Genomic DNA, 288,358 nt, shown 5'->3' with positions numbered 1-288,358 from the left:
GACTTCTTGCCACGTGTTAGTCTCTCCAAGATTTCCTCTATCAGCATGTGTTGGAACTCTAAACTTTTCATTACCGCATCATGGGGCAGGAGAGAAATAAACATCTTCAGTCAGAATAACAATCTTACTGCCAGATGACTAATTCATGATGCAATGTTGCACTTCTTTCGCTTTGGAAAATGCACAACACTACTACTCCCGTGGATAACTTATATGTAATTACTGTATGAAGAGGAGTTTATCAGTATATAATGGAGCAGTGTGTGCTCCTGGTGTCTGATTTTCTTTGAACGGATCCGTTTTTTGTGTATATGGAGCAGCTAGAGAATGGGACACCAGTTGCCCAGACGTTAGAGAACTTCCACCATAGTTTTATTTGTCTGGTACATTTAACAATAAGCCACAGTGGTTTCAATCACTTTACAGGTTTGCCAAAGTCTCCCCATACAGGTCATCTAGTCCAACTCCCTGCTCAAAGCAGGACCAGTTCCCAACTAAATCATCCCAGCCCAGGCTTTGTCAAACCTGACCTTAAAAACCTCTAAAGAAGGAGATTCCACCACCTCCCTAGGTAACCCATTCTAGTGCTTCACCACCCTCCTAGTGAAAAAGTTTTTCCTAATATCCAACCTAAACCTCCCCCAGTGCAACCTGAGACCATTACTCCTTGTTCTGTCATCTGGTACCAGTGAGAATAATCTAGATCCATCCTCTTTGGAACCCCCTTTTAGGTAGTTGAAAGCAGCTATCAAATCCCCCCTCATTCTTCTCTTCTGCAGACTAAACAATTCCAGTGCCATCAGCCTCTCCTCATAAGTCATGTGCTCCAGCCCCCTAATCATTTTTTGTTGCCCTTCACCGGACTCTTTCCAATTTTTCCACATCCTCCTTGTAGTGTGGGGCCCAAAACTGGACACAGTACTCCAGATGAGGCCTCACCAATGCCGAATAGAGGGGAATGATCATGTCCCTTGATCTCCTACTTATACAGCCCAAAATGCTGTTAGCCTTCTTGGCAACAAGGGCACACTGTTGACTCATATCCAGCTTCTCATCCACTATAACCCCTAGGTCCTTTTCCGCAGAACTTCTGCCTAGCTGCTCAGTCCCTTGTCTGTAGCAGTGCATGGGATTCTTCCACTCTAAGTGCAAGACTCAGCACTTATCCTTGTTGAACCTCATCAGATTTCTTTTGGCCCAAACTTCTAATTTGTCTAGGTCCCTCTTTTAGCCTGAAATGGTTTTGACAGACATCAAGTGTGAGGGAACCAGTCTTAGACCGTCACAACATAATGGATACGGAAGTGAAATCTGACTTTCAGAATAAAGCTGATACAACTTCATTTTGCATTGCACCTTTCTTCAAATCTGTGTTCTGAATCTGCATCACTCACTCATTGTGACAGCCTTTCTGTGCTGCAGTTTCCCTATCTGTAAAATGGGGATGATAATGCAAACCCACCTTAGCCTGCAGCTCTGAGATGTATCGATGAAAAGTGCTATACAAATGCAAAGTATTATTTACTAAATATGTCATGTAAGTAGGATCAATACTATGGTTTTTGCATATAAAAGGAGTTGCCTGTGCGAAAGTGCTTGGATCAAGAGTTGTAAGGGCGGTTGAAGGGGCAGATGAGAGTCTATTATCACATGAGTAGAGGGACTGGAGAGTAAAGACATCACTCAGGTATATTGAGTAAGTACTTTACCTACATACATAGAGGAAGTCAGGTAGTAACTTGCAGGAAGACTCTGGCGGAGGATGGGGGGTGGGTTGAAAGCAAGGAGTGCAATTTTGAACCGGATCCTAAAATGAAAGGAGAGCTGGTAGACCATAGATGAGGATGGAGTGATGTGGTTGCGCTCTTCTGTATCTAAACAAAAATTCCATTGTGATTCCTGGTGGCAACTGTAATCTACTATTGACTCCACTATTTCAATTTTCAGACACTACTAATCTGTACGTGAGTGGCATGGCATCAAATCATAGCACTTCACCCCAAGATGACCATCTTCCTCATTACCTCCAGGATGAAGACCCCTTTGCATCAAAACTTTCTAGGGAAGCTGACTTAGTAGCTGGATTTTATTTAACAGTTATTGGTAAGCCTGTTTTAATTATTTTGTTCATGGTGTTGTAAGTTACTACATGGTCTATCAGGCACCCGCAAAGAAAGCTGCAGCCAGTCATATTTGTGGTGCACCAGATAGTAAAAAGAAAGATGTGGTGGGATGGTGGGTGGGGAACTTAAGTAATAGGAACATGGGTATTGCCAGATAGGATCAAAACCATGATCCATCTGGTCCAATATCCTATCTGTGACAGTGACCAGTACTAGATGTGTCAGAGGAAAATGCAAGAAACCCTTCAAGGACAATTATTTGGTAAGCTGCTCATAGAAGTTGTTTTCTAGCCTGGGACAATTAGTGGCTGGCTTCTGCCCTTATAGCATAGGGGTTTATACCCATTTCATTTTTAAAAAAAGATCTATCTAATATAACTATACGGATAATGAGAATATCCACAGACACCCAATCATATTTGAGTCTTGCTAAACTCTTGGTCTCAGTGATACTGCATGGCAGTGAGTTCCATGTGTTGAAGAAATACATTTCTACATGTATGAGTTTTATATTTATTGTCTTTCATTGCATTTACCTTTGTTCTATTTAATATTGCACATAACTCCAGGGGCTTCCAATTTATCTTCTTTATAAACATTATTTCATATACCTCTATCGGACCTTCTTTTATTTGTCTCCTCCCAAAACAAGCTTGATATTTCAATCTCTTCTGCTACGAAAGTCTCTTCAAAGTTTGAGTAATTGTTGTTGCCTTTCTTGGCATCTCTTCTACATGTTGTTATTCAGTAGTATAATGTCACCCTATAAATCAGAGGAGTATGCTCACATGGAGTGCTGTGTTCAGAATGGGTCTCCTGGTTTCAGTAACGGAATCCAGTATTCCATGTGAAAGGTACACCATTGATTTACACAGTGCTGTTACACTACTCTCACTATTCTTTTCCTGCTCTCTATGTATCCTAGCATTTTGTTTGCTACTCCCCACTTCTTTCTTTCCTGCTGCTGTGGAAACAGATTTTTCAGCGAGTTGTCCAAAACAAACCAACCCTCAGGTCTTTTTCCTGAGTAAGTTATGTTTATTGAGATCCCAGGAACTATGTAGGACTCAGAGTGGTTGAAAGCAGTCCTTCCAAAATACATTGTCTTGCCTTTTAAAAATTATTGTATTTAATGTACATTTCAATATATAAACTTTAAAAGAAAGATCTCTCGCGGGCTCTAAGCAGCTTTGAGAAATAATAAAAAATACAATCAGAGGAAGACAAAGAAAAGCAGTAGCAAACTTTCCCCGCATAAAAGAAACCAGGCCACACAACCAGAATTTCCTCACCTCAGGTCCCACAAACTCTAATCCTCTACAAATAAAACTTAAGTGGAACCTCCGAAAGTGTGTGCCCACAAAGATGGCCTTTGCATGTCATACATGAAGGGATGCGCTCTTGCCAAAGCGTAGAGGCCCAGAGATGTGTGGGGTTGTCATGGTATTCTACCCCCAATCTGAACCTTAGAGACCAAAAATGGGGTACCAGCATGAATTCCTCTAAGCTTAACAGCTTAGATCTGATAAGCTGCCACCACCCAAAAAATTTTAGTGTTTTGGGGCACTCTGGTCCCCCCAAAAACCTTCCCTGGGGACTCCAAGACCCAAATTCCTTGAGTCTTACAACAAAGGGGAATAAACCATTTCCCCACCTTCTCCTTTCTTCCTCCCAGATCTTTCCCGCCCTGAGTACACTAGGAGATCACCGTGATTCAACTCCTTGAATCGCAACACAGAGAAATCAGGTTTGTTCCCCCCTTCTCTCTCCTTCTCAGGCTTTCCCTCCCTGGGCTATTCTGGAGAGAGAGACAGATTCAAGCTCCGTGAATCTAAAACAAAGAGATTCCACCCTTCCCCCCTCCCTTCTCTCTCCCTGTCCCTCACCAATTCCCTGGTAAATACAGACTCAATTCCCTTGAGCCTTAACAAGGGGAAACAATCAAACAGGTCTTAAAAAGCAAAACTTTTAATAAAAAGAAAGAAAAAAAGTAAAAGCTGTCTCTGTAATTTAGATGGTAAAAGTTACAGGGTCTTTCAGAGAGAGAAGCCTCCCCCGCAGCAAAATACATATTTGCAAATACAGAAAACAATCAAAAGGCTATAACCGCCTTTCTACTTAATACTCACTATTCTGAATATATAAGATACTGTAGCAGGGAGATTGGCAAGAAACCTGGTTGCACGTCTAGTCCCTTTCAGGGCCCAGAGAGAACAAAGCAAAACCCAAAAAACACAAACAAAGGCTTCCCTCCACCGAGATTTGAAAGTATCTTGTCTCCTGATTGGTCCTCTGTTTGTTAACCCTCTACAGGTAAAAGAGACATTAACCCTTAACTATCTGTTTATGACAGGGGTCCCTTAAAAGTGGCCTCTATGAAGAAGCAAAGCATTGTGTCTTTAGCATCAGTAGGGAATTACTGATACTAAAGTAGAGAGATCATCTAGTCATTAGGATATTAAGCAAGAAACACTTCAAAAAATTACTGTTAATGCCCACGCTAACTCTGAACCAAAGGTACAAAAGACATGGTAATCTTGAGTTAGTGAAAATGCTGCCAACACACTCTCTACTAGGCCTCTGAGGTTCTGATTATGTTTCATGACAACAAACAGAGAAGTTAGGTTAGAAGCATAAAATCCTCTTGCTGGATGGTTGCAATGTAACACTTTATTTCTAAGAATTCAGAATAACACAGAAGAACCCCAAACAGAGAAAGACAAAGCTGACTACTCCCTAAAATAGAGAGGCACAACTCACCCCCCTCCCTTACTCTAGGCTCTGTCTACTGACTGTGATCCCAGCCAGCTTCCCTGCAGCCCCTCTGGCTGCAAGAAGGACCAGGAAAACCACTGTGAATTTAAAGTGATAGATCACAGTTTTAATAGTTTTCAATACACCACACTTCTGAATTCAGATTCCTTCTGCTCTGATGCTATAGATCCCAGTGTTCATTAACTTGATTCCAAGCATGTGAGCTTTCAATTATGTGCCTGCGCGGGACTGAAAAATGTTGGGCTCTACAAACTTGTCCAAAAAGAGTAGGTCTGTGCAGGGTATTACAGAGAGATTGTGGGGCTCACAGAGATCATGAAAGGAGCCATGCTAGGTGATCCGTATCTCCTTTTGTCTGGAGACAATGGGAAGGGTTTCTTAACAGACTTTTTGTACAATATAAAAATGGTTTTGATTTGATTCAAGGTTTGATTGAACCTGGTTTTGTTGTAGCTGATTTGGTTAGCTTGTCATCATAGGAGACTGCAGTAGACTTTTGCTTGTATTAAAGTACACAGCTTCCCATCCGTCCATGTTTATGTGGAAGATAATCATTTACTGATGTTCCACCAAATTCACTCTAATAAATCATTCTCAGCAAGTCTTTGTTTCTCATGCCAGCCATTTCCCTGTGCACCGCTTTGTGGTGTCTTTTCCCATGGTATATTAGTACTTTCAAAACAAAAATGAGGACTATAGAGACATAAGCCTCCCTCCTCCCATAATTTGCCCTCTAACTTAAATAGTGAGTGCTTATCCTCAGCACATTGCAGAGTACAGCTTTGCAGATGTAGAAGAGGGGAAGCTATCATTGGTTCAATTGAGAGGGATCTGTGAGTAAGTACATCTTCTGGCTGAAATCTCAGTCCCTCAGAAGGGTTGCTGGTGCCAGAGGAGGATTGCTTGGACTATGATAGTGTCTGAAGGCCCTGATCTTGTTCTAAAAACCTTCAAAGGGGATTTTTTTTTAAATTTGCCCATCGAACCTACAGCTGGCCAGAACATTTCTGACATAAGTCTTCCCTTGAAAAATGCTGTTTTGTTGTAATTGAAATATTTCATGGGAACGTGTGGATTTCTACAAAACTTTGCTTAGAAAAAAATGGAAATGAAGCACTTTGATGTTGAAACATTCCATTTCAACATTACCAGAGTGGAACATTGTAATTTTTCATCTAAAAAAAAACCCCCTTCATTTCAGAATTTATTTTCTTATTTTCTTTTTTTAATAAAAAGTCAAAATCAAAACAAAGCATTTTGACTTTTGAGGGGAAAAAATTTCAACTGAAACTATTTACCAAATTTGACATGAATTTGTGAATAGTTTTCATCAGCCCAAGATGGCATTTTCTGGCAAATATACTATTTGTCTGAAAAAAATTGCCCAAGTGTAGAAAGAATAGCTCTGAGGTTTAAATTATAGTATCTTAATGGCAGTGTGTACTAACTCAGATAACATAATGATTATTTAAATGTCAACAATTGGGTAAAGCATATTAAATAGTGATTGGTAAACAGCAAGGCAAACCTGTTATCTTCTCCATTGGTTTACAGTACAAATGGTTTCTGAAGCATTAAAGTAAATCCTCTGAAACATCTGGTACTGACCATTATCAGAGACAGTATATTACATCAGATGGATCAGTGTTCTGAGCTAGTATGCCAATCCCTGTGTTTCTGTTAATAGCAATGTTGATATATGGGGTCATGTGTACGCATAAATAAAAACCATATTGCCCGCCTCACTATATTTGATATTAAATCTGTCAAATTATAATGATTTTGCTTGTAGATGAGTGTGTTTTCTGGTTACATGGTCTTTGCCCAGTTATAAAAGTGTTAAATCAGGAGTTTCACTTGTTCATAGTATAGACCACATCTTGATAGGCATATTCTAGAGGACTGACCTCCCTTCTCGTTCACCATTCGACTGCTGCTTTTCTCCTTCACATTCACACAGTGTCCTTGCAGCAATTGCAACAGTTGCTTACATATAAAAGAAATATTAAAACAGCTAAAATCTGTTTAAAACAATGTAGTGATTTTAATACAATTTACCAGTGGAGAAGAAAAAGAATCTGTACCATTCAACCAACTAGCGCTCACAGAGGTAGAGAGCCACTGCCTTATATAATTGCATTATAACTTATACAGTACTTCATAGTGGTTTTTAAGATTCTATTTTTCTTGAAAAATGTTTAGTAAACACATAAAAATTGTTCATTGTGAAAAAAGGCATCTGCTGAATTTAGCTCTTTCCCTGTTTGAGAATTGTCATGGTTTGAAGTAAATAAAGCTATTTGACATACAAACGCATTTTGGCCTCTGGGTTGTTTGTGTACTACTAATAATGAGAAGTTACCTGAGTTTTGTTGTTTGGAATTCTCTATTCGAGAACTGTGATTGGTCACCCGAGTCCCATAGTATTTTGAAATTAAGTACCTACATGTAGGCACCTAAAACCATAGCTAGGCATCTAGTAAGTAGCCTGGCTTTCTGAGGTGCTGAGCACCCACAGTTGTCATTGACTTCAGCTAGAATTGCAGATGTTCAGCACCTCTGAATACTAGTTCACATAGTCAGGTACCTAAATACTCTAAATTCCATCTTTGGGCTATGTCTGCTTTGCAATCAGGGGATGTGATTGTAGCTTATGTAGATAAGCTACCTAGCTCAGGTACTGGAGCAGTAGCTGTGAGAGTAATTACCCAGGGTTCAGGGTGGACTTGTACAGTTCACGCTGAAGTGAATGCCGTTATAGGATCAGTATCATTGCTGCAATACCCAAGCTCGCTAGATTAAAGCTAATTTTGGTATTGTCTACATGAGCTACAATCACACTCCAAGATTGTAGTGTAAATACATCTTTTGAGGGCTCCAACACCCTGACAATGTGGGGCAGGACAGCCCGGGGGGGGGGGGCATGTGGGGCAATTTGCCCCAGGCCCCAGGCCCAGCAGGGGCCCCCACAAGAGTTTTTCTGGGACCTTGGAGCGGGGTCCTTCACTCGCTTCGGGGGCCCCAGAAAACTCTCACGGGGCCCAGACCTCGGAGCTTCTTCGCTCCTGGTCTTCGCCAGCAGGAGGTCCTTCCGCTCCGGGGTGGAAGGACCCCCCAACGCCGAATTACTGCTGAAGTTGGACCCGCCGCTGAAGTGCAGCTGGGTCTTCCACGATAATTCGGCGGTGGGGGATCCTTCCGCTCCGGACCTGCTGACGAAGAGCCCTGAAGACCCGCGGCGGGGACCCCCCGCTGCCAAATTACTGCCAAAGTGGGACCCGCTGCACACTTTGGCAACGAGTCCTGCTTCAGCGGTAATTCGGAGGCGGGAAGCCCCCACCACGGGTCTTCAGGGCACTTCGGTGGCAGGTCCTGGAGCGGAAGGACCTCCCACTGCCGAATTACCGCCGAGGCAGGGGCCCCAGGCCCCCAGAATCCTCTGGGCGGTCCTGATGTGGGGCAACAGCCTGGAAAGGGTTATGGGATCCGTCACTACCTGGGTAGAATGACAGGTTTCAGAGTAGCAGCCGTGTTAGTCTGTATCCACAAAAAGAACAGGAGTACTTGTGGCACCTTAGAGACTAACAAATTTATTTCAGCATAAGCTTTCGTGGGCTACAGCTCACTTCTTATCCGAAGAAGTGAGCTGTAGCCCACGGAAGCTTATGCTGAAATAAATTTGTTAGTCTCTAAGGTGCCACAAGTACTCCTGTTCTTTTTGCCTGGGTAGAATGTACAATAACTTCTCACTTAAAGTCATCCTGGGTAACGTTTCATTGTTACGTTGCTGATCAACTAGGGAACATGCTCATTTGAAGTTGTGCAATGCTCCTTTCCAGGGGCGGCTCCAGGCACCAGCATGCCAAGCGCGTGCCTGGGGCGGCAAGCCACGGGGCATGCTCTGCTGGTCGCCGAGAGGGAGGCAGGCAGGCTGCCTTCGGTGGCATGTCTGCGGAGGGTCCACTGGTCCTGTGGCTTTGGCAGACCTCCCGCAGGTGTGCTGCTGAATCTACGGAACCAAAGACTTCTCACAGGCATGCCGCCAAATCCACAAGACCGAGGACCTCTCGCAGGCAAGCCACTGAAGGCTGCCTGCCTGCCGTGCTTGGGGCGGCAAAATACCTAAAGCCGCCCCTACTCCCTTCTAACGTCGTTTGGCCACCACCTACTTTGTTCACTGCTTGCAGGAAGAGCAGCCCAGATACTATACCTAATGTCACTAGAGATACAGTGTAAAAATTGGCATAGAAAGAAGAAAGATTACATGTAAGCAAAACTGAAGTAAAATCATTCACAAAACTGCAAGGAACATGTTAGTGGGAAAACAGGATTTTTGTATCTTCCTATAATTAAGAATAAATTACTAGTAGGAAATTATGGCACCATAACATTTGAAAAAGCAACAAAGAGTGCTGTGGCACCTTATAGACTAACAGATGTATTGGACCATGAGCTTTCATGGGTGAATACCATGAAAGCTTATGCTCCAATACATCTGTTAGTCTATAAGGTGCCAAAGAACTCTGTTGCTTTTTACAGATCCAGACTAACATGGCTACCCTGCTGATACATAACATTTTAAGATAATCAGATTTCTTGTTAAAAAGAAACAGCACAGCAGTCCAGGAAGCAGGTCAGTGCTGGGAGCAGAGTCACGAAAGCAGCCCACAGAGCAGACTTGCCCTGGGGGGAGAGCTGCAGCCAAAGAATCAGAGACACAGCCCACGGAGAGCAGATCCTGTGCTGGGAGCAGGGCTGCAGCCACAGAGCCAGAGAGACAGCCCAAGGAGAGCAGATCCTGTGCTGGGAGCAGGGCTGCAGTCACAGAGCTAGAGGGGCCAGAGAAGCAGCCCAGGGGGCTGGAGGCAGAGCAGCAGCAGCAGCAGCCATGCTGAGGCAGAGTGGAACTGGAGCTGAGACAGAGTTGTGGAACTGGTGCTGAGGCTGAGTGGAGCTGGAGCTAGAACAGTGGAGCTGGGGCTGGAGCTGGAGCTGAAGCCTGGTGTGGTGAGCAACAGGAGCCAGCCAAGGGGAGACCCTGGACAAAGGGCCCAGCACAGAAAGACACCTCCAGCCACGAGTCGTTGCAGGCCAGGCTGAGAGGGGGATCTTAACCCGAAGGGAGGCTGATGCTGGAAGAAGGGTCCCACTACCCAAAGCCTAGAGGTGTGTGGCCACCACCATTGCAAGTGTCCAACCCACGGCATCCCTGCACCACAGCCAGAGCCTGAGAAGGAGGCCTGGGACCTACAAGAAACAGACTGTGAACTGCCCTGACGTTCCAGAGACACTGTTTGTAATGTTCCCTGCCACAGAGCGGGGTGATGTGTTTTCCTTTAACCTTTCCCATTTTTCTTTATTCCTTTTAAAACTAATTGTTGATTAAATAACTTGTATTTGCTTTAAATTGTATGAATGATCAGTGGGTCAGGAAAGTGCCCAGTGCAGAGAGTGTACCCTGGAGTGGGGACATCCTAGCCCCTGTCCTAGGTGACCACAGCAAGGTTGGGGGTTGAGCCCCCCAGGAATCCTGGGCCCAGCAGTGTTGGGGTTACGAGGCCTCTTCCAGACAGGAGAGTGGAAGGGGAGTCCTCAAGGGCAGGGAGGCCTCTGGGTAAAGGAAGTGAGAGCAAGGACTCAGATCCTTACGCTAGCCCATTTCACCGGGGTTGTGCAGAAGCCAGGAAAGTTCCCCACCATTCCCCCACTTATATATATATAATTATAAAATTATTATTGTTACAGAACTACAGGACAATAATGACAGCTGGATGTCATGACTGGGAAAAAGGAAATGAAAGAAATTAGATTTGCCTTCAATTCAGAAATTGCTTAATTTCATGATCATTCAGATCTATTATGATCTTGAGTTCCATAGTCTAGGGTCCAACTCCTGTCAGAGTTCTGTCGCATTCATTCGCTAACCTCCCCAGATTTGGTGCTGGAACTAGGGGTGCTGGGTTTTCCCGCTTCCCTGGCTTGCAGGGGTTTCCATCATGTGCAGGGTTCACAGTTTGATTCAATGGCTTTCAGCACCCCCACTATAAAAATTGTTCCAGCACCCCTGTTCCCTGGTTGGATGATGATTTCTTTGTTCTTGTTGAACATAGCTATCATGGGAGGTCATGGGTTCTCTGAGAGGAAACGGGCAGTTCACAGGTGGCATTGGAGACTGCTTGCATTTTGCTAGCTTTTCAATCAGATTACTTAGAAAATGGGGGCTAGATACAGGATAATATTTTGCAAGGTCTCTAACATCAGTCAATGGTCTCTTTAGTTTTGGTGGGACTATTGTGTGTTTAAGGAGTGTGTCAGATTCCTCTCCATAAAGGAGATGTTGATAGTCTCTGTTATTAGGATTTCTGTTATTTTCTACTCTTCTACCATGCAGAAGTGGCAGGAATCAGAATCAGGATGGTGATCCTGATTCTGATTCCTGTTAGTGTGTCCATGGCATCTGTTTGTTTGAATGGGCTAAAATCTTGGCAGAAGGGCAATGTGATTCTGGTTCTGTGACTGGCTTGTTATCTGCAGCAGTCCATGAAGCCATCCCAGATGTGAGTGATCCTGTCAGTGAAACAGGATAATAATTTCTCACAGCAGGAGGTGCTGTATTCTGGGATTGAATGGAGGCACTTTGGGTATGCAAAGCTGATTTATGGTCTGGTAGACTTTGCTATTTCTATGGTGGAGGACTGCTAAATTCTTTGTGCCTCTTGCCTAAAAATGGCACAAGTTTGTAGAATTTGTTTGTGGTTTTTTGACACTGATACTCCAGGTTTCTTCTTTCATGATCTTCTTTTACAGGATGTCCAGTTAGGGCAATCTAGACCAGCTCTCTGAAAGACCAGATGATGAGGAGAGGCTTCCCCTTTAAGGGATCACTTACCCCACAGCGTCAATATCAGTGGAGTTAGGGTAATGGTAGAGTGGCAGCTCCAAGCCAAGGCTCTGGGAGTCCCCAGCTGGTGAGCAGAGAGAGACAATGATAGCCATTATGAATAGTACAAGTTCTCCCTCACTGAGGAAATCCCAGATACTGTCTTATGCTGGTTGTACACAACAAAGTAGGTGTGACGTTCACAAGAAAATGCTGAGTGAAATGCCATTGAAAGAGGAGCCACCCTGTCATAGGTCTCACCCCCACTCTCAACTTTAGGGTACAGATGTGGGGATCTGCACGGACACTTCTAAGCTTAATTATCAGCTTAGATCTGGTCTCGCTGCCGCCATTCAGAATTTCTGAGTACCTGGATCACTCCCTTTCCCCCCAAAACTTTCCCCTCCCTGGGTAGCCTTGAAAGACTCCTCCACCAATTCTCTGGTGAGTCCAGATCCAATTCCCTTGGATCTAAAAAACAGGGAAAAATCAATCAGGTTCTTAAAAATAAGGCTTTTAATTAAAGAAAAGAAAGGTAAAAGAAAGAAAAAAATAAACCTTCTGGGAGACAGCATGCCAGCGTATCTCACAGACAATAGATTGAAAACACAGGATGTTCCCCTGGGCAGAAATCTTAATACACACAAGAATACCCAATTTGATAATTTTCCCCCTAATTGCACCAAGACAAGTTACAAAGAAAATAAACATAAACCTATTTATCCCTTTCTAAAACTTACGACTCTGATAAGAGGCTGATCTTTTTTACTCGGGCTGAAACTGAAACTGACTAAACAAAGGAAACTTCCCTCCTTCCTTTCGAAACATCTCGTTCCCCCATTGGTTCCTCTGGTCAGGTGTCAGCTAGGCTAGGTGAACTTCTTAACCCTTTACAGGTAAAAGAGGCATTAACCCTTAACTATCTGTTTATGACACACCCTCTAGAAACTTCTCAGCGTGAAGGATGTCCTCTTATCTGATATTAAGTACCTGATGTTATTTCAGAGATATAGGTCTTTCTGACTGAGCCAGAACAATGAATTTCATCATTATAATGCATACACAGCCACGTGAGAAATGGGGCTAGCAAAGATTAAAGGATAAAGAGAATGGGAAGATTTATTGTCTGCATTAGATTAACAATTTAACTATTTACAGTAAGGCTCAAATGGTGTAGATAGTAGGCATCTGCACAAGTATGTTTAATGAACTGTGAGGAAGGGGATGCCTTCTGTCTCACAAAGACCTATATCACTGAAATAACATCAGGTACTTAACTGGGGGATTGTATGGAACAGAGCTGTGCAAATAACTGCTTTTTCAGTTCCCTGGCAGTTCTGAAGAATTAAAAAAAATATTTTGGTTTGGATCAAACCAAATCCAAAAAACTATGAAAAATTTCAGCGAATCAAAAAACACCCACCCCATTTTGGTTCCAATGAAACCTATTTCATTTAACCCAACATTGATTTTTTTAAGGCACTGATGGAGGAAGAAGCTGAGGTGGCCTTTTTTATAACCCTTAGCCTAGCGGTTAGGATAGTCACCTGGGATGTTTGGACAGAAGGGGTCAATTCTCCCCTCTGCCTGATGGGGAGATGGGAGGTGAAGTGAGGTCTACCACATTGCAGGACAGTGCCCTAGTTTTTAGATTATGTGATACTCTTGGGCAGAGTCCTTGCAATTTTTTTCCTGTTTGAAGCTGTTCTACTTTATATAAATAATGAAATAGCCAATGGAGCAAGGACTTGAGCTTGCGTCCCTCACTTAGTAATTGCCCTGTTCTGTCCATGCCCTCTGAAACATCTGGCTGTAGCCACTGTCAGAAGAGAGGATAGTAGGTTAGTTGGGCCATTGGTCTGAACCAGTATGGCCATTCTTACGTTTTTAGACTAGGTGAGTGCTGTAGCCATCAGGCTACAGTCTCTCTCTCTCACTCACTCACTCTTCATTGTCATTATGAGGGATTAAATTACATGCCTGGGACTTCGCTAACCTGAAAACTTCTTTTTAGTCTAAATTATTCCGTGAATTTGTGTCCATTTCATGAACTGGATTGACTGAAACTGCATTTTTTTTGGTGACTAAACCATTTGTCTGAAAAATGTCCAAGCTCTAATCTGGAAGGTACGTTTACTAATAAAATGTAAAACACACAGCGAAGATAAGAACTGATGTGTTTTAAGTTGTTTGTTGGTGTTTTAACCCTAGAGTTAACCACAATGAGCTAAAACAAATTTCAATGCTTCAGTCATTGTATACACTAAATGTTCTAATTCTGTGTCATTTCCCGTTGTGAACAACTCCTCTGAGAGCAGTGCTGGAATCAATAAGAAATGAGTATTTTTTGTACTGTCTGACATATCTGTTAAGGTTACAGCTGGGTGAAAATTTTCCGCTGAAACTATTTTCAGTGGAAAATACAAATTCAGGGCAGCTGAAACATTTCGCAAATCCGTGTCTGTCGCAGGGCAGGGTTTCTCCTGGGCTTCCAAACGCTAGCTGCCTTGCCCAGTTTCCTTTTAAGAAGGTTTATTCTCTTAAAACAGGCAAGTAAACCAATAGAAAAATTTGAATTCACCTCTTTTCTTTCAGGCTTCAGATAGGGTTGCCAACTTTCTAATCATGGAAATCTGAAGACCCTTGCCCCATCCCTTCACCAAGGCCATGCCCCACCCTACCTTTTCTCTAAGGCCCCGCCCCCACTCACTCCGTCCCCCCTCTGTCCATCGCTTGCTCTCTCACACCCTCACTTGCTCATTTTCACTGGGCTGGAGCAGGGGGTTGAATGAGGGCTCCATCTGGGGGTGTGGGCTCTGGGATGGGGCCAAGGATGAGAGATTTGGAGTGCAGGAAGGGGCTCTGGATTGGGGTTGAGGGGTTTGGAGTGCATGGGGAGGGTGATGGCTCTGGATGGTGGGGTGGGCTCTGGGGTGGGGCTGGGGATGAGGGATTTGAGTTGCAGGAGGGGGCTCAGCGCTGGGGCAATGGGTTTGGGTGTGGGAGGGGGTGATGGGTGAAGACTCTTGGCAACACTTACCTCAGGTGACTCCCAGCAATCATGTCCCTCCGGCTCCTAGGTGGAGAGGTGGCCAGGGTGCATTGCCCCTGCCTGCAGGTGATGCCCCCGCAGCTCCCATTGGACAATGGGAGCTGGGAGCCAGTGCTCAGGGTGGAGGCAATGTGTGGAGCACCGAGGTCACTCCTCCACCTAGGAGACAGAGGGACATGCCAGCCACTTCCTGGGAGCTGCACAGAGCCAGGTAGGGAGCCTGCCAGTCACACACCAATCGGACTTTTAAAGGCCTGGGCAGCCGTTCTGATCAGAGCTGCTAGGGTTCTTTTTCAGCTGGGTGTTCTTGTTAAAAAACAGACTCCTGGCAACCCTAGCTTCAGTGCCACTCCTCCCTGGATTTTCTGGGGCTTCTGCTCCTGGCAGCTTCCCAGACCTAGTCAGTTATGCTTCCTTCCTGGAGCAGTCGACCCAGAGCTGCTTCCCTGAGCATCTGTCCCCTTGCTCCAGGGAACCACCACAGGTGTTAGCTCCACTCTGGTGTGGCGTCCTTTCCTGTCCCCATCACTCCCTTCCACCTGTCACTTCGTGGCCTCTGACGGCCCATTATAGTCCCAAATGTATCCCAGACCCATCGTCTGAATAGGGCTCACCAGTTACCTTGTGACAGAGTCAAATTGGGTGAATTTTGTGTGAAAAACAAACCAACCAAGTTTTCAAAATAAAAGGTGAAATATTTAATTGAAGATTTTGAAACTGAAACATTTTGACTTTTCATTTTGAAATTTACTTCAATTTTATTTTTAACAAAAGTAAGTGTGTGTGTGTGTGTGTGTGTGTGTGTGTGTGTGTGTGTGTGTGTGTGTGTGTGTGAGAGAGAGAGAGAGAGAGAGAGAGAGAATGTTGGGGGTTCACCAAAAATTTTGTTTATGGTCAGCCCAAAATGAATTTTTTTTTCTGTATGGCCAGAAAACATCCCCCGCCCCCCAAAATCAGTTATTCACACAGATCTAGCTAGGGTCTTTTCCATTCCTCTCTGTCTTTTCTAGGTGATTGTGACGGATTTGGAGCTGCACTGTGATAATTTATGAGTAATATATGTTGGCCTGTATGAGGGACCAGGGCTTAGGCAGTCTGGCTTAGTGATCGCAGCTGGACTGGAGTCCACACATCAGGGCAGTAGTCGATGAGCAGGGTTCAGAGGAATCACTAGAAAAGTCAGGGTCATAGTCAGGCTGGGGTCAGAGACAGTACCAGGCTGGAATCAGATTTCAGGCCAGAATTGGAGATCGGAGATCACAGGTAGATCTGGGGTCCTAACAAGCCTGAAAACCATATGGTTGCCCAGACAACTTCTTGGGCCACCCTCCATGGTGAAATAGGGTACTTAGCCAATCAGCATGCTGCAGGGTATTGTCACTCTGGGTCCCTTGGGTGGTATTTCCTGTGGCGCTTACTCTCCACAGTGCTCCCCGGCGACAGCACTGCATTACTTCCTGGCTGCATTGTGGGACCATCAGCTAGTCGATGCTCTGCAAACCTAGGATCTAGTCCACAGATCCTTACAGCCTGGTTATTGGGATTTTGTTATTTAGTGTATGACAGTATTGGTTAAAGTTAATAGGGTTTTTTTCTGCATGGAGGCAGGAAGGAGAAGAACGGTTTAAGATAGCCTCCTATCAGCAAACACTTAAGAGTTGTTAAGGGATGATGGCAGAACTATTAGCTTTGATGACTTTCTCTGTCTCTGACCAGCCTTCAACTGGTTTAATGAGGAATGACCAAGGCCTGCCAAACACAGGGGAGCAAAGAACTTGAGCAGAGGGGGGTTAAAGCAGGGCAGTCGATCAGGGACAAAGGGGGTGAGAGGGTATGGAGGTGGGACCAGACTCAGACACAGGTACAGGAGCCTGCAGGTGATGTATGAAGAAGTTAGGTGAGGGACTTGTCTACATGGCAGGATAATGAGCTGTATGGGGGGGTGGTCTGGTTTCTAAAGTGTACTAATGTGTTGTGCATTAATTGGTCCATGCAGACTCTGCTGTTGTGCACTAAAATTTCCCTAGTGTGCTTTAACATAGGAAAACAGCATGATGTTAAAGAATACCTACAGGGTCTGCTTGGACCAGTTAGTGCACTTTAGAAGTCACACCCTCGTAGTGTGCATTACCTCACTGTATAGACAAGCTCTAGATCTTCATTATAGGATGGGATGGCTTTAGGTAAGAGAGACATGCATGTAGACTGTTGTTTTAAAACCCTTTTCCTCTTACGCTTTGATCTACTGCTAAATAAACAATACTTTTGTTTTAAAAAGGCTGATTGGTCACCATATACCACCGGTCACTGGCTCCTGAAGGTAAGAATCGCAGGTGCCAGAATTCAGTCAGACCTGCAGGATAAGAACAGTTAATACACATCGTACTGTAGCCCGGCTCCTAGTCTGAGAGTGGAGGAATCATGTGATTCTACCCTGGGGCAGGTAAGAGCACCAGACTCAACCATGAGGACATGTACATGGAGAAACCAGAAAGGGGACAGAGCTGCAGCTAGTCCTATAACTGGAACAACTGTATTCTAATTTGCAACATTTATTTATGCTTTAACGTTCACTACATTCTTTCAATAATTTTAAGCATTTGATTGTGGTCACTTTAATTTTGACCGCAATCTTTACGTTTTACCTCCCTTGAGCTGCTCAACTCAATATAAAAATGAATTTAATGCTCCTGGACTTACTAGTGTTGGCTTCAAGTACTATAGTTGAGTTCACAGCTCAGATCTTATTGATTTAAATAGGATCACGATCAAGATCCTTTTTTTTGGAATGTCAGAAATGCATCTTTATGTTCAAATAAACATGGAAAAAGAAACCCCAAAGCTGAAGCAGTGCGCACATGTTTTGGAACTAAATCCTCTGTGGAAATAGAAAATGAGGTGTAAAAGTGGAGCAGGAATGTCTACTGCTATGGATGATTGTGTGAGGGGGGAAAATGTGTTTTCATTTAAACTGCCTGTTAAGTCAATGTGGATTTATCCCTGGGGCTGGAGGGATGGGGTTAAACTGTGTATAGCAATGCACTCTCACAGTACACCACTGAAGTCGTTTCAAATTATATAACTGAGATGCCTTGTTACATCCTCTTATTAGTTGCTACCATGGTCCATGACATTGCTTTTCGGTGGGAGGTACACTGGTTTTACTCTGGTGGGAACTGTAGAGGGTATGGGCAACCAGGGAAAGGAAGTCATTAGAGGGATGGGAGGAGGACAGATGCTATGATTCAGAAAAGGGGTGGGGTGTGGTGAGTTGCAGAGGGACAAGATTAAAAATAAATAAATAAAGCCAGTTACATCATTTTTGCACTCTCACTCATTTCTAACAAGTTTCTATGGGACATATACTGTGTTGTGGAAAATTGACCACACGGTTGATTTTAGATCAGACAGCCTGAAGCTCCTTTATTTTATACAAGCATATATGCAGGGAGAGACAGCATGACCCCATGCAAAAGGCAAGCTACTCTGCTTACTACAAATTTTACCATGCTTATAAAGGTTAAAACCGCAAAACGTAGCATGCTGGTTACACATGTTATTTGCCTTATTTGGAATATAATGTTGATAACAAGCAAGCTGACCAATTAATTTTCCATCTATGGCAGAGCCCCGATTTTCCAGCTATGGCTTTTTTCTGTTATTGTCTTTGCCAGTCAAGTGTGCGGTTTGACTGTTCTAACAACTTTTCTGTAGTCCCAACAGCAAGCTCAGCTGTTGTAACTTAACAGATTTCCTGGTTCCCCTTTATCCAATTCCAGTTCCTCTTTTTGGGGCCCTGACCACCTTTCTGTCCCTGCATGCCCTTTATACAGACAAACAAACTAAGCAGAAGTTCTAAATTTTGCTTTTAGCTAAAGGCTTAAGGCCTACAGGGAAAAGGCTTCAGGCCTACAACAAGGGGAGGGCTGACTTTTCCCTATCAACTGTACACCACTGTTTGGCATATTTCATGCTGAATTTGTCCTTGTTGGGAATTTAAAACATGACTAGAGTGGCATCCGCTTATGTCTAGCCTCTGTTTGGCTGCCTGAATGGGATTGGTGGCAGTGATATAGTGGTCCGCAGCCTCTGGTTTGATCACTTTTTGTCTTTTATAACTTTCTTATAGTGCCCTGGCCATAAACTAAAGCTGTCTTTTCCCTTAGATCACCCACAGTGAAGACAAGCAATTCAAATATCGCCTGCCCTCCCCTAGAGGATGATTTTTCCTTCCACCACAGCAGTTTCCAGAATGGGACTGGACTGAGTGCACTATAATCTCCAGGATTTTGTTCTGTCAAGATTTAAATGATGTGACGCCTCACTATTCCATAGCCTATTATCTCACAGTTAGAACACTTTTTGTGGATGTTGCATCTAAATTCTCCCTTACCTAATTCCAACCTGTCACTCTTAATGCATTGTCACACATACTTCTTCAGTTTCCTTGATTTACAGCCTTCCATGTGATTGTTCCCTAATCCCACCCACCTGAACCGTACTCCTTTTTGTTACTCTTCTCTGAATTCCTTCTAGTTTGTTGACCTCTTTCTCTGGAACTGTGAAGCTCCGAATGAAAATAAAGACACTGCTGTGCCAAAGAATTGTGGGGAAGCATTTCTCAGCAATTTTGTTTAAGTGCAGTTTGTTTTGATATTTTTATTACAGGAGTTCTTTCCACTTTTGGGAATGGCTATGTTCTTTTTATGTCCTTGAAACGGAAAAAGAAGCTCAGACCCGCTGAGATAATGACTGTCAATTTAGCTGTGTGTGACTTGGGGATTTCAGGTAATTCAGTGTTTGAGTTCTTCTTTTACTTTCCTTACCTTTTTATTTTTATTTCTTTTTGGCCATGATATGTGTGGACAAATTCTACCCTGTGTTATGCAGATGGGACCCCCCCATATGACAATAGGAGCCCAGAGTGTGCATGTGATGGTGGAACTCAGCCCATACTGTTTCTATTCCATTGTTTCCACGTTTAAAAAAAAATTGGAAAGAGTATAAGAGCAATTTTAGGGAGATGCAGATCCCCTGGAAAGAGAATGAATATGAAGAGAAATATGACCCATTCCAGCGATCTTGAATCAGGCAAAGGGCCCATGCAGGTTCAAATCTCAGAAGTTCGGGTTGTATAATTTGGTATGATCAATACAAAACAGCCTTCATAACAGCTGAAAAGCACTATATTTCAGTTCTACCAAATGTTATATATACCAGGGATATAAACACACACTGAACAAACCCCATAGAACGAGGGGTGAGGAATATCGAGGGCTTTGAGATCTTCAAATCTAATAATTTTCTACCTAGTTCCCCTTTTAAGAATAGGACACTGCCTCTTTTTCTTCCTGTAAAAAGCCATGCTTTACTGTCTGTGTCAATCTGTAAAGAAGAAGCAACCCAGGAAAAGACCCGTACGCCCAACTCTCAATCTGAATATGTTCAGGGGTGAGAATAGACACCCTTTAGAAGACTGTGGAGGTGCCTAGCTCTTGGTGATACTTTATATTTTAATCTAATGCTTGTAGGGTGACCAGACAGCATGTGTGAAAAATCAGGACAGGGGGTGGGGGGCAATAGGAGCCTATATAAGAAAAAGCCCCCAAAATCGGGACTGTCCCTATAAAATCGGGACATCTGGTCACCCTAGATGCTTCTGCAATTCTCATCACACTCATGAGAGTTATGCAGAACTGGGCAGAAGAAGTGTACATCCCTTTTGAAAAAAATGGCTTGGACTGCAGGAGTCTGAGGAAATCCACCCGAAATCTACACCTGATATTCACCCAACTGACCATAGGGTGTCATCAGTGTGGTACAAATGATAGCTTAAAGGAACAGGCGGCTCCAAACTTCGTTAGATCCCAGTACTGTTATATCTCATTTGTTAGAGAAAAGTCATTGTCATTACGCTTTCCAGGAAATGGCATGACTGGGTCTGAGGATCTATGAAAGCTGATGTTTTTCTGGCTGAGTGATCAGCCTGTGGATATACAAATAAGTCTCTGCTGTGGGATTTGCTTGTTTCTAAGAGTGTTATCATAAAAATGTCAGCTCTAGTGTCAAGATAAACCCCTTAGAATGATTCATTAGCTGTTTTCCATCTGTAGCACTTAGAAATGCAGCAAATAAATTCCAGATAGGCAAGAAACAACTCCAGTCTCATACATCAATTATGCCCTGTGAATCCAACTCATTTAATAGTGAAATATCAGCTTGCTGGTGACATTTGCAAACATGCATTCATTTCTGATGCCATCTACTGGATAATGCATGCTTGTAGTGTGCATCTCAAAGTGTGTTTAGACTTGTGATTAGAGCAAGCTTTTTACAATCAGGACATCTGGGTTCTATTCCTCCCTGTTCCAAGACTTAGAGTATGATCCTTGACCAAATCAATCTCTCTATGCCTTTGTGTAAAAGGCCTATAATTAACATGGAGTGAATACTTTGCAACAAATAATTAATTTGATTAGTTCAGCCTTTTTCTGCTTATGTAATGCTGTGACTAGCACAGGGCAGAATTGTTCAGATGAATAGTTTATTTACTGAAAAATACAATTTTAATCAACCAGAAAATATTTCCAAATTTGACAAGTTTGATCTTCCTCCTGGGCAAAAGGCAATTACCTCGCTCTACCCTATGTTTGAAGATGCCTGCATTATCATTGATCTCCCCTCTGTGTCCTGTATTTTGAGTAAAGTTAGGGTTTTTTTGTTTTTTGTTTTTTTTTAAAGATTATTTTGAAAGCACCAACTTTTCCAATGACTCATTGTTTCCCCTCTTTGTAGTTGTCGGAAAACCATTTAGTATAATTTCCTTCTTCTCTCACCGATGGGTGTTTGGCTGGCTGGGCTGCCGTTGGTATGGATGGGCCGGCTTCTTCTTTGGCTGTGGGAGCCTTATCACCATGACAGCTGTCAGCCTGGATAGATACCTGAAAATTTGTCATTTAACTTATGGTAAGAAGGAAAATTGGCATTGAGTGACACTATATAGCGATTTTCTCTCCCCAACCTCACTGGAGACTTGTTTAGCAGCATTAAGCAGAAATGTATAAGAATCATGTTCCCTAGTCCTTTTTCCAAAAAGAAAGCGGGACATTGTGCGGGACTGGCCCAAGCTGTCCCCGCTCTTCCCGTGGGGCTGGCTTGAGCCCTGCCTGCCTGCCCCCTGCCTGAGCCCTGCCCCCCACTTCATGGCTGGCATCACTGCTCCCCCTACACATTCCTGTGCATCACACCCCACTTTTTTGACAAAAGTGGGCATTTGTCCTGTTTACTCTTGCTAGCTGATCAAGCCAGTAAGAGCAAAGAGGACAAATGCCCACTTTTGCCAACAAAGTCAGGATGGCCAGGACATGGCTTAAAAAAGGGACAGTCCTGGCTTAAAAAGAGTATATGGTCACCCTACCTATCCCTCAGAACAGTGGGAAAGTCCCTAGAAGTCAAGTTAGGCCTAAACAGTCATTTAGTTTACAAAATCTAGCTTCAGTGGAAATGCTTTCGTGCGCTTTTAAAAATGTCATTGATGAAACAATTTTTTGCAGTGTTTGCAACCCAAACCCTGTAGCACTGAAGGCATTCACCCAGAAGGTGAACAGGATTAGGAACAAAACTGACTACTTTGATTAATCTGCTTTCATAGCCCAAGTAAATATTATAATAAGAGAAATAAAGAAATAATATGAACAGTGGTGAGTAAATTAGTAAATTTAGATTTTTATAATTATTTCATTTGTAATAATCCATGGTACTGAGAGTAGTAACTGAGAAACATAGATTTTTAAGGTCAAAAAGCATCATTATAATCATCTGCTTTGACTCCTGTATATCATAGGCCATAGAATTTCATGAAGTAGTTTCTCCATCAAGCCTATAACTTCTGGTTGAGCCTGGACATATCTTTTAGGAATGCAGCCAGTCTTGATTTAAAGACTTCAGGGGTATGTCTTCACTGCATCTGGAAGTGTGCCTTCTCAGCCCTGGCAGACAGATTTGCACTAGCTCTGCTTGAGCTAGCATGTTAAAAATAGCAGCATGGATGTTGCTACACGTGGTGGCTTGGGCTAGCTGCCTATATCCAATCCTGCCCAACCCCCAGGGTCTGAGCCCAGGTGGCTAGCCCAAGCCCCTGTTGTCATGCTGCAACATCCACGCTCTGCATAAGCTAGCATGAGTCTGGGAGGCATGCTCCCAGGTGCAGTGTAGACATACCCCAAGCATTGTAGAATCCATTACATCCCTAAGAACATTGTTCCAATGGTTAGCTAAACTCTCTGTAAAAAAAAAAAATCGCACATCTTATTTCCAGTCTGAATTTGTCTAGTTTCAACTTCCAGCCATTGCATGTTTCTATACCTTTCTCTGCTAAAACAAGAGAGGTTCAAAACAATAATAGAGTGACAAATGCAACAATGAAACGGTTTGCAGTAAATGGTCTGACCAGCTCTTAATTGCAGGTGTAGAATTTCAAGTTGTCTTTAGCCAAATATATATAATCTGCCATTATAATTGTTGAATTATCTTCCAGGTACCTGGCTTAAGAGACATCATGCCTTTATCTGCCTGGCAATCATCTGGGCCTACGCTATGTTCTGGGCTACTGTGCCATTTGCTGGTTTGGGGAACTATGCTCCAGAGCCATTTGGAACCTCCTGTACTCTGGATTGGTGGCTGGCTCAGGCGTCAGTGGCTGGACAGGCATTTATTCTGAATATTCTCTTCTTCTGCCTCTTGCTCCCAACTGCAGTGATTGTGTTTTCCTATGTTAAAATCATTGCAAAAGTCAAGTCATCTGCCAAAGAAGTTGCTCATTATGACACCAGGATTCAAAACAATCATGTACTGGAAATTAAATTGACCAAGGTAGGTAGGAGAAAACTGTCAGACCATAAAACCAGGCGGGAAGAACCATATATCCTATAATTGGTACTGATTATTTGTGAAGCTCTAATATGTCACAAGCACAAGATAGTGGTGGCCTGTGATGTTAGTTGCAGCCCTTACTCTCCTGTATCTGCAAGGCACAGCTGAAGGAAGGGGAGGATGGAGTTGTGATTAAGGTACTTAAAATGAGACCATGTAGATGGGTCCAGCCTGAAGCTGTGTAACCTTGGACCAATCATTTGATTGTTCTGTGCCTCAGTTTCCCCATCAGTAAAATGGGGATAATAATACTTCCCTACCTCATAGGTGTGGTCATGAAGATAAATTTAAAAATGTTTGTGAGGCACTCAGGTATCACTGTGAAATAAAATAGATAGATGAAAAGTGGGATTTTATTACTGGTGAAATAAAACTGTGGACAATTTGTATTCTTCTATCAAAGAAGATACACGTACAAGAAAATGTGATCATGTGAATTTCTTTATGATTAAAGATTCACAATGAATTTTTTATAAAAATTAAGGTTCAGACGAAATGCCAACATGGCCTCTGTTGTCACAATTTTTGGTTACCCCGGCCTTATTTTTGCAGCTCTTTTTTAAAGAAACCCTACCACAAGCTTGGGAATATAGCAGCGTGTTCCCCATCCAACTGTACTCTTTTTCTGTTTGGCAAACATGTCAGCCATGAGTTTGGCTGACACTGGAGTATTGAACTGAGAACCTCCAGCGCTAAAACCATCAGTTTCTAGAGCCAGAGACAAAGAGTCAAAGTTTCCAGAAACAGAATCACATCTTCTGTGGCTCGGATATTGGGTGAGGGAGGGGACTTGTAACACATTGACTAGTAGTTACATGTTTGTTTTCTTTCCATGTTTGGAAATGAACTGAAATTAACAAGTGGTTGCAATACATATAATATATTTATAGATTCACAGAGTCTAAGGCAAGAAGGGGACATTATAATCACCTAATCTGACCTTCTGTATAACACAGGCCAAAGAACTTCCCTAAAATAATTCCTAGAGCAGCTCTTTTAGAAAAACATCCAATCTTGATTTCAAAATGGTCAGCAATGGAGAATCCACCGTGACCCTTGGGAAATTGTTCCAGGGATTAATTACCTTCACCGTTAAAAACACCTGCCTTATTTCCAGCTGAATTTATCTAGCTTCAACTTTCAGACGTTGGATTGTGTTACATCTTTCTCTGCTAGGCTGAAGAGTTCATTATTAAATATTTGTTCCCCATGTAGATACTTATAGACTGTAATCAAGTCATCCATTAATCTTTTTGTTAAGCTAAATGGTTTGAGCTCCTTGAATCTATCACTATAAGGTTTGTTTTCCAATCCCTTAATCATTCATGCAGCTCTTCTCTGAATCCTCTCCAGTTTATTAACATCCTTCTTGAATTGTAGACACCAGAAATGGACACAGTATTCCACTCACAATTGCACCAGTGCCAAATATAGAGGTAAAATAACATATCTATTCATACTCAAGATTCCCCTGTTTATGCACTACAGACTTGCATTAGCACTTTTGGCCACAATGACATATCTGGAGCTCATGTTTAGAGCCCAGCAAATCCACGGATATCTGCTTTATATCCACAGATATCCACATCCTTGGATGCAGATGTGAATATCCGCGGACCATTTTTGTGGATCGTGGATGGATGCAGATCCAAATTTTAATAGAAAGCCCTGCAAATCTGCGGCTATCCGCTTTATATCTGCCAATACCCGTGGATCATTTTTGCGGATCATGGATTCGATGTGGATACAAATTTTGTATCTGCTCAGGGTTCTACTCATGTTCAGCTGATTACCCACCACGATCCTCACATCTTTTTCAGAGTCACTGTTTCCCAGGATAGAGTCCCATATTCTACACGGATATGTGTGGCCTACATCTTCATTCCTACATGTATACATTTACATTTAGCTGTATTAAAACACATATTGTTTGCTTATGTCCAGTTTACCAAGAGATCCAGATTGCTCTCAATCAGTGAACTGTCCTCTTCCTTTTTTACCACTGCATCAATTTTTGTTTCGTCTGAAACTTTATCAATGATGATTTTATATTTTCTTCTAGGTTGTTGATTAAAATGTTAAATAGCATAGGGTCAAAACCTAATCCCGCAGACCCCACTAGAAACACATTCACTTGATGATCATTCCCCATTTACACAATTACATTTTCAGATCTATGTTAATTTTATAACATTTTAGTTTTCCAATTAAAATGTGTCCCAAGTCAAATGCCATACAGAAGTCTAAGTATGTTATTTCAACATTACTTTTATCAACCAAACTTTTAATCTCATCAAAAAAAGATATAAAGTCAGTTTGACAGGATCTGTTATTCACAAACCCATTCTGATTTACATTAATTACATTGCCCTCCTTTAATTCCTTGTTAATTGAGTCCCATATCAGTCACTCCATTATCTTGTCCTGGACTGATGTCAGGCTGACAAGCCTATAATTTCCTGAGTCATCTCATTGACATTAGCATTCTTCTAGAATTCTGGAACTTCCCTAATGCTCCAAGACTTATCGTAAATCAACATTAACAGTACAGCAAACTCCTCAGGCAGCTATTTTAAAACTATTGGTTATGGTTATCTGGACCTGCTGATTTAAAAATGTCTAACTTTCGTAGCTTCTGTTTAACATCCTCCACAGATACTAGTGGAATGGAACGAGTGTTATCATCACCATATGATGAGACTATATCATCTGTTTTCCCCCAAATACAAAATAGAAATATTTATTGAACACTTCCGCCTTTTTTGCGTTACTATTGATAATTCTACCATTTCCATCTAGTCACGGGCCAATACTATTGTCAAGATTCTTTTTGTTCCTAACATATTTTAAAAATTCCATCTGATAAACATGTATCTACATAGTATACAAAGCCAAAACATTGTTGGGAATTCAGACCACCTGCAGCATAATCAGTCAAGCTAATACAGCTGTAGAAATAGTTTTGGTTAGTTAGCTGCTGCTGCCTTGACAGTAGAAAGAACCCCAAATTCTGGTAGCTTTATTTACAGAGATACAGCATACCTGCAGTGCTGCTTTTACAATCATATTTTGCACTTCTATAGAACCTTCTGTGCAAAGATCTTGATTCTAAATCTGGAAGATTTTGATCCAGCATTACAGAAATATGAAATCAGTTGTTGTTATGAGATCTCTGTCATCTGGAAGGGCAGACGTTCATGTGAAATTTCTGTCAGATCTGAATCAGTATGTCCCATCCACTTCCAGATCCTAACTGGAACCCAAAATGTTGGGGCAGGTTTGAGTCTGGGAAGTGGAATCCCATCATCCACCTTCAAAATTTCAAAGGGGGGTTGAATTTGAGTTTCCCTTTTTGGCTCATAAATGTTAGATGGCAAAAAAAAAAGGGGGGGGGAGGAAGGTTTAAAATCTTTATGTAATTTACTTCTTCAAGAATATTGAAATCACATCCACTAAGAATATCAACACATGGAACAGAGCTTGAGAATAAGACAATATCTGAAAGGCTTCAGCTGGCTTCAGAACAGAGCATTCACTGAAGATTTGTATTGTAATCCTTCTAATTACTTCTCCCAAATGACTATTCATGTACTATTATCTGTTAGGATGCTGTGCAATACCCTATGAATTATGGTAGCGCTGTCAAACATGAACTTCAGTACACAATATCAGGTGATGCAATATGGAACCTGTATCATATTACATATAGGTATGGGCACACTTGTTCAGGTAAAATAAATGACTCAAAACTTTAGCTCAGTTAGAATACTTTTTGACTTTTGAACAACCTGCGTGTAGATCTTCTTTTCCTGACCTCCTATGAAAACCTTTTATGATTTAATAGGGATGTAGCCAATGAGATTCTGCATAAATTAAATAGGATTCCATAGAAATTATTCACAAAATATCAGAATTTAACAGAGAATGAGATTCCTGCTATAAGTTGGTTAAAAAAAAACTCTATAGAAGTCTTAAATTCTCAGCAGTGTCATTTTGCAATGGACCAGTGAAATACAACAGTTATGGCTATCCCTATAGGTCCGTCAATGCATGTGTTTTGCAAGTGACAAATGCACATTCAGTTTCTGACCTGTTCACCCTTCACGTTGTCTGCATTTTCTCAGTGGAAGATGGGAAGGATTCTTATTACCTGCCTTAGAAACCTCTTGTTCTCTGGATGCCATCCTGGGCACAGGGAGGAAATGAGGCTGACTTAGGACTTTAACCCTCCTATTACAACCAACCCTCCACCATGACCTACTGCCAGCTGCTCCCAGGGTGCTGGTGATGCCATCACACAACATCAGCACTGCCTGCAAGGGAGGAAGAATCCTTGTGTTGACACCAGCTGCTGCAGTCTGTTTTCCTCTCCCTAGTCCTTTGTCCTCACTGCACTGACTGGCAATGAGGGACAGAGAGAGGAGAGAGCTACAGCTCCTTCCGTACACACAACACTTGGATAGCAACCTAGTTTTCTTTCTGAGACATGAACAGGAAATATTTCAGCCCAATCCTGGAAATCTCTCTAGAGACCTTGGTCTTTCAAGGTTTGTAGTGTGATTGCAAAGGGGTTCAAATGAGTGGTAGGAAGAACGGCCTTGAGCTTTCACCGTAAGGCTGGGCTCTAGGAGACCAGGATTCGGTTCCTGTCTTCACCACTTCTTTTGCTCATTTGGCTCCTTTGCTGACTTGGCAAGTCACTTAGGCAAAAATTTTCAGACTTGGGTGTATAGAGTTGGGCACCTAAATCCCTCTTTAGGCCTTTCAATAAGTAGCTTGATATTGACAGGTGCTGAGCACTAGCCAGCTCCCATTGACTTCAAGCCTTAGACACCCCAATTTGAAATTTTGGGGCTCAGTCTCACTAGCCCTCAGTTTCCCATTTATGAAATAGAGACAAAATAATACTTCCTACTTCTCAGGGGTGTTCTGAGGCTCAGTGAATGTGTATTTAGAATCAGTTGGGGGAAAGAGGTTGTAGAAGTAAAAAGTATTTCAGATAAGCACCGAACCTGTGGCTTAAGCAGCACAAATTTTTAAATGATTGCAGATCACTTTAACGTTATCCAGGACTTTGGCATTTCAAATAATTTCTCTTAGTGTTAAATTCCCAAGAGCAAGGTGACTTTTGTTTATAAAGGATATATACAAATATCCTTTTCTAAATGTCACCACCTCTTTGTTTTCTCTTTGTTTATATATGTGTAGTAAATACTCATTTAATTTAACTTCAAAGAATCATAATTCGCTGACTTTTTGTTCAGTTTCTTCACTTTTAGTCTGGCCTAATGAGCTCAAGGAAAGATTTGGGTCAACAGAATCCCTATTTGTTCTATATATGTCAAGCAAAAGTACAGCTGGAGGTAGATAAGGAAAAGTGAAATAAATTACAGCATTGGTTCATACTGCAGACCTTATCTGAGGCAGGAGGTCATTTTTCCATTCTGTTGCACGCACTCTCACATTGTCTGCAACTCTGGGAAATATGAGGACTGTGCAGTGCGATGCATCAGTAAAGACCACTCTCTTAGGTAACTATTTTTTCTCCTTTCTTTTTATTCTCACAAGGTGGCAATGTTGATCTGTGCAGGATTTCTGATTGCCTGGATCCCATATGCCGTGGTATCAGTGTGGTCAGCTTTTGGACAGCCAAACTCAGTACCCATTCAAGTTTCAGTCGTCCCAACCTTGCTTGCAAAATCGGCAGCTATGTACAACCCAATTATTTACCAAGTCATTGATTGTAAATTTTCCTGTTGCCGTTCATTGCAGAAGAAGAGCTCCTTGAAGAAATCCAGGTAAATTTTGGAAAAAAGTGGGCAGCCTGAAAACATTTTGATTTCTGGATACTCATTTCGTTACTCTAAAATTTTTACAGGGCATAAGCACTGCAATCCTGGAATACAGGAATAGTCCATCTGGCCTAGTTTCTTATTTTTTTACCTAGTGGCCAATGCTGGATACTGCATAGGAAGGTTTCAACCCTCCCCTGCTAATACACTTAGCTGTACCCACATCTGTAGTATAAAAATGAGGGACAATTTCTTCTTGACTGTAACTGGTGATTAGCTTGTCATCTGAAACACAGAAATAGTTTGTCTAGGTCCTGAGTCAAAAAACAGAAATGAATGGAAAGATTCCCTTTCACTTCAGTGGGCTTTGAATCAGTCACACTCTTACCATCCTACCTAATATAAGCACTCAAACCTGAAAGGTACTGAAAGCCCGCAATTCCCAGTGGTCAGTGGGAGCTGCATATGCTCAGCACTTTCCAGGGTTTATCTCTAAATAGTGGGCAGATGGGATAACTCAGTGGTTTAAGCATTGGCCTGCTAAACCCAGGGTTATGAGTTCTAATCCTTGAGGGGTCCATTTAGGGAACTGGGGTAAAAATCTGTCTGGGGATTGCTCCTGCTTTGAGTAGCAGGTTGAATTAAATGACCTCCTGAGGTCCCTTCCAACCTCAATATTCTGTGAGGCATTTTTCTTATTCACAGAAGTGCCTAATTAAAAAAAGAATCTTTCCAAGCTATTTGCTTTAGTGATATAAATGAGGCTAAACCAGCCCTTAAAAGCCTGCAGTGTCCCTGAGGATGCATAGAGTGTATCCTAGGCAGAATTTGGCCTCTTATCTGTATGGGATGCTAAAGTGTTAGCACCATCTATGTATTTTATTTTCCTTATTGACAAAAAATGTCAGTTTCTTGTTCACCACCAAACCTGTGGACAATGGTGTTGAGGGCCCAGCAATGCTGGAAGATTTAAGCATCAGCATTTCAGATTCCAACAGCATCCTCTGGTGCAGAAGTACAGAATGGAATTTTCACAGAATTAGAGAAATTACAGACCAGATCCTTTTCATCATCCATTCCCTTACCAATTACAGAACTGCACTCTATAGTGCATTTTCCTGTGTGTTGTCCAGCCTAGGTTTAAATATCCCAAGCTGCAGGCTGGCCCTCACTAGCACCAGCCTGGAGCAAAGGCACCAGAGCCCTGACAAAAGTGGGAGGTGGGGTGGGGCCCCTGCCTGAGGTGGCAGCAAAAACAGCCCCTTGCCCGTGTCCCAGGTCCCTGCCCAGGGTAGGTGGAGGGACCCAGGCTCAGGTGGATGAGCCTTGGAGCCACAGTCCAGCCATGTTTAGAGCTGGATGGGCAGCTGTGGGGAGCTGTGGTGGTAGACCCTCTATCTGCCCATGGTGCGGGGATCCTGAGCAGTCCCTGGTCCGTGTCCCCACTCCCTGCCCACCCTGCTCTCAGCCCCCATCCCCCTGTACCCCAAGTGGGTGGAGGGTCTGCCGTGGCTCCCCACAGCTGCCCGGGCTCCATGCTGGTGTGGCTGGGGGTTGGGGCCTCGGAGAGGAGAGAAAGAGGGCCCCCTGGCCCCACTCAGTTCTGGTGGTGGGAAGCAGGAGAGAGTCTGGGGGTGGAGTGTGAGTGGGGCCATGCAGACAGTTTGGGTAGGCTGAACCTTCCCCTGCCTTTGATACTTACCGCCCATGAGGCAGGGGTGTGGTTTTTACATCTCTCACCTACACAGCTATCCTGATATAACTGTTCCATGTAGCCCAAGCCTTAGAATGCACCCCTAGTCTACAACTCTCTTTTACGTGGAAACAAGAACTACCTTATCTACTGACTTTAATAGAAGTTGTCTCCCTCTGCCACAATACCACTCTGCTAGTCCATATATGGTTTTGGCCCTTATATTTCATGTGGAAGGTCTTGGGGAGTGTAAGGACTGAGTAAAAGCAGCAAAGAATCCTGTGGCACCTTATAGACTAACAGACGTTTTGGAGCATGAGCTTTCATAGGTGAATACCCACTTCCTCAGATAAGGTGCCACAGGATTCTTTGCTGCTTTTACAGATCCAGACTAACACGGCTACCCCTCTGATAAGGACTGAGTGTGTGTCTAGCCTCTGTGCTGGGGTTCCACGTGGGAGGGAGGTTTTTTACAACCTCGCCCAGCTTTATACCTGCAGAAGGGCTAGTGTAGCCTTAGGTGAGGACTTGAGGATTTCCGTATGTCTGGTGATGAATAAAATGATCTGCAGGAATGGAACCCTAATCATTTATAAATCCAGGTAATTTCAGGCAATTTGACCATATTTTTCCTTCCTGTAGGCTGTATACGATATCTGGAAATAGAGAGCCAACAGCAATGAACGAAACCCACCTGGAGGTGTGACGGCATATGGACACGTGTATGGAAACATGCTGACAATCATTTTCTTCTCAGTTTCTTCCTTTGCAAATTAGTTAAAATACATGGGCAGATTTATTTGAGTATTTATTTTCCCCACTAACCTAGATACCATGTGATTTTTCACCCTTCCTGGAGTATCAACATTAGAGCTGGGCAAATAAAAGAAGAAAATATAGAGAATATTCATTTGAATTAAAACTGTGAATTCACTTTGACTGGATTCTAAACCTTTTTTATTTATTTTATTTTATTTACGTTCATATGAGTGACTCTTTTCTTCATGGAAAGTGAAAGTCTCGTGAGAACTCATGCTATGCATTTATAAGGCTATCTTAAAATCGCTTGATTTCCCTCTTCCTGTTTATCAACATTATCTAATCCAAAGAGCAGAAATTAATCATGCACCACAAAAAGCCAAAATTGAAGCAAGGCGTTTGTCAATAGCTATTCTGGCTGAAATGTATTTGCAAATGAAATCTTGAATCATGAACAAATTTGTAAAGAGAAGCAGAGTCTATTCCTGGAGAATCCACAAATAAAAAAGGGTTAAATTGGTCCAGTAATTTATTGGTACAATAGTTTGCCCATCTCTAAGCACTAGGAATGCCGGGTGAAAATGCTGTGCGATGTGATGGAAATGCTGATAACCAGCAAAAGATCAAATGTATAAAACAGATATTCCACATCCCCTCCCCCCAACACGCACACAATCACTGCTCTGATACCCATCCCTTATGATGCTGGTTTTATATATCCCCTGACTTTAACTATAAAGCCACACACACAGCTTCCATAATAATTATGTACAGTTTGGTTCAGACACCACCTTCCGCTTCTTTTCTGGATTGACCATTGAAATGTAGGCACCATTACACAGACAGACACTAAAGGTAAATATCTGATATTTATATATTATTTCATCAAGAAAACCTTATTAAAATACAAAATAAATTAATTTCAAATGAAAGCAGCTTTCATATTTAATATAAAATCTAAAAAATGTGGTTAGTCTTGATTATTCCTAAAATAATTCTATGAGTCAAAAATTGCCCCTAAACCAAGCCTTGAAGGAAAGGCAACATTTAAGAGAGAAGTTCAACTAATAGCCTGTTTGAGATGAGTCATTACACCTAGAAGACTTGTGGTGCTTTTATCATATTGTCATTCCACAGCAGCACTATAAACAGTTCTCAGTGTATCGATTGATTTTCAGACAAGGGACTGAAAAGTGTATGTTGTAGATCCTGGGCTTGGAATGAGGGAGAATACAGTTTCCCCTTTCAAAATAGTTAAGTAAGGAAATGACTTGAGTAACTCCTGGAAGAGCCTTGTGGAAGGATCTTCTAGGGAAGCTGGGATTTTTCCTCCCCATAGAATAATTTCAGTATGACCAACACTGCAATTTGCACAGTGCAACCTACTAAGGGCCAAATCCGGCTTCCATTGCAAGGTGCAGGTATTTGGTGATGAAACAATTCTGCAGCTCCTAATCAGTCCTTAGTCAGGCTGAATTTCCACTCATGTCCATGGATGACTAAGGATTGACAGAGACCTGCAGATCGTGGCCCTACAAATGGAAATTTGTTATATCAGAGTTCATGACAGTGGTCAGAGTTACCAGGATTCTGACCAATTCCTGCCTAAATTTCTCCTTCAATTTCAAACTTTTCTTCTTCACCTCTTGCCCTGAACAATTAGCTGTGTTACTATACATTGTTAAACAGCCATTTGTCACTCCACAGAGGTGGCTGCATTTCCGTAGAAGGTGAAGCATGTTCTAGATAGGGATGTTTTCCTGAATCAGAGCCTGAAGCATTAAGTGTATAATACTCTAATTTAAATACAGATAATTCATGTAAACCCCAATAAGGCCTTGTAGATCTCATTCAATTAATAGATTTTAAGGCAACATGGAACTATTAGATCATCTAGTCTATTACAGGCCATGGTATTTCACTTATTTACCCCTGCTCTGAGCACAACAATTTGTGTTGGGCTAAAGCACATCTTCCAGAAAGGCATCTGGTCTTGATCTGAAGATGACAAGAGATGGGGAATCCACCACTTCCCTTGCTTGCTTGTTCCAATGGTTGATCATGCTCACCATTAAAAATAAAATTCATATTTCACAAGGACAGTGTATGAAAATCTTATAAAACTTCCTCATAAGATCCATAAACTGGGCTGGGGCTTGAGTCAAATTACTGAAAAAATAAAAGCAAGTCAGCATGAATGAGTGTGAAATATGACTCTCAAAGATCTTTTTATGGTATTTTCAGTAATTCAGCGTCTTAGCTATGTTAAGGAACTTCTTGGTTTTATGCATAAACATTAACACAAATGCTGAATAAATATTATAAATAATATTATTTATTCACATATCTCATTATATACCTTATAGGCACACTTAGACTGAACTGTCCTGATTCAAAGTGATGTCAGGTAAAGTCATGGAAACTTAAACTTATTTCCAATGCCTCCTGGATAAAGAAAATTATTGAATTCCAGTCCTAAACAGGACAGCATTATCCTTTAATATTTACCTATCTTGGGCACCTTAGTTGACTCAGTGAGATCTAACTCTGCTGTCTATTTCAAGGTTACAGGTTAGCTCGCAGATGGCAAAGTCACACAGGCTATATGGATGTGAAGACTTTTTGATTAGCTTGTCATGTAGATATAGACAATGGAGAAAATGGAACCCAGACATAAAGCTGTAAGTGCCTCCTGTACAGATTTCAAAGGCTACTGAAAGGTTAGAAGAGGGGACAAGCTCATTCTGATAGATAGGCTTGAAAGGATTAGCTTTTTATCCATAAACGTTGATTTCATCGTACATTTCATAAACCGACAAAAAAAAATGTTTCCATAGGTGACATTTACAGATAGGCAAAGTAAGAAAAATGCTGCTTGAGAAATTATCAGTGTTTGATTTAAGGATATTGACTTTGTCCATTTGACATGTGATGCTGACAATTTGTGTTTTATCAGTTATAGCTCTTTAACTTCTTGAATCTCAATATGTATTGTCATTAAACAATTCCTCTCTGAACCCTGTACTTCCTGGTCCTGCCCCTAATTTCCCACAACTGTGAACATTTAAATTGATAAAAAATAGAAAAAAAATGCTTAAAACCCATAATTTTGTACAACGGTGAAAATGTAAAATGATAAAAAGGCTTAACACCAATATTAGCTGTCAAAATTATAAAAAAATAAAAATTGAATTCTGCTAAGGTTTCTGATATAGCAAGAGATACCCAGGCTGGCAGAAGATTAAACAGAAACTTTTTTGTTATCCAAAAAATTGAAGAAAGTGATGCACTGAAATGTAACAGTATCCCCAGCCTTTGAAGAGTTCGAAAAGTGTCTGCTCATGCAATGTAAGCAGAATTGAAGCAAAGGTTCCAGTCCAGGGTGGAAGGAGCATGTGGACCCTTTTTGCTTTGTTGGTTTAGTTAGCACAGGTGCTTGATGCCTTTGATTCTGTTTCTAATTTTTGACACTCCCCCCTCTCACCCTCCACCTTCAAACTTGCAAGTGTAGTCAGAATTGACCCAACCATTTTGATCTGGTTTGGTTTTACACTTAAGAGTCAAATTTGTACCAGCTGAGAATCTTGTCCAACACAATGGAAAATCAGGCTTCCTGAATTCAGTGGAGTTACTTTTGATTTACAGTGGTGTGATTAGAGGCTGACCCATTGCATGTAGTTCTGGTCCCCATGGTTTAGTAAAGTTATTGGGAGAGAAAGATGGAAAAATGCTACAGTAGAAGCAATGGAGGCTCTGAGGAGAAGCTGATATGATTAAGTTGAAGTAGTCTAGAATAGAGATGGCTTGAAGTGAATTTTGTCAGTCTATAAATAGTTTTAAGGTGATAATGTAAATGAAGGCAGGGAATTATTCACAGTTTCAGAAGATGGTAGAATGAAAAACAAACAAATCCTGAAGCTAAAGAAGGAATGATTAGGGTTAGGGCAAGGGAACAGGCTCCCAAGTGAAGTCGTTGGGGGACCATTTCTGTGGATATTCAAGAACAGATTAGATAACCTACCATTGGTATCTTTATTATAAGGAGTGTCAGTAATGACCCCTGTGTATAGGTGGCTATATTGCATGCAGTGAAGTCATCTTCTTGTGAACTCGCATGCAGTGAAACTCCATTTGGAGTGAAGTAGAGTGAAGGTTAGAGATTGCTGCAATGCACTGAGGTGTGCCAATTCAGTTAGGGTTCACTCTGTTTGGAGTTACTTTTCTGTGAAAGAAATGGCTTTGCTAAATAAAGTTCCACAGCCTGCATACAGGGTATTTATTGGTAGTGCCAAATATGCAATGCATGTAGTTCAGGCTGAGATGAAATATTGCAATTTATGATTTATGCAGTTTTCTTTGAAATGTGACAAAAATATGTTTTCTGCCTGACACTTATCTTTACATATTGTGAAGTTATTATTAATATTACTTATTATTTGTGTTACCATCTAGGAGCCCTAGACCTGGAGCAGGACCCCACTGTGACAGGCAATGTACAAACAGAACAAAAAAACAGTCGTGGCCCCAAACAGCTTACAATCTGCAAGACTAGAGACAACAAATGAATACAGACAGGCGGAGGGTACAAACAAATAATGAGACAATACTTTGTTATTTCACAGCTCTGGATACACTTAAATATTTTGGGGGAGGTGGTGACAAAATAGGTAGACAAAGGGTTTTTGATGACAGCCCTATTTCTCCCTTTCCCCCCCCTCAATATGTGCCTGAATGAGAGGGGGCAAAGCTCCCCAACATCAGTGAAAAATAGCCTGGTCTCACATTGATCTCTAAACTCAACATGTTTAAACCAGGGCATTTTCAACAATACCAGTGAACTGTTGAGAGTATAGTTGTATATGTACAACAGATTATGTTTAGAAACCACTAGACTCATGTATATTGTAATTGAAGGGGAAAATAAATGGTAGAAAATGACATGCATATTTATAAAACAACTACTAGGGGCTTGTGGTTATACATTTTGATATTTTAGCTATAGAATATATATTTTAGAGATATATTTCTAAGAAAGCAGAATTTAGTAATATAGGAAATGCACCCTGACTTTAGGTAATAATAAGTGAAATCCAAATCTCATTACAAAACTTAACTATATATGCTGTATATAGAATCATTCCTAGTGCTAGAGGCTCCAGTGTAAGCTATTCAGAAAGTAATTTAAATATAGTTTTACATTGATAATGTTTTCATATTTATTTACTAATTGATTTAGTTTGGCAGACAGGTTTGTAGTTACAGAATGAAGTAGGTAGTGGCACACTTGTCAGTGTGGAGTTTAGTGTCATGATATTATCCTACTTTCAGTGCATCAGAGCCAAAATTCACAGAGATGAAGGAGTTAACTTCCCTCTTTGCTCAATTTACGGGATCAGGTTCTTTGCTGGTGTATATGGACACAGCTCCATTGAAGTCTGGTGCTTCACCCATTTATGCCAACAGAAAATTCAGCTGGCCCTGTGTTTCCACATTAAGGGTGAAATCCTGATCTCACTGAAATCAGTGGGAGTTTTGTCATTGATATCAGGATTTCACCCTGAAAACCTGAAACAAAGGAGCATGTTTTTTGTGATGGTTCCTTGCCATTGTGTGGTTTGTGTTCCTCTTGTTTTGCTTTAACAGTGAAATCCACCCAAGTCCACAGAGTCAGTGCGAGGCCCTTTCTGCCACTTACACCCCACACTAGTCTTTACTGCAAAGCTAAAGATGGGTTTAAGCACTGTGACTTGATGCTACAAATGTATTCACATATCAGAACTTGCTTACACCACAATTGTTGCCTAACCTAGCTCTAAACGTGGGGCTGGGACCTGCCAACATTAAGTGTGGGCTCATGAAGTGGTTCCTACTGTGAGGGGGTTCCATTGACATTGTGGGAAATGCTAAATCTAGTCATAAGGGCGGTCTGCAGGCAAGAGTGCGTCCTAAATTTAATTTTTTTAATTTTCCTTGGACCTTGGCCAGATGAAGGACATGATTTGGATCTCACTTATGGGGGTTTATTCTGGTGTAACTCTGTAATTTCAACAATTTGCAAAAAATAAGTGGGAATAGAATCACAGTCTGACCAACATCCAATCTTTATACAAGTTGAAACAACTAGCCCAATTTTTATAAATTTATTCTGCTTTGATTAAGTTGACCAGTTCAAAACCACCTTAAACTAGCCTGCTGGATTCCTACTCAGCATGAGGGAATTCTTCAATAACATAAGGCTTCCAAAGCATCTCCTGTGCTACAACCCACCTCGCCTAAGGGCATGGCCAGGGAAAAGGTGACAAGATATCCAAGTACTGGAGAAGCATAAACTAGTTTGAAGCTGCCTGTGTCCACCACCTGCATCTGGTGCAAAGTGCAGCTTGGCCACACCCGAGAATCTGAACCAGCTATAAATTGAGTTACAACCAGGTTCCCACACATGGCTTTATTAACGTAACAAGGGTTGTACATGTTTGCTTCTTGTCACAAGGAGACCCCATAGGCTGGAAGGCATGCGATGCATTATCCTAGGAATGGAGGTTCCACAACCACCACTCCCAAGAGGAGGAGTTGGGTAGTGGTGGTTGGGGACTCCCTCCTAAGGTGGACAGAGTCATCCATCTGCCATCCAGACTGGGAAACTCAAGAAGTGTGCTGCTTGCCTGGAGCTAGAATTCAGGATATGAAGGAGTGTCTGCAGAGGCAGATCAAGCTCTGACTGCTACCCCTTCCTATTTCTCCACGCGGGCACCAATGATACTGCCAAGAATAACCTTGAGCGGGTCACTGCAGACTACGTGGCTCTGGGAAGAAGGATAAAGGAGCCTGAGGTGCAAGTTGTGTTCTCGTCCATCCTCCCTGTTGAAGGAAAAGGCCCAGGTAGGGACCATCAAATTGTGGAGGTAAATGCGTGGTTGTTCAGGTGATGTCAGAGGGAGGGCTTTGGATTCTTCAACCATGGGATGTTGTTCCAGGAAGAAGGATTGCTAGGAAGAGATAGTATCAGAGGGGTAGCCGTGTTAGTCTGGATCTGTAAAAGCAGCAAAGAGTCCTGTGGCACCTTATAGACTAACAGACGTTTTGGAGCATGAGCTTTCGTGGGTGAATACCCACTTCCTCAGATGCAATGATGCATCTGACAAAGTGGGTATTCACCCACGAAAGCTCATGCTCCAAAACGTCTGTTAGTCTATAAGGTGCCACAGGACTCTTTGCTGCTTTTAGGAAGAGATAGGATCCATCTAATGAAGAGAGGGCAGAGCATCTTCGTAGACAGGCTGGCTAACCTAGTGAGGAGGGCTTTAAACTAGGTTGGCCAGGTGATGGAGACCTAAGACCTGAGTTAGATGGGGAAGTGAGATACCAGGAGGAAACACAATAAGAGTGCAATAGGGAGGTCTCCTGATTCATACTGAGAAAGTAGTGCAATTGGCTACGTATCTTAGGTTCCTGTACATGAACACAAGAAGCCTGGGAAACAAGCAGAAAGAATGGGAAGGCCTGGCTCAGTCAAAGAACTATGATGTGATTGGAATAACAAAGACTTGGTGGAGTAACTCACATGACTGAAGCACAGTCATGGATGGGTATAAACTGTTCAGGAAGGACAGGCAGGGAGAAAAGGTGGAGGAGTTGCACTGTATATAAGAGAGCAGTATGATTGCTCAGGGCTCCAGTATGAAACTGGAGAAAAGCTTGTTTAGTGTCTTTGGGTTAAGTCTAGAGGCAAGAGCAACAAGGCTGATGTCATGGTGGGTATCTGCTATAGACCACCAGCCCAGGAGTACGAAGTAGACAAGGCTTTCTTTGGACAAGTAACAGAAGTTTCAAGATCACAGGCCCTGGTTCTCATGGGGGACTTCAAACTCCCTGGCATCTGCTGGGAGAGCAATACAGCAGTGCACAGACAATCAAGGAAGTTTTTGGAGAGGGTTGGGGACAACGTCCTGGTGCAAGTGCTGGAGGAACCAACTAGGGGCCGGGCTCCTCTTGACCTGCTGCTTACAAACAGGGAAGAATTGGTAAGAGAAGTAGAAGGGGTTGGCAACCTGGGCAGCAGTGACCATGAGATGGTTGAGTTCAGGATCCTGACAAAAGGAAGAAAGGAGAGCAGCAGTATATGGACCCTGGACTTCAGAAAAGTAGACTGACTCCCTCCAGGAACTGATGGGCAGGATCCCCTGGGAGGCTAATATGAAGGTGAAAGGAGTCCAGGAGAGCTGGCTGTATTTGAAAGAAGCCTTACTGAGGGAGCAGGAAGAAACCTGGAATTGCAAGGGATGTCAAGGGTAACAAGAAGGGTTTCTATAGGTATGTTAGCAACAAGAAGAAGGTCAGGGGAAAATGTGGGAGCCTTTCTGAATGGGGGAGGCAACCTGGTGACAGATGATGTGGAAAAAGCTGAAGTACTCAATGTTTTGGGTTTTTTTGCCTCGATCTTCACAGACAAGGTCAGCTCTGAAACTGCTGCACTGAACAGCACAGCATGGGGAGGAGGTAACCAGCCCTTGGTGGTGAAAGAAGGTTTCTATATTTAGAAAATCTGGACATTCACAAGCACATGGGACCAGATGCAATGCATCCAAGGGTGCTGAGGGAGTTGGCAGATGTGGTTGCAGAGCCTTTGGCCATTCTCTTTGAAAACTCATGGTGACTGGGGGAGGTCCCAGACAACTGCAAAAAGGCAAATATAGTGCCCATCTTTAAAAAAAGGAAGAAGGAGAATCCAGGAAACTACAGACAGGTCAGTCTCACCTCAGTCCCTGGAAAAAATCATGGATCAGGTCCTCAAGGAATCCATTTTGAAGTACTTGGAGGAGAGGAAGGTGATCAGGAACAGTCAACATTGATTCACCAAGGGCAAGTCATGCCTGACAAGCCTGATTGCCTTCTATGATGAGATAACTGGCTGTGTGGATATGAGGAAAGCGGTGGATGTGTTAAAGTTTGACTTTAGCAAAGCTTTTGATACGGTCTCCCAAAGTATTCTTGCCAGCAAGTTAAAAAAGTATGGATTGGATGAATGGACTACATGGTGGATAGAAAGCTGGCTAGATCATCGGGTAGTAATCAATGGCTCGATGTCTAGTTGGCAGCCAGTATAAAGTGGAGTGCTTCAGTGGTCGGTCCTGGGGCCAGTTTTGTTCAACATCTTCATTAATGATCTAGATGATGGGATGGATTGCACCTCAGCAAGTTCGCGGATGACACTAAGCTGTGGGAAGAGGTAGATATGCTGGAGGGTAGGAATAGGGTCCAGAGTGACCTAGACAAATTGGAGGATTGAGCCAAAAGAAATCTGAGGAGGTTCAGCAAGGAAAAGTGCAGAGTATTGCACTAAAGATGGAAGAATCCCATCTACTGCTACAGGCTGAGGACTGACTAGCTAAGCAGCAGTTCTGAAGAAAAGGACCTGGGGATTACAGTGAATGAGAAGCTGGATATGAGTCAGTAGTGTGCCCTTGTTGCCAAAAGGCTAATGGTATATTGGGCTGCATTAGTAGAAGCACTGCCAGCAGATTGTGGGAAGTGAATATTCCCCTCTATTTGGCACTGGTGAAGCCACATCTGGAGTATTGCGTCCAATTTTGGGTCCCCCACTATAGAAGGGATGTGGACAAATTGAGAGAGTTCAGTGGAGAGCAATGAAAATGATGAGGGGGCTGGAGCACATGACATATGAGGAGACACTGAGGGAAACTGGTTTATTTAATCTGCAGCAGAGAAGAGTGAGGGGGGATTTGATAGCAGCCTTCAACTACCTGAAGGGGGGTTCCAAAGAGGATGGAGTTAGGCTGTTCTCACTGGTGGCAGATGACAGAAGAAGAAGCAATGGTCTTAAATTGCAGTGGGGGATGTCTAGGTTGGATATTAGAAAAGACTATTTCACTAGGCTGGTGGTGAAGTACTGGAACGGATTACCTGGGGGGTGGGGGTGGAATCTCCTTCCTTAGAGGTTTTTAAGGTCAGGCTTGACAAAGCCCTGGCTGGGATGATTTAGTTGGGGATTGGTCCTGCTTTGAGCAGGGGTTTGGACTAGATGACCTCCTGAGGTATCTTCCAGCCCTAATATTCTATGATTCTATGGTTCTAAATAAGTTTTCCACCACAGCAGCTCCATCAGCTTATGTGGAGTTGCATCTAAATATACCAATTCAAGTTGGAATAGAATCAGGCTCTGCTTTCAGTTTGCTGACCTAACAGTATAATGAAAGAAGACTGTGGTCCTGGTTCTTTACTCACCTACATGTCATAAATCAGGAGTAACTTCACCAATGTCAATGGAACTACCTTGTAAAATTGTGGTGGAAGTAAGAAGAGACTCAAGTCCTATTAATCCAGCCTCCATAAATGTGCCATCAGTGTACATAATACAAGAGATGGCTGATGTATTGTCACATTTTGAAGGGGTAGTTTTCATGGTCTTACTGTTTTTGGTAATAATTAAATGGCACACAAACATTTAGAAGTAAGAAGTGATCGTATAATAACAAGCTGAGATCTGATGTTGAGTGGAATGCATTCAACAGTCTACCCAGTCATTGGCAGACAGCTGACAAATGATGAAGGGCTTCTTACTATTGTTATGCAGTGATTTATACTTTTCTTCATGTTTTGCTTCATTATAATTTTTTGGGGCATTTAACCTTTTCAAGTTGGCCACTCTTTGCTGAAATGTCAGTGTTAAAGTGCCAGTGTCAGCAAGTAACATTTAATGTTGCCTACAGCTGTAAGGAGTTAAATCATATAAAATATTTACCAAATATTTATTACTATGCTTTGTAATATAATGTCAGATCAAAATAATGGGGGAAATATGAACAAGACTATCAGTGCTCCTGAGGCTTCATAAACTGCTACAACTTTGTAATTAATAGTAACCCATCAATTATCATCTACCGTAAATATTTAAAATGCTATATATGCCAGTGAAGCTTCTTGGAATTATAATCAACAGAATAAAATAGAATTTATGGGATGCACTTGTAAATACCATCCACATAATTTCTCAAGCGATGTTGCAGATTGGCTCTGTTAGCAATATATAGCAATATGTTGTGTAGCAATATGAAACCCTGTGCATTGCCTGCCATTATAACTGTGTTTTTTTGTCATTGCATTGGAACAACAGGTCATTTATTTTCACCTGCTTTCTCTCTAAACACATACAATCTAGACCAACAGACTCACTGGTAGACTTGGTTTTTCATTCCACAGTTATGTTAGTGGAGTGTGGTTTTAAATTAAAAAAAAATGGCACCACATTGTTGCAAGTTGTTTCATTTCTGCGTTAGGCTTGCACGCTTCAGACTAAAAGAAGCAGCGATATGAGGTTTTATCTCAAGCATAAATAGGAATATAGAGCCTGATCTGTATCCCAGTGACATCAATCAGAGTTTTGCCATTAATCTCAGTGGGAGCAGGAATAGGGTCAGGCCTACTGTGGCATAATGGAAAGAACATAGGACCTGAAAGTGAAAATAAATAATTTTTGTACAAGATGAAAAGGAATCTCCCAATGAAGAGTTAAAAACACCAAAGCAAAATCCCCAAGAAAGGTAAAATGGCTCAGTTAGAGTGTAAAATTAAAGGGAGACCATCCAATGAAAAATCAGACTTCTGTCTGAAACTATTTTTACCTTCTTTTGTTCTGAGTGTGAGGAGTCGTACAGACCTTTTGAGCTCTGAAGGGTTCCCTTGTGGACATGGTGTCAAGTATCAGAAGGGTAGCTGTGAGTCTGGATCTGTAAAAAAGCGACAAAGAGTCCTGTGGCACCTTATAGACTAACAGATGTATTGGAGCATGAGCTTTTGTGGGTGACGTCTGACGAAGTGGGTATTCACCCATGAAAGCTCATGCTCCAATACGTCTGTTAGTCTATAAGGTGCCACAGGACTCTTTGTCACTTGTGGACATGGTACCTCCATCTCCTAGTTTACAGAACAGGGGAAAGGAGGGGCAGTTTTTATTATTTCTATCATAGTAGCACTTAGAAGCCACAAGTGATGGGCTTGGACCCCAGTGTGCTAGGTGCTGTACAAACAGAGAACAAAAAGACTATCCCTATCCTGAAAGAGCTTAGGGTCCAAATAAGTAAAAAGAGTGTGGTTGTTTCCTTGCTTGGGCTGATGAGGAGGCAGGAGGGTGTCTGATTGAACTGGATGGATGGGTAGGGTGGATTGCTTGCCTTAAAGAAGGTGTCCATCCACTGTGATCTGTGTTTGTAATATAACATCCTGGCCTGTGGTACAACCACTCTGTCCCTTCCTTACAGGTCCGGGGAGAAGTAGAGAGACTCTCAAACTGATATTGCAAGGTCAGCATTTTGCAGCATGCTGGGCCAATGCAATGCTGTGATGTTGACTCGGCCGTTGGTTGTGTTGCACAAACTCAAAGCAGCAGCTCTTCCTCTGACTAATGTCTAGAAGAGGATCCCCCCAGCACACACGTTCTCCTAAAGAAGGCTCTGGCCCTTCAAAGACTCATGCACATAGTTCACCGTAAGCACATGGGTAGGGCCATTCAAGTCAACGGGACTCCTTGAGTGCAAAGAGTAAAGCGTATGGGTAAGTCTTCATAGGATCTGGAACTTAGTGGTCTCATAAGCACCTACAGCTCCCATGAATATCTACAGGAAGTGCAATGGTGTGAGGGTGCTGGTGGTACAAGCTTAATGCCAATGACAGCTGTGGGCTGACAACACCTCTGACAATCAAGCTACTCATTTGGGTGCCTAAATTTATAAATTTTGTCCCAACTGCCTTCTTCTCCCTCCCTTTTCCCTCACAGGGTGTGTGACACCCAGGAATCTCTTGGTGCCAACTGTCAGAAGGCAGAAAGGGTGTATAGAGTTATATGTACCTACACACACACACACATATACAGTAATAATTCACTAAAGGCTGGTATGTGAGGTCTCTACCAAGAGATAGTTGCTCAGTGGTCATCATAATTATTGTGAAATGTATGTGCAGATAGTATTTAAGAAGTTATCTATCTATATAAAATTATGTTCTTAGTGACTTGGGATTAGTGTAGGTCACCAGGAGGTGACTTACCTCAGGAATGTTCCTTTCAAGCAGGAGGTAACAGATCCTTACCGCTCTGCCTCGTCATGTATATTGGGCATTGTATGTCTCTCAGAGGATGCCTGTTTTCATGCTGAGCCAAATGCTAATAAAGAGATTGCAAAATCTTCAAGAGGAAATTTACAAGAAGAAATAAGGAGCAGGACAAGCTCCTGTTTACAAATACAGACAATGGTTTGTTGGGATATATCTGGGGGTGAATCAGACAACTGGAATCTTTCATCTAGGAGGCAATTGAGCTTGTGAATTGTCTCATGCATGGAAGATCACAGCCTAGCCTGGCTGTACAATGCTGGAAGGACTTTAGGTCACCATTGCACTCTAAGACATAAAAGTGTCCAGTTAAATAAGTCTAGTTTCTAGAATGTGTGTTATGATTGTATTTGATATGTAAACATTGCTTCCAATACTTCTCCCTGCTATCACTTGCATCTTAGTGCTTTGTTAAATAACGTATACTAGTTCACACTGTAAAACATAGCTATGTGCTATGAGTTGAGTGGAGTAGTATAACTGGTAAGCTGGGATTTACTGCTGCTTTGGGAGCTGCGAATCAGTGAATACCGAGAGCGTTCAGTGGGTCAGGAGCTGGACACTCCAGGGAGATGCTTGATGGGCTCAGAGGTTGCTGCATGTCTATCGCTAAGCAGCAGAGAGAGAGTGAGGCCTCTGTAGGCCCAGAGGGGAATGCTTGTGTTGCCCATGGCCAGTGGAATTGGGAAGTTGACCCTTGGCAGGCACAAACAAGGCTTCCTCATACTAAGGACCAGCAGTGGTGACATGCCTCACAACCCTGGGAACCCCCAAGAAGTGTCACAGAGGGGCGTGGCTTTTGCCGCCAATATACTGCCAGTATACCAATAAAGGACACTGACAAAAATCTCCCCCTGAGTATGGGCCCAAATCCATGTAGTATGGTAGGGGATGGGTGTTGGAGGTGTGCACCTGAAGAGAGCTGGAACAAAGGACTGTGGAATCCATGCACTGCTTTTTTTCCCCTGAGCAAAATGCCCAAAATTGGGGGACAGGATAATATCATCTTTCAAACCAACGCGTGTTCATTTGCACTTGGCGGGGAATATTTGGCCCTGGGCTTCTCCAGGCTTTCACTGTTGGAAACACCCCATGGGCCCTCAGTGAGGAAAGTCTCCCAGGAACATGGTTGCAGTTGTCCAAGCTGCCCTTTCCAACTCTTCCAATCAGGCCAAGAGCTGTCCAAGAGACCTCACAAAATGCATATAGCTGGCTTAGGCAGAGATGGGGCAAAAGTCCCAGTGGATGTAATAATTTGGGCAGCCTCAGCTGGTGAGGTTTGGCCTGGCTGGATTTTTAAGTTGGCCAACCCTGACTGGATATCTCCCCCACCCCCAAGAGAGGAGATGCGGTAGCTTCTTCCCCCACAAAGTGAATTTCCCCCTTTTTTCTGTATGAGACCCAAGTGGATTAAATGTCAGGGGGTGGAATGGCTTAATGTGCCATTAGCTGCAGCTCCACTGCTAGTGCATAATAGTCATGGGCAGCAGTGTTACTTACCAGCTTTATGCCGAAGAGCTAATCATGGCCACTGTCTAGTTGGATTCATTATATGACTTGGGAGCAGCACAGGAAAAAGCACTATTTAGTATTTAGATACAAGGAGGACCAGGTGGTCGAGTCAGACAGCAGGTGAAGAGCAGTGTCTCTAGCCCAAGAGTAGTGAGCAGCCGCCGGCAGGCAACTCAACTCTGCACTAAGCTGACTGCAGCGTAGCACAGGTTTAGACACAGCCAATGCTGTTGCTGCTGCTGACACCCACCTGGACTTGCCATTTCCCATCCTTCCTCTCTTTGGCTGCAACGCTTTACAGCAAGCAAAGCAGCTGCAAATGGGAAGGGTGGGGAAGACAGAGTGGAAAAGCTCATAAATCACCACTGGGGTAAATTCCTCCCTGCCTCTGTGTCCTCTGCACTTGTGGTTGGGCTAGCATGACTCTTGTGCAGAGGCTCAGCACCCTAGTGCACTGTGGAATCCAGCTTTATGGGGACCACTGTATCCCAGTGCCCAGAGAAGTTGGCAGAGCTCATGCCAAATGATCCAGGCCCGAGCTGGCAGAGGCCCAGTTGCTGGTACACGCACTACTCCAGCCCTGAGCCTGCAATGGCAGCCATGGCACTACTTTGTTGGCTGGTGGAGGATATTTCTTACCTCTATCAGACCCACCTTGCCTGAGCCTGGCTATTTGGGCTTGGTAGCAGAACAGGCACTGCCCTGCTGTACATGCAGGTGGCTCAACCGTATGAGGGCAAAGGGCAGGCTGAAAGAGCCTGTTCTAGGGAGGATTCACCTTGGCGTTGCTACCACCGCCATTCTCGCAGTAGGACTCTGTGGATAGGGCAAAAGATTCTAAGATGAGAAGAGCTTTCTCACCACACTGGAACTGCAGTAGGTGCAGCTCCGCAGACAGCCAGTGGCTGTCCTACACCCTCACTGGGTTTTTCTCTCAGGTTCACTCTCTGTCTCACCTAAATTCTGCCCTTATTCTTTCCCCTTATTGTCTTGCACCTTGTGTAGATGTTTACATGGGTGTCAAATGGGGGGGGGGGGGGTTGTAATGTTTTAACACCCACAGTGTGTAGGGCAAGGGAGAAATGGGTCCATAGACTCCTAGTTGAAACCAGGGCAGCAGCTGAAGGCAAATCTAGGACCATCCCTAGTCTCCACAGGTGTCATTAGTCAGGATTTCTTGATAACAGAAAGGACAGAACTTGGAACCTCCTGCTTCAAAAGCCACAGCCCCGGGTGCTGTTGCAAAGCTTCATCCTGAAATGGCAGAACTTGCTTATGTTCGATAAATGCTAGGACGATTGTTCTCAGGAGATTTCAGCCACAGCGGGAAGACAGGCCCTTTCTAATGTGAGATCTGACCCAGGACCTTAAAGGATCGGTTCTTATCCAGGTCTATTAATCCACTTCCATGCCCAGATTTGAAAGAGGTAAGATTTCAGGGCCAAGGCTGGCTCATCTCTGACCATGTCATCATGACACACACATCACCAGTTATGTTGGAGCACTATGGGCACTCATCCCAGGACTGAATTGGCCCATTGTGATAACTGCCTGATAGCTCATACAAAGAGTAAATACGAGTGATAGGAGTGCACCATTAAGTCATACTTAAAGGTTGCCTGGTAGATTTTCACGCACTGATCTGAATTTAAAGCTTTTGCAGGAAAGCTAGTCGAAAAAGAATTCAAACCTTCTTGGATCTGAGAGTTACAACAATGGACTGGTTAGAGTTCCTCCTTACTTGGTCTGGAGCAAAGGAAATATTTGTAGGAGAGAGATCACTTGATCATTGCCTGTTAGGTTCACTCCTTATGGAGCACCTGGCATTGGCCACTGTCGGTAGGCAGATACTGGGCTAGATGGACCTTTGGTCTGACCCGGTAAGGCCGTTCTTATGCTCTTATGTTCTTGCATTTTGATTTCTTTGATGCTAGACTTCTTTGATGGGATCCAATGACAATTTTAAAGCAATAAAGAACTCAGCAAGTTTATTTTTTCTTTAAAGGTCACCCTTGTAAATAGAATAAAAGGAATTTTCTGGAGATGATTTTTCTGTTAGATGGTTCAAAAGCTCGTAATAAAGCTCTTTGTAAAAGAAGGGAAATTTATTCTTTATTCCGTATCTGTTACTCTGATATGCTGAAATAGAAACAAAGATGTTAGCAACAGAAGTTAAATTAGATTATGAAAAAAAAATCAAAATAAGTAACTTTAAAATCAATAGGAAATCTCTGAGTTCAAAACAGAACACCCGAGCAGAGCGTTACGCCATGGAGATTTGGAGATTAGTAATTTCCTCCCCTTTTCTTTAGCAGAAGCTAAAAATGGGAAAAGAATTGATGTAGGATTTAAAAGAAATAAGGCCCCAAGTAATGCAAAATTGACAAGTGAAGATGGTAAAACAACCAGTGTTTGCAACCCGTGTTTGGTCATTTAGTCCAACCCCCTGCTCAAAGCAGGACCAACACCAACTAAATCATCTCAGCCAAGGCTTTGTCAAGCCGGGGTTTAAAAACCTCTATGGATGGAGATTCCACGCCCCCAACCCCCAGGTAACCCATTCCAGTGCTTCACCACCCTCCTAGTGAAATAGTATTTCCTAATATCCAACCTAGACGTCCCCCACTGCAACTGGAGGCCATTGCTCCTTGTTCTGTCATCTGCCACCGCTAAGAAGAGCTTAGCTCTATCCTCTTTGCAACCCCCCTTCAGGTACTCGAAGGCTCCTATCAAATACCCCCTCACTCTCCTCCTCTGCAGACTAAATGAGCCCAGTTCCCTCAGCCTCTCCTTGTAAGTCATGTGCCTCAGTCCCCTGATAATTTTCGTTGCCCTCTGCTGGACTCTCTCCAATTTGTCCACTTCCTTTCTGTAGTGGGGGGCCCGAAACTGGACACAATACTCCAGATGTGGCCTCACCAGTGCCTAATAGAGGGAAATAATCACTTCCCTCGATCTGCTGGCAATGCTCCTACTAATGCAGCCCAATATACCGTTAGCCTTCTTGGCAACAAGGGCACACTGCTGATTCATATCCAGCTTCTCATTCACTGTAATCCCCAGGTCCTTTTCTGCAGAACTACTGCTTAGCCAGTCAGTCCCCAGCCTGTAGCAGTAGATGGGATTCTTCCATCCTAAGTGCAGGACTCTGCACTTGTCCTTGTTGAACCTCCTCAGATTTCTTTTGGCCCAATCCTCCAACTTGTCTAGGTCACTATGGACCCTATCCCTACCCTCCAGCGTATTTACCTCTCCCTCCAGTTTAGTGTCATCTGCGAACTTGCTGAGGTGCAATCCATCCCTTCATAATGTTGGGAGCTTGCATTTTGGCTCTGCTAAATACCCCCAGAGTTCAAAAACTTTATCCAGATGAATTGGGCCTCGTGATAGACAATTGGGACAAAAATCTTCATGGAAACAATCTTTTTGAGAGATTGGTGCAGATTTTTTTAGGCTATAATCCTCCTCAAAACACCCTTTCTTATGATATTTTGTCATATGTGATTCTAGCAAGAAAAAGATTCAGTGACTATAAATATTGTTACATGACTTCTTGTTGTCATTGCTGGGTTAGCACTGCCATTCAATGTCTTTGGAATAACAACAATGGCAGAAGGTCAGTTTCATAACAGAACATATTTTTATTATTGTAGTAGGGTACAGAGGCATCTCCTATCCTCCTGCTGGTACAATCAGCTTCCTTCTATCCTAGAGGCAGAAAATATTCTCTCTTCAACTTCCTCTCAGGTGCTTCCTGAAACAAGGAACCTTCCCCTCTAAAAGGAGCCACGCCTGTTTGATACACACAGATCCAGACAGTACAGTAGTTCTCTTTCAATACCATAGGGAGATAGGGAAATCAGACCCCAATTCACTTAAGCAGAAGAGTAGCCCACTGACATCTGGCCGAGTTTTCAGAAATTAGCTAGTGATTTTGGGTGAACAATTTGAGACACTTTCAATGGATTTGATTGTCAGAAAGTGCTGAGCTCTCACTCTCTGGAAATCAGGCCTCTTAAAGTGTCTCAAGTTGTACTGAAAATCCCTGCTTATTTTTGAAAATAGTGGCCTTTTTCTTTTCCTATTTCTTTTCTTCTTTTTGTTTTGTTTCTGCAGTTTAAGTGGAACAGTTCTGGGATATTCAAATAAAAAATCTGGAAGAGAGAGGATTCAATGGAGCTTATTCTCTGTAGAAGGATTCCAGAAACATTTAACCCATTAAAATGATTTTAATGCTTTTCAGAGGAAGGAATTCATGATTTTTCAGAGGAAGGAGTTCATAATTTTCAGAGGAAGGCTGCTCCAGTGGTTTTGGTGTTAGTTTTGGCTGTAGGGCACCTGGGTTCAAGTCCCTGCTCTGACACAAACTCTCTGCGTGATTCTAGCCTAATCACTTAGGTTCAGAACCTCAAAGATACCTAACTCCCATTGATGTCCCTTAGCATGCTTTAGCCTGTCATAGCTCCCAGTGCTGATCGGATACACAAGAGCCATCACCACAGGGCGACTGAGCATGCTTCAGCCCAGGGCTCCAGTGTTAAAGCTTGACTTTCTGTGTAATGGCTGCTCTGAGATGGTGGGACCAGACACTAGGACTAAACAGGAAGCCGGAGCCGTCCCTTGAGTAGGCTGAATCGGGGTGACTGCTCCAGGCCCTGCACTCTGGGGGGCCCCAAGCATCACTAAAATCATGACTTTCCCGATATTTAGCCCTTTGTCCCTCTTCCAAACCGATGTACGATCGGGACGCCATTTGTCCCTATATTCAGGTGAGGAGGTGAGGTGGGTAGGTGAGTGGGATGAGGAGGCAAACAGGGAGGTGAGCGGCAGGCGGGATAGGGGTGAGGAGGCAGGCGGGCGGGTGGACACCATGGAAGAAAGTGGTGCACGGGGTGTGTGTGTGAGGAGGTGAGTGGCACCTGGACAGGTAGGTGCACTGGGCGGACAGCAAGAAGACTAGTGGGGAGGTTGATTTGTCTTGGGCCTCGCACCGCCCCCAGGGATGGCCCAGGAAGCCTATATCTCCTGTTCACTCAGTGTCCTGCCGCTGGCACCCAAGACAAGGACACTATCTGATTCTAATGCAGAGGGGACAAAAGCCATTCTGAGGAGAGTGGGGAGGAAGGAAAGAAGTCGATTGGGACAAGGAGTCTAATGGAAAACTGGGCAAGGAGACTGGGATTAGGAACCAGCAGGAGTGACATGGGGGAGACGGATCTAACAGGGAGGTGAAGCAGGGGGGAAGAAGTGGGCTTGTCTTGGCAAAGAGGCTGGGACAAGGAACCAGAGAAGCAGGAAACTAGAGCACAAAGACAGGGTGGGGGTGGGGGAAAGCCTGAGACTGGATGAGGAGCCCAGGGAGGGAGATTAGGACCGGCAGTCAGTGAGGGGGAGAAGAGAGAGAGAAACCAGATGAAGAGCCACAAGAGTAACGAAATTGGGCCTGGCTGGACATGGACACTGAAACGTGTGTGTGTGTGTGTGTGTGTGAGAGAGAGAGAGAGTGAGAGATTGGAAGTTGATGGATGGGGGGAAACACTGGGATTTGGACAGACATTTCAGAGGGGGAAATGAGGGTTAGTCGGACAAAGAGCCTGGGACGAGAGTGAGAAGCCTGAGGAGTGGAGACTAGGGCAGTCCGGGGGGGGGGGCAAGTGGGGCAATTTGCTCCAGGCCCTGGGCCCCACAGGGGCCCCCATGAGAGTTTTTTGGGCTTCCTGGAGTGGGGTCCTTCACTTGCTCTGGGGGCCTTGGAAAACTATCGTGGGGCCTGGGTCCCCAGAGCTTCTTCTGCTCTGGGTGTTCGGCAGCAGGGGGTCCTTCCACCCCAGGGCGGAAGGACCCCCTGCAGCCGAAGTGCTGGGTCCCACTTCAGTGATAATTTGGCGGCGGGGAGCCCCCACCGCGCGTCTTCGGGATACTTTGGCGGTGGGTCCCAGAGTGAAAGGACCCCCGCCACCAAATTACCACTGAAGGGGGGCCCCCTGCTACCGAAGACCCCAGGCCCCCTGAATCCTCTGGGAGTCCCTGGTGGAGACAGTGACTGGGTAAGACAGGAAAATAGTACTGGGGTGGGGAAGGGACCATTTGGAGGGGCAGAATAGGTAAACCTTGTAGAGAATGGGCTGAAGAGTCCGTGCCCACTACAGCACACTCCCTCCACAGCCTGGACTGGAACCCAAGATTAAAGCATCTCACCATTCCTCCACTGTCAGCAAGTATTTGTGAAACCCTCTGGCAAAGTGTGTATCCAATGCTGGTCCACTCATAGTTCAAGTGGCAGAGCCCGGTCATTGGTGGGCGGGATCGACTCTAGCACCCCTGGAGCTTAGTGCATGAGCCTCTACCCCATGAGCTAAAAGCCAACAAGCTGTTAGCTAAGGCTGTAGAGCAGACGTAATATCTCTCTCTATCTAAGTGGTCTCGGTGCCACTAGATGGGACAGAACACCACACCCAGGCGGTGTGTGGATTACATATGCACTGGATCTAAGGGTTCTAAGCCTGCTGATTGCTCAAGTAGGTATCGTTATGATGCCTGATGGTGAAATTTCTGGGTTTTTTTTCCGTTTGCTTTATTAAAAACCTAGGAAAGCACACACACACAAACACTATGCCAAAAGAACATTATTAAGGTTGCAAAATCAAGCACTCAGAAGTTAGGAAATGCCAGAATTAAGGTTGCCTGTGTATGGTTAATCCATTACCCCCTCTCCCCCCGCCTTTCGTGTGCTTGCAGTATGATACAGTCTTTAATTCCATGATCCCATACTATTATTTTCATAGAATCTCTACCTCATTCAGTGCATAGGACAGACGTGCTCTAAGGATGATCAGTGTTGTGCAGGAAATGAGGCTGTGTGTAAAGATAAAACCCACTTCTTATATAGCACATTTTATCAGGATCCCTGCTTCATTTATTGCAGAAGTTGGCAGGTTCATGGTGAATGAGGCAGGACACTGCAGGAAGAGAAAGGATGGTCTCATGGTTAAGCAGTTGAACACTGCCCTGGAGAATTGAATCTATTTATGCCCCTGCCACCGAGGTCCTGTGTGATGCTGGGCAAGTCACTTAAACCAAATTTTTCAGAGGTGATCACTAATTGTGCATTCCTCATTGTCTGGGTGCCCCACTTGTAGAAGTGCTGAGCAACGTAAGTCAGTGGGTGCTGTGCTCTGAACATATAAAGTGATATGTTAGTTTAAATTCTCTGAGATATCAGAGGTGTCTCAAATTGGGCACCCATAATTGGTGGAAACGTTTGATCTTAATCTTTCTGTACCTCAATTACCTAGCTGTAAAATGGGGATAATGCCACCCCCTCATCTCACAGTGATTTTGTGAAAATATTTTTTTTAATGTTCTGAAGCACTCAGACACAATAGCATATAGCAATGAGTGGTATAAGCAAGCCTATGAGGAAATTAATAATTCTGTCTGCAGAGCTGGGGTTGAATGATATGCAGTAAGGAAGGCATGATGCCACAAATTGATAAATGGAGAGTAAACAATATATTGAATAGCTGCGCATTAATCTTCTACACTGCAATATATTGAACAGCTGCGCATTAATCTTCTACACTGAATGGGGTGGGGGGGCCTTATGGGATCATGCAATCAGACTGTTGTGTCATGAATAAACGCAAGGGTGACAAGTCAAGACTGCACAGGCAATCTGAACTCTGGCCTTTCTCAACTTTTGAGTGTTTACTTTGCAACCTTACTAATGTTCTTTTAACAGTCGCCTGTCACATAACACCACTTCTACGTGACAGGATTAGTGGCAGGCAGAGTGGCCTGAGCACGGAACTGGCTTTTCTATTCTGGCTGAACTGTGCTTGGCATAGGAATAGTGGTGAGGAAGAGGGTGTGCAAAGATGGTTTCAAGCCGCCTCTGGGCTTCCCTTATTCTTGGCTCCACTGAAGACCTGCCCAACTTCAGGGCTTCCCCAACTTACTCTTGGTAACAATGGCCCCCCAAGGACTATTCTTGCAAACAAAGGTGAAACACGGTAGCGTTCTGGTCCCACCTTTAACATATCACTTTTGGGCTGCAGGTGGGGCCATTTCACCATCTCATAGCACTGGGGGAACCCCCTTACTCCTGGTGTATTTCTCAGTTACACCTTCATTTTGATCCCCTTACTCCACTGGCATGGAATAAAGGGACTGCAACAAAAGAGAGACTCAGGTCAAATACCATGCACATAATTGATATGCATTGAATTAGGGTGACCAGGTGTCCTGATTTTATAGGGACAATCCCAATTTTTGGGTCCTTTTCTTATAAAGATTCTTATTACCCCCACCCCCTGTCTCGATTTTTCACACTTGCTGTCTGGTCACCCTAATTGCAGCCCTGGGTAATTCAGGTAGCGTCTTGTGTCTTAGTTTCTTCATCTGTTGAATGGGACTGGATTATTCAAAAATTGCTTTGCAGGGGTGTCACAGTATGTTGAATGACTGTACAGGTGTTTGGAGATACAGAGCACTATATTGGTGCAGAGTGGTGTTAGCTTGTGCTAGTCATAGATGACACTTCAGGAAGTGACGAAACAGAGCCAGTAAATCAGTTTTCCCAGCACTGCAGCATTGTTCACAAAAATATTATACCTCATCCATTTCTGACAACAAGAAAAGCAGTGTTGTCTGTGCAGATGAATAGAGAGGCATGGCCAAGTGCCAGATGTGCTCCCAAGCAGTTGTGTGGAGTAACCCATGTTCAGTAATGCTTGTAACTTTGCAGGGAAGGTATGTTCTCCATATGTCATATGTATCACTGACGATTTCAGTAGAGTGACATTGGGGATGTATTAGGCCCAGTAGCTGTTCTACTTTAATCAGAGATAGCTGTGTTCTTTGCAGGGCTGCACAGTTTAACAGAGATATCACATGAAGCAAAACATGGAAATTGGGCCATCATCTTCGTAGAAGGGAAGATTGTGCATTGACTTAATGGAGTGTAATAAATGGTTCAAGTGTGGAGCAGTGAGTGCTCTTACATAAGCCACACAAATGTATCAATGAAAGTCCATGAGCTTACACTCTTCACAGTTAAACCTTTCTTTTCATGTAGGCGGGTTGGCTGCCTCTTCCTTGAGCTACATCTGAGAACTTCACTATGGAGTTTTCCTGTGTGGCAGAATTCTCCCTTTCCTATTTTGTAGAGATGCTTCATTAGCTGGCTTAGGGTACAGCTACACTTATAGCTGTACAGCGCTGGGAGTTACAGCTTTCTTCGTATAACTGTGTAGGGAAAGCTCTGCAGTGTGGCCACCATGACAGCTACCAGCACTGCAGCGTGGCTACATTTGCAGCATTTGCAGCGCTGTTGGGAGTGGTGCATTATGGGCAGCTATCTCACAGAGCACCTTGTCCCATTTTGGCACCGTGGGTTGTGGGAAGGGGTCGGAAGGGTGCGGGTCATTCTGCTTCCTGTCCCAACGCCCCGTGATGCATCGCTTCGCATCCCAGCAGTCACTGTTTTTCCATCCACGTTTGGAGCCATTGTGAGTCTCCCAACAGTTTCTGTGCAGCACGATTTCTGTGGGAAATGGAGCCCGAGCTGCTGAGGACTTTGCTGATGAGTGTCGCCAGCACATCACGTTTGGCAGTTGAGCTATTCCTTCAGCTCCAAAGTGACAGTGAGGAGACCAACGATGATATCGAGTTGCCTGGTGCGTATGACACTAAATTGCTTGTGGCATTCACGGAAATGCTCAGCACCTTGGGCTCGGGAAACAAGCACTGAGTGGTGGGATCACATCGTCATGGAAGTCTGGGATGACAATCAGTGGCTGCAGAACTTTCGAATGAGAAAAGCCACTTTCATGGGACTGTGTGCTGAGCTCGCCCCTACCCTGCGAGGCAAGGACACAAGATTGAGAGCTGTCCTGCCAGTGGAGAAGCGGGTGGCTATTGCAATCTGGAAGCTGGCAACTCCAGACAGCTACCGATCGGTCACAAACCAGATTGGAGTGGGAAAGTCGACCTTTGGAATCGTGTTGATGCAAGTTTGCAGGGCCATTAATCATATCCTGCTAAGAAGAACCGTGACTCTGGGGAACGTGCAGGACATTCTGGATGGCTTTGCACAAATGGGTTTCCCTAACTGTGGAGGGGCGATAGATGGGACGCATATTCCTATTCTGGTACCACCCCACCTAGCGTCCGAGTACATTAATAGAAAGGGCTATTTCTCTAAGGTTCTCCAGGCGCTTGTGGATCACCGTGGGCGTTTCATTGACATTAAAACAGGCTGGCCTGGAAAGGTGCATGAGGCACGCATCTTTCGGAACAGTGGCCTGTTCAGGAAGCTGCAGGCCGGGACTTTTTTCCCAGACCGTAAGATCACAGTAGGGGACGTTGAAATGCCCATTGTGATCCTTGGAGACCCCGCTTACCCGTTAATGCCTTGGCTCATGAAACCGTATACAGGGAAGCTTGACAGGAGCAAGGACCGGTTCCACTACATGCTGAGCCGGTGCAGAATGACTGTGGAGTGTGCTTTTGGCCGTTTAAAAGGGCGCTGGCGATCTCTGTATGGGAAGCTAGACTTGGGGGAAAGGAGCATCCCTGTGGTTATATCCGTGTGCTGTACCCTCCATAATATTTGTGAAGGGAAGGGTGAAACATTCAGTCAGGAATGGACTTCTGAGGTTCAACGCCTGGAGGCTGAATTTGCACAGCCAGAGAGCAGGGCTACTAGAGAAACCCAGCACAGGGCTACAAGGATTAGGGATGCCTTGAGGGAGGAATTTGAGGCTGAAAACCAACAGTAATGTTTGGTGCTTGCACAGGAGTGAAGTGCAGCAGTTACAATGTTAGTAGGAATCTGTTTTTCCTGAAATGATTTGCAGTGCTTGTTTCTTTCCTGGGCTATGGTATCTTTCACTTTCTGCAACAATAAAGACTGTTTTCAAAGCCAAGAATTCATTTATTGAAAAGAAAATAACTTTCTTGACAGACACACAACATTTTGGGAACCTAAAAGGGCAGGGGGCTGGGGTGGTGAACTGTACAGTCACAGTGTCAGGGACTCTAACCTAGACGGCAAAGTTTGTTGTCTGACCGCAAGAGAGACAGGCAACACCAGCAAGGTTCAATCAAAAGCTTTTTATTGACAAGTGCACGCATTAATAGAGAGCAGCTCGTCTTCAGAGAGAACCAGCCTGCTCTTTACATCTTAGTATAAGCCTATATAGACAGTTCCGTCGCGTTATAAATTATTTACTGGAGCAACCCACCCCCTTTTTTTAACAACTAGAAACTAGACACCTTTAGTATACATGCATGCCTAAAGTTAGAAATGTAGGGGAGTTAAAAACAAACAAAGAACAAAACCAGGGAGCGAAAACAAGGAGGCTGGGAAACTAGGACTCTTATCAGTTCTTCGAAGGAGCTGCCCGAACACAGCACATCTGGTACTATGCCAGGAATGCAGCTTCTCTCTTATCTCACTTTTTCCCAGCGCTTGTGAGACATGCTGCTGCTTCTCAGTGTTTTCCACTCAGGAATTACCGACAAACCTCTGTTAGCCTGACTTTGGTCAGGTTGTTATACCTGGTTTTGTTTGCTATATCTTTATTCAGGCCTAACAACAGGTTTGAATATGTCCTGTCTGGAGTGCTGTGCAATGACTGCTGCACTTCAGGACGAAAATACTGCATGGTGATGGGGGTTGAGTGCAGAGGGTAAGGGTCGTAGTTCTCAGGGCTGGTTGGTGAACGTACAGGTGTTGGGGGCAGCTGGTGATGGTAAGAACCTGGATGCTGGGTAAGGGGGTTTGGAGCTGACATTGGGGCACAAGGGAAAGAGCTTTGGGAAGGAGGGGGAGTCAGCATGGTAGTGCTCTGCCTGCATGGCTACGAGTGACTGGATTAAATCCGCTTGGCGCGCCAGGATGCTTATCAGCTCTTCTGTGCTTTTCTTCTTAGCCGCTGCGTTTCTCTGGCGGAGCCTGCTTTCCCTTTCCCTCTAGTCCTGCAGTTTTTTACTCTCTCTGGCAGAGTGATCCATAACTGCTTTCAGCATGTCTTCTTTGCTTTTTCACGGCTTCTTCCTAAGGTTTTGTAGCCTCTGAGCAGTGGATGATAAGGGCAGTTGAGTAGGCAAGGACACTTTTTGAAAGGCAAAAATGGCAACAGTTAACAGAGGCTGCATTGTTTATAATCTCATCCAGACAGTTATTCCCACACAGTGAAGGAGTTTGCAGCCTTCACTTAGCATACTTTTCCCATACCAAACAGAGCGCACATAACCCACAGGAGCCACGAAATGGTGACTAAGGGGGACTGATTGCTTCAGGGATGTGCAGGGGTTTCTGTGCATTGGGGAAAGCAAACTGCTTTAGGGGGCAGCTACACTGAACATTCTCCCAACATTTTCCACAGGAGTTAATCCTGGAAGCTATCTCGCTGCTGCGGGTCACCTGGGAGGGGGGAATGATTGCTTCAGGGATATGCAGGGCTTTCTGTGTGTTGGGGAAAGCAAACTGCTGCAGGGGGCATCTACACTGAACAGTATCCTAACATTTTCCACAGGAGTTAATCCTGGAAGATATCTTGCTGCTGCAGGTCACCTGGGAAGAGCAGGAGGGTCTTCTACAGCAATGCGGATTCCGCCCTGGCCCCTATGCAGCTTGCCTGTCTGCAGCAATGGTACCCCACCCCTCACAGCACAGTGGCACGGACGTGTTAGCTTGACTGGGACAAGGACCACAGTGGCTCTCCCTATAAACTTGCTCAAGCGCATTGCTCATGCTCTGGCTGACACTTTTGAAGAGATTACCGAGGCCGATTACCGCGACATGACAGACCACATCAATGGGCTATTCCACATCTAGGCATGCATGGAATAATCCTCCCTTCTCTCCCGAAACATCTCCATCCTGAAAATAAAAGCCACTTACCGGGACCCGCTCCTCTGCTTGTCCTTCACCAAGTACCGGCTGCTGCGACTGGCTACCTTCCTCCTGGCTTGAGAACAGCTCCTGGCTGCATGCCTCCTGGGACTCTGGGGTGTCTCTCTTCACTCCAGTACCCTCACTCTTGGTTTCCTCCCTCTCCTCTCCCTCCGCCTTCCCCTCCTCCTCCTCCTTCTATCCCCCTCCCCACTCTGAAGTGTCCATCGTGGTCGTAGGATTGGCAGTGGGGTCACCCCCAAGTATCGCGTCCAGCTCCTTGTAAAAACGGCAGGTCGTGGGGGCAGCACCAGAGAGGCGGTTTCCCTCGCGGGCTTTGCAATAGGTACTCCGCAGCTCCTTCACTTTAACCCTTCACTGCACCGCGTCCCGGTCATGGCCCCTTTCCAGCATGGCCCTTGATACCTGCCCATAGGTATCATAATTCCTACGGCTGGAGCGCAGCTGTGACTGCACAGCTTCCTCCCCCCAAACACTGATGAGGTCCAGCAACTCGCCATTGCTCCATGCTGGGGCTCGTTTGGCGAGTGGAGGCATGGTCACCTGGAAAATTCACTGATTGCACTCTACACCTGGCTGAGCAAACAGGAAGGAATTGTTTAAATTCCCGGGGCATTTAAAAGGCGAGTCACCTGAGGCCAGGGCAGTAGAGTGTGAACTAATGAGCAGAGTGGCTGAACAGGCATTCTGGGATACCTTTGAATACTCTGGAGGCCAATTACAGCACTTTTGGTGGCCACACTGGCGGAGCAGAGCTGCATCACCAGCGCTGCAATCTTTATACCCCAGGCAGAGCAGGAGTACAGCCAGCGCTGCAGCCAGGGAGATGCAGCGTTGTATGTGCCTTGCAAGTGTGGACAGTGAGTAAGTTGCAGCGCTGAAAACCCATCACCAGCGCTGCAACTCTACAGTGTAGCCATACCCTTAGTCTGTAAGCCCACTTAGCACTAAGATTTCTATTGTTCTCTATTTTTATTTTTAAAGTGCTGTTGTCACTCTGGGTTTTGCAGGTTGGATTGCATGTTTTGCTTAAATATGCAAGCCTGTCCACACCGGCAGCAGTCCCTCCTTTTCCTTAGCGACCCTCCAGAAAGATGCAGTAATGAAAAAATAATTTCACAGAACTACAAAAGGCTATCTTATGAAGGTCTGTTTGTTAGGATTTCTCTCTTCCAGGCTTTTAAAAAAAAAGAATGTCAGTGTAATTTATCTTCAATAGATCAGTTCATTATCTCTGTTTTTGTTGATGTAAAATTCCTCTGCTTGATTCAAGCTGACAATTGGATGAGAATGAAGCGGGGGATTCTTTTATTCCCCCTTCCCAAATGAGTTTAATGTTCTTCCAAGGTCAGGTTCAATTGAAAATAGGACAATGTTACATCTCCAATAGATTTGGCTAATAAAGGGGTGTACTTGTTGGCTGACTGTTGCTAGAAAAGAGAAATATAGAATTTTAAACCTATGAAAATGCTTAAGAAAGCAGAATTAGAGTCCAGGAAAGGATTCTAAGAATCTTGGTGCTTATCATGGATAGATTTTTCCCCCCTCTGCTGTTAATAGGGACAAGCCTTTTGCCAGAATCTAAGAAGAGCATCAATACATTTAAACACAAATAATATGGAGAGAGTAGTTTTTATTCAAGCAGACTGATGTTGGAGATGCTACTGCCTATACAGCATCAAAAGCTGGCTTGGAACTCATAACTTTGATGAGGAGAACGTTTGCGTTTATCCTATAGAAAGGATGTGGACAAACTGGAGAGAGTCCAGTGTAGGCAACGAAAATGATCAGGACACGGGGGCACATGACTTATGAGGAGAGGCGGAAGGAACTGGGCTTGTTTAGTCTGCAGAAGAGAAGAATGAGAGGGGATTTGATAGCAGCCTTCAACTACCTGAAGGGGGGTTCCAAAGAGGATGGATCTAGACTGTTCTCAGTGGTAGCAGATGGCAGAACAAGGAGTAGTGGTCTCCAGTTGCAGTGGGGGAGGTTTAGGCTGGATATTAGGAAATACTATTTCACTAGGAGGGTGGTGAAGCACTGGACTGGGTTACCTAGGGAGGTGGTGGTATCTCCATCCATTGAGGTTTTTAAAGCCCGGTTTGACAAAGCCCTGGCTGGGATGACTTAGTTGGTGTTGGTCGTGCTTTGACTCACAGACTTATAGACTCTAGGACTGGAAGGGACCTCGAGAGGTCATCGAGTCCAGTCCCCTGCCCTCATGGCAGGACCAAATACTGTCTAGACCATCCCTGATAGACATTTATCTAACCTAATCTTAAATATCTCCAGAGATGGAGATTCCACAACTTCCCTAGGCAATCTATTCCAGTGTTTAACTACCCTGACAGTTAGGAACTTTTTCCTAATGTCCAATCTAAATCTCCCTTGCTGCAGTTTAAGCCCATTGCTTCTTGTTCTATCATTGGAGGCTAAGGTGAACAAGTTTTCTCCCTCCTCCTGATGACACCCCTTTAGATACCTGAAAACTGCTATCATGTCCCCTCTCAGTCTTCTCTTTTCCAAACTAAACAAACCCAATTCCTTCAGCCTTCCTTCATAGGTCATGTTCTCAAGACCTTTAATCATTCTTGTTGCTCTTCTCTGGATCCTCTCCAATTTCTCCACATCTTTCTTGAAATGTGGTGCCCAGAACTGGACACAATACTCCAGTTGAGGCCTAACCAGCGCAGAGTAAAGCGGAAGAATGACTTCTCGTGTCTTGTTTACAACACACCTGTTAATGCATCCCAGAATCATGTTTGCTTTTTTTGCAACAGTATCACCCTGTTGACTCATATTAAGCTTATGGTCCACTATGACCCCTAGATCTCTTTCTGCCATACTCCTTCCTAGACAGTCTCTTCCCATTCTGTATGTGTGAAACTGATTGTTCCTTCCTAAGTGGAGCACTTTGCATTTATCTTTATTGAACTTCATCCTGTTTACCTCAGACCATTTCTCCAATTTGTCCAGATCATTTTGAATTTTGACCCTGTCCTCCAAAGCAGTTGCAATCCCTCCCAGTTTGGTATCGTCCGCAAACTTAATAAGCGTACTTTCTATGCCAACACCTAAATCGTTGATGAAGATATTGAACAGAACCGGTCCCAAAACAGACCCCTGCGGAACCCCACTTGTTATACCTTTCCAGCAGGATTGGGAGCCATTAACAACTACTCTCTGAGTACGGTAATCCAGCCAGTTATGCACCCACCTTATAGTAGCCCCATCTAAATTGTACTTTCCTAGCTTATCTATAAGAATATCATGCGAGACTGTATCAAATGCCTTACTGAAGTCTAGATATATCACATCCACCGCTTCTCCCTTATCCACAAGGCTCGTTATCCTATCAAAGAACGCTATCAGATTAGTTTGACACGATTTGTTCTTTACAAATCCATGCTGGCTATTCCCTATCACCTTACCACCTTCCAAGTGTTTGCAGATGATTTCTTTGATTACCTGCGCCATTATCTTCCCTGGCACAGAAGTTAAACTAACTGGTCTGTAGTTTCCTGGGTTGTTTTTATTTCCTTTTTTATAGATGGGCACTATATTCGCCCCCTTCCAGTCTTCTGGAATCTCCCCCGTCTCCCATGATTTCCCAAAGATAATAGCTAGAGGCTCAGATACCTTTTCTATTAACTCCTTGAGTATTCTAGGATGCATTTCATCAGGGCCTGGTGACTTGCAGGCATCTAACTTTTCTAAGTGATTTTTTACTTGCTCTTTCCTTATTTTCTCTTCTAAACCTACCCTCTTCCCGTAAGCATTCACTATACTAGACATTCCTTCAGACTTCTCAGTGAAGACCGAAACAAAGAAGTCATTAAGCATCTCTGCCATTTCCAAGTCTCCTGTTACTGTTTCCCCCTCCTCATTGAGCAGTGGGCCTATCCTGTCCATAGTCTTCCTCTTGCTTCTAATGTATTGATAAAAAGTCTTCTTGTTTCCCTTTATTCCCATAGCTAGTTTGAGTTCATTTTGTGCCTTTGCTTTTCTAATCTTGCCTCTGCATTCCTGTGTTATTTGCCTATATTCATCCTTCGTGATCTGACCTAGTTTCCTAGTTTGAGCAAGGGATTGGACTAGATGGCCTCCTGAAGTCCCTTCCAACCCTGATATTCTATGATTCTATGATTTACTTCCCTTTCACTTTAAAACCAGAGTTATCTAACCTTCACCTCCTGAGGCGTAGGTTCAAATCCAGCTATAGTGATATGAGGTTGGTTGTCTCAGCCTCGTTTCTGGTGGATGTTTGCCAAGCATACAAATTTGGCACAAAAGAGCAAACAGTGTCTGCTCTTGGGAACTTATCCAAAGTCCCTTGAACCCAGTGTCTTCTCAATGACTTCAATCACCTTTGAATCCATTGCTCAGAGAGGGGTATTACTCTGTTTCTGCAGAACTGTGCAGAGATTGGGAAGCTTCAAAGCACTTGGCCAGCATCTGGTGTCAAATAGCCAGATCTGCCTCCTTTGCTCACATTGGGTACTAGCTTACTCCTGAAATAGTCCCCTTCATTTACTTCCTAGATTGTGAGCTCTGTGCGACAGGGCCTGTCTTTCTTGTACTTGTTTGGACAGTAATTTATGTAATAGGGTCTCTAAGTGCTGTTGTAAAAAATAATTGATTTAAATTAGGCTGCTTGCAGAGTAAGGCCACATCATGAGCAGGAGTGGCGCCAGGGTTTTTGGCGCCCTAGGCTGGGGTACCTCCTCACTCCTGGTCGTTGGCGGCAATTCTGCGGCAGGTGGGTCCCTCCGCGCTCCTGGTCTTCAGGGCACTTCGGCAGCGGGTCCCGGAGCGAGTGAAGGACCCGCCGCAGAATTGCCGCCGACAACCCAGAGCGTGGAAGGACCCCTCACCACCGAATTGCTGCTGAGGGTGGCAAAATGCCACCCTCCCAAATCCTGGTGCCCTAGGCGACCGCCTAGGTCTCCTAAATGGAAGCACCGGCCCTGATCATGAGCCAGGGAGGAGGAATCTGGCCTTTCATTTGGTTGATGGTATTATCTTGTCTCAGGATCATGGAAATCCCATCAATTGCTTTAAATCACTTTGCGACTGTTCAGTTTTGCTTTGACAAATGAACCATGTCACAACGAAAAAGGGTCAGCTTTCTTTGGGTCAACAGATATGTTCTGTCTGGTATGTCATGCACACTATCAACATATCACCTGGGAGATCAAAGGCTTGTGAGTGTTACAGACTCTCTAGGTATCTGTTTGCGTGGATTTTTACAGGCAAGAGAAGCAGGTTAACATTGATTAGTTCCTGCCATATGGTGCTAAGAGAAAACATATTTCTTTTTATTAGGGCTCTCAAGCAATTAAAAAAATTAATCTCAATTAATCACACAATTGCACTGTTAAACAATAATAGAATACCATTTGTTTAAATATTTTTGGATGTTTTCTACATTTTCAAATATATTGGTTTCAATTATAACACAGAATACGAAGTGTACTATTTTTATTACAAGTATTTGCACTGTAAAAAACCAAAAGAAGTTGTATTTTTCAATTCACTAAATACAAGTACTGTAGTGTAATCTCTTTATCATGAAAGTTGAACTTACAAATGTAGAATTATGTACAAAAAAACCTGCCTTCAAAAATAAAACAATGTAAAATGTTAGAGCCTGCAAGTCCACTCAGTCCTACTTCTTGTTCAACCAATCACTTAAACAGACAAGTTTGTTTACATTTGCAGGAAATAATGCAGCCCACTTCTTGTTTACAACATCACCTGAAAGTGAGAACAGGAATTGTCATGGCACCATTGTAGCTGACATTGCAAAATATTTACCTGCCAGATGCACTAAAGATTCATATGTCACTTCATGCTTCAACCACCATTCCAGGGGACATGCATCCATGCTAATGACGGGTTCTGCTCAATAACAATCCAAAGCAGTGCAGACCGATGCCTGTTTATTTTCATTATCTGAATCTGATGCCACCAGCAGAAGGTTGAATTTCTTTTTTGATGGTTCAGGTTCTGTAGTTTCCACATTGGAGAGTTGCTCTTTTAAGCATGCTCCACACCTCATCCCTCTTGGATTTTGGAAGGCATCTCTGAGTCCTGGAAGGGACTAGACGGGCAACCAGTTTTCTTGCCAATCTCCCTGCTACAGTCTCTTATATATGCAGAATAGTGAGTATTTTAGTAAAAAAGGCGGTTATAGTCTTTTAATTGTTTCTGTATTTGCAAATGTATAGTTTGCTGGAAGTATTTTAAATTGTATTTTGCTGGGGGGAGGCTTCTTTCTAGCGCCTATAAGCTGACAGACCCTGTAACTTTTACCATCTAAAGTACAAAGACAACTTTTACTTTTTTTCTTTCTTTTTATTAAAAGTTTTGCTTTTTAAGACCTGTCTGATTTTTTCCCTTGTTAAGGCTCAAGGGAATTGAGTCTGTACTTAACAGGGAAGGAGAAGGGTGGAATCCCTTTGTTTTAGATTCACGGAGTTTGAATCTGTAGTGCCTCTGGGTGAGGGGAAAAGAGGAGGGGGAGGAAGGTAACATTTCTCTCTGTGTGGTGATTCAAGGAGTTTGAATCACTGTGATCTCCTAGTGTACCCAGGGCGGGAAAGAGCTGGGAGGAAGAAAGGAGGGGGAAGGGAAATGGTTTATTCCCCTTTGTTGTGAGACTCAAGGAATTTGGGTCTTGGGGACCCCAGGGAAGGTTTTTTGGGGGACCAGAGTGCCCCAAAACGCTATATATTTTTGGGTGGTGGCAGCTTAACAGATCTAAGCTGGTAAATAAGATTAGAGAAATTCATGCTGGTACCCCATATTTTTGGATTCTAAGGTTCAGATTTGGGAATTATACCATGACAACTTCAGATTCTTAAACCTTGGGTCAAGTGCTGTAGCCATTGTTTGAAATCTGACATTGGTACCTTCTTTCCATTTTGTCAAATCTGCAGTGAAAGTGTTCTTAACATGAACAATATGTGTTGGGTCATCATCCGAGACTGTTATCACGTGAAATATATGGCAGAATGCAGGTAAAACAGAGCAGAGGACATGCAATTCTCCCCCAAGGAATTCAGTTAGAAATTTAATTAACACACTATTTTTTAATGAGAGTTATCAGCATAGAAGCATGCTCTCTGGAATGGTGGCCAAAAAAAGAAGAGGTATACAAATGTTTAGCATATCTGGCACGTAAATACCTTGCAGTGCCAGGTACAAAAGTGCCATGCAAATACCTGTTCTCACTTTCTGGTGAAATTGTAAATAAGAAGAAAGCAGCATTATTTTCTGTAAATGTAAATAAACGTGTTTGTCTTAGCAATTGGCTGAACAAGAAGTAGGACTGAGTGGACTTGTAGGTGCTGAAGTTTTACATTGTTTTGTTTTTGAATGCAGTTATGTAATAAAAAAAATCTACATTTGTAAATTGTACTTTCAGGACAAAGACTGCACTCCAGTACTTGTATGAGGTGAGTTGAAAAATAGTATTTCTTTTGTTTATCATTTTAAAAATAATATACACTTCGATGTCGATCAATACAGAATACAATATATATGAAAATGTAGGAAAATATCCAAAATATTTAATAAATTTCCGTTGGTATTCTATTGTTTAACAGTGTAATAAAACTGTGATTAATCATGATTACTTTTTAAAATCGTGATTACTTTTTTTGAGTTAATCATGTGAGTTAATTGCGATTAATTGACAGCTCTACTTTTTATTTTTCCCAGGAGAGTAGTAGTAATGGCGAAAACACAGCCGTTTCAGAGATTTGGTTCTGCTCTGAGAAGCACTCAGAAGTTTGGATACCTTTCTTTTTAAGATCTGTATTTTAACAAGAAAAAACATAAATTAAAAAGTTGTCTGAAAAGGAGTAAAGCAGACAGAGTCTGTTTAAAAACATTGAAACTAATGATGCAAAAGAAGTAAAAGAATATTTGGAAAAGCTGACAGTATATAATCAGCTGGTCTCAACAGTATGAATCTAAGAGTTACAGGGGAATCAGCTAAAGAACTTCCTGGGGGTCACAGACATTATTCTGGAGAAACTGGAAAGCAGAAGATATACAAAGAGGCTATAGGAAAGACAATGTAATATTATTTTTCTTACAAGAGGAGTAGGCCTGGTAATTTTGATCATGAAACTGAACTTCTGTGCTAATGAAACTGATTGATTTACCTAACTTGGCGATTGAAAATAGACAATTGCTTACACCCTTTAGGATGGCAATGAGATTAGATGGTTAGCTATAGAAATTATTTTCACACACAGGATTTAACCTGATTGTCAAAATGGGAAGTTGGGAAGGCGTTTTACCATAGGCTCCATTCACTGGGATCTTCCTCTGGAGAGCTGAGTAGGTTCAAGGGGCCCCATCTCACCTATTACACTCCCTGTGGTTGGAGGGAGTAGGGATTGATCCAGCTCAGCCCTTCCTGTGTACCATACAGCCAGAGCTTCTATTGTCGGACCCTGCTGTGTTTAGCTCTCGGGTTGCCATGTTAGTGGAGCCCAGGAGAGCACAGAACACCTATGCATCCTCTGGGGGCTTTGAAGGCTCCAAAGTGTCTATGGTAATGGGACGCTACTGAGTATCATGAGACTTAAAAGACAGCCGCGGGGCTTGGCAGAGAAGTGGCTGGACCCCGTTACCAGGCCAGTTGCCCTCAATGGGATCATACCACTTGCACTGCTGCTATGGCTTGCTGGATCTCATGGCCAGCCTGGATGCCACCACCTGTTGCCAAAGATGACAAATCTCACTCCCAGCAGATTTTTAAACCAATATTCGACCTCGCTTTCTGACAAATGTTCAAACACACACACACAAAAAAGCCAATGGATAAAACTGTTAAGAGCACCTACGTGACTTAGGCCAGGTCTATCCTATGTCAATATAACTACATTGCTTAAGGGTATGAAAAATCAACACTGCTGGGCGACATAGTTATACCAACCTCCTCCCTAGTGTGGACAGGGCTTCTCCCATTGATATAGCTGCTGCCTCTCATGGAGGCGGGTTAACTAGACTGACAGGAGAAACTCTTCCATCAGTGTAGTAGCATCTTCAGCTGAAGTGCTGCTGCAGTATTTAAAGTGTACACCTGCCATTAGCAGCTTAAGTCCTATTCATTTCACTGGGACTCAGACTCTTAAGCTACATAAGTATCAGAGGGGTAGCCGTGTTAGTCTGGAGCTGTAAAAAGCAGCAAAGAATCCTGTGGCATCTTATAGACTAACAGACGTTTTGGAGCATGAGCTTTCTTGGGTGAATACCCACTTCGTCAGATGCATGTAGTGGAAATTTCCAGAGGCAGGTGTAAATAAGCAAGCAAGCTAGAGATAACGAGGTTAGTTCAATCAGGGAGGATGAGGCCCTGTTCTAGCAGTTGAGGTGTGAAAACCAAGGGAGGAGAAACTGCATTTGTATCTGGCAAGCCATTCACAGTCTTTGTTTAATCCTGAGCTGATGGTGTCAAATTTGCAGATGAACTGAAGCTCAGCAGCTTCTCTTTGGAGTCTGGTCCTGAAGTTTTTTTGCTGCAGGATGGCCACCTTAAGGTCTGCTATAGTGTGGCCAGGGAGGTTGAAGTGTTCTCCTACAGGTTTTTGTATATTGCCATTCCTAATATCTGACTTGTGTCCATTTATTCTTTTACGGAGGTATTGCCCAGTTTGGCTGATGTACATAGCAGAGGGGCATTGCTGGCATATATTACATTGGTGAACGTGCAAGTGAATGAACCAGTGATGATGTGGCTGATCTGATTAGGTTGTGTGATGGTGTCACTGGTGTAGATGTGTGGGCAGAGCTGGCATCGAGGTTTGTTGCATGGATTGGTTCCTGAGTTAGAGTTACTATGGTGCTGTGTGTGGTTGCTGGTGAGAATATGCTTAAGGTTGGCGGGTTGTCTGTGGGTGAGAACTGACCTGCCTCCCAAGGCCTGTGAAAGTGAGGGATCGTTCTCCAGGATGGGTTGTAGATCACTGATGATGCCTTAGGGAGGTTTTAGCTGAGGACTGTAGGTGATGGCCAGTGGAGTTCTGTTGGTTTCTTTCTTGGGCTTGTCTTGCAGCAGGAGGCTTCTGGGTACATGTCTGGCTCTGTTGATTTGTTTCCTTATTTCCTCGTGCGGGTATCCCAGTTTTGAGAATGCTTGGTGAAGATCTTGTAGGTGTTGGTCTCTGTCTGAGGGGTTGGAGCAAATGAGGCTATACCTCAGCACTTGGCTGCAGACAATGGATCATGTGGTGTGTCCGGGGTGGAAGCTGGAGGCATGAAGGTAGGCATAGTGATAGGTGGGTTTTAGGTATAGGGTGGTATTAACGTGAACTTCACTTATTTGACAGTGGACCTCCCGTGTAGATTGGTCCAGGCTGAGGTTGATGGTGGGGTGGAAGCTGTTGAAATCATGATGGAATTCTTCCAGTCTCCTTCCCATGGGTCCAGATGATGATGTCATCAATGTAGCATAGACAGAGAAGGGGTGTGAGTGGACGAGAGCTAAAATCCTACCTGCCACAAGGGGCCGCAACAGTGGTACCCCTAACTCACCCACCAAAGCTTATGCTCCAATATTTCTGTTAGTCTATAAGATGCCACGGGACTTTGTTGCTTTTTATAGATCCAGACTAACACAGCTACCCCTCTGATAATGAACTTTGGTATTTAGATACTTATGTGAAAAACAATAATGAAAACAAAAACTGCCCCAGCTTATCTTTATTGCAGCTCTGCTAACTTGTCCTGCAAGCAAAATTTTGTGCTAGTGAATAAAATCAATAGTATAGAAAGAAAAGTTAGATCCCAAGGAAAGTAAGACTGCGAAAACAAAAAGAAGCTAGAGAAAAAAACAAAACACTGGACACATAAATGAATAATGTCTAATTGGTAGAAGTTGCAAACTTAGGTTTCTTGTACTTCCCCTTGATGTAGAGCCACTTGCAGTGTGGAATTCTGGGTAAGCAAATCTCTAGGGGATAGCGGTGTTGTCAGTTTTTCATTCATTTTGTGAAAACCTAACAAGAGTTGTTGCCTGATTTGTCAGTCACCTCCATACATCAGTATGGTAAATGCGCTGTTTGTGCTTAACAAATGCAAAGAGCTTTCTGCAGTCTATTTTAAATGTAAATATGAAGACGTACTTTGCCTTTGTTTTCCACCATGCCTGATAGCTTCTGCAGCTAAGAGTAATCTAAATTGACACTAGGAGGGTTTCTTCCCTGCTGATATTTTTGCTAAAACTTTGGCTAACTGTGAAAACTGAAAAAAGAAAAAACAAATAGAGGAGCCCGCTGTATAAATTCCAACACTTAATAACCTCAATATTGGCCATGGATGTTCAAACAGGCTGACAGATTCTTGGATCATGGATTTAAAGACCTGTTGGAGCAGAATCAGATTTTTTTTTAAAGTAAGATTTTTCTTCCTAAAACAGGACTGTTCCAGCACTGTCCCAGAAAAAGGAGGACACTCCACCCCTGAGGTTAGAAATTAACACAGGAGCCACTTTTCCTTTGTGTTGGTGGTAGAGGGTGGATCTCAGCTGTAGCATCATTTGGAGATGGCAAGAAATTTACTTCGAGGTTGAAAAACTGCCTTGATTAAACCTCGCTGCAGCAATTTTTCATCTGCAGCCATTAATACTAAAGATGTGCAATTTGGTACATGGAAAAATAAATGATTTGCATCTATTCATCCCATCAGTTACTATTAGATGAGATAATAAGCAGAGAACACAGTGTGAATCTGAGGCTTACATTCTGTCTTTGGAGACCAGATCTATCACATGATTCCTCAGCTGGGAGGGCAACACGAGGGGTAATCAACTGCCCCACATGTCCACCCCATTGGAGACATACCAGGATTGTGACTATATTAAATTCCTGTCACATTTACACTCATGCAAACCCCATTGACTTCAATGGGAGCTGGCAAAAGTAGAATTTGGCCCCTTTAGTTCTGATTTTTTGTGGGGCCGATGGAGAGTTAAGTAAATACTAAGAGATAGAATCTGATCACAATTAGTCCAGATTCACCCCAGGGTAACTGAGCTCTCCAATGCATTCTGTCCTAGTGGCTTGAGCCAATGAAACCAGAACCACCCTGAGTTCTAAATCCTGCTCTCCCACTAACTCATTCTGGGACTTTAAGACATGCTCCTTGGCCTGAGTTTTTAGGACTGTCCATTAAATTTGGTTGCTGTGATTTTTCAGGTGTCCAACTTAACGTTTAGCTCTGTGATGGGACAGATGCTCCCTCCTGCCCCCCGTCAGCTAGAGGGTTAAAGAACTCCTGTGCTGACAGTCAGCCCCAACCTGTCACACCAGTGCAGCTTGTCAGGCCTGGAGGCAGGCCCTTAAAAGAGAAACCAAGCTCATTTGAGGAGCTCTCTGGAACAAGTAGAGCTAGAGTGTCCAGACCAGGGCAATCAGTTACTTACTGCTGAATGGCTTGAGGGTGCTGCCAGCCTGAGCCCTCTGAGAAAAGAACTGATTTGTTTCTTTTGTTGAAATACTCCTTGGACTTTAGCTAAGCAGGAGGGCGAGTGTCGAGATTGCCTGAGGAGCCTGAAAACTACTTTCCTACCTTGGCGTTAATCAGGGGGCCTGGGTCCTCCGACTGGGCTGTGGAACTATTTTCCTGTGTTTTGTTGGGCTGTTTTATGCCCCCGGGATATCTGAAGGGCTAAACCCCATGACTGGAGTACAGGGCTATACCTGGAGGCAAAGTATGAGGTAAGCATGGTGCCTGCCCAAGGGGGCAGCTGGAGTTGTAGGGGTTCAGTCCCTTTAAAAACCAAGCCCTACATGTCCCCCATTGGGCACCCCTAAATAAGTGAAAAATTAATATACTGAGATTTACTTATCTCGTAGAACTGAAAGGGACCCTCAGGGGTCACTGAGTCCAGCCCCCTGCCTTCACTAGCAGGACCAAGTATTGATTTTTCCCCAGATCCCTAGGTGGCCCCCTCAAGAATTGAACTCACAACTCTAAGTTTAGCAAGCCAATGCTCCCACTACTGAGCTATCCCTCCCCTGAGCTAAGTCCAGCATTCTGAGTTGCAGTCAGTAAAGACACTCTTGAATGACACCTTGGTTGCAGAACTTGGCCTGTAGTGTTTGTCCACTGTTCAGGAACTTCCGCTGCAGGATTGACACCCTGCAATGTCCAGGCATGATACGCCTGGTGCGCATTGCCTATGGTTTGTGGAGAAGCTGGCTGGTCAGATGGCACTGGCTCCCCTTGTTTCAAAGTTTAGACAAACTGCATAGATGGGACGGGGGAGGAAATGAAGAGCGAACGTAGACAATGTGATTAACCTTCTTCTAAAAGGACAAATGCATAGCGTGGTGAAGACAGCTAAAAATATACAAGTACTTTCTGAAAATTACTTCTCCGTGTCAGCAGTTGCTGTAGTTGTAGTATTTTATGATGATTCTGAATGGGAGATAAGGTGGGCTTACAAGACAGTTTCTAATAAGGTGGCCCAGACAACAAAAAGGTTTGGACGTCTGATATGAGTTATTAATGGTTGAGCACTAGGGCTAGATTAAGAGCCAACATGGTAATGAATAATTTAGAGAAGCCTGACTGGGAGCTTCTATTCTCCCTTCCTCCTGGCAGAAGAACCAGGGGCCAGTCAATGAAATCAAGAAGTGGAAAATTCAAAACGAAGATAAAGAAATACTTTTTCATACAGCGAACAATTAGAATGTGGAATTCATGGCTCCAGCAATCCCCTGTGGCAAAGAATTTGGCAAGATTCAAAGAGGGATTAGATATCTCTGTGGATAGCAATAATATCCATAGTTATAATAGTTAATGCTTAACAAGCAACACACTTTTGGAAGGGATAGTACACTTCATGCTTAAAGGCTTAAACCAATCTCTAAATATTAGGAATGAGGAGACTTCCACATGGGAGCAGATTATTGTCCGCCAAAGGTCCCCCCCATATCTTCCACTTGATGCATCTTTTGTTGGCTACAGGAGACATGATACTGGAATAGATGGATCAAAGGTCTGATCCTATATGTTAATTCCTAGGGTTTTTCTTGCTTGTGGAGTGATGAAAGCGCTATTTCACAAACTAAACGAAGATCAAATGCATTTGGGTTGGTTTTTTTTCCTAAACTGAGTGTGTATATAAAAATGGTAACACCTGACTTTCATAATATCACAGTAATAGCAATCTAGTGCTTATTAACACAATAAATTGCAATGGCTAATTCAAAATTTATTGTCTTTGTGCCAGATACATAATTAAGGAGGTTTAAATATTCATATTCAGTTAGGCTTTAAAACTTTAAATGGATATTATAGGCCTTGAATAAGCAAATTATTGATCTGAGCAAGTGTAAACAAAAGCCATTATGGTCAATAGTGAAACATCATTGTGGCCAGATACTGCCCCCAGTTACACTGACGTAAACAGAGATGCTGGATTTGCACTGATATACTTTAGAGCAGAATTTGGCCTTTTATTTCTTAATAGCGAATTCAGCTTATAGATGCATATATTCAATTCCTGTTTATTGGTTTTGATTTGTTGTTACTATTATTTATTTGTATCGCTGTACCTGCTATGAGCCCTAATCAAGGACCAGGATCCCATTGTGCTGGGTGCTGTACAAACACCCAGGTTGTCCTTGCCTAAAGAGTTGATAATCTAAATATAAGACAAGAGACAACAGTTGGATACAGATAGCCAGAGCGGAGGCACTAGCAGGGCTGGCTCCAGGCACTAGCTTAGCAAGCAGGTTCTTTGGGCGGCTACTCCAGAGAGGGGAGGCACATTCAGCTATTTGGCGGCAATTTGGCGGAGGGTCCCTGTCATAAACAGATAGCTAAGGGTTAATGTCTCTTTCACCTGGAAAGAAGTAACCTGAAACTTTTTCAAATCTGGGACTAGGTTATGACATGGTGGCAGCGTTTGTGGGAAAGATAGAATCCAGAAGCCAGTAGGAATATTATATTTTTCTTTTCTCTGATAGGGGCTTTTAAGCAGAGAGAAACAGTTTGGTTTTAAAGGGAACCAGAGAGAATTTTTTTTTATCTGCTCTCTCTTGCAGTTTCTGGCTTGCATATTAAGCAAGGAACCATTAAGCTGTGACAAAAGGGTGTTTTGTGACACAATAGCACTCCCATTAGGAGTCAAATACCAGCACTATACACATGCAAATAAAGTGGTTTTTCTGGTTTACTTTACATTGAAAAGATTAGCTAGAGGAAGAAAGGGAAAAAGGCACTGTTGCTAAGCAGACCCCAGGAGGCAACAGAGAACCTGCAGTTCAGAAGATAAACACCGGAGGGCACCCCAACACAAGAAAACAGGAACCATGCCTACCAAGACAAAAATGGAGGCCGAAGGACAAATCAAAGATGCCGAGCACAGGCGAGAGATGGAAAAAAAAACAGGAACTAGAAATAAAACAAAAAGAGATGGAGGTGAAAGAAAGAGAAGAACAGATCAAACGGGCAGCCCATAAAAGAGAACAAGAAGCCAAAAATGCAGCCCACCACAGAAAACTACAAGAAGAAGAGGTGGCCCACAAAATGAAACAAGCAGAAGAAGAGGTAGCCTACCGCCGAGAAATGGAAAAACAACAAAAAGAAAGTGAAGAGAGGGAAAAACAGAGAAAACATGAACTGGAATTAGAAAAGGCTAAGCAACAACACCCAGCCAATCCTAACAACCCTTCGCCAATTATGGTTCCACATCCCAGGAAATTTCCCACCTACAAGGCAGGTGATGACACCGAGGCCTTCTTGGAAAATTTTGAAAGAGCCTGTCTTGGGTACCGCATCTCTGAAGACCAGTACATGGTAGAATTGAGGCCACAGCTCAGTGGACCTTTAGCAGAGGTGGCAGCTGAAATGCCTAAGGAGAACATGAACGACTATAAAGTTTTTCAAACCAAGGCCAGATACAGAATGGAGATAACCCCGGATCATGCCCGTCGGCATTTCAGAACCCAAAAGTGGAAACCAGATGTGTCATTTCCCAAACACGCCTACTGGGAAAAATTATGAGGCCTGGATATCAGGACACAATGTTAAATCCTTGGAAGAACTGCACCTCCTCATACAAATGGAGCAGTTCTTGGATGGTGTTCCTGAGGACATAATACATACAAGATGGAAAACCCAAAAATCTCGCTGAGGCGGGGGAGATTGGAGCCAGTTGGATGGAAGTGGCAGAAAGCAAGAAAGCTACTGCCAAGGGGAACAACAAGAAACTTCTTTGTTGGAGTTTAGCTCTCCAAGATTTTGATTTTGAAATTCAGCACATCTCAGGAGCTTCTAACAAAGTAGCGAATGCACTCTCCCATGAGAGTTTCCCAGAATCCAGTAGTTAAAAAGTGTTCTTAAAATGTAGAAGTCTGTTAGTTATATACTTAGTGGTATATGTAAAGGTGCATGTGTTGTATTAATCTGTTTATTTTAAAGTTCTAGGAGGAAATCGCCACCAGTGAGCTTCCCCACTGTCTGCAATTTGGGGAGCGTGTCATAAACAGATAGCTAAGGGTTAATGTCTCTTTCACCTGGAAAGAAGTAACCTGAAACACCTGACCAGAGGACCAATCAGGAAACAAGACTTTTTCAAATCTGGGACTAGGTTATGACAGTCCCTCACTCCCGGTCAGAGCAAAGGACCTCCCGCTGAATTGCCGCAGATCGCAATTGCGGGTTGTTTTTTTTTTGGCTGCTTGGGGCAGCAAAACCCCTGGAGCTGGCCCCGGGCACAAGGAAACAATGAGCCAACATTAGTCTGCATAATAAGCAGTAATCTTGGCATACCAGCACCCTACCTGTTGTCAATTTTTTTGTAGACCTCATGACAAAGGAGAGTTTTGGATGGAGGGGTTTGAAGGAGGATAATATATTAGTTTTGTGCATGTTTATGTAGAACTTCACCCAAGCATGGGAGAAAGCACGGTTACAAGAAAACTGACATGGGTTGATTGGAGGAGGGAGTCAACATCTTCCTAGTGAGTGAGAGATGATAGGTAGGGTGGGGATAGGTCATGAAAGACCTTGAAAATGAAGCCATATAGCACATGTTTGATGCAATAGAAAGGAGCAATCTACTGGAGAGATTCAAAGAGGGGTGACATGGTCAAAGTGACAGGCTATGAAATTGATCTTTGCAGAAGCCTCTGAATAAATATCAGCAGGGTAAGATTGTGTTTGTCAAGGCAAGAAAGAAGGCTGTTGAAGTATTTGAGATGCAAGATGATGACCTGGACCAAAAGTCGGATCCTATATGTTAACTCCTATGGACCTTTGATCCAGGGCATCATCTTGTAGGGTGATTAAAGCACTAATTTAGAAACTGAATAATACTCAAATGCATTTTTTCATTGCTTTTTGACATTCCTAATACCACAGTAGCAGATTCTGCTATAGCAATCTGGAGATCGTTGACACAATAAATTGAATGGCTAATTCAAAATGAGAGTTTCAGCTATATAGATGGATAGGAAAGGCCATATCTCAGTGACGCTATCCAGAAAGAATCTGTAAGATATAGACATAGCCTGGGATTCAGGACCTCTTGAGAGAGATCTGAGTAGAAGATGATGATCACGGTATGAGCCTGAGTGACAGGCAGGATGGTGGTGTTGTCCAGAGTAACTGATAGAGAAGGTATGGAGAGGATTTAGGAGGGAAGACTTTGAGCCAGGCCAACTGCTTAGAGCCAGCAGCCTTATAAAACAGCAGCCAGATGTGAACCAAGTGAGCAGCGAACAGAGCAGAGGCAAACAGAGTTTTTTTGTCTTTCAGGCTTCTGTGAGCTCTAGAAGGAAGACAATATGGATAGCGAGCAATCAGCTGTTGTGACCTACACAAGATGTTCCATGTTTGTCTTTCTCCCAGAGGATAGAAGCGACTTCTCCTATACAAAGTACAAGCTGGTCTCCATATTGGAAGAGAAGGTTAAAGGACTAGAGACCCAAGTATCAACCCTGCATTGCGTCAGAGAAAATGAAGACTTTCTGGATAGAAGTCAGCATCTGGTACTGCAGGCACAGCACGCTGAAGAATCAGAGAGGGCAGTGCAGAACAGGTAAGAAAATTGGCAGCATGTGACCTCCGGAAGAAGAAAGAGGAGAACCCATGTATCCCCAATACAGACAGAGGTAAGAAATCATTTTCTGGCTCTCTGCACAGGTACTACAGCGGACAATGGTTTGGAAGAGTAATCTGAGGGAAGGGATCAGAAGGAGACCCCATTGACTGGAAGGCATGGGATGCATTGTCCTAGGGATGGGGGTTCAATGACTGCAGCTCCCAAGAGGAAGAGACGTTGTTTTTGTGGATGCAGATTAACATGGTTACCCCTCTGATACTTGTCAAAAGAATGAGGATGGAGAAGTAGTTCTGAGCATTAGCTAGGGAGAGGTGATTAACAACTTTGTGTTTAGTTGAAGTGGAAGCTAAGTTTTTGGTTGGGGGGATGTTTAAGAGGAGAGGAACTCCAAACTGTGATTGTAAACAATGCATTCAATGAGTTTAGAGCTGAAAGGGAAGTCGGGTGACAGTTGGAGAAGTAAGTGTGATCAAGGGTAGGAGTTTTTAAGATGTGAGACACTAAACCATGTTTGTATTGTGAGGGGAAAGAGCCAGAGGAGAGTGAGATGTTAAGGAGAGAAGGAAGGCAGGAGATGAGAATGGGCTCAGGGGAGATCAGGAAATGGGATGGGGTCACTAGTGCAAGTGGAGGAGGTAGAGGAAGAAAGAACATGAAAAATGTCTGCATCTGTGACATGGAGGAAGAAGGGTAGTCTGGTAGGAGAGGAAAGGAAGGAATTTCCCACTTACAGTGTGGTTGTGCTTAGAGGCCATTAGATCAGAGCCCTGTTGAGCTAGGTGCTGTACTTTATTGACTTCCATGGATGTTGTGTGTAACTGACAGTAGAATTTAACCCCTGATCTTGGGGATTGTTTTATACAGCTCGCAGTGAGAAGTCTGCCCCAGATAGCAGATAGACACAAAGAAGTGAAATGACCTACCCATGATTAGTCACTGGAAGAGTCAGGAACAGGACCCATGAGTCCAGACTCCTAGGCCCAGATCCTGAAAGAGATTTAGGCTCCTAACCTGCAGAAGTTAGAAGCCTAAATACCTTTGAGAATCTGGGCCCTGTCCCTTGCTCCAGCCACTGGAAAAACTGCCTTTTCAGGCGAATAAAGTTGTTAGTTTCCTGAAACATAACATCCATGGCAATGGAGTGGGGGAGGGGGTATTTTTGATCTCCTATTAGTTGTTTGTAATTAACTACAGACCTCCAGCAACAATTCATGGAGGATGGCTCCATCAACGGCATTAGCCAAGATGATCAAGGGCGCAACCCCATGCTCTGGATGTCCCTAAATGTCTGACTGCCAGAAGCTGGAACTGGATGACAAAGTATGAAGCATCTGGCCACTGTCAGAAGACAGGATACTGGGCTAGATGGACCGTTGGTCTGACCCATTGTGGCCGTTCTTACGGTCTTAATTCCAATTAGCGAAGTGAGGATAGAATGTTAAAGCCTGATTTTCCACTCATTTATTACATTAGTGTAGCTTCATAGACTTCAGCTATAGTTGTCTTGATTTACAATGATGTGAGTTGATATGCTGGCCCTGAAAGTGTGATCTGTAAAATAATCAGGGGCAAGACGTCATTTACTGACCTTATGTATCAGAGAAGTAGCCGTGTTAGTCTGGATCTGTAAAAGAAGCAAAGAATCCTGTGGCACCTTATAGACTAACAGACGTTTTGGAGCATGAGCTTTCATGGGTGAATACCCACTTCGTCGGATGCATCATTTATTGACCTTGTTGACCACTTGCATCATAGCAAAGTATGGTGAATGGCAATTTACTGCTCCCATGGTGGCAAGACACTCGTCCCTCATAATGAGCTTGAATCAAATGTGAAGGGACGTATGTAGTATGGAGTATCTTACAATAGGGATATTGTCAGTCTGTGGCCGCTCCCAGTCTCTATTATAGCACTGTCATCCATGGTTTATGGGGGAAAAGCTCTCTGCTGCCATCTATTGTTGAAAGAGAGGAAGGGAGACTTTATTTGCATAGGTGACACCAAGTGTGTGCTTGGGGATAATTTTTGGTGGTTCAGGATTAAAATTCACCTACATTATGATTGCATGGCTCCGAATCATCGAAGGTGAGAATAAGTCTAGAAAGAGCAATGAAATGCAGAGACACGTGACTTATAGAATGTAGCTCAACCATTTTATTTGACACCATTGGCCCCCCGAAAGAGAAAATAATACATGCACTCTTTATTTATTTATTTATTTATTTGACAAAACTTTAATTAGAAAATCAGTCTTCAGTTTCTTATAAAATTACACAAGCTGATAAATCTTGGTAAGATATAGAGAGAATATTTTTTTCTATGAACATTAGACCTAATAAAAAAGTTAAAATAATTAACGGCATTCATCAATTATCTTCTTTTTCCACACTACATTTCCCAATAAAAATGATATAGTCATCAACCTTTATTTAAAAATTATATATGTCTGTGATAGCTTTTCAAGACTTGAAGGGACAATACTAATATTTAGATCATTCATTAATAATTTCTAGTGACCCAATATGTTGAAGCACAACAGGCTTATAACTAAGCCCATAAAACAAACTTTAATTTTCTGAACCAAGCAAAAATGTATGTTTAGGAGAATATTTGTTCAGAATTAATTATATTACTATTCTCCCTTTTTAAAGAAATGTCCATTAACTTTTTAGCACTAAAACTTAGTTAGAATCATTCATTCAATAAAGCTTGCTATGTTACATACAGTAGTTTTATACCAGAGTGGTGATCCATTGTGCTGGTGTCTTGTGCTATCTATGAAGTGTGTGCATGCCCATGAGCTGGGAGTCTCCAGTTAAATATCACAGGGCATTACTTTCGCATGAAACTGGCATGAATACATTTTCATTACAAGTGCAAAATTTTAATCTGAATATGTTTATATCCTGCATTAAATGAGATGTTCACTGGTCAGCCCTACCATGCTCCAACATGCTAGAACATTTGTAAAAGCCCCAGTGTTTGTTTACTGTATGTTTACAAAGCAGTTAAAAAAAATCCACGCAATATAATGAAGAATGAATATGCAGTATCTACATTATCTTATGCTCCTCATTAAAATGATGGCTAGTTTGTAATTCACAGCTAATTAATTCAACAGAATAGCAGTTTGTTTGTTTTTGTTTTGCATAGTGCATTTGGTAGGTATCCAGTATTTTCTTGCCTGTGTTATTAATGGCTAAAGAAAATTTTTAAATAAATATACAGTCATTTATACAGCATCACATTTTATTTCAGGCCTTTGGAACCCAAGATGATAAAAGGAGATTGGGAAAATTACTTGGCAAACCATACAGAATGTATTGCTATAGAATGTATGTATATTACATAGCCTAAAATGGTCACCATTAAATCATCACTTAGACAACAACTGGATAATTGTCTGTGGTTTTCCTTTGCCTGCCACAGTGAAATGTAGCTACTAATATACTGTTTTCCCTTCTGGATTTTCATTGAAGCCCTGCTGAAAATAAATAACCATTGCTGCCTGAAGGAAAGACTCAGTAATACATTTGGAGCTATGCTTGCTATATTTTTCACACACTGCAATGGGCATTACTCTGTATCTTCACCTTGTTCCTTCTCTGAAAGGTATTCGTCATAGTCCATCTGATTTATGCTGTTAGCCCACTGAGGTCAGAATTACTCCCATTGACATCATCGGGCTTTCAATAGGCTGAAAGACATGGTCCTGGATATGATCTTCAGACTTTCCCTGTTAGTCCCTGGGAATAGGGTGTGCCAGACCTATGGATAACCCTGACTCCTCCCAAATATGGCACCTCCTCCTTGATCTGCATTGCTGAATGCCTTTCTCTACCAATGGGGCTGTTTCCCTAACACACCCCGTTTTAGTGACAGAAGACTGACTATGGACCTTCTCTGGTATGAAAATAATATTTCTGGGTCGTGGTTTATGTTCAGTTTTTGATTCAGATATTTAGGGTGGGATTTTCAAAAGCATTCGGCATTGGCCTAACTCTCCTCCCATTGAAGTCAGTGGGAGTTTTACCATTGATATCAATGGGAGTGTTTAAGCCAATGCTGAGGTCCAGATTCTCAAAGGTCTGTAGATGTTTAGCTCCCATTGAAACCAATGGGAATCAGACACCTCTGAGGATCTGGCCCTGGATGCTTGTGTAAATCATATCCCCTTAAGGGTTTCCTTTAATCAAAACTGCCACCCTGAAATGCATATAAGTGTATAATACAGGGGGCCATGCCGCAGCTCATGAGCCACATGTGGCTTTTTTACAGTTAAAGTGCAACTCCCAGAGCCCCCATACTCCCTCCCTCCATTCTGCACCTGCCAGACTGGGGGTTGGGGGTTGGGAGCTCAAGGCTTCTGCCCCGTGGTAGGTGTAGGGGGCTAGAGGCTTCTGCCAGAGATGACTGGTGCCTGCTGAGAGTGGCGGGGCACAATTTAAAGTTTCCCTCTCCCCCCAAAAGCTTGAGTCACACAGCCCCAGGCACACTCCCCCTCTTACCCTCAGCAGCCCCTCCCTGCAGCTCCCAGGTGTTAGCTCTACATGAAGAGGCAGCGGCAAACAGCTGGGAGCTGCAGGGAAGGGCCGCTGCTTTAGCTCCATGGGGACAGGCAGCAGCAAAAGCAGTGGCTCTCCCTGCAGCTCCTAGCTGTTTGCGGCTGCCTCTATCCAAGGTGCACTCCCAGCTTGCTAGCTCCAGCAGCCGCCGTGCAGGGAGGAGGCCTGGTGACACCATATGACCAAGCAGTGCCAGCAAGCCCTGGCAAAAATCTGGAGGGGACACATGTCTCACACACCACCTCTGTCTTCTGCCCAACAGGAATGCAGGGAGGGGATCCTCATTCCTGGAGTGGAAATAAGTATCATTTGCTGCTGAATAACTACCACCAAAGCAAACTTTGTTATATGCAGTGTTATGGCTATGGTGATATAGTTATATATTAATGGCATCTAGCATCATTTCAAGCCATACGGTATATTCCAAAGCAATGAGTACATTCCTACTAAAAATCAGAAACTTCAAAATAAAGTAAGTCCTGCTTACTAGAATGTCTGACATTTGTGATATCATAAGATCAGCACAGCATATTAAACTGAAGGGTTATGAATTCATGTTTTGACATTGTAAGGTAAATGCTTAAAACACATTTTTCCTTCCTAATTTATATTTTGCAATACAAAAAAGAAAAACAGAAAAGGAAAATTCAAAGGGGAATAAAGTTATGACTCTACTTCCTAGCTGTCCTAAAACATCATAAATAACTAACTGAATACTAGGAAAAGGTCCAAGATCTGAGTCTAAGATAGGTAGAATAGATGCTTCACTGGGAATATTGCTAACACTGATAATTGATGTGTTGCTTATTATATTGCAGTATAACTGACAGGTTATTCTTGTCCATCTTACGTAACAGACTATATGGCTCTCTATTCTTGTTGTTTGAGTCAAACATAATTTAACGAGCTATGGGCCTGATCTCACTCCCACAGCTGATATCTGCGGGATCATGCCCTGAGTCAAAACCAGTGGAAGTCAATGAGAGTCTCTCCAATCATTTCAGTGGGTTTTGGATCAGTCCTTTAGGTGAGCAAATTATAGACGAATGGTAACGTAGTAAACAAGAAAGAAGTGTATCCCATAAGCACAAAGTGAATTTAAAGGATTCCTCAGATCAAATCTCAGGAATGATCTTGTGAGATGCTAACTAAGGATCAACTAGTTAGGTGCTTAGCTACTATGTTGTGGGAAGTGGTATAGAAATCTAGACAGAATTGCATAGAATGGTATTTTGCAGTCATAGACCACAGGTTGATACACAGGAGTATAACCTGAATGATTTGACTATAAAGCCTGATATAGTAACCACCAATAGTAAACAAAATGAGAAGAAACTAGAATACAGAAATGCAAAGCTGGAGTTCTCAACTTTCCAATGATGTATCTCAGGGCTTCCTAACCAGGTGGTGCATAAGATATCTTACTTTGCATTGCGTCCCAGGTCCTTAGAGGCCACTTACCATGCAAACTAGGACACTTTCAGAATCCCAGTCATCCTGGACCACTTCATCCTTGGCCTCGAAAAGTATAAAGTGCTGTCAACTACCTTTTGATCTTGCATGAGATGCTCAGCTCCTAGTAGGATTGGGCCAAGAGGCAGTGGATTCATCCCTGTGTCAGCAGAACCATTTGCTGATTCATATTGTCACTCTTCATCCCCGTAGAGCATTAACAGAGCCCTGGGTCATGAGTCAGCAGTACAAAGTATTTGATTACTAACAGCTGTTTTTTTAATACAATCAATGAATCATTCATTGGCCAAAAAACATGAGGACTTCCATCTATTATTTATCCCTGCAGCGGAAACTATTCTGAGACCTGGGATTCAAAATGTCTTTGAAGCTTTTGCTGTCCTTGCTGTGTATAATTTTATTCTGCAATACAATCTCTAAAGCTTTATATCCCCTCTCCGTTTGATGCAGAAATAACTAACTGAGCTTCTGACCAGATGAAGACACACATGGTTCTCCTGGACCATACCTTCAACCAGAGTTGCTTTGGGCTTCTGTTTCTTTATTTCCATGATTGCCTGATACTCCTTTTCTTGAGAATAGCCCAGTCTAACTCAGAACAAACATAGTCCCATTCATTGGTTTGTTCAAGTTCTATTCATATTTTGCAGTTCAAGGGAGCAAGATCTTTTACATAGCTTAATGAATTCCTGTCATAATTACTGCAAAATAAGAAAAAAATTGAGAGCAAAATGCTGGTCTTTACACCAGTGTAAATCCAGAGTCACTCCACTGACTTCACTGAATTTCAACAAGTTTACACAGAGGCAAGAGCAAATCAGGTGCTCCAGTAGTATAGTGATGGAAGCCTTATCAGTAGCTATAGCAATAACCAGTCATTGTTTCACTGAACTTCCCTGTTTCTCTCTATGAATCCACCTATTGTCCCTAGCTTGTACATAACATATAGATTTGCTGAACTGATTCAAAATATTTCATATTCGCTCAGTTTAACATTAAACGGTATTTCTCTATTATGGTTCATTACCTCATGGGAGTTGTAGTTTGAACCCGATGCCCCTATTTTCAGCTATGGCCCAGGCTCTGCCGTGATGCTCCAACACCTACGCAACTCCTATTCTGTACCAAGCTATTATATCATGGGGAACAATGGGGGCAATCAGTCATCGTAATTACAGCGCGTATGAGGGATTGTGCCCCCATTCAATGTTGAATAGACTTGAAACAAAACATTTCAGGCCACTTCAACAAAGTGAAATATTTTGTTTGTTTTCCTGATGTGAAAGTGAAAAGTTTTGGCAAAATCAAAAGTTTCCTTCGGAAAATTTCAGTTTGGCAGAAACTGCATTTTCCTCAAAAGACCGAAAATTCCCAGCTCCAATTATACTAAATAAGTACATAGAAAATTGAACAGCATTTGACCATCATCTTCAGCAGTGGACAATACTTCAGCTAAGCAATTTTCTGATGTGTTATTAAGGGATAGCACAGCAGTTATTACTAAATCTGTGTACAGGTGAAAACTTTATAGTTAAGGTTGCTAAGTGCAATTCAAAATAAGACACTACCAGTACTCATCTCATTTAAAAAAATAAAAACTACTGAACCCTCAGTGTTTAGATAAACAATTATTATATCAACCTCGCACACACCCCTCCCCCCGCAATATATAGAAATGTTCGCACTGATCAGCACCCCAACAACTATACCTTTATCTTCAGTACAACAGTTCCAGCACCTATCAGGTCAGAACCAACTTTATCTATACATGAGAACTATACTTCAAAGCACCTTACTCTTATTCATGCAAGAGTTGTACTAAGTCTGTCATGCCTGTATAGAAACATAGACAGCAGACAAAAACAAAGATTTTCACAGCTGAAAATTACGTTAATGTGATACAAACAGCTATGTTCTCTGACTGATCAAAATAATTTCATGTACCCATTAGACATCATTACTTAGAAAGATTTCATGCAGAGGGAGCTCATACAGACCAGTAATCCACCATATCCATTCCGCACTAGACTAATTGTTTGTCTAACCTGCTCTTAAAAAAATCTCTAATGATGGAGATTCCACAATCTCCCCAGGTAATTTATCCTAGTGCTTAACCACCCTGACAGTTAGAAAATTTTTCCCAATGTCCAACCTAAACTTCCCTTACTGCAGTTTAAGCCCATTGCTTCTTGTTCTTGCCTCAGAGATTAGGGAGAACAATTTTTCTCCTTCCTGTTTGTTACAACCTTTTATGTACTTGACAACTATTATCATATCCCCTTTCAGTCTTCTCTTTTCCAGACTTAAACAAACTCATTTTTCTCATTCTTCCCTTAGATGTCATATTTTCTAGACTTTTAGTCATTATTGTTGCTCTTCTCTGGACTTTCTCCAATTTGTCCACATCTTTTCTGAAATATGTAGCTCAGAACTGGACACAATACTCCAGTTGTGAGGCCTAATCAGCGCAGAGTAAAGCGGAAACATTACGTCTCATGCCTTGCTTACAACATTCCTGCTAATACATCCCAGAATGATGTTTGCTTTTTTTGCAACTGTGTAACATTTTTGATTTATAATTAGCTTGTGATCCACTATGACCTCCAGTACTTTATTTCTGCAGTGCTCCTTCCTAGGCAGTCATTCCCCATTTTGTATGTGTGCAACAGATTGTTCCTTCCTAAGTGGAGTATTTTGTATTTGTCCTTATTGAATTTCATTCTATTTACTTCAGACCATTTCTCCAATCATTTTGAATTTTAATCCTATCCTCCAAAGCACTTGCAACCCCGTCCAGGTTGGTATCAGCCACAAAATAGAAGTGTACTCTTTGTGCCATTATCTAAATCATTGATGAAGATATTGAACAAAACCTAACCCAGAACTGATCTTTGCAGGGCCCCACTCGATATGCCCTTCCAGCTTGACTGTGAACCGCTGCTAACTACTCTCTGGGAACAGTTTTCCAACGAGTTATGCATCTGCCTCATAGTAGTTCCATCTTGGTTGTATTTCCCTAGATATAGCTCTCTGTTGTATCTTTCTTGCCTTTATAATGTATTTATCACTGTATGATATGCCTTCTTATGCTGCATCTGTCCTGTGGATACATAAAGGAAGTCTGTTACCAAGATTGTCCATCCATTAATTTTCACAAGTACTAAGTCCACTTAAAAGAAAATAATACTCCCAATGCTCTCAACTCAAATGCCACTGGTCATGCTCCTCAAACACACAATAAACTAATTCACTTCTCTGCATGTCTTTTGATCCCTTTGATCTTGGAGAAGTTAACTTGATCTGGGCCTAGTTACTCCCAGGATCTCTGCTACATTTGCATCATGCCCTAGGTCATATCCCTGTCGCTTTTGAGAATCTCATGAATTTACTAATTTCAGCAGTCAGTTTCTTTCCACCACTTCTCCACAGTCTTCTCAGATCAAACTCTTTGCTAGGCATTGTTAGAATACAGTGGAGAAGCCCAGCAGGATAGATGATTGCTAGTGAGAAATGTTTGAGTTAGTTTTCCCTAAACCATTTCCAGCTAGACAATACTGGGTGAAAGCCTGTTCCCTGCTACAGCCCTTTGACTCACTTTGCAGAGATATAAGGAGGCCCTAAACACCCCGGTTCTAGCTGGGGAAGGATTTTACCTGGTGCAGTCACTGCGAAGGATGACAGCTCTCAGGCTACCTTTCCAGGACCCACCTCCTTAGCTGCAGGGAAGGGGGTTTACCAGGGGTAGGGCTGCAAAATGCAGCACTGTGTGGTTTCTGGGCAAGGCTGCTACAGCCTTTAGGGCAGACCCTGGAGGTTGTAACTTAAGACCACCTTAGTGCTCACTCCTGCTGGGCTGTAAGTTTTGTGGTGTTCTTTTAAAAGATGCAGCACAGACCCTTGCCCAGGAAATGCATGACCAAGCCTGAAAGACATTCCCAACAGAGTATCCATTCTGATACAATATCCTTTTGTAACTAGTACATCGCTGCTTCATTCAGCCCACAGCTCCTCAATGTAGCATTATGATTATGATGCACATTTAATATGCACCCATTCCCTTGGCACAAGAGGAATACATTCCACAGAAGTTGCTTTGTCAGAGCCAGAGATGGGGAATGCCAGTCAGAAGGCTAAATGCCAGGGAATTTTAAGACCTCCCTGTAGCAGGGTGCCTGAACAAAGAGAACTCTCTATAGAGATCAAACTGTAAAAGTGGCTAAGCTGCATCTCAAGCAAGGGGAAGAAATTCATAGGGAAGGACTACAGAACAAACTGGCTGAACAAGCATCTCAAACAGGTTGTAAGGGAAAAGCAGAAAGCCTACAAAGAATGGAAGAAGGTACAAATCAGCAAGGAAAGCTACCTCTTTGAGGCCAGAAAGTGTAGGGCTAAAGTGAGAACTGCCAAAAGCCAGGCAGTACTGGACCTTGCAAAGGAAATTAAAACCGACAGTAAAAGGTTCTTTAGCCATATGAATAAAGAGTAAACAAGGAAGGAAGAAGTGAGACCACTAGACACTGAGGATGGGGTGGAGATTAAAAATAAACTAGCTATGGCCCAACAACTAAACAAATATTTTGCCTCAGTTTTTAGTAAGGATAATGAGGAGCTTTGGAGCTGTAGCAGGGTGGAAGCCAAACTCAAACAGCTTAATGGGACCAAATCAGGGGCTCTGGATAATCTCCATCAAGAATATTAAAGGAACTGGCACATGAAATTGCAGCCCACTAGCAAGACTTATTAATGAATCCATAAACTTGGGAGTCATACCCTATGTCTGGAGAATTGTAAATATTGTACCTATATTTAAGAAAGGAAAATACAGTGATCTGGGAAACTACAGGCCCATTAGTTTGACCTCAATGGTATGCAAGGTCTTAGAACAAATCTGCCTTATGGGTGGAAACTCAAATAGCTTGGCTTGTTTAGCCTAACCAACAGAAGGCTGAGGTTAGATATGATTGATCTCTGTAAAAACATCAGAGGGATAAATACCAGGGAGAGAGAGAGGAGTTATTTAAGTGCCAATGTGGACACAAAAACAAATGGATATTTACAGGACATTAGTAAGTTTAGGCTTGAAATTAGATGAAGGTTTCTGACCATCAGAGGAGTGAAGTTCTGGAACAGCCTTCCAAGAGGAGCCGTGGAGGAAAAAGACATATCTGGCTTCAAGACTGAGCTTGATAAGCTTATGTAGCAGATGATATGATGGGACTGCTTACAATGGCATGTAGCCAATCTGCAACTGGTAGCAGCAAATATCTCTACCGGCTGGTGAGGGGACACTAGATGGGGAGGGCCCTGGGTTACTGCAGAGAATTCTTTCCTAGGTGTCTGACTGGTGGCTCTTGTCCACATGCTCAAGGTACAGCTTATTGCCATATTTGGGATTGGGAAATAATTTTTCCCTAAATCAGATTGGCAAAGACCCTGAGGGTTTTTTTTGCCTTCCTCTGCAGCATGGGGCTCAAGTCACTTGAAGGTTTAAACTACTGTAAATGGTGGATTTTCTCTAATGTAAAGTCTTTAAATCATTATTTCAGGACTTCAGTTACTCAGCCAGAGGCTAGGAGTCTATTACAAGAGTGGGTGAGTGAGTATCTGTGACCTGTCGTGTGGAGGAGGTCAGATTAGAGGATCATGTTGGTTCCTTTTGGCCTTCAAGTCTATGGGTATGTCCACACAGGGATAAAAAAACCTGCTGCTGGCCTGGCTCAGCTGATTCAGGTTCATGGGGCTGGGGCAGTGGGCTGAAAAATTGCTGTGTAGACTTTCAGGCCTGGAATGGAGCTGAGCTCTGGGACCCTGAATGGAGGAGGGCCCCCCAAATATCTACACAGCAAATTTTAGTCCTGCAGCCCAAGCCCCATGAGCCCGAGTCAGCTGACCAGGGCCAGATGTGGCCATGCTGTGCCTTTTATCCCTGTGCAGTTGTACCTTCTTAGCCCACAGCAACTCGCTTGGCAAGGCCAGAGATAGGGAATGCCAGCTGTGGGCTAAATGCCAGGGAATTATAAGACCTCCATATAGCCTAGTGCTGAACAAAGAGAGATCTCCTATATCAAATTGTAATAGTGGCCAGGCTGGGCTTCAAATGTATTTCCGGTGACAGTAAATTCTACAAGTAATGACCTGCCATTGAGAATGGCCTGTTCCTGTCTCCTTCAAGCTCTCTCCTTGTGCCCAAAGTGTTTCTGTCAATACTGTGTACCACTGTGGAGCATGTGGTGAGAGATAATTCTGATCCATTTGGATGCAGACCATTCAAGACTTTATAGATAGTATCCAGCACCTTGAATTTTACCCCAATAAAAACTGGCAGCCAGTGCAGAGCACAGGATGTGTGCAATATGCTATTGAAGTCTCAGCTCTATTCAGAGAACATGCTGCTGAATTCTGGGCTAACTGAAGCTTCCAAATGGCCCTCAAAATCAGCCCAGCCTTGATGTGTGAGAGTCACAGATAACTGGGGAGTGATCCAGATCACAGAGGAAAGGAGAAAAAACTGATCCCTGATGCTACTTGGGCATCCAGGAGCAGAGAGGAGTCTAGAAAACCCCCAAGACAGTGAACCATTTCAACAATAGGAGAGTACACACACTTGGTTCAGGGAACACACATAAATTGCCAATACTCCAGACTTTTCCACAACTTCTAAATGACCTTCTCCAGATTTTGTAAGCTTGTCAATGTCAAGCAACTTCATTTGAGTAGTGGTTGGACCATCATATGTTTAAGACTGGCTGGCAGTTCCTGGTCTCACAAGTTGGCATTAACAACCACGGTCAATAAGGGGCTCAGTCAATCTTTAGTGCCTTTAACTTGCCATGAAGAGCAAGAGTCCAGATCAGAAGTGACTGAATAGGCCTTTTCCAACTCATTTAATTAAAGCGTTGACTTGTATTTTGCTGTTCTCTCAGTTAAAGTATGTTGAGGTTTGGACTCTGATGAAGCATACCATCCTCTCAGGCTGTTCCATGGTCTTGGAGAACTGAATGTCTTTAAGAAATTGACTGGCATTATTTTTTTATCCTGTTTGTTAGACTGATTCAACTATTGACACCAAAACTCCAGATCCAAATGTCCCTGAACTTTGGAAGGGAGGAGGCTGGAATCTGAACTCCAATTAAGAGCAGAATTTTTGTTCTGACTTTGTTCTGAGCCATACCAAAGGCCTAGGTCTGAATCATGCCTAAACTTAGGGGCACCCAAAATCTGGACCTGGATGCAAGTTTTGTGTGTTTTCTGGATCCTTATTTTCAGGGTTTGGTGCTAATGCTGCTTTTCTGTCCTATTTGCTATCCCACCCGCACAAGTGCAGGACTGAAGTATTTCTAGTGGGCCCTTTCAGGGAGTCATTTCTGGCTCTACTGTATTTAATCTTTTTGTCATTGGCCTGGAAGAAAATAAAATACACATTGATAAGGTTTGCAGATGACTCAAAGGTTGGGAGAGTGGTAAATAACAGAGAGGACAGGTCACTGATATAGAGTCTTCTGGATTATTTGGTAACCTGGGTGAAAGAAAACAGTATGTATTTCAATACAGCCAAATGTGAAGTCAGACATCTAGGAACAAAGAATGTAGGCCATGCTTACAGGACAGGGACTCTGTTGTGGAAAGCAGTGACCCTGAAAAACACTTGGGTATCATTGCAGATAATCAGCTGAACATGAGTTCCAAGAATGAAACTGTGGCCAAAAGGGCAAATGCAATCCTTGGTATGTATAAACAGGGGAATATTGAGGAGGCATAGAGAAGCTATATAACTTTTGCATTTAGCACTGATGCGACTGCTACTGGAATTCTGTGTCCAGTTCTGATGTCCAAAATTCAAGAAGAATGTTGATAAATTGGAGAGGTTTTAGAAGAGAGCCATGAGAATCCTTCATTTGGAAAACTTGCCATATAGTGATACACTCGAGTAGTTCAATATATTTAGCTTAACAAAGGGAAGGCTAAGGGATGATTTGATCACAGTTCATAAGTACCCACATGGGGAACAGAAATTTGATAATAGAGGGCTCTTCAGTCTAGCAGAGAAAGATATAACAAGCTCTGATGGCTTGAAGCTGAAGCTAAGCAAATTCAGAAATAAGGTTAGGTGCTCATTTTTAACAGTAAGGGTAATTAACCCTGGGAACAATTTACCAAGGCTGTGGTGGATTCTCGATCACTGGCAATTTTCAAATCAAGACTGGCTGTTTTTCTAAAGTATCTGCTATAGTTCAAACTATTAATTTAGGGAAGTCCTATTGCCTGGGTTATGAAGTAGGTTAATTTAAATTATCACAATGGTTCCTTCAGGATTTTTAATCTATGGATCTAGAGTCCATAGAAGTGCATCAACACTGTTGTGATTTAGTTGGAGGGGTGACCTGGTGGAAGATAGTCTAAGCACAGGGACTATGCACTGCTTGAACACCAAAGGATGCTGCTTTGTGGTACGTCGTACATACTTTAGTACAGTGGTTCTCAAACTTTTGTACTGGTGACCCCTTTCACATAGCAAGCCGAGTGTGTCCTCCTCCTTATAAATTAAAAACACTTTTAAATATATTTAATACCATTATAAATGCTGGAGGCAAAGTGGAGTTTTGGATGGAGGTTGACAGCGACCCTCCATGTAATAACCTTGTCACCCCCTGAGGGGTCCTGATCCCCAATTTGAGAACCCCTGCTTTAGTATGACTCAAGACAGGACCCTTTGTGCTAGGATGTGCCCTGTCAGCTGCTGTCTATGGCATCCCCTCTAAGGATGCATAGAACACCTGGAGGGAGGGAGGAGAAGAGAAGCAGGTATTTTAATTCAGACTTGATCCTGCAAGGTGCAAAGCGCTTCTGTGTGATGCTGAGCATCCCTGCAGGATCAAGTTCCAAAGTTCCTTGATTTTGGAGCTGGGGGAATAATGCCACTAAGAACAGCTGCCCTGGTCACCTTCTCACTCATCCCACTCCAACACCACAGAGTCCAGTTCCTGCAAAGCACACAGTGAAGGAGGTCTTATGGGGCCAGGGGGAATAGGTTACAATGCACTGAACCTGGAAGTCATCTCTTCTGTGGTCTTCCAGCAGGGATCTGCCGGTTTTTTAACCTCTTCAGCCAGGGATGGGATGGGGTGCTGTGGCCCTTAATATGGCTACGTGCAGCAAATGCAGTAGACTACTAATATCATCCTGAGCATTTGCTGCAGATAGCACTAGGAAACAGAGAGGAGAGATATTTTATTATCACTTAGGATACAATTAGTGTTATGGGATTCCAACTGAATGTGATAAAATGCCATTGCAAACACGACACGCTGAAGATGTCATTTAATTATTATAATTAACACACGGCATACTACTCTGAGTATGAAGGTAATTGGAAAAGGGGCAAATTCACTTAGAAAATGTAAGCAGAAAATGTGTGAGATTGAATTGGGTCTGGAAAGGTTTTAATCAGTGTGACCATAATTGAACTGATTTGGAAGGCAATTCCAACTGTGCAGAGTGTAAAAAAATCAGCATGTGTTATTTTTCCATGCATTGGCTCTGTCTTTCCAAGCTGAAATAAGGTGAGCTATCCTGTTAACATCCGTGATTCACAGGGAATTGGCTCACAGGGAACAAATGATGGTATTTTATGGCTGTTTTCAGACTGAGGGCTCGACATGCTTGAAACACTACAGCAGTGCAGCTGTGCCAATGTAGTGCTTCAGTGTAAACTCTACCTATGCCAATGAGAGGGGTTCTCCCATCCCTGCAATAATCCACCTCCCTGGGAGGCTGTCTAAACAGGGACTTAGGTTGTCTTAACTATGTCATTCAGAGGTGTGGATTTTTCACAGCCCTGAGCAGCCTAGCTAGGTGAATCCAATTTTCTAGTGTAGACCAGCTCTGAAGTTGCATTGGTGTGTATCATCTGTACGGGAAGTATTCTGCCTGGCTCCCATGAAATGCAGCTTACACTCTCTAGAATATAAACTTGTTCAGGACACGTCTACACTGCAGTGAGGAGGTGCAGTTGCTGCATGTGTAGATATAGATCAAAACTAGCTTGAGTAACAACACCCCAGGTGGTGACCACTCCAATACGTACCCGGGGTCATGGGTGAGCATAGCTAGCCCACGCAGCTGTCACTTCACTGTTATTGTTGCTCAAGCTAGCTGGTTAGGCAGACCAAAGTCAACTCATGTATGTCATAGACTATCAGGGTTGGAAGGGACCTCAGGAGGTCATCTAGTCCAACCCCCTGCTCAAAGCAGGACCAATCCCCAGATTTTTATCCCAGTTCCCCACTCAAGGATTGAACTCACAACCCTGGGTTTAGCAGTCTAGTGCTCAAACCATTGAGCTATCCCTCCCCCTATACAAGCTGCATCACAGCTCCCAATTGCAGTGTAGACATACCCTTACAGTGAAACTCTGACCAGAGCTTTTGGTAATGAAGTGCAAGAAGTCATTTCTTGCCATGTATTGGTATCTGCACTATACAGACCTTCACATTTCGTTCTGATTCCTACCAATGCCCTAGGAGCAGAGGTCAACTAGTTCTGAATTATCATAGCTGAAAACATGGTGCTCATCTAGACCTGATTGTACATCCAGCAGTAGTGTCATCCACCCAGTGATGTCAGTGGCAAAATCTCCATCCATTCAGGATCAGGCTCCTACTTTGTCTTTTATAGTTCAGTAGTACCCAGAGGCCCCACCACTGCACAAACACAGAGCAAGGGTCAGTCCCTCCTCTGGAGAGTTAACAATGTAAATAGTCAAGACAGACAAAAAGCAGGAGGGGAAGCAGAGGCATAGAACAGAGAAGTGGCTTGCCAAAGCAGCATGTAAGTGCCAGAGCCAGGAAGATGAAGCCAGGCAAGACAAGGGTGAAGCTGGTGGACAGAGGGAAGCACTTTAGAGAGTTTACACCCAGGGTGAAGTTCCTTTAGTTAACAATTCACATCCACAATTGGTCAATTCAGGTCATGGTTTAGGAGTGATCTTGGATTCCTTGCTTACAGTATGATCTCATATAGAAGCAAAGTCAGCAATGCTTTCTACTGTCTCCAGCTGGCTAGGAGATTCCAGCCCACCATGGAGGATGATGAATTGGCCTAGGTTATAGACGTCTTTGTCACTTGCCATCTGGACTACAGCAATGTAATATACCTGGGCATGAAGCCAACAACACTTAGGAAACTCCAACTGCTACAGAATGCTGCCGTAGGTATCCTAAGCAACACATCAGATCTGTCATCCAACCTCTATGCTGGCTTCCCATAGAATGCTGAGTCAAGTTCAAGTTCTTGGTCCTTATCTTCCAGATGCTCAATAGCCTGGACCCAGCATATGCAAAGATTACCTCAAACTCCAGAATGAAGACTGTAATTAACAACTCCATTCCTTCAGGACCAATGGAACTTTCTATCATAAGAGAGAAGCTCATCTGTGCAGAAGAAAGAGCTTGCTCAGGGGTCAGTGGAAGACTCCCAAAGGAACCACGGCCCCTCACAAACCTAATCATCTTCCACTCCAGGTGCAAGGCTCACTCCTTCAATCTGCCATCTCTAATATAAACACAGAGCAGCATGTGCATTTTAAAAAACAAAACTCTCCACTGCACACACAATTCTCCTTCTGGAAAGAGAGGATGAAGAAGAAAACGAACCATACGTAACACACATTAATCACCTTGAGTAATGCTCTGCTGAAAAGTGCTCAGACACTACAGTGATGAGGGTGGTATAAGAACCTATATAGGATAGAATAGGAAGAGAGAGGTCCCTTCAGTCCCAGCCTGGTGTCCTACCTCTTTTCAGTGGCTGATTGTGGCTAGGAGACACTATAAGGTGCATTCAAAGGTGCAAGGTGGTTTCTGACATGATCCTATTTTCTGAATCATTGAAACTTCCCAGAACATTTACTAGGGGGTAGGGGGGGAAGGAGGTGGGATTTTCCACACCGACGTTCTGCTGACAGCTGAATTTGTTTGAAAAAATTAAGGCAAAAATCACTTCGACCATTTTTGAGTTACCATAGAATTAAAAAAAAAATTGTCCCATTATAAGACTATTCTAGCCACCATATTTACATATTTTGCACAAGGCAACCCCATATTTCAGACTTCAGCTATTTTTGTTACGGACACATAGCTCACCCCTTCTGCCTTTGAAGTCTATGGATGTTTTGATACTGACTTCAATGGAAGCAGTCAAGCCCATATCCCTTTGTTTGGCTGAAATTTTTTTAATGTTATATGCAATTGTATAAACACTTCTGAGCATGCTCATGAGGCCTCTCCTAAGACTGTTAATGGCAGCTAATGAAGCTCCAGTTTTTTAGTGATATCTCAATACACATACAACAGGGGTTGGCAAACACAGGAGTTACTGTCAGGATAGTTTACTTTAGGGTGATTGTAAATGTTTCATAGAAACTTACACAGAAAAATCCTCCAAGCCTCTTTGCTCCCTTGACATCAAGGAAAAGAGAAAATAGTTCATCCCATGATTTTGGGGATTATTTTTTTCTGGCTCCTAGAGTATTGCAAATTTTTTCAACTTTCATTAAAAAAAAGTTTGTTTTCCACTGCAGAAATACAGCTCTCACTGTAGGCCCAGTTCGACCATCCTTACCAATGGGATTACTCATGGAGTAAGATATTATGTACACATTACCAAGAAAGATCATGTTACCTTGTCCATCCCATCTGATAGAAAACCATTTCAAGTTAAACAAGAGCATTAAGGGCAGAAACTTTGGCTCAAAACCTCATTTTGGCCCACAGCCCCTGTTAAAGTGTGAATTTTGTAGCCTAATTAAGAGCATGCAAATGCCAACATTAATAAGCACTGGACATTTCTCTCACCTTCAAAAATACATTAAATTCAAAAAAATGAAGTTAATGAAAGTGTGTATTTCAGGTTAGTTAGAATCCATCTTGCCCTCCCGCCCAAAATCGGAAAAGCAAAAATTAAGGTTCTAAAACCAATGTTAATGAAGATGTAGGCCAAAATCTTCAATTTAAGGCCTAAACATACCCCTTATTAGTGCTTGTAATTCAAATAAAATGTTTATTTTAAAGAAATGAACCTTCCTCTGCAATGTTTGCAACCAATAATATTTTGCAAAATTGTGCTAGTACATGAACACTTAGAAGTGCAGCTGTCTACAGAGAAAAATGAGTTTCGCCTACTAGGTTTTCTTCTCCTTGCCCATACTGATGGAAATGCTAAAATAAACAGACAGCATGAATAGTGAGAAGAAAATCAGATGTTTAACACAAATGGTTGCAAATGTAGTTAATTTGGCTGATCCTACGCTTACTGAAAACAACGATCAACTCCAGATCTTCAAAGGTGGGAGTTAGCGGCCTAAATACCTTTGAAAATCTGAGCCCCATTGCAGGATCAAGGCCTAACTGTTTATGCATGTGTTATTTGTAAGTTCACTGGAAATTTGGAGGAACAGTTTTTAGTTTATGGGAAATAACTTGTTTGCGTATTTGTTTTTTATGGTGCTTTATTGGTCACTACAGTCACATGGAAATATTTTTTGCTCCCTGATAGATGACACAACAGCAGTATAACTAATAACTGATAACGACTACATAGAGGAGAGTATGAATGTGGCTGAATGATTTTGATGAAACACTGAAGGTTAAGGTCTTTATGTCCAGCTATTTGTAACATAGATGAGGTCCTTTTGATTTGCCTTTTTTAAAAAGCATATCATTTTCACTCTTTCTGTATCCCTTTAAGTTTCATTATTTTATTTAATGTTAGTTTTTGTGAATTTAACATTAGATGTTGTTAATTAACGAAATTGCGTAGGCTACAGGCAATTTTACTATGCTGTGAATAAACACCTGACATCACAGTTGTTCTTTTTTGCCCCATCAAACTGCTTTGTTCCTGAAATCTGATTATTTTTTCTGAAATGATATCATGAGGATATTTGTGTTACAATGTGACAGCGTGCTGGGAGCTAGCAGGTAAGCCAACACTTTGGTACCAATCAGTTTCCCTGGGGAACGCTGATTGGGGATATGCAGCTCATTAGCTGATCAGGCTGGGAGGGCTGATGAACCAAGTAGCCTTCAGATGAGGGATATAAAAGAAAACTCAGGAAGGAAATGAGAGGGGACGCTCTGGGTTAGCTAAGCCCAATATGTTCTGAGGGCTTAAGGATGAGAGACCATTTCTCTCTGGCCCTGTGGGAGAAAGATAAAGAGCAAAGAACATTGTAAAAACTTTGCTGCACAAGACTATATAGGTGTTGGTGATGGGAATATAAATAAATTCACATGAAGTTGCCACTTGCTGGAGAATCTGAGAGGTTTCTGGGGCATCAGTGGATGGGGATGGAGTGTACCCTGTTACATACAATCTTTTACTGAACCTGAAATTCTATACTAAATGTACTATGCTATTCAGTAGACAGATATATTGTTTGATATTTGAATTCTCCCTTTCTTCAAATATAAAGACACCTTGTATTAACACACATTCCAGTTCTATTTGTGTCAGTGAGTTTCCTGTCCATATTTAATTTTTGCATGAATGAATGATATCTCTACATTCTTAAAAGAAAACACAATTCACAATCTTTTGAAAGGCGAATGTAGCTCTCAGACTTAGGCAGTGCAGAGAACTGAAACCTCCTCCCACACAACCTATCTGGTGAAGAGGCCATGTCAGGAACTGGAAGGGGCAAGTTTGAGTTAAGGAGGAATGTGCAGGGGAACTGTCTGGAAGGCAATGTGCTCCAGCTGACATATGGTGCCTAGGAGATTATAGCCAGGAGGCCCAGTTTAGTCTGCTATATTTAGCCAAAATCGCTGCTGATGTAAATTTGAAGTCAATGGGGCTATGCCAGTTTACAGCAGCAGAACATTTGGCTCATTGACCAATAGGATATTTGAACTGCTCAAGGACAACTTTTTAATAGGCTAAGTAGTTTCTTTTTTTAAAATCTGAAATTACAGGTCCCACTCAGCAGGAAATGAAATCCAATTGATCAAATAAATGTTATATCATCATCAAATACTAGGCTTACATCAAGTGGCACTGTTTTTTTCTTTTGGGCAAAGATAAAGACCTTCTTTTGCAATTGTTCCTATTAAAACGCCCACACAGAGCTTTAAATAGATATATCCACAGTTGCAGTTAATAATTTTTCATAGTTTGTCTCAAATGGCTCATACTAACTAGCTCTCAGCGCTTTTCCTCGGCAGTTTGCAAAACAATATACAATGGAGGGTAGTATCATTATCCCCATTTTACAGCTTGGAAAACTGAGGCATAGAGCGGGGAAATGACTTGTCCAAGGTCACCCAGCAGGACAGGTATCCTGAATTCTAGTCTAGTAGCCTATTCACTAAGTCAAATTTCCCCTTCTGGACCAGCATGCCCATTATTAATGTTATCCCTTGTCATTGCTTTGGTACACACTGGCCCAATACAAGTCCAGCAAGGCTACATTATGTTGCACCCCTACTACTGCATAGCAGCTATTGAAGATGCATGTTACAAATAATGGGGACACCATTATAAATCTTCTTTTACAAAGCACTCCCTTGGGCAGACTCAGAGGGGTTAAAGTTAAAATGCCTGTTATTGAGGTGGCATTCATGATTCTGCAGTTAAAGTTGTGCCTGCATTTCCATGACAAACCTCTATTTCTAGAAATTTATAAGTCAGCTGGAAAAATGGGCTCAGGACAGAAACTTGGCACCAAAATGTCCTAGCTGGATGCAATTACTTTTGAAAAATTCAAAGAAAAAGTCATTGGTTTTTCTCTGAGATGCAAAGGTGCAGAAAGAATGGAGGTTTGGGGTTGCCTAAGATTTTTCTGTGCTTTTTAAAAAACAAAACCCATTTCTGTTTGAAGGAAATTTTGTAGCTTATTGGACACTGATGTGAGCTAGTTGATTTGGGCCACATTTCTGCCCTTAGCTGCATCCAAGCACCCACATTTACTTTAGTGGGGCTGTGCACAAGAGAATGTAGCTCATTATTATTATCTGAATTACCATAGCACCGAGGTGCCCCAGTCATGAACCACATGGTAGGCAGGGAGAGGGGAACTGAGAGCTTGAGGTGGGCAGCTCTGCTTCCAGCTGGGAGCTAAGTGTGGAGGGGGCAGTTGTGCTCCAGGCAGGGTGCGGAGAACCAGGGGGGACAGTCCCTGTGCTTACAGCCAGGAGCTAAGAGCCTTGGGGCAGCACCCAGGCTCCTGGCAGGGAGTAAAGTTGCAGCCAGGCTTCCAGCAATGAATGGGGAGCTGGGAGCCCAGGGGACAGCCCGGCTGGGAGTGGGGAGCAGGGCAGGTGCAGCCCTGCTCAGCGGGGGGACCTGAGAGCCTGAAGGCAATCCGGCTCCTGTGGGAAGCTCTGCACAGAGCTGAAGGCTCAGACTCTCCGCCCCCTCCTCCTTTAAGTTGGTGGAAGTGCTCCTGGTGAGGATGTGCACCACCCACAGAAGAAGGGCAGTGTGGACATGAACCACCACAGTAATTACTGCCGTGGCTGTAAGTCAACGTAACATAGGTCAACTTAACTTTTTACTGTAGGCATGCTCTTAGTGAACTCTGAACTGGAGAGTTGGGGGCGACGGAGGTGGCGGTGGAGTGTGAGGGGAGAAAGGGGCATGGCCTAGCTTCGAAGAGAAAATGCCCTCAGGGAGAGACCAATAAAAACTTCTGCTCCTCCACTGGGGAGGTAGAGAGAAAATGGGAGCACTTCTATATACATGTCACTAGAGGGAGCTGGTTATAGCATGGGGAGAACAAAGAGAGCGCGTGAAGATGAACTCCAGCACTCCTCCTTGACTACGAGATTTAGGCAGAACACCCAGTCAGGCTGTTGGCCATAGCAGAAGAACTGTACATTGGAACTAAAATGAGGTTGACGCTGTGGTCTAGTGGCAGCATTAGGCACTGCTCCATGGGGAACGTAAATCTGGGTCTTGAATTTGGTTCTTCGCTTCCTACTCCAGGGCAAGGGGTGTGTGTATCATGAACGGGGGCACTACAGGACAGTATACTTAGCCTCTAGGGTGGGGAGGGGAGACTTTCCCAGTGCTTCCTAGAACCACCTCCTAACTGACTGAAGTTTCAGAACCAATGGGCTCTGGGAGAAGCTGTAGCCAATTCTGTTTTCTGTCAGGAGGGGTGGGCTGTGTAGGGGCTCTGATGTGGGAAATAGAAGACATCTTGAAGGACATGCCTAAAAAATCCCAAAGACCCCCCGCCGTGAAGTGTTGAATGTTTCCTGCAAGCTGCTAAGTGCTCTGTGCTCCCGATAACTTGAATGGGAGCTGCAGACACTGAGCACCTTGTTCTTATTTTTCAGCACCCAAAAGCATTTATGATGATGGTGCTTAAAATGGCGATTTGCTGCATACAAACGCGGCATATTCTAGTCTGCACACTCAGTTTGATGTGGATTCCATACGGACCCTTCTTAATGCAGAGAGCAATCCTGGCTGTCCTTTCCAAGAGAGTGTGCAGTCCAAGATGGAACAATAATGACATGTTCCTGTTCCAAAGGGAAACTAGGCTGCAGAGAGCCTGCATGAGGTGGAGGAGTCTGTCACCCCTTGTTCTGAAGTGCTTTTCTATCTAGGGCAAATGTGGGGGTATTTTGGGTGATGGATGACCTGGGGGAATAGGACAAGATGCTTCTGTTCTCCTCAAAGCTTGCATAGCTACCACCTTCAAAATTCTCTTACTGGGTAAGATGGGATAGGTCAGGATTTAGCCTTACAGTGTCTGTATTCCCATTATATGATGGCATTGGAGGACCTAGATCATATTTCACCACATGCTTCAGACACGTTCTAGTTCTCCTTTAACGCTGAATTTCCTTCCTAGTGAACTTTTGTTGTGTTGTGTCAGAGCCTTAACTTTCTTCCAATACTTTTGGTTTTGGGTGGATGAAGAATATATTTCCCCATCTCATCATGTTGTGTGTCTTCTCCTAGTACTGCATACCTATCTTTGCTTATGAAGGGCCTAATCTTGGTTGGCCTTAGTACCCACAGGGACATCAGTGGGAACTAGAAACACTCAGGACCTTGTTCTGTTTTGGATGTGTATCAAAAAACAATTAAGCAGTAAACCCAACAACCTAGTATTATAATTAATAGTAATGTACTAAATTGAATAGTTCAGGAAATGTATAGAGATTATATCAAACAGATTTTGTGTGGTACCTCCTTAAAGACAATGGGTCAGATCTTAGTTCAATATGGAGTAACTCTACTGAAGTTGATGGAGTTACTAGGGTTGCCACGTGTCTGGTTTTAAGGGGATTTGTACAGTCTCTGTTCAGAAGTACTGACTGGACACCAGAAGTCTGGTTACTGCAATTCCGATATTGCCTCTCCCCCACTACCCAGCCCAAGGTCCCTTTAAAACCCAAGCACTGGTCCCAGAGCCAGGGAGGGGCAGAGCTGGAGGGACCCCTGCTGTTAGTCCTGGCCGGGCTGGGGAAAAGACACTTCCTCTTCCCCTGAATGGGCTGCTCCCAGGACTGTGTCAGGCCCACCTTCGGGAACCTTCCCTGGCTGCAGAAAGCTCTGCCTCCATTGCTCCTTGCAAACTCTGTCTCTGAGGGCTGGTCTACACTACGGGGGAAAATCAATCTTAGATATGCAACTTCAGCTACGTGAATAACGTAACTGAAGTTGAAGTATCTAAGATTGAATTACTCACCGTCCTCACGGCTCGGAATCAATGTCTGCGGCTCCCCCTGTCGATTCCGCAACTCCGTTCGGGTTGATGGAGTTACAGAATCGATATAAGCATGTTCGGGGATCGATATATCGTGTCTAGATGAGACACAATATATTGATCCCAGAGTAATCAATTGCTACCCGCCGATACGGCTGGTAGTGAAGACGTACCCTGAGCCGCTGCTGGACAGAACAGGAGAGACATGGCATCTCTCTTCTGTTTCTGGTGAGGTGAGCCTTTGGTTGGGTTGGCTCGGGTCAAGGTACCAGCATCTTGTGTGCTGGGAACCCCCCCCCCCCTTGCTGGTCCCAGCAGCTCATAGTCATTTTGCTCTGCTGGAGGAGATCGTTAAAGGAAGCCCCTGCACTTTCAATCTGAAGCCATTCTATCAAAGTGGCATTTCAGGGCAAGACATTGTGGAGAATGAAGGGCTGGAACCCCTTCCAGGTGCTTGGGCTCTGCCTTGGAACGCAAGTGCTGCTACAAATGGAAGGGTTTGTTTGCTCTGAACTGTATGCCAACAATGGCAAGTCAAAGCCAATTTCCCTTCTCCCCGTGGCCCCCCTCATCCATCCCATTAGTAATTGTATCTTGCTAGCAGCTCCACTGCTGCTGGTGAGTCTGTGTTGTGTATGTTTGACAATGTATATGCTGGTAAGTATTTGGGGCAGAAAATTTTGATCATAGCTATAGTGTCCAGTTTTGAGAGATTGGGAAGTTAGCAACCCTAGGAGTTATGTCAGAGTCACACTATGTAATTTAAGAACAGAATATGGTACTGAGATGGAAAAATAGCAGATCAAATGATACCGAACCACTGTACTGTGTATACATTCCTATTTTTTCCCACTAGAGAAAATGTAAGAGTCTGGGATGCACAAATAAACCTGGATAAGCATAAAAGGTTGGTGAGTAATTTCCTAAAGATTAATAGTATGGAATAAAAAGATGAGAACAATAACCCTGAAAACAGTATCTTGAAAATCTATTTAGTATTAATAAAATTATGCATGCAAAATGCCATGCATTCATAGCAAAATAGACCCTAAAAATTGTTACTCTATTAAGTAATAATGTATGAAATAACCCTAGGTCCAGAACTGAGTAATCCCATAATTCTAACATAAATGATAAAGCATTAGATTAGCTGGAATAGGAAAATGCAATGGGTAATTACAAAATGAAAAATGTCCTCATCACAACCTCCCGAACAGTTCTGCATAAAGGCGGCAAAATGTTAAAGGCCAAAGTTTGATCCTAGCTACACTGGAGAATTTGACTATGTTTAAAAGGTGGAAAGACAAATTTCCAATGTTTTCTCCTTTTCTCTTCCACAAGGTACCTAGAAATGTTTATGAGAATGCAAAATGTTGTTCACTTTGATACAATTAATGCTTCTTTTAAAAGGAGGGAATAATTAGGACGCTCTTCCTGACAGCAGGGTTGAACACTAGCAGTTTTCTCAGGAAGAGATCTGCATTTTTGTAGGACACATCCTAAAATGTCCCCCAAACTTCACAGTTGTGCCTTAGAGGTTCAGGGTTAGTGGGGAAAGGGTACCAGGTACTGGTGAATTTTCATTTAAGGGCTGGAAGGTACACATTTTAAAGGCACAGACTGAAGTCAGTAATGTCTTACAATTAGAGATGGGTCCAAACCAAAACTCAAATCCAAATATTCCCCACTACCCAAACTTTAACAGAGTTTTTATCTGGATCTCAACTTGTGCAGATAGCCCAATATCATTATATCTTGGGCCAAACACTGGATCTTGGTGCTCCTGAACTTTGCTGATCCTACACTTACTGAAAACAACGATCAACTCCGGATCTTCAAAGGTGGGAGTTAGTGGCCTAAATACCTATTTTGGATTCCTATTTTGCAATTTGGACCCCTCTCTTTTTGTACTATAAGGCCCATGATTCCTCAAGTCCTGTTGCAGGCAAGAATTGCTATTGTTTTAGAGGGAGTTTTGCCTATGTATATAGTATAGTGGTTGGGACAATGTTTAGCAAATGGTAATGGAAACCTCAGAAAAACACAGGAGAAGGGGAAATTGCATTCCCTGGTGAGAGAAGGCGTTAATGAACTTTCAGAACCAGGGAACAGATGGATTTTTGTGGGATAAGTGGAATTTCTCAGGTTCCCCCTAAACATAAATCAGTGCAGCAAAGGAAGAGAGGCATCATGGAGCAGTGAATGAGCTCCTTGTAGAAAGCGTTCTAGAGAAATATGTAAACACACACGCATTAGTAACTCTCTTTGCAGATCGACACTAAAATCTAGAGTAAGCCAACCATGAACATAAATATGTGCAAGTGTATCACAGTTCCAGAGGTAAACAGCTTGGACATCTTTTAAAGGAATCCTAAAATGGACATAACAAACATTCCCCTTTACCATTTCATTTATATAGTGTCCAGACAGATCCCATATGCTCAGGAAGACATCATTCATTTATGAGACAAGGTAGGTGAGGTAATATCTTTTATTCTGTTGGAGCGAGAGACAGGCTTTTAAGCCACACAGAGCTCTTAAGCTTGTCACTCTCACCAATAGAAGTTGGTCCAATAAAAGATATTACCTCATCCACCTCGACTATCTAATATCCTGGGACCGACATGGCTACAACAACACTGTATATCACTCATTGACGTGAAGTGAGATTGCATTTAAGAGCGTATAAAACAAGCCCTTTTAAAACACTATTTGAGATGAGAGATGTACATGGCATAACTGAAGACAGAATTTGGCCTTAAGGGTTAACTTAAAAAATGGCTAAGTCTCGTTTCGTTCTTTCTCTTGAGCGTCTAAGCTGTATAGTTTACAAAGCAGGGAAGGTCATATTGTAATACTTGATGGCATAATTCTAGTGTCATGCAGTAAGTGCAGATTTACTGCCTTCTATTAAATTTCAACAGCCATAACAAAGCTTGATGTTGCAGACGTTCAATCAGACACGCAACTATTTAGTAATAATAATAAACACTCCCCCAAGGGGCTGATCTGGCTCTTTACAGCTAGAAGTTCATTCAGTCTCACTCAAACATTAAAACATTCTTTTATGCAGATGGTAAAAAGCATATTCTACTGATCGCTTTACTAACGGAAGCAGAGAACCCTATGTCCTGTAGCATATTGCAGGGACCAACAAATAGGTACCTTTGCACCTTGAACCAAATGTAGAAGCCAATACAGTGCATGCTCCAGAACTGATTCAGGCACAGCATGACCACATCACTGAGTCTACAGTATGTGATCTGTCATTACATATAAAGCTCCTGCTTGATTAATATTCAGCATTTAATGTTAACACTGAGAACGTAGGAATCTAGAGGCTAACGCTGCAGTAATTGCAATTACCATTGTAGTGGTAATGGCCTGGGTTAAGATCTGTTAATGGAAGGGGAATTCCAGAATTCACAGGTATCAAAATATATTTATACTAATAACCATCAGTTATGAGGTCCTTGATAACCACATTGGGAGAAAAGTCAAATGGCAGTTTTCAAGAAACCAAGCTTTGAGTTTCCAAATGGCCTACACTTATTTCCTCTTCCATATACCCATATATCCAGTACCTGTATCACATGGCAGTATAGCTTTACCATCAGAATTAATGATAATGTTTTAACTGCGGTATATAGTTACACACTGTATATTTAAGTTGGGAAGTACTTTGGCTGAGATTGATTTAAATATCTACTTCCCAAGTGCATAGGTTTACTTTAACCAACCTGCTTAAGAAAAGAAATACGAAAAATAATATGGCATTTTTACTCCTCCCCTACTTTTCTTCTTTACTTTTTCTCGTTTGAAACCCTTGTTGCTTTTTGCTGGGCAACTTTATCAAACCATTCTAGCGTACGCTATTTTCATCTTGATAACTCTTCCCCTCCCCTACTCCCCAACTTCAGTCTTACATGTGGCAGATTGAGCATTTCACATTTAGAGCTTTAAATTCAAGACCACTTGAAGGTCCACAGAGTCTTCCATAGTGGAGAATGAGAATTCAAAGAAAGTTTTTTAGATTATTTTCACTTTTGTTATTTTGTTTAGAAGAGTTCACCTTGATGTGTCATGAAATACCCCTTCTTGGTCTTCCTTTTCTTTGTTACACCTGGCCAGCGCAAGCAGCTGAGATCGTTGCTCTACTTTCCCTGCATCTCTGTGCAACTCTTTGTAATATATATCTATCTATATTATTTTTTTCTAAGCCTTTCAGACTGCTGTTACATGATCAGGATTCTCCTGAATCTCTATGCATTCAATCTCTTCCCGCTCCTTCCTTTTGGCCCGTTTCTTTTTCTTGTGGTGCTTTTTGGAGGGTGGAAAAAAAGTTAGGAAGACGGGTAAAATAACAAAACAGTGCAGTAGTGTGCAACTGCTGGTGAGCAGCAAGCATTTGAACAGTGTGAAGGTCAAGTTTGAAGGCACAAAGAGAAGGGGGACCAACCCAGTAAGGAAAGAAGTAATATTTTGCAAAATGGCTGTTCCGTGCTCTTGGAGGGAGTTTTTTATACACTGAGTTCGGGTGTGCTCAGTTGCTAGTACAAATGTGTAAAGCAGGGGTGCACAGTGATCTATGGCAAAATTCAAAGTGTAGATAAGGCACAGGATAGAAATACAATCCATGTCTACATTCCATAAAGTCATCAAGCCTAGCACACCCAACTCTATTGAGGTGACACTAAGAATTAACCAGAAGTTTCCCAGAGGATGAATAACCAGGAAAAAGGTCAGTATCAACACCAGCAGGATGCCAAAGCCAGAAATCAGGACAGGCATAGTTACTGATAAACCATAGTGGTCCATGAAAACAAAGGTAGGATTGAACACAATGAATTTGATGCTCTGTATTAGAGATAGTGGTCTTAACTTCTCCAGCAATTCCACCACCTCCTTTTGGGTGTTTTCACTAGTCCTGGCCACTAGATACATGCGGGAAGCAATGATGTTGTTCTCATCTCCAGCCTTGGAGAAAATGATGTCATTTTTGAAGTGCTGGAATTCAGATTTTTTTAAAAAGGAGCTCTGGAGGGTGCTGATAAAGTCACTTTTGTTGGTGGTGCTGATGTTGCCAACTCTCAGGTACTGATAGTATTGTTCAATCCAGGACACTGTGTTGAAACCATGGCTCAGTGTTTTTAAGTCTTCTTGCACAGTGCCATTCCAATATTCAAGAGGTTCGTAGATGTAGAATCCTATCACAGGACTATAGTTGCTGAAATACTTCTGCTGAATGAGGGCATAGGAGACGCTTGGAGATTCACTGGCTAGGAGGTTGATGATGTTGGCCCCATCACTGATCTGTAAGCACCCCATAAAGGAGAAAGAGGCATAAATGAGATACAGTATCACCACAAATGGCTTGACATAGATATTAGTAATCCATTCATTGTAATGCTCTCGTAGGAAATGCTGGATGAAGTGATTCTGGTAGGGGTCAGTCTCATGATGAGAAGTGTGCTGATGGCCGTCACTCATCATGGTTTGGAACCACATAGGTTTCCTCTCCAGGTATTCTGCTGAAGGGATTTTACAACAGAAGATACTGTGGTAACGGTTTTGTTCCAACTGCCCAGCAAAGACCAAGCAAGAGCCAAAGAAGGAGAAGATATAGAAGTAGTTCAACAGGATGGAGACACACATGTTCTGGCAGAAAACTTTCACAGCCTCGATGTTAGTGAAAGGGCTGGCACCCATGCCAAAGGCTATGAAGTACAAGGAGCTCGTCATTGTATAGGAGACCATGACATCGGAATAGGTGTCTGCTACCCTATCCTTGAATGGAAGGTTCTCTCTGGTTCTGCGCCATCCTGAAAGAAGTTCAAACACTCCTTTGATTCCATGACCTAAAATAATAACAATAACAATGCATAAATACAGGTTTCCAGTTTTCATTCTGCAACATTAATGTGAACTTTTGACAATTACTTTTTACTAAACAGACTTTTAAAAAAACATTTGTATCATTTTACTAGTTAAATACAAGTAACATTTTCAGATTTGTATGTCCAAAGTTAGACACTTTAATCATATTTAGGTATCTAAATAAGCTATCTGATATTAAGAGGGGCTGCTTATATTATATATTAATATATATTAGAGCCTGACCCTGCCAGGTAACGAGCACCCTAGGTTCTCATGAGAGCTAACGGCATTTTGGGCTGTATAAGTAGGGCCATTGCCAGCAGATCAAGGGACATGATTATTCCCCTCCATTCGACATTGGTGAGGCCTCGTCTGGAGTACCGTGTCCAGTTTTGGGCCCCGCACTACAAGAAGGATGTGGAAATATTGGAAAGAGTCCAGTGGAAGGCAACAAAATGATTAGGGGGCTGGAGCATATGACTTATGAGGAGAGGCTGAGGGAACTGGGATTGTTTAATCTGCAGAAGAGAAGAACGAGGGGGGATTTGATAGCTGTTTTCAATTACCTGAAAGTGGTTCAAAAGAGGATGGATCTAGACTGTTCTCAGTGGTACCAGATGACAGAACAAGGAATAATGGTCTCAAGTTGAAGTGGGGAGGCTTAGGTTGAATATTAGGAAAAACTTTTTCTCTTTGAGCAGGGGGTCGGACTAGATGACCTCCTGAGGTCCCTTCCAACCCTGATATTCTATGATTCTATACCTCCCCATCCCCATGTGTCTCTGTGCCCCCATCCAGCCACCCCCTGTCCCTATGTAGTTCTGCACTCCCCCATCATCATGTGGCCCTGCACCTCCTTTCCCGCTGTGTCCCTGTGCTTCCATTCCCATTACAACAACGATTAAGAACACCTTGCTTCCTCTGACAAAGGTACTGCTGACTGAGCTGAACATTGGCTCAACTATCACACTTCCCAGAGAGTTAATATAGGGTGCACCATTCATGAATAAATTTAAAAATCATCAGTCAGAGACCATTTCTGCATAGGGACTCTAAGAACGTTGCTGCCAGCAGTGAGATCCCTGTAATAGTATGAGCATTAGTGCCAGAGTTTGCCTTAAAGGACACTTAGGGGGTAATTAAGGCTCTTAAAGTTGGAGCCATGATGGGGAGGAGGAGGAGCTCCATCTGAGGGCAGGTCTACACTACAGCCGGGATCGATGCTTTGAGATCAATCCACCGGCAGTTGATGTAGTGGGTCTTGATCTAGCCTGGGCTTGATCATAGTCTTGTTGGGTCTCGTGGCCTTGAGTCTCCTATGAAAGCCCCCAATTCTGAGCAATTTCACTGTCCAGTTTCTTTAACCTTTCCTCATTGATCAAGTTTTTGAGTTTTGAAACCTTTGATCAGTTTTGTTCTCTCCTCTGGACTCTCTCCAATTTGTCCACATCTTTGCTAGAGTGCGACACAAGACTCCAGCAGAGGACCCCCCAGTGCTCAGTAGAGTAGGACAATTGTCTCCCATAGGACATTCCTTTTAATTACATCCCAGAATGATATTAGCTGTTTTTGCAGCTGCATCACATTTTTGGCTCTCATTCAATTTGTGACTCACTGTAACCCCCATATCGTTCTCAGCAGTCCGCCCCGCCAGTTCAGCTTACTCCCAGGATTTTTTCAGAGCCCAACTACAGTTCACATGTCTGTAGTCCATGGAAGCACTCCTGTCATCCTCCCACAGGTTGCTGGCAGAAGCAGACCTCCAGGGCCATTTGCCTGTATCAAGCTCATAGTGTCAGTCTATTCCAGACAAGTGCGAGAGGGAAGGAAAGGCTGGACACTGCTTCAGGCTGGGATCCCCTTGCTAAAGGAGCTCACTAGCAGTGCCTAGCAGCCTCTCTACTCCTGGGCAAACTTCCCTCTTTTTGTGGCCAGTTTCACCTTTTTAAGCTTCCCTTCTCCAAGTGACATATGTTCTATGGGTGTGCCTAATTGGCACTTCCTGAGGGCGAGGGTGGGGGGGTTCCATCACAAGCCAGCTGTGCTGTACCCTACTGTGATTTGGTGGTACCCCATCTTGTGCTTTATCTGTTAGGACATTAAGAACATCAGAACAGCCATACTGGGTCAGACTAGACTAAAGGTCCATCTAGCCCAGTATCCTGTCTTCCGATAGTGTCCAATGACAGGTGCCCCAGAGGGAATAAACAGCACAGGTAATCATCAAGTGATCCATTCCCCTGTCACTCATTCTCAGCTTCTGGCAAACAGAGGCTAGGGACATCATCCCTGCCTATACTGGCTAATAGCCATTGATGGACCTATCCTCCATAAACTTATCTAGTTCTTTTTCTAGCTCTTGCCCTTCACAACATCCTCTGGCAAGGAGTTTGAACATGTTGACTGTGCATTGTGTGAAGAAATACTTCCTTTTGTGTGTTTTAAACCTGCTTATTTACTTTCTCCACACCAGTCATGAATTTATAGACCTCTGTCATATTCCCCCTTAGTCGTCTCTTTTTCAGGCTGAAATGTCCCAGTTTTATTAATCTCTCTTCATATGGCAGACATTCTATACCCCCATGATTGGGGCCTCCAGGTTCTATTGCAGCATACATCATAATAATGAATAAAGTGAGATTAAACAGGGTGAGAGAAAGAGAGAGAGTTGTACTAAATCCATTCTTGTGGGGAGGAGGAGATTATGACACTGTAATCTTTTAGATTAAAATCTCGTCTAGACTTGAAAGGGTTTGGGGATATAGCTATATAAATATAGCTTTACTGGCAAACCTTCATAGTGGAGATGCAGTTTATATCGGCAAAAGTGTTTTCACTGGTATAGTTTATACCAGTTCCCTGAGCGATAAACTGACAAAATCACTTTTCTGCAAATATAGAGAAGTACCCAATATCAACGACACTAGGGCTTTTGACGGTACAGAAATGTCTTAAAAAATCACATCCCAAACCAACACTGCTGAACCAGCAAAAGTTACTTGTATAGACATGCCTCTAAGGGGTCACTTTACTATACAATCATGTCCACTATCCCTCCCCATTCCAGTGATTCTATCCCAGTGGATGCCTGGGGGAAAAGATGCTTTCTACATTGTGCATCATTTTAATATTCCTTTTCTGGAAACTAAGCAATTCACAGAGCCCCAGGTGTCAACTGATTGCTAAGTGGCTAATAATTCTTTTACGTTTGCAGCATTTAAGACCATTACCCTCTGTTTAAGCATTTGCACACATGCAACTCTTGAATACATTTTTGCATAGGTCATACACCTCTCAGCAGGCATGGCCAGGGCTTTCATCTGATAATAAGAATTCTGTACTTATAATAGCAATTTTCATCTCTATAATGCTTTGCAAATATAGATCCCATAAGCCACTTAGAACCTTCTGTTGGATAGGTATTAATAGCCTCATTTTACTGAAGCGAAGGTTAAGTGACTTGCCTGAGGTCATACAGTGAGAAAGAGGCACTGATGGGAATAAAGCCCCAAACCCACTCTGCCATATAGTAGCTACAGGAGGGGTGACTTATAACTTATATTATATGGTGGTAGTGTGAGAGTGGGGCCTCGCTGTGCTAACCACCGTACAAACACATAATAAAAGACAGTCCTTGACCTTAAGAGTTTAGACTGTAAATGATGGATGAAGGTGGGCAAATGGAAACATTTCTACTCTCCCACCCCCATCTTACAGTTGGGAAATTGAAGCCCAGAGGAATTTGAAGTGACTTAGGCAAGGTCACAAAGGCAGCGGTAGCTGTGAACCACAATATGCGGCAGAGTGAGGAACTGAACCTAGTTCTCCTAGAGCCTTAGGGCAGTGCTTTAATCACAAGCTCGGCCTTCCTCTCTGAAGAGGGATCCTGCACCCCTTATTGGAAACACCCGCTAGCAAGTGCAGTAAAACACCTGCATTTTAGGAATGTAACTAAGGAGACATTTCGAACCACACACACCTGGAATCCTAAGCAACAATATGTAAAATCCTGCTGAAGACCCAATGACAGCACCCTGCTGAAATCATCATCACTCTATGGACACTTTCCTTTCTCTCATTTGAGATTGCTCCAGATCCTCAAAGGTATTTAGTCTCCTTGGATTTCAATGGAATTTAGAAGCCTTTGAGGATTGGGGCCTTTGTGACAATTTCAGGACTGAATATAAGCAATACTTTTTAAAACAGGATGAAATAGACTTTCAGGTGCATTGCCCTCTTGATGGCATTGCATGTAGGCAATCACCCACTAATGCTGATTGGATTTATACAGACACACTGAGAAAGGTGCTTGTACCCTGCTGTGTCTCTCTGTCTTGAAAAGTATGCAGTACAGCATTGCTCTTTTAAGTCACATGTCCCTGTAATAATAAAATGGCTAATTAAAAAAGCTGGCTTCTAGAGCAGGAATGTTGAATGAAGTGCAGTGAAATATCATCCAGCAGAACAGCACATCTTTACTGAAAGGGCCCTGCAGGGAAATGTCTCAGGACATTGGTTTTTCTATAGTTTAGCACTTTGAGCAAAAAAAAAAACCCCACTCTGAACACATTTATGCCTAAAAGGTTTTCCTGCTGCCTTAACATACCTATGTCAGCCTAATGATATTTTGCAGGCCTGAACGGATGGCTTCCAGCTCCTGCACTGTGTTCCACTCCCCATGTGAACCCTAATTTAAAGAACTCATGGAGTGAATTGCTCTGCACTCTCTGCCAGAGGCGAGCAGTAGGGCTAGTGCTGTCAATGTTGTTTTAAATGTTTGCACTTATTTCTATTAGTGTTGATGTTTTCTGAGGTCTTTTAACTACCCCTCAGAGCCATGGAGGGGCCCATATTCATGCTGGTCTCTTCACTGCGTTTTAGGAGTTCTTCACTGATAAAGACACCATGAGCAACTCAAGTTTTAGTCCTTGGGCCAAATTCAGAAGCTGGAGCAAGCTAGACCCTTCCTTACACTCACTTGGGGGTGAGATTTTCACGATTGCTCAGCATTGGTCTAACTCTGCTCTCATTGGGGATTAGTCATTGGGAATTTCACTATTACAGAATCAGGTCAACAGTGAGTATTTCCAAAGATCTCACTCTTAGTCTCCATTATGCTGACTTAAAGCCAGTCTACCGCGGTGTAAGGAAGGCCGAGCCAATGTAACTCCCACACTGAGGAGCTGGAAGAAGATATAAATTAAAAGCGCCCTCGTGCTAATTTTACTTTCACCTACGTATGGATCCTGGGTATGTAAATTACACCCACTCAGACTGCCAGATACATCAGTAAGGCAGTTGACAAGCAGTGAGTGTCACTCTTCCTCTTCCTCCCACGTCCTGCTCCTTTACTTTCACTAGCTCCCTTTTCTTGCCAGTCCCTTCATCCTGATTTTACCTCCAATTAAAAATAGCAACAACAATCAACTACAAAACACATGACTATGAAAACCATGCCAATCACCACCATGTCCATTTGCTTCGGTGTTACATCCGTGCCTGCAACCTTCCATCTGTTTGTGTTTCTCAGACTGTATGCCCTCCAGGGCAAGGACTGCTTATATCTGTGTCTGCACAGAGACAACACAATGGGGCCTTGATCCTGACTGAATAATAATAGCAATAATACATTAAATGTAAACATAATGAAAAAGGTATCCATGTCATATTAAAAACAGTTGAAATATTTAAGGTAGATTTTAAAAAACAAATGTTAAATCAAAATCTTCACAGTAAACCCAGCCAAGGCTTGAATGGGAGAAGAGTGCAAGGAATCAAAGTGTACAAAATCTTTATGCCTTTGCAGGTAGCACAAGATTCTAGACAATAATTTGGCAACTTCAATTCTTTCCCTAGTTATAGCATCTACAACCACTTTTTGGAACTGCACTGCTGTTGGTATTGGGTATGAGACCAAGCTTTAGCACTGGATTTGAACCAATCACCTATTAGTCCTGTGGAGGATGTGTTACTAACAGAACCATGCTGGCGTTTTTCTGTGTTCAAGGCTAGCCTGGCACTTTTTGTTTTAAAGTCACATTTTGCAACCTCACAGATTTTGGATGTTCTTTCTTTTTTTGTTCAATGAGTACTAAAATGCCTAATAATAAAAACCACTCTGAGTTGGAGCAGATCTAAATGTAGAGTATGGATCCAGGTGGATGTGTTTAACAATTAGCTTGTCATGTGATTTACATTGGAATCAATATATACAGCTTGAAAACCGTATATATCTGCTGAATACCACTTATTTTTCTGCTGTGCTTTAGCAATGGTTAAAATCCTTTTTTTCTTTTTCTCATCTATGCCCCTAGATTAACTTTGTAAACAGCAATTATACAAATAGAAATTGTCATCAGATGATGCAGCTTTAAGTGACACATTGAGAAATGTGAGATGAATTTAGATCAAGTTACTAATGAATTATTTATTTATTCATTTATGCCAAAAACACTGGGTAGATTTGTGAGGCTGATTAAAAGCCTGAAGCTGCTAGATACAAAATGGACCTATGACTAGAAAGATCAGGAAGAAGACTGGCAATATGAGGTTACCAATGGGGTCATAGGGAATGGAATCATTTTAGTATCAAATTGATTTGTCCATGTAAAATAATGTGATGCAATCCCTAAACTCTGATCATAATTGAGGCAGTGAGTTTGGCTACTTACTGTTCTTTAGTTCTAGGAAGTGGTCGGCAAATTTGTGGGATTCAAAGAAAAGCAACAAAAATTATCAAGGGCAGGAGGAGAGATTAAAAGGAGCAAGTGCATAAAGCTTGGCTGAAGAATGACTGATATATTTGTGAGTGTGACAAACAAGAGAACAGTCCACGCATTTTTGAAGGATGTATTCACAATGGAAGGGGAAGAACTGTTTAGAGCAGTGGTTCTCAACCAGGGATATATAGGGGTGCACAGAGGTCTTCCACAGGGTACATCAACTCATCTACATGTTTGCCTAGGTTGACAACAGGCTACATAAAAAGCACTAGGGAAGTCAGTGTAAACTAAAATTTCATCCAATGACTTTTTATACTGCTCTATATACTATATACTGAAATGTAAGTACAGTATTTATATTCCAATTGATTTATTGTATAATTATATGGTAAACATGAGAAAGTTGGCAATTTGTCAGTAACAGTGTGCTGTGACACTTGTGTATTTTTATCTCTGGTTTTGTAAACAAGCTGTTTTTAAGTGAGGTGAAACTTGGGGTACGCAAGACTCCTGAAAGAGGCACTGTAGTCTGGAAAGATTGAGAGCCCTTGGTTTAGAGGTACCCAAAGGGGAAGGGTATAACTTGGAGCAACGGGATAAAATTAAGGGAAATTTTAACTGGTATTCAGATTAAACCTTCAATAATGAGATCCATTAGTCTGTGAAATCATCTCCCCGGGGAACCTTTGCTTGAATAATTTAAAGCTAGACTGATAAGGCATTGAAGGGAATAATCTCCTATTGGCAGGGAGCTAGGTTGGATGACCTAACAGGTCTTTTCCAGCTCTGGCTTCTACGAGCCAGATCCTCAGCTGGTGTAAATCAGCATACCACCCTGGAGGTCAATGGAGCTATGCCGATGTACAGCAGCTGAGGATCTGGCCCTAGGACTCCATAATCATCCTGTTTTTGTTGCTTTCATAATATACCAAATAGTCTAACGAAGGTTGTGTTTGCTGCATAAAATCGGTGTGTTTATACAATTAGATGGCCAATTCAGAATTGCTTTCTTGATGTAAAAATCCTACTGAAGGCAAGGCATTAGTAGAATCATAGAATATCAGGGTTGGAAGGGACCCCAGAAGGCCATCTAGTCCAAACCCCTGCTCAAAGCAGGACTAATCCCCGGACAGATTTTTGCTCCAGATCCCTAAATGGCCCCCTTGAGGATTGATCTCACCATCCTGGGTTTAAGCAGGCCAATGCTCAAACCACTGAGCTATCCCTCCCCCGTATAGGCAACCACCATCAGGGATCCATTGTACTAGCGGCTGTGTATATGTAAAGCAACAGGCAGTCCCTGACTTGAAGAGTTTAAAGTCTAAATTGACAAGAAAGACAAAGAAAAAGGAAGGAAAGTGAGGCAAAGACACTCTCCCCATAGCAGAGTTGGGAATAGAACACCCCTCAGTTCAGTCCCCGCTCCACTAGACCATTACACTTCTCTAAAACACATGTACATAAATAATCATAATAATGTACTATGCATGGTATACTGGAGCTTTCACCTTGATAGGTCTCAAAGTGTTATAGTACCTTGCATCACAGATAGCACAAGTAGTCAAGGGGGTGGGGGACTGGGACAACTAGCTGAGTGGGGAGGTTGGGATGGGTGTCTGAAGGAGGCAGGCGTCCTATGGAAAAACAATATGTGATCACGTGATTAAAGACTGTATCATAAAGCATATGCAAAATGCCAGAATTAAAGTCATACAGACAACCTTAAGTCTGGCATTTCCTAATTTTGAGTGCTTGACTTTGCAACCTTAATAACATACTTTTAATGTAGTTTTAATGGAAGTTTTATGAGTATCCTCCTCATTCAGTGTGTAGCCCTAAGTGTTATTTATTGCACACCATTCAAATCCTGCACTCAACACAGAATTATTAATAGTCCCCCAGGTGCTTCTAAGGTGGTCTCACCCTGGTGTCTGAGTGCATTGAAAACATCACAGAGTTTATCGTCACAATATTTCCGTGAGATTAAGTAATATGATCCTCCCCATTTTATAGCAGGGGAAATGAGGCATTGAGAGATTAAGGCTAAAATTGTTAAATACCCACTAATTCTGGATACCCAACTTAAGACATTTAGGTTGTTATTTTTCAAAGTAATTAGCATTTTTAAGCATTTTATATGCTCAAAGCACAGCTCCAATCGACTTCAGTTGCAGCGTGGAGTGCTCAATCCTGCTGCAAATCAGACCTCAAGCGTCTCTCCCTGGGCACCCAGAACATGAGAGACATAATTAGTGACCACGTGTGAACATTTTGTTTTAAATGACTTGCCCAGCATCACACAGGAACTCTGTGGCAGAGGCATGGACAGAATCTCTTCTTGCAAGCCTGTGTCTCATATATTACCCATCTTCCAATTTCTGCAACAAATGAGGCAGGGGTCCTACAAGCAACAGCCTCTTTCACTACACAACCCTAATTAATCTCTAGACCACAGTTGAGTTTTCCCGGTGCAAAGTTGGAATTATATTGAGGAGTTACTTCCTGGAAAGTAGCCCCATGTTCAGTTCCCTGGACTCATCACAAAGCCTGATCAAATCCTCCTATGTAATATCAGTTGCATAAAATGAGCTAGCTTAGCATATACTGCAGGGCAAAACTCTCATGGATTTCAGTCGTGTGCAGCATTGACTTTATAACCATGAGCTATGTTGGCTTGTATAAACCTTAAAAATCCCCAGCCCCTCCCCTTGTCACACACACACTCCGGTTAGCAGCATTTAGCAGCTTATTAATAGCTCATTAATATGTATGAAACCTGACCATTAGCAGTGTGTCCCAACAGGGGATAATTAAGTTTTTGGCAGCATTCTAATAGCATCTGAAAACTGTATAATGAAAAGAAATGAAGGAAATAAGTAAACTGATAGACTCATAGGCTCATATACTTTAAGGCCAGAAGGGACCATCATGATCATTTGGTCTGACCTCTAGCACATTGGAGGCCACAGAACCTCACAGCTGCGGTAAGTCCATAACCTCTAGCTGAGTTACTCCACAAATCTTGATTTAAAGACTTCAAGTTACAGAGAATCCACCATTTACTCTAGTTAAAACCAGCAAGTGACCATGTCCTAAGCTGCAAAGGAAGGTAACCCCCCTGCCCCCAAGATATTTGCTAATCTGATCTAAGGAAAAATTACTTCCCAATCCCAAATATGGCAGTTAGACCTTTAGCATGTGCTGAGACCCATCAGCCAGACACCTGGGAAAGAATTTTCTGTACTAGCTCGGAGCTCTCCTCATCTAGTGTCCTATCTCCTGCCATTGGAAATGTTTGCAGATGCATGTAGGCCATACGCCATTGTAGGCAACCTCATCATATTGTCCCCTTCATAAATATATCAAGCTCAATCTTGAAACAAGTTAGGTTTGTTTGCTCCCATTACTTCCCTTGGAAGACTGTCCCAGAAATTTACTCTTCTGATGATTAGAAACTATCATCTAATTTCAAGCCTAAACTTGTTGATGGCCAATTTATACCCATTTGTTCTTGTGTTAACATTGACCCTTAACTTAAATAACTCATCTGCATCCTTGTATGTCCTTCCAATTATTTATATAGATAGATCATATCTCCTCTTGGCCTTCATTTTTTTAAGTTAAACAAGCCAAGCTCCTTAAGTCTCCTCTCATAAGGCAGGTTCTCCATTCCTCTGATTATCCCAGTAGCCCTTCATAAGAACATAAGAATGGCCATACTGGGTCAGACCAAGGGTCCATCTAGCCCAGCATCCTGTCAGCCAACAGTGACCAATGCCAGGTGCCCCAGAGGGAGTGAAGCTAACAGGCAATGATCAAGTGATCTCTCTCCTGCCATCCATCTCTACCCTCTGACAAACAGAGGCTAGGGACACCTTTCCTTACCCATCCTGGCTAATAGCCATTAATGGACTTAACCTCCATGAATTTATCTAGTTCTCCTTTAAATCCTGTTATAGTCCTAGCCTTCACAACCACCTCTGGCAAGGAGTTCCACAGGTTAACTGTAGGCTGTGTGAAGAAGAACTTCCTTTTATTTGTTCTAAACCTGCTGCCCATTAATTTCATTTGGTGGCCCCTAGTTCTTATATTATGGGAACAAGTAAATAACTTATCCTTACTCACTTTCTTCACACCACTCATGATTTTATATACCTCTTTCATATCCCCCTCACCCTTAATCTCCTCTTTTCCATCTGTGCACCTGTTCCAGTTTGCATTCATCTTAAGCATGGAAGACCAGAACTGCACACAACATTCCAAATGCGGTCTCACTAGTGCCTTGTACAATGGTAATAAAACTTCCTATCTCTACTGGAAATACCGTGCCTGATACATCCTAGGATTTCATTAGTCTTTTTCACAGCTGCATCTCAATGGCGGCTCATAGTCATCCTGTGATTGAACAATAGTCTTTCTCCTCCTTTGTCTCTTCCAACTAGTAAATGCCCAGCTTATAGCAAAATCTCTTGTTGTTAGTCCCATCACCTTGCACTTTCCACTATTAAATTTCATCCCATTTTTATTATTCCATTTTTCAAAGTCATCCACATCTTCTTCTATAATAGTCCAGTCCTCCTCCATATTAGCAATACCTCCCAACTTTTATCATCCACAGATTTTATTAGCACACTCCCATGTTTTGTGCCAAAATGATTAATGAAAATGTTAAATAAAATTGGTCCCAAGGCCAATCCTTGAGGAACTCCTCTAATAACCTCTGTCTAGCCTGACACTTCACCTTTCAGTATGATCTGTTATACGATCCCCTTTAATCTTTCAATTCTCATGTTAATCCCCATCTTTTCCAGTTTAACTAATCATTTCCTGTCTGGCACTGTATCAAAAGCCTTAATGAAATCCAGCTAGATTAGATCTACTGCATTTCCTTTATAGAGAATCAGTTATCTTCTCAAAAAAAAAAAATTAGTTTGGTCTGGCATGATCCACCTTTTGTAAAACCATGGTGTATTTCTTTCCAATTACTATTTAACTCTATATCTTTAAGTACTCTTTCAAGATTAGTTCCAAGACCTTGCATACAACTGAGGTCAAAGTAACAGGCCTGTAGTTTCCCAGATCATTTTTTTTCCAGTTTGCTCTGCAACCTTTCCCTACAATTTTTTTCCCCTTGCTTATGATGCAGGGTTCATATTGTTTCTGCAACTTGGACTTAAAGTAATTCAAAGCCTCCTCCACATTCAGATCCTTGAGTTGTTCAGAGCAGTCCACTTCCCTAACTAATTCCCTTAAATTTTTAAAGGGACCTTTTGAAATCAGGAATCCTCGTTGCAGACCTATTTTTGTTTAGCCTTCAATTTAATTTAAACTGAATTAATTTGAACCACAGTTGTTCTCTACAGCCAGTTCTTTTATAGGTCCTCACTACTTACCAATACTTAATCTAAAAGGGCATCACCTCTTGTTGGTTAGCTGACTATCTGGTGAAGAAATCTATCAGCTATCACATCAAGCAATATCTGGGCCCTCCCATTATCGGTAGCATTTGTCCTCCAATCTATATCTGGGAATTTAATAATCGCACAATTCCCAGTAGTATTTATTTCATTAAAATATTAAAGAGGTCTCTGTCCATTTCCAAATCAGATCCTGGGGTTCTGTAGCAGACCCCAAGCACTATTCCAGTGGAGCTTCTGTTATCTTTCTTCCTCAAAGTGGTTTAGACCAAAACAGATTCCATTGTATCCATTCCATATTTATTTAGTCTACCTTGTCATTAATATACAACACTATTCCATCACCCTTTCCTTTCTTTCTCTCTTTCCTCAACAGCACATATCCTTCTTTACAGTATTCCAGTCAGGACTACTATTCCACCATGTTTCCATGATCCCTATAATATCTGGTTTCACTTCCTGCACCAGTAGTTCTAGTTCCTCCACGTTGTTACCTAGGCTTCTTGCACTGGGATACACACATATTAGTTGTTTCCTCTTGGCCTCACCCAGGTTCCCCGTCTGATTGGGTACAGTCATTTTACTGCCAGTATCACCCACCTGACTGTTATTGTCAGTGGTATTGGCACTATCTTACCTCTTGTTTTCCATTCTCCTATCCTCTGTTATTCTTTTCTCAATTGCTGTATCCTCTTTTACTTGATTTTCCTCCTGCCCCTATTAGAATCAGACATGGAGATTACAAAGGCATTTCCCAACTATCTCCCCTAAATTACTAGTTTAAAGCTTTTTTAATCAGTTGTGAAAAGCTCCATCCTAGAAGTCTATTTCCTTCCCTATTCAGCTGGAGTCCATCCCGTGAGAACAGTCCTCTGCCTGTGAATGCTTCCCAGTGGCTAAACCTCCCAAAGCCCTCCTTATAGCACCATTTCCTGAACCATCTGTTGATCATCACAACTTTGGCTTGCCTTCACTCTCCTGCTCTAGGAACAGGTAGAATCCCACTGAAGATCATCTGAGCCTCCGTTTCTTTAAGCATCTTTCCCAGCCTGGTGTAGTCTTCCTGGCAGGGGTGGCTCTAGGTATTTTGCCGCCCCAAGCACGGCAGGCAGGTTGCCTTCAGCGGCTTGCCTGCAGGAGGTCCCCAGTCCCGTGGATTAGGCGGCAGGCCTGCGGAAGGTCTGCTGAAGCCGCGGGACCAGGGGACCCTCTGCAGGCATGCCGCCGAAGGCAACCTGCCCACCGCCCTCACGGCGACCAGCATAGCGCTCCCCGTGCCTTGCCATCCCAGGCACGTGCTTGACATGCTGGTGCCTGGAGCTGCCCCAGTTTCCTGGATACATTCCAATAAGAATCTAGCGGTATCATTTGTTCCCACTTGAATGACAATCAGTGGCTTATTTTCTGCTCCCATTAGGATCCTCTTCAGCCTTAGGTCCACATCCTGTATCTTAGCTCCCAGCAGATAATACACCCTTCTGTTCTCTGGATCAGCTCTGGTGACAGGTCTGTCTGTTCTTCTTAGTAGGGAGTCCAAAGTTATGTAGACCTGCCTCTTCCTGGTCTTGGTGCAATTCTCATGTCTTTCCTCTTCTGTTCTTCTTTCTGGCTATAAGTCTTCTTGTCTTCTGTTTTCACACAAAATCTCCTGAATCATCCTCTATCCTCCTTTGTCTCTTCTCTTCTTCCTTGTCTTCCCATCGTTCATTGCTGCCTGCCTCTCCCTTTCAACTGTTCAAATTCCAAATGCTTTGACTTTCTTCTCTTTCCATGTGTTTAATACAGGTTAAAACATATTTAGTGATGGTTACAATGGGAGTGAACCAGTGATAATTTGAGGCCAAACTCCTGAGTAGAGCTGTCTGAATAAAAAGATTTTTCAGTACGTTGGCAGTTCTGAACAACTGAAAGGAAAAACAATTGTTTCAAGTTGAACCAAAACCAAAATTTTTCAAAATTCTCAGCAAATCGCAAAGGAAAAAATTATTTTGATTTTGAGGGTTTTCTTTAACATTTATAAATTATTTTTAAATAAAAATGAAGGAAATTTTAAAACAAAGAATTGTTTTGAACCAAAAATCCTTTCATTTAAAAAAAGTTGAAACAGTTCCCCCCCACAAACTTAAACAATTAGGCAAAACCAATACAAATTCACAAAATGTTTTGGTATCACTAAATCTGCATTTTCTGCACAAAAATATTTCAGCTGAAAAATTTTGCCCAACTCTACATTATATGGGTTCAATCCACAACTCCTTAAACTGGAAGATTATTATGCCAATAGCATTTTTCATTCATAAGGATCTCACAACACTTTGCAAACTTATAGTAATACTAATTGCAAAGGACCAATATTAAAAGAACAAGGAGGGTAAGCTTAAAATAAAAAAACCCCTTGAAATATTAAAATTCAGGTTCTTATTGTAATATTAACTCAATCATATTACATATTTATTCTGTTTTATGGTATATATTTTTCAAAAATGAAATATTAATGCATTTTGCACATTAATGCAAATTTAACCAGAAAAACAAAAATAGAAAATACTACATATGTACAAAGCAGCTGAATTAATATTGCTCTTGGAATCTGATTTGAGATACAACTTTATTCTTGCATTAACATACATGAGTGGACGAGAGCTGAGGAAGTGTTGTTCCAGGTCAGCCATAAAAATGTTGGCAAATTCTGAGGCTATGTGGGTGCCCATAGTGGTACCACTGGTCTGGAGGTATATATTGTCACCAAATTTGAAATAACTGTGCGTGAGGATAAAGTCATAGAGCTCAGCAACTAGTTGTGCTGTGTCATCACCATGGGAAACTATTCCTGACAGTTTGTATTCCATCTGTGTGTGGGAGCCTCCATGTCCATGGTGGCTAGGAGGGTTCATTTCCAAATTCGACACCATCAGCTCAGGATTAAACAAAGACTGTGAATGGCTAGCCAACTACAAAACCAGTTTCTCCTCCCTTGGTGTTCACACCTCAACTGCTAGAAGAGGGCCTCATCCTCCCTGATTGAACTAACTTTGTTATCTCTAGACTGATTCTTGCCTGCATATTTATACCTGCCTCTGGAAATTTCCATTACATGCGTCTGATGAAGTGGGTATTCACCCATGAAAGCTTATGCTCCAATACGTCTGTTAGTCTATAAGGTGCCACAGGACTCTTTGAATCTGTTTGTGGTGATTCTTCTAGCAGAAAAGAAGATTACGGGGTATGTTTTTCTTAAATAGTACCAGCCCAGTTGTTTTATCATTTCCTAGTACTGATTTCCCAGTGAGGCCCATGAAAGAGTTATTTTTAAATTACATTATGTAGCAATGTAATTTTATATCTGCGTTTTACATACTGAGTATGGCATGTTCCCTACCCTAAAAAAATTTAAATCTAAAGCAGACGGTATAATCAGATACATCCCTTTAGAGTAAACAACTTTCTACAACCTCATTTTCATGATCCTTTAATTCTGATGAAAATAATTTACAGCCATAAAACATGGAGACCCCAAAATTGTAAAGAATGTGAATAACTTTGAATCTAAAATGAGTGATATCCCTTAAAAGATAGGACATTGGAGAGCTATGATCATGTTCTCTGCATAGTTTTTCAGCATTGTAATAAAAATAGCACAAGATACATATGCACACACATCTATATATGGTTGAAAATGTTAGGCAATTGAAATCAAGGGAACTATGCTTTTTTTACACCAGCTTAGACTATGGCCTATTCTATTCTATTCAGGCTCTTAGCCTGTGCCCATCACTGTAACAAATTGCATTGAACTTCAAGGAAACAGCACAGATTGCAGGAGCGAAAGTGGGAGGAGGCACCAGGAACTCAGTCTGATGGCATATGGCTGATGATCATACTCCACCTCCGCCTTGTGCCTGAAAGTGAGCTGATGGAACCATTCCATTCCAAAAAGCACAGATAGCAGCTCCTTTTCTATCTGAGCATACCCCATTTCTGTGTCTGTCAGCGCTTTACTAGTAAATGCTATGGGTTGCTGGCTTTGCATCAGTCCTGATCCTAGCCTCCTTCTGAGGCATCACACTGTAGCTCTAGCTACTCCACAAGTGCCTCACTTATGATTTTCTTTACTTTTTAAAATGTCTGTTCTTGGGTCTCTCTGACCATTCCCAGTCTGCATCATTGTGTGTTAAGTGTCTCAAGGGTTCACAGGTTTCTGATAGGTGTATGCATAATCTGGAAAGATAGTTGGACGTCCTTACAAATTACTGGATTCCATACACATCCTTTGCTGTGGGCATTTCCTTAACAGCCCTCAGTTTCCCAGGGTCTGTCTGGAGTCCAAAAGACAGAGAACTTCAGTTCTTCTCAGCTTCAGCTTGTCTGCATTCAACCTACTATTCTGTTCTTAGCACCTGTTTAGGAGTTGTTGCAGCTTGATATCATGGTCCTGAATTTCTGTTTTTCTTGACATATCCTCCTGCAATAAGAATGTCATTAGCTACTGTCTTTTAGCCTGGAAGTTCTTCTAGTGTCTGGTTCAGTGTAGACTGGAACATATAGGCATCCATACCCAGCAGTACCTGAGAAAAGATGTGGCAAAGGTTGTCATGTGGCTGGATGGCTCATCTTGCTTTATGTGCCAGAACCCATTCTTGACATCACAGATAGTGAACACTTTTTCTGTAGATGAATAAGGTAGTATGTCCTGAATTGCTGGTAATGGGTAGTGACTTCTTTTCAATGTTCCATTAAGTGGCTTTGGATCAATGCAGATCCTCAGTTCACCTGACAGTTTTCTTATCACTATTAGGCTGTTGATCCACTCTGTGCTAGTTTCAGCATATATAATGATGCTTCTTTTTTGCACGGTTGTCAATTTCTTCTTCTGTGGCTCCACTAGGGTTAATGGAATTCTACATCTCATGAGCTTCACATGGGGGTCTCTGGGTGAAGATAAAAGGGGAAAAAGGATGCTGCCATGGTAGGGATCTACTACAGACCACCTAACCAGATGGATGAGCCTTTTTTGTAAGCAAAAAAAGCACAGGATGTGGTGGTGGTTGGGGACTTCAGCTACTCAGATATGTGTTGGAAAACAATAAAGAAGAACACAGAATATCCAACCAGTTCTTGGAATAGATTGAAGACATTTTTTTATTCCAGAAGGTGAAAAAAAAAACTAGAGGAGAGGCTATTCTAGATTTGATTTTGACAAATAGGGAGGAACTGGTTGAGAATTTGAAAGTGGAAGGCAGCTTGGGTGAAAGTGATCATGAAATCATGATTCCAAGGAATGGAAGGAGGAAAAACAGGAGACTAAAGACTATCAATTTCAAGAAAGCAGACTTTAGCAAACTCAGGGAGTTGGTAGGTAAGATCCCATGAAGAAAGTCTAAGGGGAAAAATAGTTTGAGAGTTGACAGTTTTTCAAAAAGACATTATTAAAGACACAAGAGCAAACTATCCCACTGCATAGGAAAGATAGGAAGTATGGCAAGAGAACACACTAGCTTAACCAGGAGATCTTCAATGATCTGAAACTCAAAAAAGAGTACTACAAAAAGTGGAAACTAGGTCAAATTACAAAGAATAAACATAAACAAACAGCACAAGAACGTAGGGACAAAATTTAAAAGGCCAAGTCACAAAACGAGATGAAACTAGCTAGAGACATAAAGGGTAACAATAAAACATTCTACAAATATATTAGAAGCAAGAGGTAGATCAAATACAGAATAGACCTGTTACTCTGTGAGGGGAGAAAGACAATAACAGAAAATGTAGAAATGGCAGAAGTGTTAAATGACTTTTTTGTTTCAGTTTTCACCAAAAAGTTTTATAGCAATTGGACATCTAATACAGTGAAAGCCAGTGAAAATGAAGCAGGATCTGAGGGTAAAAAAGGGAAAGAACAAATTAAAAATTACTTAGACAAGTTAGATGTCTTCAAGCCACCAGGGCCTGATGAAATGCATCCCAGAATACTCAAGGAGCTGACTGAGGAGACATCTGAGCCATTAGCAATTATCTTTGAAAACTCATGGAAGATGGAAGAGATTCCAGAGGACTGGAAGAGGGCAAATATAGTGCCAATATTTCAAAAGGGGAATAAGGACAACCTGGGGAATTACAGACCAGTCAGCTTAACTTCAGTACCCAGAATGATAATGGAGCAAATAATCAAGCAATCAGTTTGCAAACACCTGGAAGATAATAAAGGGATAAGTAACAGCTAATCAACTTAATAGCTTTCTTTGATAGGGTAAAAAGACTTGTGGATTGGGGGAAGCAGTACATGTGGTATATCTTGACTTCAGTAAGGCTTTCGATACTTTCTCGCATAAGCTTCTCAGAAAGAAACTATGGACATACAGCCTAGATGGAGCTACTGTAAGGTGGGTGCATAACTGGTTGGAAAAAGGTTCCCAGAGGGTAGTTGTCAGTGGTTCACAGTCAAGCTAGAAGGGTATATTGAGTGGAGTCCCACAGGGATCAGTTCTGGGTCGAGTTCTGTTCAATATGTTCATGAATGATTTAGATAATGACATAGAGAGTACACTTCTAAAGTTTGCAGATAATACCAAGCTGGGAGGGACTGCAAGTGTTTTGAAGGATAGGATTAATATTCAAAATGATCTGGACAAACTGGATAAATGGTCTGAAGTAAATGGGATGAAATTAAATAAAGACAAATGCAAAGTACTCCACTTAGGAAGGAACAATTAACCACACACACAGAAAATGGGAAATGACTGCCTATGAAGGAGTACTGCAGAAAGGGATCTGGGGTTTATAGTGAACTACAAGCTAAATATGAGTCAACAATGTAACACTATTGCAAAAAAGCGAACAGCATTCTGGTATATATTGGCAATTGTGTTGTAAGCAAGACACGAGAAGCAATTCTTCTGCTCTACTCTGTGCTGATAAGGCCCCAGCTGAGGTATATTGTCCAGTTCTGGGTGCCACCTTTCAGCAAAGATGTGGACAAATTGGAGAAAGTGCAGAGTAGAACAACAAAAATGATTAAAGGCCTAGAAAACATGACTTATGAGGGAAGATTGAAAAAACTGGGTTTGTTTAGTCTGGAGAAGACTGAAGGGGACATAACAGTTTTCAAGTGCATAAAAGGTTGTTAAAAGGAGGAGGGAGAAAAATTGTTCTCCTTAAGCTCTGAGGATAGGACAAGAAGCCATGGCCTTACATTGCAGCAAGGGAGGTTTAGGTTGAACCTTAGGAAAACTTCCTAACTGCCGGGGTAGTTAAGCAGGTGGATACATTTTCCCAGTCTAATACCTCTGCTTTTTTCTTTCTGAGGAAACTTCAGCATTGGGTCATAAGGTGGTTCTATTTCTCACGCCACTTGCACTGTTGCACATAAGCTGGGCATTTTTATTTCTGTTACTCATATTGTTTTCCACAGTACCAACAGTGGACCACGATGCCTGCATTCTTGGTTGATCTGTCCTTGATCTGCTTCCTGGGTTAGTTTAGCTTGAGCCTGTGTACTTGTTCTGCACTAGTGGCTGTCATTGTTTTGATCCTTTCCCTGAACAGTTCGGCTGCCCTAGCTGTTTGGGAGGCATTTCTTTAGGGCTAGATCTGCTTCTCTAAACAGGTTGTCCTGTAAGTTGGAAACCCCTGCTTCACAAACAATCTTGTTTCCAACTAGCAAATCTTTAAAGTCTTCAAAGTTACAGGTGGATGCCAGAGTTCTCAGCTCTGTAATGTAAGTGCCTATTTCCTCTTCTGCTTCTTGGTATTGGGTAAACCCTCCCAGCATCTATCCATAGTCTGTCTCTTTAGTCATGGTACTCATCAAACACTTTTATCACCTGTTCCAGTGTTTCAGGCATAATTCCCAGCCACAGTGTCTCAATCGTTTCTTATCCTTTTTCCTCAGTGAAAGAATAAAACTAGCTTTACCTTCATTTTCTCATCTTTATTCTCTATGGTCAGCTCTGTATGTAGATTCAGTTCTTGATTCCATGGTTTCCATGCTTGTGCAAGATTGTTGTTTGGAAATCTAGCATTCCCAGAGGTCTGAGTCCCTCCATGCTGCGTGCCTGCTCTGTCTCTAGATGCTGCTTTGTTTTCTGGTTAATCACGCTCTCTTTGTTGCTGGACTTCTCATTAGACTTACCACTGCGATCACGTGGCACATGCCACATGCTGGGTAGTAACAGAGGATGCCATGTTACTAAAAGTAAACACAACTGAAATTAGCATTCAAATCACATGCACATCACTGACCTCCTGGTGCCTCCTCCAAACTCTTCCCTTCTGCAACTTGTGCTCCTCCCTGCAAGTTTCATGCAGGTTGCTACAGTTGCCATAGTGTCATGCATACTTATTTCCATATATACTGAACTGTGGGTTCACTGATGTCTGTTCTGCTCAGTTGATTGAATAGGGCAATCTAACTCTATTTATCTCTTCTTTCTGCAGACTCCATTGTTGGTGTCACTAGGCATAACCCTAGGTAACTCGGGAGGGTGGTAGACCACAAGTGTCAATGAAGCCCTCCTGTTGTAGGCCTCAATGAACCAATGTTCCTCCATGTTAAACACTTTGTGTAACCTAGTGTAACCTAATATGTTAAGAGCTGTAAAATGTAATGTCAGCAGTTAGTTTTCTGATTGTAACAGCCAGTTCCCTGCTGTAACACACTGGAGCTAAATTGAAGCAAGTTTCAAGGCCGCTTTTAGATACAGCATACATGTCTCTGTAGCAGAAAGGGGGAGAGGGAGGGGGAAGACAAAGGAATGTGTGAGAAGAGAATGCTGCAGCCGGACAGAAGAGGGAGGGGAAACGGGGGATTGTTAGTCAGCAAGAAAGTTCTCATGGGATAAAAAGGAACAGACTGCTTGTTTTAGCTGTGCTTGATTTGAGGCATTAGTCTCCCAGCACCGCTTTGAGATCTCAAATAAACTTGTGTTTTGCTTCTCCACCCTGGTGTGTTCATTGGCGCTAAGCACTCTGGGCAACGAACCGCTGTTGCTTGCCTCTGGCACTTCTGTGTCGGCAACACCGTCATAATGGATCACACCCTTCCAATAACGTGCTGCATTAGTCTCATTGTCTGATTCCTCCCTCCCTATTCCACCGGAAATGGCTCCATAGGCCCCAGGCTGAAAGCTCCTGGCATAGTGGCGTAAGTTAGGGAATGCTAGACTTGTTGGGCCAGACCCCACCAGGTGTGCACCACTCAGCCATCCAGGATTTCTAAGGTGCTTTGCATTCTGGCTTTATCCACCCAGAGCTAACACAACACCTCCCAGCTCAGCCTCAAGTCACCTGGTGATTTCCCCACACTAAGGGAATCCTCAACTGCTCCTTTCAGACAACTTTAAATCAGTGACACAAAGGGGACTTACGAGTGGCTAACCCATGATTTTCAGAGCCTGAATGAGCACTGTGTGGGTAGAAGTTTATATTGTGGATTCTCCATCAATAAGACTGGTTTGATTCCCATTTCAATTTCTGCTGCAGTTGTGTCTATTGCAGGGAGAGGAGGCATACAGAATTACAGAGTAGCTCCTGCGGTAGGAGATATTCAGGGAGGTTGGCTGAATGTGACTGTATATAGGTTGGGTTGTTTCTCTGGAGGCATTCAAAAGCCTCGAGGCATGTGTGACTATCTGCATTAGAAGTTGTTATGAACTATTATTATTATCATTATGAGATTTCCCATTTCAGTGCCAATGATCTCCAGAAGAGACATCTCTGCATAATGAATGGAACAAGTGCTGATTAATGGGGAATAAAATAATTGACTAAGCATATAACACAAGCCTTATGGTTACAAACTGCCAAGAAGCAACTCATTAATTCTCCCACTGTCCATTCTGTAGAAAAGTCTTCTCTCCATTTGGGAATGGCAGTGTGATAATGAAAGACTTCCTTATTGCTGGAGCTGCATGGCAGTACGTGGTGCGTTCATGCAGCCTTGCCAACAGCCCTGATTCAGGCAGGACATTCCCAGGTTTTGCTCTCTCCCTTCTGGATACCCATATCTGTCCTGATTATAACAGACAAGAAAATACACTACAGTTCTCACCTCTGGCCAGGTTGCTGCTGGGATGCTAGAAACTGCCTGTCTTTTTCTCTGTTTTTTCCTCACCAGGCAGGGAACCCACTGGCTACCAATGACAGTAACTTTGCTTCACCCCCTCTAGGAGAAAGAAGAGGCACTAGGGTGGGGAAGAGAGGAAGAGGTAGCCTGTCATAAACAGATAGTTAAGGTTAATGTCTCTTTTACCTGTAAAGGGTTAACAAACAGTAAACCAAAAAAACACTTGACCAGAGGACCAATCAGGAAACAAGATACTTTAAAATCTCGGTGGAGGGAAGCCTTTGTTTGTGTTTTTTGGATTTTGCTTTGTTCTCTCTGGATTCTGAGAGGGACCAGGCATGTAAGCAGATTCCTCCAATCTTTTCTGAAAAAATCTCTTCTGTTCTAATTTTAGTCAGTATCAGAAAAAGGCGAGTTTAGTCTTTTGATTGTTCTCTGTACTTGCAAATGTGTAGTTTGCTGGGAGTATTTTAAATTGTATTTTGCTGGGGGGAGGCTTCTCTCTAGTGTCTATAAGCTGAAAGACCCTGTAACTTTTACCATGTAAATTACAGAAACAACTTTTACTTTTTTTCTTTCTTTTTATTAAAAGTTTTGCTTTTTAAGACCTATTTGATTTTTTCCCCTTGCTGAGGCTTAGGGGAATTGAGTCTATACTTACTGGGAAATTGGTGGAAGACAGGCAGAAAGAAGGGCGGGGGAAAAGGGGGAATCCTTTTGTTTAGATTCACTGAGCTTGAATCTGTCTATCTCTCCAGGATAGTCCAGGGAGGGAACGCCTGGGAGGGGGAGAGAAGTGGGGGGAAAAACCTGATTTCTCTGTGTTGTGATTCAAGGAGTTTGAATCACGGTGATCTCCTGGTGTACCCAGGGTGGGAAAGATCTGGGAGGAAGAAAGGAGAAGGGGGGGAAATGGTTTATTCCCCTTCGTTGTAAGACTCAAGGAATTTGGGTCTTGGGGTCCCCAGGGAAGGTTTTAGGGGAACCAGGCACTGGAATTCCTGGTTGGTGGAAGCGTATCAGATCTAAGCAGGTAATTAAGCTTAGAGGAATTCATGCTGGTACCCCAACTTTTGGACTCTAAGGTTCAAATTGGGGAATTATACCAAGACATAGCCCCATAGGAGATGGAAATAGGACAAGGTAGGAAAAGAAGGGGAATCCCCATGAGGAGGTAGAGGGACCCTTTTAAGATGGGACAGGGAGAATAGAATAGGCCACTATGGAGAGGGATTTGGGAGGAGGGGGACTGAGTGGGGGAAAAAGATCCCACGAAATGGGGCTGGCAGGCCACGAGCCACACTGCTAGCAACACAACTCAGTAGGGCACAACTGAGCCATGAAAATGAGAAAGGGGAGGCAGGGAGAGGTTGTGGTATGGGGAGCATTGTGAAGCCTCAAAGGCATCTTCATAGATACCTGATTTCAAAGCAGTGTTGCCAACTTTCACAAATCATGAGCTTTTGAAGACTGTGGAGCCAAGATACTCCAGCCTTCAGAAGCAGACAGCCCGGCGGAAAGAACAGCCAATCACAGCTGCTGCAGGAGGCAGGCGGAACTCTTCCCTCGCCTTTCAGGAGCTGAGAGACGTTTTGTGGATTTGGGGGGAATGGGCAAGAGGAAGCAGCCAAAATGAGTTTCACAAGAGAGAAGGGAGGCAGGGAGCAGAAAGAATCCAGCAGTACAGGGCAGCCTCCCTGCATGCCCTCCTGTGAAAAATGGCTTGGAGATTCTTTTTGCTCCTTCTCCTGCTCTCTAATGCTACACACCAGGCCTGGGAAGGTGGAGAGGATAACTCCCAGTGAGCTGTTCTCCCCTCAGGCAAGGGTTTGTGTGTGGGAAGATCCCATGGGAGCTGCCAGGCCTGGGAAGAAGTGCAGGTGGAGGAGAGATGTGCTTAGGCAGGGGGCAGCAAGGGGAAGATCTGGGGCTGAGGGTGTATGGGGAGGAGGGGCACAATTATTGTATGACTGGGTGTGTAGATTTGATGTGGGACTAGGGCAGATGTGAGCGCTGGAGCACAAACTTAATTTATTATTATTTCTCCCTCTTTCCTGGGGTAGCTACAGCATAGAGACATTCAGAGATTTTTTTTCCCCACAGCCCTGGCGCCATTGCCCATTGGCTGGGCTTTTTTACTTTCTATCCCTCATGCTGAGCCTTCAAAATGAAAAGATGTTACATCAACACAATATTATTTTATTGGGATTATACAGCAGCTAAACCTGAACTCCTATTATTATTGAACAGCAGAAAAAACATGTTTCTTTTTCTAAGTATGTGCATTGATTATCATGTTTTTTGGGGGGGTGGAGGGGAAGAGGGTGTCTCCTGTTTCCTTCTTTCCTTTCTTTTTATATTTTCCTGAAATACTGATATTTGAAGGCTAAATTGTGCTCTTGTGTCATCTGAAGAAGTGAGGGAGTAGACAGCCTACCCAACCTTTTGCTTAGCTGAATAGAATCTACCGTGACTGTGGGTCTGGGTCTGGAGCCTGGGCCAAAGTCCACTGAAATCAATGGGCTTGGGAGCAGGCCCCTCCTCTTCTCCGGATATTGCTCCTCCAAGCAAGTGGATGGGGAATGGGTGGAGAAATCCTGGGCTCCACCTCTCCCACTAGATGGACAGAGCTTAGGCCTGGCATGAAGGGAAGTAAGCCGTATCCTCTAAAGGGATGCAGTGACTTACAAGAGATGCTCCCTTGGAGTAAGAACAGAACAGGGAAGGGATTTTGCCTCAGAGAGGTATCTGTGGGCCACCACGTCTCCTGGGGCTATTCCTCGGTTGGTGCTACTTATGTTTGTGTGTTTATAGTTTGTTTTTAATGAATATATGATTTCCAATGGTACTTAAGGGATATAGGCCAGATTTTTAAAGGTATATAGGTGCCTAAAGATGCAGATAAGAAGCTAGTGGGATTTTGTAAAGTACCTACATGCCTAAAGCCCATTGACATCAAAGGGAGCATCTAGGTGCTTTTGAAAATCCCACTAGGTGTCTGTCTTCATCTTTAGGCACCTAAATACCATTGTAAATCTGGCTCTTAGACACTTTGAAAATGGAACTTAGGCTTCTAAGTCAGTGAGGCATCTTTTGGAAATGATACCCTGTAAGTTTGCCTGAGAACTTTTGTCAGAGTAAAAGCTGAGAAGGTGATAGGAATCCATATGCTGACTAAAAAGAATACACCAAAAAAGTGCCCAGTAGTTAATATTTCCATATTTTTCTAGCTGCTGAGTTTCTCACTGGAAGCCTGATTGTAATTCAGTACAGGTTTCATCTAATGAAGAACTCCTGCTTAGGGCAGCGATTAACCATCCAATTTGAAAAGTCCACAGTGATAATTCTGTGACAAAAACTAATCAAAGACCATAGAATTTTACCTCATACACTTTTCAAAAGAAATGCATTAAGAATGTAGCCTCAGGCTCTTGGAATACTAGTCAATATGGATTTAAAAGTCAGTATTGAATCTTAAAGGCCCTCTCCGTGCTATAAAACGTAGCCGGTTTCTTTCCATTAACTCAGAGAACATGCTTCATTTCCCGCTTATATCTGTGTAACTCAGGAATTCTACTGCAGCTGATGGAGTTTCATTGACCGGTGTAATGAGGCCAGAATGCTGATTCAGAGTGCGATTAACAAGGACATATCTGTCCTGGAGTAGACACATGTGGCAGGGCGAATCCCTCAAGGATGCAAGCAAATTTTCATGTTGAGAAAATATGCAGTACCTTAATCATAAATTTTGAAGATGGTTCGTTGGCATTGAACCTCACACATATTTTTTTTTTTGCCAAGGCAAGACAATTACTGTAGAGTGATAACTAAGGATGTGACATCTTTCCAGGAAACATACCATGTGTTAAAGAGAAGTACTATATCGCCATGTTTAAGACATAAAAAGGCCGATCTGTGCAGATAGGCTAATCACCTGCCTTAGACCTCCATTACCTATGGGAAAGTGAAAGTAAAAATAAGAGCCATTAGATAGAAATCACTCTTACTGTCTTGTATTTTCTTACTCTTGTTAAAATGTGAATTTCTACTATAAGAGGAAATTCACTCCTCTGTAATGGCACAGCACAATGACTCTGCACCACCTAGTTACCACTTAAGCCCAATCTTGAGGGCTTGCAGAGGACTTGCAAGGTGCATAGGCCCTCTACCTAAGGGTAAATGTCCACCATAATCAGCATCTTCAAAGGGGTTCCTGAAAGAGAACGCCGCCAAGTCCACAATAAGGAAAGACCTACTTAGTCCTTTACCCCCTGCTCTGACACCTCAGAATTACTCCCTACAGAACATTCTCTCATGTTTCTCCAGTTTCCTTTTAAATGCCTAAAAGAATGTACCTTTCACTACATATCTTAGCACAGTCAACTTAAATTTACCTTTATTTAATTTCATCCCATCCATTATATTGTGGGTATGGTAGAAGAACGTATACAGAACAGAACAGGTATGAGTGATTACTTTTTAGCTATAAGTTACATCTTTTACCACAGTAAGCAATTCCTCTCTCTCCTTGGTGTTTAGATCCTTAAAACACTTTTGAAATGTGTGTTTCATTCTGTTTTTAACCTTATTTTTTATTACAGATGGCCTAGTAGTTTGCAGAGGATGGAGATGAGCTATAACTTTTGGTCTATGTCAGAATCAGTCTCAGAGACATAAACAGACTAGTGATTCATGAATTTGTAGATTTTAAGGCAAGAAGAGACCATTAGAACATCTAGCCTGACCTCCTGTATTATATGGGTCATAGAAGGTCACCTACTGATTCCTATATTGAGCCCAATAACTTGTGTTTTGCTAAAACACATCATCTGGAAATGCATCCATCCTTGACTTGAAGGCTTCAAGAGATGGAGAATACATCAATTTCCTTGGTATTGTGTTCCAGTGGTTAATCAGCTCACTGTGAAAAATGTGTGCCTTATTTTTCATTTGAATTTATCTTGCTTCAACTTCCCGCCTTTGGTTCTTGTGGCTTTCCCCCTATATTAAATTGCCCTTTAGTAGCTAGTATTTTCTCCCCTGGATGGTATTTGCACACTGGAATCTAATCTGTAAAGTTCTGCAACCAAGCAAACACAGGTAGCATATGAAAAAAATACAGTGATAAAATCTATGAAATATTTCTGCTGATCAACTTGACACAAGTGTAGTCCAATGGGTAGGGCACAGGTCTGAGTCTCTGAAGATTTGAGTGCTACATCTAGTTCCATCACACCCCTGCTGTGTGACCTTGGGCAAGTTATTTCATATCCCCCATGCCTCTTTCTTGTGTAATTAGATCATAAACTCTAAGAATGTCTCTTAGTAGGTGCTTTTACAGTGCCTGGCATAATGGGGCCATAATCCTGTGGCCTCTGGGTGCTAATATAATGTAAATAATAATGGGGTATACTGTGGTAGGGAAAGATCTGTATGGAAGAACATTGTTGCAGACAGGTTTGAGAGGCACTCTTGGTTTGAGAGGCACAACTGTTCCCTTGTGGAACAGATGAGACTTATAGAGCTCAGATGGGATACATCAAACCAAAAGCAACATCAAAGTTCTGGCTGAGCTGCATACGAGCTAGAGCATGTTATTAATTGTTATGAGCTCTTTATGATCACTGTAACAATTTGTTCAATGTAGGGAGATGAGAAGGAGAAAGAAAGTGAAGTGGGTGGTTGGTGATGTTAAATATCATCCCTCAAGGCTCTTGGTGGGGATATGCCAATACCCACCATTAATGCTACATCACTAGTTTCCTAAGTCTGGCAATCACTACCTCCTCCTTGCTCACCCAGGAAGACATTTACCTCCCAGTGCAGCATGTTTGTGCATGCACCATTTAAGCCCAAATTTATATCAATTACAGCAGCTGGTTTGGTCTGGCATGAGCTGTCATTCGTTGTGAGCTCATGCTGTCACCACACTGCTCTCTCCTACATTATATACTTTCAGACTGATTCTCTCATTATTTGTGGTAATATTTTTTCCAGTTTTGCGCACAATGATGTACTCATTCCATATATACAGCTTCTATTGAAATCAATGGCAGTTGCCAGGATAGACTGATTATGGGATTAGGCCCATTGACTTTCAACTACATGGTGATACTGCATGGAACTCTATTTTTTAAAAACTATATTTACTCTTTAACCAAAGACTGGATGTCTTTCTACAAGATAAGATGTTAGTTCAGTCGCAAATTTTTGGAACTGATGCAGGAATTACTGGGTGAAATTGTATGGCCTGTATTATGTAGGAGAATAAAATAAATGATTGTAGTGGTCAGGCCTTTAAATCCATTCATTTTCTCTTTTTTAATCATCTGGGACCTCATCTGTTCTCCTTCTTACTGATTCTTTAAATTCTCCTGCCAATGGATTATATCTCATTCACGCACATACGCTCAGGTTATCCAGGTACTCTCTCTGCAACCAGTTGTCATTCATTCACTCTATCATCCCATTCCTCCTTAGCTTGCAGTGTCTTCTTACATTGTGTTGAAAATCGAGACAAAGTAACAAGGGGCCTAATCCAATCCTCACAGAAATTATCAGGTTGAAGTTTTTCCATTTACTTCAATGAGCTTTGGGCCGGACCCCAAGATACGATTGTTCTCCTTCCTGATCGTGTAATGATCTTTCCGTTTCCCTGGTATCCTGGCTCTAGTGCATTGATAAAACTTCTCGTTTCCTTTTACTTCTTTAACTCACCCTACAGTATTATCATTTTGCCTCTCTAAATTGGTCTCTATAAAGCTTTCACTGATATCAGATCCTCAGCTGGTATACGCTAGTGTAACAGTCTGAAAACCAATGGAGCTACGCCAGCTAGTCATTTTGCTTTGTCATGCTGATACATGCTACATCCTGCATTATTCTCTTTTGTCGCTCTTTTATTATAGGTAGTCCTTCAAATAGTTACCTTAGTTTGTTCTTGTTCCTCATGTTTTTCTGCTGCAGTGGAATTGATTTCTGTTGTGCGTCTTTTATATTATGCCTTGGAAACCTTCCCTCTACCTTTTTGCTCTCTTAATAACTTTATACTTAGGAACTTGTTTATTGGTTCTCAATCTCTGGCAGATTGTCCTTTGGGTGCAACTGAATACTAATAAACGCCTCCTTTGAATTTACTGCACAATCATATGTTAATGATCACTCCCTCCAAGTTTACCGTTCACCTCCAAGCTCTTAATTACTTCCTCCCTATTAGTCAATAACAGCTCCAAAATTGTCTTAATTCAGCTGCTTGCTCAATTTGTTGAAACAAGTAATTACTGCAGTTTGGTAATTTTCTTTGATTGATAGAATTTCAATGTATTTTTTCTCCCAACAACTGTCTGTAATTTAAATTTCTTGTGACTTAGTCACCTCTAATCATATTTCCCAGCACAAATTGAGCAGCACTTTCATTCTGACTTTCAGGTCTGGAAAATATGTTGTCTTTATTTGTATGTGGCCTAATGGAAAAACAGTAGCTAGCTTGCAGGCTCTAAGAAGGTTTCTGGACAGAGTTCAAAAGTCTAGTAAACTTTTTTGCAAAGATGTTGTAGCGCTAAATATTTGGTTGCAGGAAGGGATTTCAAGGCACTGTGCATATGGGACTGCTGCTCATCTTTGCTCTGAGTTACCATTGTATAAAAGACATAGTCTCTCTCTGTGTATCCTTCTTTCTTTTAGGGAGGAAGGATGGTTTTGTGGTTAAAGCACTGCCCTGCAACTTTGGTGAGCTAGTTTCAATCAGCAGCTCTGACAACAACCTGTGTGACCTAGTGTCCTGTTTGAAAGAGGACTATGTTACTGCCCCAACTAGGTACCTTTTAGTTCATGCTAGCAGCGTTTACATGAGACAGCGGAAGCACAATAGTTTATTGCACACTGCAACTCACACCTCCTTTGTCTGCACCGTGGGCTCATGTAGATAAGCCCTTAATCTCTAGGAAGTAACTGAGAAGAATATTGGAACATGTGGGGCTTCTGATGAGTGGTCGCAAGTTCAAATTCCCATCTAATCTGTCACACAGATGGTGAATATTCTCTTCTCTTTGAGTGCCTCTGTAGGACGTTGGACTTCTAGAGCAGGAAGGACATTTTTAAAGGTTATAGGCCTGAGTCTGACTTTCAGTCAAGGAAAGAGAATTCCCTTGGACTAGGAAAGGCGGTGGGAGCCATAGGAGAACGAGCTGTAGTCTCCGCTCTTCCTCCCCCAGACAAGCACAATGAATAGAGAGTGCCATTGTGATGATTCTTGAAGCTCCTTTGTATCTAAAGAAAAATAGTTGAAGAATGTACCCATATACACTGAGTGCATACTGTACAAATGCATGAGTAGACTAGCGGTCACTATATGCCCAATAGCATGTAGAAAGTGACAAGCTATTTTGAATAACTAACTCCAAATAGTGCACACATCGTAATGGTCAGAACCTGATTGCTGAGGTCGCTTGTGTGAATTTGGGAACAGAAGTTAGTATGGCCCTTCCCAGCAAACATTACTGATGATAGTCCAAACATCATTATTTAGATTCTAAGATCCTCGGGGCAGAAACTTCATCATTCTTTGTGTTATGTACAGGGCTAAGCACACTGTCCAGGGGTAACATGTAATAATGTGGTTAAGAAACAGTGTCAAAGATGAGACGAGAAGTAAATCTCATGTTCAGAAGATATGGAGCAAAGGCCCATGATCTATTGGTTGACTGCTGCTAGGAACTCACTCTCATTAGCAGACAACACTGAGTTGACCATTTCTGATTGGCTTTCTAAAACACTGTGTTACACTTTTTTTCTTGTGTTGCGCCAGTTGCACACTGATGTGAATCTGTAGAAGTCAGTGGAATCATGCTGGTGTAAAATTGGAATAGTGTATTAGCAAACTAGGCCCATTTTTCTCAAAATCCAACTAGGAATTTCCCACTACTTCTGTTTTTCTGGATCTTACCTTGCAGCTTGCATAATTAAGTTATTGCAGTGCAGTACTGAAATCTCCCTAGGTGATTGTTTTTACAAGCTTTGTATACATTATTATAAAAATTACCTCGCTCCAAACTGTAATGATGGGAAGCCAAAGTTTTTCAATCAATATTAAGCAAGCCTTTTCTTGTGAGTTCAGTGGACATTGACAGCAACTTGCACAGAACCGCAATATCAGGAAGAATAAAAATGAATGGAAAAGTTTAATTCAACAAACTTGGATGTGCTTTGATTTGTAACCGAAGAAAAAGAACTATGGAGGCTATTCCACCCCCCTTCTTTCCAATTATGAGATGAGAGAGAAGACAGAATGTAGTTTTTCACCTCCTTGGTCAGCATTTGCTTTGCTCTAATTCTGTAGCTCAGCAGAAATACAGATTTGTAGCATCTCCTACCCTTTGTATATTTAGAATGCATACAAGTCACAAAAGATTGCCAAAGCACTTTTAAAAGAGGGCCTATGTAAAATGAATGTCTCCCTATTGGACTTTATACCAGAAAAATACATCATAAATAATGAGAACTGGTCTAGAAAACCTGCATTTTAGGTTTAAATCTCTCTCTCTTTTACTGCATATATCACTGGTAATACAGAAGCCCTTAAGAGGCAAATCATGTTCCCTAATCCTGTGTCTTGTGATGCTGAAATCTATACGAGAACATTCCTATTCTAATTCTTCTTTCTTCTGTTGAAGTTTTCCTATTGAATAATGTTAAACGATGTTATAATTGTGCATAGACTGAAGTAATCTCTTCATATAAGAGATTAAATTGCCATATGTGTCATTTTTAACATAATGGAAGTTTAGCTTTCACAGGTGACCCGGCAATAATTATTATTTAATATTTACATTAAAGTGGTGTCTAGAGAACCTAATCAGGATAGATGCCCCATCAGGTTAGGGACCCATGAAGGCCTGGGTCCCATGCTGAAGAGCTTAGGGTGAATTAAAATCTTTGTGCTACATGGAGAAAAATGAAAGCATTTGACCTAGTAAACAAAGCAATTGACATAGAAGAAAAAGGCTATGTCTACACCTATGGTAGCATACAGAGTACAGGTACCACATGTGTACTAGCTACATCCTACAGTGAAAGGCACTGGCAGTGGGGATGCAGCAGGGAAAGCCTTCGGCAGCTCCATCTTTCCCAGTTGTCTTCCCTCCACCAGAGCCTTTCCATATAGCCGGAGCCTTTCTTGAGAGGGGAAAGGCTCTGGCAGCGGGTAGTCAGCAAGACACAATACTGCTCAAACAGGAGTGTAGACATGGGAGGCACTGCTTGGGTTTGTAGGGTATATACACCTTGGGGGTCAGACGTGTAGGGCACTGTATTCTAATCAGCTAAGCAATTCTTCACTGTCTACCAATGATAGCTTGGCATGCAGTGGGTGTATTCTACATCCCTCCATAAGTGTAGATGAATCTAAAGAGATGCTTGCATCACAACAATGAGTTGAATAGGCTCTAAAGTGCATGAAAAAGTGCAAAGTTACAAGAAGGGAAGGGGTTGCTTTATATGCAAAAGGCCTAAACAAAAAATCCAACATGAAAACATCTTACTAAGTCCACAAGGTTCCGCTGCAATACTGGAGTATTGGTACCAATTCATGGGCAAGAAAATACATAGGACATCAAGAGCTAGAGAATCATCACCCTGCTTTCATTCTTATACAAGAAAGTTGAAAAAGAATTGGTCAAGTTATTACAGATGTTTCTCAACAACTCACCATATGTGCACAATAAATTACATCTTAATAAGACTGAACACTTCAAGACAATGTGGATGGTTTTATGGGCTATGAGAGGAAAAAGGAGAGTTCAAGGTCTGGACTAGATGGGGTATTTCCAACTGAAAATTTCCAACTGAAATCTTCTAAAAATTTGTTTTTGTTGAATTTTGCAGCTGAAAATTTTGCCTTTTTTTGAAAAATTACTGACTGAATATTTTCATTTCTTGGCAACTGAAAACCAAAGACTCATGCCAAAACCTGGAAAAATCTGGGCTGAAAAATTGTGATCACTTGAGCGTGAAAAAAATATTTTTCTTTTTTGATGAAAAATTTACAAAATTCTCGAGAAAGCAGACACTTTCCACACGACATTTTCATTTAGTTGAAGATGCAATTTTCCATTAAACACTTTCAGTAGAAAATTTTTGACCAGCCCTAGCCTGGAATGAGAAGGTGAGGAACCGTAAAAATCTCCAAAACACATTTGTGTGAATAATTGAATGAGGAGTGGTTTAAACAGCAAATTTCATCGTAGTATCCAAATTCACAGACAAACAGTGGTTTCATAAGCATGGAGCCTCAAAATTCCTTCCTGTCAAATGGTGTCAGCCTGCTTATAGAAAACCATTCACTAGATTAGGAGTCAAATTTATAGGAGGGTTGCAATCTGAACATTGAGCACATAGGAAGGAACAATCAGTTTCACACATACAGAATGGGAAGAGACTGTCTAGGAAGGAGTATGGCAGAAAGAGAGCTAGGGGTCATAGTAGACCACAAGCTTAATATGAGTCAACAGTGTGATACAGTTGCAAAAAAAGTAAACGTGATTCTGGGATGCATTAACAGATGTGTTGTAAACAAGACACGAGAAGTCATTCTTCCGCTTTACTCTGCGCTGGTTAGGCCTCAACTGGAGTATTGTGTCCAGTTCTGGGCACCGCATTTCAAGAAAGATGTGGAGAAATTGGAGAGGGTCCAGAGAAGAGCAACAAGAATGATTAAAGGTCTTGAGAACATGACCTATGAAGGAAGGCTGAAGGAATTGGGTTTGTTTAGTTTGGAAAAGAGAAGACTGAGAGGGGACATGATAGCAGTTTTCAGGTATCTAAAAGGGTGTCATCAGGAGGAGGGAGAAAACTTGTTCACCTTAGCCTCCAATGATAGAACAAGAAGCAATGGGCTTAAACTGCAGCAAGGGAGATTTAGGTTGGACATTAGGAAAAAGTTCCTAACTGTCAGGGTAGGTAAACACTGGAATAGATTGCCTAGGGAAGTTGTGGAATCTCCATCTCTGGAGATATTTAAGAGTAGGTTAGATAAATGTCTATTAGGGATGGTCTAGACAATATTTGGTCCTGCCATGAGGGCAGGGGACTAGACTCGATGACCTCTCGAGGTCCCTTCCAGTCCTAGAGTCTATGAGTCTATGAGCATTTGTGTAAGCAATTCTGTGTATACTGCTGTTTGCACGTGCAAAATACATTTGTGAGTATGGGAAATGGGAATATATGCAAAACTGCATGTGTAAGAAAACGAGCAAACCAAGAATCAAGTTCAGCTCTTGGGCTTTGCTAGTGTAAAGTAATGGACCCTAGGCTACACTCGTGGTTATTCCTGCAATAAGAGAAGTAATTGCAACAATCACCACAAAAGGAAATAAAAAAAATGAAGTAAGAGCAAGCAAAACTAACAAAAGCCTCAGAGGAAAGAGTTGCCTAACCTTGGAGAGATGAAGAGCAGAGTCTACAAACAAATACTCTACAGACATCATTTTGTGAATCTTACTTCTTCATGTGGCGCTCAGCTATAGGTGTGATGAGCATCCTAGTTATCCTATAGAGATAAGACAGATATAATAGACACAGTTTTGCCTTGCAGAATCTATGCTGGTTTGACATTGTTTGACTAGTTATTGCACCAAATTTTGGTGTAAATCTAGTGATGACAATGGATTCCTAAAAAAAGAGCAATAGCTACTCCCCTTCTCCACTCCTAATGACTGATTTTAAAAAAAATTAGCCTACAAAGGTGATTGAATGAAGAGCAATTTATGTATGAAACCTGAAATTTCTGTTGTGAATTTTATATCACAGTGTTCTCGAGAAAAAAATTAGACAAAGTGTGCTAAATTTCAACTGAGAGATTTTTATATGTTTAGAAAGGGAATAATATTGACTAACAATCTAATAATTGTGTAAGAAAAATTCAGTCTGGAGCTGTTGAGTGTTGTAAACTTGGTGATGAAATATATTAATTTCCATGAGAAAATGAAGGGATTTAAATCTCATTTTGAGTGAAAATACCACTTCCATAATAACATCTATAGCTGTTAAAAACATCATGATTTGTTCTGTTAAGTTTACAGGTACAATTGCCTATGAAGTGTAATATAGTCTTACAATATGAAGATTGGGCTAGATTCTGCTCTTGGACCCTAATTCAGGAAAGCATCCCTATACAAGAAAGCATGTAGTCTGACTTAAACACGTGCTTAAAGTTAAGCTAAAGTGCTTTCCTGAACAGGGATGGAGTTAAACCTGTGCCTAAATTCCTCCCAAAATTGAGATCTAGGTTACTCTGGCCAAAATCCAGACTAAATATGCTGAAATCAATGGAGTTAATCTGGATTTACACCAATGTAAATGAGAACAGAATCTGGCTGTATGGATCCAGCTTCATCCCTGGTGTCAATCCTTTGTCATCAAAGGGGATGTCTATACTGCAAAAGAAAAACCTGTGGTGCTAATTCTCAGAGCCTGGATCAACTGACTTGGGCTAACAGGGCTTGGGCTGCGGGCTGAAAAATAGCAGTGTAGAAGTTCAGGCTCAGGCTGGAGCCTGGGTTCCAAGACCTTCACCCCTTTGCCTGGTTGCAAAGCCCGGGCTTGCAGCCCAAGCCCAACATCCACACTGCTGTTAGCCCCTCAACCCACCAGTTGACCCAGGCTCTGAGACTAGGGTGCCATGGGTCCTTTATTGCAGTGTAGACATACCCGAGAAGATATACCAGGGTTGGAGTTGGCTCATGGTTTTTCAAGGGCTGAGACAGATTCACTGTTCTGCTGAAAATGCTTTTTCCTCCACTGTTCCAGTAAAACTAAACACTGTCACTTTTATTAAGAATTCATAGAATTCTTCATGCATTTCTTCGGTGAAGGCCAGAGGTAAAACATTTATGAGAGCTATTTAGAGACCTAGAGTGATTTTCAAACACATCTGAAATCACTGGGAATCAAGTCAGTATCCGTAAGTTACATAACAGCTACTGGAAGAATTTCTCCTTTTGCTTTGCAAGTATAATGAATTTAGTGCACTTATAAAAAAACGTTTCTTAGGTTCCTTGCTCTTCTGTTCAGTCTTTTGGGACTTTAATATCTTCTTAAGATGTGCCACCTGCCAGATACATCCACTGGTTGTAATGCAAAGTTAACATAAATTTATGCATTTCTTTCTTCTTGGGAAGTGTAAAAAACATTTTGAAATTTACAGCAACTGTTAAAGATATTTCTGCATTTAAAGAACTTGCTTTCTTTTCTTCTTGGCTCCTCCTCTTTCATTAAGATTTAGAAAGAAGACAAGTCTTCACTCATATGGACAGAGGAGAAATTTGATTGTAAAGGTAATTGAGGCAGCATTGTCACTAGTTTATGACTTTTTCTTTAAAGTCAGAAAAAAGTGGGTTTCCTGACTGACAGCTCAAAGAACTCAGAATGATATAAATGCAGCAAGTAAATAAACTAGATCTTCTCAACTGAAGAAGGGATGGTAATGCCATTTCATTAGATAATATCAAAATGCTAATATTGTTTAGTACTAGAATAAAGTTCCAGCTAGAAGTAAATCTTTTGCAGATTCATTGTATACATGGAACTCAGACATGCTGAAAAATTTCTCATTTTTTATTACTTTTATATATTCTACTGAATAGGAACATAGGGCCAAATTCACCACTTCTTATTATTATTAATTATTTGTATTATCCTAGCATCTCGGAGCCTTAGTCATGGTCCAGGTGCTAGGTGCTGTACAAACACAGAACAAAAAGATAGTCCTTGCCCCAAAGAGCTTACAACCCAAGTATAAAGACAAGAGACAACAGATGGAAACAGGCAGACAGTGAAGTACCAGGAAACAATGACACAATAAATGTGTAGTGGCCATGGCCCTATTGATTTCAGTGGAATTGTACCTGTCCATGCCAGTGGAAAATCTGACCTGTAAATTCTTCCTTGTGTCACCAAATGACATTAAATTAATAAATCTAAGAAGCAAACCCTCAGCTGTTCCCCAATAGAGCTGAATGTTGAGTGCCATTACAGGGATATATGGATGCAACTACCAAAAAATGGTCTATTACAATACTTGAATGGGCTTTTGCTCTGAGATTTTAGCCCTGGATTTTCAAATGCAAGTGCCTAAACATAAGAACATAAGAACGGCTGTACTGGGTCAGACCAAAGGTCCATCTAGCTCAGTATCCTGTCTACCAACAGTGGCCAATGCCAGGTGCCCCAGAGGGAGTGAACCTAACAGGCAATGATCAAGTGATCTCTCTCCTGCCATCCATCTCCATCCTCTGACAAATAGAGGTTAGGGACACCATTCCTTATCCGTCCTGGCTAATAGCCATTTATGGACTTAGCCACCATGAATTTATCCAGTTCCCTTTTAAACATTGTTATAGTCCTAGCCTTCACAACCTCCTCAGGTAAGGAGTTCCACAAGTTGACTGTGCGCTGCATGAAGAAGAACTTCCTTTTATTTGTTTTAAACCTGCTGCCTATTAAAGTTGTGCACACGAACCAGTAATTAATAATTTAATCAGTTGCTCAGCACTAATTAACTTCATTGGAAGTGGTGAGAGCTCAGCACCTTTTAAAAATCAGGACATTTGTTTTTAACTTGTGTTCACTTCAGTAAGAGAGAATAATGCCCTCAACCCACTTAACTGTCAAAAACTTTTGTAAAAACCCAACTCAATTACTATCAGTGGTAGCAGGAATGTAAAGAAGCATTTTTTTCCACCTAAATCTTCATGCTCATGAAATTGAGATACTGATAACAACATGGAAAATAATTGAACTGACACATATTCAATGAGAGAGAGAAATCTGAGAAAGGGAAATGGTGAAAGGGACCTAAAAGTGATAACAGAAAGCAAAGCAAGAAGGCATTTGTAGTATGATATGGCTGCAAACAAGGCTAATGCCATTTTGGGTTGCATATGCAAAAGCTCCTAAGTGCCTAGATCCCCTTTGAAAATGAGATTTTGGCTCCTAAATCATTTAGGCATTGTGATGTTGCATGCAGCAATCTCTAAATACCTTACCAATCTGGGCCCAAGTGATGGGACAAGGAGACTGGAACAAGGGATGGGAGAAGTGAGACTGCACCTGCAATATCAACAAGGACTTTGGTGGCACCATAAGCTTTTGTGGGTAAAACACCACTTCCTCAGTTGCATAGTGTTTTACCCACAAAAGCTTATGCCCAAATAAATGTGTTAGTCTTTAAGGTGCCACCAGCCTCTTTGTTGTTTTTGTGGATACAGACTAACATGGCTACCCGCTGATGTTTGACACTTGCAATATGGCATTCAGCTCTAGACACAACATTATCAGAAAAAAGGTAACCAGTTGGAGGGAGTTCAGAAAAACGCATCACAAGTCAGAGGGACTGACTGATGAGTAAACACTAGATTTCTATAGGGGCCAACTCAATGGAGGATGCATGCCTAACTCCCTTAGATCCCCATGGAAATTCTAGGCTAATAGTAAGTATGTGTAGCATGCTTAAGAGACAACCAAGGGTGAGGCGCGGAGGGGCGGGGGGCAGTTTTAGAATAGCAGCCTATAGATATCTGAATGGCATAAACACCAAGGAGCGAGCAAGACCCAATTATGCAACTCATTCATTGGAGTAGTCTCATGAATTTCTGCTTCATGTTACAATGGAGTATTTGTGCTTTTCAGTGTAAGGGCTGCACAGAGAGGCCTAGAGTATGGTAATAAGGGGGTGTAACTCAGAGAAAAGGGGTGAAATTATGAAAGGAAGGGGACGAAGCTGCCTAGCAGTAAGCTATATTATGCTATAATTCTATTGTGGCACTTAGCCAGACCCACACACAGAGCTGTGTTATAGGGCACTGGAGCCCTCTCAAGAATCAGCCACTCACTATGCACCAAAAGGGTGGCAGGAGAAGGCCTTAATAATAAAAAACTGTTACAACAATAATGGCATGTCTTGCTTGGAGTGGTTGTAGAAACACCTTCCTGAAGCATGGAAATACCTGGAAAGGACACATTTTGAGATTATTATTATTATTTGAAATAGTAGTTTGTTTGTTTTAAAGGGGTTTCAGGAATGAGAAGAGTATGGCCTGAATTTTCTAAAATGTTCACTGATTGTTGATGGCTTACCTTGAGACACCTAGGACCTGACTTTCAGAGGTGCTCAGTAAATAAAGCTCCCATTGAAGTCAATGGGGTTACACCAAATGAAGATCTGACTAATTATGTCTTCAGTTCTTTTCTTGTATTATTGAGATCGTTCCATGAACTCGGGAAATTTCTATGGCTGTGTAATGCAGGCAGTCAGACTAGATAATCTCAATGGTTCCTTTTGGCCTTAAAAACTATGTATAATATCATCCAAAAAGCCCACGGTTTCTGCTGCTTTTCATTGGCAGCAGCTGGAAATGACCATTTTCAATGCTCTTCTCAACACATCATCCAAAACAGTAAAACATTATAACCTTCACAAATGAAACAAACCCAAACAAAGTTAAACCAAATAAATTCTGTCGCACCGTGCATTTTGTATATTAACGCTTCTGGATGCTAGAATTTATAGGTGCTATTATGTGAGCTTAGATAGCGCTGGTACCCCAGAGAACTTGCTCCAACTTTACCTGATCTCATGTTCAACTACTGGGAAAACTGCAATGTTGTTACAAATGAGACAATATATTCCACTGAAGAGTGAGAAATGTATTTTTTATTGTGTTTTTAAAATGGTTTTGCCTTCTTATTTGGTAGGGGAACTATATACAAGCTTGCGCAGGCAGCTTAAATTATCCATGTCTAGCTGCACGAAGGGTGTTAAGTTTATTGCTGCTTGAAAGGAACTGAATTGCTTTGCTATCAAGCAGAGCTCATATTCAGGGACACCCAGAGTATTATTCTCAGTGGTGACTTTTACAGTGAATTTAAGATTCATAGATTCCAGGGCCAGAAGGGACCAATGTGATCATCTGGTCTGACTTCCTGTGTCACGCAGACCATAAAACTTCCCCAAAATAATTCCTAGAGAAGATTTTCTAGCAAAACATAATTTAAAAAATTGTCAGTGATTGAGAATTCACCATGACCCTTAGTAAATTGTTCCAGTGGTTAATTACTCTCACCGTTAAAAATGTACGCCTTATTTCCAGTCTGAATTTGTCTAGCTTTGACTTCCAGCCAGTGAAAGATGTTTTTCTGACACAAAACCATTAAACAAACAAAAAAGTGCAATGGCTGAACATATATTTTGTGTGTGTGTGTGTGTGTGTGTGTGTTTACCAATGAGAATTCTCCTAAGAAACCCAGCTGATTATCTGCAAAGTATAAGGCATAAAACAACAGCTTGTCTGTTGCCTGTCTTTTCTAGGACACTTGCTGATGTCACCATCCAAAATTAAGTGCATCAATACTGAGAGATCAAGGGTCAGGGTCGCTGACTGTGTAAAACGACATAGCTCCATCATTAACTTCAGTGGAGTGATAGTGATTTATACCACCTGTGCATATGGCTACTCTAATAGACTGGAGGATTTATGTTTTCATCATCATAATCATCAAGGATTTCAGTTTGGAAGGAGTGTCTGAATGGAACTCAAAATAAATCTGGCAGCGGAGCAGAATTTTGATTCCCAAATCCCCATTATTTGGGGCGGGGGGAAAGGCACATTACGATGTTTTATTTTCTTTTTATTCTTGAACTAATTCTGCTTCGTTATTTATGTGACTGCTCAAACAGTTTGACTCTGAAAGCTGGGGGCTAGATTCACAAAGGAACTTAGGTGTGGTGACTGTGCATTGCCACACCTAACTTTCAGGGGTCTAGAAAATCACTGGGATTCACAAAGCTTGAGTTCAGCACTAAGGGCTTGTCTACACTGCCGTGTGAGGTCGATCTAAGATATGCAACTTCAGCTACGTGAATAGTGTAGCTGAAGTTGACATACTTAGATCTACTTACTGCAGTGTCTTCACTGTAGTGAGTTGACAGCTGATGCTCTCCCGTCGACTCCACTTGTGCTTCTCATTCTGGTGGAGTACCGGAGTCGACAGGAGAGAGCTCGGTGGTCAATTTATCACATCTATACTAGATAAATCGATCCCCGCTGGATAGATAGCTGCCTGCCGATGCGGCAGGTAGTGTAGACAAGCCCTCAGGCTCTTTCTGTACTGAATGAGGTAAGACAGGCACCTTAAAATGGGAACCACAAAAGACAGAATGCAGGCAGGTCCTCACCTAAAATAGCCAATGGGATTTACCAAGCCGAGGATATGTACTAAGCCCTGCCCCTCTCCTGGAGATAGGCACCTAAGGATAAACTGCAGGGAGATGCCTCCCACAAGCGGCCAGTGACCTGACCTTTGGGGGAGGCTGGTCCCCGGCCCCTCCCCTTGTGCCTAAGGCCCTGCCCTTCCCCCTTCCCTTCTGCCCTCCCTCCCCCGCAGGAGCCCAGCGCACCCCCACCATGGTCCATGGCCCACGGCCCCAGCGCCAGGTGACCAGGCAGCACTGCCACAGCACCCCAGCTCTGGTACACTGGGCGGCTCAGCAATGTGGCTGCAGTGCCCCCAGCCCCAGAGCACCAGGCAGCAGAGTGCAGGTAACTACAATACAGAGTGCTACAACAATCTTATAGTATAATCATAGACATCCTACCTGAATAATGACCTGGCCTTTGCCAGATTATCTAGTTTCTGTCCCTGCCAATAGCAACCAAAAGTTAAAACATGGTTATGACACATGGTTAAAATATTGTAGGGAGGGGATGTGTTCATCCAAACAAGACAGAAAAGGTACAAGCACAAGGTAAACAGTTGGAGTGCTGTGACCGCTACTTATTATACTGGGCAAAATCCATTTACTGTTACCTTGTCCTTCCCCTAAGACTCTCACAGTGTTTTATCCATGTGTCATCATAATGGCCTCTATTCAGTAAAGCACTTAAGTATATTCCTATTTGGGAAAGCACTTAAAGGCATATTCAACTTTAAGCATGTAGTTATGTTCCCTTGACTTCAATGCTTAAAGTTACACTTGTGATAAGTGCTTTCCTGAATATGGATGCTGTCCTGAATGAAACCCATACTTAGGGTCTGATACAACATGCACTGAAGTCAATAGGAGCCTTTCCATTGATGTCAATAGACATTGGATCAGGCACTGTGATTGTAAGCTATTTGGGGCCAAGACTGTTCTTTTAATTATGTTATATTTATGTTGACCTACACAGCGGGGCCCTGATTCATGACTGGGGCCACCAAGGGATACCACAATACAAATAAATAATAATATCATACAAGTTATACAAACATTAATTCTTAGTCATAGGGTGAAATCCTGACTCCACTGATTCTCTCTGACTCCCTGTGTAATACAGGTTATGTTTGTATTGTGGAAAGTGCTTTAGTCTCCCTTTCTGGGTCACATACAGTGATGCATATGTACCCACTTCTTCTGTAAAAGCCCAAATATACTCCTCTTCCAGCTTTGCTGCTATTGGGTGTGAGAGCTGCAGAGTGTAGGAGCAAGAGTGAGCTATGTCAAACCAAGCAGGATGCAAGCTTTGGTTTCCATCATTGTGTAAATGATGTCCAGGTCATGTTGCAAATTGAAAAAATGCAAACTGTTTTTGCTGGTTGATAAAACAAAATGGCACCAGGAAAAGGCAAGGCCTGAATGGTTTTCCTTCCCCTTTCACAGAGCTGGTTTAAAAAAAAGAGAGAGAAGCTTCACTAATTTTGCTTTATGTGCGAAACTTTTCACACAGCAATGCTGGTGACTCAGAACCGAAAGCACTACATTCCTGTACAGGACCAAGGATAATTAGCACAATTTTTTTTGGGTGATTGTTACTTTTATGCAGTATTTGACTCTCTAAGGATAGTAATGTATCCCGCATGTTAAGAATCTGCCCCCAAATTTGTTTTCCAGTATTAAACGTTTCATAGAGCATATCTCTCTCATGAAACAACACATATTGAATGAAAAGCTCTTTAGAGTGTTTCCCCACCCTGCCCATCTCCTGCACTTTCAGATGTTTGTATTTTAAGAGCTATTTTATTTAATGAGCCTCTGTTTTTAATGATGCTTGCTTTATACTTGCATAGAGTATATGTGGGAGGTTTTTCAAAACTGCCTGACTTAAAACAACAAGTTAAGGAGATGTGCTCCTAAATCTTTAGACACCTTTGAAAGTCTCTCCTTACATGGGTAAGACAGACCCTCTGATACATGTGAGTGGGCAGCTCCTTGTAGAAATTTTATGAATCTAGCCAAGGTGAAAACTAAGCATATATAAGGAAATCTTGTCCCATCCCAACACATGCTGCATCTCCATGGATGAAAAGGTTTCCAGATGCACTGGACCAGTGTAACTCCTCTACAGAAGCCTGGACAGATATCAGGATATGGAGCATGGATGGACACAGTTAACTCTTCCTGCACTGGGGGCAGTGATGTGCCATGAGAAACATGGGAGGGGGGAAGGGAGCATGGATCTGCAACTGTAGATACATGTAATTATTTCATTTCTACAACAATTTGGGAGCCAACCTAGTCAATTAAAAAAGTTAATTGGTTGATCAAAAGTGTACTAGAAGCTTTTCTCCTAAGTTCATGCTAAGGCCTATTTGGATGCAAAACATTATACTAGGTAATTAATTTTTACTGGGTTTATAGATACATGAGCAGTGAAACAAGAGTTTTCCTGCATTCTGACTGTACATTTCTCCAAAAATAAATAGGACATCTATTACTTTTTTTTTTTACATGATGTTAGGTCTTTTTCCAGTGATTAAAGAAACACAGAGCACAGAAAACAGATGGAATTAAGTTAAATTTGCTTGTTTTTATCAGGGCAATATCCTACATTCCCCATCCCATTTGGCTCAGATTAGATAGTAATAGTAATCCCTTTTTTCTAAATCAAGTGATACTGTGACTCAGTAAAATATTTCAAGAGAGCCTCACCTTAAATTTGTTTCTGGTGTTACAGGTATCTATGGACATGTTAAAATAGCAGGAAATTAGGATTGAGATTACTTTTTAAAATCAGATCAACAGATTGGTCTAGATGGCCTATCATTATTTGTAAAATGTATTATTTTTAAAACCAAAAAGTCAGCAAAGTTGTGGCCAATGTGTGAAAGAACTAGCTTCTCTGGAAGAGCTGATATACTGATTGAATGATATTTCCCAAAATTTTGCCAGATTATCTATCTTCTTTCTCATACCATGCCTACCACCATGATAATATACATAATTAAAGGTGTTATTCGAGTGTAATATCACTATTTCCATATAATTAAAGTTTGTTATAAGATTGTGTACTAGTTACATGTAGCAAACTGTAACTTCAGTTATTACAGTGAAATCTAAGTATGAATCAAGAGGGGTAATGATTACTTACTCAGTCACATAGATGACCTTCCAGTTTTGTGAAATAGTGGTAATAGGAAGGTAAAGATAACCACAGTGTGGTTACGTTAATGTTCCAGCAGAGTTACAACGTTACTACAGTAACTGTTTTGTAAAGTGTAACCCTTTTCCAGTTTTAGGGACTTTGTGTTTTCTTCCTTAGGAGCTGGGGTTTAGAGTAGGGGAAGAATTTCTGGAAATGAAAAGAAACTAACATGAGGAAGAACTACAAATGCATTTGATTACACAGAAGTAGTTTCAGAATGGGTATTATTTTCTTTTCCTGCAGTTGTTTCATTTTCAGGGGCTCCCTTTGATCTCACTCCCCATTTTCTCCACACTAGATGAATGTTTCATTTAAGTCCCAATAGATATTATTGGCAGAGCCGTGTAAAGCTGCTTACTGCTACTTGTTCTATTCCAAGCCTGGTTTTCAGCTCAAAAACCGTTTGGTCAGTATTTTTCCAAGGTTAAACCTTCATTCCTATTCAGCCAAAAATGTTTAAAGGAGAAAAATCTGTTTTAAAGTAATCTATATTTAAATGGTAGACCAGAGTTTTTGCTTACTAATACACAACAGTGCAGGAGCCAAATTGGATAAAGCCATTCAAACACTGTTGCTGCAGACTGTAATACAAACAAAAAGAATACAGAACAGCAGTACATCTGCTGTAAATAATCCAGGCCAATTTCATCCCTGGTAAAATTCCACTAATGACGGTAGGCTTCTCCCAGTGATAAATTTGGTCCATGGGGTTTCGGTTTCTATCATTTACAAAGGGTTAATTGAAAAGATTTCTGAAAAAAAGGGTCACACATATAGAGATTTCTCTCTATTGACACATATAGAGATTTCTCTCTATTGACAAGCAATATAGATGTGTCATCACAAAGCCATTATTATCTTTTCTCACACAGAGAAATATAGCTACCTCTTAGCCATGCATTCAAAAATATAAGGGGCAAGAATCTCAGAGAGTTCGTCTGTATTTCTGTTAGGACCACATTGCTAAGTCTATCAAGATCCAGACAGCACACGGCAAAAATGGTGGGTGCATCATCAAAACACTCACAGAACCTAGAGCTCAATCCAAAGCCCAGTGAAAATCTTGGCTGTAATCATTTCACTACTTGTTAGAGGCATAGTCCTGTATTGCTGGTAAAGAGGGATAAATAATATCCAAGGGTCATGTTGTACCTTCAATGCACATGTAACACCCATTAAGTCAATGACAATGGCACCTGTGTATCCAATGGCAGAATTTGACCCTAGAAATTAGAGTCATCTCATCAAGGTCATCTTACCAATGTAGTATTGTTCCCTGCAGTAGAGCAGATGACATCAGAAGCTGGAGAACTCTGAAGGAGCTGTCAAGGCACTGGGAGTGCTGAAGGTCTGCTCCAGCTGGTTCTACTTCTACTTCTTCTCCATCCTGAGGAACTGGAATCTTTAATAGGCCACCCCTATAACAGAGCTGTGCTCCTCTGGAGAGTGAGGGACAGTGGGAAAGAGGAAGCAAGAAGCTTATTTAGTGGGGGTAGAGGGTAGGAATATGGGAGGAGAGAGATGGTGTGCCCCGTCCAGCCTGTTTTTGACTGCTGACGGGATACTGCTGCATTTCCTATGGGAGCAGCTGAGGCCTTAGTCGTCATTTAGAAGATTATTTGTGTTTGGCTGTTTAAAGGACAAGATTAGCAAATACAAAGAGGCAACAAGGAGAGTATGGATTATGATTGAACAACGTCACCTCATTTGGTGATTATCTACACACAACATTTCCATAGGAACATGACGCACAAAGGAATTTACAAAAACACCACCTCTAATACGAGAGGGTAATGGGAAATGCTATTATCTTGGGCACTTTGGCAATTAAAGAGGTTATTTTCAAAGCGGTGGGTGCAGTTAGAAACCACAAGTTTTCTACTGATGCAAATGGGAGTTGTGCAGCTAAAACACCACCCTGTGCTTTGAAATTAGAGAAACAGCTACGAAATGAGAAAATTCTTCAGACTTTGCCAGTGGAATCAGACAGTGAACTGAAATTTATACTCCACAGCTTTCTTCCTTTAGTGTTTCCCTTCCATTACATCCTTCCATTATCTCCTTGTTACGAGCAAGATTGTAACCTTCTAATATGCCCTGAGTAAAGAGCAGTGCATAGCTGCCCCATCCCTGGAACAGAGCAAGAACAAATTGTAACTCACAGCATTACAGGACTGCTAGATAAAAGGTATATGTATAATGTGTATGTAGTAGTCATTAACTGATCTCAAATGTGGCATCTACTTACACACAAGAATATGTAGCATTGTTCATAAAGTGGAATGTCTAATAAAGTTGTTGTTATGTACTGCAAATGACTTCCTAAGTGTAGCTCTTAACACAGGCACATTCCTTCCCTCACACACACACAGGAGTGGAGAGGAGATACTGAGACAGGCCAAGATAAAAAAGATCATGCTGAAGATAAGTGTGGACAGAGGAAGAAAGACTTATACAGAAACATATTAGAAGGGCTGAAAAGTAGTCTGAAGGAAACATGGCACAGAAGGAATAGGAGGGAAATGAAGGAGATCAGCCTTGGAGAGACTGAATTTGAAATGGCAAAGAGCTCGTGCCTGAGAGATGGTTCGTGGTTTGAGAATGAGCAAAGAGAGAGAGGCCGGGCTGGAGGCGGATTTTGGAATCACCTGCATAAAACTAACAGTTGAAATCATTGGCGAGGGTGAATTTGCCCAGGGCAATGTACCCAAACCAGAGGCCTGAGGGACAGAGGCATAGAAGGTGGGGAAAGAGGGATGAGGATTATCCAAAAGGGATGGGGAAAGGATTGTTCAGCAAGGTAGAAGGGGAATCCCTAATCATGGAAGCCAAGAAGCAAAGAAGTGGAGGAGGGAATGATGAAATGTATTAAAGTCAGCAGACAAAATTAGCTAAGCTGAGCTATGACTTAGGGCATGTCTGCAGTAGAAATGTAAGTTGATCCATGTTAGCTTGACGTATAATCACCACAGTAATTACTGTGGTGGCTGACTTCCACACTACTCTCCTTCGCTGGTGGCATGAATCGTCACCAGAAACGCTTTCACTGACTGAAGAGGGGTAGTGTGGGAGGCTGAGCGGTACCAGAGCTCCCCATGGGAATTGGGGAGCGAGGAGCCTGGGCAGCAGCTGGGCTGAGAGCCGGGAATGGGGATCCGGGATCAGTCAGGCTCTCAGTAGGGTGGGCGCAGCCCTACTGGGAGCAGCTGGACTCTAGCTGGAGTCCCCCACCTGCCCCGGTGACAGTCCAGCTTTCTTGTCAATTTCACGGCTCCAGCAGGGAGCTGTGAAATTGACAACAATGACAGTGGACAGCCAATGAAAGTAAGGCAGTGTCTACAGGGTGCTGCGTCACCGTAACTACACTGATGTACACCCTATTCCTCTCACAGAGGTGGTGTTTTTATGTTGGTGAAGCAGGGGACTTGCATCAGTGGGAGCAAGGCAATAGTGTGTACACTAACAAAATTAGGTCAATTTAAGCTGCCTTTCGTCAATCTAACTCTGTAGTGTAGACCAAACCTCAGCTAGGAGAAAGTCACAAGTGACTGACTAGAGGTGGCCAAAAAAAAAAAGGTACAAAAATTTCAGAAAAACACTGTGGAAATGTTTTTTCATTCCATTTTTCATCAAAATCACTGCCCTCTTGGTGAAGACAGACTGGCTAAAAGCCACAATAGGTTCTGGAAGGTGTTCCCTCTCCAAAAGATCTGGATATTGTTCTTGCTTGTTATTCTGGAAATGAAGTGCATAGAAATGGTTTTGGTCAATGTGGGTTGCCGTATAAAAGAAGGGAGGGGCTAGGGTGAGCTGAGTGCACTAAAAAAATTGTCATTTTAGGTCCTGTGTTGTTCTGCCTGCAATACAGTCAGAGTCTCTGTCTACAGCCTTTGAACTGATCATAAGTCCAGATCCTGGTTACCTAATATGTAGAATATGTTGAGATGCATGTACCACTGAGACCACTACCTATCATGCTGACCAATATTATGTCATTGTACTCCCTCATCTGCTGTATCAATCTGTTATCTCTTGTTTTACACTTAAGTTGCAAGTGCTTTAGGGCAGGGACTGTCTGTTCTGTGTTTGTACAGCACCTAACACAACACAGTCCTGGCCCATGACAGTACAATAATAAAAACATAATAATGATGATGGGATAGATCTGCTAAGCAGAGGATGGCAACCTTCATTATCCCCCACCCTACTGCACATCCCCTTCCTCTTGGCCAGGTAATGGGAAAGGCCTTGAACCAGGAAGTGGCCAGGGTTTGTTGGGAAGCAGCAGCATCAAGGCAAGCCAGGAGCTGAAGGGAAGCTATAGATAGAAAAAAAAATCCTAGGGAATCACATATGGAGCCATGTGTGGAATAGGCAGTGGTTGGCGGCCATTACAGCTGCAGAGATGCCTAGGGGTGGCTGTCCTTAAGAGTGAGATTTACAGCCCCCTAAAAAGTGAGGTTCAAGGCCAAAGAGTGAGACTTTGCAAGGGGTATGAAAGGTCATTGCAACAGCTGGGGACTCTCATCTTTGGTCCCTGGCCACATCCAAGATTTCAGGTTTTTAATCCAAGCAGCACTTAATAGTTTGCTTTATGCTTAAGATTGCATAGGAAACTCTTAAATGTCCTAATTCATACTGCAGTCTAGGACATGTGAGAATTCTATATGCAGTGCAAACCAGTGGATTTTAATTAAATCAATTATTTGCTGGTTGTAACAAAAACCTGGATAGTCTGAGATCCCTGAAGACATGATTTACATTTTGATATTTAATATGTTATAGAACCCACAAACTTTCAATCAAGTCCTGCTCATTTTTTGGGTGAACTCCTACTATTTGACTGTCAAGTATTCACACATACAACTCCCACTCCCCCCACAACTCCTCCTCCCTCTTCTCTCACCCATATAAAACACGGGCCTATAGTCTCCATGGTTACCACAAGCTTGGAAAGTGTCTTTCCAAGCTCAAAGTCCCATGCCTGGGGCCCAGGATATATTATTGTCTTTTGCAGTGCCTGAGTAAAAACATTTCCAAACTGTATATATTTACTCAAAAAGAGTCAGATAAGTTTAGGAATGTGTGTGCAGCATGCTAATGAGTAAGTCTCACACCCAGTGAGAGAACATGTGTTCAGGCGAGCGCAAGTCTGTGCGGGATTTATGGGGGAGTAGGAATGTCTGGGCAAGATGCCAGTGCAGAGGGGCCAATGAGAGACACTAACTCAGCCTGGCCTGGAAACCTGCAAGCTCCTATTTGCTTAAATAGAGACTGGAGTGGAGAGGGCACCCAGACACTAGGCCTGAAGAGCCCTGATTCTTGATTGGACTGTTCCAGGGCCCAAATATTTACCCCAGTGCTCACATGAATGGTAACAGTATAAGTCTCTATACCTAGGGCATCTGCAACGTCTCTCTTTCCTTCTAGCCCTAGTAAAATACCCTTTAATTGATCTATGTGTCTGGATACTGGGAGTCACCAGGGCTAGCGCCTACAAGGCCTGGATCCTGAAGCCCCTCCAGTGCCTGTCTCCGAGTAATGGTGCACCTGGCACTCTAGGGACTCAGGGAGCTGCATTACTGAGCAGCCACAAGAGTTACAAAAATAACATGCTCCAGTTCAACCCAAGGTGACCCTGCCTTTTAACTCCTGTCCTGGCTTCTTTCTTCATCATATTCCAGAAAGCTAAACTACCCAAAGTCTTGTCATCTACTATACCACAGTCTGAAAGGAATTAGAATGATGAAAGGCCCTGCTGAGTCACTGCCAGTTCTGAAAAAGTCATGGAGAAATGGGGAGGTCAGAAAATTGGGGAGAGAAGGAGAAAGCGAATGCAATGAGGTTTTAAAAAAGAGAGAGAGAGAGAGAGAGAATAATTACCAACTCCCTAAATCTAACTTCAATGTCCAGACAAAGATAAGGATAGTCTATTAAGGGGGGAAACCATTAGACAGCTAGAAGATAAGGGAACTGGGTAAAATTCATCCCTATGCAGAAAGACACCACAGGGCCTATATCCCGCTCAGGTACTCATACTAGGAGTAAGTGATGCATAGGCCTTTTGCTGACTTTCTGCATGGGGCGGATTTTACCCACCGAGATCTACAAATAGTGTGGCTTTATAAAAGAGAAATCATACCAAACGTGATGTTTATTTTGATGCAATTACAAAATTAAGAGAACAAAGTAGCTAATAATAGCAGATGCAACATGTCTTGATTTGAGTAGCGCACACAATGAAATGTCTTGCACACTCTTACTGCAATGATGAGAGCAAATTGGCTTGGGTGTGCGTCACCAGGAGTGAAATCCAACTGAAGGAAAAGGGATAATCAAATGCCTATGACTCTCACTGACAATGTTTAATTATTGCTATTGTTTATACACAATAGTGCTGAAAGTGTGCACAGAACTGTAGATCAAGAAGGCTGTGCCTGATGAACCACAGTTGCTCTGGAGGATTTAAATGCTAGAGGATCTACAGGAAAATGAAACAAAACAATGCGGAAGTGGTCACTGGAGTTGGAATGCATCCCAGAACAGTTGGGGTTTAAGGAATCTTAGGAGGAGTGTGTGAGAATTTCTTGTACATTGTCCCACTTATTCCAGGGCAACATTAAACAACAAGTGCTTTGTATCTGCAGAGATTTGTACAAATGTTAACTACATAAACACTCACTGGACCCCTTGGAGGAGAGGAATTGCACAAGCAGGGATTAAATAGCAATGATAGTATGAAATTGAGCAGAGGAAAATTGAGGCTGAGTATCACTGCAGCACAAGCAAAGCTAGTCATCTGATCCTTCACTGAGAGGAAAGAGAGAAAATGTACCCCTTCTGTTTTTCCATAATCAAAAGGTTCATTGAGCCACAGAGTTTAAGGCCAGAAGGAATCATATGATCGTGTAGTCTGATCTCTGGTATAACACAGGCCAAAGAGCATCACCCAGTAATTTCTGCATCAAGTCCATAACTTCTGTTTGACCTACAGCATATCTTTAGAAAGACATCCAAACTTATTCTGAAGACTTCATGTGACAGAAATCCACCATGTCCTTAGGTAAATTGTTCTAACAATTAATTACCCTCACACTAAACATATACTTTATGTCTAGTCTGAATTTATTTTAGCTTCAGTTACCGACCTTTTATGCCTTTTTCCAGACGTGTACCCAGAAGCCTCCTACTGCAAGACAAACCCAAGAAAGAAACCAACAGGACTCCACTGGCCATCACATAGAGTCCCCAGCTAAAACCTCTCCAACGCATCCTCAGGGACCTACAACCCATCCTGGACAATGATCCCACCCTTTCACAGGCCTTGGGTGGCAGACCAGTCCTCGCCCACAGGCAACCTGCAAACCTGAAACATATTCTCACCAGTAACTGCACACCGCACCATAGTAACTCTAGCTCAGGAACCAATCCATGCAACAAACCTTGATGCCAACTCTGCCCACATATCTACACCAGCGACACCATCACAGGACCTAACCAGATCAGCCATACCATCACCGGTTCATTCACCTGCACATCCACCAATGTAATATATGCCAGCAATGCCCCTCTGCTACGTACATCGGCCAAACTGGACAGTCGCTAAGAAAAAGGATAAACAGACACAAATCAGATATTAGGAATGGCAATATACAAAAACCTGTAGGAGAACACTTCAACCTCCCTGGCCACACTATAGCAGACCTTAAGGTGGCCATCCTGCAGCAAAAAAACTTCAGGACCAGACTTCAAAGAGAAACTGCTGAGCTTCAGTTCATCTGCTAATTTGACACCATCAGCTCAGGATTAAACAAAGACTGTGAATGGCTTGCCAGTTACAGAACCAGTTTCTCCTCCCTTGGTTTTCACACCTGAACTGCTAGAACAGGGCCTCATCCTCCCTGATTGAACTACCTCATTATCTCTAGCTTGCCTGCATATATATACCTGCCCCTGGAAATTTCCACTACATGCATCTGACGAAGTGGGTATTCACCCACGAAAGCTCATGCTCCAAAATGTCTGTTAGTCTATAAGGTGCCACAGGACTCTTTGCTGCTTTTATTGATTTTGTATAACACTAATATTTTTTATCAGAATGTCATGCAGGCCTAAGACAAGTCTCTTATAGAAGTTAAAATATATTATGTCAGCACAGTTACTTTTATCATCAAATTTGTAATCTAATTAAAAATATCAGCTTTATCTGACAAGACAAGACTTATTTTCCGTAAAAGCATGGTGGTTGGCATTGATTATCCTGCCATCTTTTAATTCTTTAATGAAAGCATCCCAGATCAACCTTTCCATGATTTTGCCTGGTATTGCTATCAGTCTAACCAGCTTAGAGTTTCCCAAGTCATCTCGTTTATCCTTTCTAAATATGTGCACAGCACTGGCTTTTCCCAGTCTTCTGGAACATCCCCCAACTTGTTAAAAAGCAGCATCGATGGTTCAGAGCATGCTTCAGCCAATTCCTTTCATACTCTTGGGTGCAAGATGTCTGGTCCTGCAGACTTAAAAATGTTGAAATTTAATAGTTCCCATTTACCATCCTCCCTAGTTACTGGTGGAATAGAAAGTATTTCATTATCACTGCACAATGTGAATAAATCAGCCTGCTTCTTTCCGCATACTGTACAGAAATATTTGTCCAGTACATTTTCTACCTCATAAGTGAGAATGTTATTATTCTCGTCTAGTATCAGTCGTAGTCGACTCCTAGAATTTTGTTTGTTCCTGATAGATTTCAAATATTCCTTCATATTGTCCTTATCTTGTCATCAAGGGGGCACAAGCCAATAGTAGTCCTCAAATGGCTAAATCAACTCACAGTTCACAATGAATTCAAAATGAAGTTCCTGAGGTCCAGTGTTAGCTCTAGTGGAGACTGGAGAATTTCTAATGTTGAACGATCCTCACAAGGTCATTCTCCAATCTCACCAGCAATACTTGAACATAGAAATCCACATCCCACTGCTGTAGTTCCCTCCTCTCTTTCAGCCTGGATTTAGCTACGTATCACACTCATTATTCCATATTGACCAGGAGACCTCCCTTTCCTTCCTCTTTTTGTCCTCTAAGACTCAGAAAGAGAAATTCTGGCATCATCTCTTAAATTCTTCTTAACAGACCAGACTACTTACTTCAGGCAATCAAAGTCCGATTACATGGCCTATACATCTTAAGTTTTTCTCACACACTTATCACCATACTATCTAAGGGTTTTAAGGTAATGCTGACTGCAAGTTGTAATTCAAAGCTTTTCTTTGACAAAACATGACCTTTTAAAAAACTAACAGTTTTGTGGAAATGTGATTCTTTTTTCTGAAATTCTTGATAAAAAAAACAGCTTTTTTTTTTTTTTTGGTTTTCAGTATTTCAGTTTTTTGGCCCTCCCCTCACCACAGACACTCTCTCTCCCTTTTGTCCTGTGCCTCCTCCCTTTCTTCAGTGGGAAAAAGGTGCAGGAGAACTGAGAAAAAAATAATTAACTGAAAAACCAATATGAGAAAGTAAGGGTTTTTTAACAACATTTTTAATTTAAAAAATGGGAACATTTCAAACATTTTCACAAAACATACTATGTTCTATTCAAGGGAGCTCAAGGGAGTTAAGGGCTAGATCCATAAAAAAAGTTAGGTGTTGCAATGCTCATCAATGCAACATCTAATGTTTAGGTTCCATGCCACCCAGTGGAAACCAGAGCTCCAAGTTAGGCATCTAGGCTCTCTATACAATGCATGGAGAGAGATAGGCACCTAAGAATGAAATCCATCAATGTGCACCTGCTCAGTGGTGAGCCACCTTAGTTAGCCAATAAGAAATGCCAAGAAGATAGGTGGGTCCTAAAAGTGACTGAGATACCTAAGTCTGGGATGGAGGAAGACACCTATTTCCATTTGGGATTCACAGCCATAAACCATCTCCTGGACTTAGGTGCCTAAAGTGCTGCTGCTGCTGCACGCTCTAAGCATGCCTACAAATTTGGGCACCTTGGGCAAGATATGTGGGTGAACTGGCAGGAACTTAGGTTCCTAGGGGACTGGAAAAATCAGATGCCAAAGGACTTTGGGCATCTCCAGTGTGGATGACAGCTGAGCAGGGGTTTTGAAGATCTTAGTGGTGTATTTAGGCACCTAAGTCCTTTTTTTGGGTCTAGCCCCAACTCGAGCGACTTTCAGTGGCAGCCAGATATCTAACTCTGTTTGGCATCTTTGAAAATTCCAACCTAACTGCCTGAGAGACCCACGAGACAGTACAGAAAACCTCTAGGTCTGCTTAGTAGACAGTCTAGATTTGCCCGTTCTTCAGTAAACAACCTCTTATACTGGACTGTGCTGTGAAACAGCTGGATTTTTAGTCCTTCAAAGCCAGCTCTACCATGGCTGTTTCATGGACTGAGTGGAGAGGGTAATTGCTACAGGAGCCGCAATGCAGTATTCTCTATTCACGTGTATAGGTGACAACAGAACCAATTACTCAGTGGCTCTGAGGAACCGATCTTCTCTTAGCCTAGCAAGGCATTGCACACTGCTAATTAGTGCCCATTGGTCCAGGCTTTTGAACGGATCAGGTACACACAGAGAGCTTTACTCTACTTTTAGCTCAGATATGGATGCCATCCCGAGCTGTTAGTTATCTCCACTGGATTGGACTGATGATTGAAAAGTTTAATTAAGTTCATAAATTTTGAGGCCAGAAGGGTCAATCAGATCATCCAGTCTGACTCCCTGCATATCGCAGGCCGTTAAAGACCACCCAGTTGCCCCTGTATTAAGCCCAATAACTTGTGTTTGTCTTCCAGAAGGCATCTATTCTCAAGACAAAGTTAGGCTGAGTCTTCTGTGGAAGAACATGACTGATGATTCCTGCTTAAATCATGCCACTAAGGGAAACTTTAGTGTCATCTTACTAGCCCATCAGCTTATAGAAGTGATCAATGGAGGCCCAGTGATCCACACTGGTAAATGGAAAGGTCATAAATTTGATTTATAGGTACGAAGAATCTCTCTCTTTCATCCTCACTTTCTATTATTCTTATTTTCACAATATTGCCAGGCTGAATGCTCCCACCTTCAACTGGAAAATGTGCAGTATGTCCCCCACACTGCAATACTAAATGATGGCAGATGTTGCTTGATGCCATCAATTAAGGAAGCCAAAGACACTCATCTTTTCACACGTTTATTGAGTAAACTCCAAGGAAGTGGTAGCAGTAGTTACATTAAAATATCTTAGACCTTGGCTACACTGGCGTTTTACAGCGATGCAACTTTCTCGCTCGGGGTATGAAAAAACAACCCCCTGAGCACAGTAAGTTACTCCCTCCCAGCGCTGGCGCTGCGACCACACTCGCACTTCAAAGCGCTCCCGCGGGAGCGCTGTACAGCTGCAAGTGTAGCCATACACTTAGAGGACTGAATTGTTTAGATGCGTGCTATTCAGCCAGTAGGCTGTGACCCCCACAGGGGCCACCAAGGACAAATGGGGGAGTTGGAAGGCACTGCAAAATTTTATCACAAATCTAAAGTAAAATTTCCAGAATAACTTCAGGGTGGCCAAAACCTTGAAAGTTAATTAAATCAATTTAGTTGTATTATGTAGCTTATTGTACTATCATTTTTTTTACTTTTACTTTTCTAGTAAATGTAATGGGAGGAGATCACAAATATTTTTGACTACAAATAAGGGGTCACCAACCTGAGAAATGCTGGTTTAAGTGACTGGGAAAGCCCTTAGACTCTTTACCTCTATGTCACTGATTTTAATCCAGGGTAGATTAATAGTGAGAAAAGGTGTCATAAACAGATAGCTAAGGGTTAATGTCTCTTTCACCTATAAAGGGTTAACAAACAGTGACCTGCAAACACCTGACCAGAGGACCAATCAGGAGACAAGATACTTTCAAATCTCATGGAGGGAAGCCTTTGTTTGTGGGTTTGGGGTTTGGCTTTGCTCTCTCTGGGTCTTGGATGGGGCTAGAGGTGCAACCAGGTTTCTGCCAATCTCCCTGCTACAGTCTCTTATCTATTCAGAATTGTAAGTAAGAAAAGGCGGTCATTGTCTTTTAATTTGTTTTTTTCCATTTGCATATGTGTACTTGCTGGAAGTAGCTTAAATTGTGTTTCTGCTGAAGAAAGTTTCTTTCTATTGTTTATAAGTTAAAAGACCCTGTAACTGTTTACCATCTAAATTGCAGAGATAAACCTTTTACTTTTTTCTTTCTTTTTTTTATTAAAAGTTTTGCTTTTAAGACCTGTCTGATTTTTTTCTCCTAGTTAAGGCTCGAAGGACTTGAGTCTGTGTACTCACCAGGGAATTGGTGGGAGAAAGGAAAGGGAGGAGGGAAGAAAAGCCTGCTCTCGGCGTTTATCTGTGTATCTCTCTCCTGGGAAGAAGGGAGGGGAAGTGGTGATTCAAGGACTTGAATTACGGTGATCTCCTAGGGTACCCAGGGCGGGAAAGATCTGGGAGGAGGTAAAGGGGGAAAGGGAATGGTTTATTTCCCTTTGTTGTGAGACTCAAGGAATCTGGGTCTTGGGGGTCCCCAGGGAAGGGTTTGGGGACACTAGAGTCTATCAGGTGCTCTACTTAAGTCTTGTCTGGTGGCAGCCTATCAGATCTAAGCTGGTAATTAAGCTTAGGGGAATTCATGCTAGTACCCATATTTTGGACGCTAAGGTCCAGAGTTGGGAATTATACTATGACAAAAGGTCATTACAATCTGGTCACTCCAGAGTGGCTCATGTGAAAAACTGGTGGTCTCCATTCAGATCCTAGTGGACAGGCATCCACATCACATACTGCATTCCACCATCACAAATGGCACCAATGAATACCCTTGCAGGCACCCTCTTCATAAAGCCCATGACTGGATGGTCATTGAGGGCGAACTACTCTCTCGGTCCTCATTGTTGATATACTGATCTTGGCAATAGGATGCAATGACAACATGCTGTGAGATGGTGCCTTTCATTCTCAAGGCTCCCAAAACCATTTACAGTCTGACAAACTGTATAGAAATCATTTCACTCACTGCTGAAATGCAGCCTCCTCTGAGTGAAACACAGCAGCTATTAACAAAGCATGACATCACTGTACAACAATTTAAGCCAGGTACTTCATAAAGATAGTGCATCGAACTGAAACCACAGGGGGAAGAGAATGCATTTTCCAAACTGGAATTTGGCCAAGACACTGAGGGTAACAGCTATTCTTACAAAAAATAAATAAAAATGAAATGGTTCAGATCTGACTCAGAGGGAAGGCTACAACTTTGTGACTCATCAAATGGCATTTCCTGCTGCATCTAGGAAACCCAGCCAACTACCAACAATACCTGACCATGCTTAGCTTACAAAATCTACCAGGACTGTAGCACAGCATTTCATGACTGCAGTAGTCAAGTACTTTTGCTTAGAAACTGGGAGGCTTGTAACATAGACCTACCACAGCAATATGGAGGGACAGGGGAAGAACCCCTGAGTATTGCAGATGGTTAATATTATAGCCAACCGTAAACAGCAGGTCAACTAAATGCACTTGGAGCCAGGCTGTTATCCCACCAGAGAGTGGACGCCAATGCACAGGAAAGAAATGGAGAGAGAAAAAGGTTGGAAATGGAACGATTCATTTGAATTATTAGAAAATCCCATTAGTTTGTGGTTGAACAGAGGCAAGATGTCATAGAGTTTAAAGCCAGAAGAGACCGCTAGATTATCTACTCTGAGCTTCTGTATGGCTCAGGCCACCAACCAGAATGCAACCAGAACCACACACTAATCCAACAACTGAAGTGAGCCCAAAGTATTCTGACCCACAGGACTAGACTGCTGTGTGCCAGAAGCCAAGGTGCACTAGTGCTGAGGCCACCACAATGGCAGGGAAATGATCAAGTGAGATGTGCTCAGATAATCCTGGCAAGTGACCTGCAACCCATGCTGCAGAGCAGTGTTTCCCAAACTTGGGATGCTGGTTGCCGCTGGCAGGCCGGGCTGGTTTGTTTACCTGCCCCGTCCGCAGGTCCGGCCGATCGCGGCTCCCACTGGCCATAGTTCACTGCTCCAGGCCAATAGGAGCTGCTGGAAGTGGAGGCCAGTATGTACCTCAGCCCGCGCCGCTTCCAGCAGCTCCTATTGGCCTGGAGCAGTGAACCACGGCCAGTGGGAGCCGCGATTGGCCAGACCTATGAATGCAGCAGGTAAACAAACTGCCCCGGCCCTCCAGGGGCTTTCCCTACACAAGGCATCCCAAGTTTGGGAAACACTGCTGCAGAGGAAGGAAAACAAAACACACAAACAAAAAACCAAGGTCACTGACAATATAAAATACTCCAATTTCCAGGCATGTATTTTGAGACAGTTTTGTACTTGTAAGGAATTTTTAATGATTTTCTAAAATGCTGCACACAGCATTCGAGCATACAGATTGGCACAGTGCATCGGACCAGCGGTTCGCCTAGTTCCGTATTCTGTTTCTGACAGTGCTCAACACTAGATGCTTCTGAGGAAGTTATGAATCTCCACCCCAAAGTGGGCAAGTATGGAAAAACCTGCTCACAAGGGAAGATTTTTTCCTAACCATTCTAGAAGCTGGTTTATTCTCTGAAGCATGAGTTGAGATTGCTTCCTAACTCGTGGATTTTTCTTTTGTAATCTTATCCAATAGGAAAACATGCTCATTTATTATCTACGAAAATGCCCAATTCCTTTTTGATTTCTGCTAAGCTTGTGACATAATGATATCTTGTGGCAATGAGTTCCAAAGGCTATTTCTTTTTATTATTAATACATTTACTGCCTTTCAATTTAATCAAAAGCCAAAGGCAGAAAGCACAAAATCCCTCCCAGCCTCTGCTTTTCGTGTATAAGAACTAAGGATAATTGCAGTTTCTGTGCTTGACAGAGTACAGGCTTGTTCATTCCATACATCTCCCAGGGGCACAATTTACCTGAGAGGTGGCATGGAGGAATCCAGACCATCGCCCCACCTTCCTTTCAACAGCAGCATACAGAGGAGTGGTGTGAAGCTGCACATTTCATCCACGTGCTGAGGAGGAGAGGACGTGATCTTTTGAGGCACAATCCCTCCCAGCACTCCCCTTGGGGAAGGATGGTGCAGCTCTGCACTGCCCCCACACATGACAGAAGCTAGATGCCACAATTTAGCCCAAACTCTAGATCGAGTTAAGAAGAGAGTATGAAATAAGCTAAAGGAGGTGGAAAATGAGATCTGTATGAAGGGTTCAGCAAAATGTGCCAGTCAACCTGTGGAACTGCTTGCCAGAGGATGTTGTGAAGGTCAAGATTATAACAGGGTTCAAAAAAGAACTAGATGAGTTCATGGAGGATAGGTCCATCAATGGCTATTAGCCAGGACGGGGAAGGATGGTGCCCTTAGCCTCTGTTTGCCAGAAACTGGGAATGGGTGACAGGATGGATCACCTGATTACTTGTTCTGTTCATTCCCTCTGGGGCACCTGGCATTGGCTAATGTCAGAAGACAGGATACTGGGCTAGATGGATCTTTGGTCTGACCCAGTATGGCCGTTCTTACATTCAGTCCACACATAAAATGCTCCATAACTGTCTTCAAATATATACAGAGATGTTATAAAGAGAACAGGGAACAGTTAATCTCTTTAGTCAAGCCAGACAGATCCTGAAATTATGTGGGCAGAAGCTGCAGCAGTGAAAATATTAGGAAACATTTATAAATGTAAGGACATTTAGGCACTGGAACAAGCTGTCAATGCAGTTTGTGGAATCACCAGCGTTGAAGCTATTCATGCTGGATTTGACGTCCTTCTATTAGGGATGATATATACAGAGTTAAATCATTCCTGCCATGGTGCAACTCTCTCCTACCCAAATGAGCCCATGTTAAATGTGATGTGCAATGGAGTGACCCACTTTGTAACTTAAAACAACATATACTGTAGTATAACTGGTAAAGAATCCTAAACCAGACATGCCAAAGAACATTGCTAGCATGGGAGAAAAGGTATCGCTGAGTAACCCAAGCAGACAACAGCAATAAGCTCCTGCATAACAAAGCAAGCCCAGACAATAAATAATATCTTTCACGTTGTCCCGTTCATTATGAAGGATCCCAAAGCACTCTGCTAAAACTGATATACATGCTCTACACAGAGATCACCAAAAAGCAGCTGCTGAAAAGTCAATGGGAGCTCAGTGCCTTTGAAAATAAGTCCCTCAAACCCACATCACAGAGTGAAGTAACTGTACTGAGTGCTGTGGATCTCTGAGCTGATAAATGCGAGAGGACTCCTTCCCCAAGGCTATGAGGAGGAGCAGAGGTGGCCTGCAGTTGCTAAGAACTGACGTAAGCTCCATAACACTAGAATCCTCTTCTGTGTGAATGGGAAGGCTCAATGGATCCGTGCAGCAGTGTATCCTCCAGATATGTACATCAGTGGAGCCTTCAGTCCCTGGTCTCTCTCCTTGCGCAGGACCTCTGAGTATGAATGCTCCAGGACTGCCTACAGAGACAGGGTGCATGGTGTGCTGGGCTGTAGAATGTCACTGGCAGACTCCTCATATCCTGTCCAAACCCATATGCATCCAACTGATCTGCTTTCAGTTAGCACACATAGGCCATACAAATAAATTCTGATGCCCTTTAATCCTGCTGAAGCGCTCCTCATTCTGCAATAGGGTTGCCAGGTGTCCAGTTTTTGATTGGAATGCCTGCTCAAAAAGGGACCCTGGTGGCTCCGGTCAGCACCGTTGACCTTGTCATTAAAAGTCCAGTCAATGGTGCAGCAGGGCTAAGGCAGGCTCCTTGCCTGCCATGGCTCCATGCGGCTTCCAGAAGCAGTAATATGTCCCCTCTCTGGCTCCTATGTGTATGGGCAGCCAGAGAGCTCCGCATGCTGCCCCTCACCCCAAGTGCCATCTCAGCAGCTCCCATTGGCTGGGAACTGTGGCCAATAGGAGCTGCAGGGGTGTCTCCTGTGGACAGGGCAGTCTGCAGATCTCCCTGACCACGACTCTACATAGGAGCGGGAGTGGAGACATGCTGCTGCTTCCAGGAGCTGCTTGAGGTAAGTGCCACGCAGAGCAAGCACCCCAGACCCCCTCCTGAGCTCCAACCCTCTGCCCCAGCCCTGATCCCCCTCCTGCCCTACAAACCCCTCGGTCCCAGCCCCGAGCACCCTCCTGCACCCCAAACCCCTCATCCACAGCTCCACCCCAGAGTCTGCACCTCGAGCAAGAGCCTCCCCTGCACCCCAACCCCATGCCCCAGCCCTGATCCCTTCCTGCCCTCTGAACCCCTCAGCCCCAGCCCAGAGCCCCCTCCTTCACCCCAAATCCCTCATTCACAGCCCTACCCCAGAGCCTGCATCCCCAGATGGCCTTCACCACCTCCCACACCCCAACCCCTGCCCCAGCCTGCTCCTGCATCCCAAATCCCTCATCCATGACCCCACACCAGAGCTCACACCTCCAGCTGGAACCCTCACTTCCCCCGCACAGCAATTCCCTGTCCCAGCCCAGAGCCCCCTCCTGCACCCTGAACCAGTCATTTCTGGCCCTACCCTGGAACCTGCACCCCTCAACCCAGAGCCGGTACCCCCTCCCACATCCCAACCTCCTGCCTCAGCCCAGAGCCCCCTCCCACACTCCGAACTCCTCAGCTCCACCCTACATCCCAAAGCACCCTCCTACATTCCAAGCTGAAGCCCGCACGCCCAGCCGAAGCCCTCGGAGAAGAGGCAGGGCAGAGCCTCAGAGGAGGGTGGGGCAGGGGGGGCAGGGAAAGGGTGCTCAGTTTTGTGTGAGTAGAAAGTTGGCAGTCCTTTTCCGCATGTAGTCACACTCAATCAATGGGTGAAATTCCAGCCCCACTGAAGTCAATAACAAAACTCTAATTGACACCAGCTGGGCTAGAATTTCACCCAATAGATCTATTTATGGCACAAAGTGTTCCTAAACATGAATAAGGGTATCAGAGCTTGGCACTCAATCATACAGTTTATTGTATGTAAGCATTATTACGGTGTTAACCTTTCTGCATAACTTTGCATAAATATAATGAAAGAATTTTATTCGGGACCACGTAAGAAGCCATAAATGTTGCTTTTTATGACATTTTTTTTCATAAAATGGCTGCTTTTGCAATTAGCCATGCACAAATTGCACTGTTTTAAATTATTATCTGAATATGTATCATTGAAGAAAATTCTCATACTTTGAAAAATCTGAGGATTTGGCTCAAAAATCAGAACTTTTCAGAGTGGAAATTGCTACATTTTAAAATTCCCACGTTATCTGATTCTTGAGCCAACCCCGCAAAACCCCACAAGATTTTTGTACCCATCTTTGCAAGTTTCCACACAAATGCACAAACCTTGAATACAGATATTTTCTAGTATTGGGGCCAATATTTGCACAGCTCAATGGAAATCTTGATTATGAGGCTTCAGAGCTACAGCATTTAAAATCACAACTTCAGTTAATTCCTAAGGAATTGAACATGAGAACCTAAGAATGGTCCTACTGGGTCAGACCAAAGGTCCATCTAGCCCAGTATCCTGTCTTCTGACAGTGGCCAGTGCCAGGTGCCCCAGAGGGAATGAACAGAACAGGTAATCATCAAATGATCCATCCCCTGTCGCTCATTTCCAGCTTCTGGCAAACAGAGTCTGGGGAAACCATTCCTGCCATTTGAGTAATAACCATTGATGGACCTATCCTCCATGAACCCTGTTATGGTCTTGGCCTTCACAACGTCCTCTGGCAAGGAGTTCCACAGGTTGACTGAACATAATAGCTTAACTACATGAGGGTGGGCCTCTTATTTCTATGGGTGTGCTCAATAGCTGCTAGAACATCTAGAAGATGTTCATGTCATATGAAAGTCAAGCTGGGTTTGCTTGGGTCCTGCATCAAAAGGACAAAAACAAGGTGATTGGTGCTTCTTGCAATAGTATTTATAAGTTTTGGTTGTGCTCAGAAAGTCTATTGCTTGAAACAAAGTTAAAAAATACTGTGGTATTTCAGGTATCGATAAACATCAGATCATATGCACTTTAGCCCTCTGATTTACATATGGGATTTAAAATGGTGTTAGAGGCCTCTTTTGCACTAGGGGTTTTTCCTAATACTTCTCATCACACATCTATTGGTGGTAGCACAAGTCTAGACAAGGTGCTCTCCAGATTTTAACAACTGGGTAGTTTTGACCTGCTCTGAGAAAGATTAGGCAAAATGATGTTTAAAACTATAGCAGCTTCCTGGAGTCCTGGCAACACTTGTGCTCCCCTTTTGCTGCCTCTGGAGGAAGCTAATAGTAGCAATGGGGTGACATTTTAGGGGGAAAACACTGCTAGTTTAGACACAGCCCTGATACATATCCCGAGATTTCTTCCTCTGCCCTCGGGCATGGAGTAATGGAAGCTTATGGTACACCCCTCCATAAAGCTTTTGTGCCTCTTCCTTCTATTAATTGTTACATTATTTATTTGTATGATAGTAGCCCATCTGAGATCAGGGCCCCATTTTGCTAGCTGTCACACAAACATAGAGTAAGAAATAGCCCACCCTGGAGATCTTACAAGCTACATGGATGAGACATGTGGGGCCACAGAGGGGACACATTCTTTCAATCCAGTTTGGTGGTGGCTGAGTAGTACAGGTGCTGAGCTACCAGTCAGGGGTTCATATCTCACTCACTCTCATTCAGAAAGACCTCCTGAAAATGGATACCTGATCCACTGGGTTGAAAAAGTCCAAAGTAGACAGACATGCTGCTAGCCAGATCACTCCCTTGTGTGCCATTGGCTACAGAAATTGACATGCCTTAACTACGTCAGCCTGATGAACTGAATGCAGCTAACTGTGGACTCTGACACTCCCTAATAAATAGTGATACTTCCTAGTACAATGAGTGTAATGACATTGTTATTATATTGCAATTATAGGTTTTGATACTACCTATAATTGCCACTAATCTATATAACACTATATGACTGAGAATAAGTACCTTGTAAAACAATGCAGTTAATATATGTGAATTTCAAAAATACAGGGTCAGATCCTGAGCTGCTGCAAACTGGTGTAGCTTCAGTAGAGCAATCTGGTCCATATGCATTAAGACTAACAAGAGGGAGGTAAAATGACTCAGTTATGTCCTTAACCATCTGGTTATATTAATTTGTGATCATTAGATGCGGAAAAGCATACCTCTGGCATGCATATAGCAATTTTGAAATTGTGTTGTGAGTTATCAACCTAAATCCAAAAAGAAAAATGTGAAAATCTAACTGAACATTGTTTAGGCACACAACAGGTGCCTGATGTTTTGACAACCTAGCTTTAAATGACAGGTTTCAGAGTAGCAGCTGCGTTAGTCGTATCTGCAAAAAGAACAGGAGCACTTGTGGCACCTTATAGTCTCTAAGATGCCACAAGTACTCCTAGCCTTAAATATTCATCCATTAGAGATTTTCTGGTGCAATGGTCCATAAAGAAATCACCCTCATGACAAGCTACACTCCAGATTTGTAGAAAATTGATAAAATAAGAGACAATTCAGAATCTTGACTATTGGGATAGCTCTTCTGGTGCCTTCTCCCCAAGTATTCAACGTTCAGTCAAACTTCTGCTAGCCCCCTGTGGACAGGGCAGGCTCCAGGCCCCAGCATGCCAAGTGCATGCTTGGGGCGGCAAGCCGCGGGGGCAGCAGGCAGAGTGCCTTCAGCGGCTTCCCTGTGGGAGGTCCGCTGGTCCCACGGCTTCTGGACCTCCCACAGGCACGGCTGTGGGAGGTCTGCCAAAGCCGAGGGACCAGCGGACCTCCCGCAGGCAAGCCACTGAACGCAGCCTGCCTGCCATGCTTGGGGTGGCGAAATGCCTAGAGCCGCCCCTGCCTGTAGAACTGGTAGTTGATCGTTCCAAAAGTCACATCACAATCACATCCAAGACAGAACTGTCCCAAATTCTGGATACACAAAACTGTGTGTTTCTGCTAGTACACAACCCAGTGAACAACAACAACAAAAAAGAGCTCTCATCCTTGGGAGGTCTGTCCAATAAACCCAATGTTTCCACAGTGCCTTTTTATTACAGGGGAGCTGGTGGTGACTCCTCTATATAGGTTGCCTCACCACTTTCCATTGTAAGAGTCTTGCAGTGTTTTTTGAGGAGATCTACCATTGAAATTCAGCAGGCAGAAGGCCCTCAGGCTAGAGAAGCACCTTTTCTTTGTCCCATGACATTCCATTCAGGTGTGGCTGAGATATAAACAGTTAACAGCCACCATTTCCCTTCTCCCCTTTGCACGGCTCAGAGAAATCTTGTCAGCCTGCCAGAATGCTAAGTGAACATGAACATTCTAAAGAGTCCAGTCTAGGCTGCCTCCAAAGCAGCAGCAGCAGATACTGCACAGGGAACAGCTGTGAGCTGCCAGCAGGGCCAGTCCACAACATTTTGGTACCTGAGGCAGGGAGCTCAAATGAGGCCCACGTATCCCCTCGCTTGGACCAAAACTTTGAAAGGTCTCAATTCTGCCTTCTTCCTGTTCTACTCCTCTCATGGTACTGCTCTGCTACCTACTCCAGTAAAGGAGAACTAACAACTTAAAATGCCTCGTTCAAAAATGTTAAATAACACTTAACTTTCAAACACTTGAATAGCAAATGTCACTTTTCTTGTCTGCATAGTAAACACTGGCATTTCTAGCTGTTTGAATAATCAAAGTGGTGCTTTCCGTGCCTTCTTGGTTGCAAAGATTTGAACGGCTTCCTGAAGGTCCACAGTCTGGGCCAGTTCATGCTCTGCTGAGATGGTTGCAAGACCGACCAGCCTCTCCTGTGTCATTGTGGAGCGTAGATATGTTTTTATTAACTTCAGCTTGGGGAAGCAGCATTCTCCACTGGCAACTATTACAGGAAGTGTTAGAAGTATGCACAGAGCAGAGCAACAAAAGCTTTTGGAAAGAGGGTGGTCATCTTATTTGTACACATATATTCCAGAACAGGCTTTGGAGTTGATCCTGCTGAAATGTATCTTGAAAGGGCTTTCAGTTCATCACCTAAATCACTCGCATCAATATTGCACATGTCATCGTGTGTCAACACTGTCTCTAGTGCCCTGCATTGCTGGTGTAGGTCTTTTTCAGGTACAGTGAGGAGTTTTGGAATATCATACAACATCCCAAATATACTGCTGTGTTCCTGGAGCTGCATGAAACATTCTTCAACTGACAGTATTGCACCATCTAGCACCCAGTTAAAGAATTGAACTTTGAATTGTTGTTTGGGTCTCTTAAGGGATTATCCTGTGCCTCATAATCAAACTGTCTTCTTCTTCGGTGACTCCTGTATTCTTGAATGGGTGGGAAAATAGCTTCAGTGTGAAGTTCCTCTGCCAACTTCTGTGCACTCTTCAGAACGTTTTGAAATCCCTCATCTGACTGGTAAGACTGTAGGAGTGACTTTGCTTTGTCCAGTTGTTCCATTGCTCCAGATATATCAAGGTCAATACCTTGTAGTCTCTTGCTTACAACATTTATTTCAAAGAGTATGTCATACTATGACACTAAGCCACACAGAAATGTGAAGTTATGTATGTTTCTGGAGATTCCATTTCCCTCTGCCACTGTTCTCCCATGATCAGTTCCTGTCATAGCACTATCCTCCATAATGGCAACTATGGCATCATCTTCCCAGTTTGGTGTTTGATAGGCCTCCATTCGACTTTCCCATTGTGTGGCACTCAGTGGTTTCAGTGTCAGGGAGGATGTTCCCAGATGTTGCTTCAAAATTTTCCATCAATGAGTTGATGCAGAGAAAAATACATAGATGCTTTGAATTACATTAAAAAATTCAACAGCTGATGCTGCATCACTGACCACCAAGTTCAATGAATGAGAACTGCATGGGACAAAAAAAGCTCAAGGATTTAACTCTTGGATCCGTGTCTGCACTCCTCTGTTCTTTCCTCTCATGTTGGCACAATTATTGTAGCCCTGACCTCTCCTGTCAGCTATCGCAATTCCCATATCTTCCAGCTTTTTAAGAATCACATTTGTCATACCAGCTCTAAATTCTAGAAAATGCTCTCTGACAGTCACCACTGTAGCTGCCAGGTCACCTGCACTCTGACTAACTGGAAGATCAGGCATCTCCTCACCACTCACATCCTCACTGGGCTAACCGTGAACATTTGTGTCTATGTAACTCAGGAGAGCTCCTTCCTCCTTAGATAGAAAAGCTTCCTTTGCTTGCTTTCTTTTTCTGAATGCTGCCCCAGAGGGGCATCTTCTTCTTTCACTCGTGACTGCTGGTCTGTGCCAGTTATAGTGACTCTCAACACTCAATTGAAGGGGACAAATAAGCAGGCTGGGAGCAGGGCCTGAGTGAGGGAAGATATCAGCGTCTTAAGGGCCTAACTGGCTCCTACTACTTCGAGACACATAAGAGGCTCCTTCTCCTCTCTCTCCCTGCAACTCCTGCTGCTTTCTGTTATTCTCTCTCACCTTTTCTCCTGCCTGTCCTTGTGCCCGCCTTCCTCCAGCACAGCACCCCACCATCTCAGTGCATATAGAGCAGAGAGAATACATATGCACCAGCAGCAGACACAATTTTCTACACTCTGGGTCCTAGTGGCATCCCCCCACAGCCTGGCATCTGAGGCAGCTGCCTCAGTTTGCCTCATGGTAAGGTCAGCTCTGGCTGCCAGAGCCACTGTAGTGGTAGGAAGTGGTGTGGGGAAGAGTCAGGCTGCACTGGGCTTCTTCCATCAGATCTGTCATATGGCCTCAACATCCCAATTTCCTTCCCTGATGGCTTCACTTGAGGCAGGAGCTGCTCACTCCAGGGGGAGTGAAGAAGAGAACCAGGCTGGGCCAGCCCTCCACTCCCGTCACTTGGACACTACATGTGGCCTCAAAGGTGCATTCCGCCCTCCAGGATAACAACCGTTCCTGCTAACTATTAATGTTGTTAGTCCTGCAGCTCAAGTGGTGCTCTGTTCTGAAGGGTCAGGGCTGAAACCTTGCTGATGGTGCAGCAGAGCCGTCCGAGGCGGGGGGAGCAAGTGGGGCAATTTTCCCCAGGCCCCGGGCTCTGGAGGGGATCCCATAAGAGTTTTTTGGGGCCCCTGGAGCAGGGTCCTTCACTAGCTCTGGGGTCCCCGGAAAACTCTCATGGGGCCCGGGCCCCTGGAGCTTCTTCCACTCCGGGACCAGCCACAGAAGTGCCCCAAAGACCCATGGCAGGGGGTCCTTTCACCCCGGGACCCACCGCTGAAATGCCGGGTCTTCAGCAGCAATTCTGCAGTGGGTCCCGGAGCGGAAGGACCTCCCGCTGCCGAATTACTGCTGAAGCGGGGGCCCCCTGCCACCGAAGACCCCAGGCACCCTGAATCCTCTGGGTGGCCCTGTGGTGCAGTATGGGGTGCAATCACAGCTGTACATAATATAATTTCTTTGTACCTTTTTCCTTTAAAAACGTCTTAGTAAATTGCATTTAAAAAATCTGTAGAGGGCACCTGACTTCAGGAGCAGGCCTCCATGTGACCTTGGGTAAGTCACAATTCTTGTCTTTCAGTTTATCCCTCTGGAAAAAATAAAAAAACTTACTTACTATCTCTCTTGGGGACATGTGAGCATTCATCTAATCATGCCGAAACATCAGTTGGAAATTATGGGATGAAATATACATAAAAACGTTATTTATTTAGTTCCTCCAAACAGAGTAAGTACAATGTAATCCTATGGAATATGTCCTTGCAATTTCATAAAGAGCCTTTTTCTGGTAGAAGTGAGCTCTAGAACACTGCAAATAAACATAAAATTACATTTAATCTCTGGCTAGCAAACTAACAGAGTTCTGTCTTCCACCCCAAATGGTAAACCAAGCCACCCCAATCTATTTTGTAACACAATTTCACTCCAGGGTTAGACTTTGTCCCCCTTGTGGCTGCATCGTGTAAAGCAATTTATAAGCCTGCCTAAAGCTCAAGCAGTCTCTTGGTTTTAGATCCAGAGAGCTACCAAGCAACTCAAATTCCCGCATGTGCCACCATTTGTGTTATGATATGCTTCTGTGTTGGTCCTGTCCTGGCTCCCCACCCTGCTCCCAATTCTAAGCTTTGTCCACCCAAAAGTCTACTCCAATTCCCCTGTCAAGCAGCCTTGATTCTGTCCCTCCTCTCCCACACATACCCCAAGTCACTCTCCTGATCCTCTCCATTTCAGCACCACCAGAGTGCCTGACACTCCCCAATTCCCACTTAGGATCCCTTTTCCCCATCTTTCAGCACCTTCTGCTGTCCCCCTCCTACAGGAAGATGACAGGGGAAGAACTTTGCCCCTTTACTGCAGGGCTACACCCACACTGCACAGCAGTTGGGCAGCCAGGAATACATGGCTTCCCCTCCCACTGGGTCCCTCTAGTCTGTGATGTGTCCACACATGGACTTTCACCCAGAGGAGCATTGAGAACTCAGACACCATCAGAATGGGAACAGCTTAAGAAACAAACTGGAAGAGAATGGAACGGAACATTCTGCCCACAGGCAAGATTTCCTTCAGATCCAAAAGTCAGCATGGAGCCTTTCAAGTTGGCCTGTTCTCTTTCCACTGAGACCTAGGATGAGGGGAAACACAAATGTTCAAATACACTGTGCAGTGAGATAACAATGTTTCTCCTTGTTGACTGCACAAAGAAATGAGGTGGCACCATCTCTGTGGATACTGCCTTATCTTCCTCTTCAGCATACTTCTCCAGCCTAGAATCTTGCAATCAAACTGTTAAACGAATGCAACTGAGATATGCTTAAAATACTGCGCTAAAACAAACAATTTCCTTCAAAAATTTGCTCTTTAGCTGAACCTTCTGCCTCATGGTGCATCCCAAGCAAATCATTGCAGATGGTCTCTAAATTTCACAAGCCGGGTGATTATGTTCTACAGACTGAGACAGGCCCTGTGCTTACAGCCAGGCAGACACGAGGGCTGTAATCACCTTTCTCTCAATCTCATTCATGAACCAAACCATTCCTCCACCTCCCACACAAATGAAAGAAAAAGCCTCACCAAAGAGGACGCTACATATTATTTTCTTTGCCACTCCCTGCAGTCGTTCCTCACTCTTCCCACTGGCCCTCTGTCAAAGACACATCAACAAATATCCATTTTCTATACTGAGCTGACTAGTTTTCAATAACAAGTTCCCCCTTTGTTTTGTAACAGGGATTGATACAACTGCTGCTCTCCTATTGGCTGAGGTCCCAACAAAGTCATTCACTCTTTGTTTTGTTTGGGATTTTCATTTAATGTTTAATTGTTTTGGTAAGGGATGGGTCAGTTTAACAAGATGAAAAGGACCTGGACTTTCACTGAAGGTAAAATCTGCACTTTATACCCTAGGATGTAGTTTATAATCCCATCATTAAATTGCGTTAATCCCATTATTATGAAGATAGAGAATTACCCATCGTAAAGAAGGGGACTCCCAGCAGTGTAGAGTTATATTTTCCATCAGTAATGAAAAATATCCCTGCCGCAGTGACGCTGGAGATACAGATTGTAAATACTCCCAATAATCCCAGGAAAGGTTTGCCACGCAGGCAGTCCTTCATGGAGCTCGAGAGCATGGCAGTCAGTAGAATGAGCAGCAGGCTCACTAAGATCTTGCCCTTGGCCAGGAGGCTGCTCTTGTGGAAGTCCTTCCAAAGACTAAAAGATGCCAGCGAGTAGAGCTGCAGATCTCGGTGATCCAGCTGCAGCTTGCGCATCAGTTTACAGAATTCATTCTCCCATTTTTCACCAATGAGGCCCTGGGCGACAGAGCCATAGGTTTGGAGGTAGTAGGTGATCTGGATGGCTCTGGCTGACTTCACTCGCTGGTCCTTGCTGTTTGGCACCTCCATGACCCCTCCAAGCTGGTGTCCAATAAAACTGCTCCTTCCATCCTGAAGAGAAAAGTGAAAGAGGAGCACGTGGTCATTAAGAGTTAAAGGGACATATTTTTTTCTCGGTTTTATAAAAATGCACACTGAAGGCCAGATCAAAGCCCATTGAAGTCAACAGGAGACTCTCCATTCGCTTCCTTGGGTTTTGGGTCAGGCTCCTGCTCCTGTGCAATGACTCTGTGTTATTTAATCACAGTAGACCCATTTGCCATTCCGTGCCGCAGTTAAAGGGCTGCCAGAACATTCATCAGAGACTCGGATATTTGAGGACTAAAATGTAACATGCAAGCTCCTCACTCACAAAAGCTGATGATAGCTTTTCCAGACTGAAAACAACCACCAACAACAAAATGTCCAGTCACTGGAGTATGACAAATTTGAAAAGATCAATTTCTGGGACATTCGTGATGTCCTGCCACTGTGACATTGCTCTTAAAATAAATAGAAATGTTTACAGAAAAGTAGGTCCTGACTCTGATCTCAGTTACCCAGATGTACATCTGGAGTGACTCCACTGAGCTTAGTACAATTACTCTAGGTTTACACTGGTGTAATTGAGATCGGAATCTGTAAATTTATTTACATCAGTGTAACCCAAATCAGAATCTCCACTTTAGTCCAAAGAGTCCCTTTTTGTGTTTTGAAAGTATGGGCCTTATTCTGGTCTCTTATTCCAGTGTAAATCAGGTCAGTGGAGTCACACTACTGTAAAACTGGTGTAAGTGTGATCAGAATCAGGTCCCATGTATTGAAAACTGATTATTTCATATACAGTCATCTTGCCAAGCTCATATGCTTCCATTCTTAGCATCAAAGACTTTTGAAAGATCTCTAGCAATGGGTTATCCAAAGGACCCTGTCCCTGCACAATGGCAAACTTCCTTTGACTTCACTGGGGAATGGATACAGTCTTAAATGCAGACTCAGGATGCATTAAAAGGGTGGATTTGACAAGGTCCCAGCATTAATAATCTAGGTCATCAAGTATCAGAGGGGTAGCTGTGTTAGTCTGGATCTGCAAAAGCAGCAAAGAGTCCTGTGGCACCTTATAGACTAACAGATGTATTGGAGTGCATCCGACAAAGTGGGTATTCACCCACGAAAGCTCATGCTCCAATACGTGTGTTAGTCTACAAGGTGCCACAGGACTCTTTGCTGCTAGTTCATTAAGAAGACTCTAACTTTCTGCCAGGTAGCAAATAACACTTTTTAAAAAGTGCTTACACATTTATAAACTCGAATGAGAGATTTTTAATTTTGTTTCTATCATATCTAAAACAAATATAAAAATCTAAAGCAACTCAGACACAAGACAAGTTAAAATTATAGCAGTCAGAACCACAAGCTATATAACTGGTTTCAGAGTAGTAGCAGTGTTAGTCTGTATCCACAAAAAGAACAGGAGTACTTGTGGCACCTTAGAGACTAATAAATTTATTTGAGCATAAGCTTTTGTGGGCTACAGCATCTGAAGAAGTGAGCTGTAGCCCACAAAAGCTTATGCTCAAATAAATGTGTTAGTCTCTAAGGTGCCACAAGTACTCCTGTTCTTTAAGCTACAGAACTATTATCTGGATGCTTCAGAGCATGAACTGATCAATAGCTTAGTTCAGAAAGCTACTCCTTCCCACCCACCTATGCCGTAGCAAACGGCTAGGTACATTATGGGGGAGTTTCAGCTTCTAAGGCAGTGGTGGGCAAGCCACTGGCAGGCCGCCAGACCATTTGGTTACATTTGCACGGCCGCCTGCAGCTCCCAGTGGCCACGGTTCACTGCTTCCCTCAGCTCCCACTGGCTGGGAACGGTGAACTGTGGCTACTGGGAGCTGCAGGCGGCCATGCAAATGTAAACAAACAGGTTAGCGGCCCACCAGTAGCTTGCCCTGACGGGCCACCTGCGGGCCACGGTTGCCCATCACTATTCTAAAGCACCTAATGGAAGCCACTTCCAGCAGCAATTGGGTTCCATATAGGAATCACTGAGTGAGAGTCTATCGCCTGTTCTATGCAGGAGGTTGACTAGATGGGCGAAACAGTTCTTTCTGTCCCCCTATAAAAATCAATCGATCAATCAATGAAGCAAAAGAGCAGACTTTCTGAACCAAAAGTGTGTTCCAGAATGGCTGCTCCTACATTTAATAAATATCAGGAATTCAGAGATAAGGCTGAAACTCAGTCACATACTTTCTTGTGCCTGCAGTATGCAGAGGACGTAGTCCTGCAGCAGAGAACCTTCTAACAGGGCATGGCCATGTGGCAGGGACTCAAATTGCAATCACATGCCAGCATCTAAAATCACCCAAGGCCATCCTTACAAATGTCACATGAGCAGGGATGGCAGGACACAAAGGAGCAAGATAAGGCAGCTGTTTCAGTCTTGACTCTGAATATACTTGTTTGTATAATTTCAGATCAGCTGTTTAATGCTATTTCATTTTTACTTTTTTGAGGAGGATGATACTCAGCATTCACAAACAACCACATTGGGTAAGTTTCCAAAGTGATATTTAAGGAGTTAGCAATGCAGATCCTATTAACATCAGATGAGCCAGCACACTTAAAATCTTTCTTGCACCACTTAAAAATTTTAGGGACAAATGTCATACATGATAATATATATGCTGTGTTGATATGAAAATGTTTCCTGTCACAGCAGGACACTCCAGCAGCACAGCCTAAAACAGCTACTGAAGACAATGTATTATAATTCAGATTCCATTGATTTACTATGCAGCATGCACTGCAAGGTTACTGGAAACTTTCGGATAGCCATCTTTCACTGAAAGGTAGCATTTTGAAAGAAGAAACAGAACAGGCACAAATAAATCATCCCATACAGTATCTTCCATAAAATGGAAGATAATGGCTATTTGTTACATTAATGTACTGTCGGCTATCCCAGCCCATATGTCATCAAAATATAGAGAGCTCCTTCAGATGGAATCATGGAAATTAGAGATGGTGAACATCTTTAAAGGCATCCTGTCCATCTCCTCCTTGACAATGCAAGACTGTTTCATACAGAATCAAGTGTTTGACTCTCTCTACTTTTAAATAATGCAAACAATGAGGCTTCCATCGTTGCCCTTGGGAAATGGTTCCACATTTTAATACGCTTCATTATTATTATTTATTTGTATTCTGGTACTGCCTCTATGCCCCAGGTGAGACCAGGGTTCCATTGAACAAGGCACTGTCTGAACACATAGTAAGAGAGAGCCATTGCTTACAGTGTCAAGCAAAGGTGGGTGGAGGGGGATGGCAATATTGTTATACCCATTTTACAGATGGCAAACAGAGGCAGAGAGTTTAGGCGACTTGCCCAAATTTATACAGGAAGTTTATGGCAAAGATAGGTCTTGAAACCAGATCTCTTGAGTCTTACCCCGACTCTTTAACCATCCTTGTAAAAGCCATTGTTATTATATATTTCTGACATGCACCTACATTATGATATTCCTAATTTCATACCACCTGTTTCTAGTTTCACACTATAATTCCCCCGCATAGATTATTTTACATTTATCAGGACACATTCAATTGCTATTTCTTGCTCATATTGCTCATGAAAATAAAAATAATACTTGGTGGTTGTGTAGCACTTTCTACCCAGTGATCTCATAGTGTTTTACAGAGGGAATTAAGTATTATTAGCGCTGCTTTACTGATGGGGAAAAAGGCACAGAGGTTGAAATTGTCTTTCCCAAGGTCACTGGCAGGGCTGGAAATAGAACCCAGATCTCCTGATTCCCAGGCCAGGGCCTTGTCCACTTTCCTCTCATCTTTTGACCCTCTTTAGGCATCATTTCCCCTTTCTCCAGCTCCTCTGAAGCCCTTCTGAAGCTGAGGAGGGGGAACGCTGGAGGAGTGAGACAGGGGTGATGGACACATTCTCTGGCTTTGTCCCCCTGCATCTCCAAACCCCTGGAACTTTAGCAGGTAAGTTTATGCTGACCCAGTCTCAGAGGTGTCTGTGGGTCAGAACTCTTTGCTTGATCTTCACAGGGAGATCACTCATGCCCCTAAAGCAAGAATTCAAAGGAAACTCAACGAATACAATGAGTGAGGCAATGGGGTGTTTGGTAAGTAATTAAAATATAGGATGGGCTCAAGAATGATTTTTAATGATTTCACTGTTATCTTCTATGTAGGTCATGGTGTCTGCGTTGAAGTTTTGAGAGAAAAACCAGTTCACAGCATCTTTTATAAATTTATTAAAAAGAATAAGTAAGCAGTTCTAGAACAAGAGAAATAAGTCACTAGCTAATCTAACAGTTTTCCTAACCTAATTTACAGTGGTACAATGCAACAGTCAAATTAAAGTTTAATTAAAATACAATCAATAAGTCAATAGTTCAATTTATCCATCTCACCAGTTACTACAATTAGTAACTAAATCAAATTGTAATGAACAAGTAAAGAAAACCAATTCTCTTAAGGTCTTACAGGAAGGCTAAGGGGAGAAGCATTTCCCTTTGATTTAAGCTATTTAGCTATGAGTCTTGTTAAAGGCAGATGCTATTCCTTGCCTTAGCTTTGGGGAATCACAGCTCTGAAAATGATTTCCTGGTAACTCCCTCCTCTGGCTGCTTTGTTCCATTAAGCTCACTAGTCACAGAAATCACAGGAAGGTTTTGTTTATCTAGCCCAGTGGTTCTCAACCAGGGGTATATGTACCCCTTGGAGTATGCAGGGGTCTTCCGGGGGTACCTGAACTCATCTAGATATTTGCCTAGTTTTACAACAAGCTACGTAAAAAGCACGAGCAAAGTCAGTACGAACTAAAATTTCATACAGACAATGACTTGTTCATACTGCTTCATATACTATCCACTGAAACGTAAGTACAATATTTATATTCCAATTGATTTATTTTCTAATTATATGGTAAAAATGAGAAAGGCAGCAATTTGTCAGTAATAGGTGCTGGGACACGTTTGTATTTTTGTGTCTGATTTTGTAAGGAAATAGTTTTAAAGTGAGGTGAAATTTGGGATATGCAAGACAAATCAGACTCCTGAAAAGGGAACAGTAGCCTGGAAAGGTTGAGAGCTACTGATCTAGCCAATTCCCTCTCCCCAGTTTAACAGAGTGACTGCATCTTTCTGGCAGTCTGGCATAGATACAGAATGATTTCTAGAGTCCTACACTTTTAGAAGCTTTAGAATGACACTGCTTTAACACAGAGATCTCTTCCTGTTCAAATAGCAGACTTAGGGGTTGTAGTGTCTACTTTGAGAAGCACTTAGTGACACACAAAAACACAGAACACACATGCACACACACTAGTGGGCATTGGAGTGATCTAAGCATCCTTACACTGCTCTACAAAGGGATTTTCACATCTTCCTCTCAAAGTTCATGTGACTGGCCTTGGAAGTAGATTGCTATTTACCATTGATTTATTGATAAGCTATAGTTTGGAGCTGTTAAACATGCGGTGGGGAAAAGTTCAGCTTTTTCCTCTCTCTTTGTTATAGGCGTCAGGCTTGGCTTTGCCAATTGTCAGAGTCCTTCATCTCTCCTTCTTTGGATGGCCGGTCCAAGGAAGAGAGCAGGGGACAACTTCAGGTTGATGCAAAAAAAGAGTCTCCCCAGCCCCGTCCCTTCCTTCTTGCACAGTTAGCGTCTTTGGTAGGAATCAGTGACTCCTCTGCTCCCCACAGGGGACCACTTTCCAGTTAGAGGTGCCAGCATGTTGTGTATAGTTCAGTGTGGACCAATGACTTGGCATCTGGACCTTGAAATCACATTGAAGATTCCGGGTTAGAATGTACATGTCTTAGAGCAGTTTGCTGATAAGGGCAAACAGATGGTTCTCAAAAACAGGGTGCAAGAAGATACCACGTGATAAGAAGATGGTAGGCAAACTTCTGCTTAGGCCCAGGACATAAATGTCTTCATTGTTTAAATATAACTAATGACTGTTCACATTCCACATTCACTCATTCCCACACATCCTTGTAACAGTGAGTTAAGTATGAAACTGGGGAAATAACTCTAAGAGGCAGGGCTGGGCCAGCTCCAGGGTTTTTGCCACCCCAAGCAGCAAAAAGAAAAAAAAAAGGCTGTGATCACGATCTGCAGCTCTACTGCCGCTACTTCATTCTTTTGCCGCACTTCGGCGGCTGGTCCTTTGCTCTGAGAGGGAGTGAGGGACCAGCCGCCGAATTGCCGCCAAAGACCCAGATGTTCCGCCCCTCGCTGTTGGCCGCCCCAAGCAGCTGCTTGCTGGGCTGGTGCCTGGAGCCGGCCCTGAGGCAGAGTCTAGGGCAAGCAAGTGACTTATCCTATTATGCTTTTGACTACAAGCCAGAAAGCTGCTTTGGATATCCAGTTTCTAAATGCAACTTTCAGATACTTTTGGCTAACTACAGTTAGTCAGGCCTAAATCCAAATATGACCTATGTTCCCTACAACAATCTTGTAGTGTTTCCTGTCTCTTTACCTATGAGCAGCCTCTGTAATGGACAATATGGACCTTAATATACTTTTTAATCCTCTATTCAGTAAAACATACTGCACATCTGTTTAAATGACACCTGACCCTATAGAAAATACATATTGGAAATGCTTCAGAAATCACCTTGCAAGTTTTTATCTTGTTAGTCTGTGTTTTTCTCAGCCATCTCTTGTGTTTCTTTAATTGAGCCAGTATTTCTCCCTTGGGAGCAGATACGTTTACATACCTAGTGTCAGTTTCTACATGTGCTGACCTTTGGAGTTTGAGCCTGCAGAACTGAGCTATGGTGGGTTCCAGCATAAACCCAACACATAGAAGTGATGAGCAATACAAGGAGCCCATGGACACTCAATCCTGCATTAATGGCATTGCTGCTGCACTGACACCAAATGCTAAATTCACAAAGAAACATGGGCGTGGCACAGGTTACATCTAATTTTTAGGCACCTAGAAAAATCACCGGGATTCAAATAACCCAGGATAGGTGCCTTAGCTCCCTGTACAATGAATGGGGAGAGACAGGCACCTCAGAATGGGATTCACAAAAGCCAGCATGCTATGCAGCTCCCTGCCCAAGCTAGCCAATAGGAGATGCCAGCCTGAGGAATGGATGCTAAGCCTCACTCCCTCAGGGAGTTTGGCACCTAAATCCAGGCTGCATGGAGGTGCAGCCTTCTGCTTGGGATTCTCAGCTACAAGCCCTCCTTTGGCACTAAGCACCTGTGCCACTTTCACAATAAGCTAGGGGGTGGTTAAGGAAAGCTACAGCAGCGGCTACTTAATAACTTATCCCAATGAGTAGGGTATTCAGCTGGGACGTGGGACACGGCTGCTTCAGAGTCTCTCTTTCTCAGGCAATGGAGTTTGAACTGGGATCAACCACCTCTCAGGTGAGTGCTCGAACCATGGGAGCCCCTATTCCCATTGCAGGTGCTATCCTCGGGCTACAGAGCCATTGCTTGTGCTCACTCCCTCTCCCTCTCTCTCCGGCCCAATGACTTTTTCAATTATTTATCCCCAGTGGAACAGCTTCCAAAGGAGAGACTGAGGAAGGCTCCAGACGAGAACGTCCTATAGATCAGCCATCAAAGTACTCGCCTGAGAGGTCGCAAATGCCTGTTCACGTTCCTTCTCAGATGGAGGGGGGACTTGAACCAAGGATCTTCCACACGCCAGGTGAGGACACTAGGCGCTAGGATAAAAGTGACCAGGGAGGTCCAGCTGCTGTGTGTGAGTTTGCAGGTGAGGTCCAGTCTGGTAGGCAAGTTCTGAGCACATTTACCAGGTCAGACCCCATGAGCAAAAGAACGCAGGACTTCCCCTAGTTAGTGCATCGCTCTAGGACTTCAGTATCCAGATGCAGTGCACATGCTCAGAGGCAGAGACAGGGGCATAGGGAACCTTTACTGCAAAACCTTAAGCGTTGAGTGAGATTAGGAACCTGCACGGTTCAGCAGCATCTGAGGTGGGATTTGTGAATCCCAGTAGGTCCTGATTCTGGGAAATTAGGCCTCTAACTATGACAGGTGCTTAAGTCTTTTTGTGACTCCAGCCCCAAGTTACTCCTGCTTAATAGTGAGAGGTTTAAGATCCAAGAGGAGAACATGTAACCAAGTCAGTCCCATTGGCTTGCTCAGGATCCCCGAGGACTTCAAGTTAAAACGCACAAGCTGCTACAGCTTGAGCTAAAGCATTCAGGTGCCCTGTCCAGGGCTGCAAGAGACTCAAAGGCTGTGAGGATTGAACAAAGAGGGGGCCTTCTCTCACACACACTCACCAGTGGATTCCACTAGGATCAAGATCTCTGTGTTTTCTTAATGATGCAGCATTACAGTTTGATCATGAGACAGCACCGAACTCAGCAGCACTAACTTCTAGTGGTTAATACCAGCTTGCTCTATTCTTCCATCAGCGGAAGTCCGCCAGGGACAGTATGGTCACTTTCTGCCTTTAGTGGGTCTGTTTTGCCTTCCTCCCTGTTAGATGACACCAGGCTCCACTGGTTTCCATCTCAAGGAAATGCCAGACAATTCAACTTACTTTCAAGCAACGTAAAAAAAGAATAATAATAAAAAAAAAATCAATCTTGTCTGCAACCTATTTGTCATCCATGTCATTGAAACCAAGAGGTTGCAAGATGTTCAAGATATTCACTTCAGTTTCCTAACAGAAAAAAGAGAACCCCTTGGAATCACAATTATCTGCAAGGAGAATACAAACATATCCTTTGTAAGCACTGTGGATTTTTTGTAACGTATCAGCCAGAGTGAAAGACAATGATCAGGCAGCATCATTGACAGGTCGATATAAAGCATGTGATTCTCAGCTCAGTCCATTTTGTCTTAATGACTTTTAAAAAATCTGACAAAAGGTAGCCAGGATTGTCTGCTAAATATATTAAGTGATAGACAGTCTAATGAGATTAGTGCAGTTATTTTTATCACCATGACAAAGACATACCAAATTAACCTAGTGTTCAATGTTAGGCTAAAGTCCACAAAAAGAGAAAATACAGAGTTAAGGTGAAGTCACTGGTTTTAGCTCATCCCAATTTGTGTGTGCTTGAAATTACAGGTAACAACAGACCAACCTTCACCTATCACTTGAAACAGATTTTTAGGCTTAAACTGTTACGTTTTTTCCCTCCCTTTTAGCCTAACCATCCTCATTTTTGAGTGCTTATCTGAACTGAACTGAATCTCCAAACCTCCTGTGGGTTTCCCATCACTAGACAAATCACCAAAGGCCTCCTAGGAGTCTATCCACATTACAAAACCAACCATGATTTTGTACCTGTTCACAGCATGGCTATTTTGCAAGCAGCACTGTTTGATCTATGTCCCCACAAGAGCTTTTCTGCCATTCAAACCATGTGGATGCAGCCACACTGTTTATCTGGATTTGTTATCAGTGCATCCTAAGAAAACATGCATCTATTCTGCATTGCTTCCTCAGGAGATAGATTGTTCAGAAGGCATGTACACAAAGCAGCGTCAGCAGCACATTCTGGGATATTATGCCACACATTCTGGGAAGTTAAATCAGTTATACAGGAATGACCATGGGTCTGGTTATTATAGGGCCTGGCTGCCCCATAGTTGCTCATGCTATCCAAACATGGCACAGCTGGCAATCTCCGCCACAGTTTCCCTCCCAGAAGTTGGTCCTCTCAAGTTTCTAGACATCAGTCTGTGCTGGAGATGTGGCTTAGCCTTAGGGCCAAGTGCTAAACACACATAACGAAAAACCTTTTTGGAGTCCCAAACAAACCAAAAGGTTCTTCTGCTCTTCATAGCTTTTCTTCAGCCCATCCTCTGGGCCCTATTCCCAGCCCCTACTGGGCTTCCTTTGAGACTCTTTGCCTTGTTCTGGTGTCATCCTCAAGCTGGTTCCCTTGGAGCCCTAGTTCAGGGTCTTCCATGAGAACCTGCCTACTCCTTGGTTCCATAGCCAAACTGATCTCTCTGTCCTTGTATAGGGCCCAGATGTCCATTCAGCTATCACCTGACTCTCCCAAGCCCAGTTCCCTCAGCTGGAACCAGCTATTTAATTATGGCACAGGTGTGGCTGGACCCATCTCCAGCACTTATATCTAGAAAGCTAGTCCATACAGCAGGCCTCTAACACAACTAAGTGGCTACAGCCAAGTGCTACCCATCCTGTGTGCAGGCAAATGCCATGTCTAGAGCCAATCATTGCAGTAACTGGTTACAAACTTAAGTGAAAATTGGAGGGCGGATAGGCCCTTACAGAGCACCTTCTTACTGGTACTACGTACACACTGCTGGTTGAGTCCCACTAAAGATGTGAGACCAAGTAAATAACAGGGGGAGGGCCACAAAGTTCATATTCAGAGCCACACTTTCCTGAAGTCTGGGATGTTTAAATCAAGGATTTTGGTTTGGTCCATTATAGAGACAGGACATAGCTTCAACATTCAGATCCAGATCCAAATTTCTTCCAACATCATAAGTGTTCAGTTCTGGAGTTTGGGTTCAGGCCAATCAAAGTTTCAAAATTTTCCAGTGGAAAAAGTGGACAATATTTCATGAAAGTTTTTACAAAAAAATGTTCCTGTGCTTCCATCAACTCTATCCAGGGTTGAAATTCCAAACCTGAAGAAGGGAGCTAGCCATTGAAATGAATGGCAGTTATGTTGCTAAATCTACTAGTCAGCTTTGAAAAAAAAATCTCAGCCAGGAAATGTATGTGCTCAGATAAGGATGCGTTTTGGTTTTTTTAACAAAAATAAGCAAAATCAGCTACAAGCTCCAGGGGCCTGCACTCCCTCTAGTAGCTGCAAGAGTCCCATTAGAACGAGAATCCATCTGTGTCCAGATTCCACGCTATGACCTGAACTGTCCCTGCCGCTCACAGTACTAAGGCACAGTCACTAGGCAAGGGAAACTACTCCCCAAGGAAGGGGCACAGTTAAAATACTAAAAGGTCAGGCCCAACAGAACCCTGAGGGAAGGATAGAGTTCCCACAATCATACTGCGGCCAGTCTCAGGAATCTATAGTCAGAAGACCGTGCAGTTCCTCTAGCCTGATGTGAAGAGAACAGAAAGGGAACCATTTCTTGTTCCTGAGAACGCTCCCTCTTTTACAAACTCAGACTATACATGAGAAACATCAAAGAATGCTTCATCCGGTCCTCCATCAGATGACCTGTCCTCTCATTGCAGCTTCAACTGAATAGCTTTCCTCAATCCTGCCCCTTTTTGGTGCCCCTCTCTTCTGTTCTTAGCCGAAATTAGATTGCTAGCTCTTATGAGCATGGACTATAGCGAAGATTGTCCAAAATGACTGGTGATTCTGGGTGCCTCAGGCTTTAGGTGCCCAGCTTGAGAGACAGTAGAAGGGCCTGATTTTCAGAAAGTGGTGAGCTCCTTGCCCTCTGAAAAATCATATCCCTTTAAATAAAGTTTCTTACACCTTCCTCTGAAATAACTGGTGCTGGCCACTGTTTGAGCCTTGGCACTGGACTAGATGGACCAGTCTGATTCAACATTGCAATTCCTATGTTACCAATGGCAGGAGCAGAAGTTAATTTAGGAATAGTATAGGGGAAATGAGTATGGTTGGGGATTTAGAAGAAACTGGGGGCCAGAATGCCCAGGGTCTTTTCCCACCCCTAACCCTGATGTGCTGTGCAACCTTGAATATCACCATGCTCCATGTTACCCATCTGTATAATGGATATACCATTGTATTACGTGCTTTACAAAGGTGGGTAGGTATTATTAAAACTATTTCTGCAGATGGGAAAACTGAGGCACAGAAATTATGAGATCTTCTCAAGACACAATGACTCAGTGGCAGAGCTGAGAACACAAGAGAAGTCTCCTGACTAGCAGGCTCATGTTCTGTCCACTGAACCATACGAATCCCGCACATGCAAGCCTCATGAGAATGTTGTGAGGATTAATGAATATAAAGGGCTTTGAGCTCCTCCCTGGGTAGGCAGAGCATGGATGCAAAGTGTTAATTGTTTCTGTTACTATTATGGGATGGAGTACAGTACACAGAACCCTTTTGGCTTTGTAAGGTGACCAGAACCTTCTTCTATGTATCACTGCTGAGTCTGGGCTTGATTTACTGGCTCCCAAGGACTGTACAGGAAAGACAGGAAGTATGGCAAGAGACTACTCTGGCTTAACTAGATCTTCAATGATATGAAACTCAAAAAAGAGTCCTACAAAAAGTGGAAACTAAGTCAAATCATGAAGGATGAATATACACAATTAACACAAGCATTTAGGGACAAAATTAGAAAGGCCAAGGCACTAAAGTGATTAAACTAGCTGGAGAGACAAAGGGCAACCAGAAAACATTCTACGAATACATTAGAAGCAAGAGGAAGGCTAAGGACAGAGTTGGCCCTCTACTCAATGAGAAGGGGAAGACAATACCAGAAAATGTGGAAATGGCAGACTTTTTTGACTTGTTTGTTTTCACCAAAGAGGTTAGAAGCAATCAGATGTCTAACAGCGAACACCAGTGAAAATGAGTTAGGATCTGAGGCTAAAATAGGGAAAGAACAAGTTATAAATTACTTAAACAAGTTAGATGTCTTCAAGTCAGCAGGGCCTTGAGAAATACATACTAGCATGCTCAAAGAGCTGACTGAGCAGATATCTGAGCCATTAGCAATTATCTTCAAAAACTCATGGAAGACAGAAGAGATTACAGAAGACTGGCATTATATTTGCCCTCTTCCAATTTATAAAAAGGGAAATAAGGGGTATTACAGACCAGTCAATTTAACTTTAGTACCCAGAAAGAAAATGTAGCAAATAATCAAGCAATCAGTTTGCAAATACCAAGAAGGTGATAAGTCAGAGTCAACATGGATTTGTCAAGAACAAATCATGTCAAACTAACCTGATAGCTTTCTTTGACAGAGAAACCAGCCTTGTGGATGGGGGAAGTAATTTACATGTTGGCAAAGAAACAGCTGGAAATTCCTGTCCCACAGACTTGCTGTCTGATCCCCAGCTGGAGATGATTCTCAAAGGACAAAAATTCTATAAGAAATGTGAGCAAACTCCTCAGATTACCTCTCTTCTCTAATCATGGCATCAACAACATTTGAAAGACCAAGGAAGTATTATTGAACTGAGGGAGAGGTCTTGGCTGAAAGGAATCCAGCCAGACTGCTGAAAGCATGTGATGAGGGAAACTTTTTGCTTTAAATTCACTTAGCTTGTTAAGTTGGGTATTAGTTTGCGTTTTACCTTTTATTTCTTTGTAACTAATTCTGACTTTTCTGCCTCATAATGGAATAGCAGATTTTCTATGAGCTTGTATCGTCTAGAAGGAAAGAGCTGGACAATACATGATGCACATTTCTCGGGATAAATCTGGGACTGGAAATTTGCTGGTGTCTCTCAGCAATTTAATTCAGGAGTGGCTGGCTAGAGCACTTATATAACTCAGCTTACGTGCTAAAGGCTGCATGTGAGCAGACCAGGGGTGGTTGCTCTGACAGCGAAGCTGTGTAAAAGGCACCTCAGATTGGGGAAGTGAGGGGACACAGCTGTTCCACAGTCTAGGTACATTGGGTATTATCACACCACCACTGGAGGTTTTTAAAAGCAGGTTAGAGAAACACTTTCCAGGAATGGTCTAGTTATTACTTAGTCCTACCTTGAGTGCAGGAGACTGGACTAGATCACCTCTTGAGGTCCCTTCCAGTCCTGCATTTCTTTGTCTCATTACTCTGAGGACTCTGGTGCTCCACTAGAGGATTAAAACTATGTTGGAACAGGAGTGATACACATCCAGGATATTTATCTACCTTCGAGACAGAAAGAAACGTTTCTCACTCAGGCCCATCCCCCAAATTAAACAAGATATCAGCGTGTTCCCGTCCACTCCTGAGCCATAGCTGAGTGAAATGAAATCATTCCTATTGTTCTTTGTGAAAAGGCCTCAGTGTGCACGGCCCTGTACACAATGCAGGCAGAGACCCAATATTCTAAACCAGACATATAGGACTCCCAATGGGCAGGGCCTTTATGTCTTTGGGGCACCATGTCCTCCCCTAGGGTGATCAGATTTTCAAAGGGGACAGGGGATGGCTTTGGAGGCTGGGTTAGAGAGATGGGGATGGGAGGGAGGAGAGGAAAAAGAAAAGGGTCCCCCTCCTCCCTCTTTCCCTCCTTGGCCAAGCAAAACCCCACTCCCTTTTATAATTAGAAATCAGGACATATTAGTTTCCCCCTTTCCACCCCTTTCCCAGACCTTTTCCCCACAATTTTCTTTCCCCACAATTTTTTATTTCCCCAGATTTTGCTTTCTGTCCTGCAGCTGCAGTTCCAGTCTCACCTTTCCTACCACACTCCCTCCCTCCCTGAGCCAAACTCCTCTTTGGGCCGGTACAGAGACCAGCACAGGCACCCAGCTTTGGGGCAACCCCTCCACCTGATTCTAGGGCTGCTGGAGGCCATCACCTGCAGAAATACTGCCGAATCCGCGGCAAAAAACATAGAGCAGCCTCTGCCTAGTGGTCCTTCTGGCAGCTGGGGAATAGCCAAGTAGAACGACCACAGCTACACTCCCCACATCTGACATGTCCCCTGCACTGGGCACTTTTGTGTGATGGCGCTGGGGATTACAGAATTGGTTCCCAGATGGCTTCTAGCACCAGGGCTATTGTCTGGGGGGGGGGGGGGGCACAAGGCAACTGTGAACTGACCCTCTGACCTTTGTGTCCACTTCCTCTTTCCCCAAAACAGGCTCCCCAACTCCCTCATACTCTGCCACACTCTGGCGCTTCCCTCTGCTGCAGAAAAGTGAGGAGTGGCAGTCATTGGTCAAGGCCACAGCAGTGGCCATTTGCAGATGGTCGCAGTGCTAGCTGACCTGCCTGACACACCATTGCCTGGAGGGACAGTGAGACCCTGGGTGAATGTGTGGGGCAGAGCTGATATGAGGACTCATGTGGGGGCAGACAGGAAGCTTCGCTGGACAGACAGCAGGCTTCAGTGGGGTGGTCCCAGACGAACACGTGCACTCTGCCAGGCAGCTGTCAGTTTCACCAGCTCAGCTTGTCCCACAGAAAATGCCATACTCCTGATTTACAAGGACATACAACCACTCTGTCTGCACCCTCACCCACCCACCCACCGTGGTCTGTTGTGCTTTGATGGTCTGTTGTGCTTTGATGGTGTGTTCTGTCTAAGTTCAGATTGTCAGCCCTTTGGGGCAGAGACCTTGGCTTCGGTTGTCCACTCTGTGAAACCAGTGTAACTCCACGGGTGTTACAGAATGGAGGATCAGGCCACATCTCTTTATCTTTGCCCAAGAAGCACCAGGCACATTTATGACACTCTAGAAATGATCATCAGAAAGGGTTGTGGATGCCCCCCACCACCTGAGACACACACACACTCACTTGTCTCTGAGGAATATGCTCAGTGGATCAGGTGTGTTTTGAGGAGGGATTTGAGCAGAGAGAGGATAGCTGCTGGGTGTGGAAGAAGGAGGGAGTCCCGACCACAAGGGGCGGTATGGGAAAGGCTGCACACAGAGGAGGGATAGCTCAGTGGTTTGAGCATTAGCCTGCTAAACCCAGGGTTGTGAATTCAATCCTTGAGGGGGCCATTTAGGGTTCTGAGGCAAAAATCTGTCTGGGAATTGGTCCTGCTTTGAGCAGGGGGTTGGCTAGATGACCTCCTGAGGTCCCTTCCAAACCCGATATTCTAGGAGCTAGAAAGCGTGTTGGAGCAGGAATATGCATGAGTGGTGGGGTGCAGGTAGAGAGAAGGCAACAAGGGCTGCAATAATCATTGCAATGGGCTTTGAAAATCTTGAGACACCTGTGGAAGTGGTGGGGGCAGGGCAGTGATGGAAAGTTGTAGGGAAGGAAATTAAGTTGTTTATACTCCCTCCTGCAAATAAAAGGAAACTCACTCTCTCTCTGTTGCTTGCTGCTGCTGTGCTGGGGAGATAGGAACCACACTAGCACAGTCCTGCTAAAGAGTTCACTGCAGTGCAGCCAGTGCTCCCTCTTTCCCCTCCCCTAACAGCCTATGGCTCACTTCTCACCACCTCCCAGAAGCTGCTGGGGTCCAGTTCCCCTGGAAGCCAGCACCAGATGGCATTACAGGAACTAAGAGCCAGATTAGCCGCTGTTATATATGTTACTGAGCCCACGCCCTCTGGGGATGAGCAGGGGTTTCGGGCAGCTAGCATTAAGTTTCAATCCCTTCAGGCTTTTCCCTGTCTAGAAGTGGCATACATTTCCCAGCTGCCTGTAATTCACCTGCTCGCAGATCTCTGGCTTCCAGTCCACGAACGCCATATACCCCATCCCTCCACAGCAATGATAAACCTGCTAGTAGCAGCCCTGCAACCTACCATGTACAAGGGGTACACAACAGGGTGTGTACCCCAGAAGTACTGGTTGTAGAGGTCTCCACATAGGAGGGAGTTGGAGAAGGATGTAGGCAGAAGCTTTACAGTGGAACAAAGAATGGGACAGAGTGGCTTTAGGGATAATACTGTTTTCCTTATTCTAAGCGGTTCCTTTAGTCAGTGTTAGAATTGACTTTCTATGATTCTTTACCAGGGTGAGTGGATTTCAGCAAGGACTTTCTCTCCATCACAACACCCACACACTTCCAAACGCCCAAAGTAACAAGAAATTCGCATCCAAATACTATGGGGTTTGTGCTAGTTTTTTTATTCCTGTGCATTCACATTCTTATTACACAGTTTATGCAAAATCATGAAAATCCCAGCTCCCAGCTACACCCAAGCCCCAAAATAAAAAAGTTTATCCTTCCACCCAGGACAGCTTGACACTGGCATAGTTGGCAGGATTTGCATACGACAGGTCAATTAAGTTTGAAGATCACAACCCCAGTGCTGTTAAAGTTCAAACTTGATACTTAGAGTTTTAAAGGTTAGGATTGAATCACAGTCGTAGAATGATTTTGTGAGAAAAGACCTGGAAGAGTTATGTCTTCAGAGGGGAATATCCTGTAAAAAGAAAGCCCCCACTCAGGAGCTGAGAGCTTTGCTCAAACATTCTGATCCAGTGCCAAGGGAAGGAGAGAACTCTCCTGCCCCGGACACCACAGAGGAACTGAGCTCCCAGGAAAAACATGAGGCCCAGAGATGAATGGCAGAACTGCAGACCAGGGAGGCTGACACAGCCCAGGCTGAAGTTAAGACCAATGAAGAAGCAGAGGAGAGAGCTCACTAAAGATGCATGGAACAGACAGCAGCAGTCAAAGCCAATGAAGAAGCTGAGGGGAAGGCACATAGGAGGAAGATGGAAGCTCAAACACTGCAGCTTAAATTACTGGAGCAGCAAATTAAATTACATGGAGTTTCCAGACCCCATGACTACACTCCTCACAACACAAGGGAGTGGGAGAAAGCCTGTCCAATTTATAAAGAAACTGACCGTAGAAAAGAGTTCCTGTCCACCTTTGAGAGACTATGTGGGATGCACAATATTACTGCCAATAAGTGGGTGACTACCCTCGTAACCACATTAACGGGGAAAGCCAGAGAAGTTTTTAATGATCTGGAGGAGGGTGATGATAAGGTGCATAAAAAATTTAAAGAAAATGTATAGCAAAGATTTAAGATAACCCTGAGCCCTGTCAGCTGAAGTACAGAAAGCTCAGAATGTCTGACAGTCACTTGTGTTGACTATTTAACTAGAAATATGTAACTTTTTGAGAAAACAGATAATTGGCGGGGGGGAGGCTGAAGGTGATTATAAAAAACTGTTTGATCTGATGGCTTAGGAGCAATTGTTATGGATAGTTACAGATGAGGTAAAGACAGCCATTTGTGATAGAAAACCTTCCACAGTTTTAGAGGCTGCAGAACTTGCTGAGGAATATGTTGAATCCTGGGTGGCGCAAATCCCAGGGGAAGGGAAATCCCAGTGTCACCCAGGTGAAGAGGGGAGAAGGGACTGGAAATAAACCTATCCCCAACTTTGACAGAAAGCCCCAATGGAACCTAGGTTCTAAAACTCCCTTCCAAAAGGGAAGGGGAATAATCTGCTATCACTGCAGGGCTCCTAGCCATATCAAATCAAATTGCCCAAAATTGAAGGTAACCCACTATCCACACCCCCACCTTCCGCCATGAATGCCACTACCATTGCTCCAGAGGCAGTGATAGAGCTGGAGGAAACCTTAGTAAACTGTATTAGGACTGACTCTTGAGAGGGTAGTGAAGAATGTATTAAAAATGCTAAGGAAAATGGAACAGATTGTAGGGGATGGAGAAACAGGGTCCCAGGTCATTTTGGTCAAGATATTTTCGTAAGGGAGCAAGACAGACTTCTCGATAAAAGCTTAAATATATTAAGTTTGGCCAAATTCCCATTAACTGATCAAGGTCTACCTCGATTGTGAGGCTTTCAAAGGAGATATTGTTTTGGGCATTAGGAATCTACTTCCCACTGATGTTTTAATAGGTAATAATATTTTAGCCATGTCTAAACAGATTAATGTTATAACCTGTAGCCAGAAAGAGTATGGCTCTGCCTTACCTGGTTTGTCTATAAACAGCCCAGGAGTGTTGCAATGGAGGAGTGGGGAATGCCTCTCAGTCTTTTGTCAGCTGAAAGTAACAGTTTGTCCCCAGAGGAGGGGTTTGGAGATTCCATTGCTGCACTAGAGTCTGCTCTTATGTGAGACTCAAGTCGCATTTATTGAGGCTTAACAGACTGATTATTCCCTAGCCCAGTGGTTTTCAAACTTCGGGGCGTGACCCAGTACTGTGTCATGGAATGAAAGGCAGTGAGTCACCTTGCTCAGCACCCAGGGACCGTGGCAGCCGGCCAATAAACACTAGTAGTCCCTACCTATTCTGACACTGCCCTGCGCCCCACAAGCGGCCAGCAGCAGGTCCGGCTCCCAGCCGGGGGGGAGGGGCCATGGAGCTCCGCGCACTGCCCCTGTCCCGAGCATCGGCTCCACATTCCCATTGGCCGGTTCCCGACCAATGGAAGCTGCGGGGGGTCAGTGCCTGCTGGAGAGAGCTGCACAGAGTCGCTTGTGCGCCTCTGCCTAGGAGTTGGACCTGATGCTGGCCGCTTCCAGGGTGCAGCACAGTCGCGGGGCCAGGAGAAGGTGGGAAGCCTGCCTCTGCACCCCAGCTGCGCTGCTGACTGGGAGCCATCGGAGGTGACCCTGTGCCCCAATCCCCTGCCCTAGCCCTGAGCCGTCCCAAACCCAGTGACCCCTCCTGCATCCCAAGCCCCTTATCCCCAGCCCCACTCCAGAGCTCTCACCCCCACACCCTAACCCTCTGCCTCAGCCCTGAGCTCCCTTCCACACCCCATACCCCTCATCTCCAGCTCCACTGGGTTGCGAGCATTAACAATTTTCTTCAGCCGGGACACCAGAAAAAAAGTTTCAAAACCATTGCCCTAGACAAGGAAAGGAACGTAGTCCAGAATAATACCCTGATTGGGAAAGGAAAGGGAAGATTTTTTCTAGGAGGCCTGTTGTACAGGGAGGCTCCCACAGGGAAAAAGAGGCACCTCTATGAGGTTTGCAAGCAGGTGCTGGTGCCTGATAAGTACAGGAAGGAGTTGCTGCAGATTCCTCATGATTGTCCCCTTGCTGGACATGTAGGAGTGGAGAGAACCTGTGACAGGCTCAAACAGAATTTCTGTTGGCCTCACATGTTTGAGCTGGTAAAGAAGTACTGTGGGTGCTGTGTCTTGTGTCCGAAGCCTAAGAAGTTAAAGGGACATTTGAAAGGCATCTTTGCAGCCTTTGCTTATCGTTAAGTAGGTTTGCCCAAGCGTATGTAGCTACTGTGAGACCCCTACCTAGACCTTCTAGAAATGGAAAGAAGTACGTCTCTATCCCGATATAATGCGACCCGATATAACACAAATTCGAGTATAACACGGTAAAGCAGCGCTCTGGGGGTGGGGCAGAGCTCCGGTGGATCAAAGCAAGTTGGATATAACATGGTTTCACCTATAACACGGTAAGATTTTTTTGGCTCCCGAGGACAGCGTTATATCAGTGTAGAGGTGTATATACTGGGTGTGGTGGAGTCAGCCACAAGGTACCCTGAGGTCAATGCTCTATCGAATATAAAAGCTGAAACTGTGGCTACTGTCCTAATTATTATTTTTAGCAGAGTAAGTTTTCCCAGGGAAACCTTGTCAGCCCATGGTGCAAATTTCATGTGGAGCCTTGCTCTACAGGCTTATGACAAGCAAAAACAAAATGTAGTGGCAGATCCATTATCAAGAATAGGAAACCCTGAGGTGACACTCCTTCTCATAGACTCACAGACAAATAGACTTTAAGGTCAGAAGGGACCATTATGATCATCTAGTGTGACCTCCTGCACAATGCAGGCCACAGAATCTCACCCACCCATTCCTGTAACAAACTCCTAACCTATGTCTGAGTTACTGAAGTCCTCAAACTGTGGTTGAAGACCTCAAGCTGCAGAGAATCCTCTAGCAAGTGACCTGTGTCCCATGCTGCAGAGGAAGGCGAAAAACCTCCAGGGCCTCTGCCAATCTGCCCTGGAGGAAAATTCCTTCCCACCCCCAAATATGGCAATCAGCTAAACCCTGAGCATGTGGGCAAACTCACCAGCCAGCACCCAGGAAAGAATTCTCTATAGTAACTCAGATCCCACCCCCATCTAATATCCCATCACAGACCACTAGTCATACTTACCTGCTGATAATCAAAGATCAGTTGCCAAACTAATTGCCAAAATTAGGCTATCCCATCATACCATCCCCTCCATAAACTTATCAAGCTTAGTCTTGAAGCCAGATATGTCTTTTGCCCCCACTACTCCCTTTGGAAGGCTGTTCCAGAACTTCACTTCTCTAATGATTAGAAACCTTCGTCTAATTTCAAGTCTAAACTTCCTAGTGTCCAGTTTATATCCATTTGTTCTTGTGTCCACATTGGTACTAAGCTTAAATAATTCCTCTTCTTCCCTAATATTTATCCCTCTGATATATTTATAAAGAGCAATCATATCGCCCCTCAACCTTCTTTTGGTTAGGCTAAACAAGCCAAGCTCTTTTAGTCTCCTTTCATAAGATAGGTTTTCCATTCCTCGGATCATCCTCGCAGCCCTTCTCTGTACCTGTTCCAGTTTGAATTCATCCTTCTTAAACATGGGAGACCAGAACTGCACACAGTATTCCAGATGAGGTCTCACCAGTGCCTTGTATAACAGTACTAACACCTCCTTATCTTTGCTGGAAATACCTCACCTAATGCATCCTAAAATGGCATTAGCTTTTTTAACGGCCATATCACACTGGTGGCTCATAGTCATAAGAACGGCCATACCGGGTCAGATCAAAGGTCCATCTAGCCCAGTATCTGTCTACCGACAGTGGCCAATGCCAGGTGCCCCAGAGGGAGTGAAGCTAACAGGCAATGATCAAGTGATCTCTCTCCTGCCATCCATCTCCATCCTCTGATGAACAGAGGCTAGGGACACCATTCTTTACCCTTCCAGGCTAATAGCCATTTATGGACTTAGCCACCATGAATTTATCCAGTTCCCTTTTAAACATTGTTATAGTCCTAGCCTTCTCAACCTCCTCAGTTAAGGAGTTCCACAAGTTGACTGTGCACTGTGTGAAGAAGAACTTCCTTTTATTTGTTTTAAACCTGCTACCTATTAATTTCATTTGGTGACCCTTAGTTCTTGTATTATGGGAATAAGTAAATAACTTTTCCTTATCCATTTTCTCCACATCACTCATGATTTTATATACCTCTATCATATCCCCCCTTAGTTTCCTCTTTTCCAAGCTGAAGAGGCCTAGCCTCTTTAATTTTTCCTCGTATGGGACCCTCTCCAACCCCCTAATCATTTTAGTTGCCCTTTTCTGAAACTTTTCTAGTGCTAGAATAACTTTTTTGAGGTGAGGAGACCACATCTGTACACAGTATTCAAGATGTGGGCGTACCATGGATTTATATAAGGGCAATAATATAGTCTCAGTCTTATTCTCTATCCCCTTTTTAATGATTCCTAATATCCTGTTTGCTTTTTTGACTGCCTCTGTGCACTGCATAGACATCTTCAGAGAACTATCCACAATGACTCCCAGATCTTTTTCCTGACTCGCTTTAGCTAAATTAGCCCCCATCATATTGTATGTAGAGTTGGGGTTATTTTTTTCCAATGTGCATTACTTTACATTTATCCACATTAAATTTCATTTGCCATTTTGTTGCCCAATCACTTAGTTTTGTGAGATCTTTTTGAAGTTCTTCACAATCTGCTTTGGTCTTAGCTATCTTGAGTAGTTTAGTATCATCTGCAAACTTTGCCACCTCACTGTTTACCCCTTTCTCCAGATCATTTATGAATAAATTGAATAGGATTGGTCCTAGGACTGACCCTTGGGGAACACCACTAGTTACCCCTCTCCATTCTGAGAATTTACCCTTTATTCCTACCTTTTGTTCCCTGTCTTTTAACCAGTTCTCAATCCATGAAAGGATCTTCCCTTTTATCCCATGACAGCTTAATTTACGTAAGAGCCTTTGGTGAGGGACCTTGTCAAAGGCTTTCTGGAAATCTAAGTACACTGTGTCCACTGGATCCCCTTTGTCCATGTTTGTTGACCCCTTCAAAGAACTCTAATAGATTAGTAGGACACGATTTCCCTTTACAGAAACCATGTTGACTATTGCTCAACAGTTTATGTTTTTCTATGTGTCTGACAATTTTATTCTTAACTATTGTTTCGACTAATTTGCCCGGTACTGACGTTAGACTTACCGGTCTGTAATTGCCGGGATCACCTCTAGAGCCCTTTTTAAATATTGGCGTTACACTAGTTAATTTCCAGTCATTGGGTACCGAAGCCGATTTAAAGGACAGGTTACAAACCTTAGTTAATAGTTCCGCAACTTCACATTTGAGTTCTTTCAAAACTCTTGGGTGAATGCCATCTGGTCCCGGTGACTTGTTAATGTTGAGTTTATCAATTAATTCCAAAACCACCTGTAGTGACACTTCAATCTGTGACAGTTCCTCAGATTTGTCACCTACAAAAGCCAGCTCAGGTTTGGGAATCTCCCTAACATCCTCAGCCATGAAGACTGAAGCAAAGAATCCATTTAGTTTCTCCGCAATGACTTTATCGTCTTTAAGCGCTCCTTTTGTACCTCGATCGTCAAGGGGCCCCACTGGTTGTTTAGCAGGCTTCCTGCTTCTGATGTACTTAAAATACATTTTGTTATTACTTTTGGAGTTTTTGCCTAGCCATTCTTCAAACTCCTCTTTGGCTTTTCTTATTACACTCTTGCACTTAAGCTGGCAGTGTTTGTGCTCCTTTCTATTTGCCTCACTAGGATTTGACTTCCACTTTTTAAAGGAAGTCTTTTTATCTCTCACTGCTTCTTTTACATGGTTGTTAAGCCACGGTGGCTCTTTTGTAGTTCTTTTACTGTGTTTCTTAATTTGGGGTATTGAAGTTGGGCCTCTAGTATGGTGTCTTTAAAAAGCGCCTATGCAACTTGCAGGGATTTCACTTTAGTCACTGTACCTTTTAATTTTTGTTTAACTAACCCCCTCATTTTTGTATAGTTCCCTCTTTTGAAATTAAATGCCACAGTGTTGGGCTGTTGAGGTGTTCTTCCCCCCACAGGGATGTTGAATGCTATTGTATTATGGTCACTATTTCCAAGCGGTCCTGCTGTAGTTACCTCTTGGATCAGCTCCTGCGCTCCGCTCAGGATTAAATCTAGAGTTGCCTCTCCCCTTGTGTGTTCCCATATCAGCTGCTCCATGAAGCAGTCATTTAAAGTATCGAGAAATTTTATCTCTGCATTTCATCCTGAAGTGAAATGTTCCCAGTCAATATGGGGATAACTCAAATCCCCCACTATTATTGGGTTCTTAATTTTGATACCATCTCTAATTTCCCTTAGCATTTCATCATCACTACTACTGTCCTGGCCAGGTGGTTGATAATAGATCCCTAATGTTGTATTTTTATTAGAGCATGAAATTTCTATCCATAGCGATTCTATGGAACGTGTATTCGCTTAAGATTTTTACTTCATTTGAATCTACATTATCTTTCACATATAGTGCCACTCCTCCCCCTGCATGATCTGTTCTGTCCTTCCGAAATATTTTGTACCCAGAATGATTGTGTCCCATTGATTGCTCTCAGTCCACCAGGTTTCTGTGATGCCTATTATAACAATATCCTCCTTTATCACAAGGCACTCTAGTTCACCCATCTTATTATTTAGACTTCTAGCATTTGTGTACAAACACTTTAAAAACTTGTCCCTGTTTATTTGTCTGCCCTTTTCTGATGTGCCAGATTCTTTTTTATGTGACTGTTTATCATCTGATCCGGTCCTTACATTATCCTCTTCCATCCTCTGTTCCTGACTATAACCTGGAGATTCCCTATCATCAGACTCTCCCCTAAGAGAAGTCTGTGTCTGCAGCAGTTGGCTTTCCTCCATCTCCTAGTTTAAAAACTGCTCTACAGCCTTTTTAATGTTTAGTGCCAGCAGTCTGGTTCCATTTTGGTTTAGGTGGAGCCCATCCCATCCTGTGATCAACCAATACTCCAAGGTCCTTCTCCTCTTCTGTTACTTCCAACTGATGTGTCCCCAATTTATATCTAAAATTCTTGTTCTTAATCCCTAAATGCATGACCTTGCACTTTTCACTATTAAATTTCATCCTATTACTATTACTCCAGTTTACAAGGTCATCCAGATCTTCTTGTATGATATCTCCATTTTTCTCTGTGTTAGCAATACCTCCGACCTTTGTGTCATCTGCAAACTTTATTAGCACATTCCCACTTTTTATGCTAAGGTCAGTAATAAAAAGATTAAATAAGATTGGTCCCAAAACTGATCCCTTCTTACACCGTGTTTCTGCTGGGGGTGTGATGCTGACAGACTAAGTGCCAGCTCATGCCAAGGTCCCCCTGTCTCAACTGAACACTGACAAATGCATATCAGGAATCAGTCTGGCTCACCTGTGTATTGTTAAAATAGTTATCAATTCTAAGACTGTTTAGACTTCATTCATCTCACCTATGGCATCTGTGCCCCCTATTTTAAGGTAATATTAAGCATTTGTATTGAAAGCCTCTGTGACTGTGTAAGTCACCAGCCAGGAAAGAGTTTGAAATTTAAGATTGTAATTAATTTGTGTACATACCGGTATGTTTACCTCCTTTAACCTGGTAAATAACTCTTGTTGCCTTTTTCTATTTAATAAATCCGCATATAGTTTACTATAGGATTGGCTGTAAGTGTTGTCTTTGGTGTGAGGTCTAAAGTGCATTTGATCCAGAGTAAGTGACTGGTCTTTTGGGACTGGGAGTAAGCTGAGTATTCTTGGTGTAAAGGACCATCTATCACATAGCTATGCTCACCTGGATGGCAAGACACACTGGAGTACCCAAGGGGGCTGTCTGTGTCTCTGTGTTAAGGCTGTTTAGTACTTGAGGAGTTTACACTTGATAATTGGTTGGTGAAATCCAAGTATAGAACTCACAACTAGGGGGTTGTGCCCTGCATCCCAACAGTCTGCCCTGAAGTTGGTACTCATGCTCTTGGGCCACTGTGGGACAGCTTGATACTTAGTTCCACCAGAAATCTATTTCTTATGATGTCAAAAGTTCCCCAGCTCTCTAGATGCCCACAGAGTTAAAGGCTAAACAAGATTTGAATTTCTACTATAAAACCTCCTTGCAAGCCTTCTTGAAACAGCACAAAGGAGAAAAAGGCACAACCCCATTTTTTAAACTTTCCAGTTTATTTTTAAATTCCAGATGAAGTTATGAGTGGGGTGGGGGGAAGTAGAGGAAGGAAGTGTACAAATGTTTGTCTACATATTAAAGATGTTCTCTTCTTAAATTACTATAAGTAAGGAAACTTGGTTTAATTGAAAGGTTTCCCTGCAGTTCAGTGAAGCCAAATAAGCCCAAGAATCAGAAAGAAAAATGTACTAGAAACAAAAGGGGAAATAGGGCCACCTGTTTTACTGAGTCTCAGTGAAATGTAAAAGTTAACAAAAGGATGGTAAATGATGACGAATAAATTAGATTAATAAAAATCATTTCAGTTCTACCAAGCTAAGGTATCAATAACACAGGGAACCACTTCTTTTTAAAATTGTGTTTTATATTAGCATGTGTCCCCTCAATTTTCACGTGGCTCTGCTCTTCCTGGAACCTGAAGCAGAAATACTAATATACTATGATAACACTTTATCAAAAGGGGAGGAAAAAAGCATGGAAATACTGAGAGTCGAGCAGGAAAGCATAATACAGTGAGATTTCCAGAACAAAGAGGTTAACTTTCAGCTAAGCGTTTGAAAGTGTAGTTCCTTATCCAAACCCAACCTTTGAACCTCACTATAGACCCTATTAGCCTGTATTTTTTGCAGGGAGCCATCTTTTTCATGTTACCTCAAAAAGCAGCAACAGGAAATGGGCAAGGCAGCTATAATGAAGTCTGTTAACACTTCCAGCAGAAAATCCCTTTTCAGGGGATAATTAGTCAGCTGTTAATTTTCTTCTTCTTCTTTGGTCTCAAACTTGGCACAGCAGTACAGGTTCTCTACCCAGGAATATTCCCCATCCCCACACACGCTGTTTTTTAATGAGTTTGGCCACTTTACAATCAGAGACAGCCAAAACAAAAAGGCTCATTTCAAATGCATGTTTTCACTTTCCTGACATACATCTTGACCTTTGAACAAGTTACAGGTTGTCAGAAATGTAACTGAGGCCTGATCCTGCAGTTGGATCACCACCGAGACTCTCACAAAGTTCTCTTGAATTCAGTGCAGTCTGTGTGCATGCAAAGGTCCCCCATGTGGCTCTGATTTCAGGCTTGGGGCTTTTGCTTGCACATAACCTCCTTTCAGATCACTTTTTAAAGACACACACTCTCTGTTATAAAGCCAACTGTTAGCATTGCCCCTAAAGTCTGAATGGGGCGTTGTGTATCATTCTTCTACTATGTGTTTTGTGTTTGTAGCTAAACAATTCACAATGTCACTCCCACCCCTGAATTTCTCAGCATTTCCTCTCTTGGTCAAATCCTGGCCCCAACAGGAGTTTTTCCATTCCCTTAACAGGACAGGATTTCACACCATATCTTTCTTGTAGCATGTAAGCTCTTTGGAACAGGGACCATCTTTATTTTTGTGGTCTCAGCACTGAACATCTTGCTGGTGATGAATGGTAACAATCATTGTATCAGGGATGGGCCCCTAAATGGAAAAATTTGGATTGGCTCTATATCCTACAGTCTATGAAATGTTCCAGTCTGGAAGTTTCATTTTACCCATCTCTAAGGGCCAATGCTCCATATGACTCAATGCACACTGGGTGAATTTCACTTCTGTAAAACAGCCAGCACAAGATTTATGGATCACTTAGAGGAAGGGGTTCCTAGTGTTAGGACACAGGAGACCTGGCTTTAACACCTGCTCTTCCACAGACTTCCTGAGTGACCTTGGGCAAACCACATAGGGCCAGCTTGTCACAGGTGTTTAGGTGCCTATCTCCCAGTGAAATCAATGGGAGCTAGGCACCAACAGACAATTGAGGATTTGGGCCTTTATCTGTCAGTGCCTCAATTCTCCATGTGTAAAATGGGGGTGTAACATGGGAGCCTCTCCCTGTTAGCACCTCCCCTTGTGATGAGATGGAGCCACACCATCCCCGTGTGTCCAAATTCTGAGTTTGTCAAGTCCTTGTTCTGACCCAAGCCCTCCTGGCCCTGTCAAGATAGTGTGGAGGAAGAAGATCTGCATCTCTAGCAAGGGCTAATCAGCCTAGTCTCCTGGGTTTGACACCTTCTCCAAAAGCCCCTGGTTGCAATAAGTAGGGGAACCCAGGCCCACCCACTCCCCTGGGTTCCAGCTCAGGGCCCTTCTTTGGAGCAGCCAGAACCAGCCCTCTCAGTCCCTTGCTGCTCCCTGAGATATTTCCTACCTCTCTTGCTCTGTCGGCTTCCCCAGCCTCTTGTCCTGCTTCTCTCTTTCTGGAATGTTGGTTTCCCTGGCAGCATCTCACCAGCCTGCTGGAGGGATCCTCTCTCTACAATCCCTCTGCCACCCTGATCACTTGCCTTGCAGCCTTTTTATCCTGCCAATCAGCTTCAGCTGAGGGAGCAGGCAGGCAGTTGCTTCATAAACCGTTTAACTGCTAAACCAACATGTGGTGTATAGCCCCCATACAGGGAATAACCCCACGGGGTTGTTGTGAGGAGAAAGACATTAGAAACTGAGGTGCTCAGATATTGTGGCGATGGGGTCATATAAGTACTTAGGTTAGACACTTCGGTCCTACTTAAAACCATAGGCTCTGCACAGGCGCAAATTTCATGAAGTGTGATTTTTAAAACATAGCACTCACAACTGCAGCTGTAGAATGCTCTTGTATTTATGAGACTGCACCGTGTCAATGCGCATTGCTCTTCATGGTTTCCAATACTCGCCAATGAGTCCTTGCAGCGCTGCTGTGTTTTGGTTGACCGACTGCTTTTGTGCTGGTAAGGGTGAGGGGAACAGACCATTGCTCTGCCACTGCTGTTTTTTGCTTGTGGTAATTGATTTCATTTTAAACTCAGGTTGTCGAGAGCTGGGGCATTTTATATTTCTAGTGTGCTTAAATCTAAATAAATATTGGTTAAAAATGAGGTGGCTCTTACCTCCATGTTCTCTCAGAGCACCAGAGCACTGAACTAAGCTGTGATCATATGAGACTACAATAGGAGATCGATTTCATTCTAGAAAGATATTGATGTTTATTAAATAAAAGCAACAATGAAGGCTCTGTGGACGCTATGATAGCATGGACACTGGGTTAAGCTTCCCCTTAGGGAGGCTAGGCTCCTGCCCAGGGCCGGCTCCAGGCCACAGTGCGCCAAGCGCGTGCTTGGGACGGCACGCCGCGGGGGGCGCTCTGCCGGTTGCTGGGAGGGCGGCAGGCGGCTCCGGTGGACCTGCTGCAGGCGTGGCTGCAGACGGTCCGCTGGTCCCACAGACATGCCTGCGGCAGCTCCACCGGAGCCACGGGACCAGTGGACCATCTGCAGAAATGCCTGTGGGAGGTCCACCGGAGCCGCAGGGCCGGCGAGCGGCAGAGTGCCCCTCACAGGGTGCCGCTGTGCTTGGGGCAGCGAAATTGCTAGAGCCAGCCCTGCTCCTGCCCCACCTCTTTTGGCCAAGGCCACACCCTCACATGCTGCTCTCAGCCCCCATGTGGCCACTGGTTGGGGCACGGGGGTGGGGAGGCTGAGAGCTCAGCCAGGACCATGGTGGAGCTCTCAGCCCTGGCTGGAGATCCAAGCCTGGAGCCCCTCCCTCATTCATCCCCTCCACCCCCATTCAACCCATGGCTCCATCCCTGTTCCACACTTTCCCCTGTGGCCCCAGCCCCATTTTGCCCCCAGTCCACCACTTCTTCCCGAGGCCCTATCCCATGTGCTCCTCCCGCCTGGCCCCGCTGTGGCCCCAACACTGGAAAAGCTCTGTGCCCCTGCTGCAGCTCCAGGGCTGTTGCAGGAGAAGATTTTTCTGGATCCCTCAAATCTGCTCCTCCTCCTCCCAGTGGCATGAGATTTGGAGAGGCTTAGCCTCCATTACGCACTGCCCACAGCTCCATAGATTCTATGATAGCTTAGTTTATTAGAGTGCTAAGCACTGCACAGATACTAAATAAGAGACACTCCCTGCCCCAAAGTTCTCACATTCTACACAGACAAAGGAGGATGGAAGCAGAAACAGAAAGGTGAAGTGGTCAGGGTCCACAGCACTCCTGTGGCAGAGTCTGAAATAGAACCAAGGTCTCCTTGCCATAGTCCCATGCCTAATCCACTGGACAGCAGCATTTTAGCCTTAATATAGATTCTCTTGTTGTCCTTTGTCAAGTCACTTAAACTTTCTGTCTTGGTTTCTACATCTGAACAATTGGGATCATACTACTCTGCTTCACGGGGGGGTTGTGAAGACTAACTCGTTAAAAGGAAAGTCATTCTCTCTTGCCACAGAGGGCAGGACAAGAGGGAATGGGTTCAAACTACAGCATATGAGATTTAGATTAAATCTCAGGAAAAACTTCCTAACTGTAAGAACAGTAGGACAATGGAAGAGACTGCCTTGGGAAGTTGTGGAAGCTCCTTCGCTGGAGGATTTCAAAAAGAGGCTGGATAGCCATGTGTCTTGGATAGTTTAGATACAACAAATCCTATTGACCTGGACTGCATTTGAACTGGAATCACAGGACAAGCTGGATGGAAGCCAGTGGAAGCATTTAAACTGGGACTAGTTTGAACTTTTTTTAACCCTCTTCCTTGGTGTTTATCTTTAAGGCTCACATGACAACTCGCAGGCATATTCAGGGGCTCAGTGATGACAGAGGGTTAGACTGGATGACTCTTGCAACCTCTTTTAACCCTATGGTTCTAGGATAATGTCTGGTGAGAGTTCTGTCACTGCAAACACGCACCTGTGTGTAGACAGAGCCCTTCAGCTAATTTTGTTATTTTCTGTCCAGGTTTCTAATCACTCCAAGCTCCTTTGAATAAGTTCTCTGACCCAGCAGGTGTTCACAACTCCTCTCATTTTTACGTCATCTGTGAATTTCATTAATGTGCTATTCACTTCCACTTCCAGATAATCAATGAAGATATTATAACACTGATCCCTTAGGCACCCCACCAGATACCCCCACAAACTTGATCCATCGACCTTTATCATGATTCTTTTTTTACAGTCTTTGATCCAGTTTCCAGTCCACATGACAGGCTTCCTGTGCAAGCCAATTTGAATTAATTTTTCATTTAGGACTTCCTTACAGTTCTGTATTGGTTAGGGAACTTCGTAGGCCTTTTATGTCTCTGACTTCTTTGGTGATATGATAAAAAGGCAGGAGATGGTCACTGAAAACAGAAACAGGACTGGATTTATCAAGCTTTGCCACAATATTCCTCCTTCAAGTTAGGAGAACACATTCAGGGCTCCCCTTAAGAGGAACAAAGAAATCTCCTTACATTATTTTTTAAAGAGTTATTTTATTTTCAAAGTAAACAAGTGGGGCCAATTCCTAACTCCTTGGAGGTTCTCCCTTAACAGCTGTTTTCACAGATGATTTTGCAGCCATATCCTGGCAGGCTACAGACCCTCAATGCACCCCTACCTACTTACTCAGGATGATTAATGTACTCTGCCAGGATCAGGAGTAATCAGCATGAGGGAAGGGTGCACGTGGGTCACAGGCAGAATAGGAAGGTCCATACTAAAATCCATACACCACATCTTTAGACCCTAGACCCTACTCTAGGACTCCCCTCCACAGCTCAATATATGCAATGAGAGTTGTTCCTCAACTCCATGGGGTGTGCAGGAGCCCTGCTGCATACATGCTTCCCCCCACATGGGTACAGAGAAGAGTCTGGTAGAATTAGCCCCACAGACAGGATAGTTAAAGGATGTAGGCCAAGATCGACTTCACCTCAAATGATCCCTTGAAATATGTGTTAACTACTTATGCTAAACAATGTTTCACCTTGTATTTAGCTGTGGCACTGTGTTAGTTCCCTGCACCTGAAGAAGAGCTCCATGTAAGTTTCTCTCTCACTAACAGAAGCTATGCCAATAAAAGAGATTACCTCATCCATCTTTCTCTCTCAGATCCTCAAAGGTTTTTATGTGTGCAACTCCCTTTGAAATAAATTGATTTCTCAAACTTTGCCACTCTATAAAGTTAGGAGAATGTGTTCTCCTGGGCCACACTTCATTGCCCAAATCTCAGCAAAAGCAAAGTCATCAACTGTCCATTCTGGACCATTCTCTGATTTTGCTACAAACCATTTGACCATAATGTGGCAAGAGAAAATGTGTTCCTTGTTCCATATCTATTTTCCCTGAGCATGTTATTGTCTCCTCAGGCAAAGGTTGAGGCCTCCACAAAGAGGCCAGACTCACAGTTTAAGAATTACAGTTCTAAGTATATTCAGGGCTGGTAAGAAATGACAAAAGACTCATTTCAGCCATCCTTTCTCAATGAACCTGCTGTGACATGAACATTGTGCCTATGCAATTATAAGATCTGGAATTTACACAACGCTTTTTACTTTCTGGGATCCCCTCCCTCAGATGAAGAAAACGCACACAGAGAAAAGGTGGCAGAAGTTATAATGTAACAAACTTGATTCTCCTAGGAGAAGTCTCTATAATTACATTCCCTTTAAAACTGAGACACAATGTAATAGCAGAGGACAGTGTGGCATCCTAAGCTTGGAAAACCCCTGAATTTTAATTTTTGTGATAAATCTAAAGCTTAATGCTTGAACTAATCTTGGAGCCTAGGGAAAGAATGGGCAGGAGAGGCATTTGTAAATAATCTGAAATGTTCTTGTCTCTTTGCTGGTATGCTTCTGATGGCAGCTTCTGATGTAATTTACAATGATAAATCTGTTGTGTTCCAACTGATTCACTAGTTCCTATGTTCACTAGTTCCAATTAGACAGAGAATCAGTAACATACAGTAATATTAATGCTCGTGAAGGAGTAAATACCACTGGGGAAACATTAATGCTCCCAATGAATGACACACAAATATTCCTAACAAGCATCAGCTTTTCCATAGGGACACAAAAGCATGGTGTAAACAACTGTTCTTGAGTATATTTCATATTCATGATCTTTTTGCCTTTTGTGAACGTCCTTCGGAACAAAATTTCACTCAACAGAATGTTTGTGAATGAAGGAAGCCGAGGACACAAGCAAAGCCAATTATGGGTTCTATTAGCAAAACTATAAATGAATACTATGTGCTGCTGCTGCTCAGCTCTCCTTTGATAAAGCATTTAATTAATCAGTCACAACTCACTCCAAGAAACCATTCTGGAAAATGAAGACATGCTACTGACTTACTGCCATTAATACTTCATTGCAAACAACCAGTTGAGGTTGTTTGGGGAGCAGGAAAGGGTGCTCTAGGGTGAAGACTCTGGCACCTTCCCACCTGAGGAAGTTGGATAACGAGAATGAAATGATATTAACAGCTCCTTTCATCTCAAAGGGCCTACAGAGTGCTTTACAATCATTAATTCATATAGAAACTATCTTTTGGGATCACACAGCACAACCAGAAATGCAGCCACCTTTTTTGGGGGGGAACCTGTAATAATACGCAACTGATAGAATGGTCAGGAGCCCAGGTTGTTCAAGTGTGAGGCACAAGTCTCAAGTTCCATTCTTGGCTCTAGTGTGTGGGGTTGGGCAAGACCCTTCACTTCTCTGCATTCTTGTTTCCCCCTTTATCTGTCTTGTCTATTTATACTGTTAAGTTCTTCAGGGCAGGGATTCACTCTTACACTGCGTTTGTACAGCACCATGTATAATGGGACCTCTAGGCACCCATGCAATTAGAGCTGAGCAGAGGGTAGAAATTCTGTTTGCTGAAAGATTTTGAAATTTGGCTTCATTTCAAATCAGAGCATTTCAAAATTCTCCACAAGGGAAAATTCTGAAAAACAGCATTCATTTCTGATTCATCAACATGGTTAGGTTTAGACTTTTTTATATTACGTTATCAGTAGGGCTGTCAACTAATCACAGTTCACTCACGCAATTAACTAAAAAAAATTAATTGGGATTAAAAAAATTAATCATGATTAATTGCACTTTTGAACAATAGAATACCAATTGAAATTTATTAAATGTTTTTGGATGTTTTTCTACATTTTCAAATATATGTATTCTGTGTTGTAGTGCTCACTTTATATTATCTTTTATTATAAATACTTGCACTGTAAAAATGATAAACAAAAGAAATAGTATTTCTCAGTTCACCTCATACAAGTTTGTAGAGCAGTCTTTTTATCATGGAAGTACAATGTACAAATGTAGTTTTTTTTTGGTTACATAACTGCACTCACAAACAAAACAATGTAAAACATTAGAGCCTACAACTCTACTCAGATAAACTTCTTGTTCAAGCAAACACTAAGAGAAACACATTTGTTTACACCTATGGGAGATAATGCTGCCCACTTCTTAATTACAATGTCACCTGAAAGTGAGAACAGGCATTTGCATGGCACTGTTGTAGATGGGAGGCAAGATATTTATGTGCCAGATGAGTAAAGATTCATATGCCTCACATGCTTTGTCCATCATCCCAGAGGACATGCTTCCGTGCTGAAGACACTCATTAAAAAAAGAATACATTAATTAAATTTGTGACTGAACTCTTTGGGGGAGAATTGTATGTGTCGTGCTCTGTTTTACCCGCATTCTGACATATATTTCATGTTATAGCAGTCTCAGATAATGACCCAGCACATGTTATTCGTTTTAAGAACACTTTCACTGCAGATTTGACAAAATGCAAAGAAGATACCAATGTGGAACTTCTAAAGATACCTATAGCACTCAACCCAAGATTTAAGAAGCTGAAATGCCTTCCAAAATCCAAGAGGGATGAGGTGTTGAGCATGCTTTCAGAAGTCTTAAAAGAACAACACTTTGATGCAGAAACTACAGAACTCAAATCACCAAAAAAGAAAATCAGCTTTCTGCTGGTGGAATCTGACTCAGATGATGAAAATGAACATGCGTCGGTCCACTCTGCTTTGGATTGTTATCAAGCAGAACCCATCATCAGAATGGATGCATGTACTTTGGAATGGTGGTTGAAGCATGAAGGGACATACGAATCTTTAGCACATTTGGCATATAAATATCTTGTGACACTGGCTACAACAGTGTCATGCAAACACCTGTTCTCACTTTCAGGTGACATTGTAAACAAGAAGCAGGCAGCATCATCTTCTGCAAATATAAACAGACTTGTTTGTCTGAGCAATTGGCTGAACGAGAAGTAGGACTGATTGGACTTGTAGGCGCTAAAGTGTTACATTGTTTTATTGAATGCAGGTGTTTTTGTACATAATTCTACATTTGTAAGTTCAACTTTCACGATAAAGAGATTGCATTACAGTACTCGTATTAGGTGAACTGAAAAATAAAATGTATTTTGTTTTTTACAGTGCAAATATTTGTACTAAAAATAAACAAAGAGAGCACTGTACACTTTGTATTCTGTGTTGTAATTGAAATCGATATATTTGAAAATGTAGAAAACATCCAAAAATATTTAAATAAATGGTATTCTATTATTGTTTAATGGTGCAATTAATCGTGAGATTAATCACGATAAATTTTTTTAATCTCTTGACAGCAATATTTTTTATATTACGTTATCAAATATAATATGAAACTACATTTCAAAAATCTAAATGAAACATCATTGGAAATAAAAAAATGACATTTCATTCAGAAAATGTTCAAATGGGATGTTTTGACATTGTCAGAACTTTTCTGGGGTTGAAAGGGTGGTTCTGCTAAAACAAAATTTGGGCATAAATCGACATGATTTCACAAAGAGTTTCAAGCTCAGCAGAACTGAATTTTCAGACCGAAAATGTTTTTACCCAAGTGTTTCTGACCAGCTCTGTCAGTAATATAAATATAGTGAGGTCCTGTCTTCGCTGTTCCAGTCAATACCCTTCTCAATCACAGCCTCCCACATACCAGCCTAATGCTCTCTAGCTTTACACCCTGCACACTAGATATTTTTATACTGCTTTGGGGGAGATTTTACCCTTTTGAACCCATCTCATACACATCATATACATTTTCTGATTCTCATTTGTATTTGTGCAGCATTACGGAGAAATCAGGCTGACTGTATTTGTTAATCTCCATTATGAGAACAAAGACATTTCTGTTTGTAATTCATGCAGCTGCACAGCCTCATTGTGAGTGGAGCTGCAATCCAGCCCACCTCAGTCACTCCTAAACTGGTTCCTCAACAGGGCGTGCTCTCTGAGGTCCCATTTTGGGATGAGATGTAAAACCAATGTTCTGATGCCTCCGTGTCATTAAAGACCTCCAAGCACTTTTCATGAGGCACTTACCCTGTTCCCCAATATCCTAATCCAATATTAATTTGAGGGTCATTCAGGCCGAGTAGACATTGGCCTGCATTGGGGCCACTTCAGAGACACTTCATCTCAGGAACATGTCCAAGGGAGATCTTGCCTCCCAGAGTTCCTTAGCTCTCAGACAGGAGGTGCTTTCCCTGCTCCCTCCTCAGCATACTGAATTCCACCCCCCACATGCCTGCCCAGATGTTTCTACTTTGTCCATGATCCTCATGGTGCGAGCCTTACACACTAAAGCGCAATAAGAAGGAGAACACAGGGGACTTCAATAGTGACTGGCTTCTGGGCAGAGATATAAGGGGGTCAGGAGGCTTCTTAGTCATAGAATTTAAGGCTAGAAGGGATCAGTAGATCATCTACTTTGACCTCCTGTATATCACAGGCCACCAATACCATCCTCCTGGCAAGTGACAGGTCCATTTGTACTCTCCTCATCCACATAAGCTCCTCCTTTCATTTCTGTTACATGTGGCACCTTCATTTCGTGTCCTAAGCTGTTGTGTAGCTTTTTGCTATCTGTTGTTTAAAACAAAAGCTGCTTTTCAGCCCCGAATGTGCAATCTTTCTGCAACGCATAGGGTGACCCTCGCTGTTTGCACAATGGGTGTGCACTGAGCATTGGGATTCATTGGGATGAAAGGTGCTGTGTACAAACGCAAGACCATGGTCTGAAATGATCTTTTTCCTCCTTTCAGAAAAAAGAGATGTTGGCCTCATTCTCTGCAACTTCTGCAACTGTAATAATGCAGTGCCTCTCTCTTACTACATAGTAAGGCTAATGCATCTTTTGTTCTTAGCGCAGTATTTTTAAAATGCCCAGCACACATCGTAGAGCGAGACAGGTGGGTGAGGTCATATCTTTTATTGGCCAAACACAAAGCAGAACCAGATCCTGCCGGAACAACAGATGCAAAACCTGCAGCCATAACTTCACTGCTATAATGATCAACACCCCCGGGAGTTCCCCCTTCGACAATGAGCGAGGGTAGCTCTCCCACTGACAGAGCACTGTGCACTTATGCCAGTGAAACGTATGTCACTCAGGGTTGTGGTTTTTTACACCCTTGAGTGACATAAGTTTTGCCAACGTAAGTGGTAGTGTAGACATGGCCCTACTTAATTCCCCAGACTTGAAGAAGAGCACTGTGTAAGCTGAACAGCTTCTCTCTCTGACCAACAGAAGCTGGGCCAATAAAAGGTATTACCTCACCCACTTTGTCTCTCTAATATCCTGGGAGCAACATGGCTATAATAACATTGCATACAGCACATGGTTTATCTACTTCATTTTCTTATTTCTTAATTAAGCAAGATATCTCACATGCACACACAGCATAATCAGAAATGGAAGACAATTTATATGAGTATTCTTTTTTTTTTCTAGCTTTCTTCGCCCAACTGCCCCTTATCCCCTCAGCATACACACCATACATCCAGGTATTGGCTAATGTCCATTTTTCATGCTCGGGGTCAACTTTTATTCTTGGTCTGAACTTCTAAAGCACCTTTCCTCTGGCTGGGAAGTTCAGACATGTGTCCTCCACTAAGACTCATTGTTAGTGAAGGATTTACCAGCAAGGTGTTTTTTGAATTAGTTCTCAGTCCCACCACCAGAGAGCAAGGCCATCAACTCGGCAATGTGTCCCACCTCCACCGGTCCAGAAAAGGGAATCCTGGACCTTTCACTCTTCTGCATGGCAACACGATGCACTCTGCTCCTGGATGATTAACCCAAGCAGAGAGAGCTCAGTGGTTTGAGCATTGGCTTGCTAAACCTAGGGTTGTGAGTTCAATCCTTGAGGGGGCCACTTAGGGATCTGGGGCAAAAATCTGTCAGGGGGATTGGTCCTGCTTTGAGCAGGAGGTTGGACTAGATGATCTCCTGAGGTCCCTTCCAACCCTGATAGTCTGTCTCTATATGTCAGGACTGTGAAATAGATTTGAAATACTGGCAGGGCTGGCTCCAAGCACCAGCTTATCAAGCAGGTGTGGGGGACAGCACTTTCAGGTATTCGGTAGCAATTTGGCAGAGGGTCCTTTGGTCCTGCTCGGAGCAATGGACCTTCTGCTGAATTGCCACAGAGTGTGATTGTGGCTCTTTTTTTATTTTCTCCCTCTCTCTCTGCTTGGGGTGGCAAAACCCCTGGAGCTGGCCCCAAATACTGGTATATGCCACACCCATGCTTACACAGAAATACATCCACATTCCTTTTGTCCTGACAACAGTTTTAGCTTGCCAATAACTTACCAGAGCACATACTTTTTATGCTTACAGGCAGGGTAAGGAGAACTATCACTCTGTAAGCGTGAGAGTAATTGTGCCAATAACACCGTGCAAAGTTAATATAGAAGTAACTAGGCTAATGCCTGTATTACAAATGCCCAATTTGAAACAGCTTTTAGCAGAATCTTGAGCAGGATCAAGCCAAGCACTTAAATCAGGTGTTTGCTAAACATTACGGACAGGAGTCAACTGTCGAGCAGCAGGACCATGGATCTAGTCATGTGCACACAGCTTTCCATCCGAGTCACTGGCTCAAATCCAGCCCAGACTGGGGTCTGGTTTTTTTGTAACCTCGGGTAAGCATTATTATAGCATATTATTAGTATTATTAATACCTAGCTCTTATACGGTACATTTCATCAGCAGCTCTCAAAGCAGGTCACTAGCATTATCCCCATTTTACAGATGGAGAAACTGAGACACAGAGCAGTGAAGTGATTTTACCAGGGTCACTCAGCAGGCTAGCAGATGAGCTGGGAGGAGAACCCAGATCTCCTGAGTCCCAGTCCAGGGCTTGATCCACTAGGCCACACTCCCTTCTCATCACAGACCCTCTCTAACACAAAGAGATTACTGTTTAAAGAGATAATACAATAGGTGGAAAGGGAAACTGAGGCCTAAAGAGGTGAAGCAACTTGCCCAAGGTCACATAACAAGTCAGTGGCAGAGATGGAACTTGAACCCATATCTCTAAGGCCAGTGGCCAAACCACTAGAGCACACAGCCTTGCACTGCCTGGTGCTACATTGTTTGTCAAGTACCAGTAAGATCTTTGAGCCAAGGCCCTTTTTTCCTACATACTTGCAAAGCTCATATTGTATTTAATAAACAATAATAAGGTTAACTATTGACATAATATATTTGGCACTAATTAGCATCCTGGTTGCCAGACAGAGAAAGTCCAAGGACTGCGTTGACATGAAGACTAAAATAGTCCCAAAAAGTTGGCCTTCCGCACAAGGCTAAAGTATTCCAGCAGGGCTTGCATTGCTACAACCCATGCTATGAATAAACAGAGAATTTTAGTCTTCACACCTGTCACTCTATGAACTAATTTGAATTTTAAAGGGAAAGAAGTGAGTCATAAATACACGGAGTAGGTGAAATCCAGCCATAGTGTGACATCAATGAAACTCACCCCAGAGATGGATTGGATCAACACGTTTGTAACAAAACAATTCTGTCTGGGGAAAGGTATGTTTAAAAGAGAACTCTGGAAACTATGCTCCACTATGTGTGTTTCTCTCTAGTACAACAGTGCTACTTTATTTTGTACAGCTCCTTTCACACACCTACTAAGCAGAGACAATTAATGCAGTCAAGACACGGGAACCCTCTTTATCCAGTTCACAGAGTTATGAGCGAGAAAAGCACTTAGTGTATCAGTAACAAAATACCACATCCTCCCTCTCACTAAATTTGGTAAAAATATTAAAATGATGAGCCTAATTCTTGGGTCCATTTCAGTGGCTTAACCAGTTTCTTCAGGGGAACTGTTGGGAGGGATGGTGCCTCGGGGAAGCCCAATGCTTGGAGCTCCTAGGCACCCAGGAGAAGCTTGCAAGTTGCACCACTCCTTAGGATGGAGCAACATGTTCAGCTCTTCTTTGCCTGGGGCCATGCTCTCGTCTCCTCTCCTCTCGCCCCCTTCATGGTGACTTGTGCCCCTGGAATCACAGGGAGTCCTTGGGAAACAGCAGGCAAGGGAGATTCCTGGTACACAATTGGACTGAGCTCTTTTCACAGGACTGCTACTAGTGGTGCCATGGGAGCTGCTGAGTACTTGGAAATCTGGCCCCAGAGCGGCACCAATAGCATTTGGAAACAGTTTAGGGATATGAAGTGAGACCCCCCCTTAGACTGAGCAATGGAGGAGATAGGTAGGTTGAACACAATCTCCCGTACAACACTCCACTTAACTGATTTGCAGTTATCAGAATGGCTGCTTTATGGGGAAGTAATCTAGCCTAGTGTTCAAGAATGACTAATATATAACTCAAGCAATTGCATAAGAAAATCCCAGCTCTTTGGTTGCACTTCCCAGGCCAGCTGGTGCTCCCGCTCAACAATTTTACCAGCTGCTTCCAGAACAGACAGACCAGAACAGCTAGTTCACTGAGACTGAGCGAAATCCCGCTCAAGTTACTCACACAAAACTACCACTGAAGCCCACTGATTTGACAAGAGTTGGCTCATTGTCATCCCTTAGCTCAGTCTGAAAAAGCAAGGCCTGCTGGAGGCTAGACTCATCGATAGAAAGGGATAGGAATGGGTGCTGTTCACAAGGGTCTGCCTGAGAGAGATTGCAGGGACAAAACCAAATGCTGCTTGCATCTAAGTAAGATCATCATTCAAGTTCTCAGGCAAACTCGGGCTGGCACACACCTCTTGGCAGCATCAGAATAAAGACACTCGGCATCTTTCTGGTTCACAGATAAGTGGCATAATTCTTACAAGTGATCTGGCCAATCTGAGGAGTGATCACTGAGCCCTACCTGTAATCACTGTCCAGGGAAAAGTCCATTAGCACCAACGGGGCTAAAACCCAATGTCCTTTCTCCCTTTGGCTTCAGCTTCGTTGGCTGCACTGGAAGTTTACGGGAGTAGGAGGCCGGGCTGTGAGTACAACTAGGGTGACCAGAGAGCAAGAGTGAAAAATCGGGACGGGAGTGCGGGGTAATAGGCACCCATAGAAGATAAAGCTTCAAATATCAGGATGTCCCTATAAAATCGGGACATCTGGTCACCCTAAGTTCAACAGGGGAGCAGAATCCAGTTCAAAGTGAGGGGTTTAGCTCTCCATTGTTCTGTATTCAGTAAGCTGGGTCACATCACAGACTGCTTACTTCACTGTTTCAGTGAAAAGCAATAAAAAAATAGAACCCCCACCCCAGCCCTCTGCCAATGCGCTAGATAATCATAATGGGACCAGGCCCCTAGGGCATTGTTCTCCCACGCTGAACATCCAGGCAGTGATCTAGCTAAGTGGACACAGTGTAGAAGGTGTTTGTTTGTAAACACATGCTGACCACACAAGAACTATCCCTGGCTGGATTGTCCCAGCCCTTCCTCCAATGTGCCGGGGAGTCTGAGGGAGCAAAGGCACCGCTGGTCCCAAATCAACCTTGCTCAGATTGTGACTCTGGCCACGGGCAGAGCGGGCAGCAGTGGCTACTCAGTCAATACTCCCCCACTGCAAGCCAGTGAGTAGGGAGGGCGTAAAGGAGGCATAGGGAGTAGGAGCTGGCTTTTCTCCTGTTTTACCAGCTGGCCAAAGTAACTGGGCACACAGTAGAGGAGTAAGATGCTCCATGAAAGGAGGTGAAGTGCCTACTAAAGCACAAGGTGGCAGAGGGGGAATTATGGCTCAGAGTCTATCACCTCCCTAGTTTGCTCCTGGGATGGCACAGCGATGCACCAGCTCTTAGCCAGGGCAGGCTGGTGGTTACAACCCAGCCCTTGGTGAGAAAGAAAACAAGCACTGTCAAACTGCACTTCTGAGGGACCATGAACTTTGCCCATGAAAGATTGTTTAAAGCTGTCTCGGAAGCACTGGGAACGCTCTTCTCCCACCATAGTTAGTCCAAGTGGATTTTTCAGAGTTCCAGTAATACAAATAAGCAATGACAATAATTAATTCACTTTATTCTAATACAATCAGTCAGGGATTCTGGTTTCCTACAGCCATGTACTGACGAGAAGATAGAAAGCACCTGCCCTACTGAAGTTTAAAGCTAGAGACTAAGGAGCATAAATTCCTTCACCTGGGAAATGCTGAGCACCTGGCAACTTCCTTGGAGTTGGAGATGCTTGGCAGGTACGGAGCAGCTCTCAGGATCAGGCCTTTTGGCTTTGCGAAAGACCTTACTGGTGTTTAGAATTCATCCATTACGTGTATTTGGTTCAGTCACTAGCAGATGACAATTTTTATATTTTTCCTTATTTATTTTTAGAGCAGGAACTCTGGACACCTTCTGGGAAAGAGAAACAGCAGATCACCCTGAACTCCTTTTGCGGTGCTCAGTTAGATGTTCCTAGGGTTCTTTCAGAGCAGAGCTTACAAAAAGGACATTTTTTTCAACTCCACACAACCCTAATTCAACTCCAACAACCACATCTCTCCTGTTAAGAAATTTTTTTTTGACACAGGAGACAGTGTTGAACCAAATCCTTAGATAGTCACTCATTTTTTACTGAAACAAAACACCCAATAAGGCAAATTGACATCTCTCTTTCAGACTGTAAACTCTTTGGGGCAAGGACTGTTCTTACTTTTGTGTCTTGTATAATTATCAATAAATAAGAAATAAAAAGTAAGGGCAGAGTAATAACTTCAGGGTCTGGCCAGTAGTTACAAAATCTCTACCATCCTCCACACCCCACGACGCATGTCTTCTAGGGTAACCAGATAGCAAGTGTGAAAAATCGGGATGGGATGGGGAGTAATAGGCACTTACATAAGATAAAGCCAAGAATATAGGGACTGTCCCTATAAAATTGGGACATCTGGTCACCCTAATGTCTTTCAATGAAAGGCAGAAACAAAAATCCACTAGAAGCCTCAACGTCCTGGAAGAAAGACGGTAAGACATTATCTTCCCTTTATGGGATTACACCTGACCCATGAGTAACTATGTGCTAGGTATTTCTGTGAAACTTGACTAGGTAACTCCTGCAAATAATGCAGTGCGTTCTGGAGGAGTCACATTTGCAGTAATCCCTGAAACTTCTCTCACCAGTCTCCTGAAGACTTTACATCTCATTTGCTCTGAGCACACAAATTCTACTAATCAGCAACCAGCCTAGAAAACTCACCAGAGGTGAAAACACTATGTGGGGGGGAGGTAGCATTAAAATGGTCAGGTGTTTTGTGCTGAGTGTATGTTACTTCCATTGGCAAGACTGAAACTTAGTTAGCCTTTTGCCTTGTTCTGCCTTTGCTGGAAACCTCTTGTTGACGGAATCCATCCAATAGTCCACCCATCAGTCAGTGGCAGTGCTAATTATTTTCACACTGGGAGAAAATGTCCACCCACTCCCATGCATGCAGGTAAAGAAGACGAAGAAAAGCCAGGACACCTGGAATCACCACTGTACAAGCCCTCAGCTGTTCCCACCACACGTACAGAGTCAGTGAGAGACAAGAGCTTACTATGTATTTGAGGAAACCCTTCTCTGACCATGTTAAAGGCAAATGATTCTGGCATGCCAGCTGGGAACTGTAGCTACGGAATCAAGATACATTTGCACCCCAGCTCTCAATGACCAATCCCCACAAACTGTTATAGATCCCCTGCCCTCACACCTTGCTTTGATGGATTAATCCTTAAAGCTACTAGGGCAGGGTCTCACACTGGTTCCTTCATTTAATGCTTCTCATCATTAGTTCCCTTCAACCCACAGCCTCCCCCGCACCCCAAAAGGAAATGCAGCCGTTTTAATGCTTCATATTTTTGTTCCCTCTTTGCTGTTTAGGACACGAAATGAAGTGCTGCCTCTTTAATTGGCAGAAGCATGCAGTAAGAGCATACCTTTAATTTAGTGTTGGGATAGCTCACTTGCACCCTGGCTGTTGTCTTATTGGAGAGGGCAGCCTGCCTCAGATCCTCTAGCACTGAAATAATATCATCCAGCACGCATTTCTTATCCTGATTTCTCAATACACACAGATGGGAAAAAGTATAATTATAGCCTTTGTAGTTCACCTTCATTTCCAGCACGGCTCGGTGGATTTGCAGGATCACATCAGCCTGATGCAAAATATTGCCTCCAGGTTTGGAGAGGAGGATCACCCTGCCATACCTCCCCGGGGTGTGCAAGTCCGAATAGAGCTGGCTTTTGGACTGCTCCAGGGGGAAAAGGCTGCTGGCTAAGCTCCGCTCGATCTTGGCCAGGCTGTGGCTCGGGGCTACCAGTGTCTCCAGGTCCCTTTCAGACTGGAAGCGGTTGAGCAGGCTGAAGCCGAAGATGATGGTCAGGACTGCGGGCACAGTGAGGAAAAACACCGGATGCCGGCTCACGAACAAGCCCAGCTTGTAGCAGAACGACTGTAGCCCTCTGTGGATCACCTGCCGCAGCATCCTCCACCAGCTCCAGCTTGCAGATGCTCCCGGGCGGCTTAGAAAGCACATGTGACATGTGTGGCTCCTTGCCCCCTTCCTGCCAGTTTCCCCTTTCCTCCCCCTCTCACTCCCACTACTCCTTTGCAAGACTGCAGCAAGTTGCAGCAATAGCGATCCGTGGGGTGCGCGCGTGTGTGTGTGTGGAGGGGCCCTGGGGACAGGGTGGCGCCCGGGTTATTCCCCCCCAGCTGAGCAGCATTGCCCCCCTTCCCGGCCCGCTTTTCGCCACGGAGGCGCTGGCATTGTGCTGGGATCCGTCCTTGCTCTGCAGTAGCGGAGCGCTCCCTCGCCCCTCCACCCCTGTGTGCTGGGTTCCCGTGCAGCTGCCCAAGGCAGAGCCCCGCTAACCATGTGCCCCGGCGGTGGAGCAGGAGAAGGGGGTGGGTGGAAATGGCTAAGGGGAGGGGGGCACTATTTTTAGAGCGTTTTCCAGCAGGTTCACACGAGGCAGGGGACTGGTGTGTAAGAGAGAGGGAAATGGATGATCCAGGGGAATTAACAGCGGGGGGGGGGAGAACCCCCAGCGGATTTGCCTGGGATCCCCCATTCACCTCTAGGGAATTTCGCTCTGGCGGCAAGAAGCTGCTGCTGCTTCTGCATTTGAACATCTCCCGAGCCAGGCCAGGCTGGTGCCCGCTCCGCTTCTTGCCCCGTGGCTTGCAGAGGTGCGGTGCCTGGGGGCTGCAGCTGCGGGCTGGCTGCCGTGCCGTGACTTCTGCTCGGGACGGGAGTTTGGCAAAGCGCAGGGCCGTCCCTCGCCCTCTCAGACCTAGCGGTGTTTCTCTAGGGGACATGGCGAGTGCGAGGTCAAAGGGGCTCTGGGTTTCTAGTTTGTGAAGTGATGGTGTGTATGTTCCCCTCCCTGATCACTGTGCCTGTCCCATCACTGCTCTGTCCCGCAACGCCCTGCGTTACAACCCTGACGTTACTTTGTTTCCAATATGTGTGTGTGTGTGTGTGTGTATTTGCACTAATGTAAATTTAGCTTCCCAAGCAGGGACTGCCCCACAGATCAGCTGAGGAAAGCCACAACTGGGGAGAGGGGGAACAGATCACAACTGCAATCTCCTGCTACAGAGAGCACTAGTGCAGTGTTTGTCAACCTTCGTGATACCAGGGGCTGGCTTGCAGTTGCAGCCTCCGTAAACTGTGTCAGGGGGATCTCAGGGATCAGCGCAGGTCCATCGACCGGTTGCTGAGAAACACTGGACTGGAAGATCCATACACCTAACAAACGAATTTCCTAAAACTAGACCGTAATTACCAGCCCCTTCATGAATAACAACCCAACCCAGGACAATACTCCAGAAAAAGCTCTCCAAAATATAGCCAGCCACACACAACACATTGCATAAGAGCAGAGGATTCTTTTGTGCTGTTTCTGAGGCCAAGAGAAAAGTGCCTAATACCCAGGTGGTTGTTTGCAGGACAACAGCTCTCTGGCTCATCATCCATGTGGAAGTTTCTAAGCAGGAGGAATTGTGTTTAGGGTGCTTTAGCCAGGGACAGCAGGTTCAGTGTTAGCAGTGGTGATAACACTTGGCAGAAAAGCAAGAAGGGTTTCCCCTCTAGTATCATCTCAACTGTAGGTTTATTGAGCTCAAATTTAAGTCTGAAGGGGAAAAACAAAACAAACCCTCAAATAGCTGCTTAATGGCTTAGCATCTTAAACGTTCCAATAGCCCATATAGCCAGTTTTGTCAACAAAAATGGATTGATCCTGGTAGCGTATTGGTGACCTTGTGAAAAGCTTAGGACATTGTGAGTTGCTTTCATAACAAGCTAATGCTGCAATGCAAGGAGATCAAGAGAGAAAAAAACAACAGAAAGCTTGAGCCCATTGGTTAAGAGATTTGACTCACACCAAGAATTACTAACAGGGGGCTGGACAGAGCTTCCTCATTCATCCAAATAATATACCACAGACTTTGCAGAGAAGAGGTGTCACTAAATTATTCCTAAGTGCTCAGGAAACTTGCGGTGATGGATCTTGCATGGCATTACAGGAGCCAATCACTTTGTGAGCCACATCCCCCCAGGTGTGTGCACAGTGCCCCTTTTGTTTGGCTTCAGATAGGGTGTTTCATTTTTCCCTCCATTTCCCCCCATTCGACTCTTCTTTTTGATTTTTTATGGCAGCGATTCATTGCCTTTGGACAGGTTTTCTCCAGGCCCCAGTTTATTCTGGCAGGGACATACAATGCTTGCACATAGCCTGGCTGCTGCTTGGCCAACTTTTTGTGCCTGGGCAGGCTAAACTGACAGTTTTGAAATCTCCAAGCACAGAGTGAAGGGGTAGAAGGGAGGGGTGTGCTGGGGTTATTCCACACACTGATTGTGGCCTGGCTGCAGACTGACAATCGGGATGTATTTCAGCTGACCTGATACGTTGTTAATGTTTTGGGTGAACCTGATGATGGTGACACCTTAGTGATCTATGTGCAGCATATGTTGTAATGCGTAACAGTTAATATTTTTATAACATGTCTATGTTTCACATGTAGTTTTACAGTGTATAAAGGTGTTTTTCACATCACTAAATTCTCTCTCACACAGACACTTACTTTCCAATCTGATTGGTCACACAAAAAGGGGGGGGGGTTCTCAGAATCTTTGCAATTGTTCTTTGTTACAGTTATTGTTTCTACTTCTATATTCAACAACATAGATCACAGATGTGAGGTTATTGTGGTTTTGCAGGAGCCCTGACATCTGACTCTGACACAAGGGATGAAAAGGCAGGAATGCAAACACAAATTTCTGAAGCTAGGTGCCTAAATTAGCTTCCTTAATCTATATTTATGTGTTGCATTATATTTAGGTGCCTAAAGATAAATGGCCTGATTTTCAAAAGTACTGATCAATGGGTGCTGCAAGTGTTCAGCATCTCAAAAAAACAACAACAAAAAAACAAACCACAGACTCTTTTTTATATCTGTGCCTAAATATGGACTCAGAAGCTTATATTCAGGCAGCTGCATTTGTAAATACTGGGCATAGTCCTTATGGGGAAGGGTCTAACAAGCGTACTCAAACAACAACAAAAAAGTCACAACATCAGATTCTCTAAATTGGAAATTAGCCTCTATTTCAGCCATCGGCATAGCTGTACCATTGCAAACCCTGAGTGCTGGAAAGAAAAGTAAGTTTGATCCTTTCTTGGTTCCAGGCAGGGTTAAGTTCCACCAGTGCAAAGTGAAGCTTTCCTAGTCCACTCTGATGCAGCTATACCTACAACTGAAATCAGGTCTAATGCCCCCCGAGGACAAAGTCTAAATGTAGAGGGCCTAGTGTGATCTTCTGAACTTACACATAAACTTGGTCTCCTACATGTCATAATCTATCTCCATGGTATTACAGAGGTCAGTACATAATGACATGGGGGCCTTGAGCAGTGGTGCACCTCGGTCCCTCCTATTCTCTGCCTGTGGCACAGAATACTGTAGTCTCCATTGGGCTGTAAGACTTTGATCATCTCATTTAGGTTGTTGGAATTAGTGTGTGGGTGTTGGTGGCCTGCAATATACAAGAGGTCAGACTAGATGATCTAGTGGGTCTTTCTGGCCTTAAACTCTTGACAAAGAGGAGAGATTCACATCAGAGTACATTTTACTCTGTAATGTTTCCTACAAGGAGGGAAAGGTGAACACACATGTATGTCCCATTCACTATGCACAGGTTGTATCTTTGATAAATGTTGTATTTCACAGTACCTGGCGTGTGGCAGTGTGCCATTGGAAGCCGTCAGCCATGTATGAATGAAGAATGAAAGTGCCTTTCATTCTGAGGAGTTCAGGATAAAATAAAACAAGATTGTACATAGAGGGATTTTTTGAACCTGACAGTTCTTTGCCCTGCATCTCATATGGTCATTTAGGGCAATACAAAGTCACTGCAAAAAAGGTGTAAATTCCCTCCCCCCACAAAATCACTGACTTTGCACATGTGTTAATTACTCCACAACATGTAAGGTAATGAACAGCAGGGCTTGTTTGAATCTTGCTCTAACCTATGGCATTTGGTTCCCTGACTTGATTCATCAGTGAAACGTAATTAATAAAAGCAGCAAAGAGTCCTGTGGCACCTTATAGACTAACAGACGTTTTGGAGCATGAGCTTTCGTGGGTGAATACCCACTTCGTCAGATGCATGCACCCACGAAAGCTCATGCTCCAAAATGTCTGTTAGTCTATAAGGTGCCACAGGACTCTTTGCTGCTTTTACAGATCCAGACTAACACGGCTACCCGTCTGATAATTGTAATTAATATTGCCTGTTCTGGAACAAATGCGATTCAACATACTCAGATGATCTAGAAAAAAGGGTAAGAAGTGAGGTGGCAAAGTTTGCAGATGATAAAAAAAACTACTCAAGATAGTTAAGTCCAAAGCAGACGGTGAAGAGTTAAAAAGGGATCTCACATAACTGGATGACTGGGCAACAACATGACAGGTGAAATGTAATGTTGATAAATGCAAAGTGAGGCACATTGGAAAACATAATCCCAACTACACATAGGAAATGATGGAGTGTAAATTAGCTGTTACCACTCAAGAAAGTGATCTTGGAGTCACTGTGGATAGTTCTCTGAAAACATCTGCTCAGTGTGCAGCAGCAGTCAAAAAAGTTTCAGAATGTTAGGAGCCATTAGCAAAGCAATAGATAAGAAGACAGAAAATATCACAATGTCACTATATAAGTCCATGGTACTCCCACATAGAATCATAGAACTGGAAGGGACCTCGAGAGGCCATCTAGTCCAGTCCCCTGCACTCAAGGCAGAACTAAATATTATCTTGAATACACTCCACAGTTCTAGTTGCCCCATCTCAAAGAAGATATATTAGAATTGGAAAAGGTACAGAGAAGAGTAACAAAAAATGACTAGGGGTATGAAACAAGTTCCATAAGAGTAGATTAAGACAGACTGTTCAGCTTGGAAAAGAGATGACTAAGATGGGATATGATAGAGGTCTATAAAATCATGACTGGTGTGGAGAAAGTGAATAGAGAAGTGTTATTTACCCCTTCACATAACACAAGAAACAGGGGTCACCCAATGCAGTTAATAGGCAGCAGGTTTAAAACAAGAAAGAGGAAGCACTTCACACAAACCAAAATCAACCTGTGGAATTTGTTGCCAGGACATGTTTTGAAGGCCAAAAGTATAACTGGGTTCAAAAAAATAAGTTAGATAAGCTCATTAAGTCCATCAATGGATATCAGCAAGGATGACTAATCCTCTGACTGCAAGAGGCTAGGACTGGACAATAGCATATAAATCACTTAATAATTGCCTTGTTCTGTTCATTCCCCCTGAATGATCTGGCATTGACCACTGTCAGAAGAAAGGACACAGCTAGATGGATCACTTCAATGACCCAACATGACCATTCTTATGTTTTATGTTATTTATTTTTCACTATCACATTTCAGAGTGCATGGAAAGGCAACATGGCACTGGACAGGGATCAGAACACCCGGATTTTATTTCTACCTGTGCCGTTGTCTTGCTACAACTCAATCTCTTTGTTGCTTAGTCTCCCAATCATTACAATGGAGCTAATAATTACCTGTGTAAAACTGGTTGAGATGTATGGATAAAAATTGTTGTTTACATGGTCAGTCTCATTGTTAAGAATTTCTGAATCCTTGAATGTACAGAAATCATGGAATTATGATACAGTGAGTGCAGAGGAAAGTCGCCGGGGTGGGGCGGGGTCTTTCGAAAATGCAAGGTAGCCTCCTAAATCATTTAGGTGCTTTCCAGAAGTGAGTAAGGCACTTTGGGCCAGATTTTCAGGTACCTAAAAATGTAGATATGACTTTTTTAAAGGCAACTAATAAAATACTTAGATGCCTAGCATTATATAAGAGCTATCTGCATCACTAGGTGCCTAGAGATGCCCTTACAAATCTGGCCCTCCGGAGCCTATGTCTCACTAATGTTCCTAAGTGACTAAGTCAAGTTTGAAAAATGGGATTTAGGCTCCTAAGTTACTTAGATATTTTTGAAAACTTTAGTTCTCCCTATTCATTCTGGCCAGATCACTTTATGTGCATTTTCTATCCCTTTCCTGGAATTCACCTTCCCCGTCCCATTCTTTTACCTAATTAGAGCCACATTACTCATTTCAGTCCCAGAACTCTGTGAAAATACTTACTGCACACTGGATCACTGATATTTTCATTAGTGCTTGTACATTTCATCCAGGGGAAAATGTTCCACCAGGGAATGCAGTCTTCTCACTGTTATTTGCAAAGTTCAGTTTTTCAGATTGAAATCCTGATTGTTTGTAAATTTGCCATTTCTACAATGTAAACAGATTTTTCTGGGGAAAATAAGCCTCACACTGCCCGCAGCATTTTAGACTGCCATTGGAATCCCACCAAGAGGAATCCATTTTTGCTTGACCTAACTGGCTACAGTATGTTGGGACCCTGAGGGGGCTGCATCTAAGTAGCTGTTCTGCATTTTCAAAACCATTCACTTTACTGGGGGAGGTTGGGGGAAGAAAGAGGTGAAAATGAAACAAAATTTGACTTTGTTTGGGTTCCATAAAGCACTGAGAATTTTCATATAGCTTCAGTGAATCACTCATGTAACAAAAATCAAAGACACGTGGTGCTTATATAATGGAAAATTATGGCCAAAAGAGAAGTAACTGCACTATTGTGCCAGCTACATCTGCTCCTTAGCACATAGCCTGTTCTTTTGTCAAAATCAGGCAGCTGTTGCTGTCTCCCTTGTCTTGCCTTTCTGGGTCATGTTGTTGTAGATGTGTTGGTTCTAGGACACTAGAGAGACGGGGTGGGGGGAAGTAATATCTTTTATTGGACCAGCTTATGTGGGTGAGAGAGACAAGCTTTCGAGCTTACGTGTAAAATATTAAAAAAAATAAAATAAAATCTTCAATAAAAGATATTACCTCACCCACCTGGTCAAGTTATTAAGACATTGGTAGTGAAGCAGACTCCAGCAACAGCTGATCTAAGGTAATGTCCCACATTCTTTCTAATCAGTATTCCGACCAGGGAACAGCAAGCAATGGTGCTGGTAGTGCAAAGGGATTATTATTTCATGATTTCTTGTGGTGGGCCAAGAGGCCTCAAGCAGGTCAGGACCACATTACGCTAGGCGCTATACCCTCAGAGTAAATGACAGTCCTTGTCCCCCAAAGCGTGTGTATTCTGAAAGGCAAGACATAGCAGATGGTTGAGACAAATGCAGACTAACGGAAGACAGAACAACAAAAACAGGACATTGTCATACATTCATGAAGGCCAGGAAGGGCCATTAGACCATCTCATCTGACCTCCTGCATGACGCAAGCCATAGAATTTCACCCAGTTACTCCTGTACTGAGCCTAATAAGTTGAATTTCACTAAAGAAGGTCTTCTGGAAAGGAATCCAATTCCGATCTTAGCACACACTAGCTATATAAAATAACATCTAGTCAATCAGGTGCAGTCATCACAACTTGCCACAGCCTAGTGGTTATCAGCTCACAGTTTCCTTACTGCAGAAGTAAGTTTTGAGGAGACACTTGAAGGAGGATGAGATGTCATTGCCCTTACGGGTGGATTAGGTTTCCTTATACGTATGGAGAGAATATAAAGAACTTTTAATATTATCAGAATAGCTATCATCTACCTTTCAGTACTTGGAGTGCAGAGGACAGAGTCATATTACATTGGCTGCACACATTCTTCTTTGAGAATTCCCACAAGATTAAGGTAGGCAGTTCCTCCTCCATGTGCTCATTGGTGGAGCCCTTAAGAGCCTAAGCCTATGCCAGTACTCTTGGTCAGTGTATATGCTAGACCAGGGGTTGGCAACCTTTCAGAAGTGGTGTGCCGAGTCTTCATTTATAAACTCTCATTTAAGGTTTCGCATGCCAGTGATACATTTTAACATTTTTAGAAGGTCTCTTTCTATAAGTCTATAATATATAACTAAACTATTGTTGTATGTAAAGTAAATAAGGTTTTTAAAATGTTTAAGAAGCTTCATTTAAAATTAAATTAAAATGCAGAGCCCCCCGGACCGGTGGCCAGGACCTGGGCAGTGTGAGTGCCACTGAAAATCAGCTCACGTGCCGCCTTCAGTACGTGTGCCATAGGTTTTCTACCCCTGTGCTAGACCACTAGAAAACCTGAGAAATGTTACAAGGTAACAGTGCCAATAATTCACTGATGACACCCAGCTGTGTCTCACAAAACTCTGTCAGCATCGACATGGAAGCTAGGTAGAATGGATGGCCCACTGTTTAGAGCAATAACCTAGCGCCTCGGAGACTGGGTTCAATGGCCTGCAGGTTCAATGTCCTGTGTGATTTTCAGCAAGTCACTTAGCCTCTCTCTGCCTTAGCTACCCACAGTAAAATGGGATAAGAACATAAGAATCCCTGCCTTGCAGTGGTTGTGAGAGTAACTTTATTAAAGATTGTGAGGCACTTGGATACTGTAGTAAAGGCAAGTAACTAAAATACAATAGATACTGATGAGTGCATGAAAATATGCATATTTAGAGACATGGCTCATTACACACTAATTTCCCCCAGTGTAGAAAAATAATAGAGAAGATGGAAAAAAGTTTGCTTATTATCTATGTAATACATGATAGTGGAGTAAAAAAGTTTTACTAGTGTAAGTCACATTACTCACATGTCCGCTCCACACATGAACTATACAAGGCATCTCAAATGACAAAAAGCAGATAAGGCTTTCAAAGTCAATATTAACAATATAAAGTGCTCCAAAAAGTGAGTAAGGGGTCAATATCATTTTGAAACCAGTGATGTAATATGTTTCCTGTGGTTAATATCAATTAATGGCATCAGCAGCATCGTTTTATGAATTCATTGAGATGTTAACAAAATTTGCTAAGGATTCTAAGTCAAGAAGTATGAACAAGACCAAAGATATAACACAAAGGTACCTAAAGAAGTTAGAAATATTGACAGAAAACAACAGACAATTCAACCTGGAAAAATGCTACTATAATTTGGAAGAAAAAAATGCAAAATGCAGACCTCCAACGCAATGTATGACAGTGCACAGCAGATTAGACGTGAGTTTGAAAGGAGATTTTGCAGCAGCAAAAGGCAATGCAAAGTTGGGTTGCTTACACAGAGATCTCTTATCATGAAACAGCAAAGTAATAGCCCCTTTCTATATTTCTGATGTGTTTGCACCTGGAATAGTGTGTTCAGTTCTAGGCATCCATTTTATCAGAAAGATATTAGAAAACTGTAGCGAGTATAACAAGAATCAGAGGACTAGATGTCCTGGCTTATCTGGAATGACTAAAAAGGGCTGGAAAAAAGTCGAGTTTGGCTCTAAGTGCTGTCTAAGGGCCAGACTGCCATATGTGTATTCACAACGATAATAGCATAAATAGCGTTGTTGACTTCAGAGTGACTAGACAATGAGAATGAGGGTATCAGAGTCTGGCCTTTGGGTGGACATGATAACAGTTAATAAGTATTTAAAGACTATAACAGCAAGGATGGAGGGATGTTATCTAGGGTGACCATAGAGCATGTAAGTAGAGACCTGTATATAAGAGAAAGTTGTACCAATTTAACTTGGACCTGGTCTATGCTACATATTTAGGTTGATGTAAGCTGCCTTGCATTGACTGTGGAAATCTCTTCACTTAAATTTGACTCCTGCAGATGTAAGTGCCTTTCCATGCTTACTTAGTAACACCACCTCCTCAAGCACCATAAAGTCACAGTCAACATAATTAGGTTGACGCAGTGCCAGCGTACACTGCATTGTTATATGAACTGTCACTGGCTTTCAGGAACCATCCCACAAAGCCCCGCACTGACAATAAAATCAATGCAAACACACGGGGTGAGAACACGCACCATGGACCCAAAAAACCAAGTGTGCGCACACAGAAGCAATTTAATATCTGCTGTGGCTGCATGCCAACAAAAATTTACATAACTTTGCAGAGTAGACATGGTGCAGTGCAGTGATCAGGGAGCCAGGGGCCATGATCGGTGGTCAGGGGCCAGAAATGGAATCACAAGCTAGGGACCAAGGCCATATCTGGGGCTGGGAGCAGAACTGCAGCTGAGGTTGGGAGTAGAGCTGTGGCCCAAGCTGTGGTTGGGGGCAGGAGTAGGGCCGTGGCCTGAGCTGGGGGCAGAGTGGGGCTGAGTGGCATTCCCTCCCTACTTCCCCATGGGGGCTCTCCCAGGCCCCCACTCATGCCCCCCCAACATTCCTCCAAGCCCTCCAAGGGGGGCACACCTTACAGTTTGGTGGCCACTGCCTTAGTGTGTGATTTTGAAACTGATATAATTAAACTGGTGCAAAAAGGCTGTGTTGACACTTCTTTTAAATTATGCTTATTTTGGCTTAGTTTAAATTGAACTGGAGTAGGTTTAATCTAAACTAATATAGGACACTTTTAAAAAAGAAATATGAGCACTCACAAAGCCTTTTGTACTGTTTAACTAAAGATTGGTATAAAAAACCCACTTAAGTTAGATCAGTTCATCTTCTCTGTGTAAATAAGATCTAGGTGTATTGGAATTAAATTTAGTAAGGAAAAAATTAGGGTGAATGAGGAAAAGCTTCCTAATAATGAGTTCTTTAAGGCAGTGGACTAGTCCTCTTTGGAAATGATGGGACCACTGTCATGTGGACATTGGCAGAGTAGATGGGAACGATGGATACTTTCTTACCCATTGTTCAGCATGAAGGTGTTATATTAATTGGGGTGCCAGCATATTTAAAGAAAAAATTGCCAAGCTTTATAAATCTAATAGATTTTCTTTGTTATCAATCCCACTAGGGTTTAGCACATGAGTAACAACTGGTACTATCACTACAACATGGGATTCTTCTCTTGAATGACTTTTCCCTTCAGAAAACATTCTTAAAACAGGAGACTTTACACCTGATTGCTGTAAATTGGGGGCAGCACCATTGAAATCAGTAGAAACAGGCTCATTTTCAGCCCTTTGAGGATTATCTTTCCCAGCTCAGGGTCAGATTCTCAAGCCTTTTTCTGTCCCCTTTGCACCACCTAAACATTACAAAGATGCTGCAATCTTGCTGTCACTGCACAATTATGAGGAAAATTATTGATGAAATTTAATAGAGTCATAAAAACATAAGAATGACCCACTGGGTCAGACCAAAGGTTCGTCTAGCCCAGTATCCAGTCTTCCGACAGCGGCCAGTCCCAGGATCCACAGAGGGAATGAACAGAACAGGTTATCATTGAGTGATCCACCTCCTGTCACTCATTCCCAGTTTCTTGCAAACAGAGGCTATGGACACCATTCCTGCCAATCCTGGGTAATAACCACTGATGGATCTATCCTCCATGAATTTATCTAGTTCTTTTCTGAATCCTATTATGGTCTTGGCCTTTACAACATCCTCTGGCAAAGAGTTCCACAGGCTGACTGTGCGTTGTGTGAAGAAATACTTCATTTGTTTTAAACCTGCTGCCTAATAATTTCATTTGGTGATCCCTAGTTCTTGTGTTATAAGAAGTAGTAAACAACACTTCCTTATCTACTTTCTCTACACCAGTCATGATTTTAAAGATCTCAATCATATCTCCCCTTAGCCATCTCTCTTCCAAGCTGAAAAGTCCCAGTCTTATTAATCTCTCCTCATATGGAAAGTATAAAGCACTTCATTTACGAAGGATAAATCAAAATGGGGAATAATGAGCTAGGTGGTAGTGCTGCTGAAAAGGATGTGGGGGGTAGAGTGGGTTACAAATTAAATATGTCAACAATGTGATGCAGTTGCAAAAAAAAGTCTAATATTGTGGAGTGTATTAACAGGAATGTTGCATGTAAGACATGCAAGTTAATTGTCCCACTTGACTCAGCACTGAGGAGGCCTCAGCTGGAGTACTGTGTCCAATTCTGTGCATCACACTTTAGGACAGATGCGGACAAATCGGAAAGAGTCCAGAGGAGAGCAACAAAAATGATAAAAGGGTTAGAAAACCTGATCTATGAGGAAAGGTTGAAAACCTGATCTATGAGGAAAGGTTGAAAACCTGGGCATGTTTATTCTTGAGAAAAGGAGACTGAGGGGGGACCTGGTAACAGTCTTCAAATATGTTAATGGCTGTTATAAAGAGGACAGTGGTCAATTGTTCTCCATGTCAGCTGAAGGTAGGACAAGAAGTAAGGGTCTTAATCTGCAGCAATGGAGATCTAGGTTAGATATTAGGAAAAACTTACTATAAGGATAGGTAGGCTCTGGAATAGGCTTCCAAGGGAGGTTGTGGAATCCCCATCATTGGAGGTTTTCACAAACAGGTTGGACAAACACCTGTCAGGGATGATCTTGATTCTGCCTCAGTGCAGAAGGCTGGACCTGATAACTTCTCAAGGTCCTTTCCAGCTCTGCATTTCTATGAGTCTTCTGGAAGAAATCATAGTTTTCATAGAGAAGAATTCTCAGCTATCTCCTATGCCAACCTCCTAAGGGAGTATAGGGTGTATGTTGAGGGAAGGGATAGGGCATGACAAGGGCAGGGAGGGGTAAGGAAGAAACTATAGCTGGTTGGGAACATTCTTCAGGAAATTTCAACATTAAAAAAAGTCATTCTGAATCAGAACAAAAAGCTGAAATTTCCCTGAAAATGAAAACTCTGTTGGAAAAAAAAAAAGATTCAGGACCATTCAAATATTTTGTTTCCAGTGTCAAAAAGTTTCTTTTCAACAGTGTTGGTTAAATTAATTTCATTTTGTTTTAAATTATAGTGAAATATTATGTATAAAATATTGTCCCAGAGTTCACTCACCACTAATGGTGCCTCCTGCTGGCCACCTTGGGAACCAGCTCTGCCAGGCTTGTGCTCTCCATCTGGTGATGTCTTCCCCCATCCTGTCTCACTCTGCAGCCCTGCTTACTTTCAGATCTGCAGTCTCCCCTTTATGGCTTGGCCCTTCAGCCAAGTCACTAAGGTTCTCTCCTTACAGAGAATTTAAAGTCGTTCCAGATCCACTGGCTGGCTGGCATCTCCAAAGCCCTTGACACTTCCAAGTGGCTGGCAGGGGAACCCTGATCTACCCTCTACACTGGGTTCCAGCCCAGTGACTCTATAACAATCAGCTAAGACCCCTTTGTTGCTGTTTCCCTGGGTTTCCTCCTGCTTATCTGGTTTCATTCCTCTCTGGGCTTGCCAGTCTCCCAAGTTCCTCCACTTAGGAACTATAGCCTGCCTTCCTACACGCTCCTTGCTTCTCACTGCTCCTGGGCTTTATACTGGCTCCACTTGTTCCTGCCCATCTGAGCCTACTTCTAATTAGTGGCATACTCCCTGGCTCCTCCTCCAGGTGCACCTGGTGCAGTTAATTGCCCTCTCTGGTCACCTTAACCCCTTTCAACTCTGTATGGAGCAGATGCCCCATTACAAATATACTTAATCATATATATAAAATATATAGGATTGAAATTAATGTTTCAATGTGATATAAAAGTCAAACCAACATGAATCAATACAATGCTGTTGAAAGGCAACATTCTGATTTTTCCTGTTGAAAAAGTTCAACAAAATTGACATGTCCCCATGAAACTCTTCAATTTCAGTGAAACTGAATATTCTGATGAAAAAATAGTCCACATCCAGCTTTAGAAGGGACAAGGTGGAGCTACATCTACTCCCAGCTGCTATACGATCCCTTTTAGCGACCATAACTAGTTGACATAAGACTCAAGACTCCTCTACCTTATGTTAGAGCTGGGCCAGGCCCTTTCGTTGTTTGCAGAATTCTCTGTGATATTTTTAACCAGAATTTTTTTACCAAAAATAAACTTTCTGAAAAATTTATCAGCCTATTTTGTTCAGATGAAAAAAGGCTGCCTTAAAAATCTGCATTTCATTCAACATTTTCAGGTTTTTCTTTTTTGTTTGTTTTACAAAAAAACTGAATATTTTTGGTTTTCAAAAAAAAAAACCCTGAATATTTTCTCAGTTTTCAAAAACCAGAAAAAAATTAGGGTTTCCATTTTTCACAGTCAAAAACTGGAAAGTCTGAAAAATTTAGAAAAAAAGAAAAAGTTCTCATTTCTTCCCATTTATTTATTTATTTTACAATTTTCCAATCAACTCTAGTTATTATGCCCCGTAATACACCCTGTAATGTAATAAAAGCCTGGTTCTTTTTCTGAGATGTTGAGAATGACGTGTGATATTTGTGAAAAATATATTTCCTGAAAGGATTAAAGAATGAAACAATAAAAGAACACGGCTTGCAAAGATCAACGTCTGGGAGCAGCGTGCAGTAAAACTCTGAAGTAGAGAGAGAGTGTGTGTGTGTGTGGGGGGGGGGGTAGTTTAAGTTCAGGGTTTGATTTCTTTTCCAAGCGAGAAAATATTGGTTCAGCTGAAAAAAGTAGAAATGACTGAGGAAGCCATCTCAGATGAGCGAAAATCAAACAAAGCCTCTCCCACGCCATGTGTTTATCACTTCTGCAAAAATTAAAATGCATCTCTTCAGCTGTTGTTACTGTGCTTCTGATTGCCATAAAAGACCAACTGTGAACGTTCAGTTCTTCAAACGGGTCTTCATTTTCAGTTCCCTGCGTATTCTGAAAATAGAAGCACGTTGCACTCTCAAAATTAGGTTTTCTGTAATAACACACTCTTTGATGCAAAGCTATAGAATTGTAAATTAAAACTGGTTATAATGGTGCTTGCTATGGGCCCCATCCAAAGCCTTTGGAAGTCCTTTGGAATCTTTCCATTTAATGCAATGATCTTTAGATGATGCACTATGACAGTATTACATTATGTTTTTTAAAGCATATAGAGCCAGAAAAAGGTGGGCGAGAAAGGCCTGGTGTACTGGTCTGAGCAAAGGAATGACTGTCAGCAAGTCCTGAGTTTTAATCCTATCTCTGCTATTGTTGTGGCTGAAAGTTTATCCCATTTGTCATGGCTTCTGTATGTGTAAACTCGGGATAGTGCCATTTGTTTACCGAATTCGGTGGGGGGTTGGAACTCAGCATTAATTCATGTTTGCAAAGGGTGTTCAAGATAAAAATGCCATACAGCAAAACTTTCACAAGAGTCCACATTTATGAGGCACACTCATGTCTAAAGATACTGTCCAAAGTATCCAGAGAACAATTCTGCTTCTTCTTCACGAGAAGGCTCTGTTAAACTACCAGTTTGTTTCCATTCCTTGAGAGGATGCTTAAGACAGGTGTCACTGTAAAAGTGTAAGTTCTATTTTGCCAGGGCCAAGTGCAATGTGAATGGGTTAGTTTCAGCAAGAGGAAAAACAATGTGGAAACTTATTAATCCTACAGCCAAGTCTGTACTTATGCTGTACCCTCTCAGTAAACTTTCCTTGAGCTATTTATACCAAGGAAAACACTGAAGAATATACCATAAAGGACAAACCTACATTGACAGGAGTATGAGCAAGGCAACCTAAAAATGTAAGTCTCTTCCATCTCTAGCTTCCGCACCTTAGACTTGGAATACCATCCATAAAGCCGCTATCACCTCTTTTTTATATCCCTCTTTAAGACCCACCTCTCTACCACAATACCAATAAGAAATCAGACAGTTAAAAATGGCTGGAGGGGCACATGGTGATACTTGGTTGTTGCTTTATGTATTTATTACACCAGGGTTTCTCAAACAGGGGTCACCGCTTGGGTAGGGAAAGCCTCTAGTGGGCCGGGCCAGTGTGTTTACCTGCCCCATCCTCAGGTCCAGTCGATCGTGGCGCCCACTGGCCGCAGATCGCTGCTCCAGGCCAATGGGAGTGGCTGGAAGCAGCACGGGCCGAGGGACTTACTGTCTGCCGCTTCCAGCAGCTCCCATTGGCCCGGAGCAGCGATCCGTGGCCAGTGAGGGCCGCGATCGGCCCGACCTGAGGACGGGACAGATAAGCACATGAGCCCGGCCCTCCAGAGGCTTTCCCTATACAAGCAGTGACCCCTGTTTGAGAAACCCTGTACTACACACTCTGACCTGACCACAACAATAAACAAAACCCCTATATTAAAAGAACATTATTAAAGTTGCAAAGTCAAGCACTCAAAAGTTAGGACATGCCAAAAGTTAGGTTGCCTGTGTAGCCTTAATTCAGCTCCCTTGTGCGTATTAAGCATGCCCCAGTCTTTAATTGCAGCAGGCAGTCTTTAAATAATCCAAGGGCCCACACATGGAATGATGAGGATAAAAAAGAAATATTGAGTAACTACCAATTCAGTGAGGACAGTCCACACTATGCACACTATGCAGTCCACACTATGCATTTCCTGTGGGGAAAAAATAGCATGTGATCATGTAATTAAAAACTGTATCATGATCACTGCTCATGTTCTGCCGGAATGCTTCAGAACACCTTTCAGGCACTTTTTTAGGGGTGGGGTGGAGTGGGGTGGGGGAGGGGTAGAATGGTGTCTTGGAGCCCTTCCAGTACTTGTGTTCCGGTATCTCTTGAGCATTGTAGTCACTTCCTGATCACAGTGAACACATACAAGGAGTCCAAAGGAAGGCTGCAAAGGCAAACATCCTAACTTTTGAGTGCTTGACTTTGCAACCTTAATAATATTCTTTTAACATAATTATTGTGTGTGATTTCATAGGTCTTTAAAAAAGCAAACTAAAAAACCAGAAATTCCACCAGATGGCCTCACATTAACACCATCATGGGTCATCAGTAGCGTTGGAATCTTTAAATCCACTGCGCAGACCACTGCCACTCAGGCTAACAGAGTAACAAATAGCAGTAGTAGGCTGTCATCTGCTACGTCGAACAGCAGTAGAGGGGGATGGGAAACTTTGCCAGTGGATTTCAAAGATATTTGCAGACAGCAGAGGAATGATGAGACTCAGGAATCTTGGGTTCCATTCCAGGCTCTGGAGAGGAATGTGCTCTACGGGGCCCATTCTCTCCCTCTGTGAATTGGTGAATTCTCAACAGCCCAGGGAAATTTGGTGATGATCACTAAGGTGACTTGGCCCTCCAGTGAAGCCCCAAATCTCAGAGCTCCAAGTGTCAAGCCACTTTGAAATAGGAATAGATTAAAGCATGCTAGGGGCATTTTTTTTAACAGATTAAAAAATTTTATTAAAGTAAATGTTTGAAATGAAGTATACACAGGTTGAGAGGGAAGGTACTGTACATCAGGGGTCAGGCTTGGGTTAAAGGTGGTTACAGATACTTTTTGCAAGGATGAAAAGATACAGACATATCACATAACCGGCATAGATCCAGATTGGAGTGCAAGGGTTTTTAAAGTGTCAGTGAATAAGTGGGCTCGGGTTCGTCACCCATGGAATGAATCAGGAGTTCAAATCAGTATCGGTGGAGCGGATAGGTACATCGGTGGGGTGCGTCACTTGGTCCCTCAGGGAAGAAAGTGGGTTATTCCCTGGTCGGCTGTCAATTACTCAGTGTGGTATTGGCGGTGTCCGGTGATGTGTTCAGTATAAATGTCTCTGGACCACCTGATGGTGTCGGCCACCATGAGCTGTCTCATGAGCCGGTCGTAGCGTCGACCGACCCCACATGCTCTCAGAACCGGCTCGTTGCGAGGGTCCCATGAGCCTAGTACACAGCAGCAGGGCCCACGTGGGCAGTTAGCATATGTCAAGCTAGTGCAGTGCAGATTTACAGCCTAGCTTGCCTGCAGTACATGTGTGTTGACACAAGCCCTAAGAAGTCTCTTATGAGCATGTGAAAACTGCAATTTTTCAAAGGCTTATAACTTGGCCGAATTTGGGCAGATTTTCTCAGGACTGGCAACAGGCACCTCCTTGACACAAAGGACACCACACTACCACATTTCAAGTCCCTGCTCCACAGCATGGGGGCACTAGAGCTTTTTTAATGAAAAAGTCACCAGAATTTTTTAACATGGGCCCAAAAACCAATTTTTCCCCAGCCTCTTTCATTCTCAAAAATGGGTGACCTGCTTTGGCTGAAATTTCCCCAAAACTTCAGCTTGAGGCAGACACCCAACAAGGAAAATTTCTGCCCAAATGCTTAAAGTCTGGCAAAGTTACAAGCACTTGAAAACAGACTTCTGCACTGGGTAATGTCAGGCAACCTTAATAATGGACAATGCTTCCAGCTCTGCTAGCAACAATTATTAGGAAAATATTGCAAATTGTATATACAAATCATCCTATACATCTATCTACTTATATGACCCCACTGCCATCATATCTGAGCACTTTGCAAACTTTAACATACTTATCGTTGCTACACTCCATGAGGAAGGGAAGTGCTATTATCCCTGTTTTACAGATGTGGAACAAAAGCACAGAGAGACTAAGGGTATGTCTACACTACCCGCCGGATTGGTGGGTTGCAATCAATCTATCGGGGATCGATTTATCGTGTGCAGCGCAAATGGAATAAATCGATCCCCGATCACTCTCCCGTCAACTGCTGAACTCCAGCTCAGTGAGAGGCAGAAGCAAAGTTGATGGGGGAGCCATGGCAATCAACCCCGTACCATGAAGCCACAAGGTAAGTTTGTCATAAACAGATAGCTAAGGGTTAATGTTCTTTTACCTGTAAAGGGTTAACACAGGGAACCAATCACCTGACCAGAGGACCAATCAGGAAACAAGACTTTTCAAATCTGGGTGGAGGGAAGTTTTGGGTGTGAGTTCTTTGTTCTTTGTCTTGGGTCTGACCCTCTCGGCTCTGAGAGTGATTTTTCTATCTCCAGGCTTTCTAATCTTCTAATTACAACTTGTAAGTACAAGGATAGTTAGACAATAGGTGTATATTGTTTTTCTTTTGTATTTACATGTGTGTAGTTGCTGGAATGTTTTAAATTGTATTCTTTTTGGATAAGGCTGTTTATTCATTCTTTTCCTTTAAGCAATTGACCCTGTATATTGTCATCTTATTACAGAAACCATTTTATGTCCTTTTTTCATTCTTTTTATATAAAGCTTTCTTTTTAAGACCTGTTGGAGTTTTTCTTTAGCGGGGACTCCAGGGAATTGAGTCTGCAGCTCACCAGGGAATTGGTGGGAGGAAGAAGTCAGGGGGGAAATCTCTTTGTGTTAGATTTACTAAGCCTGACTTCGCATACCCTCTGGGTGAGGGGGGAAGAGAGATTAGCTCTCTCGGTACTTGTGTTTCCAGGACTGGGAACAGGGAGGGTAGAATCCCTTTGTTTAGATTCACGGAGCTTGCTTCTGTATATCTTTCCAGGAACCCAGGGAGGGAACACCTGGAGGGGAGGAGGGGGAAGGGAAATGGTTTAGTCCCCTTTGTTGTGAGACTCAAGAAATCTGAGTCTTGGGGTCCCCCAGGGAAGGTTTTGGGGAGACCACAGTGAGCTAGGCACTGTATAATTCTTAGCTGGTGGCAGCGATACCAGGTCCAAGCTGGTACCTAAGCTTGGAGGTTTTCATGCTAACACCAATATTTTGGACGCTAAGGTCCAGATCTGGGAAGAAATGTTATGACAAAGTTGAACTAAGATACGTTGACTTGAGCTATGCTATTCTCGTAGCTGAAGTTGCATATCTTAGGTCGATTCCCCTGCCTCCCCAGTGTAGACCAGGCCTAACTGTCTTGCCCTTGGTCACACAGGAAGTGTGTGACACAGAGCAGGGAATTAAACTTAGAACTCTTGAGTCCTAGGTTAGTGGCCTAACCATCACAGCATCCTTCCCCTTTATTTGATTATGGCCTTTTCCCAACCCCTTCCTTGTCATTTGTCATCTGTCTTCTTTTCAGGGCAGGGACTGCATCTTAACAGGTGTTTGTGGATCTTTAATACATTGAGGCCTGATTCTGATTGGGAGTCTCTTGCCACTACTATAAAATTTATTATTATAGAGAATAATTTGCATTTATATAGCATCTACTAGCTGAAAGTCCCAGAATGCTTTACAAACATTAATTTATTATGCCTTGCTCCTGTGGGATAACTATAAAATACAATGGACATTTGAGAAGGACTGGGACTAGGACATAGGTTAAAAACAAGAAAACATGAAGAACTGATTTGGTGGAACAGTGAGAGACCATTATTTCTACATTTACAAAAGTGTAGTCAATGGACCTACGCCCATTTACACCAAATAGGGATCTGGCTTTTAGGCTACAAATTCCTTGCTAACTGGAATCCATTAGCCCATTTTTCATAGGTGCTGAGAACCCACAACTCCTATAGACTTCAGTGGAAGTTTTTGGTGCCCAACACTTGTGAAAATCAGACCCTACCTGTATTATAAAGATGATGGTATGGGTGAAGGTTAGGGTTCCCAGCTTTGTTAGACAACAGCTTGAAATAATTTAGTGTCATTAATAATGGTGGGAGTTTCTTAGTATCCCCTCCTGGCTGGACAACAGAAACCTCTTACTGATAAGAAGGGGACATCAGATGTACAATGGTCAAGTGATTGTATATTATCTACAGAAAAAACAGAAGTTGAATAGACTAATAGTTAAAGAGATTTTGTCTATATATTTACATCAGACTCATCATAGTATTGGCTACCTCCTTAAAAATGACTGAATACATTCACATAAGAAAATCACATGCAGACAACATGCACAAATGTTGTATCATGTATGTCCTGAAAAAATTCTTCAAAGAAAACAGGAGTTAATTAGAAATCTGGAATTAAAGATGGGCATAAGCCAGAGGTGATGAGAGTTTGGTTTTACAAGGCTTTATCAGCTGAGTTTTGGTTTTGTAAATCAAAAAAATATATGGCGCTTTGGATCCAGATCTCATTTTATCTGAAATCTGTTTCATTTGAAACAGAGATGGGCTAAACCCTGGGTGGATATGGTATTGCAAAAACTCAGTCTTATTTTATATTTTCAAAACCAAAACCCATACCAGAGCCGGTTCAGATCCATTATACCTGAATCCAAGTGTTCACTGGAAGCGGGGGGAAATGGGAGAAATAAACGTTTTTGAGCCCATACATTTTAGCATAGCATGCTGTAGGCATATAAAAAGTTAAATTAGCTTGGTTAAAATATGCTTTGAAGTTTAAATAAAATATAAGTGGTTAAGAAAATGTACTGAGGCCTTGAAAAATAGGAGGTGTGTGGCATCTTGCAAGTTTTGGGAGGATGCTAAGCTTGAAATGTGGATAATAAGAAACAGAAGGTTTCTGGGAAGAGAGGCTTCTAAAATTTTGAAGAACCATTACATACTGGTTCTGACAGAGGTGTTACACACTTATAGTGACCTAACATGCCAATGTTATATTGGAAAAGGGCTCCCTTGTTTACTTCAGGTCAAAGTAAAGGGTCAGTCTCAGACTACCCCAGACTGTTTCTTAGCTGAAGTCAGCAACTGGCAATGGTATCACTGATTGGTTAATGGGTATAAGGAGGTGAGCTGTTAAAGAGTTCAATACTAGAACCTGCCTGTCCAAATGGGAGCACCCCAGTCTAGTACATTGGTAACTATTTTGATCAAATACTTTTGAAAGTCGGTTAGTGTATGGATGTAGTAACTGCTTATATTTTAGTATCAGAGGGGTAGCCGTGTTAGTCTGGATCTTTAAAAAGCAACAAAGAGTCCTGTGGCACCATACAGACTAACAGACGTATTGGAGGATAAGCTTTCGAGGGTGAATGCCCACTTTGTCAGACACATGCGTCTTTGTTGCTGCTTATATTTTAGGCTTTTTTAGACATATTTAGAGCAACTGTACAAATATCATTTGGCCTTTGGATTTAATAAAGGAATTTATGGTTGAATTGGTGTCATGGTAATACCACATATTAATGATAAGAATTGCAACACATGCAATCCAAATTCACACACATGCACATACTCATAATTACACACAGGGAGCTGAACAATGTCTATATAGCCTGGAAGCTCCAGAGCAAACTGTACTGACAGAATGGCAGAATGATACAGCAGTCTGGGGCATTTGTGCCTTTTCCTCCTAGATCTTGCTGTTTCAGGCTAAGGGACATTAAAAAAAATCAATGTGCAGTTTTATTATTAACTTTGTTAGAACAATGTAACACTGTTACATTCTCTTTTCATTTCTTCTTGCTGATCAGCCTTGCTGTATGTTGGCCTATAAACAGGTTTTAAAATATTTCATATACTGTAGTTTAATACTGTTCCTTTGCTGCTGAACAATAATTTGCAAGCTTGAGCAGTAAGTCAGGTCTGGCAATCGGATCTAACAGACTTGATTTCCATCTTCCCAGAAGAGTACCTATCTTAGAGGATCATTTAGATAAGTGTAATCTGAGTCTATTTTCATACAGCTGAGAACAGTCATAAAAGAGATTTACTTGAGTACAACACCAGAAATGTGGTTAATAATAGTCAAGGTTACCCTTTACCAGCACAGAATTGTCATACTGGATCAGAGCCCTGGTCCATTGAAGCAAGAATCCTGTTTCCAACAATGACCACTCCCAGGCATTTCAGAGGAAGGTGTAAAGAAAACCTGTAATGGACCATTATAGAATGATTTAGCTGAAATGGAAGTTTGTTTCCAATCCCTGTCAGTTCATGGTTGGCTTGAGCCTTTAAAACATTCACAGAATATTATAGGGCATGTCTACACCACATTTCAATCACAGGACTAGCTTTATTATCTAGCTTGCTCAGGTACTGGAGTAGCTACATGAGTAATTACCCAGAGGTTAAGGTGGATTTATACAGCCCATACTGAAGCAGATGCTGTCTCGGCCTCAAGAGTTCTGAAGGAAAGCAAATGTGAAATTGCAGCACTTCTAACTGTGGTATGTAACCTATCATTTAAATCAGTCTCTGTACTAGATGACTGGAGGATAACTAATGTGACACCAATTTTTAAAAAATGGTTCTAGAGAAGATTCTGGCAATTACAGACTGATAAGCCTAACTTCTGTACCAGTCAAACTGGTTGAAACTAGAGTAAAGAACAGAATTATCAGACACACAGATAAACATGATATGTTGGGGAAGAGTCAAAATGGCTTTTGTAAAGTGAAATCATGCTCCATTTTATCAAGATCATTTTGAATTCCAATCCTGTCCTCCAAAGCACTTGCATCCCCTCCCAGGTGGTATTATCTATAAACTTTATAAGTATACTCTCTGTGCCATTATCCAAATCATTTTTGAAGATATTGAATAGAATTGGACACAGGATAGATCCTCATGGGACTCCACTAAATATGCTCTTCCAGCTTGACTGTGAACCATTGATAACTACTCTCTGAGTATGGTTTTCCAATCAGATGTACATCCACCATATAGCAGGCTATATATTTCCCTAGTTTATTTATGAGAATGTCATGTGAGACTACTGTTAAGAAGGAAAAATCAAATGCACAACTACAAAATATGGACTAGCTGACCTGGTAGTAGAGTAGTATTGCTGAAAAGGATCGGGGGGTTATAATGGGTCACAAATTGAATATGAGTCAACAATGTGATGCAGATACCAAAACAGCTAATATCATTCTTTGATGTGTAGCTCTGCTACCACCCTTAGTAAGGGGGCTGTTCCCCAAGAGAAGTGTGTGATTCTTCAAGCACCCCAATGCTAGATGGCAAGGGACTCCCTAGTATGTATCTCCATCCTTAGAGGTTTTAAGGCCTGGCTTGACAAAGCCCTGGCTAGGATGATTTACTTATTGAAACGACATTTTAGAATATATCATTTCAAAACTAAATGGCATGCTGGTCATTAACAGCACGGTGAAATGTGTGTAACAACACTGTATGTGAAACTCTCTGATGCTGTGTTTTGGAGTCTGTAAACAAATGAAGGAAGCAAATCATCATTATTTTTCCAAACAAAGGAGAAAGGCAAATACCAATTTGACTCAATTTCAAATTGAGCCAGATATGGCAAGGGAAAGGATCAATGGACTATTATTTGCATTGGAGATTGCAGGAAGATCACTTATACAGTAAATCAGAAAAGACTGCAAAATTAACTTGGCATTGGCTCCCTGGTAGATACAGAAAGCTGATCTGCCAGGAGGGCTTCCTGACTTTGAAGACAAAGATAAACTTTGGGGATGTAAGGAAATGTAGAAAGACTTTGGGGTATCCATCACCTGGAAGAACCAAGAAACCAATGTTTTGTAGCTATGAAAATGGGTCCTCTAAACATGGCTGACAACTTGATGTGAGTAAAAGACTGTTAGGCAAAGCTATATCTTGCTAGAATTAAGTTTTAGACATTAGAAAGTATGTTATTTTTGTTTTGTTTGTAACCCTTTCATATCTCTTTCATTCTTGCTTGCAATGACTTAAATCTATATTCTCTGTTAATACTACAAAGAATCCTGTGGCACCTTATAGACTAACAGATGTATTGGAGCATGAGCTTTCGTGGGTGAATACCCACTTCGTCACCCCCGAAGGCTTATGTTCCAATACATCTGTTGGTCTATAAGGTGCCACAGGACTCTTTGTTGCTTTTTACAGATCTAGACTAATACGGCTACCCCGCTGATATTTGTTAATACACTTATTCTTGGTTTTACTACAAATCGTCTCAGTGCTATGTATAAAGGTAGGGTGTTTTACCCCAGCTCAACTAATAAACTGTTGTGGATACTGGCTCTTTGGAGGAGTGAACTTGGTGTTACCTCTGTGAGTGTCCAGTATGAGGAACGGGGACAGGAAGGGTTGTTGAGATCACTCTGTACAGAGTAACTGGGCTGGTGGATGAAACCCCAGATCATCACATTGGTGTAGGGTTTACACGAAGCTTGCTATTTGACTAAGGTTTACACTTCAAGCACTCATATAGTAGATTTGTAAGTGATTATTACATGAGAAGGCTGGGAACAGTCAAAGAAAGATTACACTTTTATTTATTTTCTGGTTATTTGGGGTAAGTGAAATAGAAAAAAAGAACATGTAGAAATGAGCAGACAGACTCAAGTAATAAAGGAAACTGAGGGCAAAGACATAGCCCTCAGCGAGGCAGGCAGCCATGCAACTGAAGAGGTACAGAAGCTGGAGAGAGGGGAAATGACCTTCAGGGCCCCCATGGCGTTGAAGATACAGAGTCCTGCACTGTTGACTTCCTCTAGACAGCTGCAGGGAATGGGGGTATCATGAGCCCCCAATCACCATGTTAATCCTCCTTCTTCAACCAGCGGGAAGACAACAGCAGTCACTAGCAGCCAATTAGAGGACAGAAGAGAGCTGGAAAGCACTGCAAGCAGCATCTGATCCTGCAAATGAGTACGGGATGCCTGGGAAAGCAGGAGGGAAGGCTATGAATAGCCCTACTTTGCCTCCACATGGCATTGACTAGATGGCAAGCAGAGAGGGAAGGTCTGCCTACAACCTGACCACATGGCATTTTCAGGCCCTGCACACCTGGCCTGACTGCAGTACTTCCAGGCCCAGCAAATGGCCTGTCTTTTCCCTCAGCCTGCCAAAAAGCCACGCTAGGAAACAATCCATTTCTCCTGCAGCCTGCCTGCCTGCCAGAAACAGGAGGAGATGACACTTCTCTTATGCCACCACCTGCAGTCTGCTTGCCTTCAGGCCAGCATACACCAGATTCCGGAGTTTGGATCCAGCGATCCTGACCTGTTTGCATCTGAACTCATGGTTTCCAATCTTTGAAGATTGTCAGCACAGTTACAGAAGGGAACAGATGGTTAATCTCTATCCAATAATACCCAGGGAGGACCTGCTTGCCTGCACTAATCTCCTGGTTCCTCAGCCAGAAAAGGACCCTGAGTGAGTATCGTGTATTACAGTTAGACAGTTAGTGGTTAATTGTGCATTATGAAGGCACATTGCATCTGTTCAAGGGTTTTCAGCCACCTGGATCAAGACCTGCGATTCCAGTTTCCAGCATAATAAAGTGTGTTTCTAGCAGCATCTCCTTACAAGCCTGCAATGTATCTCCATGTGCACCACCTGAGTATCTAAGGTGTGGGGGAAAGATGGAACGGAGTTGGGGATACACTTTTGTTTAAGAATATTGGGGAGCATGTGGATACAGGACCTAGTGTGCGTGTCAGCATAGATTTTGGTTAAAAAAAAAAGAAGGTAGTATTAATATCTATAATTAATTTAATCATATATTCTTATTGGGTATACATTTTTTCCTAAATCAAATCTTTATATAAAGTTTATGGTTATTGTTTTAAATTGTTTGTGTGAGTCTGAATTATTTGTGAGTTTAAGTGTGGTAGCTACTGCATTAGTGTGGTTAACCATTTGTCTCATTGGAACCACTGCCAAATCTTTAGCACAGCAGAAGGAATTGGGCACCTACCAGCAGCACCACAAAACCAGCACCAGTGACAGAAACTTTGGTACCATTCAAAGACTGTGCAGGTTCCCCTCTTCTGTTTGCATATCATACAAGTACTAAGCCAGAGCCAAAAGGGGGATTTAGGTGTATCTATAGGAGTGTCAACTGTAAGACATGGGAGGTAACTGTTCTATTCTACTACTCAGCACTGGTGGGTAAATTATTGTGTCCAGTTCTGTGTGCCTCACTTTAGGAATGATTTGGGGAAATGGAACGAGTCCAGAGGATAGCAACAAAAAATGGTAAATGGGTTAGAAAACCTGGTCTGTGATGAAAGGTTGAAAACTGGTTAAATTTAGTCTTGAGGAAAGAAGACTGAGGTGGGACCTATTAGTCTTCAAATGTATTAAGGCCTGTTATGGAGAGGATGGTTCTCCATGTCCAGTGAAGGTAGGACTGGGCTTAATCAGCAGTAAGGAAAATTTAGGTTTGATATTAGGAAAAACTTCCTAACTATAAGGGTAGTTTAATAGCATAGTTTTGAAGAAAGGTTGTGGAATCCCCATCATTGGTGGTATTTAAGAACAGGTTAGACAAACACCTGTCAGGGATGGTGTAGGTATACTTTGCCCTGCCTCAGTAGGGAGCTGGACTAGAGAATCTCTCAAGGTCCCTTCCAGCTCTACATTTCTATTGTACTGTTAAGCACCATTCTTGTCCAATGAATGTCACTATTTCATGTAGTTATGAAGTACATTTACTGAATGTATAGATCTCCAGTTTTATGTCACTTATCACCATTCCCTGCAGTCACTGTCACAAGCAAATCCATAGGTGCACCTTGGATGGAATCCTAGTTGAGAAGGATATGGTCATATCCCGGTAACAACTTCCATGTCATGGCTCTGACTGGGAGCTGGGGGACCTTTCAGCAATTCTGTCCCTCTTTGTGTTAATTAAGCATTGTATTATGGGTAGCTGGCTTTATAGGTCATTGGCACACACAATGATCCAGTTAGACAGCAATGGATGGACAAAGGAATCTACTAAAGAGCTACAGTTGGGCCCCATACCAGGGGATAGCCCTCAAACGGGCACCATTAGCACAACCTCATCTTCATAAGTTGGCTTTTCTACTAGTAGTTGACCACAGCAATCTGCTGTGCAGAAATTATAGTGTATTTTGCACACTTTGACTGAGGAAAGCAAACAGTCAGGGACTTGGGGGTTTCCTGTTGGTTGCATAAGATACGGTACAGGCTGATGTTCAGAGATTAGATCAGTGCATCTAGAGAGGGGTTTTCACCTGTGGACGATACATGTCTTGGCTATTCTCCTAACAGGAAAGAAGAGGACTATAAAGATGTTAACATAGTGCCATTCCCCTTTGAGGAGGAAGGGACTGAGGACTGTGATAGGGAAAAGAAGCCATAGAAGAGGAAGACAAGATGGAGGGACTCCCAATTTGCTCCATGCAGGAAACTTGCCAGCAGTTGTCTTATTTATATAAAAAGTTCACACTGCCCATTTTCTGGAGGACATTTGACTTTAGTTAGTTGATGAATGGGGTGGGGCTCCACAGTGAGATACACAAAGTCTGAATGAAGCTAAGCATATCCTCAGCATCCCCCTCTCATGGTGATCTCTGTGCCTTCTTCCATGGTGCTTCTGGAATGCCTTCCCTATCTAAGTGCAGCTGCAGCAACCTTCTCCTCTTGCAGGTCCATTCTCAAGACATATCTCTTCTGTGTAGCCTGTCAGTGCTAGTCCACTGATTACACAAGTTGAATCTGTTAAATACCACACTGAATAAAAACCAAAACCAAACCCCTTTGCAACTCTGTGTTGTTTCATCTTCTGATCATCCAGTGCTTTATGGGAGATCTCTGTTTTCGAGGCTGTAAGGTCCTCAAACAAGGACCATCCTTTCCACTAGGTCTTGCTCAGTGCCAGGCATGCTGTTGTCACTCAAAAAATAATGCATGAATTCCTCCCCTCCTCCCACAATGTCTGTGGGGGGAAATATTGAGAGATTGAAGGGGTTGTGGAACCTACTTCTAACTCATAAGCAAGTCTGAAATGCAGTTACGGCCTCTGCTCATTCCATTAACGGTTATCTGCGGCCATTTATCTGAATAAACATACACCCAATTGGCCATGCCACAATTCACTTCCATTTGCCACGACACACCTCTGCTGAACAGAGACTCTAATTTTGCCACGTAGTGGGGATGCAGAAGCCTTTTGCTTATCCACTCCACACATCAGTGAGATTATAGCACTTCTTCTACGCTGAGAGCTTTCCTTGCCCCCTATTATCACAGGTGAATTCCATCTGAAATGGTGTGTTGGGGTACTCACCCCACACTTGCCTTGAAGGGGGCCAATTAACCAGACAGGCCACAACTGAGGGGAATCAGGTGGCTTACATAATCCTGTGGCTCACTAATGAGGAAGTTTAGCTGAGGGGGAAGAAGCTATATTTATAAACCCAGGATGCTGGCAGCAGACGAGGGGCTGCAAAAAAGGGAGGTGAGTCTGTGGGCTACAGAGTCAAGGCAGCCTACAGTTACTCCCTGGGAGGACATAGAGGATCCAGAATGTTAGGAAAGGCTCAGGGAAAAGGCAATAAGGTCCAAAATGGAACAGATCTTGGCTGCTGGGTAGAGGGTCCCTGAGCTGGAACCTGGAGTAGAAGATGGGCCTGGGTTCCTCCATCAGCCACTAGGGAAGTGGCAGCATCTGGGCTGCAAACAGGGAGATTTCCTGAGCCCGTTCATAAGAAAAGACTTTCATACCCTGGAAGGGGAGGACACGTGACTTGGCTGGAGGGCTAAGCCGTGAACACAGAGCATCTTGCCACAGTGAGAGCCAGGAGGAGAAGGCAGGTGTGCAGGGAAGGTGGAAGGGATGTATTGGACCTGGAATCAGCTGTTCCCCAGAGTCACCAGGAAGAGGTGCACCAGTGTTGAGCAGACCCTGTGACAAATGGCTAAAGTGGTTTTAGCTTGTCTAAAGAAGTGTATCTCAATGGCTGGTCTGTGGATTGGTGCCAGTCACCGAAATCTCTCTGACATAGTTTAGGAAGACAGCAAGCCAGTCCATGGTATCAAAAAGGTGAGAAACTCTGGCCTAAAGAATCTCCCAAGTCCGTTCTGCCAGTGAGTCGAAATAACGCAGCTTTTCAATAAAGAGATATAACTTAGATAATGTTTTGACTTCAAGGTCCCATAGACACAGACAAGGTTTTCATCTTGAGGCTAAAAGACCAAAACCATCAAGACACTTGATCACAGCCTTGGATAAGCCAAAAGACTACTTATGCTTGATCTTAGCTCACAGAGAGCCGAGAAGCTTCAGCATCAGTGCGCCCATCAGACTGAGCTGGCTTCTGGTTGGCTAACAGGATCTTTCATTTTTTTCACCATTTTTATTCATTTGGCATAATGGAAGCAAAGAAATTGGAAAAAGAGAATCTGAAAGGATAATAGATTATGCTGCCCTGAGACTAAATGTCTGCCTCCATCTTGACATTTATTTTCTATAAACTTCTCAGCTTCTTGTTGGATTTTTTATTGCAGCAGATGACCATAATCCTGTCACAGGATTATTTTGCATTGACATGATCTCATAAGCAAATTCTGTTACTGAATTTATTGTTGTATGGGCATTTCAAGGATTGCACTACTAAAGACTGGCAGCCGTGTACTATTTTGGCCTAAGAGCAGGTGACCAGAAACAGTGCTCCAAGAAAACTTCTTTGGACTCCGGTTCATGCCATACCAAGCAAATACAAATAATTCTTGTATTATGTCTGGGAACAATGCTAGGACACACATATTATTATTGTGTCCAGTTGTGGGTGTCACACTTGAGGAAAGATGTGAACAAATTGCAGAACGTCCAGAGGAGGGCAATAAAAATGATTAAAGGTCTAGAAAACATGACCTATGAGGAAAGATTGAAAAAAAATGGGTTTGTTTAGATTGGAGAAGAGAAGACTAAGGGGGGCCCTAATAGTTTTCAAGTCCATAAAAGGGTGCTACAAAGAGAAGGGTAAAAATTGTTCGCTTAGCTTCTGAGGACAGGACAAGAAACAATGAGCTTAAATTGCACACAAGGGAGGTTTAGGTTAGACATTAGGAAAAAACTTCCTATCAGGGTAGTTAAGCACTGGAAAAAATTGCTCAGGGACCCGGTGGAATCTCCATCATTGTAGGTTTTTAAGAACAGGCTAGACAAACACCTGTCAGGAATGGTCTAGTTATTACTTAGTCCTGCCTTGAGTGCAGGGGACTGGAGTAGATCACTTACTGAGGCCCCTTCCAGTTCTAAACTTATATGAGTCTATTAGCTGGCTCTATGACTTAAGTCTATTGTATCATTTGGTTGGCTAATAGCAATAGCCATACCAGTAATTACCATCATAAGTGTGTGCACAATAATGCAGCATAAAAAAGATGCAATCAAAAATCAGTTAGCTTAGATGAACCAACCAATACATAAAGAGAAAATACTTAATATTAGCCAGGGAGCCAACTGAAATTCAGGTAAACCCTAAACCTAAATAGATCACTGCAATGAAGATAATATGTCGTTGCTGATCGAAGTAGCCCGGTGCAACATGCAAATAGTGGTAAGTTGACATATTCAAAACTACCAGCGCATAATGTCTTGTAGCTTTGTTGAGCTTTTAGTCATCACACTAAGACATGTGCCCTGGCTTGTGGAAAATGGTGTCGGAAGCCTGATAGCAGCATGTGTTTGCATTAGTGAACCTCAAATCAGACCATCAGTGATATTTTATCTTTGCTCGTGTGCCAGGTGAAGCCAGGAGAGAACCTCTCAGCTCTCTTTGGAATCCAAGAAAGCAATGCCAGGATTTGGATATGGATGTCTGTGCACAACAAACCAAGTGGCCAAATGTGAGTGGTGCAGTAGACATACTACCCCCATTTCATTTCAGATGGACAAAAAATGAAATCCTTTGAATCTATGCATTTAGACTGTGAATCTATGCACAAGTCCAACGACGTCAGCCTGCTAACCTATAGACCCTACTCTGGCATAATTAGGTGTTTCCCACCAGAACTGACAGACATTTTTTAGCATAATGGCACCTCAAAGACCCAATGCTTCAAGAGACTTAGGATATGTCCCCTATGAGCTAGGAGTGTGACTCCCTTGTTTGCATACACATACTCATGCTAGCTCTCACTAAGCTAGTGCAAGTATATATAGCAGTGTAGCTGCAAGAACACTGGTAGTGGCAGCAGACGGGCAGCTTAGCTGTGTCCAATACAAACCTGCCTGAAATGGGTGGGTATGTATGGGGCAAAGCTAAGTCATGCCTCCACTGTCACTACCTATGCTACTGTGACTACACTACTATTTATACTTGCATTTGCTCAATGAGAGACAGCACAAGTGCATGCAAGTATGCAAGCAGGGGAATACACTCCTGGCCTGTAGTGCAGACCAAAAATGAATAGATAACACCTCTGCGTACTGGACAGGAACCATTTGTCAACCCTTTCCACTATGGTATACTCCCTGGTGATCTTCCAACTAACCTGTAGTAAAGTGTAATAACACAAATCAATGAATAACGATAATCACACATTAATGCAACCAGTTAATAAAATACATGAATAGGGTCATCTAAGATAGAAGCCTGAGTATGAACATAAGAACATAAGAACTGCCGTACTGGGTCAGACCAAAGGTCCATCTAGCCCAGTATCTGTCTACCGACAGTGGCCAATGCCAGGTGCCCCAGAGAGAGTGAAGCTAATAGGCAATGATCAAGTGATCTCTCTCCTGCCATCCATCTCCATCCTCTGATGAACAGAGGCTAGGGACACCATTTTTTGTGAGATCTGAACCCTCAGACAGTAAGAGTCTTCTTAGAGTTAAAGGCCAGAAGGGACCATTGTGACCATCTAGTGTAGCTTCGTATTTAATACAGACCCTTGCTTTCATACAGTGATTTCTGCCTCTTGTTAGAATCTGCCAATAGCAATCTCTGTTCTCAGAACAGTTCCTTCTTTGGTGGCCTATTCAACTACTAATAGGTACACCTCATCTGAAACCTGTGTTCGCTGCTCCTGGTGTCTTTTGTTAGCCACGCTTGGTGGGCATGTGATACTTTGGCCAGAATGTGACCACTGCTATTAATATTCCAGATCAAGAAACCTAGTCACATTGTCCTTGGTTTTAGTTAATGTCTTCTGTTCCTCTCGTAAGACTGATCCTCATGTGTGGTTATGAAGAATGATTTTGGAGAGGCTGTGCAGCTGTTAACTTGGCAGCTTGCCAGACACCTTTTCTTTAGAACCTAATATTCTATCTTGCACTGAGGGTAAACCTGGCATTCCTGCCTTAGTACTTTGCTTTAGTTTCCCAGCTCTTATGTAACTACTGCAGGATTAATTATCTTTGGCTCAAAAACCTTTGTGTTAGATGCTGGCATTAAGGTTTTTGTACTTCTGCCCATACAAGTAATGGATTATCATCTATTATTAACTCACCTGGAATCCCGTGGTAAGAAAATCATGATTTACAATATTTTATTATATTGCTACTTGACGTTGTGCAACAGCTCAGTTTCAAATAGATGCGTGTTATAGTCCACTAATAAGAGAGAATCCTTACTATTTAATTTAAATAATCTATACCAAACACAGAGCATGGATTATCAAGAATCTCGTGGAGTGTCAATTTGCTTTTACATTCTATTTTCTGGTTTTGCTGCAGATTTCACACTTGGATATGATATCTTTGATGGCACATTTATGCCTGGCCCGTATAGGATATCTCAAGCTCTGTCAACAACCAGATGGGCACTGTCCATTATATTTAGCATTCTGACCTCTAACTGTGTCATTTGTATAGAATATCATGACTTGCAGCAATCTTCTCTCTCTCTCTCTCTCTCTCTCTCTCGAGGTTTGAGCATTAGCCTGCTAAACCCAGGGCTGTGAGTTCAATCTTTGAGGGGGCCACCTAGGGATCTGGGGCAAAATCAGTACTTGGTCCTGCTAGTGAAGGTAGGGGACTCGACTCAATGACCTTTCAGGGTCCCTTCTGGTTCTATGAGATAAAATATATGGAGATATACCTATATTTAATTAAGTGATCTTGCAGAAGACAGCTCACAATCCATGTGACCTTTCATCAACTCAGGTTGATCTCAGGTTTTCTGCCGCTCTCAAAATATTTCAATATCAGTGCTTTGGTGAAAATGTTTTTAATTCAGAAGTTTCTCTCATCAGTTTTTCAACTATTCCAATGTCATTCTGTACTATCAAGCAGCATTCTTAGTGGAGTACTTAAACTGTGACAAATTAAGATTTTATTGGATATGTTAACATACCCATGAATCCTTATAAGGCCTTCATGTTTTGGGGACTCTTGATTTTGTACAAATATTTCCACCCTTATTCTGTCTTCACACTGTTTTCGTATCCTGCCTAACTAATCTAATATTTGTTTTTAGTGTAAGATTCTTTTCTTTAGCAAGTTGCAGAATGTTAGTCTCTCATTGTGTAATTGATCATTTCTGGCCGAATCAGCAGGTCACCAACACTTTTTTCCACCCCATCCAAATCCTCAAAGATCAGTCAACCTATGGTGAACTCTTTGCTCTGTTGAAGCCAATGGGAGTTTTGCCATTGACTTCAGTGAGCCAAGATTTCACCCCGATGTTTTAGTATACTGCAGATGCTCAGAGGGATGTTCCTTAAACATATGTCTATGAAAAAGCAGGTGAAGGTGCAGTTTTTCTCTCTTTCTTTGTAGATTCAGACATGCCAAAAAACTTTGAGTTGCATCTAAAACAGAAAACACTCTTCCCCCCTCTACTCTTCTTTCACATGACATTAAGGATTACATGCATAAAAAACCCACCCCTAACTAATGCAAAGTACTGCAGTGGATGAAGGGAAAAGAGAACAACTTTGCATCAAACTGCCTAGCTCTGCTTTCTTATGAGGCACTCTGTAACCACAGTGAGGAGTCTGGCATAAATAACTAGTCTGAGACATATAAATGTCAAAGCAAAAGATGCAAAAATCATGGGGAATATTTTCAACAAAAATATAAAATAAATCTCAGTGACAAGTGTGTTTATGCATTAGTAGTGAGAATGACTGTCACAAATTACATGTGATTGGCTTACCATGGTAAGCAAGGAGTGTAAGTATGAGAGAGTGAGGGTTAGGGAGGTATAACTGCTGCATTAAATGTGTACTGAGTCAGTTCCTTAATTCTCTTCTAAACAAATAGGTTTATAAGAAGCTAACTTTATAAATTAATGGTGGCTAGGGGCTTTTCATAAGTTATGAAGTTCATGGAAAGCTCAATATTTTGGTATGCCTTGAGGTCATATCTACTGTTCTCATGTGAATAATATTTGAGTGGTAAAGGGAATGAACCATTTACCCTAAGTAGCATCCAAAAAATTGAAAAAGGAAACATATTTTTGTAGCTCAATAGTAGAGCTAGTGAAGAACTTTGACTGAAATTTTCCCGTCAGAACATGTGGGTTTTCTCAAAATCAACATATAATCAAATTAAATCAGTGGTTGGCTAGCAGCCCACTGGTGCGTATTTCGGTGAGGCAAAGTATTCTTTACTGACAATTTTATTCTCTTGCAGACCTTACAGAGTTTCTAAGTTCTTGAGGAAAAAGAGTCCCTCTCACTTCTCACCTCTGTAGGAGGAAGCTTTTCTACCGGTTCCATCCATATAAGGATTTACAATCTGAGCAACAGCAAATTGTGGTGCTTAATAGCTCCAGTGGCAAAGATGGTTGAGCTGGAAAACTCCGCACATGAAACTAACAGTTCACGTGTAAGGAGCCTGTGAATTTTAAAAATCTGTTCTGATAACACTTGGTAGTGTAAGCATAAGTAGAGCTGCACATGTGTAAGAAATTGCAGAATAATCATGTTTGTGAGAAAAATAAAAGATAAAGTAATGAAAATTCAAAACAATCTGGACAAATTGGAGAAATGGTCTGAGGTAAACCGGATGAAGTTCAATAAAGACAAATGCAAAGTGCTCCACTTAGGAAGGAACAATCAGTTTCACACATACAGAATGGGAAGAGACTGTCTAGGAAGGAGTATGGCAGAAGGAGTACAGGCCACCTAATCAGGTGGAAGAGGTGGATGAGGCTTTTTTCAAACAACTAACAAAATCATCCAAAGCCCAAGATTTGGTGGTGATGGGGGACTTCAACTATCCAGATATATGTTGGGAAAATAACACCACGGGGCACAGACTATCCAATAAGTTCCTGGACTGCATTGCAGACAACTTTTTATTTCAGAAAATTGAAAAAGCTACTACGGGGGAAGCTGTTCTAGACTTGATTTTAACAAATAGGGAGGAACTCGTTGAGAATTTGAAAGTAGAAGGCAGCGTGGGTGAAAGTGATCATAAAATCATAGAGTTCACAATTCTAAGGAAGGGTAGAAGGGAGTACAGCAAAATAGAGACAATGGATTTCAGGAAGGCAGATTTTGGTAAGCTCAGAGAGCTGATAGGTAAGGTCCCATGGGAATCAAAGCTGAGGGGAAAAACAACTGAGGAGAGTTGGCAGTTTTTCAAAGGGACACTATTAAGGGCCCAAAAGCAAGCTATTCCGATGGTTAGGAAAGATAGAAAATGTGGCAAAAGACCACCTTGGCTTAACCACGAGATCTTGCGTGACCTACAAAATAAAAAGGCGTCATATAAAAAATGGAAACTAGGTCAGATTACAAAGGACGAATATAGGCAAATAAAACAGGAATGCAGAGGCAAGATTAGAAAGGCAAAGGCACAAAATGAGCTCAAACTAGCTATGAGAATAAAGGGAAACAAGAAGACTTTTTATCAATACATTAGAAGCAAGAGGAAGACCAAGGACAGGGTAGGCTCACTGCTCAGTGAGGAGGGGGAAACAGCAACGGGAGACTTGGAAATGGCAGAGATGCTTAATGATCTTTGTTACGGTCTTCACTGAGAAGTCTGAAGGAATGTCCAATATAGTGAATGCTTACGGGAAGAGGGTTGATTTAGAAGATAAAATAAAAAAAGAGCAAGCAAAAAACCACTTAGAAAAGTTAGATGCCTGCAAGTCACCAGGGCCTGATGAAATGCATCCTAGAATACTCAAGGAGCTAATAGAGGAGATATCTGAGCCTCTAGCTATTGTCTTTGGGAAATCATGGGAGACGGGGGAGATTCCAGAAGACTGGAAAAGGCCAAATATAGTGCCCATCTATAAAAAGGGAAATAAAAACAACCCAGGAAACTACAGACCAGTTAGTTTAACTTCTGTGCCAGGGAAGATAATGGAGCAAGTAATTAAAGAAATCATCTGCAAACACTTGGAAGGTGGTAAGGTGATAAGGAATAGCCAGCATGGATTTGTAAAGAAAAAATCGTGTCAAACTAATCTCATAGCATTCTTTGATAGGATAACGAGCCTTGTGGATAAGGGAGAAACGGTGGATGTGATATACCTAGACTTTAGTAAGGCATTTGATACAGTCTCGCATGATATTCTTATAGATAAACTAGGAAAGTACAATTTAGATGGGGCTACTATAAGGTGGGTGCATAACTGATTGGATAACCGTACTCAGAGAGTAGTTATTAATGGCTCCCAATCCTGCTGGAAAGGTATAACAAGTGGGGTTCCGCAGGGGTCTGTTTTGGGACTGGCTCTGTTCAATGTCTTCATCAACGACTTAGATGTTGGCACAGAAAGTACGCTTATTAAGTTTGCGGACGATACCAAACTGGGAGGGATTGCAACTGCTTTGGAGGACAGGGTCAAAATTCAAAATGATCTGGACAAATTGGAGAAATGGTCTGAGGTAAACAGGATGAAGTTCAATAAAGATAAATGCAAAGTGCTCCACTTAGGAAGGAACAATCAGTTTCAATCATACAGAATGGGAAGAGACTGTCTAGGAAGGAGTATGGCAGAAAGAGATCTAGGGGTCATAGTGGACCACAAGCTTAATATGAGTCAATAGTGTGATACTGTTGCAAAAAAAGCAAACGTGATTCTGAGATGCATTAACAGGTGTGTTGTAAACAAGACACGAGAAGTCATTCTTCCGCTTTACTCTGCGCTGGTTAGGCCTCAGCTGGAGTATTGTGTCCAGTTCTGGGCACCGCATTTCAAGAAAGATGTGGAGAAACTGGAGAGGGTCCAGAGAAGAGCAACAAGAATGATTAAAGGTCTTGAGGACATGACCTATGAAGGAAGGCTGAAAGAATTGGGTTTGTTTAGTTTGGAAAAGAGAAGACTGAGAGGGGACATGATAGCAGTTTTCAGGTATCTAAAAGGGTGTCATCAGGAGGAGGGAGAAAACTTGTTCACCTTAGCCTCCAATGATAGAACAAGAAGCAATGGGCTTAAACTGCAGCAAGGGAGATTTAGGTTGGACATTAGGAAAAAGTTCCTAACTGTCAGGGTAGTTAAACACTGGAATAGATTGCCTAGGGAAGTTGTGGAATCTCCATCTCTGGAGATATTTAAGAGTAGGTTAGATAAATGTCTATTAGGGATGGTCTAGACAGTATTTGGTCCTGCCGTGAGGGCAGGGGACTGGACTCGATGACCTCTCTAGGTCCCTTTCAGTCCTAGAGTCTATGAGTCTATGAAAGAGATCTAGGGGTCATAGTGGACCACAAGCTAAATATGAGTCAACAGTGTGATACTGTGGCAAAAAAAGCAAACGTGATTCTGGGATGCATTAACAGGTGTGTTGTGAGCAAGACATGAGAAGTCATTCTTCCGCTCCACTCTGTGCTGGTTAGGCCTCAACTGGAGTATTGTGTCCAGTTCTGGGCACCGCATTTCAAGAAAGATGTGGAGAAATTGGAGAGCGTCCAGAGAAGAGCAACAAGAATGATTAAAGGTCTTGAGAACATGACCTATGAACGAAGGCTGAAGGAATTGGGTTTGTTTAGTTTGGAAAAGAGAAGACTGAGAGGGGACATGAGTGCAGTTTTCAGGTATCTAAAAGTGTGTCATCAGGAGGAGGGAGAAAACTTGTTCACCTTAGCCTCTAACGATAGAACAAGAAGCAATGGGCTTAAACTGCAGCAAGGGAGATTTAGGTTGGACATTAGGAAAAAGTTCCTAACTGTCAGGGTAGTTAAACACTGGAATAAATTGCCTAGGGAGGTTGTGGAATCTCCATCTTTGGAGATATTTAAGAGTAGGTTAGATAAATGTCTATCCGGGATGGTCTAGACAGTATTTGGTCCTGCCATGAGGGCAGGGGACTGGACTCGATGACCTCTCAAGGTCCCTTCCAGTCCTAGAGTCTATGAATCTATGAATAACCACAAAGCTAGAAAAGGCCAGTTTGAACTAACACTAAACCTGTACTGACGGGGGAGAAGAGTTATCATGGAAGTGAGAAACTAACATCTATAAAGAAAAAAATAACAAACATAAATAATCTGTGTAACAAAGAATGCAGAAGCTGTATTATCCACTGTTGGGCAGGACTGTGGTAAGATCACCCTAGTGAGTGTCTCACTTTAAGTAATTGATCTCTACTTGCTGAGTGATTTGCCTTCATTCAGATTCCTTTGATTCATCTGCTGAGTAAGTGAATCTCAATCCAACAAAGATGACCTTGGCAGCAGCATTCTGAGGAGATCTGAAGGGAGCAATGAGTGTGTCAGGAGAGAGAGCAGAGTAGTCAAGATTGGAGATAAAGTGAAGGAGGAGAATTTTGTCTGTGTGAACAGAGAAAATGTCACATTCTAGAAAGAGCATTAAGGAAGCAGCAGCAGGATTCAGATACAGTGTGGATGTGTAGGTAGAGAGAGAGGGTAGAACAAAAGAAATGACACCCAGGTCACAGTCCAGACCAGAGAGAGATGGGCAGATGGTTTACTTTGATTGTAAACTCTTTGGAGCATGAACTATCTTTGTGTTCTGTGTTTGCAGAGGACCCAGCACAAAGAGGTCCTGGTCCATGACTGTGGCTCATAGGTGATGTCAACAGTGAGAACTGGGGCACAGGGAAGGGCTTGAGATTACAATGCAGGGAAAGGGAGAGAAGAGAGTGACAGGTAAATAGTGGCTGGTCACGAGTAGGGTGGTGATACATTTTGCAAAGAATCAGTGAAGATGGTGCAGGAATAATGAGGGGAGTAAACAATAATTTGAATCAATTTTGTAGAGAATTAATTATGGAGCAAGGCAGACAAATAATAACGGAGCAAATCAGTTATACAGAAAATTAATTATATAGTGAATCAATTCTTATGGAGAAGAAACTCCACTGTGCAAAGACTTAACTAAAGAGAGAATCAATTATGCAGAGGGCCAGTAGGGGAATGGAGGCATAGCCAATAGGAAAGCTCAAAGCACCAGGCCTACAAGAGTGTAAGATGAGTGACATAAAAGATGTGACCTGAGAGTCCCTGCTTTCACTGAGATGCATTGCCACATTACCACAGGTAAGCAAGAGGTGGGGGTGATGCTGTGAGCTTGGAGGTGAGGGGAAGGAGACCAAGGCCCACACTCTCAAACATGTTTGATTCCATTGGAAGTTAGGAGTCTAACTACATTTGAAGGTGTGGGCCTCAGTTCCCGCCCACTGAAGCCTTGATACTGCCCACCAGTGGGCAGCTGTACTAACAGTGTTCAGATTCAGTTCAGCAGACTTGGATACAACTGGCATTGGTGGGCTGCTATTTCTTCAGTAACTAGTTTGCTCAGCCCTGCCCCCCCAAAAACCTCTTTTTAATGGAGCACTCTCACTGAACATGCAGATGTACAAATTGCCCAGAACAATCAAAATGGCCTCAATGGCTTAAAGGAATAAAAATAGGTGCTGGAAGAAGCATCTGGTATATGGAACCCTGCGGAGGAACTAGAACTACCCTTATAAATTAAAATCATTCCCACATGAACAAAGTTATTAATATTTCATCTCTTGGCTCCCTTCTGATACAGAGCTCTAACGATGTAATATGTTAGTTTTTGAAACTACCAAACCCAAAGTGACCTGATATGTTGATTAGGTTACTCCTCAACCTGTTTTGGCTCCAGCCACCTTGCCATTTATACAAAACATCTTCAAAAATGTGAACGGCTCTATGTGTTTAGGATGAATGCTGCTATTTGAAAGACCACTAGGAATGCCACACAGATTAGCGCGTGTTTCTATGTGTAATGCCGACAAACCCCGGTCATAGGTGGGAGAGATCGAACCTGAGACCTCTAGAGCTTAGTGCATGAGCTAACAGCCATGTGGCCCTTAGCTAACGCTGTAGAGCAGACTCATTACTGTCTCTCTCTCTAAGTGGTCTCAGTGTCTCTAGTGTGGACAGAACACCACACCCAGGCGGTCTGTGGGTTACATATGCACAAAAAGGAACCAGAGACCCTCAGGAAGGAGGTCTATTGTGTTAAACTGAGAGAATAATATGACCAAAGTAAAGTTTCCATGAGATAGCACTGTGTGTGTGTGTGTGTGCGTGTTTGTGTTTTTGTGCATGTGCCCTCTTGCAGACTACATCAGTAAACAAAATGGCTTCTGCGTCTGAAGCTGGGAGAGGGACTTCTTTCCATTTAGAGCTCAGTGCATGGAAAAGTCACAATAGATATATGCATGAATACCTAACAGGCTGAGAAACGAATGAATAAACAATTGAGCAGCCGTAGCAGACCGAGTCAGAACTTGACAATGTCTTAAGTGGATTTCCTTCACTCCTGCCATGGAGGAGGAGACTAATGATATATTATCTGAAGTGCAGTGGCTATGAGAGGGCAACCAAAGGAGTGGAGAGTCATTGGGTGTCGGGAGAAGAGACCGAGTGGCTTATGTGGGGAAAAGGGCACAAATCATGTGGTGGGAGACCCAATGAATGAGGAGGAAGAGGAAATAAAGGAAAGAAAAGTGAGGAGACAGAAAATGAGACACTACAGAACAAAAAGGAGAGGTGTTTGTGGTTAGAGATTGGGTGAAATCCTGGTCTGACTGAAGTCAATGGGAGTTTTGTCATTCATTTCAATAGGGCCAAGATTTCATCCATGATTCCAAATGCCTGCAAAGCCTAGTAATGTAATATACAACAATGTAAGTAATTTCTTATACAATATATGTATGCTTTAGATGTTTTATAAATATGTGGTGTGGAAAAACAGAGGTAATGCTTACTAATACCTATCACACTTGATTTAACCTCAGGAGTGTGATATGCTGTTTAATCAAACACAAGCTCTGAATCTTGGTGGATGTCATGACTCAGACAAACAAAATAACTCAAGGCTATTCATAACCAGTTGTTCACAGGATCCCAGTATATAGATCTGTTATTCACAACATCTCCTTCTCTCTTTGGGGATTAAGTCTAACCTACTTCCTGTTGGAGGTACTTTTCTCTAGTGAACTGTAGTTGGAAGCCTGTTTACTCAAACTAACAAATGTGCCTTTTCTGGCTGAATTTTTGATTGCTCATAATATATTTGTGTGGTGTGTGCTTTCATCCACTGTAATGTTTTGCAATTTCACTTTAATAAATATAAAATTACTCCCTTTTCTGTACACACAATAAACATCTGTTACTTACTGCTAACTTCTAAAAAAGACTTTCCCACCACCATTATAGTTCTGTCTGAGATCCACCAATTTAATCACATGGCTAATTAAAAGAACTTATTGCTATTTATTATTTGTATTACCATAATATCTACAGGATCCACATGATATGGTGTGAAACATTGTACAAAAGCATATAAAGAGCTTACAATTTAATAGACAGATGAAGGATAGGAGGAGGGATAAGAGGAGGAATCAAGAGATGAAGTGACTTTGACTGAATGATCTTGGGGGTATTAGCAAAGCCAGAAATACAACACAAGTTTCCTGACTCTCTGTCCAGACCTTTACACTGGCTACACTGTCATGTTACAGCTTCCAGAAGGTGCTTCACTAGGCAAACCTTATTGCCTCACACATACAGTAAAGCCTGAGAACAGTGGTGGAAGAGAAAGTGTGAATTTGGAAGCCATTCCTCTGTGAATGTTTCCTGTGTATAATAGTTACAGAAATACTAAAAAAGAGAGAAGGTATACTTGGCCCTGCCTCAGCCCGAGAGGATGGACTTTAGGCCTTGTCTACACTATGCATGAAAGTTGATCTAAGCTATGCAATTTGAGTTATGCTAACTCAACTTAGATCGATGTAACTTAGATCTACTTACCATGGGATCCACACTATGCGATGTCAACTGGAGACACTCTCCTGTCAACTCCCCTTACTCTTCTCGATCCGGTGGAATATAGAAGTCGACGAGAGAGTGATCGGTGGTCAATTTAGTGGGTCTTCACTAGACCTGGTAAATCAATTGATGATGCATCGATCGTCATAGCATCGATCCTCTGGTAAGACAAGCCCTAAATGAGGGCTTTTGAAGTCCCTGCCAGCTCGACATTTCTATGAGTCTATGTTTTTAATAACAATTGTAATAACTGAATTATTACTAATACAAATATTTATAATAGCATCCAGCTGGGAATGACTTAAGCAACCAATACCAAAAAATGAAATTTACAAATGGTAATATATGCCTATTTTCATTGCCAGTAAGTTATGTTACTCAAGCCACACTTAAATCGATCAGTATAACAAGTGACAATAGATGTTACACTACCACACACCATTGCTTTGCTTATTCAAGTATATAAAATCCACATACATGTATGGTCAAACTTCTACAAATGGCATAACATCATACTTGTACACAAATTGTTATTAGAAGATTAAGGGGTGAGAGAACATATTTTGAGTTTTGATAAGGGGTGCGAGAACATATTTTGAGAACCAAAGGCAGGCAGGCTGCAGTAAAGGTTAAGAACCACGGATCTAGACAAAAGTAACTTTTTCCTTTGAGCTCATTGTTGTGCTTGCTTTTGTTTTTGCTCGGTACTAGTTTCCTCTCATTCTATTACACATTGTTCCCCCGTGAATTTGCTTATTTGTCAGGCAGCTCTTTCCTCTGAGGCGTACAATACTGACCTGTACTGTGTTCAGTAAAGGGGGATGACTCGTGCTCTGTATTACTCTGATTGGATCATCCTTCCAGAGAGCAGTATCAGCACCTTGTGGAAGTATGGTTTCAATTTTCCCTTTAAAATATGGATCCAGCAACACTGCCAGCAGACATTTATCTCTGTCAATGGAGCCTGTATGGACAGTTTAACAGTGAATCCTCCTCATGGGTACATCCTTTACTTTCATGTAGGATTTGTCACTGTTCCAGCAAATAGAATGCATAGCTCTAGTTATCAGCTATGTGACAGTGGCAAGAGCTGAGGACAGAGGCAAGAAATTCTAGTGAATGGAGCCCAGTCCTACATATTTCTTATTCAATCAGGTCCAGTTTTTTGTTATGCTAGGTCTGGATAAATCACTTGAAAACAAGACCAGCAGAGATCCAACCAGCTGAAATCGCCTCTTTAGCTGATGCTTCATTGCATTGTTTTTCCATTCCAGCTCAGGCAGTATTTTTCTAGACTAGGCAGAAATATTAAATTGGCCACAAATTTTATCAGACATCAGTAACAAAGACTGTATAGGCTATGGCTATCCCAAGCTTAAACAATGTATAAAGCGTAGGATAGTGTGTGTCTGCTGATGCCATCTGTAACAGCATAGGGATCAGCAGAAATGTTGTCTAATACAGTTCATGTTCAACCCCTACACCTAACGAGAACAGGATGAGCATACCTGTTGAAGGGAGATGGGGGAACTGAGACAAAGGGCTCTGAAATAAATTAAAGCCAAATGTGCTTTCTTCCTTATATAATATAAATTGGGACATTCTTGCAAATATTACAATTGCACGTGGACTTAATCCAACATATAGTCCCATTGACTTCATAACTGTGCATGGCAGTAAGCATTAGTGGGATTGGGGCCTTTAAAATATGTTGGGCATTTGCCTCAGGATGAAAGGAAGCTGGCTGAGACTTAGTCAAGATAAGGCGGTCGGTGTCGCTGGTGGTTTAGGGAACACATCTGGAAGGTGGCAAATCTCCCTTTTATCAAGGGATTTTAAAAACGTATCCAACATTCATGATTCAGGGTTAAGGCTGGTGGTGTGCTGATAAGATATGCATTTAATAATGATAAAGATTCAACACCCCCTCCCAATTAACTAAGGTGTTACAGCTAATAATGTACATCCTCAGAGACCTGCAAGAAATCATCCAGCCAAACCAGGAAAGACCACAGTTGACATTCTCTATATAGCCAAGTTAAAACAGCCAGGAAAAAAAGAAACTCAACTTGTAGAAGAAAATAAAATTTGTATACATGATAAATCAAAAAGAAAAGGAAAGAGAAAAAAAAGACACAAGCCCAATGACAAAAATATCCCATGTAGGTCACCTTTTTAAATTGGAACATCCCAGAGCCTGCAAAGAGAATTTACCAGAAGAAGAAAAGAATCAAAAGGTTATAGACATATTGAAAGAAAAGCAATATGTAAAGCCAAAAAAGAAAAGAAAAGAAAAGAAAAGAATTAAAATTACAGGAACATGGTAATTACATTGCTTGAGCTCCCAGCATTTAACATCTTTGAGGACAGGGCTCAGGGATGGCAGAGGTGGACAAGCAGATTGAGAAATCTGTTGGATACACTTGATATTGAAAATCTAAAATGACATCACACCTTCTGCTACACCATGTGGGCAAGATAGTAAATGACATTTATGATTCATGGCTGAACAAAACATGTGGTGGAGAAGAGGATCTCCTGGAAAAAGCCCTATTGCATTCTGACTGACCACTTCTTTCAGAAAAAGAGTGTCACACAATTATGATAAGAAGCAGGTGAGATCCTGACCAGTGTCTATAAGAGATTCTGGCAACTAACACCTACAGGCAAACAATGATTTGGATCATGGGATTAAGATGCAAATTGCAAAACGTTAGTCAACAACCAAACTCCAAAGAGAAGCACTTAGTAGGACAGAGATGCCATTGGACAGTTTCCCTGGAAGAAAAGTTGTACAAAAATCACACAAAATTGAGGAAGTCTGTTGATGATTAAATGCTTCTGGTCATAGCAGTTCACTGACATCTTTATACCACTTTATACAGTGTCTGTGCTTTTTATGAACTACGTTATAGATGTTTATGTTTGATAGCCTTTGGTGTGTTTGTAACGCACTGATGGGATGTAGTGGTGTATCTCTTTAAGGCCACCATACTGCTGAAACATGAGAACCTGAATACTGCCAGTAGCCAGTTTAGTGCAACTGTGAAGCAGGTTGGTGGAGCTCTACTAAGCAACAGTAATAAACCTGCATGCGTGCTTGGATTCAACTTCCACTGGACATTACACCATCCTCTCTCCTGCTATGTTTATTTGGGATAGAAGCTTGACCTTGATTCCCAAGTGCTTGGACGGAAAGATGGAGGCATACCTGTGCAGGACAGGTTGGCTCTGGGGGTCATGACCTCTGTAGCACTCTTTACTGCTGCTCTCATAAGTCCTCCATTCAGCATCTACTGCCCATGGCAACAGGCATGCAAGGAAACAGGGGCCCGACTATGTTCCTTTTCTGCCATCGAGTACCACTGGCTCTGTCATAAACAGATAGTTAAGGGTTAATGTCTCTTTTACCTGTAAAGGGTTAACAAACAGTGAACCGGACACCTGACCAGAGGACCAATCAGGAAACAAGATACTTTCAAATCTCGGTGGAGGGAAGCCTTTGTTTGTGTTTTTAGGATTTTGCTTTGTTCTCTCTGGGTCCTGGAAGGGACTAGACGTGCAACCAGGTTTCTTGCCAATCTCCCTGCTACAGTCTCTTATATATTCAGAATAGTGAGTATTTAGTAGAGAAGGTGGTTATAGTCTTTTGATTGTTTTCTGTATTTGCAAATGTGTAGTTTGCTGGAAGTATTTTAAATTGTATTTTTGCTGGGGGGGAGGCTTCTTTCTAGTGTCTATAAGCTGTAAGACCCTCTAACTTTTACCATCTAAATTGCAGAGAAAACTTTTCCTTTTTTTTCCTTTCTTTTTATTAAAAGTTTTGCTTTTTAAGATCTGTTTGATTTTTTCCCCTTGTTGAGGCTCAAGGGAATTGAGTCTGTAATTAACAGGGAGGGGAGAAGGGTGGAATCCCTTTGTTTTAGATTCACGGAGCTTGAATCTGTCTCTCTCTCCAGGAGCCCAGGGAGGGAACATCTGGAGGGGAAGAGAAGGGGAGGGAAATGGTTTATTCCCCTGTGTTGTAAGACTCAAGGAATTTGGGTCTTGGGGTCCCCAGGGAAGGTTTTTGGGGGGACCAGAGTGCCCCAAAACACGATATATATTTTCGGGTGGTGGCAATGTACCAGATCTAAGCTGGTAATTAAGCTTAGGGGAATTCATGCTGGTACCCCAACTTCTGGACTCTAAGGTTCAGATTGGGGAAATGTACTATGACAGGCTCAAAGAGGTATTAGTGTATATCATGCCCTGCTCTGTCATGGGTGTGTAACACAAGATGGGGCAAGACTTTGCTCTTTGCTGATAGACTGGAACAATTGTGGCAGCCTAAACCCAATGGGGTATCTGTGTAAGAGTTAAAGGTGTCTGAGTGTCTAATACACATACCAGGTTATAACTAATATCACCTCAATATGTTAAATGGGATCACCATTATATGTCAACATATTGTTTCCTCTTATACTAATGCTTAGACAGACATATTTCTGGGTATTAACATGATGCTGTATCACTAATTAAGATTAAAGCACTCTGTTGACAATGCAGTGATGAATTAACTTGTCTCTGTTCAGCTCTGGATTTAGAGTTTTCATCATAACTGGGACAGAATTCCCATTATAATTTATTGAATCCTTATTATGATTAATAGAACTATATATATATATTTGTCTCCCAGGGAAGGAATGCAGAACGACTCTGCTGGCTCAGATGATTTCTTCTTGAGCAAGTTTCAGCCCAACTTGCCTGGTTCCAAGCTTCAGTATAAGAGTTTTAGGCAGCTCTAATTCTCTCTAAGGTTGAGCAGCTGGCAAGTTCTTTTGTATCTATTTTCCATATGCCTTTAAATGTTCTTCACAGATATGCTAGGGCCAAGATCCTCAGCTGGGATAAACAACATCGATTGCCTCATGCCTGCGTACATTCAGCCTAGAAACTGCACTTTCTTGATACACTAGAATTTTAGGAACATATTGATCTGCCAGTGACAAGCCAATGGAGCTACACCAATTTACAGCAACTCACAATCTGGCCCTAAGAGTATGTCTACGTTGCAAACAGCAGCAGTGAGTGTCAGAGCCCAGATCAACTAACTGAGGCTTGGGGGACTTGTGCTACGAGGCACAATGTAGACACTCCAGCCTCTGAGACCTTGGGTCTTAGACTAAGGCTCTAGCCCAAGCTGGAGTGTAATTAGGTTGCACTGTAACTGGGTTTTCTTCCTCTGAACAGACTGACTAGATAACCATAAAAATAAATTTTAATTGTTCCAGCCTGAGCGGGAACATTTACATTGCTATCCTTAACCCTGTAGCATGAGCCCAAGTCAGTTGCCCTGGGTTCTGAGACTCACTGCCATGGTTTTGGTTTTTTTGCAGTGTAGACGTACCCTGAGTCTCTGTTTCATAGTGCATATCACTTTAACTGTGTGTATTCAGGATCACGGCAGCTGCATAAGCATATGGTTTGATAGGCTGAATTTTGAATTCTTGCATTCAAAATTCTGTTAAAATTTCTTTTGATGATTATCTATTGAGACAAGGTGAGTGAGGTGATATCTGTAATCGGACCAACTTCTGTTGGTGAAAGAGACAAGCTTTCAAGCTTACTCAGAGTTCCTCTTTAGGTCTGGGAAAGGTACTCAGAGTGTCAGGTATGCCAGAGTGTTGGCATGCTTAGAATATCATCTCTGAGTTAAAATGAAAAGACAGAGAGAGTAGTTTAAGTAGGGTTGCCAGGTGTCCAGTTTTCGACTGAACGTCTGGTTGAAAAGAGACCCTGATGGCTCTGGTCAGCACTGCTGACCAGGCCATCAAAAGTTCAGTCAGCGGTGCTGCAGGGCTAAGGCAGGCTAGTCCCCAGCTGTTCTGGCACTGTGCTGCACCCTAGAAGAGGCCAGCAGGTCCAGCTCCTAGGTGTGGAGGTGCAGCACTGCCCCCGCCATGAGCACTGGCTCCATACTCCTGTTGGCTGGGAACCGTGGCCAGTGGGAGCAGGAGGGAGGCAGTGCCTGCAGACAAGAGCAGCATGCAGGGCCTTGGGGAAGGGGCGGGGCTAGGGTGTTCGGATTTCTGCAATTAGAAAGTTGGCAACCCTAAGTTTGAGGGGTCTCATGCCCATACTTATTTTGCTCCTTGATCTTGTCATCTTTTCCCATGTCATTTTTATGGCACTAGTAAATGATCTTAATAGTCTAGTTAGCATCCAAAAAAGTTAATGAAGCTTTAGGTTGTATATGCAGAAGCATCAGGTCCCAGTGCAGGGAAGTGAAAGTCTCCCTTTGATCCTGCACCAGTGTAGTGAATGAGAGCTTTGCTTTAAGACACCAGGGGGAGCAGAAGGATGTCCAACAACAGCAGAGAGAGCTTGAAGATCAGGACCCACATAACTGATGAGAGATCTTGGAATATTGCATTTGTTTCAACATGTTGCAGTACCAAACGGCTGTAGAGAAAATGGAACAGACAGAAGAGCAAGAAAAATATTAACAAGTTGGATGGACTAATTTATGAGCAAGAATAAAAAGACTTAAATGTCTATACCTCGTCTATGTGATGACTAATGGGGGGACACAAGAACTGCCAATTAATATCTGAAGGACGTAAATACCAAGGATTGAGAGGAATTATTCAAGGTAGTTGATGGAAGGTCAGAAACAGGCTTTAGGCCCCTAATTTTGGAAATTCTATAAAATCTAAGTGACAATTGGAGCTTTGATTATTTAAAAGAAAGTCTCTAGCCATTTTAATGACAAAGATAATCCTCAAAGCACCAACTGTGGTTGAAAGTTTTCACTGGTGATTTTTTTTCAGATCATTTTATACCTCCCCGTAGGAAAGCGGTGAATCTAGGCATTTTGAGCCCTAGTGTTACATTACTAAAGAGTGTGGATTCTTTTGCCCATCAAAAGAAGTACAAAAAAACCCTAAGATTCACCAGAAGGCATGCAAAAGCCTCAGATGCATGGGAGCCTGGTGGGATCCCCGGCTCCTGGACAGACTTGTCAATTTGAAAAAAAAATTCCAGCACATGAGGCAGAGGAATGCCACTTCTGTGCAAAAGGGGTAGTTTGCAGCATCCTGAAGATTCATAGATTCCAAGGTCAGAATGGACCATTGTTATAATCTAGTTTGATTCCTGTGTAACACCGGGCATAGAACTTTCTCAAAACAATTCCTAGAGCAGATCTCTTAGAAAAACATCCAATCTTGATTTTAATATTGATAGTGATGGAGAATCCACCACAACCCATGGGAAATTGTCCCAGTGGTTAATTATGCTCACTGTCAAAAATATATACCTTATTTCCAGTCTGAATTTGTCTAGTTTCAACTGCCAGCTGTTGGACTGTGTTATAGCTTTCTCTGCTAGATTGAAGAGACTATTATTAAATATTTGTTCCCCCATAGATACTTGCAGACTAATAAAGACATCCTTTAATCTTTTCTTTGTTAAGATAAATAGAGTGAGCTCCTTGAGTCTATCACTATAAAGTATGTTTTCTAATCTCTTAATCATTCTCATGGCTTTAGGTCTAAAAAAAGAATCCCCCATGTTGGCTGCAATAGTTTTTGAGTTAGGAAATCGTCATCTATAAGGTTTAGAAGTTCCAAGGATATTTTAGTACAGGCAGCATGACATCTCTAGCATATGTTACTCAAATTGAAGTCCCCCATGATCACACAGGGTTTTTTTTCTTCCTTACACATTGTAGATAGGTGCATAATGAGGCAGTCATCCTGTGCCCCAGTGTGATTTAGTGGCCTGTAGCAGACCTCAACAAAATACCTCATCTTGTGCTTTACCTATTAGAACATTGATCCATAGGCATTCAAGCTCATTTTCTTCCAAATGATCAGTGACTTGGAAACAGGTAATGCCACTTTTGACAGTGCCACTATCCTTTCCCTTTTGCTATTCAATCCTTCCTAAATAGGTTAACATTCCAATTGTGTGAATCACCACACAAGGTTTCAGTAATACCAACTAGATAATATTTATGCTCTTAAACAAGCAATTCCAATTCCTCTTATTTGTTACCCAGGCTCCTAGCACTGGTGTAGAAGCAATTCAAGAATTTCTTGTCTTCATGGCCCTTTGGTTCCTTGATTAATTTTGTCATCAACATCTTTAAAGTTGGCTGAGTGATCACATCTTCCCTCTTTTTACTCTCCCTTTTTGTTATTAGTTTATCTCCCTCCTGACTACCCTAGCCAGCCTGTCCCTGAGGAGATTGGTTCCCCCTTCCTTTTTTTTTTTTTTACTGAGGTGGAGGCCATCCATACTAAACAGCGCACTTTCCCCATAGAAGGTAGACCAACATTCCACAAAACCCAAACCCTCTACCCTGCACCACTTACCTAATCAGCAATTTATTTTCAGAATCTTCAGCCCTCTGTCTTCCTTTACGTGTCGGAAAGGATTTAAAAGAAAATTGTTTGGACGTTCTTCTTCAGCATGTTTCTAAGTTCCCTGAAGAACTAGACTATCTGCAAGATATCTAACACTATATTGTCATTAGTGCTGATATGAACCATCACTAATTGATCCTTGCCCATTGACTTCAGAAGCCTAACCAGTCTTAGAGTGACAATTTGTGTCTTGTCTCTGGGAAGGCAGCATGCTGTACTGTTGTGTTTCGGACCCTTGCAGAATGTTCTTTCAATTATTCTGAGTATTGAATCTTCAACAACGATCATATGTCTTCCTTGGATGGTTGGAGAACTCTTTGCGGGCAAGCTGGATTTTCTTAAAGGTTGGGCCAAGCTGCCATCCAGACGTGTGTTGCATACATCTCTCCATTAACCTTGAACCTGCTACATTTGAGAGGTATCTTCCAAAGTTCCCATTTTGGGGACCTGGTGTTGATTTGAAACTTCTAGCTGCGTGGAATTCCTCCCAATCCACTTCTCTCTGGTGCTCACAGCCTGCCGATCCTCATCTTTTTCCATCCATGTAGAATGTCACCAAGATTGCCTGCTTCTGGTGGTTATGAACCACCAGGCGTCCACTCTGACTTCCTCTCTTTCTGATTCCCTGGTGGCCAGCTCCATTTTTCCTTGAACCTGGGGTACTGATGTTTCCCAGAACTACCCATCTAGGAACTCCTTAGCATACTTGATTCAAGTTGCCCTTCCAATCCAAGAATCTTTTCCTCCAGCACAGCCACCAATTTGCAGTTTATGCACATGAAATCCTGCCTATATTCAGGCACGAAAGAAAAGATGGCACATCCATCACAGGTCACCACCACTAGTCCATTGCTAGCCATTTTGATATCACACATAGTGCTGTACCTGGAAGGAAAGCCTCTAACATGCCCTCTCTCAAATACCTGTGTTAGCTGCTCTTGAGTTCATAGATTCATAGACTCTAGGACTGGAAGGGACCTTGAGAGGTCATCGAGTCCAGTCCCCTGCCCACATGGCAGGACCAAATACTGTCTAGACCGTCCCGGATAGACATTTATCTAACCTACTCTTAAATATCTCCAGAGATGGAGATTCCACAACCTCCCTAGGCAATTTATTCCAGTGTTTAACTACCCTGACAGTTAGGAACTTTTTCCTAATGTCCAACCTAAATCTCCCTTGCTGCAGTTTAAGCCCATTGCTTCTTGTTTTATCATTAGAGGCTAAGGTGAACAAGTTTTCTCCCTCCTCCTGATGACACCTTTTTAGATACCTGAAAACTGCTATCATGTCCCCTCTCAGTCTTCTCTTTTCCAAACTAAACAAACCCAATTCTTTCAGCCTTCCTTCATAGGTCATGTTCTCAAGACCTTTAATCATTCTTGTTGCTCTTCTCTGGACCCTCTCCAATTTCTCCACATCTTTCTTGAAATGCAGTGCTCAGAACTGGACACAATACTCCAGTTGAGGCCCAACCAGCGCAGAGTGGAGCGGAAGAATGACTTCTCGTGTCTTGCTCACAACACACCTGTTAATGCATCCCAGAATCACGTTTGCTTTTTTTGCAACAGTATCACACTATTGACTCATATTTAGCTTGTGGTCCACTATAACCCCTAAATCCCTTTCTGCCATACTCTTTCCTAGACAGTCTCTTCCCATTCGGTATGTGTGAAACTGATTGTTCCTTCCTAAGTGGAGCACTTTGCATTTGTCTTTACTAAACTTCATCCGGTTTACCTCAGACTATTTCTCCAATTTGTCCAAGTCATTTTGAATTATGACCCTGTCCTCCAAAGCAGTTGCAATCTCTCCCAGTTTGGTATCATTTGCAAACTTAATAAGCGTACTTTCTATGCCAACATCTAAGTCGTTGATGAAGATATTGAACAGAGCCAGTCCCAAAACAGACCCCTGCGGAACCCCACTTGTTATACCTTTCCAGCAGGATTGGGAACCATTAACAACTACTCTCTGAGTACGGTTATCCAATCAGTTATGCACCCACCTTATAGTAGCCCCATCTAAATTGTATTTGCCTAGTTTATTGATAAGAATATCATGCAAGACCGTATCAAATGCCTTATTAAAGTCTAGGTATACCACATCCACCGCTTCTCCCTTATCCACAAGACTCGTTATCCTATCAAAGAAAGCTATCAGATTGGTTTTACATGATTTGTTCTTTACAAATCCATGCTGGCTATTCCCTATCACCTTACCACCTTCCAAGTGTTTGCAGATGATTTCCTTAATTATTTGCTCCATTATCTTCCCTGGCACAGAAGTTAAACTAACTGGTCTGTAGTTTCCTGGGTTGTTTTTATTTCCCTTTTTATAGATGGGCACTATATTTGCCATTTTCCAGTCTTCTGGAATCTCTCCTGTCTCCCATGATTTTCCAAAGATAATAGCTAGAGGCTCAGATACCTCCTCTATTAACTCCTTGAGTATTCTAGGATGCATTTCATCAGGCCCTGGTGACTTGCAGGCATCTAACTTTTCTAAGTGATTTTTAACTTGTTCTTTTTTTATTTTATCTTCTAAACCTACCCCCTTCCCATTAGCATTCACTATGTTAGGCATTCCTTCAGACTTCTCAATGAAGACGGAAACAAAGAAGTCATTAAGCATCTCTGCCATTTCCAAGTTTCCTGTTACTGTTTCTCCCTCCTCACTGAGCAGTGGGCCTACCCTGTCCCTGGTCTTCCTCTTGCTTCTAATGTATTGATAAAAAGTCTTCTTGTTTCCCTTTATTCCCACAGCTAGTTTGAGCTCATTTTGTGCCTTTGCCTTTCTAATCTTGCCCCTGCATTCCTGTGTTGTTTGCCTATATTCATCCTTTGTAATCTGACCTAGTTTCCATTTTTTATATGACTCCTTTTTATTTTTTAAATCATGCAAGATCTCGTGGTTAAGCCACGGTGGTCTTTTGCCACATTTTCTATCTTTCCTACCCAGCAGAATAGCTTGCTTTTGGGCCCTTAATAGCATCCCTTTGAAAAACTGCCAACTCTCCTCAGTTGATTTTTCCCTCAGTCTTGATTCCCATGGGACCTTACCTATCAGCTCTCTGAGCTTACCAAAATCCGCCTTCCTGAAATCCATTGTCTCTATTTTGCTATACTCCCGTCAACCCTCCTTAGAACTGCAAACTCTATGATTTCATAATCACTGTCACCCAAGCTGCCTTCTACTTTCAAATTCTCAAAAAGTTCCACCCTATTTGTTAAAATCAAGTCTAGAACAGCTTCCTCCCAGTAGCTTTTTCAACCTTCTGAAATAAAAAGTTGTCTGCAATGCAGTCCAAGAACTTATTGGATAGTCTGTGCCCCATGGTGTTATTTTCCCAACATATATCTGGATAGTTGAAGGCCCCCCTCACCACCAAATCTTGGGCTTTGGATGATTTTCTTAGTTGTTTAAAAAAAGCCTCATCCTCCTCTTCCACCTGGTTAGGTGGCCTGTAGTAGATTCCTAGCACGACATCACCCTTGTTTTTTACCCCTTTTAGCCTAACCCAGAGACTCTCAACACTTCTGTCTCCTATGTCCATCACCTCAGTCCAAGTGTGTACATTTTTAATATATAAGGTAACACCTCCTCCCTTTTTCCCCTGTCTATCCTTCCTGAGCAAGCTGTACCCATCCACACCAACATTCCAATCGTGTATTATTCCACCAAGTTTCAGTGATGCCAACTATGTCATAGTTGTATTTATTTATTAGCACTTCCAGTTCTTCCTGCTTATTACCCATACGTCTCACATTTGTATATAGGCATCTAAGATACTGGTTTGATCTTGCCTCCCAGTTTTGCCCTGACCCTCCTTTCTCTCTGCCATTATAGCCCACACTACCTCTTGTTTCCGACCCATCTCCCAAGTCTCCATATTCCCCACTTACCTGTGAGCTTTGCTCACCTGTCCCCGTCGAACCTAGTTTAAAGCCCTCCTCTCAAGGTTAACCAGTCTGTGTGCAAATAGGGTCTTTCCCCTCCTCGAAAGGTGAACGCCATCTCTGCCTAGCAGTCCTTCCTCGAATAGCATCCCGTGGTCGAGGAAGCCAAAGCCCTCCTGGCGACACCATCTTCGCAGCCAGGCATTCACCTCCATGATGTGTCTGTCTCTGCTCGGACCCCTCCCTTTGACGGGAAGAATCGAAGAGAATACCACCTGCCCTCCAAACTCCTTCACCCATACTCCCAGAGTCCTCTAGTCACTCTTGATCCACTCAGTGTTACACCTCGCAGTATCATTGGTGCCCATATGGATGAGTAGCATGGGGTAGTAGTCAGAGGGCTGAATAATCCTCAACAATGCCTCTAACATCTCAGATACAGGCCCCCGGCAGGCAGCATACCTCCCAAGATGAAATGTCAGGGAGACAGATGGGTGCCTCCGTCCCCCTCAGCAGAGAGTCTCCAACCACCACTACCCTTCGTTTCCTATTTGCAGTGGTGGCAGCAGACCTCCCAGCCTTAGGGGTACGAGGCTTCTCCTCCTCTACTATAGGGGGTGATTCCTTCTCTCTGGTATCAAGAAGAGCATAACAGTTACCCATTACCACGGCGGGAGGGTTCAGAGCAGGGGTGGAGCACTGCCCGCTGCCAGAAGTAACCAGCTGCCAGTGTCCACCCTGAGCCATCTTCTCCTCCACCAGTGGTGTGTCTCCACATGGACACTGTCCAGGAATCACTTGTGGATTCGGATGCTCCTCAACCTAGCCACCTCCTCCTGTAGCTCTCCCACCTGCTGCCTGAGAGAATCCAGCAGTAGGCACCTTTCACATTGGATGCCCCCACCCCAGCCTGGATATCAGTAAGTGGAAATTGCAAGTTACAGTCCCTGCAAAACCACACCAGGATCTGGGTAGATGCATCCATGCTTAGGTGCTCTGTCTGGCTACAGGCACAGGTGGACGAGATGGAAGCAGTGCTGGCACAGGTGTTGCGGGTCTTCCTAACCATCGTAAACCTCCCTCTGTCAAACTCCCTCTCAAACTCTCCTGTCTGCAGCTCCCTGTCCACTCTGCTCCCCTGGTCGCTCTGCCTCTGGCTTTTAAAGCCTGCTTGCCCAGGTCAGTCCCTCCCCCTCATGATTCACACTGGGGAAGGCCAATCAAAGGCAATCAAGGGAACAAAGTTAAGCACTCAGTTCCAACTGCCACAGCAGCTGTAACTGAAATTGAAGTCACCTGAAATCAGAATCACAATTAAAATTCAAACAGTCGAGCACACTCACTCACACCAACAGCTAGTACTCTCACCTGGTAGCCTGTTCAGAAGCGGGATCTCTTGCTCTCCCTCTCAAACTCCTCTGTCTGCAGCTCCCTGTCCGCTCTGCTCCGCTTCACCTAGCCATAGGCTCAAGAACCCACAGAAAGAAAAGGGGGTGCTGAGCACCCACCAGCCACAGCTGTTTGGTGGCTGTCTGAGGTGCCGGAAGAGGGGAGAGCAGCAAGTAGTGGGTGAGAGGGAGGCATGCAGTGGGGGTGGAGTTGGGGGCAGGAAGAGGCAGAGCGAGGGCAGGGCCTTGAGGGAGGGGGCAGAGTGAAGGTGAAGCACCCACTGGGAAAAATAAAAGTCAGCACGCGTGCATCTAGCAAGATTTTTTTATACCAAGTCTTCCCTGCTTAGCTCAGTTCAGTTCCATCTCTCACCAAAAGGGAGTGGTTAACCAATCAGAGACTTCAAATAGGTGGACTAATGAAAGTTCCAAGGGCTATAGACTTGCAGCCTTTAGCAAGGCACATTGCTTACTCAGGGGCCCACAGCCCAGATAAGCAACACATACACAGAGAACAAACAACCAGTTAATGAAACAACCCACAGGCAGACCAGATGCACCACTCACCAAGGCTCACTACCTCCAAGTATGGAGTCTGCAGCTACAACTCTGCCCTTTGAAATACACACTAAAATTCTAACAAAAAGGAATCTGCATGACTCCTGCAGAATCATCTCCTTGGTCCTCTGAAAAATCCTAGGAACCAGTCAGCGGGATAGGATGAACTTAAAAGAAAAAAACAAATTTGGGGGTCAGGGGTGGGAAATCATGACAGTGCGATACACTAGACCACACTGTCTGAAGCAGGAGATAAAGCATTTTCATGGGACAAGTATGCACTGGCAGGGATGAATGACCGAACGGTTCTTTTCCCATCTTTAGTTTTTCTGGTGTAGGCTTGATTCTAATCTCATCTACACTGGTGTAAAACCAGGATCAACTCTATAAAAGTCAAAGGAGTTTCCCTGGTGTGACACTAGAATCAGGTCCTGGTAGCTATGGTTATTTATAAAATTGTCTAATGAAGATTCCCACTGACAGACTAACGCTCTATTACCCAACTTTTATAGAGAGAGCACACTAATTGCTTAAAGGAATCCCTCACTTCCTGGTGACTGAATTCAACCTCATGTCTCATAACACACCTGAGGGATGTGAATATCTGATGTCTCTGCAGACACTTTATAAGGTGCGACTGTTTCCGTAGTGCACTAAACAATTACAAGCAGGGCAGCAGCTTAAGTATTTAGCTGTTTTAACAGTGGGTTTGAATGTGTGTAGAAAGTCTAAATCACACTGAGCTGTGGAAGGGAGAGTGTCATCTCAGTTGGTCCTTGCTCATTTTCATTCACTTTCCTACATCCTTTCCTTTCTCTCTGTTTTATTCTCTTAACCTCTAAGTGGGGGTCTTGGAGGCATCTGAACCATCAGAAACTCCTCAAATGAAAGAAGATGTAAAAAGTAAAAATAGCCTTTACTCTGCTCTATTTATGACAAAGGCCTTTTCTGATGTTGGCTCGAGTTATGTTTGTCTCTTGCGCTTCCTCATCTGACTCCAACAACATTAAACACTGAAAAATTTAAAGTTCCTTTGCAACTCTTTTTTCCCATTCCCATCTTTATCTGCCACTAGTACTAAGGCCAGTAGCCCATGTTGTCATGTGTGCTGCTATGGCTTCACTGCGTTTTCGGCTTGACCAAAGCTAGCTCAGGTACACCTACACAGTGTGATTTCAGTGTAGACATACCTTGAGTGACATGCTCAAGGTCCCACACCATGTGAATGGCAGAGCTGGGAATAAGCCTCACCTTTCCTGTCTCCTTGTCTGGTTCCTTAACCATGCAACCATGCTCCCATCACTTATAACACCCATCCTCAAGAATGTATTCAGGAACCTGCCGTTTAAAAAGGAGGAATAAATAAATAGATTAAAACATAATTATATAGGCTAACATTAAATTAGCCAAAAGCCAGCCATTATAACAACTACCTCCTGACCGTACAGCTTAGCTGCATGATAGTGATTTGGCAGGTCTCAGAGAAGTGAAGTGGAGTTGATTGCCTAAGTATGAATTAATCAAGTCTTGATGCTGCAAATTTTGCTACAGCAATTATTTCATTTTATTTGGCATTGCAAGCCACCTGGCCAGCCAATTAATTGAATACATTTCTATTTATAAACAATGTTTCATTTTGCATAGGCACGTGAATGGGTAATGCATGCGTAAAAAGAATAACTTCAAAAACTAAAGAAAAATCAGATACACTGTGCTATGTATGCACTCTTTGCTGTTTGGTTGCATTTCCAATAAATCTAATACATTGATTGAGTTTGTCTAGAAGAGCAGCTGTAAAAATGATTACTGGCAGGACCAGTGGCTCACTGGCTAATATCTCCTTCAGTGTCCTGAAAAAAAAGTCTATAACCAAAACCTTATTGCTAATATCCCTCTGGCTTTTCATTAATGTTTGCAAAATGCTTTGAAGATTAAGAACACTGCAGTATAAGTTCTAACCATTAGCATCATTTACTTCATCCGACTTTCTTAAACCTTGGGAAGAGGTCATAACGCCAAACATTACATCACTGTTTTCCAAGTTGCATGGCATGTCCCCCAAAGGATTGCCTGGAGACATCCACATTTTATTCCAGGTCTAAGCTTTCATTTAAAAAAAATTAAGTCTCTAGCTATTACGTTTGTGTGAAAAACCTTTGCTACATGACCTGAGTGCAATGATGAAGAGACATCAACCTGAAACAATACCTGTGAATTGAGAACTGTCCTATTTGTTTCAATTGATGCTAACTTTGATGCCAATGATAATGCTTGAAAAATGTCATCATTAACTTATTAACCATTTTGCTTCTCATCAGAAGCACATTAGAAAGGAGGGAGAGATTCAGATTATAAAAATCTACACTAGCACTTCCTAAACTCTGTGGTGGGGAGGGATTGGCAGGAAAGACTAGATGGGGAGGCATGAAAGATTTATAAACAAAAAAGAGGGGACCTCTGTCATAAACAGGTAGTTAAGGGTTAATGTCTCTTTTACCTGTAAAGGGTTAACAAACAGTGAACTGGACACCTGACCAGAGGACCAATCAGGAAACAAGATACTTTCAAATCTTGGTGGAAGGAAGCCTTTGTTTGTGTTTTTGGGTTTTGCTTTGTTCTCTCTGGGTCCTGGAAGGGACTAGACGTGCAACCAGGTTTCTTGCCAATCTCCCTGCTACAGTCTCTTACATATTCAGAATAGTGAGTATTAAGTAGAACAGGCGGTTATAGTTTTTTTAATTGGTTTTCTTTATTTGCAAATGTGTATCTGGCTGGTAGAGTTTTAATGTGTATTTGGCTGGAAGTATTTTAAATTGTATTTCTGCTGGAGGAGGCTTTTTCTCCAATTTCTATAAGCTGAAAGACCCTGTAACTTTTACCATCTAAATTACAGAGATAACTTTTACTTTTTTTTTCTTTTTATTAAAAGCTTTGCTTTTTAAGACCTGTTTGATTTTTTCCCCTTGTTAAGGCTCAAGGGAATTGAGTCTGTACTTAACAGGGAAGAAGGAGAAGTGAGGGGAGAGGGGTGGAATCCCTTTGTTTTAGATTCACGGAGCTTGAATCTGTATTGCCTCTGGGTGAGGGAGAAAGGGGAGGAGGGAAGGGACATTCCACCCTGTTTTAAGATTCAAGGGGTTTGAATCACAGTGATCTTCCAGAGTAACCCAGGGAGGGAAAGCCTAGGAGAGGCACTGGTGAGGGAAAGAGTTTACTTTCCTGGTGTTAAGATCCAGGGGGTCTGAGTCTTGGGGGTCCCCAGAGAAGGTTTTGGGGGGACCAGAGTTTATCAGGCACTCCAAGTCCTGATTGGTGGCAGCGCTACAGGTTCTAAGTTGGTAATGGAGCTTAGAGGAATTCATGCTGGTACCCCAACTTTTGGACTCTAAGGTTCAGATTGGGGAAAGATACCATGACAACCTCTAACACATGCCAAGGCTGCAGGTGGGAAATGTGGGGACATGCAATTAGTTTCATTTTTTTAAAGGGGGCTCAGCTTTCAGACATTTAGAAAACAGTGGAACAAACAATTCAAACTTGACAAGAGATGCCACTAGCAAAATTTACTGTCTGGTGATCAGAAACCTACAGAAAGATTGCCAGATGTTACAAAAAATATTTTCTAGGCCAGTTTAATGAGAGATGTTAATCCCTCACTCAGAGCACCACTGGTAAGGGCTTAAATACCAGGGACGGACACACTGTTGGTACCTGAGCATAACAGATTGGAATTCATTCCTAGGGATATTTCCTACATCTTCCAGTTATAACCTTTTTTGTGTCCTCAAACAACAGAAGAGCATATTGGCTTCTGTAAAATTCCTCAATGATTCTAATCAGGACTTCTATATTTGTAGTAGAGCTGAGTAAATAATTCACAGTAATTAACATATTTTAAGAATTTGGTCTCTTTTTCTGCTGGCAAAGTATCCATAAGCAGATCACAGCTTCCATAGAGTTTTATTTGAATTCCTATGAGCTTTTGAAATTTGAGCTGCATTTAATTGTGATTGGTCAGTCAGGCTTGTTTCCATTCCCTGATTGAATGATTGTAACCTTTATCATCCAGAAGTTGGCATGAAGAAGCCACTTGGTGTTTGAGTCCACACATTCAGAGAGATGAAGCAGACAAACAGGGTTAAGGGATTTTAAGAAAATATAGACCTTTTCATTTCTGGGATGCAGAGGCCTTTGTTGAATCATCACTCCTCTAAAAGCTTATGTGACTGCAAATTTGACAGCTGGATAAAGAACAGTGCAAGTTGTTAATTTTCTCTTCTCACATTCAAACACAGTAATTGAATGCAAAAACCTAGTCACCAACAGCACAGATGGATCCATTGCTTAGTTCACTGCCTATCTTCCAGGACTCTAGTGAGGGACCTGGGAGCCATATCCTGTCACTCTATTGAGCCGGTTCTTACTGCTCAGTAACGTGGCAAGTTCTTCCCAATGGAGAACCACACCAGAAGCATTTGTGGCATGTAGCCATTGGCAGCCTTCTCAAGACCAAAAAATTGAGAGTGAAGGACGTGCAATAGTTCAGCAACTTTTTGAAATATCATCTGAGATGAGAAGTTGCAGTGCCATGGACCTTTAGTTATTTTACGTTCAAGTGATTCTTAAAAACAGTTCTTTAAAAGCTCACAGGGAAGGGAAGGAGAGAAAAATATCTTGCTCTGGCTCTACTCTATTTATTGATATGTAACTTAAGATGTTCAGGTGGGAAGTCAAGCGAATGACATGCTCGAGATACTTCACAGATAAAGGACAACTACATCTCCACCACAACACTGTTTTACAAAATAGCCTCTTGCTTCTGATAGTTTAAAGTGGATATAGGAGGATTTATAGGAGTTTGGATGAATTTATTTTCTTGTCAGCTGATAATCTCATAACATCTAGGTAAGTAGAAGGCTGGTAAGGATTTCTGATATTGGTGTTGCATAAACTAAGAAGCATCAAGCTGTGCATATAGCAAGGTAACCATGTGTTCTACTGACTGTTACCCTCCCATCTGTATTGTCTACCTTCCTACTGTTGGTTACACTTGCTTATTGTGTATTGCCTTAAAGCTCTGGGTCAGGAACTATGCCCTTCTGTATATGCAACACTGAATACTATGGAGTGGGCCACTGGGAGTTACCACAATACAAATAATAATTCTGATATGACCCTACTGGCTTCTGAAAGGCTACACCTTATAATTTAGGATATTCCCATCTTTAGTCTCTCCCATTTTTAGAATAGCTAAATGTGATAGCTCTATTGAAGCCAGGGAAGGATGCCTCTGACCCAAAGAACTTCAGGCCAATATCACTCCTATGCCACTTTTATAAATTTTATGAACGCCTTATTTTCAATCACATCTAATGCTGGAACAGGCCGGATTTAGACCAGGAAAATCCTATACTAGCCAAATACTAAATATCACCAAGCATATAGAAGATGGATGCAAGAGAGGGATGATAATAGGCACTGTGTTCATAGACCTATGAGTGGCATATGATAAAGTCAGCTATCAAAATCTGCTTGCTAAAGTCTACAACATCATGCACAACAACTAACACCAGGTGCATCTCATCTGATTTCTCCAAACTACGTAAGAAACCTTGCTGCTGAAGACGACAATGAAATGGCCTCCCACAGGCAGTGTGCTAACACCAGCCCCCTTCAACATATATACCAATGACCAGCCCATACAGAGCATTATGAGGAGCTTCAGATGCACCAGTGAGCTATGCATCATGCTTCAGGACAAGGAATTTTCCACTGTCAAGAACAGACTGACACGTGCATTGAGAAACCTCTCAGCTTACTACAATAAGAACCAGCTTCGTGCCAACCCAACCAATACACAGGTCACAGCTTTTCACCTATGCCACCGAGAAGCCAAATGGAAACTAATCACCACCTGGGATGGAAACCCACTGGCTAATCACCCAAAACCTGTCTACCTGGGGGTAACATTGAACTGAATCCTTTCCTTCAAAGCATATGTAGAGAAGATGAAACGGAAAGTTAGAACCCACAACAACATCCTCCGAAAGTTGGTCACCTCAAAGTGGGGAGCTAATCCAGCAAACCACTGCTAATCCAGCAAATCACATGCACAGAATATGCATGTCCAGTGTGGGAAAAAATCTGTCCATGCTAAGAAACTAGATTCTCTTCTAAATGACAGCTGTCATGTAATAACAGGATGTCTAAAGCCAACACCAAAGGATAGCCTGTATTTACTAGCTGGCATTGCACCACATGATATCAGAAAAAATGTAGCAAGCCAAAGGGAACAATCATAACAGATGGAAGATCCAAGGCATCCATTATATGTCATATAGGAGTAACCAAATGCCTCAAATCGTGAAAGAGTTTTAAAACCAGTGTTGGGCCTTTGGATATGACAGCTGACAAAGCATGACTAAGATTATGGAAAGAAAGACTACACACAGTTGGATGCACTGAAATAGATCTAGAACCTCAGGAGGACCTTCCTGGAGAGGCCCATACAGACTGGTCAACATGGCGGTGCCTGAACTCCTGCATTCACAAACTGGTAGATCAAAGACTAGCATTATCAAATGAGGCTACTCTAATGACACAAATACATGCAAGTGCAGTGAAGTGCAGACCATGGAGCACCAGTTTGTTTGCCAACTCCCTGGGGAGACCTGTACGACGGAGAACCTCGCTGCAGTGATGAAAAGCGTCACCACTTGTGTACGGTTCTGGAAAAAACAACATCTAGGACACAAGAAGGAGAAAAAGACCCTCCCTATTCCATTCACCAGGTCAGTGAGTGGAGAGGAGCTAGCATCCAACAATTCAGCTCAGTAAGGTACAAAATGGGGGTAAGAGCTATCTCTGTGGTATGTTCCCTTCCTCCCCTGCACTAGGCTCCTCTGAGGTCCCTTCACTGGTGAATAAGGGATAGACAACGGAGCCCAGCCATGCTCACTAGAGTCTCCCTCCCAAAACCTGGGGAGCAAACCTGTCCCTGAAGACTAAAGGCCCAGTTCTAGAGCTGGCAGGGAAATGGTTTTCCAATCCTGCAAAAATATGAGAGTTCAAAAATTTTTCTCATCCTGAAATGGAACAAAAAGTCCATCTCGAAAATGTTCATGAATTGAAATCAAAATATTTCATTCTGATCATTTCAAAATGTTTTGTTCTCTCAAAAGATTGACATCAAAACCCTTTTCGGTCTAATTAGCTTATACTCCCAACATTCAAATCATTTTGAACTGGAAAATTGGAATTTTTCATTTTGAAAATGTCACATCGAAACACTGACAATTTCAATTTTTTAAAAAAAATTCAAACTGGGAGATTCATCAAAGCTGACTCTGTTTTGCAAACAGTTTCTTTCGACAAATCAGCA

The 288,358-nt window shown here is 42.8% G+C and overlaps 2 protein-coding genes across 4 annotated transcripts; one reads left to right on the top strand and one right to left on the bottom strand.

Annotated features, from left to right (window-relative positions):
* Positions 1-1,937: 1,937 nt before the first annotated feature.
* On the top strand, positions 1,938-31,952 carry OPN5 (opsin 5). Its single transcript, XM_050951075.1, has 6 exons — positions 1,938-2,103; positions 19,499-19,618; positions 21,626-21,796; positions 23,367-23,701; positions 29,330-29,559; positions 31,889-31,952. The coding sequence occupies exons 1-6, from the start codon at positions 1,974-1,976 to the stop codon at positions 31,950-31,952; spliced, it is 1,050 nt and encodes a 349-aa protein (XP_050807032.1). The 5' UTR covers positions 1,938-1,973.
* Positions 31,953-106,635: 74,683 nt separating this feature from the next.
* Positions 106,636-228,564, bottom strand: PTCHD4 (patched domain containing 4). Of its 3 annotated transcripts, XM_050950728.1 has the most exons (4): positions 228,542-228,564; positions 223,670-224,222; positions 179,406-179,886; positions 106,636-108,269 (listed from the first exon to the last, which is right to left on the bottom strand). In XM_050950728.1, the coding sequence occupies exons 1-4, from the start codon at positions 228,559-228,561 to the stop codon at positions 106,636-106,638; spliced, it is 2,688 nt and encodes an 895-aa protein (XP_050806685.1). In that variant the 5' UTR covers positions 228,562-228,564. The 3 variants fall into 3 exon arrangements, with proteins under 3 accessions (XP_050806685.1, XP_050806683.1, XP_050806684.1); XM_050950726.1 differs by lacking the exon at positions 228,542-228,564 and having other exon boundaries at positions 223,670-224,269; XM_050950727.1 differs by lacking the exon at positions 228,542-228,564 and having other exon boundaries at positions 223,844-224,269.
* Between the last annotated feature and the right edge of the window lie 59,794 nt (positions 228,565-288,358).

Source organism: Gopherus flavomarginatus, chromosome 4 (genome assembly GCF_025201925.1).
Source record: "Gopherus flavomarginatus isolate rGopFla2 chromosome 4, rGopFla2.mat.asm, whole genome shotgun sequence".
Taxonomy (NCBI): domain Eukaryota; kingdom Metazoa; phylum Chordata; order Testudines; family Testudinidae; genus Gopherus; species Gopherus flavomarginatus.
The sequence above is the reverse complement of the archived record's forward strand: the minus strand, read 5'-3'. Positions and strand labels throughout refer to the sequence as shown.

Coding starts and splice junctions, on each gene's coding strand:
- OPN5 (XM_050951075.1), top strand. CDS start 1,974: ATGGCATCAAATCATAGCACTTCACCCCAAGATGACCATCTTCCTCAT. Junction 21,797..23,366: donor AATTTGTCATTTAACTTATG/GTAAGAAGGAAA, acceptor ATTATCTTCCAG/GTACCTGGCTTAAGAGACAT. Junction 29,560..31,888: donor AGCTCCTTGAAGAAATCCAG/GTAAATTTTGGA, acceptor TCCTTCCTGTAG/GCTGTATACGATATCTGGAA.
- PTCHD4 (XM_050950726.1), bottom strand. CDS start 224,269: ATGTGCTTTCTAAGCCGCCCGGGAGCATCTGCAAGCTGGAGCTGGTGG. Junction 179,887..223,669: donor ATCCCAACACTAAATTAAAG/GTATGCTCTTAC, acceptor TTTTCTCTTCAG/GATGGAAGGAGCAGTTTTAT. Junction 108,270..179,405: donor AGTCCCCTTCTTTACGATGG/GTAATTCTCTAT, acceptor TTATTATTTTAG/GTCATGGAATCAAAGGAGTG.